Genomic DNA, 239,689 nt, shown 5'->3' on the forward strand with positions numbered 1-239,689 from the left:
TCATGACTATATATTTATGCCAAGAAACTCTCACAGCTTTTTTATTTGTCAAATGACACCAAATTCTTTAAACCTTCAAAGTCAATTATCTTGCCTATAAAATCTGAACAATATTCCTACTTTCATAGGTATTAGTAATATTATCACATAGAAATCACTGTACTAGATTATGTGGAATAGAAATAGGTAAATAATTTGTTGTTCCTAATCTTTAGAAACATTGAAAACTTAGTGAGGGAGAGACATTAGGTATTGCTCTTGCTACCACCCTAGTCTAAGGACAAGAAAACATGCTGAATTGAGATGTCACTTTAATTTCCCTGATTCTTTCTTATATTAATTCATGTTACCTGACAAAACATTTTCCAAAATTTTACTGTTGACACCTTCCTTCCTTGCTCCTACAGGAAATGATCCTGCAGGCTAAAGTAAAGAATGAAATAATTGAATAAGGTTATATAGTGGAGAAAATTAATTTTCACTGAAAACAAAATGATATTTTCTTGATAGTTTTGTTTTTGTTTTTGTTTCCAGGAATTGAACCCAGGGGCACTTAAAGCCATATCCCCGGCTCTTTGTATTTTTTGAGACAGAATCTCGCTAAGTTGCTTAAGGCATTGCTAAATTGCTAAGGCTTGTTTTGAACTTTCAATCCTCCTATTGCAGCCTCCTGAGCAGAGTTTTTATTTCAAAGAAAATTTCTCTGCCAGTGCAGTGGTGCACATCTGTAATCTCAGTGACTCAGGAGGCTGAGGCAGGAGGATTGCAAGTTCAAAGCCAGTAAAATAAAAAAAATAAAAAGGGCTTGGGATGTGGCTCAGTGGTTAAGCACCCCTGGGTTAAATCTCTGGTACAAAAAAAAAAAAAAAAGAGGGAAAAGAAAATTTTTCAGTGTATAATATATTCACTGTCGGCCATCCACAAATATCAATAAACACAAAGCTCTAAATCACAAGTTATACACATGTGATGAGGTCAATATTTGTGGCAAAGTACCTCTCAGAAGTGCATGTTAAGAAGCAGATAAGCTGTCTGTTAATTTCATTTTCAAGTTATTTCATGTTTTGATGTCATCAAGAGAAAAAAAATAGGTCCCTTTAGAAAGCAATATAATAAGATAAGTTTTATAAAAATAGGAGAGTGTTCCTAATATAAACATACTTAACACAAAACAATAAAGAAAAATTCTTTTAGTCCAGTTCACCAAGACTAGCCTACAAGGTTAGAAGCGGTCCTTTGGTGGTTCTCTAATTCCCTGCCAGTGGTTTGCTTATACACAGGATGATTAAAAAACAAGTCAACCACATTTTTCAGTCTAGTCTGACTCACAGCTGAGTATACACATAGCCTTATATTATAGCACAACTAAGATAAGTGAACCAAAAAATAAGAAAAAAAAAACATCTTCCATATCCCCATTTATTTTTATTTTTTTATGGATACATAAAAGGTGCTTTATTCACATGCTTAGTAGGTAAGAATGAACTAAATTTATCCTATGTATCAGCATAAACAGATCTCAAAAATAATGTAGAATTTAAAAGCAAGTTCCAAAATAATACATGTAGTATGATATCACTTATATAATACTTTTTTTTAAGTTAAAATTCTTAATGAGAAAGAAGGATTTGTTTCTGTCAAGGTGGTCAAAACTGTTGGCAAGGATGGATTTTTATTCTTTATATTTATTTCTGGGCTCATTACCATATCCCCATTTAAACAGGAAGTCAGGCATCCCAAACAATCAGGGAATTTTTGATCAGAAGAACTGAGTTCTTAACCTGGGTCTGTCATAACTTTTGCCAGGTAGTCTTTATTTATTATTTTATCACTGTGCTATTTATATCACCAGCTATACAGTTAATTAACTGGTTGCCCCTATATTCAAATTTTCAACAACAAAAAAACAAATTAACATTATTTCAAACTTATTTATTAAATACCATACAGTGGGGTCTGTGTGTGTGTGTGTGTGTGTGTGTGTGTGTGTGTGTGTGTATAATTTTTAGTATCTTAATTAAATAAATATAAATTAAAACTACTTATGGAGCTTAGATAATATTTATTTATTTTAAAACATACACATACACAGCAAACCCATTGTCCCCCACTAGTACATATCCATAGTTCATATTAGTGTGTGACTAAATCATATCCTTGTAAAGGGAGAGTAAATAACCACAAATTGAAAACAAAGATTATTTTGGTTTAGTATCTTCAGCCCTAGTTTGAAAAATCTTAGTTCTGCCAAGGTTCTAATCATATATGATCCTCAAGTTTCAACAAAGACTTGAGTATAAATGATTCTCAGTTTTTTCAAAGATATTTAAATAGGCAAAAGATACCTAAGGAGAGTACAGAATTAGAAGGTAAATGACTTAGACCCTCAGAAATTGAGCGAATATTTTCACACTTCTCTTTACATAAACAAAGCATTGAAATAAGCTGTTGTTGAGGATTGACTTTAAGTATTGTCTTCTTTCTAGATTATAGAGTCTGTTGGCAATATTTTTCAAAGTAAAAATAAAATAATATATTAATATGAAGATCATTAATGCTGATATTCTATTTTTTTTCAGCATTTTAGCCATACTAATCTAGCCAAATACCAGGTAAAAGGTTAAAAATAAAGCTTTTAAATCAAAACCAAATATCAATTTAATCATCACCTATAGACTTATATGTTGGAATAATTTATTTTGCTTCCTCTTGAATGTCCTAGTCTTTTGAGGCCTAAGTATCTAAGGCCTCAAAAGTTAAGTTCCTTGGTACTCCAAGAAAATAAAGAAAAATTTAGTTAAATTCTTGGATTAATTCTAATCAAAAGCTTTTAGGGAAAAACAACACACTTTTAATTGGCTAAGACAAAAATTCTACTCAAATCCTGGTCTCCTTAACAAATGTTCTTTAAAAATGATAAATGCAGAGCATGACTGGAATCCTAGAAACAAGAATCTGGAGCTCAATTGGTCTAACCCTCTCACCTAAAATGTTGCAGACCTGTGCAAAATGTGTGGAATGTGGGTAAATGATGATGTACCTTGGAGAAAAACTTTGGGAAGGCCTAAGCATTTGAGGCACAGAAACTTCTATGGGTTCTAATATCACCCTCAAAATATCAGTGGACAAGAGTGGAGTCCGTAATAACAGACATTCCTTCCCTACAGTCTCTTCAGTAATGATTCAATAGCAATTGGCCTAGACAAAAGTGATCAGCCTGATTAATAAGTAACCCTGCTTCCCATCACCTATTTTGTATGTGTAACTCTTTCTAGTGAGAAGTGCAGTATTCAACTTTAAGGTTCAGTACTCTATTCTCCTTTTCCTCTTGTTCCAATCATGTTCCTTCACACAGGAACATTAGCACCAAAATTTTACAACACAGAGGACTACCAATGCCACAGCTGTACTGAGTCATTAGAAATAAAAAGTTTCTCTGTTAGATTTATATTAACGTAGTTCTTAGATCAGCAGAAAGGCCAGATTCCCACAATACACTGAATATTAACAACAATCACAGAAACCAATGATATATATATCACTCCTGGACAGCAGTTACATATCACCTTAATGCCTAGAAACAAGATTTTCAAGTGTTTTTATAGGTAAAGTAAACAAAACATTTTCTTTTACTGATCCTAGAATTGTTTTCATTTTCTTCAACTGTAAACATTTATACAGATCACACAAGGTTAAATGCATGAATAACATGACCTTTTATAATGTGTCTCTCGCCTTCATTTTTAATCACTTTTAATCTTAGTAATTTAAATACACAATCTACTAATAGCAAATTCATGTAACAAGAACCATATTACTATTCTTTCATTGTCTATATCTTGAAATAGCAAGCATCAACAGACTGAAAAAGTAACAGGATAACAGTTGGGAAGGTGAACTTGTTCAATCTTCCTTTGAAACATTTGAAGATGTCTTTGTCTTTCCTTCCTCTGCAAAGCAACTTTCTTAGAAAATGCAGGAAGTTCAGAAGGAAACAATGAATACCATGAATCTTTCCTCTTAGGATATTAGCATTCTAGTTGCAAGGAGATGTCATCTCAAGTGCTATAGCAGCATCTAAAAGCACAGAATATTCCACCAAATATTTTATATTAAATATTTCTAGAAATTAATTTGTCTCACTTTCTCAAAATGTATACATTTATAACATTGGTGGGTACTATGTAATCTAAGAAAACCTAGATTATATGTATTAAAAAGAAGATTTTAAAACATTCTTTAGAATAACTATCAATCTAAACTATCTTGTATAGCACATTATCTTCTTTTATGCAAACAATGACTGATTTTGACAAAAGAGATGTAAGGTTTGTAGAGCCTGAAGTTTATATAGTTTACATGAATTAGTTGTTCACAGTTCACATGAACCAACTCAAATAAATGCATTGCTGTTGTAGGGACAGACGAGGCAAGGCACCAAAGTTAGCAGGAAACAGTTTTATTTGGCTGCAGCCAGGTTCAGAGGGGACATCTTTTACTATAAGCAATCAATCCCCTGAACCCCGAGTTCAGGTAGTTTCAGAGTTTTATAACCAGCAAGTAAGGGGAGGAACTCAGAAGTTCAGGCTGCAGAAGTTCACATAAAAGCAGCTTTCTCTTTCACTGTTCTGGGCAAGTTAACCCTTCAAGGACAAAACCTGAGAAGGGGAGAACTTCTTCTCCCCTCTCTTTCCTCCCTTTGCCAGCTTTTACCATGGAGCCCAATTGGTAACTTCTCTTATATTAGAAATGTAGACATCTCTGTGAAGCTCCAGCTCAAGGCCAGAGGCCTTGTTTACACATTTCTACAAACTACTATACTGGATACATTTGTGAAAAACTAGTAAGGGGGTGTCTAGCATCTGGAATGCTGATTTCTTCCAGGCTAGCAGCCAAGTAAAATAGGGCAACATGAAAATAGGAAATTTATCTACATTGAACTCTTTCGTAGAGACTCATTTGCTGACAGTTTCAAAATCAGCCATAATGAAGATTTCTGCAGAAGCCCAGTTAAATTTTTTTTGTGTGTGGAGAATGGGGGTGCCACTACATTGCAAAGCCCTTTCCCTGGGTCTAGGAAGGGCTTGTGCAAATGAAGAATTAAAATTTAAGCTTTTTTCACTTCACAGGAAAGTGATCTTTGATATCACAGATATTCAAAATGCTTTGTGGAGATTAACAGATGAATTCCAATAATAAAATTTAAGGGAACCTAGCATTTTATTACAATATCGTATTTTACAGAGTTCATGAGATATTAAACATTGAATGACTTGCTTAAAGTCATCTAGCAAATTATCATTCCAACAGATGTAAATTTTTTTTAGTACAAAAACACTTAAAAGTAATCATTTGGTATACTGCTGATCCCTCTTTATTGGGAAAGATAATACCAAGTCATTGTTTAATTTATCTTGCTTGACAAGCCCACAGAACAAAATACTGAAAAGTAAGATAAGTATATAACCTTCTTCAGTACTTGTCACCCTGAATTCACATTATTATAGCTAATAAAATTCAGATTAGTTCAAGATCAAGAGATATAAGATCTATTAAAAAAATTTTACTTTATAGACAAATGCTTTTGATTTTCTAAGTGGCACAACTTCCCTGGCAGGAGTTCTTATGAAATCAATAACCAGAGAATGTTTTGGCTGAAAATTTTCTTCAGAAAACCACAAAATATTTCTCATTAAAGGTGACACAGGGCTGGCTCAGTGGTAGAGCGCTTGCCTAGCATGTGTGAAGTACTAGGTTCGATCCCCAGTACCACAGGTTTTTTTTTTTTTTTTTTTAAAGTGACACAGCTTTAAGTATGAAAAATCAGACTTACCCCCTTCTGAACTAAAATAATTCTCAATGCTGGTGTTCCATCCGAGGCAAGTCGGCCTCTGAATCATCTGACAGGGGAGATCCTGATATCTATAAAATAATCAATCTTTATAGTTTCTCAGTAATTGTAAATGTCTCACTCCTCCAAAATTCCAATTCTGGCTGTTTAAATATCAGATGCTTAGAATTAACTATTCATAGCTCAAGTTGCTTGCATGGGAAAGAATGAAGTTAGAGGATATTTTGGCCTTTAGTTTATACATACATTAAAAGATACTTCTAATCTGTCATTGTGTGCTATTTTTTACAAAACTTATTATAAAACAAAAATAAAAACCATTTGAAATCATCATATTAAGACTTCAAAGCAACCATTATAACTGTGTTATATGAAGTAAAGGAAAATATACTTGAAATGAATGAAGGGTCAGGAATTCTTAGCACAGAAATAAAAGCTATTAAAAATAATCAAGTGGTTATTTTAGGATTAAAATATATACTATCTGAAATTTTTAAAATCTAACTGAATGGACTTAATAGTGGGACAGAGTTAACGAAGTAAAATGTCACAGAACACGAAGAGAGGTAAAAGAAACTATACAATCTGTAGAAAGAAAAAAGATTAGGGAAAAGTTAACAGAGTCTCAGGAACCTGTGAGAAAACATCAAAAGGTCTAACCTATGTTTTGTCATTAGACTCTCAGAAGGAAAGGAGCAGAAACATACATATTCTAAGGAACTAAAAGAAATTCTAGAAGTGGAAGATTATATGGAACAGAAAACATTTAAATTGGGTAAAAGGATGGTCTTAGGAAAAAAAAATGTCAAGTAGACAATTCATTTTGATTCCAGAGTTTTACTCTTTCAAAATGAGGTTTTAACTTTAGGGTTAATGCAGTAAAATACTACAAACTCCCACAAAGCCTATTGTTATACAAAGAACATACCTAGGCTATACACACACACACACACACATACACACACACACACATTTTTAACCTAAAAAAATGATTACTACCAATTAAGAAGTTTATATATAAATATTTATGCAATAAAATACTAACAGCAATGACATATAAAATGAGCTTTAGCAAGCAAAATCTTATAGATCAACAGAAAACATGCCCAATTCTTAAGACCAAATTTTCCTTAAAATATAGTAAATATGTAAGAGACCCAAGTTTCTAATTTACAAAGAATATTTCAATACCTGATGTAAAGCAACACTGGGAGTATGCAGGTCAATAGCAGCCAGAGAAGGAATCCGAGATTCTGAAAGAATTTTGTTCTCTTTCTTTATTAGTCTAGAATTTCGAGCTAGATAAAAACAACCATAAACACAATGAAAAAATACACATTTTTTTAGTTTTTCATATTCTACATCTGTCCCTCAATATGTATTTATTACACATAAATGAGTATATGTGTTTAATTACTTAAAATATGTAAGGTTACCATAAATTATTTCTAATATTCTGTTAGTTTATTTACTACACATTTTACAATGTACACAAAAGGGCTGAAAAAATTAAAAGCATCATAAACATACCTATTCCTTCCAAGGCTCTTAGTTCAGGGAGATGATTATAGTTCAGTTCAGGCAAACGGACGTCTGTCTTAGAATATTCCCTTCTTTTCTTATTTGCCTGAAGGAGGCTTTTTTCACTAGAGACCTAATTTGGTCAGAATTATTAACAGAAATAAATTAGCTTCAGGGTAAACTAGACTTTCTTTCTTTTATAACGACTATATTTGTATCCTAATGTTTATAGATTTAAAGAGCCAGAATAAAAAACTTTAAGGATATTAATAACATAGGAAACCATTTCACTCAATTATTCTAAACCTCCTCTTTACCAAATTTATTAAAATTGTTAACAAGTGGATAACCCGATTGTTCTACATTTCTCCTTTTCCCCGTGCCAACCTTTGGTATAGTCCTGCCAGGAGTAAAAGGATAGAAGATGAAAATCAATACTCTGGTCTTTCAGGCTACTGAGGTCAGACCTAATAACACTTGGGCTTTTCAGCAAATAGTTGCCATTACATGTATTATAATAGAGCTCCCTTGAAATTAAAAGCTCTAAATTATTTTCATTTCCTGATTTTAAAAAAGTTTTTTTCCATCTTAACTTCCTCATGATAAAAATGGAAACTGAAAAACTAGTCCCTAGATTAAGTGGGTGCCAAGGACACTGGAATTTTGACATAATTCTCTAGCAAGCACAGCATAGCTAAATCCACATAGGAGTATTTCCTGCCTTTTATCTTACTATACCCACTTTTTCTCTCATAAAAGTTGTTTGCATCCCTGAGCACTCTCAAGTTGGAGATTGAGACAGAAAAGTCTCCTCTAACTTCCTCAGGAATGGCTTTGAATAAATCTGTTTTCTTCCACCAATTTGTGATTCCTGAATTTTGGTTGAGTGGTGAGCAGAACCTTCAATTCCAGTAGCATAATCACATCTCCTCGAAGATTGATTCTTTCTTTCTCAATATAATTTTGTTACTTGTTTTCTGTATTTGGTCTTGTCTTGCTCCTTAGGGTTAGCATGATACTATCTTCCCAGGAAATATAGTTTATTTAGTAAAAAAACTGTAACCTCAGTTATTTTCCTTGTCTTTTTTATTTTTATTACTTCATAGTTGATAAAGTAAGAAAACATCCAAAGTGAGGAATCGTAGTGTCACTTCAATTCTTCAATTTTATAAATTTGATATTTTTATAAACTTTTTCATTTAAGAATTGCAAAAACTACATTCTTTTCAACATCTTCAAAATAAATGGCACACAGAAATTATGTGACTTGACAAAAAACATATATGACAAAATCACATATATGTGTGTATTTATATATACATATATATGTTGAAATACACAACAAACATACACATAATGACATTAAGCCATGAAGATTCCTTGAGTACAAAAAATAAAATCAAAAATTGAGTTCAAACTACCAGATTTACACATTCAAAGCGTGACCAAAAAAACCACATAATAATAAATGTTTGTATATTTATTCACATCCCAGTATTAGGGCATAAAGAATGGGGAAAGTACAGATCTTTAATGCAGAAGCTGAAGAAAGTCTAGATTTAGTTCTGTCTGCATTAATTTTCATTAAGGAAAGACTCCAGTGGGTCTTTTCTCCACCATTTTTTTTTCACATCAGATGGGTAATGTGCTGATGTCATAACAAGGTTTAGAGGGAGGCACATCTCACACAAGAGCAGGACCCCCCAGTCATCATGCTTACGAACCAAAGGATCTTTTCTCCACCAATCTTCACCCCCTTTCTTGATTATCTTTTCCAAAGAATAATAAATAAAAATAGGATATAAAATTATTAGCCAGCATTGAATATGCAATGCCTGAAAGCAGTTGATATCAATTCTTAAAAAACAGTATTGAGCTAGCTACTTTTAAAAAGGCTGGCTGATTGAAATAATCTTCCAGAACAGACTAGGATTAAAAAATAAAAGAAATCAGTAGGGTATTATCCAAAAATAAAATGTCATGAGCACAGAAGTAATAAACTAAGAATAATTAAAAGAAAAACAGCAATGTCCAAATCATGAGAGAAATGAAAAGACTGTATTTTTCTTCTCTGAGGATAATGAGTAGAGAAATTAGTGGAAAAAATACTGTTTGGGAAATATATCCATACCTCTCTTTCTATGTAAAAAGAATTTACTTATTCTCCACATTTCTTAAGTCCCACCCCTCTCTTTTCCTGGGGTTCTAATCCAAGGCCTTATGCATGCTAAGTACAAACTCTACTTCTGAGCTATACTCCTAGCCCCTCTTAAGCAGCCTTACTGAGCTAAACATTATTCTCAGTAATGGAGTATAGAAGTGAAGAAAACATCACAAATTAATGACATGGGCTGGGGATGTGGCTCAAGCGGTAGCGCGCTCGCCTGGTATGCGTGCGGCCCGGGTTCGATCTTCAGCACCACATACAAACAAAGATGTTGTATCCACCGAAAACTAAGAAATAAATATTAAAAAATTCTCTATCTCTTTAAAAAAAATTACTGACATGGAAGCTTAAACATTGTATTTTTGAGAAGACAGACTATACATAAAAATGAGCATATAGAGGATACAGATATAGGTAATGAAAAAAAAACTAAGGAAGGAGAAGAGATAGAGGGTAATGAGAAAAAATGAGTCACAATATTAAAGAAGAACTCACGATAAGGTTTTATGTGTACTAAAGAGGAGAAAAAGTACACATAGTGGGTTATCTGGAGGAACAGAGCTCTAAATGTAAGTGTAAAAGCCCAGAAGAACGCATGGCCATATTTCAGGAATAACAAGGAAATCAGCATGATCAGAACAGATTGATAAAAAGAAAGAAAACAGAGGTAGGATTAAAAGGGCAGGGGGCTTTCATCATGCAGGAACTTGATGGCCCCTTAAGGACTTTGGCATTTACTCAGAAAAGAGAAGTCAATGAAGGATTTTGAACAGAAGAATGATGATGATTTGACATAGTTTATAAAAGCAGCATTCTAGAGGTTATGTTGAGAATAATAATGCTCCTTCCTGTGCTATCTCTGAACCTTAGTCATGCTTTGAATACTAAAATCTGATAGCATGTTTTTAGTTTGCTGATTTTCTAGACCAAAAGTTCCATGGAGAGAGACTGACTTAATTCCGGTGTCTTATATAAAATAGATGATCAAGAAATATTTATTAAATGAATAAAAAAATATTTTCACCAGAAATCTAGTGCGGGTAAGATAATGAGATAATTTCTCTTTTCATTTATTCTAAAAAAAAAAAAAGAACTGACTGATTGGCAAGCATTAAAAAAATTTACTATGCTTCCATAAACAAGCAAATGGCATTATAACAACATCTTTCAGACTTATTTAAATTTTAGAATTCTACATCATGACTATGACAGGACGATTTTTGCATAATTAATGTTTCACTTTATGACTCTAAATACAATTCTCAGTTCTTAACTGTCATACTAAATATTATACAAGTCTAGAACTGACTAGTGCTTGCTCTTCTTTGACTGGGAACAGTTTACTTACTGATGTCACATTAATATTATAAATTCCTGATGGAGAATGTTTATTTGGTTTAACAAATGGAATACAATACTTCTTAGTTTTCTCATCCACTCTGCAAAAAAAAATTAAAATCAATATTTATTATTTTCAAGCACAAAACCAAATGACACAGCACCAAGTGTTACGCAGTTTAATCAGAATTTGATGCCTATCTTCAAATATATATTACATATAAATCTAGTGAAGCATTCTATAATTTATCACTTGACTCATGCCTTCCTCACAACCTCAACTCCTACCTTTTAGCAAAATTTACTTTACTTTTAGCAAAATTCCCAAAAGGTGCTTCCTTTTATCACCAAGTGCCAACAGACAAACTATGCAGCAGCAGACCACCAAAACAAATCTCTTATTACAATAACATTCTTTCATATTATAGTCTAAATAGTTGTAAATTCTCTTCACCTTAAATCATACAATTCTACTTCCTTAGGACTCAGGTGAATTTTGGGTACAAATCCTAATAATTTTCATCATACAAGTCAAAAAGTTTTGCAACAACAACCTAACAAGTACAAATAGCATCTATAATTCTACGAGTAAAACAATGTGAATGAATCAATAAACATTATCATTTGCAAATAGATCTCTTAGCAATTTTTTTAGTCTTACTTTCCTAATTCATACCTGTAACTCTGTACACCTGAGATAGTTCCCATTCCAGAATTAACACCAGGAGCAACTGCTGAAAGATTGTGTGTAAGTGGGGGGATTGCGGTGCTTGAATTCCTTGTGTGGTTCATGCTGACATTGCTGCAGTCTCTGAGACTTGTGGAAGGCACTGTTTTGATGTGGCTTATCCTATTTTCATGGAGATACCTGGCATTTGAACCTCTATTGCCTTTTTCAACTTTCTCTCCATCGATTTTTGATCCTTTTATTTTAAATACCTTAGAATTCTTAACTTTGGGATCAGCATTGGTATCCTAAGCATGAATAAAAATATTAAGGTTAGTGATCTGAAAAGAAAGAAAATTACCTCTTCTTATGTAGTACTTACTTGTTGCCTCAAGCAGAATTTTACAGGTATCACCTTTTTGTGACCATTATCTTTAATCTACCTATATAATTAAAAATGAAACCCACATTTTTACTCACATATTTATTGTGAAAATACAAAAAGAACTAAAATGTAACACTAATTGATAATATATTTGGATATGTGTGCATATGGTATCTGTATATGATGTATATGAATTTCAGTGGGGGAAAAAAAGTGAAAGAGGAATTAAGAAAGCTACTTTTCTCACCTCTATGCTCCCTGACTCTGAGGGCAGTGAATTCAAATTACCTTATTAAGAACAGATCCTGAGTACCTTAGCCAGAAAAGCAAATTTAAATATTCAAATTTCAATTTTATAATGTTCCAATTTATATAAAATTCTAAAACAATATTTTTTCTCACATTATTTAAGGAGAAAGAGTGGTGTGTGTGTTTGCTCCCTATATGTATGTATGTTTGCTCTCCCTGGTGGGTGGACACATACAAGCATGTGTCTAGGTGTTCTTAGATGAGCGTAGGGAACTGAATTTCTCGGAAGAAGCCACATCTATATTAAAGATCCTGCAGACTATCTGAATTTGAATGACTACAACACTATAATTATGGAGAGATGGAATGTAGGTCATGAGCCAAAATTATCTTGAGCTGTCTTTTGAGCCATTTACTTTCAACCTCTGTATCTGACCTAACATCCTCATGACTCTTAGGTAAAACTCTTGGAATGTTTCACTAGGCTTAGCAGACCTCTAGCCTCCAAGAACCCCAGAGTTAAAAATGCTATAATATCTGAAACCTATAAAAGAGATTTCTCCTTCTGCTGTAGCTCATCTACCTAGACTCCACCAATAATTTTATGTTAACAACTTTAATTTCCTGACAAGCATTATTATAGTTTCCTGGTATACACTGGCATTAAAAACATACTAAGTTTGTTTTAAACTGGCAATATCTGTAGGGAAGATACATTTTTAACAAATAGGCTAACAGTTAAGAACTTGTTCACCACTCAGAAAACTTCTAAAAGCTTCATTTCCTCCCACAAAATTAAATTTAAAACATAGACATTTACCTGTACCACCAGCATTTTTCTTTCTTCACCTAAGGAATCATCTTTTTCCTTTTCCTTCTTTCTGTTTTGGGATTTTTTAGATAAAGAAATATTCCTGGCATCTTTCTGTATTTTTAATTGTAGTTCCTGAGAAAACCTACACAGAAAAATACATTCTTAAATAAAATGAAATTGTATGAAACAGAGAAACCTAGAAAAACAATTGATTTTCAAAATAATTTTCAATCAAGGGTGAGACTAGAATATTTTATTTAAGATAAGAAAAATGATGGCCTAGATCAACAGTTAAGAAAGGGTAGTCTATAGATCTGTAGGGATCCCTGAGTATCATTCAGGAGGTTCATAAAGTCCAAGATATTCTGTTTTGTTTTATTTATTTATTTATTTATTTAGATACTGGGATTGAACCCAGGGGGCACTCAGCCACTGAGCCACATTCCCAGCCTTTTTATTCTTTATTTTGAGACCCTATAAGTTGCTTAGGGCCTTGCTAAATTGCTTAGGCTGGCTTTGAACTTGTGATCCTCCTGCCTCAGCCTCCTGAGTTGCTGGGATTACAGGTGAGCATCACCATGCCTAATACAAGCTATTCTTATCTTAATATGAAGATATTGTCTGTATGCTATAAAAACAATTCGGGGAAAACCTGCCAGCACCTTGCCAAGAATTAGAACACTGGCACCAAAGTATACCAGCAGTCATTTTCTTTATTGTCATGCATTTTCAGTTAAAAAAAAAAAGCAGTAAAACAGTTTTACTTAAGAATGACCCTGATAAGGCAGTGAAAAGTATTAATTTTTTAAAAGCTAAACTCTCTTTTCATATTCTATGTGACAAAATGGTAATATGCATAAAGCATCTATTATGAACCAAAGTGCAATGATCATTTTAAGAAAAGCACTTGTATATTGTTTGAGATACATACTACAAACTTTTTCATAGAACAATATTTTTACTTGAAAGAAAGAATGACAGAAAACTGATGGTTAGTTAAATTTGGGGGAGGTGGCAGACATATTCTTTTAGAAAATAAAAAAATGGTGAATAATATATTTCAATAATAAAACTCAAGCTTTCATGTTAAAATTAGAATTCTGTTGAACTTTTGATCTTAAAAGCTTCCCAATGATTCAAAACAGTTTTATGATGAGATGGAATATGACATTTTTTATATTGTACAATGAAATTTATCAATATTTTCCAAATGATTAATGCATGGTGTTATAAAAGCAAGGATGATTAAAAAGACCCACTTAAAAAAATAAGAAAGATAAATAGATTTTAATGCAACAGAAGAAAAACAAATTCATTGATACAGTTTCAGATTTCAGAGTGACCAACCTTTAAGAAACTACCACTGCCAAGTTTGAGTATATCAGAATTTGGTATAAAATTTAAAAACACCCACAACTATCCAAAAAGGCTGTTAAAATTTTCTTCCATTTTTCCAATCACATGTTTGTGTAAGGCCAGAGTTTCTTCATATATTTCAACCAAAAAATATAGCACAATTAATTGAATGTAAAAGCAAGCAAACGTAAGAATCTGGCTATCTTCTACTAAGCTAAATATTAAAAAGATTTGCAAAAATATAAGGTGATATAACTGCCACTCATCTGATTATTATTTTTTTTTTTTTGTTCTGTCAGCTGCACTGATGCCAGCACCTGGAGCAGCACAGTAGCTCTAGAGACTATGCCAGTAGCTACGACACCCACAGATTTGACATTACGATCTCCAGCACATCAGCAGTGTCAGCAATATCATAGCACCTGGTGTGACTATGAGTTTAGCAGCAACAGGAGATGGCACCTTTGTAACTACATCAGCACAGAATATAATGGCATCACACAGCTGGTAGCAACATAGGAATCAGTGACCTGAATGGCAGATGTCATCACAGGGAAAATGGGGGCGAGGGGCATGAAATAATGCTTCTTGAAAACTAGAAGCACCAGTTTAGGAGACTATCCCTAAGAACTGCATTATTACTAAGGGTGAACAACTCCATTATTACTAAGGGTGAACTCGGGTAGGATGGTAGATTCTTCAGTCCTGCAAAAACAGGTGACAACAAAAATAAGGAAAATGCTGTCTGTGACTATGCAGAAGCCTTACTTAAATCCTAGATTATTAAGGCCTGGAAAACATGGGTTAGTACTATACCTCTCCGCAAATCTATCCATTTGAAAGAAATCATGGTGTAGCAGCTCAGCACAGAAAGGCCTTTTGTCTGGGTCAACATGTAAGCATTTCTAAAAAATTAAGAACACAAATAATTCTTATCCAAGGAAAACTTCCTACATTTAAATTTCCAAACACACCAAAAAAAAAAAAAAGAAAAAAGAAAAATCCTACTCATAGCCAATGAAATTTTTAACATCTCTAACTAAGGATGAAGAAAAAAGCACAAATCCATAAAATGATCATCAATGGTTGCTAATATCACTCACATACACACACACCATACACACACACATACACACACAGCACCATATATTCAGTAGCATTAGATGAAAATATACAAAACCTAGGATGTAGTCTTGTCAAAAAAAATAATCTGATTCTGATCAAGCTATAGATTTACTATAGTTTATAAGAAATAAAGGACACAGGAACATGCTGAACCATATCATGGGGAAAGTTAATGGGACACAAAACCTAGTTGCTTCAACAAATTGCAGGATTTAAACAAAAAAGAAAGAATAAAAGAAGCTTATAAATTGTCTTAAAAGACTTATCAACCAATCTATTGCAATCTATAACCTTCATTTGGATTCTAATTTAAACTATAAAAAATTATATAACAGTTAAAACTTTGGACAATGATTACATATTTTGTGATACTAAGGAATTATTGTGAATTTTTAAAAATTAGATCTACTGAAATTGGAGGGGGAAAAGACCTACTCTGTACTTCTTATTGTACTAGGTGCTTTACATAAATCATTTTATTTTAATGCAAGTTTCACTGTGATACATTGAAACCCCTCAATGTCAATAAAAATAAAAGAGTCTTAGTAAGTAGCTTTAAGTAAATAAGTTCTACAAATAATTATAAGTCTAATATATAACTGAAATAATATAATGTTGGGTATTTGTTTCAAAATACTCCAAGGAGGGAAAAAACATTGAAGTTGAGTGTGGATGGGTTAGCCATGATTATAAAAAGGTTGGTAATTGCTGAAACTAGATGAAAAGAATGTCTGGGTTTATTCTATGACTATTTTTTCTTTTTTATTTTTAAAATTTTCTATAATAAAACCTTTTAAAATTATATGATTCTATTTAAGGGATTTATGTTGGACAGTATTTTAACTTTTATTCTCTTTTAAATCTCTTTACAGACAGGTGATGAAGCTGGTCTCAATGACAAATGCTTAATCTATTAGATTAGGTAAAAAGTACAAACGTACTATTCTAAAAACTTAGTTATAAGCTTACCTAACTTTTTTTTTAATGAGTTAAAGGAAGCAAAAAGACATCCTGGGGAAATGTTCTAGGATCCTGGCACTTGGAGATAATTATTTTAACAATATTCTGAACGAGTCTAAGTAATGAGAACTATTTGAGTTAATAATTGTATATGGTCAACTTTTAGAAATAATTTGATACAGTGAAAATCTCCCTAATCTCTTCATCAATTAGATACAAGCAACAATAGTGGTTAGTTTCAGTAAATCCAGAATCTAAACAGATTCTATGCCCTACACACTTCATTTTTTTCCTAATTTTCTAACTTTATTTTTCTTTTCTTTTTTTTTTTTTTTTAAGAGAGAGTGAGAGGAGAGAGGAGAGAGAGAGAGAGAATTTCCAACATTTATTTTTTAGTTCTCGGCGGACACAACATCTTTGTTGGTATGTGGTGCTGAGGATCGAACCCAGGCCGCACGCATGCCAGGCGAGCGCGCTACCACTTGAGCCACATCTCCAGCCCCTATTTTTATTTTCTTATTCTACTTTTCTTCTAATTTCTACTTAAAATATAAAATTTTTATGTTTTTTGATGAGAATGTTAACATTGCTATGAGAATGTCTGAAAACTTAAAAAAAATAACATGCTATATAACACTAATTGTTTTCTTAGTGAGTTTAAAACAGGTGACATTTTCAGGTTTTTATCTGAAGTTTCTACACTAATACACACCAAAGTATTTAAATTCTTCCTTAATGTACAAAAACAAAAGATCATGAGCAAATTGTTGACCAAAAGATCAACTAGACAAAAGAGAGAAGCAACTCTACGTAATACATACATTTCCTGTCAGAAAGTGAAAAGAAAAAATATGACTACCTTTGCTAAATCTATCACAACTTCAGAGAGCTTAGGATAGCGTCTTTCAAGAGGTTCTGTTTCCTTGATTTCAGGCAATCTTACTCCAGCAAACACAGGATTTTTATAAAACAATTCCTGATGTCTTGGAATTAAATTACCTAGAAGTGAAAACAGCACACATCTCTGTCATTATACATGAAATGGTGAAGGGACAACTTATGTGGAGGAGAGGAAATCGTGGAACACAGCTTCAGGAGTTTAGAACTCTCTCAGCATGCAAAAACAACCAAAAACAGAGCTGTTACTGTAATAACACATGGCAGTCTTTATAGTGGCTTTGACATAGTCAACTCAAGGAAGTAACATCACTATCTCAACTCATCATTTAGAAAAATTCACAAGCTGCTATAAATAGAACTGAAGTGTGAGAACACAGGTAAAGAATATTGTATAGCTTCCCAGATATAAGTACCAGCATTTTATTTCTAACAACAGAACATAATGGGTTGACCAAAACAACTAAAATATAGTCATGTAGACAGAACCTAATCTAAATAAATCAATTCCTCCCTTTATGAATTTAATTTTTAGTAAACTGATTTTACACCTGAATCTAAGGTCATATTTGAGCATTTCACTTTTCTCACAACTTTAATATGTAAACATATATATTTATGTTTCCATAAGAAATTATTTATTGCTTATTAAATTTCTCATCTGGAAACGTAAAATCAAATAGTTACCAAGTGTTTCCCATTATTTTCATCTTCCAAGCTCTATCTCTGAACATTTATTGATACTTCAACAAATGTAAGACTCTGATTGTCTAGCTCTGAAACTTTATCCAAAAAGTCAAAGATGGGACTGAGGTTATGGCTCAGCAGTAGAACACTCGCCTCGCACATATGAGACACTGGGTTCAATCCTCAGCATTACATAAAAATAAATAAGTGAAATAAAGATATTGTGTCTAACTACAACTAAAAAATAAATATTTTTAAAAGGTCAAAGATTAAGCAAGATTACCTTCAAAGTCTCTGTGTCTCTCACTTTGAGAATGAGGATATGACTGTATTTCACCAAATGTTTACTGACCAGGGATGATAATTATTTATATTCTCTCTACATGTGATTAACTGAATGTACAAGTGCAGAAAATGGACAACCTCTGCTCTTTTTCTTCTCTGTTGACAGGAGGGGGAGGTGAGCCTGATTAAGAACATGTGTCAGATAAACCAAAACCATACTGGGTCAGGGAGACTCACACACACACCTGCATATATGATATTTGTTTTCCTATTTATGCCCTACCTTCACTTAGAATAGATACCCTCTTTAAAAGATACAAACAACTTTAAAAACCAATACAAACACACAGGAAAAAAAAAAGCTTCTAGAATTTAAAAATGCAAATGCGTAATCTTACCTAAACACATCATAATATGATATAGCTGATCAATATCTGAATCTCCAGGAAATAGTGGTTCTCCCATGAACATTTCAGTTACTAGACAACCAATGGCCCACACATCAACAGCCCTGAAAGAAATGCAATGTGGTGTAAAATTTGGCATCCTAATATGTTTATTATATCTGAATCTATTCTGCATATTAATACTTTATATTCTGGACATTGAGAATAATAGTAATAAGCCTTAAACTATCCATAAAAAGACATTCATCTAAAGTTAAGACCTCTCTCAATTTTAATAAGTGAGATTTCCAGAAGCTTTGATCATGTGGCCTAAGAGAGAAAAAGCCTCTGAAAAGTGAAAACACTATTACCTGTACTTTGTTCTAATAAGGCTCTCAGGCTTCCATTCAGTCTATTCATTATTTGTTTACATGCAACTCTAAAAAGGTCATTTCATTCTTTGTTTCACAGAAAAAAGAAAAACACAGCAGAAAAAGATGATTGCTAAAGACAAATGCAATAACAGCAGGTCCTGAAGGCTAACGGGGAGACATTTTTTTTTAATCTTAAAAATTAGTCATAAATACTTAAATAATATGTTAGTTTCATTTAACATAGGAACAACTATCTTGATGTTTCTTAAGGTCATTGCTGAATTAGAAAATGTTATAAAAAATGCAGCATAGCTATAAAATGTGAACTTAGAGCAATTAAGAAAATATTAAGGACATTTAATAAACTCTAAAAACTGAGAATAGTAGAAAATATTTTAGAAAGATTTCTATCAAAGCAGTAAAACTTATAATTCTCCCTTCTTTGAAGATTTAAAGACACTTGTGTTTTAAGAACATTTTGTTCAAATTATTTTTACTCCCACCCTTGTCTCATTGAGACACTACCTTGTCTCTTTCCAACAGTGTCAGACTTACCCAATTAATATTGGTCTCTTTTTTTAATTTATTTTATTTTTTTAATTTTTTTATTGTTGGTCGTTCAAAACATTACATAGTTCTTTTTTTTTTTTTTTTTTTTTAAGAGAGAGGAGGGAGAGAGAGAGAGAGAGAGAGAGAGAGAGAGAGAGAGAGAGAGAGAGAGAGAGAGAGAATTTTTTTAATATTTATTTTTTTTTAGTTCTCGGCGGACACAACATCTTTGTTGGTATGTGGTGATGAGGATCGAACCCGGGCCGCACGCACGCCAGGCGAGCGCGCTACCGCTTGAGCCACATCCCCAGCCCCCATTACATAGTTCTTAATATATCATATTTCACAGTTTGATTCAAGTGGGTTATGAACTCCCATTTTTACCCCATATACAGATAATATTGGTCTCTTTACAAGTGATAAATATACATATTTCTGACCTATTACCAAAAGCAGACCATTTATTTACAACTTAATTTCCCCACCTTTAAAATGAATAAACCCACTCCAATTTCACAGGAATTTTGCTTGTTTGCAGTGCTGGGGGTTGAACCCAGGGCTTAGGGCATGCTGCAGAAGGGCTCTTCCACTGAGCCACACCCCAACCCTCATGAGAATTTTTAAAGGAAATGTATCAAATGATTACAAATCATTTTATTAACTTCCCTCAACTCAAGCCTTCCTTTCAGTGTTAGAAGAATCATTTATTATATTGTAAAGATACTTTGTTTTATCAAGAAAAAAAAAAGTTAAAATCGCTCCCTCTCAGTACTGATGTCTTACTTGCCGTACTTGACATCACCAACCAAGAGTTCTGGAGCTCTGTACCAGCGAGTTGCCACATAATCAGTATAAACCTCTCCTGGAGCAGCCAAAGTCCGTGCAAATCCAAAGTCACATAACTTGACGACACCAGACTGGGAGACTAAAATATTCTCTGGCTTTATATCTCTGTGTATGATCTAAAACAAAAAGAAGAGGACAAAATATGGTAAACAAAAATTAATTATTTAGGAGAGCACCTACCATAAGTGGGAAACTGATTTTTTATCCCTATAAAGAATAGAAAATAATGCATACAAATTGTTACTGACTTTTAAGAAACTGAGACCTAGCTGGGCAAGAAAAAACATTCATGCTTGAAGTTTTATTTAAATACTCAAACACAAAAAAATACATACATTATTAATCAATAAACCAACTAGCAAATAACTAATCTCAAAACTAAAAAAATTCTCATTGAAGACTAGGGGTGGTAAGAAAAATTTTTATGAAAGGGGCAGGATCTATAGTAGGCCTTTAATACTGAGTATGATCTGGATAAATGTAGAAAAAAAAGAGCAATCCAAGTGAATGTAACAAGGAAAGCAATAAATAATAAGCCTTAAATTACCATAAAAGGACATTCCTCTAAAGTTAAGAGCTTTAACTCTCAGTTTAATAAGTGAGATTTTAATAAGTGAAATACAGAAACTGTAGTAAAATGTTTTGTTTCCCGCCCCCCCCCCCCACTAAGCACAGGCCAGCCTGGGAAGTTTGAGTTTGTGTCAATGTCCTGGGGACCCATGGAAGTGAGGTGATCAATATATTGTTTAAAGGTGATGCCTGTGATAAACAAGCTAAATCAGAGAGAACCACTAGAAGGAGAGAGAAGAGAAAAGGGACAAATACGAGGTGATAAAGGCCTAAATGAGGCTGGTGCTCAGAAGAATACAAAGGAGAATATATAATTTAGAAATACCTTAAAATCAAGAATCAATAGAATTTAGGAGTAATCTCAGATGTTTTATTTAAATCTGAGAATCTGCAATGGTAGTTCCATTACCGAAAGTAGAAATATCTATAAATTTTAATGGAATGATTAGCTTACTTTTAGCCACATGAGCTTTGGATGGAATGCTGAACACCCAAGTAGAGACATTCATTTGACAATTAGAAATAGAAAGAGGGTAAAACAAGATCAATGATTAAGATTTCCTGGGAGGAAAAACAGGAAAGTAAGATAGAGAATATTAATTCAACAGCTAAGCAAAACAAAGTATTAGGCTTAATCCTTTTAATGTAAGTAAACTATATTTTGGAATTTTAAAAATGTGTGTGTGTGTGTGTGTGTTTGTTTGTTTGTTTGTTTTAGACCCCTTCAAAAGATCAGGATCCAAAATGGCAATATGTCATTGTTAAACATTTTGCATAAGCTAGAAACTTTTATTACCCTAGGTATCAGTGTAAGGACACAGGACCAGTTCCAAATCAACTATACTACAGCACAAAAAGCTGAACTAGGAGTTGAGAGACTTCGGCACTAGTCTCAGGTTTTCATTAAAGCCATAGACAACTCAATCTTTCTGAGTTCCCCTCCTCATACTCCAAATGAGAGGGCCAAAGTGCATGATTGTTATGTTCCCACCCAATTCTCATAGTCTCTGACTTATGGTAACAACAATAGAACCCAAGCATAACCAAGATAATAGAAGTAGAATTTTTACTAAAAGCTATCATTGCAACCTGGGATGGCCAGGCTCTGATATGGGTCCTTAATACCATGTATGATGTAAATAAATTAATAAATTTCAGCAAAAACTTTGTTTAGGGGTCTATAAACACTTCATAATGCCTTATGCTATATGGGTCCAACTTAACATCAAGGTTGATAGCAATCTTAAATTTGTTGTTAAATACATTTACTCAACCTGTCTTACAAAGTATTAAAATGATATTTTTAATTTTTTAAATTCAACTGTTCACATATATGGATGTAGACTCATATGAATACCATATTTAAGAATAAATGTCTTTAAGGACTGGGGCTGTAGCTCAGTGGCAGAGTGCTTGCCTAGCATGTGTAAGGCACTAGGCTCTATCCTCAGAATCACATAAAAATAAACAAATAAAATAAAGGCATTCTGTCCATCTACAAATACAAAAATAAAAATTTAATGTTTAAAAAAGCTGAAAAAAAAAAGAAGAAATGCCTTTAGAAAAAGGTACTAATGATATGCTAATGAGAAAATAACATTACCTATCTGGCTTTAAATATGCTATTTGGAAATATAAAGGGGCAAATGCATAGAGAGTGCATGGATTTATAGATACTACTTGAACCATAAAATAAAACTTATGGATCTTGTGTATTACATGGGGAAGGGATCAAGTGCTTGATACATATTCCTTCCTTGATCCTCTTTAAAAGACTGACTGATTTTTTGAAAAATTAGGCTTTATTCTAAGTTGCCTTTTTTTTAACTGGGTAATAAAATTTGATTTTTTTTCCATTAAAAAACGAACAAATGTTTTCATCCTTGAGTGAACATGTATGTACATGTTTCTTTATCCCCTTCTCCCTTCTCCCATCATAATTATTTGTCTCCTTTAACAGCAAAGGCGGCAACTCCCCAGAAAACAAGATCGAATGAGAGCTAACACTTGATCATTTATGTGTCAGAAACTATTCTTAGTATTTTACATATTGTAACTTATTTTATTCACTCGACAATCCTGAATCCTGAGAGTATTATTATTATTATTATTTTAGTTGTAGATGGACACAATACCTTTATTTTATTTGTTTTTTGTTTTTTTTGTTTTTTAGTTTTTAGTTTTATGTGGTGCAGGGGATCGATCCCAGTGCCTCACGCATTCTAGGCAAGCGCTCTACCCCTGAGCCACAACCCCAGTCCCAGTGCTATTATTATTATTTCCACTTAACAGGGGGATAGGAATGAGGATTGTAAAAGAGGTCCAGGAGGTTTGAGAGGAAAAAGGATATGAAATTATAATTTGAGAAGAGTTTGAGAGTAAATGAACTAGGAAAAAAAAAGTCTGACTACCAGGCAATACTAAACATCCCTTGATGTTAACTAGTCATAAATTAGAGATATGACTAGATAAATTAAGAGTCATAAAAGATATATGTATGCTTTGAAGTTTATGCATGGGACCAAATGGATAGTAAAACCTCCTGCCTTAAAGACAGAATGGCTCTCAAGCCAGCAACACTTTACTATACACTCCCTGAATGTGAATATAAAGGTAGGCAATGTTACTATACATGGGTTGATTAGTCACGAAAATATATAAAAAAAAAAAAGGCACACAGAGGCAAACTTAGGCAGAACATTCAAACACGCTTCAAAAGAGAGAAAGCCAATGATAGTTTTGTGTATGGTTCCTCTGACAAATCCACCCTCAGTGTAGGGAATACAACTAGCTTCCTTTAAGTACTTAGGCCCATTGGGAAGACACTATTCTTTTTATGAGAAGGATTAATCAGTGTCTTTTAACTTGATGCCATGAATTACTTGATTCATTGATTCCTAATATTGGTCCAAATGCCTGTACACTGTTTATTATTATTATTAAAATTCATATGTTCTTGAAACAATTATTTCTCTAACTTAACTAAACTGACACTCAGTCTCCTGAGCTTGGTTGATATAAGTCTAGTCTAAGAGACAGAAATAGTCTCTAAATCGGTTACTCTCAAAATCAATTTTCTGAGACTGAATCATTCCAAAGTTGACAAGAGCAGGCTTCCTAAGAAAAGCCAGACAATGTGTTGCCTGGTAGAAATTATATCTCTACCTTTACTGAGGAATTATCCTAAAAAATATATATATATATATATATATATATATATATATATGTGTGTGTGTGTGTGTATATGTGTGTATATACATATACATATACACACACACATATATATACATATGTATATTGTGTATATACACATATATATACATATATACATAGGTATATAAGTATATATTAATTATATTAGTGTTATATTATTCATTATATTAATATATACATAGTAGCATGTAATTATTCTAATATATGTAGAGATGAACTATTCAATATAATTCAAATACATAAGACAACTACACAATAAGATAGTTAAAAATAAAAATAATAAGAAAACTAAAAAATTCATCAAATGCTGAAGTGATAGTACATAATTTTTTCTTCTATTAATGATTATCTTTAAATTTTCAAATTTCCTACCATTAGCATTCATTACTTTTATAATCACACATAAATTTCATTTAAAGTACTTTATAAAACTGGCATACTATGTGTATAGTTATTCATTTTATACCCTGTGTCAATTTTCCTGGAGGTTATTTTATTTGGCACTCAAAAGGACAAAAGATTATTGCAATAAGGTAAGAATAGAGATATTTATACTTTCATATTTCATAACTAGTCAAGAGAACCTGAATTAACAAATACATAGAGCCTTAATGTATGCATGTGTCAAAACTCCTTATGGAAATTAGTGAATTTCACTCAGTAAATCTTGCCCTAAAAAAAGAGCAAATATTTAAATCTAGTTAATGATATAAAGTACTTAATGTTGAAGAAGTATACTAATTCTGCAACTTACTTTCAAACATATAAATAATACAGCTTAATATATTAATGAATTGAATAAATATGTGAAAAAGTAAATACTGCAAAATGTTAATAAATGCAGAGTCTAGATAGTGGAAACATGGGTGTTCATCCTACAGCCTTTCAACTTCCCAGTGTGACCTAAGTTTTTTACAATAAAAAGTTGGAAGAAAAGAATGTGTTATGGACACATGCAAATTGATAATATCAAAGTAATATAGATCCTTTCAGTTATTTTACTGGTTCAAACTTTAGTTTAAACAAATGCCTCACTAAATTAAGCGACTAGTATCTGGATAGTCAAGGATTTGAAAAATAAAATTACTTAATCATAATACTTACATTGTGACTGTGACAAAATCCAATTCCATTAATAATCTGAAACAAATATTTTTGAACTACTTGGTAGTCTAATCCTTTTGGAAAGAGTTCCAAGTCATCAAGAATTGTGTGGTCAACAAATTCAAAGACGAGGTACCATCTTTTTTTTTTCTTACACACTTCCAACAGATTCACCAAATTTTCATGTCTCAATTGCTATTATTAAAAAAAATGCAAAATAGTTTTTATAAGTTTAAATTATTAGCAATTAGCCACAATCTAAAACAGATCTCAGCATATGAATAGAATGCATAAAATACATAAACAATGCATATTATAAAAGTATATTCTAGTTTTAAAGTTACAGCTCCTTTCTTCTCTCAGAGAACACAATAAAACCAATAAAAAGAAGAAATGTAACTCCATCTTTTTGAAAGCAAGATGGATCTATGACCCCACCCCCATCTACAATGAATGAGGGTTGATTACCACAAGTACTCAAGGTCAAACAGGAGTATAAGGATACACCAAAGGATTATCTGCAACTACAAGGTTAACAAAGCCAGAGTTTTCCAAAGTTAGAACATACCTTCAGGAGAAAAGGACCAAAACTGAAAATATCCTTCTTTGGTATAATGTTGATAAGTTTTGTGGGTATCACTGAAAGCATCACTAAAACTGAATAGCACCAGTGAATACCACCAATGAATGGAAGGGGAAGGAGGGTTGAATAATTAATCACACAAAAATATATTTGCTGGAAATAAATGGTTAGACTAGAAAGCAAAACAATTCATTATGAATAAAACTAAAATTACAAATTTCAGAGAAATTAGGGCTAACAGCATTGAATTCCACACCAGGCCTATGTCTTAAGGAACATCATTGTAAACCATGACATATTCTACTAGCCTAGAACAAAATCATGTCCAAGAAACAAAGAAGAACCAATTCAAGATCTACTCAAAGATACTGTAAGAGAGAGAAACACTAATTACAGATTAAGTGGCTATTCTTAAAATTATTAGGATATAGCTTTCAAAATCCTCAAGGAAAGAAAGTGTAATCCAGGACCATAATGCCCAAACAATGTGTCACTTAAGTAACAAACAATGGAGAAAATTTTTGAACATGAGCAGTGAATGCATTTAGTGCAGGACAAAATATTATGCAAATTTGAGCATCATAGTTATAAAATAGAAAGTATTTTAAACTCAACAATATACAATATTACTAATAATAATAGTAAAGGGAAAAAAATAAAAACAAGATGTATGTGCATTGATTTTTCTTGTCAACTGGTCAAATGATAACTTTTGACCTGAAAATTTCAATTATAATTATAGCCACAGATTTAGTGATAAACACTAAGATAAATAAGGAATCTTCTAATATAAGTGGTAGATGTGTGGGAGAGACAAGGGAACAGAAACATAACAATTACTTTACAATGGAGTATGTGTATTATAGACTACTATAAGTATAAAGGTAATCAATTGTACAAAACTAAAACCCTTCCCAATTACCAAAGAAAACAGCTAAAGTAAATAAGGAATTCAGAGACCATAAAGAAAAGTACTTGTAAGGAATAATAAAATAGTGTGACATTATAAATAATCACTAATACTTACATAGTGCTTACTATGTTCTAGGCACTATTCTGAGCCCAAAAACTCTATGAAATGGGTACAATTATCTTGTTTTATAGATGAAGAAGCTAAAGCAGAGAAAATTAAGGAAGCTCCAAGGTCACACAGCAATAACTGGTAGAGGCAGGATTGGAACCCAGGAATTGTGACTTCTGTCGTCTCTTGAAAACATTTCATTTTTGGTCATTTCCTCCTCTGTGTTCAGAACATTCGCACTATAAACTCACTCAGGCCCACAGTTGGTTTGTATGCCATAAATTTAGATTTCTTATTCTTAACCACTAAGCTATTACAATTCTATAGGGAGGAAATGGAAACAAAACCAAATATATCTGTTATATTAGAATATATTTTATTTTAATAGGTAAAATTAGTCTAACTGGGTCACAAAGCACATTCCAGATTACTGGTTAAATGAATTAAGGTATATCTATATGATGAAATAAAACACATCAATTAAAAAGAATGAGGCAGTTTTATGTCTACTGATGTGCAATATACTAAGCAGAAGAAGGTAAGATGCAGGTCAGGGGGCAAAGTCTGTTCCCATTTGATATATGCACATATACTGCCCCATACAAATCCATATGATTGTATGGGAACAGAATCCCTCTGATCACTGTAAAACATAGCACTGGTTTGTTATGGAAACTACAACTAAATGACTGGTACACATGGGTGGCAGGGTAATTCATTTAAATTTTATAGCATATGCAAGTATTATATAACAAAAATTTAAATCAGAAAAAATATGTATCAGTGAAAGTACATACACATATACTCTAGTAAACTTAAATTTTAAAAGATATATACTATAAAAATTAACTTGGAGACTAGAAAAAGAAGCTTGAAGTCTATTAAACTAGTTAGGAGGAACCACGTTGGTCAAGGTCACATCTACTTAGAAAGCTTGAACTACCTCCACCAATGTATTATTGCTATCAATTCTCAACACAATGACCATCCTGCATAATATCTAAACTGTGTTTCTAAAAATTGCTTCTCTGTGTTATGCCCTCTGGATTCAAAGTCCCTAGCAGAATATTCCACTGGTCAGCTTAGATCACAGGCTACAAGAAGATGGGAAAGGGGGAGATCTCTGCATTCAGGCTGTGTCATGGGAAGCAAGATACTGCACCTTACCACGACTACACACAATGAGAAACTGCATTCATAGGGTAGGAAATGGGAATGTTTTGCTTTTTCTATACAGATGAAAAAAGTGACAAGTGTTCATTTCATATTACAACTAAAAGTGAGGTAATTTTGTCATTCATTAGGGTTCTTACACTTTTGTATGCCTAAAACACTCTTCCCAGATCTTTACATATCTGACTCCTTGCTGCTATCTAGGTCCCAGCTTCATGTCACTTCCTCAGTCACTCTTGAGCACTTACTCCGTCTTATTATCATCATAGCACTATATACTATAATATTATCCCCATCTGATAGCTCACTATAGTAAAATCCTATCTGGTATTTTCCTTTATTATTATTATTTTGTAGCAGGGATTGAGCCCAGGGACACTTAATCCCCAGCACTTTTTATGTTTTATTTTGAGACAGGGTAATCAATGAAGATGCTTTTCAAAGAGTTAAAGAAGCATGTTTCAGCTAGGATAGATGAAGTTTCAATTTGATTATTATCACAAAACTATTTTCTATTATTGATGATATTAACTCATTCCCACTGAAAATAAGAAAAAGCTAAATAAGATTTAATTATAATCAATAAGCAATCATGGCATTTCATTTTCCATAGTGTTTTCTCATAAACAGAAAGATGGTCTCAAAATGCATATCTAAAGACAAATCTATTTAAAACTCTTAGCAGGCTGGGTATGGTGGCACACACCTGTGATCCCTGGGAGGCTGAGGCAGGAGGACTACAAGTTCAAGGCCAGCCTCAGCAACTTATTGAGGCCCTAAGCAACTAAACAAGACCCTGTCTCAAAGTTTTTTTAAAAGGGGCAGGAGGGGAGGGCTGGGGATGTAGATTAGTGGTAAAGAGCCCCTGGGTTCAATCCACAGTACAAAAAAAAAAAAATCTCCTAGCAGATTAGAGCTTTAAGTAAGGTTTTGGAATTGACTTATTTTTAGAGATAATAAGTAATGCATCTTATTTTTTCTCTAAGAAATATTAAAGTAGTTGTCTACTCCATGAGTTAAGAGTGTAAAATTTTAAACATCTTTATTAAAAAAGCTTACCATGAAATGTGAAACTATAGAGAAAGCTACTCATAATAAGACATACAGTTCATTAATAAAACAAAACACCTTTATTTCACAAATCTTATATTCAAATAGAACTAAAATTTCTAATAAATTCTGTTTAAAAAATTAAATGATAATAAAATAAAGCTGTTCAATCATGATTGCATTAGCATATTTCTAGTAGAATAATACATTATACTTAAATATTCTACTTTTTATCAAAAATTCAGACTACATAAGATAATCTCTCTTTCCCTATTAAATGTAAAGTCCTTCCTGCCAAGATTGCTATAGCAGCCCCAAACCTGCAATCATTATTAAAACACAAACTATAGTCCACAGGTTATCTTTATGTTAATATTTTAAAAATAAAATGACCAGCCGACGATGTGACTCTGTGATAGAGGTCTTGCCTAATATGTAGGGCTCTGGGTTAGATACCTAGTGTCTCAAAAAAGTAAAATAAAATAATAAACAAATAAAAGTAGACCACGACCTCTTTTGGTAGTGGCAGACTAAGTAACTCAGACCAATACTCTAAATAAGAATTCTTAAAAATTTGGGTCAAATTTTTCTAATTTTCTGAAACATAAAAGGCTAAGAAGATAGTTAGGATTATTGGGCCAAAATCAGGAACAGAAAAGTGCAGAACTCAAAGCTGATTTTGCCAGGAAGTATCAGATATGGAACTGAATTTTTATTTTTGTGCCCTATACAATTATAAGCAAAAGTTAAAGCCCAAAAGCTGTAAAGGCAGGACCCAAAAAAAACTACCTCCAATTTAAGCTGGTCTCCTAAAAGTTACACCCTCCAAAGTAAACATAGGTAGAAACCAATCAGGCATCACTAGACTTCACATCACCTATAATGGTTCAAGGAACCTCAAACCTTGAATTTGGGGTCTGGGGACGTGGCTCAGTGGTAGAACACTTGCCTAGTGCGTGGGAGGTGCTGGGTTTGATCCTCAGCACCACATAAAAATTAATAAATAAAATAAAGGTATTGTGTCCATGTACAACTAAAATAATTAAAACAACAACAACAACAAAAAAAAAACCTTGAATTTGGATTATTTTGTAAGGGACTGGGAGGCCCCGCTGTGCACTTCACAGAAATCACTATCAGATAAATAAAAATAATCTCTGGAAGCAGATAATTTTACCTTAGCCTCAAAATATTTCTATAAATATCATTTAAAAAATGAGATTCAAAGCAAAAGATAATGAGAAGCACAAGAAAGCAAGAAACAATTAACGAGAACTTTGAACTTGTTGAGTAGATCCTGGACCGGTAATTGTTGGTATTATATAGAAACCAGAAGGGTGAAAAAAATTTTTTAATTCTTTTTTTAGTTGTAGTTGTACACAATACCTTTATTTTATTTATTTATTTTTATGTGGTGCTGAGGATTGAACCCAGCACCTCCCACATGTTAGGTGAGCGCTCTACTGCTGAGCCACAACCCCAGCCCCAGAAGGGTGAAAACTTTTATATAAATAATAATGTTAACTAGTGAATGTAGTTGATTATTAAAAGGGGTAAAAGAGGATTCTAAGGAATATTTTTAAATAGCAAATACAAAGAAGCTACTACTTTTAGGGCAGAGGGAAAGTTCCCAAGAACTTTAGAAGCACTTCAACCACCATCAAGGATACAGTCTTCATTGGAAAGGTCCTGGCTACCACAGAAATGTGTGGTTGTCAGTGGTGAAGAAATCTGCCAGAGGATACAGGCCAGAGCTGGTTTGTAACCTCTCTACAATTGATAGAGAAACTTACCAGAAAGTGCAGGTGGGCCACAGCCAGTCCATGAAAAATGCTACGGTGAACTATCAGAACCTCTTGATATGGTGCTCTGCTCACAGTTGTACCCCCCCCAAAAAAACATACCAGAGTCTGGAGGAAAAGCCTCTGCCTCTTGCTAAGGATCTACAGTATCCTTCCATGCCCTTCCTCTATTAACAAAACCTAAAATCAAACCAGCTAGCAAAGGAGAAATGTTTACAGAGTTTAGTTCCTATATCACAAGACAGGTCCAAGAAGCAGTGATTTAGAACTGAGACAATGAATTAATTATTGTCACAGTACCCATGAACATGGAAGAAGAAAAGAAAAATCATATCTGGAGGAAATATCTTCAATTTATTCCTAAAAATAATCTTTCAAATATAATGTCCAGCAAAAAATCAAAGAAAAGCAGGCAAACAAAGAAAAAAGATACTATAAGTAAAAAATATTAGAAAATAGAGACAATCAAAACCAATGAAGAATGACTTCATGTATTGAAATTAATCAGGTACAGAATAATAACTATAACTTTAGAAAAAGAAGTAACTCAAAAATTACGGGAACTTTAAACCATAAAAACTGGCATAGCATATTTGGACCCAAATAAAAATCCCAGAAAGGAGAAGTACAATAACTTCTGTTTGTACCAACAGAGACTAGGTAATTAGTAACAATTTCTCCCACTGAGTACAAGCAGAAAAGCTGGACAATACATATACAACAACTACTTGAAGGAACCAGAGAGATAAGATAGTAAAGTATATCTGGCCTAGGATCTGGAAGGAGACAGAAACCCAGGGAGGTGAGCCAGGAAATTAGCGCCATCTTTTTTTTTCAATCCAGGAAACATACCAATTCGGAGAGAAGAGACTCAGTGAAACTTCTGACAGTATTGTGGGACTAAGGTAGCAGTGACCAGTGTCCAGATGGGAAGAAAAAGTACAGCACTGGTGAAATCCTCCTATTTTAGGTTGGCCTAAAAAGTCCTCAAACTATGAATAAGTGTGAATCATCAGTAGCCTGCCTCAGAAGCTACAACTCAACTTCAAATCATGTAAATCCCTTAAATGAGATTAAGATGATATTAGAATGCTAGCATCACCAGGCTTCCTGGAGCCTCAGAGAGACAAACATAATAAAGAATACAAAACTACAGCTACATATAAGAACATTCTCTAAAAGAAGCATTCAGAACAGTGGGGAAAATATAATATTTTTCAATAAATATTTCTTGGACAACTGAACATCTATTAAAAAAAAAAAAACGTAAGATTTGTGCCGTAAAACATGATTAAGATCAATCTTGGGTGTCCTGAAATGTAAACATGAAAAGCAAACCTATTAAGTTTCTAGATGATCATATAGAAAAATATCCTAACTAAACTCTAGGTAGGAAAAGAACTTCTTAAACAGGACATAAATGGCACCAATCTAAAAGATTAAAAATTTAATACATTGGAATTAGCAACTTCTGTTTTAAAAAAGGCATCATTAAGAAAGGGAGGAGAAAGCTCACAGAGGACAAAAGAAATTTACAACACAAATAATTAGTATATGATTTATAGTCAAAGTATAACTGAGATAAAGGTTTGAGGGGTTTCTGAGGTTATAATAAATTCTATTCTTGACCTGGATAGTAGATACACAGGTATATTCACTTTCTGGTAATTCACTGAGTTGTATATTTAGGATTTGTTCCCTTTTCTTCTGTGTATTTAAAAATAATTTTTAAAAATTACTGGGCACAGTGGCACTCGCCTGTAGTCCTAGCGTCTTGGTAGGCTGATACAGAAGGATTGAAAGTTCAATGTCAGCCTCAGCACTTTAGGGAAGGCCTAAGCAACTTAGTAAGACTTTTGTCTCAAAATACATAAATAAATAAATAAAAAGGGTTGGAGACTTAGTGGTTAAGCCCCCTGGGTTCAATCCCTGGTACCAAAACAAACAAACAAACAAATAAAACTACATTGATTAAGAGTGCATGTTAGTAAATGTGAAAAAAATCAAGGCAGTGATTAATATCCAATCAGGATAATGTTTATCCATAAAGGGACAGAGGGTTGAATGACTGGCATAGTATATAAGAACGTCCTTAGCAATGTTTTATTTCCTGGAGAGTGATTCCATAAATGTTTGCTTTGCAATAATTAATTGAGCAATAATTATTGTTTTGTGCACTGTCTATATGTGGTCTATATTTTATAAAATTTTAAAAATACAAAAATATAATATTCCAGGGCTGGGGTTGTGGCTCAGCAGTAGAACACTCACCTAGCATGTGCGAAGCCCTGGGTTCAATCCTCAGCACCACATAAAAATAAATAAATAAAATAAAGGTATTGTGTCCAACTACAACTAAAATATATATATAAATAATACTCCAAATGAGCAACTTAATGATGGAGATTAATGACATACTGAGGAGGGGATTAGTAAACTAAATAAACTGTGCTGAAGAATACAAAAACAATAGATGGAAAGGAAAACAGATAAGAAAAGCAGATGATTCCATATGAAAATTTAATATATGTTAACTGGAGTTCCAAAAATGGAATAGAAAGGTCTGGATAATACTTGAAGAAATAACTGATAATTTTCCAAAATTAATTTTAAAAATCATATCATAGATTCAGTGAATTCTAAGTAGAATAAACATCATAATGAACCTACAGAAGAAGAAATTTAAAGAGAAAATAATATAAGCAGCCAGAACAAAAAGAAAACTTTAACGATTTTCTGAGGGGAAGAGGATCCAGGGATCCAGGGGCTCATGGAGTGATTGTAATGTTTTGTGTCTTGACTTAGATGCTGGTTACATGAGCTCATTCCGTTTTTAAAAATTCATAGAGATGTATTTTTATGATGCATACACTTTTCTGCATATATATTATATGTAAACAAAAAGTTGAAAGAAAAAATATCCAGATATTAAAGTACAGACTTACTAAAGAATAGAAATTAGACAGACAGCTGACCTCTCAAGAAGCAAAGTGGAAGCCAAGGGACAGAACAATGTTACCCTCATTTTGTGGACAGAAAATAACTGCCATAACTGCTGAACTAAAATTCCATACCCAACAAAAATATCTTTCAGGAATAACAGCAAAATAAAAGACATTTTCACCAAACTAAAGTGGAAATATTATGCCTGCCTGCAGTAGATTCTCACAAATGGAAATCCTGAATAATGTACTTCAAGAAGAATGAAAGAGATCCCAGATGAATGGTCTGAAATATAACAAAAAAGGACAACCAAATAAAGTGATCAATGTATAGAAAGCTAAATGAATCTGGATATAGTGGTGCACATGTGTAATCCCAGCTTCTATTGAGGCTGAGGCAGGAGGATCACAAGTTCAAGGCCAGGCTGGGCAATTTAGTAAGATCTTATCTTGATATAAAAATTAAAAGGCCTAGGATGTGGCTCAGTGGTAGAGTGCTTACCTAGCATACATGAGACCTGGTTTGTTTGATCCTCAGCATTTCTCTCTCTCTCTCTCTCTCTCTCTCTCTCTCTCTCTCTCCCTCTCTCTCTCTCTTTCTTTCACACACACACACATACGCGCGCACACACACACACACACATACGCACACCATACACACAAATCACTGAATAATTATATCTTAAAATATATTAGGGTAATGTTGAAGTGTAATGATACTAGCATATAAAATGGAAGGGAATAACCAAAGAAAAAGTTTTGCAAAATGTTTCCATATGTCTCAGAAAAGAATAAAATTACTGGATAATGTTACTCTTTTTGACAAATTTCTAGGAGAAACACTAAGAGAAACAATGTGCCCCATGGTTCCTGGTTGTACTAGGGGCTCCAGAGACCTTATCCCAAAATAAAAAAATAAAAGGAGCTGGGGGAGTGGGGGCTGCAACTCAGTGATGAAGTATCCCTGGTGGTTCAATCCCTGGCACAATAAATAAATAAATAGATAAATAAATAAATAAATATAAATAAACAAAAAAACTAAAAGAAACAATGTTTAGTTTCTAAATTATTAGGAAATAAAAAGGAATAAATGTAATCAATATAAAGTAAGAAGAGAAAGACAAGTATTGAATAGGTATGACAAATAATATTTCAGATATTACATTACATGTAAATGGATAAATGCTCCAATTAAAAGGCAAATGTTATCAAACAGAATAAAAAGCAAAATGTACCTATATGCAGACACATATATAGACAAGTCGGGAAAACTGAAAGTAAAAATATAGACAAAGATATACTATGGAAACACTAACTAAAATTAAACTAGCATAATCTGAGTTCAGACAAAACAGACATTAAGACAAACTATTACAATAATAGACAGGATTATGTTTCATGATGATAGAATATTTGATTCAGCGGGAAGATAGATAATTCTAAATTTGACACACTGATAATATAGCCTTTTTGTTTATAAACATTAACTGAACTACAATGAAAAGTAGAAAAATCAATAATCACAAAAGATTTTAACATATCTCTTCTCAGTTTTAGGTAGAACAAACATGAAAAAAATAAGAATTAGAAGATTTGAACAATATACTTAACAAACATGGTCTAATGGCTATAATAGAATACTTTTTAATCACAAGTAATTTTTTAAGTGACTATATTACAAACCAAATTGCAAAAAAAAAAAAAAAGATTCAAAGGAATTATTTTTATATAGCATATGCTCAGATCACAGAGTAGCTGTGCCATAACTAACAGGGGAAGAAAACCCAAAAATTTTCCACATATTTCAAAAATGTAAATATACTTTTAAATAACTCAGAGATCAAGGAAAGTATAATGGAAATGAGAAAATATTTTCAACTAATAATCAAAATTTCTGGGATACATACTACCATGTCCATAGAGAAGATGTACTGCTTTAAATCCATGTATGAGGGTGGGGAATAAAATGTTGGAAATTAAAGAAGTAGGCATTTATCTCAACAAGTTAGGGAAAAGAAGTGCAAAACAAACTCATCCAAAATAATAAGAAGGAATGAAATAATAAAATTTTAAAAAGTCAAACACTGATTCCTTCTAAAGATAAATAGAATTGATAGAGAAAGAGACAAAGGACTTTGCATAATAGGGCTAGACTGCTATCCTTAGAAAGGACTGCCTTGTGGGCCTTGGTGACTGCTGGTAATGTAGATTTCAGGAAGGTTCTCTTCATTTCCAGAACCAATATGGGTGGCTCATTCTGCAAAAAAAATTTGTTTTGTGCTGAATAAATGCTTTCCTTCTGGGAAGTTGGAATTTTGGTGAGTGCCAAGAAGAGTGCCTATGTGACCAATCCCCAGTAAAACCCCAGTGAATGCTTGCGTTTCTAATGAATTTCCTTGGTAGACCATATTTCACATGTATTGTCACTACTCATTCCTGGGGGAAATAAGCATGTGAGTAACTCCACTGGGAAAGTAGCTTGTCCTAGGTTTCCTCTGGAATTTATCCCATATGCCTTGTTCCTTTGTGGCTTTGGCTTTATATTCTTTATATCCTTTCACTATAATAAGTCATACCCATAAATGCAACTATATGCTGAGGACTCTGAGTTATAGAAGATGGAGGTGATCTTTGGACTCCCCAATACAGATGGCAAACAGATGATTGATTGATAGACGATAGATACAGAGAGAAGATAGAAATATTTTAAAAATCATCTTTACATTCACAAGGTAAATTTGCATACATAATCATTTTATTTCTTCTTATTGATGAAAGAAATTTATACTTTAGTTTGTTATAAAATAAAAACAAATATAAAAAAGTAATATTTTTCTTTACTATAATTTTGAACAAGAAACAACTCATTTTATAAATTCAGTATATACATTTACTCACCTTTAGTAACTTGATTTCTCGCATAGCAATTTTTTTAACCATTTTGTCATCATCACTTTCTAAGAACTTCTTGATGGCCACAATTCTTCCACTATCTTTATTCCTACATTTCATCACCATTCCATAACTCCCTTCTCCAACCAACCCTAGGTTCTCATATTTTTCCATTTTAACTTAAAACCAGTAGGAATTTTTCTTGCTATGAAAAACAAGACATAGAATTAATAGTTTTGATTATGTTAATTGCCTCCATCCTCCCAGCAATTAGTTCTTTCCTGCTCATTTTCCATATTACAGCAGTCATATTACTGTCTTTGGCTATTTGTACTAATACAATTTCTTAGTGTTTTCATATCTAAGCTCTGTTTTCACAAAATCCATACACATTTCCTAATAGACAAAGCAAAGGAATTAAAGCGGTTAACTGTAAATTTAATTTGCTGTCATTTTAATGAAATTCAATATATTTTAATTTAGATCAAAATATCATATAAACATTTTAGAAAAAGCACAATTCCTTTTCACTCAAAGGTGAAAAAGGCACAACTAAAAGAAAATTAAGTTTTTTTTAAAATCAAAGTTGGAAATCTTTATGTACTCAGTTGGAAAAAAATTGATCACAAAATAATCACTTAACAAACTAACACTGAATCTTTGATTAATTTTCCTTTACTTTGCTTGTGGGGTGGAGGGTACTGAAGATTTAACCCAGGAGTGCTTTATCATTGAGTTACATCCCCACCCCTATTTATTTATTTATTGGTTGGTTGGTTGGTTGGTTGGTTTTGAGGCAGGGTTTCACTGAGTTGCTAAGGCTTGTCTTGAACTTGTGCTCCTCCTTACTCTCCTGAAGCACTGGTATTATAGGTACGTGCCAAAGCACCCAGCTTAAATTGCTATATTGAACTTATAAAATAAGATCAATACCATCACAGTATATTAGCAGATTTTTTAAAAGAAATTAAATATAAGTATCACAAAATACAGTATTTTTAAAATCTGATTAGTGATTACCCATTGCACAATCATTTGAATTTTATGGTTTGAATTCTTGTACAAATCACTTTATGACATTTTCTGAATTAAGTTAACCACAAGAGAATCTTACTTGTTTTATCAATGATTAATGGAGGTGCTACAATCATTTCACTACATGTTTCACACAGAAAAAAAAAATTATTTTAGGGTTGGGGGTATAGTTCTGTGGTAGAACACAAGCCTAGAATATTTGAGGGTCCAGGTTCAATTTCCAGCAACACACACACACACACACACACACACACACACAATTATTACAGAAAAAATAGATTTTTTTCATAAGGTTTGCTTGCTGTGATATATGAAAGCTATTAAATTATTACAACTTCAAAGTTAAATTGAGGTTTTTAAATTTAGTTTTGTCATCTGATTATAAAGTTAAATTTCAGAAGATTAAAAAGTACTGCTCCAAATTCCAATGAAGTTTCAATAGTTTGGAGAGAAAAAGCAGTCTTTCAGTAACTTCATATTCAAGAGATGATTCATAGGTGAATTATTAAAGCCTTGATAAAAAAAAACAGGCATTCATAAGCTTTGAAAGGAAAAAAATGCTTGCCTGTTATATTGTGTACTTAGGGCAATCTAAAATAAATTTTCCCAAATTGTTGCGGTAATGTTTTACTGTCTTCTTTACAGATGGCAAAGAAAAAACATATATTCCCTTTGCTTTAGAAAACCATGATAATCCAATGTAAATAATAAATTTTCAGCACTTGACATTTAAGTTTGAGGTTAGATTATATACATTGTGTGTATGTGTGTGTGTGCACGCATGTGTGTGCACGCACTGCTGGGAATAGAACCCAGGGCCTCCAGCTTGCTAAGTGATACTTTACCTCTGAGCTTACAATCCCTAGCTCCCATTATATACATATTTTTAATGTAAATATAAATGAAGAACCAGAAGATTGGCCTTTGAAGGGTAAAAATGAAGACAATCCATTCGACTCCAACTCAAATGCTGTCATTAATTTTACTACCAGTTTTGATTGTAGATTCTACTACAAACTACAGAGCAGGGTCCCAGACACTGACTTTCCATATACTTGACATTTTAACTTCTGTTAACTATTTTTTAATAAAATGTTTGTATTTGAAAAAATTCAATATAATCCAATAGCTCCTCTCCTAATTTTTTTTGTCTTTCCATTAAGAAAGTATGTTTTATTAAAGACCAGACTAGGTTTACCACTTCAATGATAAAAATAGCTGGAATCTATGCAGGATCATTTAAAAAACATTTTGTAATTGGCATCAATGCTTTAAAGTGCAAAATAAACAAAATAAAATTTACCTTAAGCATATCTAAGGTGTTCTGAAGCATATCAAAACTAATTTTATCCATGTTGACTACTCCAAGTTTATTTTCCCAACCAACTTCACATGTGGGCACACCACTTTGAACACACCTGCTTTTTCAAGTGACACTGCCTACAAATACCTTAAAAGTATCACGGTCCACAAAACCTTGTTTCCTGAAATAGTTACTCATAAACTCTTTCTTTTCATGCCTTCTATTGTTGAATCTAAGGGTAATAAAACTAAAGAAGCCTGGCAAGTTGACACTATTAAGTATTTCTGAACATGCGCCATGTAAGCATATGGTTCTAATACTAATAATTTATATAATGCTAATTTTTTATTTTGTTATAGACAGATTTTTTTTTTTTTTTTGGTAAAAGAACAAGAAAATAGAAGCTCTTTAAAGTCATATACTTACTGTTTCTTCAAATCCTTTCACATGGAAAGATCCAAAGGTTTTCAACTTGGAAACAAATTTGAGGTGAAATGCATCTCGCTAGCTGGACTAAAAGATGCTGACTAGCAAACTAGCAATTCCAGTGTTATGATTTCTTCTGCGGGCACAGTGACGGGTCCTGGGTGAAGCAGGCTGGGAGGCAGATGGGCCTCAGCCCGCCGCAAGCTCACACTTAGGAGGACCGCTGGCCGCATGCTGTCGTCGTCAAGGCAACGACCTCACTCTGTCTCCAGCCATAGGCACAGTCTCTAGAGAGAGTCTGTGCACGAATCAGAATGAGTCTACCGCAGGCACCAACACCTGTCAAGGCCAAGGCCTGTAGAAAAATTAGCAGTGGTAAGAGGGCACCGCCCCACAGCTCTGAAGGCGCTCAGTCCCCCGAGTCTGTGAAGCAGCCGGGCTCCAACTAGCCCTCAGCGAAGGCGTTGGCCACCGAGCTGCAAGGAGGCGGGTTCTCAGCCTTCCAGGTCCGCCCCGCGAGTGCCCGACCTCCCTTACTCTGATTGGTCCAGCCCTGTCGTTAGGCGCTATGATTGGCTTAGAGCCAATATCCCCGCCCCTTCACCTGGGGCCAGACTCAGGTTCTGTTCGCCGACGCGCAGTTGCCTGCATCTCCGCACACCAACGTTCTGTGGTTGGGAGGCGCCTCTTCGCCTGCGGCAGACCTCTGCTCGCAAAGGAGCCAAGAGGCCTAGCGAAGGGTAAGGTGGCGGTTAAGTAGGACTGAAAGCATAGAAAGAAGAGTGTTTTTCACAGCTTCTCCGCTTTAAGCAGGAAGCAGGCCCTGGGTGCCCCCACCAGGGGAGGTTCAACCCAATCCCGATTCGGTAGTCCTTTCCGTTCTGGGCGTAGGGATAATCTGTCTGGTCAGGCAAAGGTGAAGATCACAGTGAGGAGGCGATTTAGTAGGTTTGAGAGAAGGTAGGCATTTACACACCTGATTAAGCCTGGGCAGTGAAACACTGGGAAGAAAGATCAAGGAAGGGAAGAGAGGGCATGAATGGAAAAAAAAAAAAGAGGGAAGGTGCTAGGATGGGTGCTCAGTACCTTTATACAGCAGCCAAATGGGGTGAAGTTGGGGCTTATGATGTTAAAAGGTCTAACGTCTGCAGATCAGAACAACTCGCTACTTGAAATGACTGGTAGATCAATCAATATCTTGTGTGTTCAAGTCACACACATACACACATAAGAAACAGGATTTCCCTAATTTTCAACAAACTTGAGACCCTAAGGTTTTCACTCTCATTCCACACTTTATAATATTTGGTTTCCCCTGATTTGGGGAAGTGTCCTGGATAGCAGACATTTATAGTCAGTATTAATTCCTTCTTTATACTAAGAAATAAACTATCTTTAGTAAGTTTGATTAGCAAGTATTAATCTTCCTGTGCTTAGTTATCTTGTCCAAGCTGCTTAAAACCTAGTTCCTGACCCTATGTTGAGGAATGGACCTGGAACCTAGGTAGGGAAATACCCTTTTTGGTCAACCCAAGATGTTAAGTATTCTTGTAGCAATTACCTCTGTCCTTTACTGTGAGTTGGAGAGAGCCATGCCCCATTTTGTTACCTCTATAGGCTATAACAGAATCTGATAAACTTCTTTTATGTGAGGGACAGATCTAAGTTTAAGCCTGAAACTCAAGAAGAAGAGTTCAAAAAAATTTTTCTTTTGCAACTTCATGAAAAATTTTAACCAAATAAACATTTTAAGGTCCCTGCAAGCAAGAGGCTCTGAAGCTTAAATAACCTGTTTATAGCCCACAGGGAACCAAAATGATAAACTTCAGATTTAGTGAACAGGTGATTCATGAGAAAACAATTTCAAAAAGAATTAAGTTTGAAAACCAGGAGAGAATTACACTTCCTTGAAAAAGCAATCTACAGGGTTGCTAAAGAGTATGTAGCATTATATAGAAATAGGATTGTGTTATTCTTTCAAAACAGGGAAATATTTGTAGGGAAAGGGAGGGTTTTTATTGTATATGGACAGCATGCCTTTGTTTTATTTTTATGTGATGCTAAGGATCAAACCCAGGGCTTCACACATGCTAGGCAAGCACTCTGCCACTCTTAAGATGCAGCAAAAAGAATAATTGATGAAAACCCATGGAGAGGTAGGGAGGAGAAAGTTCTGAAGTAAGAGGAGGGCTTAGACTTGAAAAGATTTAGGGAAAACAGAAAAGTATAGGATAGGCACATTAGCTGGCCTAGATCTCCTCAGTAAAAATTTCATTTTTCCATGAAAAGGTGTACTGGGAGATTGAGGGTCAAGAATTTATTAACAGAAATTCCTCCAAATAGGTAGTTATGACAGGAAGTCATTTTGATAATAAAAGGATATAAAATAGGATAATGTACCTACTTGAGCTTGTATACCATGAATTTATAGTGACACCAGCTGACACTGTTACATAGGTCTTAGCAACTTGGAAGGACAAGAATAGAGAAAACAGATGGTATAAGCTACCTCTATTGGAGAACTGGTAGGGCAAGAGATTTTAAAAAGGAATTGAGGAATCAAGGATGCTAGAGAATGTACCATTGAAATACCTTGCCATGGGTTCCAGCTAGATAAGAAGATTAAATTATAACAGCAATTAGCTAACAAACTGGAAATAGAAAGGCAGTGAGAGACTGAAGGTCATCATAGGCATAAAGATTATGTTTAATAAAGGAGCAAAATAGGAAATTATTACAGAGAAAGCAGTTTATGAATTCAGTCTTGTAAATGGTACAAGATGAGGATCAGTTCTAAAGGGTTGGGACTGGGGATAGAACTCTGGCAAAGTATTTGGCTAACATGCACAGGCTCTGGGTTTGATCCTGGAACCAAAAAAAAAAAAAACCCACCACCACCAACAAAATAAAGGATGAAATGTTTGGCCCTTTCTTTGGGTAACAATAAGTTGAGCAGGAACCTAGGTTAAAGTATGAAAAGATATTAACATAAACTACCCAACTATCACTCTAGCAGAAGAGGTTAGGAGGGGCAGTTTAATCACCAAAGGAAGTAAAAATGTTCTAAAAATCCAAAGAGAACTTTGGGAGTATGAGATGGACATTGAGAGAAGTGCTTCAGAGATCGCCATGAAAACAAGGTGAAAATAGAACACTGGACGTAAAATCTAGCAATTCCACTTCTGGGTATATACCTAAGAGAAATGAAAATATATAATTTTAAAAATTGTACACAAATATTCATAGTTATATTATTCATTACAACCCCAAAGTAAAAATGACTCAGATTAGCAGAGGAATAAATAAAATCTGATAGGGCTGTGGGTATATGAGCTCAGCTCATTTACATTAACACATGTTTAGCATATACAAAGCCTAAAATTCAATCCTCAACCCGAATCTTGATATAGTCATTCAATGGAATACTATTCAACTAGTAAAAGAAACACTGATATGTGCTACAACACATATGATATGCTAAGTGAAAGAAGCTACACCCAAAATGCCACTTATTATATAATTCCATTTATATAAAGTGTCCACCATAGGCAAATCCACAGTAGCAGATTAGTAGTTACCATTGGGTGGGAATAGATGGGAATGGGGAATGACTACTAATGGGTGTGGGTGATGAATTTGGGTGATGGTTATACAACTTTGTGAAATATACTAAAATCACTGAATTATATATAAACTTATAAAAGGGGAACATTATGTAAATTGTAACTCACTAAAAAAATTAAGATAAGGGATCTAAGAAATATATACCATCCCTAGAAATAACTTTTTATATATTCTAGCTTACAGCAGAGTCACTCTCTTCCTATTAGCAGTTATTTCTATCATATAATTTCACAATAATCATTCCCTACAAATCTTTGCATTCAAAAACAATGTGCTTGGGTCATTTTTTTTTTTTTTGCCTCACTATTCCCACCTTACCAAAAAAAGATTCTGTGATTAGTTTCTACCCTGATTTATTATGAGCTTTGGGTATCACCTTGAGTCATCAAGTGAGATAAAGGGTCGTAACATCTTTAGACTATAAGTAAGGTTCTTCATAATCAATACATTATAAAGGATGCAACTATGATATATTCTGCCATTCTATTAAGAAAATGGGGGCTATAGATGTAGCTGAGTAGGGCATATATTTAGCACCCCCTAGTTTCTGGGTTCAGTCCTCAGCATGAAAGAAAGAAGACTAAGATTGAAGTTTTAAGGTTCTCTGATAGAAAGACACATGCCATAGAAGAGTTAAAACTGTTCCTAACATAGTAATTTAGTTACCTCAATGGGCTGGGGTTGTGGCTCAGCCTAGCATGTGTGAGACACTAGGTTAAAATCTCAGCACCACATATAAATAAATAAAATAAAGGTCTATTGACAACTAAAAACTATTTTTTAAAAAGTGATTAACTAGAGTTAAAAACTTAGAGTATATCACTTATTGTTACAAAGTTTAATATAAATATCTCGATCTCTCAGTCACCAACATATCTATAATATGTGAAAATGGGAATCAATTTCTCAAAATTATAATACTATGCATTGTTTGTATTGGTAATATACCTCTTATAATCCTCCCTTAACTTTTAAGTTTCCTCTGGCCTCTAAGCCATTCTGTGGTAGAACTACAGAAAAGATCTGCATTCATTTGTTTCATTTCTTACCTCTGGTCTTCTCTTGGCCTTCATTACTAAGAAAGTTCTTAAAAGCTCTTGCCAAATCATCTGTGGCAGCAGCAATTATTTGCTACTCACAATAAGTTGGTGCTTCTTTTTCCCTGTATGTATATGGTTTATTACTGCCTCCAAGGAAGCTAATAGCTATGTGACTGAATTCATCATTGGAATATGAGATGTTTACCATTCCCAGTTCTGGTTCATAATAATCTCCCAATTAAAACCCTCTGTGTTCTTTTTCCCTGTTAGCTGGCTTTAATCTCCATTTAATCTCCATAACTCCAATGTGATCTTGAAGCCACCCTGTATTGGAGCCTTCATTTACTTGTGTTCTTAAATGACTAAGTGAGATACAGCCGGGCACATTGGCCTCTTCACCACCATTCTCCTAATACTTTATATATGAGAAGAGAAAAAGTATGCTATCTGAACCCTTTGACAATTTAGGATTTATTTGTAATAGCAGCTCACTATAATTCATTTGCTACATTGACCTCTAAGCAGCATTTAGCACAACTCCTTCTTTCCTTCTTACAAACTCAAGTGAAATTTAAGCTTTCCAATACTTGCCATATTTTGTCTCCCTGTATCCTTTGCACATTTCTCCTAAATCATAATCTTGCACTTCTGGGAATATTTGAGAACTGTTTTCAGCCTCTTACCTTCTGTACACTCTCCTAGGTGATCTTATCTAATTCAAAAGCTGCAAAAGTCTATAATCAAAGGCTGCCATTGACAGCACAGAGCTCTCCTAAGAACTCCAGAATTATACATTTAATCATATAACACCACTTCTTGGATATGCAACTGACATATGAAACTTAACATGACTAGAACAAAACTGCTGATTTTCTTTCACAATCCACTTCTGCTTCTTCCCCATCTCGGCATACCAAATACCACCTTCCATCCAAGTTCCATCATTATCCCAGGAGTCTTCCCTCTCCCACATATTCAACTTCCAATCCATAAGCAACCCTTGTAGGTTATATCTCCAAATTCTATTATATTAGCCGACAGCTTATCACTGTCCTCATTCCTACTTATTCAAGTCACTGTCATCTTCATCTCTTCCTAATTCAGATCAACATCAATTCCCTGTTCAGAACTCTATGATCCCATCATGAGTTAAATCCAAACAAGGCCATCCTTGGTTTAGGTCTACCTCCTCTTGATGTTTCCATTAATCATAGGGCTAGAATGACCTTAATGTCCTGGAATACATCAACCTCCTTCCAAACACAGGGCCTCTACTATTTGTTCTTCCACTTGGAATGTTTTCTCCAAATTTCATCAAAGTTGCCTTCTCTTCAGGTTGCAAATATACCTTTTCTTTTATTACCATCCTGGGTAGAACAGGCCCAACTTGAGTCACTTTCATAGCCTCAAGTAGTACCATGCAGTAGCCATGTAGTCTGGTGTAAGTTGCTAACCCAACTGTTGTACCTGAGTTAACCTTTTCCTCATAGGATTACTGTTAGATGAGTTATATTCTGCCCAGGACTAATCAGGACTGAAATTAAAAATTTGTTACCTCTCTCTCTAAAAAAAAGGTTTCCTAAGGGTACACTGTACCTGCTGTATTGCCAACCAGCACCAAGGAAGGCAGTTTCTGGCACATATTAGATGCTAATATTCACTGACTGCTATATAAGGTCTTCTCTATTTACATGTAATTTGTACCTGTTTTGAAACACCACTGTCACCTTTCAATGAAATGTCTTTCATCTTTGTTTTCTCAAAAGCTACAATCCTCATCCTCACCACTATTTTAGGCAAATTTTGTTCTGAACCTCTCCAAGCTTTAGCTTACTTCTTAAAAAACAACTTAATAGAGTTATGAGATTATATGTACAATGACAGGCCCTTAAAAATATTTTTCATCAGCTCGACTCATAGTATGACTACCTCATTACTTAATGCTTTTCTTAAAAAATGTAGTTTCTGATTAAAGGACCCACAATTTTAGGCCTGCTAGTGCTAGAGGCTATGATTTTACACACATTTTCTAAAACAAAACCAGGATAAAATACATTACATGCAAAATTTAAATTTCTGGTGTTTAAAACATTTTTAAAAAATTAAACCATCTTAAGGAGGATTTTACATTCTTTAAAGCTGACCAACACCTGGCTAATCCATTACTTTAAATTGTTTCACTCTTTAGTAGTTAGCCTTAAAATACAGATGCTGTAGGCTGGGATTGTGGCTCAGTGGTAAAGCACTTGCCTAGCATGTGTGAGGCAGAGTTCAATTCTCAGTACCACATATAAATAAAATAAAATAAAGGCCCATTGACAACTATGAAGTATTTAAAAAAAAAAATACAGGTACTACTTTTTCTGTTCCTCAAGATTTAACAGTCCTAGACTACAATAGCTCATTCATTCTTTCACTTTTGTACTCTTACAACCTGTTCACCATAGCATTTCATCACTCCCATGCTCAATTCTCTTTAGTGGCTTCCTATAGCAATTAGAAAAAAAAAAAATCCAAATATACCCCTCTTACAGTTTTCATATGATCTAGTTCCTTTCTCTTCTAACTCACCTTTTACCACTTTTGTCACTTCTCGAGTTCACTCTATCAAGCCTCTTCTAATTTCCCTCCAAGTTTTTTTTTAATAGGCACTTTTTAAAAAAGCTCGTCTCTGGTTGGAAAAGTCATGCATTAGATTTAACTCTAAAATGGGTGACTCAGAATACCTTCCTAAAGTGGTTCACTTTATATATTTTTAAATTTTACGTTTTTTTAATATATTTTTTTTAGTTTTAAGTGGACAGAATATCTTTATTTTACATTTATGTGGTGCTGAGGATCAAACTCAGTGCCTCAAGCATGCTAGGTGAGCACTCTATGACTGAGCTACAACCCCAGCCCCTACCTTTCCTTCTTTTAATATGAGGCATAGCATTTACAACTACTTCTCCATTATCAAGTAAATGAGCTCAGTGAGACCAAGGGGCCTTGTCAATTGATTCATGTTTCCAATACAACATGAACATACAGGGCTGTTCAACAAACTCTTGGTAAACACTGTTCATGGTTTGTCTTCATTAGAGCAGTGAATAACATGAAAAAGAAGTAACAGTGGAATAGCATGTATGATCATGCTGAAATGAACCCCAATATTATGTATAACTGTAATGCACTAATAAAAATTTTTTAAAAATCTAAAAGAAAACAACATATGCCAAAATATTTATAGGACCATCTGTGTGCTGCATCCTTTTGATGTACTTCCTGTAACATGCATATTGTATGCATGTATGTGTTTGTGTCCGTCCTTCTGTCCATCCTTCTCAAATGTCTTTGTCTCCCCTTGTGTTTCTATCACATATCATTTTACTTCTTTGACCTGCAAGGGAAAAACTTCAGATTCTTCTTTAACATCACCTATTCCCTCACCAAGACCTAGCCATTTTACCTTCAAATCTTTCAAAGCTGTCAAGTTCTTTGGATTTTTAACACCACCACTCTAGGCTGTCACAGCTCTTGACTAAAATATTGTGACATTCTTCCACCTGGTTTACTCCAGTTCATTAATGAACTCCTTCAACTTCTTTATTCTGTAGTTGAAGTCATTTCAAAATAAATTTTGTCACTCTTTACCTCTTCTTCTCACCTACATGATGGCAAAAACTTTGAACAACTTTCCATTGCTCCTGGAATAATGACCAAACGCCTTGAAGCCACCAAGACCCTCTATTGTCTGTCCCCTGGCTATCTTCTTAAATATGCAGCCATCACCATAAGGCTTACCACAAGGCTTCCATCCTTTTTAATCTGTTTAGGAGCACAGAACCTTGCATAACTTACCATTTATTAATAATACTTAGAACAGTACCCAGAATTTTGAATGAATTGAATGAGCCACTATAAGTAACATTAGCAAGTCTCCTTGCAAAGTGTAATACACACAACGAAGAAAACACTGAATGGAACACATGAGACTTCAAACATTTCTAGGCTGATTAATATAGATCAGAAAAACAGAGATGTTCATTATTAAAGAGGCAGATAGACATAGCTAATTTTCTTAGAAAAAATAACATTTTTTTGGAGTTCCTAATTTTAAATTACCTAGTGCCTTCCAAGATGATGCAATCAAACAGATATTTAAAGACACGTTTGTAACAGGGTAGAAAGCAGAAATACACTTGAGTCAACAACATTAACTAACACTTAATAGGGGCCTATTAATGTTGTTTTAGATACTTTATTTTCACTGAATATTATAATCACCCTCATTTTACTAAGGAGGAAACAGGCACAGGAAAAAAGGCACCACTGAAATGATAGAGATGCCATTGGCTGTGTCTTCAAAACCCTGCTCATGGCCTGAGGGTATAGTAGAGTGCCTGCCTAGCATGAACATGGTCCTGGGTTCAATCCCCAGCACTGCAAACAACAACAAAAACACTGCTCTTGACTATAATATACAAGGAATAATTCATTGAATGAATTATATATTGAAGCCAAGGTAGTACCTGGCCTAAACAAAACCATCAAGAAAAGGGGAAAGAAGAGACTATGGGAAGAAGGAATGAGGTTATGGTATAAAAAAAGAAAACAGCTAAAAATCACATATTCAAGGAAGACAACAGCTTTATCAAAATTCTAGAAACAAAGAAAAAAGCAATCAGTTAATGAGACAATTCATAGGCTAGTAATCTTTCTATGAATGTCCAATTCTGAATCTGTATTTACAGTATTTTTCCCAAGTATGTGGTAATGCAAAATGGGCTTTACTTACTGCAGTTCTGAAATACATTACACATTATAATTTATACATGTGCTACATAAATGGATTTGAAGATTTTAGCCCCTACTTTTCAAAAATAGCCAGTAATTTCATTTAGGAGTTGACTCAAAAAAAATTTTTTTAATATTTTTGTTTTAGTTATAGTTGGACACAATACCTTTATTTATTTATTTATATGGGGTGCTGAGGATTGAACTCAGGGCCATGCACGTGCTACGCAAGTGCTTTACCGCTAAGCTACAACCCCAGCCCCAACTCAAAATTTACAATCATTTTGAACAATTACTTTTTTTTGGGGGGGTGGTCAAGGATTGAACTCAGGGGCACTCGACCACTGAACCACATATCTGCAGCCCTATTTTGTATTTTATTTGAGACAGGGTATCACTGATTTGCTAAGTGCCTCACTCTTGCTGAAGCTGGCTTTGAACTCAAGTTCCTCCTGCCTCAGCCTCCCCAGCTGCTGAGATTATAGGCATGCTCCACAGTGCCCAGCAAACAATTACTTTTTAATGTTACTACTTTCTTTGTGAAACTACTGAAACCTACCACAAAGTCTTATGAACACACACACAAAATATAGGGTCTTTACAGACCTGCAGTTAAGCATATTGAATGGCTAATGCTTTCAAATATTTTGCTCCTACAAATCTTCTGGATCTGTTGGGAAAAGAGGCTCAGAGCCTGAGTACTTGCCTAGCATGAGCAGGGTCCTGGGTCCAATCCCCAGCACCACAAAATAATATGCAAGTCAGGCTTGATAATACACACATGTAGTCCTAATATGGGAAGAGCACCTGAACTCAAAAATTCAAAACCAGCCTAGGCAAGATGGCAAGACTGTTTCAAAAACCTAAAAAAATGAAAATAAATAATTTCCTGAATCTAATAACTTGCTTCTTCAAATTTGGATCTATTTTCAAAAGTGTGGGGATACCTTTATCTCCTCTAAAAAATGTTTTTCCATAAAGTTAGATTAATTTACATTTGTATTACAAAATACTTAATTAAGTCTTACTGCCTCCTAAAGATTATTTAAGTAATTCTGATTTTTCTCCAGAACCACCTAGTAAAGATTAATTTAGGAATCTTAAACAGTGTTATGAATATTAGCAGGAAAAGTTTAAACTTTGAAATTACATATGCTTTAGAACCTTATATTTCATTTGAGGCATGACTAAACATGCCTAAATGAGCATTTCTAATATTCTTATATAGCTTATTCTCATTCCTGATCTTAGGCCACACATCCATTATAACAGCCTGGATCCTCTCATCCCTTCTTTCTCACTTTTCCTTCTGAGATATAAGGTAGCAATCCTTTAGAAAACCCAAGGTATCTTTTTTCTTTCTTTCTTTCTTTCTTTTTTTTTTTTTGGCCAAATAACTATTTAGTGATGTGCTTTAGATTATTTCTCTTCTTCCTTACTTTCTACTATTATATTGTTTAACTTGTATACCAGCTGTCTAACTCTATTGGCATAGATCTAACAACGTTCAAGTGTTACTTAAATGTTTTGCCTATTTATACATCAAATATCACAAATAATAAGCAGTTGATTTTCAGAATAATTCCTTATTTTTACTTAGGTTGTATGAAATGGAAGTGGGAGAAAATAGTTGGGAACATAAAACTACAGATTAAATTCGGGACATAGATAAGTGCTGCAGACATCAGTAGTTTATTGTTGGTTTAGTCCAAACACATTCAAAATGGAAACTCAAAAAGAATACTTTCCACCCGAAACAATTAAACTAGGTTCTACTAGCATATAATGCTTAACACATTACAGCAATAAAGATGGTAATCCATTGTCTTCTATACCTACTAAAGCCAAGATGGTAAAGCCAATTTGGTTGCAATAGTGTCATAAGAATAGAATATTACCATCAAAAAATAAAATAAAATCAGAAAATAACAGTAATGATAGATGAATATTTTTACTGCTTCACCGAAAAGGGGACAAAATGTTAAAAGTCCACAGTACAGCAGGTGAACAATCACCATGTAAACTTCTCCATATGATGTTTTAATGTTTCATTTCTAGTATGTAAAAACTGAAGCTGAATGGCTCTTTGCTCTACTTTTCTATTACACTTAACATTTGTCATTTCTTTTGGTGCCGGAACAGTTTTTATGGGTTACAGGGCAATATCCTGGATTGGAAATATATATATATATATATATGTCTATATATATGTGTGTATGTGTGTATATATATGTGTGTGTGTGTGTGTGTGTGTGTGTGTGTGTGTGTGTGTGTGTGTGTGTATATACATATATATACATATACATACATATATATATGATGGGAAGGAGAAAGAAGAGGAAAAACATGCTTGGGGGGGAAAAAAAACACTGACAACAGAACCACTTATTTAAAAGTAGTTTGGATAAAGGCTTCAAAACTTCAAAGTAATTTTCTGGTAAGAACTTCAAGTACTATACATTAGAAAGTGTAAAACTGTTTCAAACAAACAAAACAAACAAACAAAAATCCTTAAGCCCACAAAAATGAAAATCTATGTCCCCCAAATATATGCAATAGTGCAAGACTTTTCCTCAAACATGGAAGACCTCATTTAAGGGAGGGGGGGGAGAGAAAGACAAGATTTAATTGTATTCATATTGCCCAGTTCATAAAAAACAAAATACGTGCATCATTTGCTAGTTTACTAAATAGCAAACAGTTGCATAATTCAGAACCAATTTGCTACTATGTCAAGTGCAGATTTTGTTTTTACTAAGATAGAATGGAGAAGTCTTCCATGCCAACAAGCAGCTTTAAGTGGTTACACACTTATTTATCCCACTTTTTGCCTGAAACATCAGAAACTGGTATGTACTGATTGCTCCAAGCATAAAAATTAGATAACCTTGGCCATACTTGTGGTATACTGGAACTTGCTATAAAGACAGACAATAATCCAGCAGCTACAAATTTTGCCTACAGAATTGTTTAGAGATTCATGTAAAAATAAAAAGATGTCATCCCAGACTTAAATTCAGGAGCCACTAGGGGGCTGACATCAGTTCAAGAATTGTGCAAAATGAATGACAGTTCCCTGCCCCCCAAATAGAAAATGCAAACACTTAAGAGCTGCTGTTCTTTCCTCTTAAAATTGCAGTATCCTCACTTTAGGTTTAATTGCCACATATGGAATCTGACTGCTTTTAAAATGTCACTAAAAATGTACATCAAGTTGACTGACTTTCCCAAGAGTTGAAATGATGTTTCAATGTTCACACTTACGCTAAAAGTCAACTAGAGACACTCAAATAACTGACTTCTTTCTTCCCTCTCCATTCCAAACACACAAGACTCCCTCCCACAAAGAACACAAAAGTTGTTAACTGAAAAACAAGATAAATAATAAGCGTCCATTTTACTGATTTTAAAGATACTGCAATTTTTATACACTTCAATGATTTTTCAACATTTTGCAGCTGTTTGGCTTTGCAGCACAGCAATTCATAAACTATACTGTACAAAATTACCAGCAAGACTGGAATGATGTATTAATAGAAGGCACCATCATGCTTATTACATTACCAGAGAACAAAAATACAGGAAAGACAATTTCCACTGTACACAGCTTAAAGAAAGGAAAAGGGAGGAGGAGTGTTGTGTTGAGCAGCCAGCCATCCCTGTACTGAAGAGGGGCAGGTAGAAAACTCTTATGGAGCTACTAAATCTGGTCTAATATTCAAGACCATAACATTTGAAGTTCTGATTTGTTATTTAGTTCACAACTAAATGATTTCCTTCTGGAATATTTCTGTAGTCTTGTTAAGGTTTAAGAGTACACACGCTGGTCACAGCAAGCAGATAAAATGCCCTCATTCACAAACTATTCTCTACTGGAAAAAAGATGAAAGATTTTTTTTCCCTGTTGCCTCCTGTTGCAGATGTCAATATTAATGAGTTCAGAGTACCCAATAGTGCATTTTGATGAGTGCATAATAAGTTTCTGTTGGTTTGTATTTTTGGGGGGAGCCAAGAAAAAAGGCAAGATTCTCCAATTGCACAAATTGCACTATTTGTGTTTCCAACATTAATAGGCAGAAACAGTAACACTTAAACAAAATGTGCAGCAGAAGATTTTTTTTTTTTTGACTCAAAGGACCTGAATTCAGTGGGCATGTCCTTTTAAGTTCATTTTGTTGTAGATAGTTTTAAGATATGGTCATTTCTCAGTCCTTAATTCTCCAAGTCTAGATTTATAAATTAACAATGTAAATCCTGTTGTGAAATTGGGGAAATAATGTCCACCTCAATTTAACTGAACCAAAGATGCTTTTCACATCAAAGAAATGATCAAAAAGGCTGTGTCACATTCCAAAGCCAAAAAAATTAACAAGAATGCAAACACGATGAATAATGTACCACTGCCAAGACTTTGCCAACAGTGGAGCTTCAGCGACGCTGTCCTGTGAAACGGCCTTCCATCTGCCCGGTTCCTCTCCCAGAGCCAAGTTTCTGCGCCATGCCGCCTCTTGGAGGAGGTCCTCTTCCATCGCGGTCCCGCATCATTCCACCACCCACAATTCCACGTGGACCACCAGGACCTCGGTCGTTGCGCCTAATATCTCTGCGATCGTCACCACCACCTCTGGTTTCTCGCTCTCTTGCAGCTCTCGTTTTCTTCTCTTCCACATTTAAACGGACCTCCCCTCGAAACATAATCGGCTTTAAAAGAGGAGAAAAATATTGACATGGGAGGTTAGTATAGTTATTACTCTGCATAAATAAATTAGAACATATTAAGAAATAAAAAAAACTTTCATGAACATATGCAGTATTTCCAAACTTCTTCAGCAGAGCAAATAAAATTAAAAATATCCACACCTCAGATTTAATATTATTGACAAATCTTTATTCTTTGCATAAATACCATTTCACAATAAACTATTTTTAGCTTTATCATTAAAAAAGATTTCTATTGTTTTAAATGTGCCAAGTTAATAGTTTCTGCAACAGAAATAAGAAAATCTTGACTTATACCCTTTAAATCACTTACTTTTGCAATTAAGATTCTCTGAACTGGTTCAGAGTCATCAAAAACCACAAAACCAAAATTTGGAAGCTTTCCCCCAACACCCTTGGTATTGATGCGAAGTTCCACAACGTTTCCAAAACCTGTGAAAATATACATTACACCAAGGGTTAAATATTTTAACAGAATACTCTGCTGGCTGCAATTGTTGAGGTTGATTTGTTTGAAAATAAAAGTTGCAAGCTGCTATACCCAGTGACAACTAAGGTAACATTCACTTATGTTAAGCCATCACCTTAGATACCAAACAGCTGACTGACCTGGTCTCTTATTTATGTCTCTTTCATCATTACTAGCCTTTTCATTTAAAAAGTTACTGATAAAGCTTTAGAAAGACAATGTGTTTTCTCATAATTCTGACTTGTAGTTGGCAAATTTAAGACTCAATTAGTCAGGCTTTTCTTCTCCTAATCAACACTAATCAGTCACTGGGAAACATTAGCTATAGTAAATTTATTTCCTTCTGACCAATTAAGGTGAGACTGGTAGTGGAATACAGAATATAGAGAAAACCATTTTTAAAAAACTGATTATAAAAAAGGTCTCCCTGCTTGATTTTATTCTTATATTTTAACTTAGAACTTTACTTAAAAGCAAAATAAACCACTTACTCATAAAGAACTCTTTTAGTTCATTTTCATCAATATCATGTGGCAAGTTACCAACAAAAAGTTGATGACTATCTGGATAGCGAATTATTCTACGGTTGTCAGAGTCATTCTGCTCCATATCTCCTCTGCCTGGGAATAGGAATAGATTTTAAAAATTTATATAAAAAACAGTTCAAAGCAATAAATGTAAAAGAAATCACTTAATACTGGTATTCTTGTTTGATTCTAATAAAACCAGATGAGCTTCTTCAAGAGGTGGCAGTGTCTATTATTAGTAGGTTAGTCAGAAAATAACATGATACTATATTGTAAAATGGGAATACTGACTAGAACTGATAAAGTGCCTTCAGGTAGACTACTGGTCTGATTTCAAAAAAGTCAAATAATATTAGAAGTACAAATATTCTTCCTTAACCAAACTATTGCCATCACCCAAATACCAAGCCTACTTGAGATAGGTATAGTTCTATTAAATATTTGTTTAATCTTTTAATTCAAAAATTAAATCTTTCTATGACATTGCAGTCAAATCAGTAAATTTTAATAGTACCAATCTCATTTACATAGTCTTTTTTATGTATTATTCTCATCTATAAATCTTATTTGATTGTCCCAATATACAAGCAGCACAATGAGTTGTATAAGACAGTAATGTATTACTCACACAAAAATGTTTGTAAATAACTAATTAGTATTAAAGAAAGCTCAGAATTTAAGCTCTCACTCAATACCATAAACAAAACCAGTAGCAAAGCCAGGATAAATCCTCAGCTTCTGTGACTTCTGATTTAGTCACAAAAAAACTTATTTAAAAATTTTTTTGAAAAATAATATTCTAAATTTGAATATACGATCTCCCGCCTCCTCCCAAAAGCAATCTAAACATTTGTATAGAATTCAAATAAAGGTACTACATGTATTATATTAGCTAGCAATGTAAACAAGTCAAAAATCATAGCAACTTACTTAATACCTAAGACAATCAAAATAAGAAGAATCAGGGTGTGCTTAGTGTTTATCTGTGAAGAGATAAGAGTGCTAAGTAAGAGTAGGCTATTGGCAGCTAGGTTTTGAATTCTTAAAACCAGTGACAATAACCAAATAAATAAAAGTGTCTCAAGTTTAGTGGTATAAAATATCTCCAAAATACATGACTCTATGGCATATCATCAAATAAATGCTCTCTTTTAAAAAAGTTGGCTTTTCTGCCCCAAGCTGTATTTTAACAGGTTGTTCACATCTTTAAGCAATTTGATACAAAGATTTGTGTATAAAACCCATTATGGTTTTACAAAAATTCAGTCTTTTCCAACTTTCCAAGAACTAAATGCTAAAGGCTATAAAAAAGCTGACTCACCAGGTCTTGGTCCTCTGGGAGGAAAACCAGGTCGTTCCCTAGGTCGTTGTTCACGCACACGTGGTGGTTGAGATTGAACTTCTGGTTTAGCTTCAACTCTTGGCTAAAATATAAGGGGAAAAAAACATACTATAAAGAAACACATTCTATAGGAAAAAAAAAACAACTAAAGCAACTATCAGCAAGTCACAAACAGAGATAATGGTAATTTCAAAGTTTACAATGTTTTTAACAGAGTGTCCTATGTATGTGAAAAATAAAATCTTTAAAGATAAATTCTGTACCAATCTAGGACTGTAGGTAGGTTTTAGTTTCCCACTCAAGGATGTATAACTCTCAAATTTTATAATCTTCTTCATTAAAGTTATACCCACATTGACACAGCATAAAGATACTGCTAAAAAAATTAAAAAAAAAAATCACAAAAATGCAAGATGAGCCCACTCCATGTAAATGCATAAACAAAAATAAAAGTTATCTTATCTTAGAAAGACACGAATATAAGACACATTATTTCTAAATATCTAGTTTGCTGGCCTTCAGATGTTACAGTGCTCAACTGTATCTCCTAACTCCCACCCCATTAAAATCAATACTTGAATAGTTCCAAGTATATAATTTAGCTTACTCTAGCACTCAAAACTGCTACTTCTAGGTTTAAATGCACAATGAATGATAAGAACTTCTATGTAGCATCTCAAAGTCAAAGAAGTCCTTTAAGCTCCTTACTATTCTTCCTTTTGATTAACATGTACACATTTTTTTTTTTTTAAAAAGCATTGACCCAAACAATTTTGCTTAACTGTAGTTGGTAGGGAGTAGGGATAGAATAATTTAAGGTAGTCTCCAAAAGTTTCTGCTAATTGCTTAATTAAACACATTAAGTGACTTTTTAAAACAAAATATCATGCACATCTGCTATTACATTTTCCTTAATACAACAAAATTTTCAGAATTCCCAACCCATCCAGGCTTTCTATCATTGCCCAAATATTTATGATCCATGGAAGAGGCAAAATATATAAATCTTCAAAGGATGCTGAAAATACCCAGCAGGATATTCAGAACACATCCTCAAAGTTGAAAGCTAGTAATTTCAGTCTCATCTTTGTAAGTGATCATCTCTGAGGACCTCAACCCAAGCAACGGCTTAAACTCTTTTACCACTAATATAACTGGGAAAATAAAATTTGTGAAAATAAATTTGGAGACAAAAAATTATACTTCTTTCAAATATGACCATTTATATTGCCAATGATTTCACTGTAACCAAAAGATATATTAACTGATATGCTAGCAGTTTTTAACATATCTGCTCTCTTCCAAATTGTTTCCTCCATATAGCTATGCCATTTTCCTCAAGATGAAATTGTTCCATGTTCTAGAATTCTATTTTAAAAATTAATTTTAAATCTCTCCAGTTTTTTATTTGTATGTATTCATTCCTATAAATATTATACATGTTAATTCATTTTCATATCACACAAAGAACCAAGCACAGCGCTGTTAGACACAGACGTTCAACCACTATTGGTTCATTTAAAAGTAAACTTTATCTTCAGTTCTCTGACCCAAAACACATAGGAGAATGTTCTATGTCTAACAATAGGATCTTAGCCCTGAGATCACTGATGTCTGTATTTGGAAATTTTTACTAAAAAACTGATCCAAAATGTAATGCCTAATAAAGCAGTTATATTTAGAAATTTCAACTAAGGGAGTCTAAGATGCATACCTTCAGTCTGAATGTATAACAAAATTAAAGAATAGATTTGTTCTGTTCAAAGTTTAACGAAGCCAGTATATTGCTAGAAATAAAAATAGCAAATGTACCTTGTATTTAAAATTTCCAGAAAAACCATAGACACATCCATCCAAATGTTATCAAAGAACTTGAGGCACTAACCTTGACAAATTTAAGTTCTTTTCAAAACATGACCAAACAAAGTAACTACAGGTAGCAAAATAAGGCTCCAGATAAATTTAAATAATTTCCAACATCTTAAAAATAATTCACAACATTGATTTAGCAAGCTGACCTACTTCAGCAAGTAAATATTTGATGATACCAATGCATGAAAAATATGAGACCAAAAAGCTAACAATGTTCCTTTCAATATCTGATTAACAAAACCTAAGCCAACTGTACATTTATAATTCTTGGGGACCAATAATTGAAGCTAATTATTCCAAACAGATAAAATGGCTAATATCCCACATACTACAACTAGGATCTTACAATTAATTTCATGTAACAAGAAAGTCTGATCATGTAACAAATCCTACAAATAAATGTCAAACAGAATATGAAATAAAAATGGAACCATCAAATCAAGTCAGTAAAAGCAATTACAAACACAACTAATAAACAAGTCGTCTAGTTAACCATAAGCTATTTAGATGACCTAGGCATTTCTACACAAAACCATTTTACCAAAAAATTAACTTACCTACTTCTAAATTAATGCCTACCAATAAACTAGAATTAGAATTAATTTCATCATTTAATCAATTAGAGTATAAAGAAATGAATACTACGTCAAAATAAAAAAAAATTGAAAAGTTATTAAACTTAGTGGAAATATAATTTATTCTAAATAGAGTGTGAACAGATAAGAAAGTACTTTTAAAGTTTAAATTTTAAACACTTAAAAATTTCTTTTTAAAATTCTAAGATTAAACAGTGTGAACCATTTACAGACTGAGTTTAGCCAATATATGTTAAAAAAAGTTCTCTATTTTTAAAAAACAATAATTCTTTATAATGCCACACCTATTTTGTGCCTTTCCAAATTTTCTTACCTAAAGTATTTTTGCAAAATAAAATTTAAAAATTTTAAAAGGAACTTTTTTAAAAATTATTTTAAGAAGCCTTTTAAATGACAATATTATATATTGGTAAAACCAATACAACCTAGTTTCCTAGAATCTGAAAAATAACTCTGAAAAATACTTGCAACTTAAATTATTTAAGATAATGTGAACAGTTACTTGTCTGGGCAAAAGGCAAGAATATAATGCAGTTTTAGCATGTCTTAAATATAGAAATCTTCTTTGATATAAACACAAATACAGTATCCTTCAACAAATTTCTATAGAAATGTGTAGGTGTGCATAAGTCACATATGGAATCTAATGTTCAACTACATAAATCAAGACTCAATTCTACTATTTTAATTGTATTCTAGGCCTCGATTTTCTTATTTCTAAACTAGGAGAAATATTGTACCTGCTCTCACAGGATGAATGTAAGGATTCAATGAGAATAAATATGAAGTGCTTAGCACAACGCCAAGTACAAATGAAAGGTACAATAAGCATTAATTAACTTTTAACTATTTTAAATAAATGTAACCAAATCTATGAAATGAAATAACCATCCAAAGGTTCCAAATCCAAATCTGATAGGAAATTAAGATTTTAAAAGAAAAGCCACAAGTCACTTATCAGGTCTGAAACAGTTGAAAAGCATAAACTATACTGGGCAAACTCATTTTCTTCATTCAGATAGAGTCTGGTTTGTGATCTATGGTAACCGTTTATTTCCTGAATATTCTAACTAAAAAAGGGGTAGGGGTATTATGCACTGTGTATTCTATTACATAACAGATTAAAATGTTATAATGTATACCAATACCAGAAAGACTGCCTAATAATGACTAGCTACTTTTGAAACCTCAAAGTTTTACTGTTTGTTATCTTAGATGTAAATCTAGTGGAATGACATTTACTCAAAATGTGGGGAAAAAAAGAATTGGACACCTTTTAACTATGCCAATGAATTTAAAAATAAAAGTTAGCTAATCTAAACTATATCTAACAAACATCATAAATAGCCAATGTTTTTATTTTCGCATTTTTGGAAAGCTCTGAAATGGGTAAAATGACAAACAGACAAAAAGCAGAATACTGGAATGATCAATCAGTTAAGGTGAACACTACAGTCATAAGTTGGTACAGGCTTCAATTAAACAGTGTGAACCACTTACAGACTGAGAGTTTAGGTAATGTATATTAAAAAAAGTTCTCTATTTTTTAAAAACAATAATTCTTTATAATGCCACACTACTTTGTGCCTTTCCAAATTTCTTAACTATTTTACAAAATAAAATTTAAAATTTTTAAAAGGAACTTTTTATTATTTTAAGAAGCCTTTTAAATGACAATATAATATATTGGTAAAACCAACTTAATCTGTATTTCACACACCCAAACCCCAAATACCACCTATGTAGATGATGAATGGAGATTTGGCATTTAAAGTGGGTGTACTGACATTTAATACAATATTTTTGTATATTTAATCCATAATTGCTGATTGACTTGTTTAAAAAAGTATATATATAAATATATATATATATAAAAAAAGTAAGCAATTGGCAATGTAACAAGGATACAATCCAATGTGTTCACAGATCGGTTACCTGTGAGACTGGTGCTTTAACATGGGGTGGAATTCCAGAGGAAGAAACAGTACCACTAGGAGGCAGGTTTTTACTGGTCACTGAAGCCCAGGAGAAAGCCTGCAGGAAATGCAACAAACCTAGACTACTAATCATGGAAAACCACCAACATTCCTATAGGGAAACTTCCAAATATATATTTTCTTTTCATTTCTAAACTATTGCTTTATATTGGAGGATTCCTACAAGAAAGGCACACACACACATGCCAGTCTATGTGCCAGCTTTCAAAATCTCATTATGCATGATTATAAATGTTTTGTCTGAACTAAAACCACAATCAAGTTCCTACATATTCTAAGTAGATGAGCGAGTGGCCAACAAAATCACTAACAGCTAAACATGCTAGGAAATTTTGAACCTGGTAGGACAGATTTCTTTCCCCTTTTGGGGGAAAACAGGGTGTGTGATGGTGTTAAAGGGAAAGGGGGAAAGATAGGAAAGAATAAGAATACTAGTTGAAAACTTTAAAAGACATTCTCAAATTGACAAGAAATCTCTTCCTCTCACTACCCAAACAGTTTAACCTTCTACTTTACAGAGAGATAAAAGAAGTTTTACATGATACACTACTGGTGTTACTTATCTTTTCAAGACAGTTAATTGGTGTAGTAAGGAAACTGATCCCATTTAAACCACAAACAATAGGCATCTCTTTTAATTACAGACCAACTTAAGTTGGGAAACTGCACGATTCCTGGTGCATCTGTGCTTAGAGGATTTTATACAGAAAGGAAGAGCAACTGACAGCCTTATACATGGACTGGAATAATTTCATGTACATAACTAAACATTAAATACAGACAAAGACTAATCTGAAGTTATAAATTTCACTACTAGGGGTTTTATTGGGGGGGGAACCAATGCAACTTCTTCAGGATAACAAAAAACTCCACAGCTTCTTTCATATACATAAAAAATGTATAATTTACTATATATTAAATAATTTAACACAAAACAGTCATGCTTCATTAATGACACCAAATATATATGTGTAATGTTAGAGGTTGAAGAGTTTCTTTGATCTAACCTTTGGTGGTTCTTGTGGCAGAGAAACTGGTTCTGCAGGAGGAGGAGTAGTAGACTTCTCCTCTAATTCTTCTAAATTCTTTTCTTCCACCTGTGGTTTCAGCTCTTCAGTCTTTGTTTCAGATTCTGGCTCGGGTTCAGGGTCATGAGAGGATTCTTCCAAAGGTTCCTCTATGCCATTACTACAATAAAGTGTTTAGTTTACTCTTCAGTATAAAATGATCAGTTAAAATAACATTCAATGTCTCTCCAGTCCAAAGAACATAACTAGTTATAAGCCAATAACCTGTTCTATAAGAAGTTGGGTTTTTTGTTTTTGCAGTATTGGGGATCAAATCCAGGCCTCTCATATGCTAGGAATGCACTCTAGTACTAAGCTATATCTCTAGCTCAACCTAACAATTTTAAAACTTGATTAACCAAGAATATTTTTACAAAAGTACCAATATTTTATAAACCTTTTATTTTATATAATGTTTTACATAAAATAGAACGCTTACTCTGCGTTATCTTAAACATTCTGCATTAATAGTAAATCACCACCATTTTGATGCAAACATATTCAATTTAAGTGATACAATTCTGTCCAAATTTCTTGCACACACACAATAGAACTCATACTGGCCTACTAGGTAGTTTTATCAAAAATTTATTTCCAGGGGCTGAGGGTGAGACTTGGTGGTAGAGTGCATATTTAGTATGCACAAGGCCCTGGGTTTGATCCAAAGCACTCACTACTAAAAGAATTTAAAAATAAAATTTTTTTTTAAATTTTTTTAAACTTCCAACAACAATCCTAGAAACAAAAGCTACCTTGCAACTAGCCTGTAGTTCAAACCAAACGTAACCTTGCAAATACTATTCTTACGTCACAGGGTGAGCTTCATAGTAACCACTGTTAGCATTTTCTTGCACAGGTTCAGGAGATGGTTGTCTTTCTTCTTGTTCCTCTTCTACTTCATCTTCTGACTCTGACAATATATAATACATGACATTTTTTAAGAGGATTTATAAAATTTCTAATACATATTTTTTAATATGTTTAAGGAAGTGGAATACTAGTTTAGAATACAAATTTTTACAAAGCTATTCAATTTCAATATTTTTTCTTAAGAAACTTAAAAGAACAAGCAGGATAAAGTTTTTATTGTACTCTATTTTAACAAGACGTATTAATAAAAAAGGAACTAAAATACATAATTCAATTTCCTTGTGACCTCTACTTAATAAAGCAGTAATTATAGAGAAGGAAACAAACTAGTGTACACTAATGGAAGATCAATCACATAATTACAGTATTAGCCACAAAATGGACAGCCAACAAAAATATATTAGGTGAAGAGGGGAAAAAAAGCTTTTATCAGGGCTAGGGCTGGAGCTGGGGCTGAGTGGTAGAGCACTCGCCTAGCATGCGTGAAGCACTGGGTTCGATCCTCAGCACCACATAAAAATAAAATAATAAAATAAAAATACTGTGTCCACCTATAAGAAATAAACATTTTTTAAAGCTTTTATCATTTAACTCCATTTTTATAAAAGTGCTAGTAAGCATAGGATTAAAAAAAAAAAAAAGTCTATACATAATAGGCACCAAACTTATGATTACCTAAATGGGATGACACTGATAAAAACTTTTCTGTTTGACAAAATTTCATAACAAACATCACTATCTTTCCTAACAAAAAACAAAGAGTGAAAGAGAAGAAAAGGAAGTTTAACTTAGTTACAGTAAAGGGCTAAATTTCTAAACATTTCATACTTAGAGAAATTAAAGAGTCCTTAAAAGCACTGGCAGAACCCTTTTATCGTCAAAGTAATCTCACCTTCGTCAAGTTCTGGTTCAGAATCACCAAATACTTCATCTTCATAGCGAAACATATCATTATGAACATAAAATTTATTTGGAACAGATCCCTACAGGTAAACAATGTACAAATACTCCATTAATATCCATGAATTCAATATTACTCATTGACATATACAATTTTAATACCAGAGAGAAAAATCTGAATTCATTATAATTTTCCAAAGCTAGACACACTATGATGTTAATCTAATATAAACTAAAACTCTTCTCAATAGAAGAGAATCAGGACCAATTAATAAATAGAACTTTTCCACCCCCACCCTCTCTGTGTAATCTTTGAAATACACAAATACAGGGATAGGGATCTAGTTCAATAGTAAAGCACTCGTCTAACATATGCAAGGTTCTGGGCTTGAGCCCTAGCACTGCAAAATAAATAAAATATACCAATATACTTTTCTATTATTTCTATATACTTAATCACCCATTTATATACTTGTATCAATCGGTACCTAACTTCTAATTCCATACATATAGTACAAGGACATACACAAATAAATTGTATTAACAGATCCAATAAAATTTCTCAAAAATACACAACTCTAAACCTATTAGAAGAAACTCTTGGACACATCAACCAATAATTAACAAATTAAATCATGTAAATGAAAACTAAGTGAAATGAAAACTTACTTCAGGAGCCAGAACAAAGGTCTGCATAAACTTCCTTTCTGGCTGTCCACTGTTAGACAGCAAACCCATGACCTGAACAACTACTCCATCACTCAAGGTTGCATGAGCATCCACATGACGAATCTTAGTATGACATTCACTGAAGTTCAGAGATAACACTTTGTGGTGTATATCCTTTATAAAGCAAAAGAGGGAAGGAAATACAAATTCTTGTGATTCTGCACTTCCTCAACAAAAATCATTACCTACCCATGATTTCCTCATACCTCCAAAACATTAACTACTTAATCTTTCTACTTCACTTGAATCCATTATACTATGCTACACACCAGTGCCAGACAGATGCTCCTAAAAAGACCATTTTCAATATTTCATCTCCCTATACAAGAAATCAGAACGCCTCTCAGATTTTGTACAGTAATCTGAGCTTGGTATACAGCTTTCTCCTACTTTTCTGTAAGTAGTAAATTTCACAATGTTGACTGCGCCTTGACATCGTATCTAATTTTACTTTATTGTCATATTTGCTGATGCACTTTTCTACTTCTAATTTCTTTGTGTTTGGTAAAGCTAAATCTTGGGAATCTAACTGAAGTCCCCCATCTCTTCAGTCTTCCTTCCCTACTAAGTCATAAAGAGAATATACTTCTGTGCATTCCTGAAAGAGGGTTCAATCTACATGTGTAGAAACTTACACTAGTTATTTCATGTACAATTATCAAGGTTATAAAACATCACATTTTCTTCACTGTATCCATCCCAAAGTCATACCATGTTTCAAACAAAATGGATGTATGTTTAAGAATTCCAAGCGCATTTGGTAATTACTGAAACTCATTCCAGGTACAACTAATAATTATAATGAAAAAGAAATCCTTTTGAGATCTATTAACACAAGAAGATGTTTAAAATTTATGTGAAATGACTTACATTTTGGCCATAAACAGCTTCCTGGGGCTTTCCACTAGCATCTACTCCACCATGAACATAGGAAGAATTCCGACCATAAAACCTATAAAAACAATAATTAAGAATTACTAATGAATTAAAAGGCAGTAGAGTTCTAGCATCAAATAGACTAGGCCCTAGGTCCAGCTGTCACTAGATGGGTAATCTTGGTCAAGTTACTTAATTTTCAATATTTAAATTCAATTTCATGTACAAACACATACATATATACATATGTATATTTTTGGTACTAGGGATTGAACACAGGGGTACTTAACCATTGAGCCACATCCCCAGTCCTTTTTAAAACTTTTTAAATTTTGAGACTAAGTCTTCCTAAATAGCTTAGTCCATCATTAAATTGCTAAGGCAGTCTTTGAACTTGCCATTCTCCTGCCTCAGGCTCCTGGGCCAGTAGGATTACAGGCTTGTGCCTGGTAGTTCCCTTAGCTACAAAACAGTAGAGTAGTTAACTACCTCCACAGAATGCCATAAGAATTGAATGCTTAGTATATCTGGCACACTAAGATGATAATCATTAGCTATTCTCTTCTAGTACTTATCACATCTTTATTTCAAGTGTAAGAATGAAATAGTCCAAGTACACTCTAAATACAAATGCTCTGGTAAAATTCATCTTCAGATAAAAAGACTCAGTTACCTAGATTTGTCTAGAAATCAGATGTTTCATTTAATACTCAGAGCTCCAAATGATTACTAACTCCAAAGGCTTCAATTAAAAGTTTAGATTTTAAATTAAAACAATTCAGACCAAGTAAAAAGTGTAATTACTTCAGCATCTAATTTCTCATTAATATTTTTATGTTGTTCCAAAGTAGATAATAAGTTAAGAATTTCTCTGGCATTACTTAAAGTAATTAGAATTAACATCTTTCTAAATTAATGTTATCAAAAATGTAAAGCTAATTTTTTCAGAGAATTCATCTCCATCATAATAAAACATGTAAGAAGTTTTTCTGTGCCAAGCAATATTCTCAGTGCATGGCATATATTGATTCATTTAATTCTCCTAACAATCTCATAAAATAAACACTATTATTTAAATGAGCAGACAGGTTCAGAAGAGATTGAATGAACTCCCCATATCATATACCCATCAATAAGAGCAGCTAGGACAAGAACCCAGATAGAATCTGACTCCAGAGTCCACACTTTTAAGCACTATCCTATATTTAAAAATTTACACTACTTTCTCTATGTACTACTATAAGCATGCAAAGTGGCATTATTTTTCTAAAGAAAAATTTGACAAGAGTATGTGTGTATGTGTAGGAAAAGCCTTAGAATCATACCTTTCAAGTAACAATTCCGGGAAATTATTTCTAAGAATATAACTTAACTAGTAAGGTGCACAAAAATGCATGGTTAAGGACATTTCTTAGTTTTGTTTATACCAGTAAAATATTTATAACAATCTTGATTTTAAGAGGGAAAGTGGTTAAATAAGCTGAGTATAAAACAGCAGTCTATGCTGTTTCTTAACATGATGGTGAACATGATAATGTACAGTCCTACTGGTCTAAACTTTGCTTTTATTGTTTCTATAAGAGAAAATGCTAATATCCATATTATGAAAAGTCCTTATATTCCAGTTTCCTCCCAACTCTCTCACATACACTGTCTCACATTTTTATTTTTATAATTACAAAACAGGTTATTCACTTTGAGGTTGGGTGGAAGGGCAGCATGTTAATTATAACTTATATACAAGTAGTTGTAGATGAATTTCTAATCTCCTTACTAACCAGGAATGATCGGGAATTAATTATTAGCCTCAGTTGTTCAATCTGGAAAATGAGATAATAAAAGCACCTATACTTTTTTTTCTTTTTGTAAAAAGACTTCCATAAGGATTAAATATAATGATACACATATTTCAATACTTGGAAAGGAGCTCAACAAACATTATTTATAAAAATGCCCCTAGAAAGCAGAAATTATTACACATATATTCAACAGTGCAGGACAAATTATAAAAGCTAACTTTATAGAACACTTGATTAAGATGATCTACAGATGAAGGGCTGGAAATGTTGGTTCAGTGGCAGAACACTTGCATAGCATGTGTGAAGCTCTGGGACTGATCTTCAGCACCGCCAAAAGAGAGAGAGAGAGAAAGAGAGGGAGAGAGAAAGAGAGGGAGAGAGAAAGAGAGAAGGATAGATACATCGAGATCAACAGATGAACTTAAATCTTAACAGCCTTTTCCCAGGGGAAGAAAAAATGATATATTTCTCTTTAACTCACTTAGTGGGTTCTACAGCAAATACTTAACAAATCCTGATTCTTACAAGAATCTCACCTTCTACTTGCTAAGATATAACCAGAACAAAATAAGAACAACCCACAACATAAATCAATTTCATTTCAGTCTCTGGAAAAATTAGCTTACAGCTGGCCTAACTCTTGCCAAAATAGTAAACAAGGCTACTATTATTTTACCAAGGAACACTATTTTGTAGATTCAAATACAAATTTTCATTAAGAATATTACTGATTAATTTCCCGAGACTGTAAAAGCTCAAAGATGCCTTAAGACATTATTTCTAATTTCATATTGGAACCCATTAGTCGGTCATGTCCCACATTACTCTTTTAATGAAATATAAAATGCAAGAGTATACAAAAAAGTATGTGTATGCATATATACATATACATATATACACATACATACATATATATATGTGTATATATATATATATATATATGAATGTACTAAGTACTGGATATAATGTGTTTTTGTTACTGTGGACTATAGTAAAAAACTTTAGAAAAAATACATGAGTATTACATGATAAAAAGTAATAGATATGGCTTAAAGATGTTTATAAAGATACTGTTAAATTATGAGGAGTCAGGAAAGTTAAAATATATGTAGTAATAAAAAAACTAATAAAAACACTAAATAATTTGTTTAAAATTTACCTGTGTAAATATTCTGGAGCTTTATTCAGCAAAGTATAATATTGCCTCACAAACTCCCGCCCTACAAGCAGCGGACTGGGCTTCTCCATAACCATTTCTTTGCTGCACAATGTCAAATGCTGAGGGAGCAAACACAAGAATAATTAACTATTAAAAAATCATCTTTGTAAACTACCATGAAATACATTTTCTTACCACTGAGCTACATCACCATCCCTTTTTTTTTTTTTTTTTTTTTGAGACAGGGCCTCGCTAAGTTGCTGGAGCTGGCCTCAAACTTGCAATCCTATGAAATGTTTTTTTAAGACATAAAAATGGGAATAAAGAAAATTAACATTATTCATTAAAACTTAACTTACAACAAAAGTCCTAGTGGCACACACCTGTAATGCCAGCTACTTGAGAGGCTAAGGCAGGAGAATCAAAAGTTGGCAGCCAGCATGGCTAACAAAGGAGACCCTGTCTCTCCTCCCCCTCAAAATGAAGGGTGTTGGGGATGTAGATTCATGGAAAACCAAGTGTCTAGCATGGTGAACCCCTGCATTCAATTCCCAGTACAAAAAATTTTTTTTCACAATAAAACAATAATTTCCAGTCTTGAAAGTTTCCATCTTCTTTTATCCCTTCTTGATTTCCCTAACCCTTAGTATAGGAGGAAGAAATTCCAAGAAGAATTAGCACAAAATAGACACAACTTCTCATCATTTATGCTTATAGCACACAGAACAACCGAAATTATAACATTAGTAACTGAGGAGGAGAGAGGCAAAAATATATGCAAACCTGAGTATGACTTGTTTTTCAAAAAAACATGTAATTGGGATGCCGGTGCAGCTCATTAGTAGAATGAGTGCTTTGTATAGATAAGGTCCTGGGTTCAATCATAAATACAAGTTATTTACACATCAAGCATCCTTTTTCACTATACTTCAAATCACTTGAACAATAATCAGTAATTATCTTTTGGGTAAATAAAAATGCAGCTTAAATTCCTATTTTAACAAATTTGAACACTTTAAACAATTAAAAACTTTCATAGCGAAAAACAGCCTACAATAGTCATGACAATATGATGCCGTTTTCATAAAAGTCAGGTATTGATTATGATAAAACATAGATAAGACTGTAGCACTACACAATTCTAGCAACTTCCAACTCAGCTTTACATCATGTTCTATTGGGTTCCTCCCTTCTCCCTTTGCAATTGTCCTGAAATTTTCAAACTTGATGTACAAAAATACCCAAATATATTTAAATGTATTTATAATGCCCAATTTACTTTCAGAAATAGTAAATTCACAAAGCCATGTCCAAATATAGCCCTTTTGAGTGCCACTTATTTTCTCCAAACTTAAAACTTCCAATAAGGTAGTTAGACTAACTACCCTTAATACATAAAAGGACTGTCACTTCCTACATTTAAATAATAGATGATCATGATAACTACTCATCATGTACAATTACAAGAATAGGAACTTAAAAATGAGGTAGCAAAGCTGGGATGAGAATGCAACTCAGTGGTAGAGTACTTTCTTAGCATGTACAGGCCTTGGATAGATTCCCAGCACCACTAGAAATAAAACAAAACACAGTAGCAAAACTAAGCAACTTAGTATTTTTATTTCAAATAATGGGAGATAAAAAAAAAAGTAGAGCTACCTAGAAAGGTTTTATAATTAAAATGGAAAATTTATGCAATTTTAATATTGTCACAATGGATGTTAAAATAATAAAGTGCTGGGTATCCTATGCCTACAACCCCAGCAGCTTAGAAGGCTCAAGACCAGCCTCAGCAAATAAGCAATGCCCTAAGCAACTTAGTGAGATCCTGTCTCAAAATAAAAAATAAGGGCTAGAAATGTAGCTCAGTGGCAAAGTAGCCTATGTTAAATACCTGGGTGGGGGAGGGGATATAGAATAAAATACCCCTGGATAATACAATTATGTACAAAACTTTCTTCAAACTGTGACAGAAATGCTATTAGGGAGCTGAGGATGTAGCTCAGTGTAAAGAACTTGCCCTGGGTTCAATCCCAGTACAGCAAAAGGAGGGAGAAAGAGGGAGGAGAAGGGAGGGATGGAGAGAGGGAACAGGGAGACAGAGAGAGACAGAGAGAGAGAGAGAGAAGGAAATAAAGAAATGTAAAGAAATGCCATTAGAGATCATTTCTGGATTTTGGGTAATTTCCACATCTTGTATAGTAACACCTGTTTTTATCTCAAATTTCATCATATCCATAAAATAAATATTTCACCGACCATTTTTATCTTTACATATTTGGTTCTTTCTCAAAATAAAAAGTTGCCAAATACACATATCAAAGATAAGACAAAATACTTTTAAGATTCATTGTAAAAAAGTTCAAGAGAGGCTTCAAATTGCTCACTATATATAAAGTCACTGAAGTATACTGGTCATAATAGTATCAACTGAAATCAAAAGTGAAGAAGAGATAACCAATACTCAATTTATCATTATTCAGTAAGTTATTATTTAGCATAACTTATTTAAAGGAGGAAAGAGGAAACATTAAAAATGAAACTCAAATGGTGAATGAGATAACGTATAAAATGGGTTATGTATAGTCTACTATTTGTTTTAAAGTGAGGAAGAAGCTCCCACAGAGGATGATGGTAAGACAAAACGAAGATGTTACTAAGAAAGTGTTTCAATACAATACTTACAGATCAGGTCTTTACCACTCTTACTTAAAATGACTCAATTTCAGAAAGCCAAGATATAATTAATTGATGGAAATCAAGCAGAAAGTGAAGGTACTAGAGAAAAGAAAGAAAAAACTCTACTACTTATTTATGGACTAATACATGTGTACATGTGTCCTTCATGAGCAACTGCCATTTTACCCACTTTCCATTTCTCTGCCCATCTTCCAATTTTCTCCCCTTGAGAAGGGAGATTAGTTCAACAAATAAGGAATGGCATCAAAAAAGTATTTGGTATAGATTATAGATGAGCCACAGAACAAGTAGTTTGAATAGGTGGGGAAATATATTGATATTACATAATTTTGTAACGCATACATAACCAGTGCATATAAGGAAAAAAAAAGCCAAATTACACTCAGAATAAAATGTGATTACAAATAAAAAGAATAGTGTGCTTTTTATTCTTCATAGCTATGTAACCCAACTAACTGATAAATGATTATTGGATTTGGATGTTTCTTTTTTCTTTTTAAAGTCATCAAAATAAAGTTCAGAACACAAGAGTGAGAAAACAACGTATCTATGATCATGAAAAAGTCTCAACCTTCCTGAATCTCAATTTCCTAAAATAAAAATTGAGAAGAAATCTCTGGTCAACCCTAGAAGACCTCACACAGTATAAAAACAATCTTAGCATCTCTTCCATTGGATTAGAATGGCTTTCTCATAGTTTATTTTAGAAAGATGTTCAATATACTAAAGCAAACCAAAAAAAAAAAAAAACAATCTTAGAGGTTGCTCTTGCACCTTTAAAGATAAGAGCAATTATCACCACTGCTTTACAGAAAGTGACATTTCATGTATTAAACCCCATTTCTTGCAATGACACCTGAAAACAAGGAGATTGCACTGTGTAGTAAGATACAATATAAAATTTATCCTGGCTCTGGATACACAAATCTTTTGTGAATTAAAAACATTAGCAATACTATTTATTTATACAGATCCTAAGATGCTTATATCCAGCTTCATTTCACTTTACAGAGCCTGGAATACCTTTTAGAGACTAAGGTCATTCTATTCTTCTACTCTGCCTACCCTACTTCAAGTCCCTGTGAATTTTTAATCAACATTCCTTTTATTTATTACAGTTTCTTAAAATTTTTCCTTTCCATTTGCCTAGACTTAATTCCTGAAGCACATCTACTCCAGCTCTCATAAGAAACTGCTCAAAAAACAATTGTCACCCATTCTTTATGAATCTCTCAATAATAAACATTGAGTGTGTCAATAATACACATTGAGAGGTGGTAAAGGAAGAAATAAGAAACACAAATAAGACCCCCCAAAAAAGTCACACTAGGCTTTAGATTCTACATAATATATTCATCTCCTCAACTTCAAAATAACTTTTTTTTTTTTAAAACTGGGTATCATGGCACACAATTATAATCCCTATTTGGGTGGCCAAGGCAAAATCCTAAGTTTGAATCAGCCTGGGCAACTTAGGCAAGACAGTTTCTCAAAGTAATAAAAATGACTATGGATGTAGCTCAGTAGTAGAGTGCTTGCCTAGTATGAGGCAGGCCCTGAGTTCAATTCCCAGTACCACTAAGAAACAAGAACAACAAAAACAATGAAGCCCACCCCCCACCCACATACAAAAAAAAAAAAAAAGGCTTTTCCTGCTAATGAAAACTTCAACTTTTAGGCAATAAATATAGAGCTTATTTAAATTTACTTTTGAAACTGAGAATAAAGGAAGTTTAGTAAATCAATAATATAATGGGGCTGCCTCCAAGTTAAACAATCTCGGGTTATGTTAAGACACAAAGTCTAAAATGAGGTGACAGTTCTGAGATAAATACAAATTACAGGAAGGTAGATTTGGATTCAATATAATGCAAGAATAACCAGTTATTCAAATGTCCAACAGCTACTTCATAAATAGACAGTCACTCTAAGTTTTCCAGACATTAACTGAACAAGTTAGCAGAAATATAGTAAAGGGACCCAAAAGAGTAAGATTAGGTTTTTCCAACACCAAGATTCTAGAAGTCTGTTAAAAAGAATTGGACTTTTGCCTAATCAGCTACAGTTATTCAATATCTTCCTACCTATAATGATTGAAACACTCTGCATTCATCTGGACCCAGTTAAAATATTGTCCTCCTGAAAATCTTCCACAATTCAACAGACTATAACTCTTTCCTCTAATTTTCAAAGTTCTTTTGGCATTTATCATGGAAATTTATTAATCATATTCTGTCCTAAGTTACCAACTGTGCAACTAACTATATATAATCTTCTCCATTTCCCTCTCAAATATTATAACTTAGCTCTTCCTGAATGCAATTCTCTGGAATTTCACGATTCTTTGCAACCATCCTATGACTTCTGCAAATCCTCCACCTGTCTGAATTATCACAGTAGGCCACTTCCTCAACTAAATATAAAATTCCAATGACAGGGCAACTTTCCTTCTCACCAAAATGCTAAGTCTTCACAATTCTATATTCTAACCTGTCTGGCAATTTCAGATATCCTAACAGCTTCAGCTGTCTCTAGTGTGTGCATGTATACATATACATACATAAACACACGTATATATATATACAGTTTTTACCCTAAGCTCAGACTTTGCATTTCTAACCATGTGCTAAATACCTCATGATTTCATAGGCAACTCAATTATACACACCTTCAATATAGAGACATCTATTTTCTGATTTCCATTATGGTGTCTCTTCCTTCTAGGTGAAGGCTTAGTTGTTAAGTGACTTTCCCCCTTGCTTTGCCTTTCAAACTATGAAATCCTGACAACTCAAATCTCTTGGAATTGTCCCCTCCATTTCACTCCCACTGAATTAATTCAGATTGTATAGTTCTTCCTCAAAAGTCTTCCAGTAAAAAAAAAAGAAGTAAAAGAAGTCATCTTCCAAGCTCCTGTATCATGTATAGAATACATTATACAGAGTAAAATCTTAACACCTGAATTCAGTTCAGCATATTAGGTCCTCCAAGGAAATACACTGACAATTCAAGGTTCTAACCAACTTTTCAAATGTATATCCTACTACATTTCTCACTTCTGTAACAACAGTTATTTATACTTTGCCATTCAATATCATTCTCTGAATTTTCATTCTCTGGCACTTTATCTTAATTATGTTGTTCAACAGAAGCTGAGTGAATGAGACATGCAACAACCAAAAAAAAAAAATCATTCTATATACTGAATATCTACTATGTGTGTGCCAAAAACCATACTAGGAAAAACTGTAGTGAAAAGGATAGACGTGCTCTGTTCAAAGGAATTTAAAACACAATGAAATAGAGAATTCCTAAACACAATTATCTTATATGATAAAATTATAAACCCTCCACCAAGAATATATACTGCTTGAATTAGAACAGGAGTAGAACTATGAGAAGCACAAAATGAGAATTCAATATTCAGAACCAGAATTAAAAGAAGTTGTAGATAATGTCTTCTTAAAACTTCATACCAACAAATCTTTCCTCTCTCAATTTCAAAAACCTACTCAAGGTCTTATTCCAATTCCACCTGGTCTTCCTACCTTTGTTCTCCAGGCAAAATTAATTACTCCTTTCTATTAGTATTATACATATATTTCTTCTTTAGTTTTTATTAATACCCCTAGCATGACCATCTCCTATTTAGAAGACCCCTCTATATTAATGCTGAGTGTAAGTCTGGCACAGTTATGCTCCTAAGAGATGCTTAAAAGACATATTCCTTGCGGCATCTACCATTACTTTGCAAAGATTAGACAAAAATTTTGAATGCATTTGATACTAAAGACCTCTTCAGAACAAAGAAACAACTTATTAAAACACAAAGACAATGCCAAACATAGTTCACATGCCTGTAACTCCAATGACTCAGGAGGCTGAGGCAGGAAGATTATAAATTCAAGGCTTACCATCTCAAAAATTAAAAGGTCTGGGGATATAGCTTCTGGATACAACAAAACAACACAACACAAAGATATTTCAATAGTAAATTAAGTTGTTATGGGGGAATGTTAATAGATAATGATTAGCCATTCAATTTAAAAATGATTCTAAAAGTCCATTTTCTACATTCCCAGGCTTTTTTATATATAAAATGTCCACAAGTACACATTTACATGAAAACATACTACTCCTGATAAGTTAAGTTAGAAATGAGAGTTTTGTGATCAATTAAAGGTCCAAATAAATTAAGTATAGCAGGTTATCATGAATAATTTTTCTTTATTTCTTTTAGTCCTTGGGATTGAACCCAGGGCTTCACACATTTGGAAAGTGCTCTACCACAGAGTTATATCTCCAGTCCTTTTTTAAAATTTTATTTTGAGACAGTGTTGCTAAATTACCCAGGCAAGCCTTGAATTTTCAATCCTCCTGCCTCTGCAGCTCAGATTATAGGATTGTGCCACCAAGCCCAGTTTAATAGATAATTTTTAGAACTTTTTAAGATAACTATACTTGAGAAATTAAGCATTACAATAGACTCCCACATACACAGTCAATCTATCTGCAAGGGCATCGAGGTAACTTATGTAGTTTTTTCCAATAAAATGACTCTGAAATACCCAAAATTCATAGAAAAAAATAAATAAATAAATTTGACCTATATTGTGTACCATGTATCAAAATTAACTGGAAATGGACCACAGACCTCAATTAAAACCTAAAACTCTAGCTTTTAGAAGAAAACACAGGAGAAAGTCACTGTTACTGGAAGACTTTTCATAAGACACAAAAAACACAAAAGAAAAAAAACATGATGACTTGAACTTTCATTAAAATTTAAAACTGCCCATTTAAAGACATCATTAAGATTGATGTATGTACATTCCATGTATGTATTAAGTCAAAATACATTCTGCTGTCATGTATGACTAAAAAAAAAAAATAAAGACATCATTAAGAATGTAGGGTACATGCCTATAATCCCAGAAATTTGGGAAGCTGAGGAAGAAGAATCTCAAGTTGGAGGCCAGCCTCAGCATCTTAGTGATGAGACCCTTTCAAAATAAAAAATTGAAAAAGGCTCAGGAGGGGCTGGGGATGTGGCTCAAGGCTCATCTGGCATGTGTGCTTCGGGGGTTCGATCCTCAGCACCACATACAAAGATGTTGTGTCCGCCAAGAACTGAAAAATAAATGTTGAAAGATTCTCTCTTTCTCTCTCTCACTCTCTCTTAAAAAAAGAAAAGAAAAAGGCTCAGGAATGTAGTTCACTGACAGAACACTTTGGATTCAATTCCCAGTACCATGAATAATATTGATAATAATAAAAACAGCATCAAGTAAATAAAAAGATTGGCCTGAAAGAAGGTATCAGGTACAATGTGTCTGATAAAAAACTTTTTTTTGTAGTTGTAGTTGGACATGATACCTTTATTTATTTATTTTTATGTGTTGCTGAAGATCAAACCCAGGGCCTCACACGTGCTAGGCGAACACTCTACCACTGAGCCACAACTCCAGCCCATAAAAACCTTTTTTAAATCCAGAATATATAGAGAATTCTTAATCAGAATGTTAAAAATCCAATTTAGGGGCTGGGGATGTGGCTCAAGTGGTAGCACGCTGGCCTGGCATGCGTGCGGCCCGGGTTCGATCCTCAGCACCACATACCAACAAAGATGTTGTGTCCGCCGAGAACTAAAAAATAAATATTAAAAATTCTCTCTCTCTCTCTCTCTCTCTCTCTCTCTCTCTCTCCCTCCCTCCTCTCTCACTCTCTCTTTAGAAAAAAAAAATCCAATTTAAAACATGTGCAAAAGATTTGAATATACACTTCACTAAGATAAACACATGAAAGATGATCAAAATCACTAATCATTAGAAAAAGTGCAGTAAAACCACAATGACATAACACATCTGTAATAATGGGTGACATTAAAAATCTAAAATCACCAATAACTGGAAGGATGGAGAATAACTGGTAAAAAAGGAAAATAGATATGCTTGAAAGAACAACATGACAGTGTCTTAAAAAATTAAACATACACACACACACACACCACATTACGCAGTAATCCCATGCCAATGTATTTACCTAAGACAAATGAAAGCATTTTGTCCATAAAATAATCTTTGTATTATTTGTTGTAGCTTATTAATAAACACCCTCAAGCTACAAACAAACCAAGTGTCCGCTAGCCAGGTGAATGAATGAACAATTCTAGTAAATCCCAAAATCAAATAATACAATATAGAAAGGAATGGAGACGTGCAAGAACATGAATTAAGTTTCAAAAGCGTTACTCTAAGCTAAGGAAGCCAGACACAAAAGACTAACATTCTACTTCTATAAATATAAATGACATTCTATAAAAGACAAAACTTTACAGACACATCAGATCAAGAGCAAGAGGTACATGGAAGTTAAAAGACTATCATAGGGCACAACGGAACTTCTGGGGGTGATGGGAATATATTCTAGCTTGATTGTGGTGATGTTTTCATGATTGTATGCCTGTCTAAAGCCATACAACTGCACACAAAATTGGTTTTTATTGTTCATAAATTTATGCCCCAATTTTTAAAACTTTGCAATATAATTATGCTTCATTAGGTCAATTACTTCTCACTTATGAATATACTACATAACAAGTATTTATACAAAAGAAACATGGTATCCTATAATCAACAATATCACAGTATAAAAAGTTTATTTAAAAGACACTATCTTTTATCTATTAGATTTTCAAACATGAAAATAATTCATAATATTCAGTATTATCAAGGGTGTGGGGGGAAAATAGGCTCTTTCATATATGGTGCTGGTAAAAATGTGAGTTGTTACAACTTTTCGGAGACTAATTTGACAGTTTAACTCAATTTGATTATGGTATTATGTATTCATTAAAAATATAAAAATGGGCATGGTGGCTGGCACACATCTGTCATCCCAACCACTCAGGAAAGCTAGCTGAGCAGGAGGATTACAAGACTGAAACAAGGGCTGGGGATGTGGCTCAAGCGGTAGCGCACTCGCCTGGCATGCGTGCGGCCTGGGTTCGATCCTCAGCACCATATACCAACAAAGATGTTGTGTCTGCCGAGAACTAAAAAATAAATATTAAAAAATTCTCGGGGCTGGGGATGTGGCTCAAGCGGTAGCGCGCTCGTCTGGCGTGTGTGCGGCCCGGGTTCGATCCTCAGCACCACATACCAACAACGATGTTGTGTCCGCCAATAACTAAAAAATAAATATTAAAAAATTCTCTCTCTCTCCCCCTCTATCACTCTCTCTTTAAAAAAAAAAAATTCTCTCTCTCTCTCTCCTCTCTCACTCTCTCTATTAAAAAAAAAAAAAAAACCATGAGCTTAAAAAAAAAAAAAAAAAAAAAAAACAAGGCTGAAACAAGGCTGAGGCAAGCCTGGGCAACTTAGCCAGACCCTGTCTCAAAATAAAATAAAGAGGGCCAGGGATGTAGCTCACTGGTAGAGTGCTTGCATTACATGCACAAAGCATTCTATCCCTAGTATTGCCCCCAAAAGAAAAGAATTGTAACTGTAGAAAACAATGTCCACAAAACTTAATAATCATAAATTGTAGAACAATGATATGAATCTTGTCTTTTGAAAAATGTATGGTATGGAAACAAATAAGTTAAAGGCATGGGGAGGGAAGTCTAAATATATTGCTGTCTGCTACAAAAAGCATAATGTTAAATTTGTAAGTTTTAAAATCATATCTCTAAATTCTCATTCCACTCCTAATAACCAGCATGTTACTAGTTCGAAATATTTTCCTAGGATAAAAATGTAAAAACAAAAGTGTGAAAACCCAGGCTAGGGCAGAACACTTCTTCTTTTTTTTTAAACATATTAGTTCTTATTTTCCAAATCTACCTCATTTTTTTTAAACTTATTTTATTTTATGTGGTGCTGAGGATTGAACCCAGTGCCTCACATGTGCAAGGCAAGTGCCCTACCACTGAGCCACAACCTCAGCTCCCCCACCCCGGGGGCAGAGCACTTCTATGCATGAGACCTTAAGGTCTCATTCCCAACATGGCAGAAAAAAAGAAGTGTGAAAATTCATTTAGCACTACAGTAAAATTAACAAGTATTCATTACCATTATGCCAACATTAGTGACAATATATCTGACAAAATATTATTTAATGCTAAGTCTGAGTGTATTTACAATGTTACTAATTGAAAATTAAATTTAGGAAATGGAAATGGTAGAACATACTAAAAACACCATACCAGAATTAAAAATGATCGTTATAAGCACTCTTCACTTTAATGCTTCTAAATGATAAACTGTGGAAACACCAGTATAATGGTTCACGTCAAAGACTACAGAACCATAACACAAAAACATTGGAAAAAAAGAACCAAGGTGGGCTGGGGATGTGGCTCAAGCGGTAGCGCGCTCGCCTGGCATGCGTGCGGCCCGGGTTCGATCCTCAGCACCACATACAAACAAAGATGTTGTGTCTGCCGAGAACTAAAAAATAAATATTAAAATTCTCTCTCTCTCTCTCTCCTCTCTCACTCTCTCTTAAAAAAAAAAAAAAAAAGAACCAAGGTTAGGATTTCAATCATGTAAAAGCAATGTGGGCAAAAGAATGAAAATTAATTTAAATTCACTAAAGATAGCAAAATAACTATCAGAACAGATTATAACAGAAAGGCAACATAATCTTAAGAAAAATAAATTTGTATTCCATCAATTCTTATTAGTTACCACAGTACCTCTGAAACAGCTTCTCTCCATGTTTTTATTAAAGGATTTCTCCACAACAATACAGTATAAAATGGCTACATCTTCAGGAAATCTAATTTTAACTGTTATCTTCAAATACCTGCCACAACTTTTAAAGTTTCAGATTTCAGAGCATTCCAGCTTTTGAATTAGAAGTGTTCAACTGGTGAAAACTATGCAAATACTCCAAACTCCCAATACCCCGAAATCTGAGTACTTCTGGTCCCAAGCATTTCAGATAAGGCACATTCAACCTTTATAAGCATCAAAACAATCAAAAATCCACTCACTACAAATTACCTGCACGTAAAGTTCAAGTCATTCTTTGGTGGCTATTTCAATGATTGAGTAAACAGTCAAAACAAAGACTGCTAAGAAGAAACCATATATCACATTTCCTTTTTTTTTTTAAGTCTAATAATCCAAACGAAATGACATTTATAAAAGAAAAAACTAGAAACATAAGCTTTTAGCCCTGAAAGATTGTATGTATTACATCTTGCTTCTTATAGAAAGAATTTTTCCAATAACAGGTTGCATTTCTCTTTACCAGAAATTGTGTTTTCTAAGGATATAACAGTGGCAGGACTCACTCACCTCCACTATAGGATGCTTACTCCTATTTTCCCTAGAGTCTGACTATCTGGGCTCACAGAGATCAGGTCAATGCCTATTCTCACTGAGTCAAGGACTATACATACCTATTTTTCAACTGTCTGTCCCATATTAATACTGCAACTTTCTAAAATTCCTAATGATCTTTGTTAAAAGTGACCTTAACAATCAAAGTACTATACCTTTTTAAAGCAGTGACCTCCAATTTGTTGTGGCAGAACACAAAAGGGCTAAGAATTATAGTAATGAAAATAAATAACAAAGGGAAGTTATGGATTAACCCTTTTCTTAGGATCCAAAGGTGAGGGAGTAAGTTTTGATATTCAGAAGCTACTGAAGTAGTCAAACATCAAGAAATGGAAATGTTTGCAAAATAAAAGCAATGTGTTTATATTATGCATTAAAAATTAACAAGTAACCTGTATGTTCCTTTATTTCTTTGAAATAGGTAGGTACCTTAGTTATAGATACAAGAAAAAGGATGTGAAATAGGGTCTCCTGCCTCTAGTGATGCTTTGATGACACCTAATTAAGAACATCTGGTTTGGAAGAACAGCCAAAGGACCCAGAACATAAAAAAAATTAATTTTAAAAGACAACTCTCAAGATTATTTGGAACTGTTAGGAGGAGTAAAAATCAAAGGAATAGGACAATAATGGAATAGGAAGTATAAAAGTCATTCCAAACATACCTACTACGGTATGAGAATAGTCTTCTAACTCAGCACAGTGGCACATCATACCTGTATTCCCAGCAGCTCGGGAGGCTGAGGCAGGAGGATCACAAGTTCAAAGTCAGCCTCACCAACAGTGAGACACTAAGCAACTCAATGAGACCCTGTCTCTAAATAAAAATACAAAATAGAGCTAGGGATATGGCTCAGTGGTTGAGTACCCCTGAGTTCAATCCCCAGTACCACCTCCCCTCAAAAAAAAAAGGGTTTCTACTCAAAAATTTAAGTTCAGAAGTAATCCTCAAATTTGTACCTTTCAAAAGAAAAGGGGTCACTGTTTTCATAGCCATTCAGCATAAAATATGTAAAAAAGTCTTTTTAAATCAATTTAGAAAATAGAATTCTGCAAGATAAATAAGCTGTTTAGAATCTAAAACCACTATTTGTATTTATAAATTTCCAGTTAACTGATTCTGAAATTTTGATTTTTAATCTCTCATAAATATGTATTACAAATGTTTCCTGCTACCAACAAACCAACAATTTCTTTAAACCAGAAGTTGCCTACTGACAATTCAACTCTTCAGGTTAATGTCTAGTTGACTATTCAATGACTTTTCTTCTTCCTTATCTGCTATTTCTGATCCCTATCCACTCCACAAGCATTCTGGTTCACTCCATTCTTAGTGCTTTTCTTGTTTGCTCTCCACCGTTCATATTTCAACCCCGAATATTCAACAACTTGAAACATTACAAGTCTGAGACAGTAAGCAATCCATCTGAGGTATTCACTGTCCCTACAAATCCTTGATAATTTTTCAGAATTAAATAACTTGTTGAGTTTAAGTGATTAACAAAAGAACACAAATGACTAATAACTAAAAATTTAAGAAAACGTATAGTAATATTGCCAAGACAACACATAATTCAATCGTAAAGTTCCAACTGATCAAACCTCCTTAAGATCAAGAGTTTTGGATATCAAAAGGTACACTGGATTTGGCAAGTCCAAATGTTTACTTAGAAACTTTGTTCACAAGCCTAAGACTATATTAACTGCCAAATATGGAGATAGACAAGGATTTACCATCATCTCCCACTCTAGTATGTGTTCCCTTAACTGCTGTTAATGGTTCCTAGATCAGGTACTTGCAATTCTAACGTTTGAAAGACTAGAATGAGGCATTGTGCCTTTAACCTAAAACCAGTATTTTAACCCAAGTTAATTTCAATCACATTTCGGGAAATAATGGGACAACCTTCCTATTACAGCTTAAGTGCATGTGCAAAAGCACCTTGCCAAAATTCCGTTAAAAATGTAGTTACATCTTGGAGGAAAATCGATCTATGCGCAAAATTGTAGACGCGAATCTATATTCGCCCCAAAGCAGCATTGGGCCATCTTAAGAAATGTGCTTTTAGGGACGCAGGAAAAATTCGATCTGATTCCACTAACAAAATTCACAATCTAGGGAAGCTTAACTTCCCCTCCGTCCCCCTTGCTCCACGGGGGAAGAAAAAAGTGGAAGGAAAGAAACCCATTCCCTAAAACACCAAAATTTCTACTCCTGGGTCAACAGAGGATCCTCTGCCTAACAAGGGGACGGAAGAAGGCACGCGTTAAGACCCTAGTATCCGAACGCGTTCGGAATAAACCCGAAGAGAGGGGGGGTGTCATAGACGCCGGAACACTAAGCTCCGGGCAAGCGAAGCGGCGGCTGCCTTCAAACCGGGATTCTGTTTCCTTGCACAGAAATGGTGCCCGGAGGCCGCTACTTTCGCATCTGCGTCGCTTCTGCCTCCGCCGACACAGCCTCTTTTCCCCTCCCCCACGGGCGGGGCGGCGACCGCGTCCCCACTCCGAAGCAACCAGGAATAAGAGGCGCAAATGACTTGGAGACAAGGCTGGTGGCCTCCCCACCTCACAACATCATCTCTAGAAAGCCCACTCCCCCGTTTCCCGCATTAAGCTTTCATCGCTCCTTCGGGAGCTGCTGAGTCTCTCTGATCACCTCGCCATCTCATCCCTACACCAAATCCTAGCCCCACCTGTGCCCTCGGAGACCTCCGTCCGCACCACGCGCACTGGTCACCTTCCTTCCTACGAGGCCTCCCATTCCTCACCTTTTGAGGAAAGGCTTGGGTTCTCTCACGCACACACCGCAGCGTAGGCAGCCGGTAAGAACAATGTCTCTCTGCCGCAACACCTCGGACACCAGAGCTTACACACTGGACGGTTGCCGCGAGCCGCGGAGCGCGAAGGAAATGTCCCCTTCCGACCACCACACCGACCTCCCCTCCCGGCCCCCGTACACACCTCCAACCAACAGCGGCGGCGGGTACGTCGCGCGGAGGTGAGCAGGAGAGTAGCCGAGGATCGGCTGCAGCGGATTCTTCTCGCTCGCTGCCTCCTCCCCGCGACAAACCAGAAGCCTCGGAAGCCGGAGAACCGCGAGATCGCTTTCCTCACAACCACCTCTTCCCGGGCGCCAGACGCTGCGGCGAACGACAAGGAACACGGACGTCCCGCCCCCTTTGCCACCGCCCCCTCTTATTGTTTTACCCCTGCCGAAAGGGCCAGGGAACCCCCCAGCACAGCGTCAGCCAATCACGCATCTCCTTGGCGAGCCGGACCCAACCTTCTCGCGTCCCTCTGCGGAGCAGGCGCAGTACACCGCCGCGCTCGCGTACACTGGCGCCCGGAAAGCCGGGGAACCGGAACCGGCCTAAAGCCGGGGAGAGAGTCCGCTGATTTGACGTCACAAGGAGGCCGCTTTCTCCAGCGTTGGGGCTCTAGCCTCTCAGCCCTTCTTCCAGATGGCGCGAACAAGAGCTGGTTCCCTGCGGCGCTATGTCTTGCAGACTTATATTCCTGGTCCCTTTAGTAATGTTAATACGGGAGGGAATTTAGTAATCTCTCTGAACTAGGTGTTTTCAGTTTGCTGCTCTAGAGGAGCTTTAAGTCGAGCCTGCGGTTTCAGCTGTTTATACACAAAACTCATTTATTAATACATTCTAGGAAATAGAAGGTCATATCCTAATAGTTCAAAACAATTTAAGTTGCAAACCTACTAAGTGCTAGGCCCTGGGGTACTGGAAAAATGTGACATGGTCTCTACAGAAAGAAAAAGACTGTTTCTTTGTCCGTTATGTATTTACGCATAGCTAAGTACATATTAAGTATTTTATGGTATTAAGGCTAAAAGGTTTGAAATCCCAGGAAATATTAAGATTACAATCTTGTCCCACTTCTAGGACCAGTCTTGCCCCCAGGACTTAACGATGGACAATGACTCCTAGTTTTGATTACTGGAAATAACCAAATCTTTAAAGATGCCACTTTATCCCTTTCTGGAAACTTATTTTCAGAGAACCTTGGGACAGCGGAAGAATTTTGGAATGCAGAGAAGTAAAAAGGGCGATTAAGAAAGAAATTAATACCTACGTACCAAACATGATGCAAACATACACGTTTCATCAGTTTTTCTTAACAATCCTAAAAGGATGATTTTAACTTACTTTACAAATGTAAAAACAGGTGCACAAAAGCAATACCAACTTTGGGGCCTCCAAAATCTACAATGGCTTTACCTTATATTACTTAATATTCTTGTTGTGTGCAAAATATATGGGCAAACCATCACTTTTATTAGTATCTCAATCAAGTAGAAAACTCTTGGAATAGACAATGATGGCTTGGACTACTAGTAGCACTAATAGTGATGTGAAGTGTTTAATCCAGAACAAATGAAGGTAGAGGCTACAGACTTCACTGACATTGGCCGTGTGGTATCAGAAAAGAGAGTATTCAAGGATGATTTAAAAGTTTTCAGCCTGAGTGACTAAATGAATCCCATTAATACTGGCTTCCCTGGCTAGTCTTTGGGAATTGGGTTGCTTCATGAAGGTTATTGAGATGTTCCTTAAAGTATAATACATTACATGCAGATTACCTTTCAAATAAAAAGCATAGTTCTAATTACTATCTTTATGCCCACTTAACAGATAAGGAAATTGAGGTTCCGGGTGTCAAGTAACTTACCCAAAGACACACAGCTACTATTTCAAACACAAGCAGTCAACCTTCATAATCCATGTTCTTAACCATAAGCTACATAGAACATTTCTACTGTATTAATTACCATATTTACTTACCTTCTCTACTGCTGACTAGCATTTTAATTGTTTCAAATTTGGTACTCATGTGTAATGCTGTTATAAATATTCACCATGTACTCTGGTACAGTGGTTCTCAGACCTTATAGTGCATCAGAATCACTTGGAGTGTTTGTTAAAACATGCCTCTCAGAGTTTCTGATTCAGCAGGTCTGTGCTAAAACCTGGTAATTTGCATTTCTCACAAGTTCTCAGGTGTTGCTACTGCTGCTCTAGAGGCTGGCAAACTTTGCTGTGAAGGACCAGAGAGTAAATATTTTAGGTTTTGAGACACACCTGTGGTGTGGTCTTTGTTTCATATTCTGATCCACACCCCTTTATAAACCTTTTTCAAATGCAAGAAACTTTCTTAGCTTAGCTCTAGGGCTATACAAAAGCACGTTCAAACAACCCCTAGTCCAGGGTCTACACCAAAAAGTGAATTGACTGGGAAAAAGAAGATTCAGCTATCTTCAGTTTTAGTAAGTAACTCTAACCTATTCTCCTAAGTAGTCCTCTGAACACCTCTGATAGTACTGATAGCCTCTTCCCAGGTTCAGGCTCCTTTCAACATTTTAGGATGATTGCAGTAGCTGCTTAATTAACCTTCCTGCCTCTCAAAATAACCTCCATTATTTTTTTATACCATTCCAGCTCCTCCTCTGACATTCCAATTACATTCCCACCTCAAGGCTTTAAATGTGAACCTTTAGCAAAAGCTTGAGAAAAATCAAAGCATTTTAGACCCACTGATTTCCTCCAGTACCCACATTAAAATATCTTAAGAACTGGGAGTATAGCTGAGTGGTAGAGCACTTCCCTAGCATACATGAGGACCTGGGTTCAATCCCTAGCATTGCAAAAAAGAAAAAAGAAAAAAAATCTCACTCAAGCCTTCTAAAGGTGAGTTAGATATGAGTTCTCCTTATATAAAATCTTTAAAATTTCAATTAACTTCACACTACTTAAATCATCTATTAGCTTGTCTATATTCTGTAATTGTTTTGCATTCTCTCTTATAGTTCATAAATTCTCATTTTTATAAAAATATAAGCTAAACAACAGTCTATAGGTTCTCTGTTGTCAGATGTCTAGTTAGTAATAGCTTAGAAGAGTCTTTAAAATCATTCAGTAGCCACCACTGAATGACACAACATCAAGCATAAAGGCTCAGGATGGGCTAAAGTAATGGAAATATAGAATCCTCAGAGAACTGGAAAAGATGGAGAGAAGCAGCAATATGGGAGGAGAGAAGAAACAAACACAAAAAACAAGGAGAGACAGAATTAGAATAAAAGTTACTGTTAAGTGATAGTCCATTAGAAACACTGACTAGTACTTTTTTAATTTATCATTTAATATCTGATAACCCTTCTTGCCCTCTACATACATATACATCCCAGTAAGTCTCAAGAAGGAAGAATTCTCTTGGCCTCTTGGATTCAGCACCTGTTATGGTCACACTGAAAATGCTCTATATGGGCTGGGGATGTGGCTCAAGCGGTAGCACGCCCACCTGGCATGCATGCAGCCCAGCAATTCTCAGCACCACATACACACACAAGATGTTGTGTCTGCTGAAAACTGAAAAATAAATATTAAAAAAATTCTCTCAAAAAAAAAAAAAAAAAAAGAAAATGCTCTATGTGCATATGATGGCTTGTCTGACCACTGTGGGAGAACAGAGAGAAAGCAGTGTTTCTCTTGAGCTTTGAGTATTTTTAATGTTTTGGCTCTAAATTCCAGAACAGTATATGATGTGTTTATTGTTATTCTTTCTTGATTAATACTTTTTTTTTTAAAGGCTGTGGATTTTACCTTCCCAATACTTTAGATCAAATCCCGTAGATTTTATTCACTATTGTTTTCTAAACAGACTGCAAATATAGTTAGACTTCTTTGATTCAGTTATTATTTAAAGAGAGTTAATGGAGAATAACTAAACATTTTGATTTCTAAATTTAAAGATTCTGGGGGTAAAAATGGGAGTTCATAACCCACTTGAATCAAATGTATGAAATATGATATGTCAAGAGCTTTGTAATGTTTTGAACAACCAATAAAAAAAAAAGATTCTGTTTTGCTTGTTAATTTTAATGCATTATGAGCCATGAGTGCAGCCTACTTGTTATGCTTTTTGGAATTTGCTAAGATTTTTCATGTAACCAAATATAGGTACAACTTTTTTAAGTTGTTCATAAAACTCTAGTACATTACAATCAACTTCTTTCATTTTTCCCTTCCTAATAGTTTTTGCATTAGACATTGTTATTTTTCTATTTGAAATAAATTCATAGATCCTGAAAAGTTGCAAAAAGAGTTTTTAAAAATCTCATACCTTTCACCAACCCTTCCTCAAATGTTAATATGTATTATATTTACTTTATCATTATCTTTTTCTCTCTCTCTCTCAGTAAGCTGCCAATTCCCTAAGTTCTTTGTATTTCCACTGTCTCATCCTGTACCTAGTACTGTGCTTGATATATTGGCGCTCAATGGTAATTACTGAATGAGTGAATCCAGGAGTTTCAAAGAAACCCATGGGCACTCTGCCAGACAACTAGTGAATTGCCATGTGACTTCTATCCATAAAAAAGAATCCAGACAACACTGTATTTCACAACTAGAAGAGATCTGATTTCAAAAAAATTTATGACATGATGTACCTTGACTCCTAAACACTTCAGTGTGTTTCTTAAAAGATAAAGGTATTCTCTTATGTAAATACAACATAATTATCAAAATTAGGTATTAACATTAATTAAGAGATTCAAACTTCATCAATTGTTCAAATAATATACTCTATAAGAAAAAAATTTTAATTTATTCTCTTTTCAGGATACAATTCAGGATTACAAATAACATTTATTTATCATGTCACCTTAGTCTTGTATCATCTGTTTCTCCATCTTTTTCTTTCATGACTTCAACATTTTAAAGAGTACAGGACAATTACTGTGAAGAATTCCCTTAAGTGTGACACCTTCTGGTGTTTCCTTATATCTAGGTTGTTTTTAACAATACCAGAGAAGCACTGTTCTTCTCAGCGCATCATATCAGAGGCACAGGATGTCCATTTGCCCCCTCTGTAGTGACGTTAGCTTTCTTTACTTGGTTAATGTCTTGTCTGCCAGGATTCTCCAGTGTAAAGTTACTACTATTTTCCTCTCTGTAATTAATAATTATCTTATGTGGAGTAATACTTTGAGACTGTGTTCACCCATCCATTTAAAAATATCCATGTATAATTCTTGCTTGAATCAAATTTGCTATAATGGCTGCCAAGTTGTGAGTTTTCTAATTCCATCATTCTTCCTACATTTATTAGCTGGAATTATACTATAAGAGAGACCTCTCCTTTTTTCCCATTTATTTTATCATTATTTATATCAGTGTGAACTGATAGGTTCCTGTGTCATAACTTGTTGCTATCTGTATTTATTTTCCTGCTCAAATTGTCCTTGATTTGGCCAGTAGAAGCTCCAATCAAGTTGGTTCTCGTTTGGTACTTCAAAATTTTACATTATTTGACAGATAAAAATGAATTATATCTGTTTTAAAAGTGGTTAAAAAGTAACAAAAGTCTAAGACAATGGCAAGGAGAAAAGACATTTGAGAACTATATGGGACAAAAAATGTGATGACAAGTAGATATAGGAAATATGAGAGAAATCTAGGATAGAATCCTTTGCAAGTTTTGTTCTGGGTAACAGAACTGTCATAAATGACACTTATTGAGAAGGTAGACACAATTTGGTGAATGTTCTTCCAAATGTTTCCTTATCCACATTCTTGTATAAAATAAATAAAATAATATCTGGCTACTTCATTCAGTACTTTCTGATCTAAAGCCATCTTTGAACAGTCTCTTCGCTGGATATGGTTGCACATACCTGTAATACCAGCTACTTGGGAAGCTTCAGCAGGAGGATTACAAGTTTGAGGCTGACCTGAGCAATGTAGTAAGACTCTGTCTCAAAATAAAAATTTAAAAAGGCTGGCGATGTGGCTCAGTGGCAAAAGCATTCCTGAGTTCAATCCTCAGTACCAAAAAAAAAAAAAAAGAAAATGAAAATGTACTGGCCAAATTATATTGTGTATTGTGTGCACATACAAATATGTAACAACAAATCCCATCAGTATGTATAACTATAATGCACCATTAAAAGTGTGCAGAATTTTTTTTAATTAAAAATTTGAAGGGCTGGGGATGTGGCTCAAGCGGTAGCGTGCTCGCCTGGCATGCGTGCGACCCGGGTTCGATCCTCAGCACCACATACCAACAAAGATGTTGTGTCCGCCGAGAACTGAAAAATAAATATTGGAAATTCTCTCTCTCTCTCTCTCTCTCTCTCTCTCTCTCTCTCTCTCTCTCTCCCCCCTCTCTCACTCTCTCTTAAAAAAAAAAATTGAAAACAAAATAAAATGTATCCTATCACTCATTAGCAAGTTAATTATTTTTCCAGTGCTGGGAATCAAACTAGAGCTTTCATACATGTTAGACAAGCACTCTACAACTGAGCTCTAGCCCCAATCCAGCAAATAAAGGTTTTAAAAGAGTAACATTACTAGAATTATATTATCTTATTCCTGATTTTTATTTTCTCAGATTAAAGTACTTATCTGACATTTTAATTTATAAAGCCTTTTTTCTCTATACCCTCTCATTTGATCTTTTTCAAGTTTCCTAAATCTTTTTTTAAATATATATTAGTTGTAGATAGACACAATATCTTTATTTCTAGTTATTTATATGTGGTGCTGAGGATCAAACCCAGGGCCCCATGTTTGCAAGGCAAGCACTCCACCACTGAGCTACAACCCCAGTCCAAGTTTCCTAAGTCTTAAAAGATCAACCAAGTCCATTTCCATCACTTTGCTGGTGAAGTAGATGGGGACATGAATATTTAGGGATTGCATTCCACACTTAAAGTAATGGTTGAGAAGACTAGGGACTGATTAGGTACACCCTAATGAATGGCATTAGTGCTCTCACAAAAGGACTTCAGGGAGCCCATTAATTCCTTTGTACTTTTGCAAGATGTCAGGACTCAGCAAGATAGGGTAAAATGGGGACAATAATAATATCTACCTTATTTGGGTACTATTAAGATTAGAAAAGTTAATACCCACAAAACATAACATATGGTGAGTGCTCAATAAAACTGGCACTTACTGTTTGGTCCTCGAATGTGTACACATGGATTGCTTGCAACTGATTTCTTTTCACTGACTGCCCACTGCTTTCACTGACTTCCTGATTGAAAACACATTACTTGAGAATTCCAGGGCTCTCTCTTGGTCTGACTGGCTTCCTTACACAGTTTTTTAATGCACAGAAAAGCCTAATCACATGAATAGGATGAATCCATTCCTTGTGGAATAAAAAAGAAGAAAGCTTATTATGGCCTGAAAAAAGCAAATGTGAATTTCTCCCTACAATCTTTACAATTATTAGCTCTTTATGACTTGAGATGTGTCAGTGTCTAAAAGGGTTTTTATTCTCCATTCAGTTATTGTGTATATGTGAAATATGTCACACATCCAGAAACATGCATAAACTGGTTGTGCCACCTGCCCATTTATCACTTCTTCAGAATTTAGAGATACTCATAACCAAAAATCAACACACAAAGAATTAGATTATGGAATTACAAGAGTAACTCATCCTGAATTCATGAATTCTAATTGGTTCTATCCAATACTCATCAAGCTATGATAGCTACAATCACCTCAGGCTAAGTGATCTAAGAGATATGGTAATCCTGGACAGTGTAACAACCAAAGATAATGTAAACAATTGAGAGTCATCTGCCCTGAGTTGCTTGGAGTCCAGAAAATGACTTTGAAAAGAGGAAACATTTCACCAGTGTTTATGTTGCACTGTCCAAGACTATCTTTGTCAGACAAGAATATTCTAGTCATTACTGGGCTGCGGGATGTGTTCAGTTCTTCGAGCTGTGCAGTCTGGACATGAGATGGCTCAAGTTATCCAACTCTTTCCTCTGATTTAATGCTTACAGGCACTGGGGGTCTGCAGTTATGCGTTGATTGGAAAGGTCTATCTCCCTTTGTGAAATGGAATTCTGGTGGCTCATTAATCAGTCTCCTATGGATTAAGTCAGTGTCAAGGAGTGTCCCTGAGCCAGGTCTCCTCATGGGGGAAGGAGGGAGTTTGTACTGAAAGAAGTCAGAGCCAGGGAGCCAACTTTGTACTTCAATGGAGAAACATGAAACACAAGGGATCACATTTCATTTTCTTCTTTAAGTAGTTCAGTAACATTGATCAAGTTAGTTCATTTCTCTGACACTTAGTTTCTTTTATGGATAAACAGCCCACTTTAGGGTAGTTGTAAAGATTATTTACAATATTTAGCATGGTGTCTGGTAAAGTAAGCATATGTTGTAAAAAGTGAGGCAAACTGGGGACATGGTGGTGCATGTCTATAGTCCCAGCATTCAGGAGGCTGAGGCAGGAGAATCCCTTGAGCTCAGGAGTTCAGAGCCAGCTTGGGTGACATAGTAAGACTCCTTCCCATCTCTTAAAAACAAACTGAGGCAAACCAACATCAGGGGACCCAACACAGTGCTACAGGAAGTCTCAGACTTCCTGTCCTTCCATCCCCTCACCAATCTCTTCTTGGATCAAATACTTGGTTGTTTGGCAGGGTGAAGAAACCATGGCCTAAGTCTTTGAAATAGAGTCAAGTTCAGAAGGAGGAGGAAAGGATAAAGTACGTTCAAAAGCAATTTTGTTTCATTAATCTCTTTCAACAAGCAGGCTCTAAAACTTTTTTGCAAGGCTGGGGCTCCTCCAACCCAGGGCCTCACACATGCTAAGCAAGTAGTCTATCACTGAGTCACATCCACAGCCCTGTAAAACCATTTAAGGTAATAAAAAACAAAAACAAGGACAAAAACCTCTTTACAAAATATTCATCAGCAATCAGAAAACTTAAAAGATGGTAGAGTCATTGTGAAACTACTGATGAGACAAAGAGCTCCATAAAGAAATTATGCAGATGTTAGACACAATGAAACTTGTGGCTTTCTTCTGCCTTCAGGCCACTTTAGAGCCAAATACAGCCAACCATCCTTCAGGCAGTGTCAGCATTGCCCTATTTCCCATCCACATTTCCAGGTGTAACCACTTCCTCACAGTGTCCAGCCTAACTAAACCCTGGGTTCTGGCTCCATGAAGGCAAACTATTTCTCTGAGCTTTACCTCTGCTGGAAGCATATAAGAGGTGTAGGACTAAGGCAAGAATCTCCCTCAAAATGAAGATGTGGGTTGGATGCAGCCTCACACCCTGTAATTCCAGTTACTGGGAGGCTGGGGCAGGAGAATCTCAAGTTTGAAGTTAGCCTGGGGAACTTAGAGAGAACCTGTCTCAAGGTTTAAAAAAAAAATGTTTTTTAAAGGCTGGGGATGTAGCCCTGAGTTCAATTCCCAGTACAAAAAAAAAAAAAAAATCAAGATGTGCCCTATCCTGGTTAGAGCATAAGCCTGGAGATATGTATATGTGTATACATATACATACATATGTATATGTATACACATATACATATCTCCAGGAATACACACACACACACACACACACACACGCACACGCACGCACGCACGCACGCACATATATCTAGGCCTATGGTCTAACTACACACACACATATATCCAGGCCTATGGTCTACACACACACACACACACACACACACACAAACACACACACACACATCCTCCTCCTTCTTGCAAGTTGCCACTCTGACCTGAACCTTGCTGACTCACATTATCTAGGTAAGTCCTGGTTGTAAATTACCTGGCTCTTGGCAGCTGGCTCCAACTGCCAGGAGATTCCAGTTACTTTCCTGTAACTAGCTGGGCTTCCTGCTGGGCCTGCCCCTAACTTCAGACTATGACCTCAAATTCCCCAAGTTCTGGGTGGTGACCTGAAAATGGAAACGGAACTGAAAGCTATTGACCAAAGGCTTTTTGTATGCAAGAAAGAGGACCTAGATTAAATGGGTTCATAAGGGCAATGATGCTGGAAGCAAAGGTGTTTTAGTTTTGTTTCTTGTTTTTTTATCTTTATTTTGCCCCCCTCTAAGTAACCAAGAGCTATAGTAAACCCAAGAGACTCTCAGCCACTTAAGTAGAGAAATAATAAGAGGGCAGAGGGTGGAAACTTTTTTATATAAACAAAATCAGGAAAAGATTTTTTTAAAAAAGACACTAAAAAGGGTAGTTAAATAGTTTACAAATTTTTCTTTATTTTATTTTTTTACTGGCAATTGAACCCAGGGATACTTTACCACTGAGCTACATGCTCAACTCTTTTAAAAAATTCTTTTGAGACAGGGACTCACTGAGTTGCCAAGGCTGGCCTCAAATTTGCAATCCTGCCTCAGCCTCCCTTGTACTGAAATTACAGGTGTATGCCACCCACTCTCCAAATTTAAGTAAATGTATTTCTTTAAAGGTTGCATTAAACTGAAATTGGTGGGGATGGAGGTGCTGGGGATCAAACCAAGGGCCTTACAACCACATGCCAAACATGTGCTGTACCACTAAGTGTAATTCCAGCATTAAATCAGAAGTTTCGTTTTGTTTTTATGTTCTTTTTTGGTACCAGTATTGAACCCAAGGGTGCCTAACCACTGACCTACATCCCCAGCCCTTTTTATGTTTTATTTTGAGACACAGTCTCTCTAAGTTGCTTAGGGCTTCACCAGATTGCTGAGACTGGCTTTGAATTTGTAATCCTCCTGCCTCAGACTCCTAAGCCTCTGGGACTACAGGTGTGCACCACTGTGCATGGCTAATTCAGAAGTTTTTAACTTGAAGTCTATACACATTTTGGGAGGTGAGCATAAGGAATATTTGGGAAACTGTGAATACTGTGTGTATGTGTGTGTATATATATATCTTTTTAAATGAGGACCAGGTTCATATTTTACTTTCTTCTAAAAGGGGTCTATGGGCTGGGGATGTGGCTCAAGCGGTAGCGCGCTCGCCTGGCATGCATGCGGCCCGGGTTCGATCCTCAGCACCACATACCAACAAAGAGGTTGTGTCCGCCAAGAACTAAAAAATAAATATTAAAAAATTCTCTCTCTCTCTCTCTCCTCTCTCACTCTCTCTTTAAAAAAAAAAAAATAAACAAAAAAAATAAAAGGGGTCTATGTCCCAAAAGTTTAAGAATCAATTATCTAAATCATGTTTTTTTTTCCAAAGTATATCTTGGTAATGAGTTATTTATTAAAATTAAAATTTTCTAGAACATGCCATATTTTAAAATCATATTTAACTAAATTTCTGTGTTAATCAATGACCTCAGATTACTGAAACTGGAATGCTCAGACATTTCCTGATTTTGATCTTGTACTCTAGTCATGAAGGATGTCAGTACTGGAGGAGGCAGGTGAAGGTTACAAAGAACTCCTGCCCATGAGATTCTGTGTAACTTCACATTAATCTACATTATTTCAAAATAAGCATTTTTTAACCGATTAGAATGAATGAATGAATGAATAAATATGCATTTTTTTAAAGAAAGTCTTAAAACATACACACACATAGTTGGTGAAATCCGGTTTTTTGTTGTTGTTGTTGTTGTTTTTGGTTTTTTGTGGTGCTAGGGATTGAACCCATGGCTTTGTGCATGCAAGGCAAGCACTCTATCAACTGAGCTATATTTCCAGCCCTGAAATCTGGTTCTTAATCCCAGCTCAGCATTTAGAATTTACATGTTATTAAGTTCTACGAGTCTGTTTTCTCATATTGTAAAAAGGCACAATTGTAGTTTCTACCATATGGAGCTACTGCACAGATAGCCCTCAGCACAGTGCCCGACACACAAAGCATTACATAAACATAAACTATCAACATTATTTTTAGGCCATATGGTCATGGTCCAGACATCAGTCTTCACTGGGTGACAAGTACATGGCTTTCAAACATGGTTCCTAAGAGGAAATAAATTGTCTTCTTTGTAGTCTTGGAAATTCAAATCTATAAAGCATAATAAGCTGTGTGCAGTGGCACACACGTGTAAATCCAGCGGCTCAGGAGGCTGAGGCAAAAGGATCACAAGTTCAAAGCCAATCTCAGCAACTTAGAGAGGCCACAAGGACTTAGACCCTGTCTCCAAATAAGAAAAATAATAATAAAATGAAAAAAGGACTGCAGATGTGGCTCAGTGGTTAAGCATCCCTTGTTTCAACCTCTAGTACCAAAACAACAAAAAAAGTATATTAAAGGGCTAGGGTTGGAGCTGGGGTTATGGCCCAGCAGTAGAGCGCTCGCTCTGCATGTGCAAGGCCCTGGGTTCGATCCTCAGCACCACATAAATAAAAAAGTTACTGTGTACAACTACAAAGAAAAATTTTTAAAAAAAAGGGCTAGGGTTGTGGCTCAGTGGTAGAGCACTTGCCTAACGTGTGAGGAACTGAGTTCGATTCTCAGCACTGCATACAAATAAATGAATAAAATAAAGGTCCATCAATGTCTAAAAAAATTTTTTAAAATATATTATAAATAAGGTCTTACTTTTAAAAACGAGAAGAAAGAAAATCCAGTGCAGCAGAGAACAGTAGGGAGTTAATAAAGACAGGATTAAAAAAAGGAACAAAAGCAGGGTATTAGACTAATTTTTTTAAAAAATGGGTAGTCTAGTCCATATATGCTGAGCACCCACAGTATGCTTAGGGACCTTGAAAGTTATAAAGAATCTTCATTTAAATTATTTATACTTAATAGTAGATAAAAAGATAGTATTCTTGTCCATAAAATGGATGCTTTCCATTAAGTATTATTTAAATAAACCTAAGTGTGGAAAAAGGCTAATATTATGATTTTTAAAATAAGAGAATGGTCATATAATTAATCATTGCTTTTAATAATGGGAGTGACAAATAAAAAGAAGAATTTTATTGTCATGGTAACACAATAAGGTTTAAGATACAGATTTGCTAAGGGTATGGCTGAGAACTGAGAGAAAGAATATTATATTCAACTAAAGCCAGTCAAGAAATTGATATGGTAGACAATTGCTATCTCCTGCAGAAGGGGCAGCAGTATGGGCTGGGGGCCGGCTCACTGGTAGAGCACTTACCCAGCATTATGCGAAGCCTGGGCTAAATCCCTAGTAGTTAAAAAAAAAATTTAAATTAAATTAAATTTTTAAAAAATGAAGGGGCAGCAAAGAGGTGATAGCAACCATAAGCACTGCCACCAGATTATGCCCAAAGGGCACAACTACAAAACCATACCACTTTAGAAAGGAGGAAAATAGTATTTAAAGAAGAATTTTCTTCACCAAATGCAGTGGCTCATGCCTGTAATCCCAGTGACTTAGGAGGCTGAAGCAGGAGGATCACAAATTGAAAGCCAGCCTCAGCAACCTAGTGAGGCCCTAAGCTATTTAGCAAGATCCTGTCTCTAAATAAAAAATAAAAAGGGCTGGGGAGTGGGGAGGGATGTGGCTCAGTATTTATAAGCCCCTAGGTTCAACCACTGGCATTAAATAATAATAGTAATAATAATAATAATTAAGAAAAATTTTTTTTCTTCAAGCATATCCAATGTATGTAAATCCTACAAAAATATTTGTATAAGCCAGACACAATGTCACACACCTATAATTCTAGCAACTTAAGAGGTTGAGGCAGGAGGATTGTTCCAAGTTCAAGACAAGCCTCAGCAACTTAGGGAAACCCTGTCCCAAAATGAAAAATAAAAAGGGCTAGGGATGCAGCTCAATGGTAAAGGGTCCCAAGGTTTAATCCCCAGTGCTGAAAAAGAAAAAGAAAAAGAAAAAGAAACCAAAAAATATTTGTGCAAGAAAACACCTTTATTATAAAACACCCATTTCTGTGGTAAGCAAAGAGAAGAGTCTTGAAAGTTGGTCTTAATTTCCATGAATAAACTACATTTCCTCTGTAAACTAAGAAAACATACAGTCTTTAAGCATTTAAACACAGAAGTTTTTCTTCTTCTTCTTCTTCTTAGAAATAGCAGGGGTCTGATTACCTTTCTTATAAAATGTAGGATCTTAAGGGAATAACAGCACAAGCTGGGACAATATTTGATCATCGAAATCTGTAGAACTGATTAAGTTCTACCCATTTGCTTAGAAATGCATTTTTTAAATCGTTTTAGAAAAACACTAGTATGTAACAGTAGTAGGTGAGGACTAAACTTCATTGCTAATTTTATGGGTACAGAGAAGTGAAGGACGCACACTCGTGGTTATTATGTTTGTTGTGTGTATTTTAAATGTCACAGAGCCTCTGTCCTCAAAGCTTCTGTTCTGGTTGGCCTCCCATGATTCTAGAACAACTCAGGTTTCTTTGGGGGAACAGAGCACAGGACAAAATTTGAATTCCCTGGTACTTTCAGAGCCCTAGGAAAGGACTGACGCACAAAGACCTTCCTTGTACTTTGTTATCAAGGACAAAAATAAATAAATAAATAAATAGAAATTCCATAAGAAACAAATTTGTGGAAAGTACTTGGCCATATTTAAGAATCATACTGCTAGCTTTTTTGAGAATGTTGAGTGTGCAGAAAGAAGAAATTGCTGAGAAAACCAAGAGTAAATTTTGTGGCATTTTGAACATTTGATGATGTACTTAAAATGCTTAATAATCAATCTATGACTGCTAATGTAAGTAATTTCGAAGATATACTTACATTTTCTTGTAGGCATAAAAACACTATTTCATTACTAGCTATGTGTTTAGTCTATCTAAATATATCTGGGTGAAGAAAGGGGTTGATATTGAATACCATACGTAAAAGGGAGGGATCATAACTCCCAAAGATATGCCCAAATAAAAATATCCCAAGAATGATCCAGATAAGTAATTCAATCTTTTATATTATTGAAATATTTATAACTTATTTGTGATACTCAACAAATCATTATGAGTTCAATACTGTCATTCTCTTCTTGAGAAGTTTAAGTTTAATGATCTGTATACCACTAGTTCGGCAAAACTATCATTTGTCTTCAACTTCAGTTTTTCTAAATTTAAATTCTTGAACAAATCCTTCAGGAATGGATTGTCTCCGTACTGACCAAGGGAAGTGGCTTACTCAGTAAATCATCTGAAGAATTTTAGTTTCATGGAGCCCTTCCAAAAGTGTTCTGATGGAAATTGGGTGAATTTAAAAACATTAAAAGATCATCTTGGCTATTGACAATTATAAGGGTGAATCTCATAAAAAATGTTGAATAAAAAAGTCAGACACAAAATATTCTATAATCTCATTCATATAAAGTATGAAAGGAGCAAAATGGCCTATGATTTTAGAAGTAAGAAGAAGAGGAAAGAGTAGGACACAAAGGTAGCCCCTGATAAGAAGGTTTGAGTTCTTGATCCAGGTGCTAGTTACATGGATGAGTTCAGTTTGTAAAATTCCACTGATCTGCATACTTATATATACACACATCACACTTCAGTGAAAGCAAAAACCATAAATAAAAACAAAGATCTTATGGGTTCTGCATCAATGAAGTGTCTGAGTTAAAAACCAACATTAGGAAGCTGGACACAGTGGCACCTACCTGCAGTCCCAGCTACTTGGGAAGCTGACATGAGAGAATCACTTGAGCCTACCTTGATTATGAAACCTCTCTGGACAACACAGCAAGATCACATGTCAAAACAACAATAACAACATTAGGGGGCTAGAGGGGTAGCTCAGAGGTAGAGTGCCTGCCTAACATGTGTGAAATCCTGTGTTCTATCCCTAGCACTGCAAAACAAAAAACCAAACCAAACCAACAAAAATTAAGAGTCCAGAATGGTGAGTGGGACAGAATAGGAAACTCTACAGAGATAGAAAGTAGATTAGTGGTGGCTTAGGCTGGGGATGGGGATAGGGACAGCAGGACTTATAGCTAAAAAGATGGAGACTTTTTTTGAGGTAACAAAAATGCTGTTTTTTTTTTAAGAGAATTTTTAAATATTTTTTAGTTTTCAGCGGACACAACATCTTTGTTTGTATGTGGTGCTGAGGATCGAACCCAGGCCGCACGTATGCCAGGTGAACACGCTACCGCTTGAGCCACATCCCCAGCCCCAACAAAAATGTTGTTAACAGAACTTGACTGGTGATGGTAGCACAACTCTGTGAACATAGCAAAAAAAATCCTGAATTGTACACTTTAAAAATATCAAGACAAAAGACCAAACCAACATTTGAAGAACAATTACTTCCTATTCTGAATGCCTCAATGCCCTTGACTGGTCCCTCCTTTCTGTTCCCCAAACTCCCAAACTGGTTATCTATTTGTGGAGTGAGTACAGATATACATTTTCAGTTGAAGAAAGGGCTAATTAAAATCCAATTACTTGAGTTCCCTGGCCTCCCTGACTTCCACTGTTCATTATTCACTGCTTACTGACTCAGCAGTCAGTATGGTGGGAAAAGGCAGTGGCTCCTGGCCTCGATCACCACTGAAAGCATCTGCAGAACTCTGTGGCCTATAGACATCTGGCCCTCCCCTACAGATTTATATAGGTGCAACACAGGCATCCAATTTGTTTGTTTGTTTGTTTGTTTATTTATTTATTGTAGTGCTGGGGATGAAACCCAGGACTGTGTGCATGCTAGGGCAAGTGCAGGGCCGTGTGCATGCTAGGACAATGCTCCACCACTGAGCTACATCCCCAGGCCTTAGGCATCTGAATTTTATTAATGTGTTCCAGGAACCAAACTTCAAACATATCATATTTGGATATATTTTATTAATATATTAAACACACACACAATCCCCATGTGATTCTAATACACAGCCCAAATTGATAACCACTGGTGTACTGGTTCTCACAAAGTGAAAAATCTACATTCTCATTCTGCCATTTATTGGCTGCTTGACATGACTAAGCTATTTGATCTCTCTGAACTTCAGGTATCACTTTGAGACATTTATAGCACATATTAAGTAAAAAAAAAAAAAAAAAAACCTCAGAACACTTCTTTTTCTCTTTCCCTACAAAAACTGAATTAAAAAAAAAAAAAAAACTTCTGTGACTGTTACCAAGTTCCATTCTGTTCTTTGGCAGTCTGTTCCTAACACTTGCTCAGACTCCTTAACCTAAGTTACTTGCTCAGACTCCTTAACCTAAGTTACTGAACCTCTTGTGCTCTGGCTCCCTGTTCCCTGGACTTGTCAATTGAGAATCTGATCCCTACCTTGGCTGACCTCCCAAGATTTGGTATCTAGACCACCTGTCAACTTATTTCAGACCGTGGTTTCCCCTACGTGCTGCCTTTACTGATACTGCTGAAAAGCCAAATGTACCACGCAACAGGCTTTGAGTTGGATCTCAAGGATCAAGTAGGCTTTAGATCAATGGAAAGAATGGATTGGGCAGTCCTCATAATGGGATATGTAGCAAAGCATGAAAATGCAAGGTGTCAGGGAACACGGAGTGTCACAGAGGGACTTCTAGAGATCAGGGGTTGCAACCTGACAGTCTATAGGTCCTGTTTAGCCTGCAGTCGTTCTTTTTAATACTCAAAGTGCTTAAAAGGTTTTGGAACAGGATATTGACATTTAAAATTTAAATATTTCTCATCAAAATTCAAACATCCATCTTCTCTTAGAAAAGATGATGTAGTAAAAACCAACCCACTTTTGTACATGGAAACAGGGGAAGGACCAGTAGTTACTGCTCCCTGGGGAGGAGGCATCTTTTCTCCACTTTTGTTCCCATACCATCTGCTTTGTTGTACTTAGTGGCCTGCCCTCCAGGTATCTAAGGTTTTAATCCCTGCTTCAGAGACTGGGCCTTCTTCCCCAACCTACATGTTCAATAATTATTTTGTCAATGAATGACTTAAGATGAGAAGAGCCAGGCACAGTGTCATAGGCCCATCATACCAGCTATTCGGATGGCTCAAGTCTAGGGGTTGGAGACCAGTCTGGGCAACATAGCAAGACCACTGGCCCCCCATGTCTGAAAAAACAGAGGAAGAGGAAGAAGTCCCCAGTTACTAAAACTCAAGAGAATAACTGTGGGACTAGGGGCATAGCTTAGTGGTTGAGAATTGTCTAGCATTCACAAAGCCCTGGGTTTGATTCCCAGCACCTAAAAAAAAAAAAACCTGAAAAATTAACTATGGAAGGCCTTGCACACTGATATATATGCTCTATGCCTCAGGTACAAAGTACCTGAAGGCATTTTTCCCATGCAGCAACATGATCAAGATGAATGTTTAAAAATATTTGAGGCGTAACTTTGGCTAGCACGTGGGCCAAAAAGAGAGCTTGCCTAAATTTATAGGACACTAGCAAAACTAGGCCTTCCAACTTTTCACATGATACAAAATTGAAAATAATTAATCAAAAGGAAAGAATGTTATTAAAGTAATAATTTTTAAAATTTGCTTTAGAGGTATGTTTTTTGTTCTTCACTACATCCCAGGAAGGATTTAAGATGGCATTAGAAGGTAGGTTCGCTGAAGGCTGAAACATCACATCTAGAAATAGCAGTGAAAGAAGTTTGCAGTAGTCCTCAGCATGACTAGGGATGAAAGAGGTTAGGAGCGACTGGACACAGAGGAAGGCACAACTTTGAGAAGGTGCAATGGCCAAGATCAAGTGAATGTTCTGGAGATGGCCCTGTGGCTCAAGGCCCAGTGTTCAGAAGGTTTAGTCAGTGAAGTCTGCACTAGTGGGGGCTGGGGTAAAAATAAGAGGATTTGATTATCTGGGAAAAGACAAAATATAATTCATCAACATTTCAGAGCCTGGGGATGGGGGGAAGCACCAAACCTAGAGGAAGAGTGAAGAGGATGTAGTTCAGTGGGATAGTGCTTGCCATGCATCAGGTGCTGGATTAAAAAAAAATAACAAAAACAACAAAATTCCTGCATCCTGATCCTTTGGAAGAAAGGCTGTGTGACTCTGTAGCCACTCAGGTCTGCCTTATTTTTAGCAATCAGATTCTATAATCCACACACCTTGATTCTTTTCAGTTGCTGCTGCCATAATTGTTTCTGAGAAAGGCAACACAGACATTACCCACAAACATGGGTCTAGAGTTCAGGAAAGAAGTTAGGGGCTTCAAACAAAGATTTGGGAATAAGAGAGCTGAAGCTGAGGAGAGTGCTAAGAAAGAAGTATAGGTGACTGTCAAAGCATTTAGAGGAACCACTTTCAGAGACAAAGGGCGACCATAGCAAAGATGCATAAAGAAACACCTGAGTAAAAGAGAATCATTTAGTATCACAGTAGCTAAGAGAGCCAAGAAGTTTAAAGAAGCAGGTGGGTAACAGTCAATGAAGAAAGGACAGAAAGACTGACCTAATATCCAGGATTTAACTAGCAACCTTCAAGAGAAGAGTTTTCACAGAAAGGGGTACAAACCAGGCTGAAAGGAGTTAAGAGAGTAGGTGGTGAGGATATCAGAGAGGTGCCCAATAAATCCGCTGGTGTTTATGGTAGTGAGGGTTGAGCTGTGTTTGTTTTGGCTGTGGAGTTGCTAGGCTATGATAAGCACACACTGAACTCCTGCTCTGTGGCCCCCTTTTATATCTGAAACTCAGAGAAATCATCTGGATCACCGAACTGGTCATGTACCTTCCTTTTCCAAGTGGAAGCCAGCAGCACTCTAGCCCACCTGTGGTGGCCAACAATCTGCCCAGTGTGGGCTGTGGTCAACAAAGGATTAGAGAGCCAGCCCATTGTCTGGGGAATGTGGAAGGGTCGTCAAGCAGCAGGCTGACTATAAAGGAGAGGTTATGTTTTTTTCCTCCTGTTTGCTCATCTGTTTTTTACCTCCCAGTATCCAGTGGTCTTGGCAGAAAACATTTAAATGTGTAAATGATGCGGGCATGGCGGATAATTGCCAGCCTACTAGCAGTTGTTCCCAATCATCAGTGTCGTCATGGAAAGAGGACTAAATCAGGAGTGTGGACTCAAATGGGCAACCTGCTAATTTTATAAATGTAATCCTTTTCTACAGTTCCCTATTCATACACACATAAGGATAACATGAAGTTAAACTCCTAGGATTTTCCACATGCTAGGTGCTCAATTATATTTGTTGAAGCAGTTATAAAATGGTTATCCCTAATAAAGACAAGTGGAAGAAAAGGAAAACATCTTCCTTAAAAGGTACAAAAACAAGCTGGGTACAGTAGTGAAAGCCTGTAATCCCAGCAACTCAGGAGGCTGAGCAGGAGGATTACAAATTGGAGGCCAACCTCAACAACTTGGACCCTGTCTCAAAATAAAAAAAAAAAAAAAGGGCTGAGGATATTCTGCCCCTAGGTTCAATTCCCAGTACCACAGAAAAGTTACCAAAAACAGAGATTGGAAAGTATAGCTCAGTGATGAGGCCCTGGGTTCCATACCCAGTACCAAAAAAAAAAAAACAAAAACAAATTAAGATTTTATTTCTTTTAAAATGACAAATGAATTGAGCTTTTTGTGATACATGGCACATAAAAAACAACCACCTCAGGCTATATTATTTATGAAAACATTAATGTATTTCATTGAAATGTTTATGGATGAAATGATATATCTGGAATTTGCTTCAAGATGATAAATAATAACGGAGGTGTGGGCAAGAATAGGGACAAAATGAGATTAGCTTTGAGTTGGTAATTATTTAAACTTGGTGATGGGTATGAGGATATTTAATACATTATTCTCTCTACATTTATTTGTTTGAGATTTTCCATAATAAAAAGATTTTTTAAATTAATGTACTTTATGTGAGTTAGCATTTTGTAAACAATTGAAAGCCAAGAAATAAACTGGGGAGAAATATGCAATATGCATACATCAATATGTGACAAATAAATGTCACGAATAGGTTATTCGTAAAAGAAGAAATACAGAAAGTCAATTATATGAAAGCATACTGAACTCACCGACCCTCCTCAAAGATGCCTGTATCTTATCTGCAGACCTGTGAGTATCTTACATGTGAAGTAACTTGCAAAAGTAACTTGCATATATGATTGAATTAGGGATCTCAAGGTGGCAAGTATAGGGGAGCCCAAAGTGATCATGAGAGTCCTCATAAGAGGGAGGCAAGGGTATCAGAGTTGAGAGAGGCTAAGTGAGGAAGGTAGCAGTTGGTGAAAGAGACTTGACACTATGCAGGCTCTGAAGATGGGGGAAGGGTAAAGAAGTGCAGGTGGCCTCTGGAAGTTGGCAAAAGCTGTGAAACCAACTCACCCTACAGCTTCCAGTAGGAAGCGGTCCTGCTGACACCTTGACTTTAGCCCAGTGACTGTGCCTGGAGGAAAATAGACAGCATGCTATCTGATCTCACTTTAAATCTTTGCCTACTGACTTGCAGAAGGCCCTCCGTGGCCCTTACCTGCACAAACAACACAACTGTGCAATATTTCCTATCAATTTACCCTCCAACTCTCCCAGACAACTATTTCACAGCTTCTGCGCTTTCTTCAAACTTCAAACAACTCCTTTTGGTCATTGCTGTTTGCGGGAGGGAGGGACTTGATCACAGACCTACAACAGGATCAAGAGCAAGCAGGGCACTTTTAAACTCTAGGGTCTTTACTCACACTGGCATCTGTACCCACTCACTACTCTTTCCCACCTGATAATTTTTCAATACACTGTGCTCCATCTAAACCCAGTCCCTCCCTCCTTACTTCTACAACATGGCTACTGCAGTTCTCCATCATTGCCAAATTTTCCCTCTCCAACAAGCTTTAAAATAGCCCAAGGTAGGGCTTGGACTGTAGCTCAGTGGCAGAGAGCTTGCCTAGCATATGTAAGGCACTGGGTTCGATCCTTAGCACTACAAGAAAATAAAATAAAGACATGCTGTTCATCTATTTAAAAAAAAAATGCCCAACTCAAAATGTTCCCCTCTATCCCCAGTACTAAGGGGGTAAAAAAGCAAGACTTCTCCTAACATGTTCCCCTCTAACTACCACTTTGTATCTCTGCTTCTTTAAGAGAGCTATCCTTAAGACAGTTATGTATATATCTGCTATCTTGAATTTCTCTTCTACTCTATTGAGCCCATTCCATCCTCAGCACAATTCTGCATAGTGGGAATCACAAGTTCCATTGTACAGAAGAAACAGAGTCTCAGAGAGGTTTGAGCAACTTGTTCAAAACCACATATCAGTAAGCAGCTGACTCTAAAACCTGTATTCTACTTGCTGTTTCAGCCTAGCCCTAACTCTGGTTTCTTATTTCACCTAGAAAATAGACTGCCTAGCCAGTCTTTTATAATGTTGATCTTGTTTACATTTCTTACAAAGTGCTTGCAAGATTGAATTCCAATTAGTTTATGAACCACAACATAATATTTTGATTTTGAAATTAATATTTTATCTGGCTGTGTCATGGTTCATGTTGACATATGTTTTCTCCTAGAGTTACTGCTTTTACAAAGGATTCCATGAATATTTTCCTTAGCTATAAGGCAATAATATTAAAATCTAGACAACATTATTTATTCATTAATTTCTTATTTTCATTTAAGTAATACATGCTCAATACCAATGTGTACAAAATGGAAAACAAAAATATATTTACCATAATTACATTATACCACTGAATACAAATACAGTTAATGCTTCCCCCCCCCCCTTTAAATACTGGGAATTGAACCAGGGGGTGCTTTACCATTTTTCCCAGCTCTTTTAAGTGTTTTAAAATTTTGAGAAAGGGTCTAACTAAGTTGACAAAGCTGACCTTTAACTTACAATCCTCCTGCCTCAGCCTCCTGAATAGCTGGGATTACAGGTATGCAGTACTAAGTCTGGACTGTTAACACTGTGATTTCCTTCCAGGGTTTACTATGTATCTTTTTTTTCTCTTCTATTCATAGCAAATATAGAAATCTGATCTTCCATTTATCTATTAAATATGCAATCAATGTAAATAAAAGCACCAGTACAAAAGAATATGACATATTTAATTCAGCATAGAAAAAAACACACAATAAATGTTCATCAATAAAAGAACGGTTATAGAATTTGCTTCCTATTAAATGAAGTAGAAAAACACTACTACTGCAGTAGATTGTTTTAAGAACTTAATCAGAAAATGTGCCCTGGTGGCTCATGCCTGTAATCCTAGTGGCTTGGGAGGCTGAGGCAGGAGAATCCCAGGTTTGAGGTCAGCCTTAGCAACTTAGTGAGACCCTAAGCAATGTAGCAAAAGTTAAAAAAGGGCTGGTGATGTGGCTCAGAGGGTTCAATCACTGGTACTGAAAAAAAAAAAAATCAGATAATATATGAGAAGTTGAAAAACCAGCCTCTATCTCAGAGAAAAGCCTGTCCAAGGAAGGGACATCACCTTTGTCCTTGGAAAGACCCACAGAGCACTCCTAGGCACATTCCCACCCTGCTAAGTTGTTTATCTACAAATAACAGGAGAGATTTGCTGCGCCAGGTGTCTCTGACTCAGTCAGGCTAGGTGGGGATCCATAGCAACCCCCTAGCAGCCACCAGTCAGCATGAGACAGGGAAATACCTGGGATGCCAGATGACCCTCCCAGTAGTTTATGGTGGTTGATAACATGTTGGGAAACCATTTAGTTCAGCACATACACCCCTCTTGGCTTAAACCAATCAGTTCAAAAGAATCCCCCTCTTGTAGTAACCAATCACCCTTACCCAACTTGTTCCCACCAGTGAATGTGCTAATCATGTTTTAGAGTTGTTATCTGATTTTCCCGTGGTGTGTGATGATTTGCTATGATGTATGTGATGTCCCTGCCTTCTCCAAAGAATGTATAAAACTGCTGTAAACCCTGGGCTTGGGGTATCTCAGCGTCACCAGTTGCTGTGTGTGCGTGGAGGACCGAGCTAGCTCGCAATAAACACCTCTTTGCTGCTTACATCGATCTTGGGTCTCTGGTGGTCTTTTGGGGGTCCTGAATTCGAGCATAACAAGTATATAGTATGTGAAATAATCAATAAATGCTCTGTAAGTAATTATAACAGTATCTCCTCAATCCCTCAGTTTCTAAATTCAGCTCATCCTAGTAAGGTTAAAGTTCTTTATCCTGGCATCACTATTCTAGAAATCTCATTACTCTTTTAATTTCTATACTCCAATTTGGTGAGGTTATTCCATCAACCCAACAGATACCACTGAAAATTTATTTTTCTGCATCCTCTTTCCCACAAACATGAGTACTACTAAATTATTCTGTAGGTACTGAATCTGCCTCTCTATGCGCCAAAATCTTTTCCCCTGCTTCAGCTATAATTTATAAATTCTAATTGTTCAGCAAGTGGGGATTCTCTGCCTATAATTCTGGCTTTTTCTTTTTTTATTTTTCTTTGTCTCTTTATTTGTCTCTCTCTTTTTATTTGTCTATTTTGTCAGGTACTGGGGATTAAACCCAGGTGCACTCTACCACTGAGCTACATCCCAGTCCTTTTTATTTTTTTATTACAATTATTATTATTTGTACTGGGGACTGAACCCACAGGTGCTTTACACTGTACTACATCTCCATCCATTTTTAGTTTTTATTTTAAGACAGTGTCTCACTAAGTTGCTGAGGGTCTTGCTAAATTACCGAGATTGGCCTGGAAGTTATTATGATCCTTCACCAAGATTTATTTTTAATTTTGTGACACCGTCTCACTAATTTACCCAGGCTGGCCTTGAACTTTTGGTCCTCCTATCTCAGCCTCCAGAATCACTGGGACTGTAGGTCTGTATCACTGTGCCCAGCTTTCCTTCTGTTTTGATGGTAACTTAGTTTTTATTCACTTTTCCCTTAGGGAACCTGTACAGCAAGAGTTCAGTGTTTTTAACCGTAGACTAATTTTTTTTTTAATATTTATTTTTTAGTTATAGGTGGACACAATATCTTTTATTTTATTTTTGATTGGTGCTGAGGATGGAACCCAGTGCCTCACACATGGCAAGTGAGCGCTCTACCTCTGAGCTACAACTCCAACCCCTGTACTTAGTTTCTTTGTTCTTCTTTGGCACATCATAAAATAAAGTTTAAAATGAAATTTCCAAATAGAATAGTGCCTGGTACAACAAATAGCTGTTGAATGAAATTATTTATTTTTATTGTTAAAGGCAGGTGGTGGGGGTCGCTGGGATGTAGCTAGGGGGTACAGTGCTTGCCCAGCATGCATGAGACCCTGAGTTTGACCCATGACACCCCATAAAGTGTGTGTGTGAGGCAGGGATGGAAATCTACTAATATAATTTATTAATGTGACCCTTACAAATAGAGGGAAATGATTTTAAATATCACACTAACAATTTTCTTGATTTTTTTTTATTTTTGTTTTTAGTTTTGTTTTGGGGTACCAGGTATTGAAACAAGAGCCTTGCACGTGCTAAACAAGCACTCTACTACTAAGCTAAATTCCCAGACACACCCCTCCCCTTATTTTTGAGGTCCAGCTATGCTGCCCAGACTGATCTTGAACTCCTGACTACAAGCAATCCTCTCTCCTTAGTTTCCTGAGTATCTGGGACCATAGGTGCCTGCCACAACTTCCTGCTTATAGCAACCATTTTAAACCATTTGATTTAAATAAAATCTTTTTTAAAACCCCTTAATTTGCTGAAAGGAATCTTGTTAAGCAGTATTTTACACTTGGAATAACAGCATCATCTGGACCCAGTAATATATACTGTGTTTGTTTATATTTGTTTTATATTTTAGACACTTGTTTGAAGTCTTCTAGACTCAAATACAAATACTGAAATAACTTTTGAGAACAATTTCATCAGGTTGTCTTCTATCCACTGGAGTGTTCTACAGAGTAAAAAAGACACCTTAATCGGTCCCAGAACATGTCACTCTCATTAAAACTATATTCAGCAAATGGCATTTCAGTTCCTGAAATCCCTTATCTGTCTAAAAGCAGAACCTCCCAAAATAACTCAATTATTATAAATCTCCTCCCCAAGAACAACCAGAGACAGCTGACTCTTATCACTAGCGATGAGAAGTTTCCACCCCATCCCTAGATAATCACAGTCACAAAACTATCATCTCTTCTACCCGTTCTCCATTTAAGTAATTTATTTTCCCAGAAATGTACTTCTCCCTTTCATCTATTAAGATGATATTAAATACCAAATTCTAACCACTCCTTTGAACCACATTTTTCTGAATTTCTGTAAATATATTAATAAAAATATGTGATTAAACCTTGCTTTTTCTCTTGTTAATCTCTATCTTTTGTCATGATTCACAAGTCCCCAAGCATAGCACCTAAGACAGAAGAGGAAACGATTTTCCTTTCCAACAAGCTTATGATTTATTATATTCAACATTTCTTGGCACACACTGAATTTTACATCTTAATGTGACTCCTGCTATGAGTGAGCATCATGTATGGTTACACTAGCAGTGTTACATATGGAAGCTACAGCAAAGTCTTGACTGCCCTGGATGTCCCAGCCCATGCCCCAACCCTGGAATCTGAAAATGAAACTGGCATTAGATAGCAGAGAAATGGCTAGGGACTCAGAAGAAATTTCCAAATAGTCCCATGAGGTGAACTTGCATCATAACCAGACTGAAATACAAAATTAACTATAGTCGAAGTCAGGAAAAAGAGGATGGTTCACCTTGAAAAGACAGAAGTAGAGCTCATGGAACAACTTTGAGGATGATTCCCACATTATTAGAGGCAAGGCCACGTGGCCATGACACTGGAACAGTATCCATAGAGGAAAGGGAAATGTTGCTGAAACTCTCTCAACTGAAGGGCTTCCTTAGATCATCCACATTCTATTTTTTTTTTTTTTTTTTGCAGAAAAAAAGTTTTATTTAAAGGATAGAAAAGAGATAGACTTTTGGGCAGGGTCGGGGTGGCATTTGAAGGGGATCCAGAGCTGGTATCCCCATCCACATTCTTTTGTTGGCAATTCAGTAAATGCTACTGAAGAAGGAAGAAGAGGCTCCTACTGCAACCCTTTGATTGTAATCTGGTTTCCGGTAACTTCCTGTGGGGAGAGAAAGTGCTGACAGGAGAAGACTCTTCCTCTCTAAGTTAACGTTTGTTCTTACACATTAACAAATGAGTAAACTTGAGTGTGGTCCAAGGTCCAGATAGTAGAAGTCAATTTTACAGGGTTTCAAATAATTTCTGGACCTGTTGCCATCTGCAACGTGACACAACTCAGAAGGAGTGACCAGTATGCATAGGACTCTTACCTTTCAAAGTCTTTCAATGCACAGCACTTACTCATAGCCAATTATGCATCTTCCAATCTTTCATTCAGCAAGTACTTACTTAACCTCTACAAAAGGCCAAGACTGAAATGTACAGGACTGTGAAATAGACAAACAGGGTTTGCAGCATCCTAAAGACTGACATCTGCTTAGCCTGATAAACAGAGAGCAGGCAGGTGATTTTAACATAATAAGAGAAAGGCGGAGGTAGAGGCTTCAGGAGATGCCAAAGAGGCCTTCTGAACTGAAGGATGAATAGGATTTAACTTTGTGGGTGGGAAATAGTCCAGATGGAGGGTATAGCAGAGGTAAATCCTTGGGACATAAAGCTGTTTAATCAACCTGGGATTTAAGAGCAGTAGTGCAGCTGGGCATGGTGATGCACACTTGTTAATTCCAGCTCCTTGGGAGGCCAAGGCAGGACAATTACAGGTTTAAGGTTAGCCTCTTGCAATTTACCAAGAAGCCATCTTGAATTTTTTAAAAAGAGGGGCTGAGTGCTTGCCTAGTATGCACCAAGACCTGAGTTCAATTCCCAGTACCAAAAAAATAAAAATAAAAAGAGCAGGGGATGTGCTCAAAAGCCTGGGTTAATCTCCAGTACCAAGGGGAGAGAAAAAAAAAAATCAGTGCAAAGACAAGGTAGATTGGAAGGGATGGAGGAAGCAGGGCAAATTTTGAGGGCTAAAAGATCTTTTTTTTTTTTTTTTTTAAGAGAGAATTTTAAAAAATATTTATTTATTTTTTAAAGTTTTCGGCGGACACAACATCTTTGTATGTGGTGCTGAGGATCAAACCCAGGCCGCACGCATGACAGGCGAGCGCGCTACCGCTTGAGCCACATCCCCAGCCCCTAAAAGATCTTTATAAATGATTTTTTTTTCCTTACAGGGCTGGGGATTGAACCCAGCTCCTCCTGTATGAGCTAAGCTACATCCCCAGCCCTAAATCAAATATTTTTCATTTTATCAAGGGCAGTGGGGAACTACAGAGGGCTGTTAGCCAAGAGAGAAACCAGAAAGTTTTCTTTTTCCTCCCCTCTTTTGCTATTCATTTGACTCATAAGATGTCACTGAAGGTCATTTCATTCTCTTATATGTTTCATTAAAAGACAGTTTCAACCTAAATATAATTCTCTTTTGTAACAACACTTCTTGTGTATCTCAAGGCCAAGCATGGATAAGGCCCTGGGTTTGGTGCCCAGCAGTAAAAAAAAAAAAAAGAATCATTTATTAAAGATCTTTCAGTTTTCAAAATGTGCTCTGCTCCATTCCTCCCTACCCACCTGATTCCTGCATTTTCTGTACTGCCTCTTTTAAACCTCAGCTTGACCAGTTTTCAGTAACTAATAAATTTTAGATCTTAGGCAAAATTTATAATCCTATATGATTTCTCTGAAGGTTATATTTTTAAAATTTGGACTTCTAGGCCTGTCCAGAGATCTAAAGTCAGTGCTGCAGAGAAGGGATAATTTCCCTAACAGAATCATTTATACATTCAACTGCCTGGCTTTCATGGTTTGGAGCTTCCTCAGAGATGTAAATTGCTCACTTCAGAAAAGAGAACACCCACAAAAGCCTGGGCTGCACCTTCAGGTTGCAGGGAGGTACAGACCTACACAGAGAAACAAGGTAGCAACCTGTAGGAATTCCTGTTTTACTGTTTCAAGAAGTCAGGAATTATAGACCAGAGCAAATTAAGTCACCTTTGTACTTTCCAAGGATTGTTCTGTGTATTTTCTCCAGTCTATTTCCCATTGGTGATAAACTGTGAAGCTTAGTTTAAAAAATACAAATAAAAGGCCTATGCAGGTCAGTGCAGTCAGGTTGAGAGCCGGAGAAGAGGACACTCTGCCCAGCTATAGCTGAGAAAGCCAGGCTGGGAGGTGGGGGGTTGGAGGGTTGGGGAGATAAGGAGGTAAGGAATGTGAGGGCAGGTTGGGACTGAGTTGAGGGCAGAGGATTCCTGGGATTAAGGAGTGGAAAGGCCTTCCAGTGGAAAGGTTCTTCCACAGCCAGAATCTCTTAAATGAACTGGGCAGGGTCTCTAAAAAGAGGAGGTAGAGGGGAAGCAAATACTGTGAAAAAGGACTGTGAAGGGAAAAGCATAAAGTCTTCTTGACATCTACAGACAAGGAGATGCCATGAAGTTTATTTATTTATTTATTTATTTATTTATTTTTAAAGAGAGAGTGATAGAGGGAGAGAGAGAGAGAGAATTTTTAATATTTATTTTTTAGTTACATCTTTGTTTGTATGTGGTGCTGAGGATCGAACCCGGGCCACACGCATGCCAGGTGAGCGCGCTACCGCTTGAGCCACATACCCAGCACTGCCATGAAGTTTTAGTGTCCTTAAAACTCAGGGAGGATGAGGGCTGGGGTTGTGGCTCAGTGGTGAAGTGCTTGCAGTGGTAAAGTTCACTTCTCAGCACTGCACATAAATAAGTGAATAAAATAAGAGTTCATCAACAAAAATATATAAATATATATATATATATAAATTTGAAAAAACTCATGGATAAGGATGACGATGATAATGAGGATGACAGTACTCAATTATTCAGCAGAAGAACAGGGTTTCGATAATGAACACTTGCTACATGCCAGATACTATCTCTAATTCTTCTTACTCTTGCTCTTTCTCTCTCTCCCCCTCTCATTTAATCCTCATAACAATTCTATAAGGTTTGATGTATTATTTCCATCTTACAGATAAAGAAAGGCTCAAGGAAGTAAAGTAAAAAGATAAAATTCACAGGTGAGTTCTTTGGCTACTCAAAGATTCTACTTAGACTTGAACTTCAGATTTTTTAATAAATCTAGATAGAGGCAATACTGTCTATTCTTTTCTTTTTTTTTCAGGGAGGGACTGAGGATTGAACTCAGGGGCGCTTGACCACTGAGCTACATCCCCAGCCCTATTTTGTATTTTATTTAGAGGAAGGGTCTCACTAAGTTGCTTAGTGCCTCACTTTTACTGAAGCTGGCTTTGAACCAAGGTCCTCCTGTCTCAGTCTCCCAAGCCTCTAGGAATACAGGCGTGCACCACTGCATCCAGTCAATATTGTCTATTCTTATATACTATTATGATCTCTGGAGCTAGACTGGTTTCAGTCCCAAGCTCTGCCACTTGCTAGCAGTGTAACCTTAGACCAATGATCCTATAATGGGCATTACAATGTTAGGTAGGTCAGCAGCCATGAGCAGGTAGTAGGGGAAAGGACAGACAGTAAAGGGTAATAACTTGGAGAAAATCAGAGTCCACAGGTCACAGGACTTCATCAAAGTAGGAAGAACAAAAAAAAAAAAAAAAAAAAAAAACCTGTTCCAAGGCAGTTCTAATACCAGCCCCGAGGGATAAGAAAACTAAACCATAATTCTCTCTGCTCCAGAGATATTCAGAGTCAAATTGGTAGGAAAGTAGGTTATATCCAAAGCCAGCTTGGAGGAAATATGAAGAAAACTTCATTGTTTAAAAAGTTCCATCTCCAAAATCTCTGAGAAGAGAAATTTTAGAAGGGGAAAGGGATACATTAGGATAAAATTTCACAGGTTTCAAACAGGTTTTCACTTCCAGGAGTTTCACAGATTTTCCCTTCTTTCCAGTCCCAGAGCCAGAGCCTCCCTGAGCCTTCCTTATCATGTCAAAGGGGAAGGAGGCTTCCCTGTGGAGTCAGCATATGCTGCTGCTTATTTCAGAGCAGGAGGGTTTCGGAAGTTCAGTCTTTAAAAACAAGGACTTTGTAAGGTCTATGTGGACCTCCCTGGGCTGACCTGTTCAGTCCTGAACATGTGTATTCCCCATCTTTCTAATAAACTGCTACTATGTACAACTCTCTTGAAATCCTTCCTGCAAGATTGCCAGGGTCAGGGTGCAGACCCCTCGTCCCAAGCTGCTTTGGTTCCACAGGCAGGTGTCACTCTACATCAACAATGTCTCTCTGTAGGGTGGTTACTTTTAGCTAATATTGAGCTAGAATAGAAGAAATAAATAGAAGGTAGGTAGAAACAAAAGGAGAAGAAAAAGAAACTGTAGCTTTAAATCTAAAAGCCTCATGATCATCTGTAAAAACTGTAAAAACTGCCTTGTTTTAGTGCGCCTACATGATGCATTTTCAGATTAGATAAAGCAAAGGGAGATATATTTTAAGAACTATATAATATAGGCACATTCCAAACATTATCTAAATAAAAGAGACAATAGCAATCTGAAGATCCTAGAAGACCAGACCACGCTAAAAATCTTGGATCCATGACCAAAGAACTGAGTTCACCAGGCTGAGGTTGTTCCCACAGGTCTTCCCACAACCACCCAAGTTTCCTTTAAACAAAAAGCCATTGCTGGCTGTGTAATCCCAGCAACTCAGAATGCTTAAGCAGGAGGAGAAAGATCGCAAATTCAAAGTTAGCTTCAGCAACTTAGCCAGGCCCTAGAGCAACTTAGTGAGACCCTGTCTCAAATGGGCTAGGGTTAAGTGGTTAAGTGCCCCTGGGTTCAGTCCCTGGCACCAAAAAAAAAAAAAAAAAAAAAAAAAAAAATGGCGTAAACCCCAGAACCACTTATCACTCACAAGATATCCCACACATTTTTCTCTGAGACTGTGTAGCTTCACCTTTCATTTTCAGATAAAGCTCTTCCTCTTTGCTAAAACCTGATGCATCCTTAGATTGTATTGTTAACAACATGTCAAGCACCTGGACGGTTGGGGTAGAGGTCTCCTCTGCTTCTAGAGAGACCTCCTTGAACTCCCTTATGATGACAATACAAAAAAGTCTTTAGAACAATGTCCTGACCACAATCAACTTTGTCCACTACCAGAGATCCACCTTAGGTCACAAGGAACAAATCAGCATGAAAATGACTATCCTAATTATCAGTGTGAGCTGAAGCTAAACCTTAACAGCAAGAGGGAAATAAAAAATATACATAAATAATCAAGTCCATAAGTGTAAATATGTTTAACGAGAGAAGAATGTAATAAAAGACGAGTATATCTGAGACACATGATTCTCCTGTCCCCAGATAAAACTACACATCCACAAACAGGTTAGGGTGAAGAAATTGATGAATCAAATTGATGAATGAGGATGTTAATCACATTTTTTTTCTGTAAAGGATCATTAATGGTTAGTTCAACTATAATCCTATGGTTTAACAAACCCATTTTTTAAAATGCTGAGTAGCTCTTAGGCCTGTCAAACATACATTTTATGAAACTAAAATGGCCTTGTGAACAGCATTTGCCTAGCATAGTGGAGGCCCTGAGTTTGACCCCCAGCGCGCGCACATATACACATACACACACACACACACACACACACAACAAAAAACCAAAGCAAATCAAATATTTTTCAATTTTTGTGACATTTATTTTTAGTAACATTGGATTTAGGGAAAGCAGAATCAATAATTCAACTTTAAATATTAATCTTGAAATTTAAAAATGTAAATATCCTAATTTAATGAACTAGCTAATTGATTTTTGTTAACTACTGTTATTACCAGTACTGGCTGCTCTTCAGCCAATGTATATATAAAATAAAAATTTGTTTCATAATAAATTCAAACATACATGTAACGAGCAGGCCCTCCGTTATCCAAGTGCTTGGACTATGCTATGAGCTGAAATGACTGCCCCCTGGAGGACAGGTGTTGCCCAAAGGGAAGCATCCTCTCATCTGTAAACCAGAAAACTAGGGACGAGGAGGCTGTATTGGGAAGGCTGTCAAGACTCCTCTTGACCTAGTCTTGAGGAATCTAGGTGACTACCTTTCTCCCCTCTAGACTTGGCTATGAGAAGGGAATTACATGTTTTGCTTTACTCCAGCCTCCAGCACCAGGGCTGACAAAAGACTTCTGCATATTGGAAGTAAGAAGGGACCAGTCCACATGAATAATCTATTAGTCAAGAAGAAGGATCTCCAATGAGCCACAGCTGAGGATAAATAAACCCTTATAATCAGATTATCTAGACTGACGTCACTCTCAGCCTCTGCGCTTCCTGCCCTATGGAATATATTCCCTAGCAGCTAGAATTCAGGGCAGTTGTAGACTTGATTCAGGCCACAGCTGTGCAGGGAAACAGTGCCTCCTGGAGGCCAACACACTGGTGGTGGCTGTCATTGGTGAGACTTGAGGAAAGGGTACATACATCTTGAGGAAGAGAGGGATGATATTATGTCCACTTCATCCTCTTCACTGGGATCTTCTCTATTAAGTTGGGAGCTGGGGATATAACTCAGTGACAAAGTGCTTGCATAGCATGTGCAAGGTCCTGGGTTCAAATGAAGAAAAGGAAGTCCATGTCTTTGTTTTTATTTTTTAAAGTGCAGGATTTTTCTGTTTGTTTGTTTTGTAAAGCTGGGGACTGAACCCAGGGGCGATAATAACACTGAACTACACTCCCAGCCCCCTCCCCTTTCAAAAATTTTTTCAATTTTGAGACAGGTTCTCACTAAATTGCCAAGGCTGGCTTCAATTTTGTAATCCTCCTGCTTCAACCTCCTGAGTAGCTGGAATTACAGGCATGTACCATTATGCTCAGCTAAAAAACGTAGTGTTTTACATTCTAAAGGTTACTAACCTATTATGAGTCCCTTCAACTTCTTCATTTTACCCTAAACTCTAGCTTACATAAAAACAAATCAACTCTGATGACTTTGGCTTCAATTTTATGGGAAGACATAAGCTAATATTGGCTAGTTGGGCTTAAAGGAAAAAAATAAAGAAAAGCTTATCAAACATCTCACCATGTTCCAGGCACTATGCTATTACTGAATATTAACAATACCTTATATTAATGACAAAATGTGAGGTGTGTTTGGATGATTTTTTAGGTTGGTAGGTAATTCAACATGAGAAACCAAGAGGGGGGCAGTTTCTCCTGTCTCCATGAGGTCACAAATGTCAAACTAAAAACAACTGGAAAATGCTGTGGCTACATGGGTCCTTGTAACCCACTGGTTAATTTTCCCACCTCACAAATCATGTACTTCCCCAAGGTGAGTCAGTTTAGCTAAGGAAGTAAGTTACTCTGACCAGATTTAAATGAGGACAGTTGATGGAGCAGTCAAAGACGAGGGATGGAAAAGTGGAGAGGGCACAGGCTGAGCAGACAGAAAAATCTCAGGTCAAATCCTAATCATTGATTTTTGTCACCTTCAGTAGTTTCCTCCAGCAGGAAAAGGGATAAAAGAGTAGTGGAGCTAGGACAGTTAATGGAGACGACATATGTTAGGTGCTTAGTACCAGGGATCATTCATGGTAATTATTGTTAAGAAATTATACTAACAAACACTCTGCTTCCGAGGTGAAACTGATCATTCCAAAGGTCTTCACAACAGATATATCAGATTTCTGTCTCTCTCCCTGCTTTCACTCTGAAATCCAAGATTTAAAAATGGCACAGGTGATAATGAACCAGGATGACCATCTGATCTAACCTGAACTCAATTAAGATTCTCAAAGTCATACTGAATCAGCCACCAGAAGCTGAGCTGGGAGAGGGTGTTCAGAATGTATGGGGAGTACAAAGTGGCAAGTCAAAGCAACCTGCAAGCTTAATGCAGATGGTATCAGAGAAGATCTGAGTTTGAAGAGAAAGCTAGTCTCACGGAGTAGCAAGAGAACAGAAGAGAAGCACTGAAAAAAGCATAGGCAAGAGATTATGAAGATGACAAAGAGGCACACAAATCACACACTACCTGTATGTAGTAATGGGGCCAGGCTCTTATGAGTACTGTTGTAATGGGGCCAGGCTCTTACGAGTACTGCCATAATATTGAAGATTCCTTTGTATCATTATAGCCAACTCTTCTCTGACCTGAAAAACTTACTTTCTGTTCCTTTAAACAAGATAGGCCTGAGACACTCACAGAACTTCTCCCTTATTTCAGGTGATGCAATTTCATAATGACAGGGATAGAGGCAGGACTTCATAGAGGTGAAGGGTGAACTAGGTGTGGATGCAAGTGAAAATGACTGAACTGGGCTGGGGTTGTAGCTCAGTGGTAGAGCGCTTGCCTAGCACATGTGAGCCACTAGGTTTGATACCCAGCACCACATAAAAATAAATGAAATAAAGGTTTAAAAAAAAATGACAGACCGTAGTGAATAAGATAGGATAGTTAATGGGTCCCAATTAAAGCTTTTTTTTTTTTTTTTTTAATGTAAAGGTCACTTCATGAGGTTCAACTGTAGAAACATTCCAAATATTTCACCCAAACCTTTTACTACTCTACCTGAAGCAGTAGTAAAAACAGAAGGGGTGGGGGTGGGGTGTGGCCCCTAACAGAGGTTACAGGAAAATTCAAACTCAAGGGTTAAAAGGACACAACCAATTAGAAGATTCAGGAATTGGTACTTTTCTGATACCTGGTTAGCATAGACTTCGACCTGTAGTGCTGGTGTTTTTCCAAGGCCTGATTAGCATAAACATTGTTTGATACCCCTACCCAGTAGCTATATGAGCATCTAGACTAGTACATTTAAGTACCAACCAGCTATTGGGTCCTCTCTCACCCTCCAAGAGTTCTGCCTCTTTTTTTTTATGTATATATTTTTATTTTTTTTAGGTGTAGATGGACACAACACAATGCCTTTATTTTTATGTAGTGCTGAGGATGGAACCTGGGTTCCGCCCTCACTAGGCAAGCGCTCTCCCGCTGAGCCACAATCCCAGCCCCCTTTTTCTTCTCACTTGAATAAATCCTACTCCTGTTCACCTTTGGATCCCTTTACTGTCCGTGGATTTCATTCTTTGAATTTCTGAGACAAAAACCCAGAAGGAGATTGGTGGTGAGCTGCTGGAGTCTGCTGTGACACAGGAGAGCATAACCCTTCATTAAGAGCTGCAACATATCACTCAATAGTAGTAGAGAAGAATCTGGCTTTGCCAGCTGCAACCCTCAGAGTTGATACCAGCAGGCATCCCCTGCTGTGATCAGCTGCTGACACTAAAATGGTCTTTCTCAACTACTGAGGCCTTAGGAATTTCCTCTCCAACTCAGGTTTCGTCAATATCTACATATTCAAAACCTTCTTTTTAGTTGTAGTTGGACACAACACCTTTGTTTTATTTATTTATTTTTATGTGGTGCTGAGGATTGAACCCAGCTTACTAAGCAAGCACTCTACTGCTGAGCCACAACCCCAGCCCCCACTTAGATCTTTTTTGAAAATGCGAATATTAGTGGAAAGAATATATCATCACTAGCTTAACATCCTTTTATATATTTGTATGAATTACTTCTGTCAAACTGCTATTTTAAAATGTGAACAAAAGCCAGGTGCAATGATGCATATCTGAAGTGCCAGCTACTCGAGAAGCCGATATGGAAGTATTACAAACTCAGGGTCTAGGGTTGTGGCTCAATGGTAGAGTGCTTGCCTAGCATGTGTGACGCACTGGGTTCGATTCTCAGCACCACATAAAAGTACATAAAGGGCCACCAACAACTAATAAAATATCTTCAAAAAAAAAAAAAAGGAATATTACAAACTCAAAGCAAACCTTAGCAACTTAGTGAGAACCCATCCCCAAGTAAAAAGTATAAATAGGACTAGGCATGCAGATCAGTGGTCAAACATAGGCTCTGGGTTCAATCCTAATATGGGGGAGGTGGGAAATGTGAACAAGAAGCCCTATACTAAAAGAGGCAAGGCCTGGGGTTGTGGCTCAGTGTTGGAGCACTTGCCTGGCATGCATGAGGTAGTGGGTTTGATTCTTGGCACCACATACAAATAAATAAAAATTAAGGTCCTCAACAATTTAAAAAATATTTTTAAAAAAAGAGGCAAGAACCTGCAACTTACAATTTAGTGAGTTTCTATTATTGATTCTTACTCATTTTTTTAAAAAATTTTGTAAAGGAGATGATACATTTTAGCAGCATATGCCAACATGAGGGGTTTAGGAAGGCCACAGAAACATCCCTGAATAAAGTTATAAGGTACCCTTTCAGAAAACAACTTCCAGAAGGGGAAAGTCTGGGAAGGCTTCTGGGTTTTCCCCCAGGGCAAACTCATAAGTGAAATTTATTCTCTGAATCTTACCATTTTTCTTTTTATATACTTCTTGCCTTTCCTAAGTCACCTCTTTCCACAGGAATGTCACACTGCCTACTCTGAAATTCTCAAGTCTATACTTTCTGAATAGCTCCTAGTGGTCCTCTCTTCAATTAAAATGTTTACTTTTGCAAAGAATGGCTCTCAGATAGCTCTCAAGATATATGACAGAAATAATTCATACAAATATATAAAGGACTGTTCTAGTGATGATACACTCTTTCCACTAATATTTGCATTTTCAAAAAAGTGAGGGCTGGGGTTATGGCTCAGCGGTGGAGTGCTCACCTAGCACGTGAGAGGCACTGGGTTAGAACCTCAGCACCACACAAAAATAAATAAATAAAACAAAGGTATTGTGTCCAACTACAACTAAAAACAAGGATGTACTGGGGTAGCTCGCTCGCCTGGCATGCGTGCGGCCCGGGTTCCATCCTCAGCACCACATACAAACAAAGATGTTGTTTCCGCCAAAAACTAAAAAATAAATATTAAAAATTCTCTCTGTCTCTCTCTCTCACCTCTCTCTTAAAAAAAAAAAAAAGATGTACTGACCCAAAAGACTAAGATCTAAATGGCTTAATTTGGTACATTTAATCATCTGGTTGATTAGACAGATTTTTTTGATCCAGGGGATTTACCAGGACATCCAAAATCATTGTTTTCTCCCACTAGAATATAACTTCCATAAAAGCACTTTTGTCTGTTTTAATCATCACTAAATCCCCAGTGGCATGGTAGCTGCTCAATTGAATGATTCATCAATGAAGCAAGAGTCCAAGTCTGTCTAGCCTCAAAAAATAATGTTGTGCTGGGGATGTGGCTCAAGCAGTAGCGCACTTACCTGGCATGCGCAGGGTGCTGGTTTGATCCTCAGCACTACATAAAAATAAAATAAAGATATTGTGTCCACCTAAAGCTAAAAAATAAATATTAAAAAAAGTTGTTCCTACCATATCAAACTGTCTCTCTTATAATTAATTTCCTTACCTATCTTTATATTAGGAGGAATAGAACAAAAGATAACAAAGAAAGGGAAGAAAAGTAATAAGGAATAAAGAGATGGTACCAAAGTGGATAGGATGAAATTTGGGCTCAGGCATCAGCTACAATATGGGGCTTCTTGGGACTCTCCATCTAAGCAAGCTAATAGTTTAGTTAGAGCTCCAGATGGCGTTCCCTTCCACAAGTATTTATATTTAATATGTCTTATAAGTATATCGTTGTTTGTGATTTTGAAGAAAAAAAAGGGTGGAAATTATGAGGCAGAAGAAAGGTGGAAATTATGGGACAGAAAGAAAAAAACATCACCCGTCCATCAGAATATACATACTCTTGTACCTACTCTAAATTCACATCTTACTACATTTCCTTCTAAGCTTTTTCCTGTGTATATATTTTAAACTTGGCTGTGATCATTCAGTATATACAGTTATGTATCCTGATTTATTTATTTTCTGGTGTCAGTTTTATTTCTGTCATGCACTGATACTATTTCATGAAGTTAAGTATAAAATTCTCAGTTAAATGAAGTAAGATTTTGTTGCCAATTTGTGTTAAATTTTCATGTTATTTAATACTGACTCTGTGATAAGAAAATTTTAAAATTCCAATTCTTTTAGCTGGCAGAAGAGGAAAGATTTTTACAGTTCCTTCTCTCTGTTAAATATTTTAAAAACTGCAAAGAATCAATAAACACATGATTCTGTTTATTTATAAAGCTGAACAAATGCCATTATTCTCTATTTTCCCTCTCCCAGGTCTCTGCCGATTATGATCACTGGGGGAATAAATGAATAACCATTGCCCAAAAAGAGAACAATTGTCTTGGACAATAATGGAGGTGGAAATTTTCCAAATACAAAGATATTTGAATCAAAGATGTTTTTATGCAACATACACATAATGCTGTCTTCTTTTAGTAAACAGCAACATCCCACGAATAGTTCTGTAGACTAATATAGAGGTAGTTTTAGTTGTATAGCTGGAGGGGTGCCAAAAGAATTGAGAGAGTATGGATTTCTAAAATCACAAAGAGTAACTGTGAGAACTAGTGGGTGAAAATTTGAGAGAAGTAGGATTTTGTTTTTGTTTTTGCCATGCTGTGGATCAAACCCAGGGCCCTGTGCATGCTAGGCAAGCACTGCTACCACTATCCCCAACCCCAAACAGGGTCTTTATATAGTATTAAAGCATGTCTCCCCAAATGACACTCATCAATTACAAAGGGGAAAAAACAGTATCTATGCAATGGAGAAGATTGACTGACAAAACTTTAAAGCAACAAGTAATATTACTAGTAATGGGACAAATAGATCTCATGTACCTTTTGAAAGAATGTTCTGTGAGGACAGCAATTTTATGATATTCCTGCTAAAGATGAAGAACCTGAACAGAACTGCAGAGCAGGATCAAACAAAACCAAATCGAGGGGCATCCTACAGAATAAACTGACCTGCTATACTCTCAAGAATGTTCAAGATAATGAAAGACGGAGAAAGATAGGGAAATTATTCTAGATTAAAGGCAACCAAAGAGATGTGATACTAAAGGCAAATGTAATCCAGATCAGATCCTACACCAGGGAAAGAAAATTAAAAATCCTCCAAAAAAGGTAATTAGTGAGACCACTGGCAAAAATTTTTAAAGGTCTGTAGCTTAGATAATAATAATATATCACTGTTAATTTCCTGGTATTACATATGTTATTTCAGAAAATGCTTTTGTTTTTAGGAGTTATACACTGAAGTGTTTGCCCCTATAAATTCCTCTGAGATGGTTTAGTGGAATGTGTATATTTGAAGAGATATAAATGATAAAGCAATCTGAATAAAAACATTAACATTTGAAGGATCTGGTTGAAGAGCATATGGGAATTCTTTATACGATTTTTGCAATCTTTGTTAATTTGTTCAAAACAAAGAGTTAAAAGGGTGAAAGAATAGGGAGAGTATCCTCCATGGCAGATAATTTTTGTCTTTCACCTTTATCCTTTTTCCTGCCCAAAACAGGTATGCACTGCTAAGTGGAGATGAAACAGTTTATAATCCAGTGAAGAACTATTATCAAAGCTAGCTGTGCAGAAAGACTGGAATCAACTTAGATCCCAGATGGTAACCTAGAGCCTCTGTGTTAGTCCTGCACTGCTTACCTCCTAATTTATTTAAGAAATTCTTTAGTTTGGTTTTCTGTTGCAGTACATGGTAATCACAACTGGGACAGTAATCTGCCCAAGGCCAGTCTAAAAGTGACAGGACTAGAATGAAAACATAAGTCTATCTAGGTTTGCAGAAACAAAATGCCTTTTTGGTCCATATCATGCTGAGGCCCAAGCTTCTCTCTATGTGAAAATAGGAGTAAGAATTTCTAATGGTCCAAAATGACATATGTAAGGGCCTGGCACAGAGGATGAGAGACTCAAATGTTTGCTGAATCAATAATTCAAGAAACCAAGCACATCTGTTTTCAGTATTCTGGTACACTGAGCTATTTTAACTATTGAAGAAGGAAAAAAAAAAAACTATTTACGTGGGTGTAATACTCTAGTTGCAGTTATTAGTCAGCAATTTCACTCAATTTCTTGGTTCTCTCTTACCACTTTATCCCCTTCCTCCTTTCCTTCCTCTCTCCTAAAACTCCTTCTACCCTCTCTTTATCATCAGCTCCTACAAATCTATCTCCAGCCACCACTGCCAAAAATAAATAAATAAATAAAAGAGGGAGGGGCTGTAAAAGGATCCCTGAGTAAAGATTTCTGAACAAAGCAGCTCATCAGGCTGGGGAGGACAAGAGTTAGACCATAAGAAGGACCATCCTCCCCAAGTTGGCAGGAAAAAACAAAACAAAACAAAAAAAACACTGCAGTAGGGAGCTCTGGCCAGAGATGAGCAGCTACCCAGAAGCTGCAGCTCTAAAAACCCCAGGAGGAAAAGCTAAAGCGGCTGCAATACACTTAATTCCAGCCAGATCCACCTGTCAAACATGCCCAGGTCTCTTCTGAAGTTGACAGGAAGCACTAATATGTGCTCAAACAAAATGTGGTAAATATGTTACTGTACTGATTGAAATGGTATGAATTCTGAACTAAAACAAAGATCTGATATGTATTCTACCATAAAAATATCAGTATAGTCATTTTGCTCTGACCCAGATACTAGAACCAGATCTAGATAGTAGCACCCTCACAGGGGGACTGGCTGCTGCAATGACCATGGATTCTGTGCTATTTAGGAATCACAATCACATACTTTGGAGAGGGAGTACTTTCAGGACTTGGGTATGGGTCACTTTGGGTCTCTCACAGACTTTGTAGCCCTAACCTGGGCCTTGTGTGTGTAGGTGGAAATGAGCCGCGTATGTGTGCACTGTTGATGGAAATGAGTGATGGGGAGAGCAAGTCAAAGCTCTTCAAACTACCCACAACTAGTATGGTACTTAGGAGAACATGGGAAAGGCAGCTTCAGGAGACAAATTCTGGCCAAGGGAAAGACATCTCTTCTTTGCCTCTCTGTGCTTATGAACCTCTCAGCTTCTCATCTTCTGAGCTGCTGGTGGACAAGGATGTCCATGCACAACTCCGTCTTCTTTCTTCAAACCACATGCCTACGCCAGTTCTGGATAGTCCACTTAACATCTGCAAGTTAATGAGCAGAGTCCACCTTGATTATCTGCGTGGTGTACTCACTAATCACAGGGCACTAGCACCTTGTAATCATCTTCATTAAAGAACTGGAATTGGGAGCTAGGGATGTAGTTCAATTTGGTGACAGAGTGCTTGTTTTGCATGCTTGAAGCCCTGGATTTGATCCTCATATCCACCAAAAAAAAAAAAAAAAAAAAAGTGAAACTGGGGAGAATGAGAGGACCTCGAAGATGTGGGCCAGCTTTGAAAATCTCCGGTCCAGGTCAGCTACCATCTGCTGGCCCTGGAGGTCCACTCTACCTTGAAAGACTTCATTCTGATCTTGAGAGATGGACAACCCTGCTAACCTCTCCCCCTACCGAACCCCACTTGGGCCATTGACTCAGGACAATGAGACAGATCAACTGCAATTTGCTATGGCTTGCTGGTACAGATGGCAGTGACTCCATAATAAGTCATCTTAAGATTCCATGGAATCTTGGCTTTGTCAATAATGTGAACTTCAAAGGCTTTGTTCAAGCTATGGAATGGGACAGTAAAAACTCCAATCCCATCTCGACTATTCAGGATCTGCCTGTTCAGCCAGCTGCATAGGAGGAGAGAAGACATGGGTGTGGGGAAGTGACAAGTTCTCCACAGGAAGCAAGAGTGCCAAGGCCTGGATCAACTCATCCCTTGATGGCTTTAATATAAAGTCTTTTGGAACTGAAAAATGTGATTTCCTAATTTAGATGTTTCATAAGTAAGCAATTCTGTATATTATATTTTCTTAAAAATGGATATACATCTTCATCACACTTTAAAAGAAAGTGTGGCCAGGCCCAGTGGTGCACACCTGTAATCCCAGCAGTTTGGGAGGCTGAGGCAGGAGGATCTTGAGTTCAAAGCCAGCATCAGCGAAAGCAAGGAGCTAAACAACTCAGTGAAACCCTGTATCTAAATAAAATATAAAATAGGGCTAGGGATGTGACTCTGTGGTCAACTGCCCCCGAGTTTACTCCCTGGCACCGCCCCCCCCAAAAAAAGTGTGTGCTTGCTTGTAGATATAAATACAATGTAACCTAAAAATTACTTTTATTAAATAACAACATGAATTTCTGAACCTTTTGCAGAGCCACCGAACTGACACTACCAATGTGCCTAAACCAAAAGCAAATGCAAAAGCAAAACAAAACAAAAAAGCTACTATTAGAAAAATAATTTTTTTTTTTTTAATTGGCAAAGCAGTTAAATCCCTTAGGGGATGGAGTAAGCATCCACTGTTTTTCCTATCTTGATAAAACTTTCTCCTGACATGGTTGAATTCCAGCTTTCCTCTGAGGAATCGCCCTGTTTCCCAGTTTTTATGCCATAAGCTTTCAGGTGAGCTGAAGACTCCCACTCCATGATTAGAGAGCATATGACTTAAGGCAAATCATAACATCTCAAACCCTGGACTAAAGAAATTGGTTCAGGGCTGGGGATGTGGCTCAAGCGGTAGCGCGCTCGCCTGGCATGCGTGCGGCCCGGGTTTGATCCTCAGCACCACATACCAACAAAGATGTTGTGTCCGCCGAGAACTAAAAAATAAATATTAAAAATTCTCTCTCTCTCTTTAAAAAAAAAAAAGAAAAGAAATTGGTTCAACACATGGACACATGACCCAATCAGATTCAATGAGATCCATAGGGATTTTGATTGAGACTATTAGGAAAGAAGTTTGGTATCTTCCTGGATGAACTTGGATCCTGGAGATAGGGTTGTGGGTCATGGCAACTACCTTAACCCCCTTTGGAACAAAGTCTATAAATAGTGAAAGTCCTGATTTTGGACAAAATGTCTCCATGACTCAGATTAAACCATGTTTGAAGTAACAGACTTTTCAGAAATAGGAGCCAATGTAGTTGAGTTGGTTATTATTAAAGTAATATCGTTAAATGTTCAGTTGTTACAAAATTGATACTAGGGCTGGGGATGTGGCTCAAGCGGTAGCACGCTCGCCTGGCATGCGTGCAGCCCGGGTTCCATCCTCAGCACCACATACCAACAAAGATGTTGTGTCCACCGAGAACTAAAAAATAAATATTAAAAATTCTCATTCTCTCTCTCTCTCTCTCTCTCCCCCCCCCCACCGTCTCTCACTCTCTCTTTAAAAAAAAAAAACAAAATTGATACTATACATGAAAGATGATTTATATTCAGTCTAACCTTTATTGAGTAGATATACTATGTTTCAAGTGCTAATATTTATCTAATAATATCCTAAAAACAAACACATGAGGTAGGTAACAATTACGGTTGTTTTGAAAAAAATTGCAGCTGGGTTGTAATCCCAACATTCCAGAAGGCTAAAATAGGAGGATAGCAAGTTCAAGGCCAGCCTCAGTAACTAGTGAGGCCCTAAGCAACTCTGGGAGACACTGTCTCAAAATAAAAAACAAAAGGGCTGGGAATATAGCTCAATGGTAAAGTGCCCCTGGGTTAAATCCCTGGTACCAAAACAACAACAAAAACAAACAACAAAAAAAGGTTGGAGAAGGAAGTGTGAACTCTGGAGTATATGCTATTCCCAGTCCTTGCCTTGGTGGTATTCCAGGGTGCCTGAATGTTTTTAGTCAAATGAAACAAGAAGTATAAACAAATGAAACCGATTGAGTGGAGCAGGATAGGGGCCTAAAACCCTCTTTCTTGTACCTTCCTCAACTAAGGAATTCCTGGGGCTTTAAAAAAATACTTTGAAAAGTGCTGCATAGAACACATTAAGAAAGGATGATGAAGCCTCATTTTTACTGATATGAAACAATCTCCAGATATATTAACAGGAAAAATGGGTATGACAGAATGCTTGCCTAGAATAGGCAAGGCCCTGGATTTGATTTGCCAGCACCACAAAAGAACAGTATATACAATGTGCTACATCTACTTGTGTTATAAAAAAAAAAGAGGGGGATTATATACACATATTTTATATCTGGAAGGCTATACAGAATTATTTAGATTAATTGCCTAGGCGGGTAAGGACCTGTCTTAAAAATAAAAAAAGAAGAAGAGGAAGAAGAAAACCATTGCATTAATATAGTATATCTAAAAGCAAAGTGTATTACCTGCAGGGACTGACATCTGATCTAAAAATGCAGGTCCTTTTCTCCACAGATGTTTAACTTTATGTATAATGAAAGTTAATTGTCAAGTTAGTCATTAAAGACCACCAAAATAGTCATAAACTAAAACTGGCATGTCAGTAACACTTTCTGAGAATCCTGATTTGGACTCTGTAGAGGAAGTCTGGTTGCCACTCTGTGCTTACCAACAGTAGAATTTCTCCTCCTATGTACACAAATCCCTAGTGGGAATTTCCTCATTTGGGGAATTCATTCAACCACTAGAGCTACCAATTGCTTATCATATGTCAGATACTGTGCAAAGCACTAGAGATAAAGTAATTTACAAAAGGACTAAAGTTATTCTCTGATGGGTTTAGAATTCTGGTGGGGGAGGAATATAAATAATATATAAAATCATACGCACTACATTTCATTAATCCTACAACTTACATTTTGCTCCCATTTTAAAAAACCTAAAATTGGAATGTATCTTTTGGTAGAACACACCTTACAACTGGCAGGGTTTGTTTGTTTTTGTTTCTTTCTCTCAGGTATACTTGACAGTGTAGCAGATCCAATGAGATATGGGAATTTTTTTTTTTTTTTTTTTTTTTTGGTACCAGGGATTGAACTCAGGGGCACTAAACTACTGAGCCACACCCCCAGCCCTATTTTGTATTTTACTTAGAAACAGGTTCTCACTGAGTTGCTTAGCACCTTGCTTTTGCTAAGGCTGGCTTTGAACTCATGATCCTCCTGGAGCCTCAGCCTCCCCAGCCACTGAAATTGCAGGCATGTGCCACTGTGCCTGGCTGGGAAAATATTGTATAGAGAAAATGTATCAGACAATAAGTGTTACAGAGAAAATAATAAGTGGAAGAGAGGGAGACAATATGAGAAGGCTGCAAGTTAGAACATTCAGGAAAGACCTCTGTAACATTTGAGCAGCCCCTAGGGTGAAAGAGTCATACCTCCATGTGGATAGAGGAGTAAGCATCACAAACACAGGAAGAACAGTGTAAGGGCCAAAAGGGCAGAGGGGCCAGAATATGTAGGGTCTTCTAGGCTACCTTCTACTTAGCGTATGATCACGGTCTCAAATATAGAGAGGTAGGATAATGTAATACACAGGCACACAGGCTTTGGAGCCAGACTGCCAATTTATGCCCAGCTCTGCCACTTTCTAGTGGTACAACATTGGTCAAGTCACTCTCTTGACCTGTTTCTCCACCTATAAAACAGGACTAACGACTCTATCCATCTCATAGGCCTGTTGTAAAGATTAAGTAAATTATTTTATGTAAAGTACTTTGAACAGAACCTATCACATGAAAAGTACTACATTTCTGACATTGTGATTTTTTGATTAGTCATGAATATTCACAGCTGCTTCATCATTATGTGTTTATTTTGTTGTATGTTGTTTCGTTAGCTGACAGTAATGCATAATTGTTATCAACAATGTTTTTGGACACCAATTTTCTAGTAACTAGTCTTTTAAAACCTGTATATGATGTATTTCAAACACCAATTATCATTTCTACTCATTTTCCTAAGTAAATATAGACAGTATTCCACCCCACTACCTCCTCCCAACTAAAAAGCAATCTTACACAATAATATTTCATTGTTCTTGCTGAGTTTTCCACTGGAGGTTATGAAAGGATGGGGAAAGTAGACCACTGAAAGAAGCAATTTTTAAAAATGGATTATCAAACCAATGGATTCTGTTAAATGATCTGTCGGTTTTGGTTTGGGAAAAGGAAAATCATTATTTTCTCAAAATTTTGGATTATGTATATTGTAATGATTATGTATATTGTAATGGCAATATATCTTGAACACTTAGATTTATGAAAGTCAGAAGTATAATAGTGTATGTCAGACAGTCACAACTTTTTCATATCGTCCTTTATTTAACAAATGGTTCTTGAGCAATTACCATGTTAAGAATTATGTCAGATAATGAAAGAAAACAAACAAAATAAGATGTGGTTTCCACTATAAAACCAGTGCAAGTGGATTAATATGTAACATTCTTCCTGTTAAGTAAGGAGTCCATTTCATGCTTGTCCATTAGTAGTGATGCTTCATTTCCCTTTCAGACCTTAATTGGGGGACAAATTAGACATTGTACCCTCTCTGCCTCTTCTTGAGGCCAGTAGAGAGCAGATCCACCAGTTCTTAAAACCCAGACTGAGTGCTGCCAGGGGATTTTGGGTGGCTCCAATTTCATTACCTCTGTACCTAATTGTTCGTTACTTCTGCCTGTAGTCCCTGCTGCTCAGGGGATGCTTGTTATGTTAGGGTAAAAAAATGGGTCAAATGAAGAAAAAGTCATAATAAGCTGTTACTATTATACTCACCAAAGTTTAAAACAAAACAGGATATTTTGACAAGGCTGGTACCTTAAAACAACTTTGCTAAATTGTCTAGGCACTGTGTTTTATTACCAAATAATAGGAGGAATAGATACTTCTGAGTGCCCCTCCAAATAATAGGAGGAATAGATACTTCTGAGTGTCGCTCCATCTCAAGAGTTCATCCCTGATGATGGGGTGCAGTCAGGCTCAGGGATGGGTAAGGCTTAGAAACTGGGTGAGATTCTTTGTACATATACTTGATATTAAAAATGCTGAGCATTTATTGGTTACTCTTTTTAGGGTGCAATAAAGTACCCCATGGAAAATGTCTGAAGCGAAATGTCAGATTCTAGTTTTAAACTGCAGGATAGCACACAGTATCTTGGGCAGTCTTTCTTTTTCTAGTTTTTTAAGGCATTTAATCTTTATTTTTTATTTTATTTTTTTTTTAATGTTAACATTTGGGGAATCTTTTTTTTTTTTTTAAGAGAGAGTGAGAGAGGAGAGAGAGAGAGAGAGAATTTTTAATATTTATTTTTTAGTTCTTGGCGGACACATCTTTGTTGGTATGTGGTGCTGAGGATCGAACCCAGGCCGCACACATGCCAGGCGAGTGCGCTATCGCCTGAGCCACATCCCCAGCCCCTTTAATCTTTATTTTATTTATTTGTTTTTATGTGGTGCTGAGAATTAGAACCCAGTGCCTCACACATGCTAGGCAAGCACTCTACCACTGAGCTAAAACCCTAGCCCATCTTGGGCAGTCTTCCCCTACCATTCTCAAAGTCTCCCAGGTGAAAAACCTTAGCACTAAAAAATTAAACGTTCACCATAACCTTTATGGTGTATATTCTCTACAATTCCACTTCACAGATTACTAACAACAACAAAAAAAAAGACCCTCTTTCTCAGCATAAGATTCATATACTCTTTTGATGATTTATTCATTTATCCATTAATGCTACCTTTTATAAGACAGTGTTAAGCAGCAGAGATATAAAAATGGATAACATGGTCTGGCCATTAACAGTTTGATTTAACAATTTTTTTATTGAGTACCCACCATGTATTAAGATGTGAGCATGTACATATGCATCCAGGTTTCAAGGAAGCTTTCAGGAGATGATGTTAGAGATGAGGCTTAAAGAATTAACAGGCATTTGCCTAATTAAGAGGACAAAGGGGAAGGGCATACTGAGACAAGAGAAAAAAAGCCTAGGATACATGGGGGAGGCAGGAGATGGAAAAGTAGGCAGGAGTCAGATCCTAACAGGCCTGTATACCCAACTAAGGAGTTTGGATTTTATTACAGAAAATGAGAAACCACTGGAGGATTTTAAGAGGAGGACTGACACGGACAGATGTTTGGTAGACTGGAGAGTGCACTGGAGGAAAGCCAGGGCTGAATGCAGACAAACTAGTTAGGAGGCTATTGCTGTAATCTCAGTGAGAAATGACGAGAAGAATATAAACAGTCAGAGGCAAAGAGGACGAAGAGCAGAGGACCTATTTGAGAAAATTTTATAAATAGAAATCTTACACCTGACTAACTGATTGGACATGTTGGGGGTGGAAAGCCAAAGTCTTTTCTCCCGGTTTCTTTCTTCTGGCTTAGGCAATTATTTAGACAGTAGTACTACTGAATATGGCAGGGCAAGGCAGTAGAAGCGTATTGATTTTTTTTTTTTCTTTAAGGGAGGTTGGGGAAAATGACGAGTTCAATATTAAATGTTGCATCTGAGACCTGTAGGGAATCCAAGTGAAGAAGTGCATGAGTCAGTTAGTTGACTGAGCTTTCTCGTCTCAAGAAATTTACAAGATCATTCCAGAAACGTGTACCTGGAAACCTCACAGAATAGGCATTTTTCCGATTTGGAAAGATGACATTTTGCATGTTTAAAAAACACTGAAAAGGTTGCGCTAATAAAACATGATTCCTCGCTGCCAACACTAAAGAAAAAAATTATTTCTAATTTCTGATTTCTTTAAGCTAAATGCAGGTTGCGATGGGTTGCTTTCTTACAACACTTGAAAATTAGCGGTGTGCGGGGTGCTTAGATCTAGGAATTCCTTTTAGCAGGTTTGAATAGCAAAAGCTGAGAAACGCGCCCTCCAGTGGCAGTGGAATGAGGGGTCTCTAGCACCCTTTTTACCACCAAACAAAGCCCTGTAAAGAAATGCAATTTATGGGACCTCACAAGGCCAAAAAGCTCGTGCTGCTAAACCGAAAAACCAAACGAATCCTCCCAGGCTGGGGACTCCCTTACCTGTCACGTTGGCCGAAGGAAAATTTCACTTTCGACTCAACAAAATAAGACCCAGATTTGATAGCTTGCAGTAAGTCCCGTTCGGCGACAACTGAACACACTGCGAGCCAAAACGCGTAGTCTAATCTGATTCTCTCCAGCCGGCAGGGCTGGATTTCGACCACGTGGGTGGCTGTGGCCAGCTAGAACGATCCGCGAAGGAAGGGAGAGGAGGCGTGTCCCTGCAGCGGGAGGCGGGGCCTGACCAGTGGGCGGGGCTTGCCAGGCCTCTGCTACTGGGCTTCTTTCACCTCCTCTCCCCTTTTGCCTTCGCCCTTCGAGCCGCCACGTAACGCCACGTCCCCGCGCCTGCGCATCTCGGCCGGCGGCGGCGGCTGTTTCCGGGCTTAGGCAGCAGGAGCGGCCGCCGAGTGGGAGGTGGTGGTGTCCCCGGCCGAGAAGTGCAGAGTGTGGGCTAGGGGTACAGGCCCTGCAGAAGGCAGGGGAAGTTGCCCTATTTTCTTTACCCAAGGGGCTGGTAAAGCCGGTGGCCGAGCGACAAGATGAATTTCCTCCGCGGGGTAATGGGGGGTCAGAGTGCCGGACCCCAACACACCGAAGCCGAGACGGTGAGAGGAGCCGCGGGTCCGGGACTTGGGAAGGGTCAGAGCCACGAGGGGACGAAGCACTCAGGGGCTTGGAGGTGACCTGCCGCTCCCCACTGCGGGCCGGCGATCCACATACCACCTCCCCTTTGCCTTCCTTCCCCTCCCGAAATTCCGGAGTTAGTCTCACGCCCACAGCGCAGTCCCACCGCGACGGCTCTGCTGGACTGACAGCAGCCGCGTTCCTAGTCTAGCAGGCCTAGCAGCTCTGGCGTGGGGAGTGGTCTGCGGTGGGATAGATCCCCGGCTGAGATGGCACGACCTGTCCCCCACGCCCCTAGGGGCCGTGGGCTCCTCCCCATTTCCCTTTAGCCTTGTATCTCCACTGGCCATAGGAGCCTAAAGTCCTATTGCCTCACTCGCAGTCTGAAATCTGGGCGTTGGAGAAGACTGGAAAGAGATTTAAAACCCAGCTGTTGGCAAGAGCTTGTGGCTAAGAATAAAATGATATTCATTGGGGCACAAAGCCACCTGCTCCTGTCCCATCAATTGGAAGGACGGTTGTTCATCCTGATGCTATCTGTTCAGACCCCGCTTTTCAGGCTGACCCAAAAATGTCATTTGACAAATACCTGTTTTAATGTTTATAGAGATCTTTCCCTCCAAAACCACTTTGAGGACAGAATTCATTCCTCTTTTCACGATTTGCAACATCATTTTAAAAAAAGAGTGTTTGCCACCTAAAACAATTATTTAATAGCTACATGGATTTTTAGGCTTGGGATAAACTCGTTTTGAAGTTTGGTGTCTATTGGAAATGGATGTGTATGACTTTTTAAAATTTATATTTGTTTTAATTTGATAATAATTTAAAATCTACAGAAAAGCTACCAACTGTGACATTTTAAAGGTAAACTTTGGATAGAGTCATGAACACCTTTGTTTCTGGGTTCCTGAAGGGTAATAATAGTAGCTTTCATTTGTCAGTCTCTTAACTTGCCTTAGATACTAAGCTGATCTCTTTATATTCTACATTCTCCTTTAATTCCTAATAATTCTTAATGAGTGGTAATGGTATTCTCACTTCACAAATGAAGAAAATGAGGCTTAAAAAAAGAAGTGAACTGACCAAGACTTTAGAGCTAGAATTCAAGGTGTAGATTTCAAAGCCTAAATTTTATTGCTGATGCTCATGTTTCAGTTATTATGTGGGAAATTTGTGTAATAAAGTTAACTGCACAAAAACTGAGGTAGACTTTTTTGTTTTTGGAGAGGCAGTGCTGGGGATCAAAACCAAAACCTTAACATGCTAGACAAGGGTTGTACCACTGATCTAGATTAGTTCCAGGTTAGAACTGTTTTTTGGGGGAGGGGGTTGTGTGTGGGGCACACTGGGGACTGAACCCATAGTCTGATTTATAGGAGGCAGACTCTTTACCACTGAGCTAAATCTCCAGACTCCATATTAGAACTGTTGAAGGCATAAGTAGAAGGCTGGTGACTCTTTGCTTCAGTTGACATTCAGGACATATCTGTGTCTGACTTCCTCTGTCCCCCTCCACTCCTCTCTTCACAGTGTTTAGCTTCACTTGTTCATTCCCACATAAGGCAGTGAGCTACCTTATTAGAAGACCATGTTCTTTAAAGATTACCAAAGTCACAGCCCACTTCTTCAGCTGTTATTTGTTTATTTTGTATGGTGTTCATGTTTGAGACATCAGGTTTTGAAGTGTGGCCTATTAGAGCTTGCTTTGGAGTTAGATGCTGATTTGAATCCTGTCCTTCCACCCTTGATTGAATTGAACAGGAAAGAGGGGGCTAATACCTTCTCTCTTCAGGGTGTAATGAAGACTGAGTGAAATAAAAATTAGAACCTAGCATATGGTAGATGCTTAACAAAGGATAGTGTTTACTATATGTGGGTTAGAGGAAGAATTTTCTTCTTTTTTAAAATATAGTTAGCCTTGTCACTGTGAATTCTGTAGAAATGATGATGTAGAATTTGAGTATAGGATTTTAAAGCTGAAGAAATTTTTACAGATTATGCAGGTTAAGCCTCCTTGTATTATAGACCCAGATCACTAAATACCTTGCCAGTATTGCAGAGTTGGGACACTTTTATCTTGTCATAGAATAGAACAACATATCTTTTACATTATGATTTCAAAATGATGTTTGAATGTCACTTGTGTGTATTGTATATATAAATTGACAAGAAAAAGAAGCTTTGCCTGAGTGTATACACTCAATATGGAATAGTAATTTGTCTTCTGAAGAAAATCAATTTACTCTTGAGTTACAGCATGAATAAAACTTATTTCACTCTCATTCCATCAGGAAATTCAATAATTCAGCTAGACACAATGGTGCACACCTGTAATCTTAGCTATTCAGGAGGCTGAGGCAGGAGCATTGAAAGTTCCAGGACAGCCTCAGCAATTTACCAAGACCTTGTCTCAAAATAGAAAATAAAAAGGACTGTGGTTGTAGCTCAGTGTGCTACTACAAAAGAAAAGTCATAGGTCACTAATTTAGAAGTATTATAGAGCATCAGTGGAGTATATAGTATTATATTAGATGTTTTAATTAATGGTTTAATTTGGACAGGATATTTTACTTACCAAGTTTGGAATCTCTAACTTCTTTATTATCATTTAGTTTCCTCCTTTTTCTACAAAATTAAATCACATTCTTTTCATTGTGGTTTTCCATATTTCTTGCTTTTCTCATCTTTTTCCAATGGAAGGCCTCTTTGAATTCTACCTATTTTTCAAATCGATCATCAGTGTCTTCTTCTAACTTGCACCCCTAACTTCTTTCCCCTTTCAGCTGTTTTTGTATTTTAACTAGATTGTGCTTTGATTATGCTTTGTACTATTTATATATAGATATATAAACATCTGTATATAAATATTTATATCTATATATATTATTCCTCTATTAAAGTGTCTTTTGATCAAAGGTGTTTTGGATTTTTTGGGTTAGGGTTTTTTTTTTTTGTTTGGTTGGTTGTTTGCTTGCTTGTTTGTTTTTGTTTTGTTTTGAACCCAGAGGTGATTTACCACTGAGCATCCCCAGCCACCCCCGCCCTCCCTTTTTTTTTTTTTTTTGAGACAGAGTTTCAGTAAGTTGTTTAGGGCCTCACTAAATTGCTAAGGCTGGTCTCAGACTTGCTATACTTAATGTTTATAAAATTTTCAGATTTACTGTTTTCACAGTTTCCTCTGGCTTTTTAAAAAAATTTTTTCTTTCTTTTTTTCTAGTGCTGAGGATTGAGCCCAAGGCTTTGTATATGCTAAGCATTCACTCTACTACTGAGCTACAATTAGAGAATTATATTGTTGATTGTATATTACCAAGCTTTCATACTGTTAAGAATACTCAGAACCAAATAGTAAATATTTATATTTGGATCATAGGATTGTCAGTTAATTCTAATTCATTCACATTAAACTTTTTATATTTTAGAGTCAAATATTTTGTGATTTCTTTTTTAACTTGATGTACAGAAAGACAATGATTTCTGATGATTGAAGCCTTCTTATCCTTGACATACTTTGCAGGGTACAAATCAACACTATTGTGAAATTCCTATGCAGAATTGTTTTTGGTTTTGGGGAGGGGATTAGTTGTAGATGGACACAATACCTTTATTTATTTGTTTGTTTGTTTATTTATTTTTATGTGTTGCTAAGAATCAAACCCAGTGCCTTGAGCATGCTAAACAAGAACTCTACCTATTTGAATTCTACCTATTTTTCTGAGCCACAACCCTAGCCCCCTATGCAGTTTTGAATGTTTATGTGTACTAAGTTTTGCATTTGCCTTTCAATTGGTGCATTCTTTTTTTTTTTTTTTCCTTCAGATTGGTGAATTTTAATGTGTGTGACTTTGCTAAGCAAGGGTAAAAAAACAATGGAAAACTTTCAACACCACTAGGGAGTATGCAATTATATACAGCTACCACAAAATATATTTTGGCATCAGTAGGCAAAATTAAAATCATGCACACATGTCATATGGCCCAACAACTCCACTTGTAGTTACTCTAAGATAACTCCCACATCTGTAGAGAAGAAAACACATTCAAGAATATTTCTGTAGCATCTTTTATAATTGAAAGGGCTTAGCTTCCCCAACTATCCAACATCAATTGGTGCATTCTTTTAAAGGTAGTTTCTTGAAAATTCCAAAAGAAGACTTGAATACATTTGATGGTAAATCATAGGGGTGTTTTTTGTTCTAAAGTTAAATTGTGAGGTATGAAAGTTGCTAACATCCGGAAAAAGTGTACAGAATTATAATACTAATTTGATGTCTCTTTTAAGGTCAAACTTTGATGATCTGGCTCAGAAAGCAAAAGGGCTAACAATATAGACACAGCTATACTTTTATTTAAAATTAAGGAGTGTGGGCTTAAATTTAGACTGTTTTAGTTTGATCAAGCACAGTATTATTCCATATTTCTATAAATGTGTAATCTGAAATTCCTATTTGGGTTGATGTTTCACATTCCACATTTATAACCAGGTCAATATCATAACTAGAATGAGTTTTCTCTCTTGGCTTGCCTTGCAGTAACAATGTTGGAGAAGATCATAGTAATGATTTATGTTAAAAATCACTTTTGTATCCAAGCAAATATGTCTTTTTAAACAGTGTCTGTTGCATAACACATGGCCTTTTTGAGGGTTAATTGTGTTGATTATTTAGGGTGATTTTAAAATGCTAGAATCATTTAAATTTTAGATGCTTCTAGCATTATGAAGATGTATGCCAAAGAATGTGAATTGATGTTCTTGAAGAAAGGATTTTGTCCCCAAAGGAGCATGATGACCCAAAACAACAAAAACCTCTTGTATTTATACAGTGTTTTAAGCATTTTCAAAATGGAGATATAAAATAAGCTGTGTTTGCTGACTGTATTTATCTATATTCTTACTTCCTACCCGCCACTATGTTGCTCAGGCTGGCCTCTAGCTCCTGGGCTTCAGGGATCCTCTTTTGTTAGCCTCTGGAAAAGCTGGGAATGTAGGTGCACACCACTGTGCCAAACCATGCGTCTATTTTGATAAATATACTTAGGGCAGAATTTAGCATGTGTATTTATGTAAGGGAAGGCTACTTGGGGTGTGTTTGTATGTGTGTGTATGGTGCTAGACATCTAACCAGGGTCACACACATGCTGGGCAAGCACTCTACCACAGAGCCATATCCCCAGCCTTGGAATGCTATATTTTAAGAATCCTCCAATATTGAGATCAAGAAGTATTACCCACAGAATATCTAAAAGATAAAGTAAATCCTGATGCCTAATGATTTGAGAAGTAATTATAATTATTCTTGAATCAGTTTATCTTTTAGGAGAGAATATAAGAATTCTTTGAATACATTTATTGATAGTATAATTTCCCTTTTATGTAGTTGCCCTTTTTTATTTATACTGCTTTGCACTTTTGCATTCTTTTTATCTGGTATGGATTTATAGAAAAGTTATGCTTATCATTTTTATTCCTGGGGGAGAAATGCCATGACCATTCTTTGTATAAAGTTATTTTACTTTAATTTGAAATTTTTTGTGTTAGATTTGGTCATGATAACATTTGTAATAGGCTATATAGTATGATAACCTTGTTTAAAAGGATGTCCATTTGAAAAACATAGTTCATTTTGAAGAAAACATGGAATAAATGGAGAATAAATGAAGCAGTATGTTACCTTGGTAGACTTATAGATAATTGCAGTGGAAATGGGTTGTGTTGGATTCATTTGATTTGTGTTTGACTTTGTAGCATTCCCACATCTTTTTTTATATCATAATAATTTAGGTCACCTGAAGATAAGATTGCCTTTTGCTTTATTTATGAAGTCTTCTCAGTAACAGAGTCAAATTTAAAACAAAAACTGTCTTTTTTATATTCTAAGCCAGTAATTTTTTCATTGCATTAAACATTATAAATGAATTGTCTGTTGGTCAACATGGTAGTCCTGCAGTAAATAGTCACCCTAGGGAAATTCTGTTCTAGGGAGTTCAAATTATGTTTTAAACTTCATGAATGTAGGTTATTTCATAAAATCAACTTGGTATCATGTGCTAGATAAACATTTGTTGAACAATTGATTGAATGGTTAGAATTTTCATTGTTGTTCCTGTCCAATTTTTTTTTTTATGTCAGGTAAGTACTACTAAATATTGAAGGAAAAAAAAGAACTTTTACAAGGAATTGTGAGAAAATTCTACAAACTGTGTTATGCCAGTGTCCTTCAAATTTTAAGAGTACCTTCACTGTCCTACTTTCATGTTGTGTTCTTTTTTTTTTTTTTAACTCTTTACCTCTTGGTAGTTTTTATTTTCATCTCTCATCTTATGTTTTTTCCTATTCTCTCCTATTCCCATTGCTACTGCAGCTTTTTTTTCTGTCTCACTTGCATATCATTGTGTTTCATTTTGCACTATTAATAAAAATTTTTAATTTTAATTGACAGGTTATTGTATTATAATTCTGGTTATGCCCAATTTACTAATTGTTAGTCGGTTTATTTTTATTTTCATGTTTTACTTGATAAGTGGAATTGTGAATCTCAAGTGATAGTTATTAAAAACAAAAAGGAATTTTGATGTACAATCACTTGCATGAACTGCATTCAAATGGTGTATTAAGTATAATACATTACTGCGTACTAGGTTAAAATTGAGTATTTTTAAAATATTCTAAATTTTGAATATTAAGTAATCTTAGAATTCAATTAGTTTATGCTTCCATTTTGCAGATGGTGATTATATTTAAAATGATCCTTATTATTTATCAATTCTTTATTTGCAAGTCCACCTACTCACTAAAGTGTTATCTGTAGCCCCAAAATCAATACTGGAAACACTTTTGTGGTTATTTGTGGACATGTGCAGGGAAATGAAAAATTTGTGTGAGCAAAGTACAAATCACTAACTGAGGTCAAATAAGGCCACACTGTCCCTTGTTTCAATCCTCATACTATAAACAAATGTCCTTTCCTGGTCTACGTAGGTTTATGCGTTTTTTACATTTTGTGCTTTTCCTTTCCTTGGGGGTTTCTCTATTAAAACTGGCCCCCAAATATTATGGTGAATTCTGTCCTGAATACAAGAAAGCTATGATATGACTTACAAGGCCATTGGCTGTGAGTGCAGTATTAGTAGACGTCTTTAAAGAGAAGTACACATAAGATGAGGTTTTGTATCAGTTTGTCTCTAACCCTGCATTTCCTTTAAGAGCAGTAGTTTAATATCCACTAATTCATTGTTTGTGGTAATTTTATAGAACATAACTGCCCTGAATAATGAGAACTGAGCTGGGGACAGTGGTACTCACGTGTAATCACAGCTACGCAGAAGGCTGAATAGGAGGATCACAAGTTCAAGGCCAGTCTGGGCATTCTTTAAGACTATTTCAAAATAAAAAGAGTTGGTGATGTACCTCAGTGGTAGAACACCCCAGATTCATTCCTCAATAGTAGAGGAAAATAAAATACATAAGTGGCAAGTTAGTTGGTATGTTATAGTGAATATTAGAATTAAAGCAAAATCTAACGTGTTCTGAAAATTTCTTTAAATTTTTCTCTTTTGTTACTGAAATGAATGAAAACATTGTAAATAATTCAAATCAATATATAGTTTTAAATTGCCTTTTTCTTTCTTCCCAACTCATTTCTCATCACCAGGAGTAATCTCTAGTAAAAGTCTCATATATACCCTTATGCAGTGTTTGGGGAGTTTTTTTTTTTGTTTTATTTTGTTTTGTTTTTTATCAATATGTGTATTTATGTAAATAGGTTTCTTTTGAAGGATGAAATAGTTATATTCTGGTATTTGCTTTTTAAGGTAATTTAACAGCAGGTATTGGAGATTTTTCAGTTCACTAATCAGTGAATATAGTAGTTTCATCAGAAGGTTTTAAAAAAATATTAATTTCTTTGTTACAAGAAATTAGGCTGAAAGTCTACAGTATCTGTTTATTTTGCTTGAGTTTATTTTGTTTCTTCTGTAAAGTGATTTTGTTTGGGTATTGGTTCAACTGCTGTAACAGAATCTGGAAAACAGGTCTATTTAAGAGAAGTTTATGTCTTCTCCAACAAACTCTAAGCTAGTAGCAGTCACTACGGTAGGGTAGTTCTCAGCAGTCCAAGTAGTGCTTTTCGTCTTTTTCTGCCATCCCCTAGAATGCTGAACTTTGAAATGTTAAAAATTCTTTATTACCACCAGGTTCAAGTTCAAGGCTGGGAAAAGGAGAACGAGTAATGAAAAACAAATAGCTTCATTTTAAGAACATGACCTTGAAGTTACAACTTGTTGGCTGGAATATAGTTATTCTTCATGCCAAGAAGCAAGGAAGTCTTAAAAGTAGTCCAGGTGGACAGCCATGTACCCAGCTAAAGCATAAAAGCTTCTGATAGCTAAAAGGAAGGAGAGATGAACATTGGGGCACCATTATACAGCACTGAGTTGGTTTTTCAAGTAAGGAGTAAGTGAAGAAATGATCATTAATATCTGTAATTTCTACAGAACAGTACAGATTAGCCATACTTGTGCTAAAATTTTGCTTGGTAAATATCCACTGAAAAATACTAATCTGTGCTTGGACTAAAACATGACCAAGTTTATGTAGTGTTTGAACCATATGTAATATATTTTCCTTTTATTTGATTTTCATTGTCTATAAAAAGTATCAACATAATACTTCCTTGTGGAGAGAGATCCCTTATTAATAAACTTCAGCCATATGGAATATTATTAAGGTATCCAGATATCAAAAACTGTTGGGGACGAGTTTTTTTCATTAGAGTGCTGGGGATCAGATCTAGCAGTAAGCCCTGTGCCCTGAGCTACATCCCCTGCCCATTATGCCATTCTTTAAACAGTCTTACTTTTAAATAGAATTGACTTTTTGGGAGGGTACCAAGTATTGAACTCAGGAGCACTCAACCACTGAGCTACATCCCCAGCCATATTTTGTATTTTATTTAAAGACAGGGTCTCATTGAGTTGCTCAGCACCTTGCGGTTGCTAAGGCTGAGGCTGGCTTTGAATTCAAGATCCTCCTGCCTCAACCTCCCGAGCTGCTGGTAGAATTGATCTTTTTTATGCTTCCGTTTGTCAGAATACATACTTAATAAACCTATATGTGGGAGGCTGACATAGCATGTGACCAGCATTTGCTTCCCCTCTTGATCCAAGTGGCACTGTCAGTCACCCTGTGATCTGGTTGCTTAAGTAACCGGAGGCGATAGCCCCGATCTTTAGAGTAGAGAAAATACGAATGTGTCTGTGTGCATGGGCTTGCCTTCCTACATCCCCAGGGATTGAGTTACCTTACCTGTCCTTGTGACCCCGGTCCCCTTGACCTTCATTGCATGGAAATTTCTAAAGAATCTGGAGTCCCCCCAATAAAAGTCCACTCTGAAATGTGCTCGCTCTCGCCAGCCTCTTGTGAGATTCCTGGCTCTCCCATTTGGGGATCTTGAGGCCAGGGGCAGAGGAGCTGTCACCAGGCTTGATTTAAAGGTAAATTGTATATCTGTGTTAATTTTGATGCCTTAAGAATTTCACTTGAGCAACCTCTAGTTTAGCTATCTGCACAGGTTGTAGATGGCACCTTTAACTTGTTATACTTAATTTATTTATATGACTATCTTCTTGAACAAATTCTTCTTGGCCATAGACCATATCTTATTTTGGTTAGCACAAGAACAAATGCATGTATACTCAATATGTGTTTATTGACTTAGTAAATGGCTATGTATTCTAGTCTAAAAAATTTGGATATTATTGAGGAAATGGAACCAACTAAGAATATTTTATTGTGGTGATTTATTTTTATCAGTTGCTTATTTCATTTTATCTTGAGCACCAGAATGAAGATAGAATCTTTAAAAAAAATATTCTAGAAATTCAAATGAATCAGAAAACCACTTTAAAGGGGCTGGGGATGTGGCTCAAGTGGTAGCGCGCTCACCTGGCATGCGCAGGGCGCTGGGTTCAATCCTCAGCACCACATAAAAATAAAATAAAGATGTGTCCACCGAAAACTAAAAAATAAATATTAAAAATCTCTCTCTCTCAAAAAAAAAAAAAAGAAAGAAAAAAAGAAAACCACTTTAATGCTCTTTTCTGTTCATTAAAGTATCATTAAAGTAATACCTTGGGCTAGGGTTGTAATTCAGGGGCAGAGTGTGTGCTTAGCAGTAGGGAGGCCCTGGGTTTAATCCCCAGTATCAAAAAAAAAAAAAGTAATACCTGTTCATTACCAAAATTATTGATATAATTATGTAGTCTGAATTATTTTTTCTAATAGATTCATATAGATTGTTATTGCTATGGTATTAAAAGAAAAGTGATCTCATGCTAAACAGTAATACTATTTACAATTTTTTTTACTTATATCTTAAACAACTTATATCTTAAACATCTTTTCATGTGAGTATGTATGCATCTGCTTCATGCATTTATCACTTCATAATGTACATGTATCATTTCACTTGTCTGGTGAGTGAATATTAGATTTCCTTTTAACTATTATAAATATTGCTGCAAAGAACATTCTAGGATATAACACTTTATAGTTCTAGGTGTGTTTTTAAAGTTCCCAAGATAGAAACACCTGACCAAAGAGTATTTGTGCGTGTATGTGTGCATGTTTTATTGGGGAACCCAAGGCCTCATGCATGCTAGGCAAGTACTCTACCACTGAGATAAATCTTCAGTGTTTTTGTTTGTTTCTTTAAGACAGGGTCTTGTTCCATTGCACAGATTGGCCTCAGACTTACCATTCTTCTACCTCAGCCTCCTAAATGGCTGGGATAACAGGTGTGCACCACTGTGTCCAGCTAATTTATATCTTTGTCTATGCTTGATTCTATTTTTAATTTTTTTTAAATTGGAGAATATAAGAAAACATGTCATATATATAAACTTTGTATAATTTTCACAGCCTTAGTAAATCGGTATAATCATCCTGATTAAGAAACTGAATATTACCAATAACTCAGAAGTGTTCTTTGTGCTCCAGTCACTGCCCACTCCCAAGAGTAAATATTGGTATATTTACCAATGTATTCTATTGGTAAATATATTCAATATATTTCTAATAGCATAGATTAGTTCTGCTTGTTTTGTTTTGCTTTTGCTTTTGTTTGTTTGTTTTTACTGTACCAGGGATTGAACCCAGGGGCGCTTAACCACTAAGCCACATCACCAGTCTTTTTTTACATTTTATTTAGAGACAGGATCTTGCTAAATTGCTTAGCACCTTGCTAAGTTGCCACGGCTGGCTTGGAATCCTTCTGCCTCAGCGTCCTGAATTGCTGGGATTAAGGCATATGTGCCCAGCCCTGTTTTTATATTTTATAAAATTGACTTTTTATTTTTGTGAGGCTTATAGACAAAAATATCGTTATTTTAAATCATATTTATCTTTGAGTGGCATGCCAAAGTCTCATTTATAGAATCTTTGTTAAGAAGTGTCATTGAAGAATTTAGAGTAACTTATACCAAACGAGCTAAAAAGGATCTACAATAGTAGTTTGTTTTTTTTTTTAATTTTTATTATTTATTTTTATTTCGGCGGACACAACATCGTTGTTTGTTTGTGGTGCTGAGGATCGAACCCGGGCCACACGCATGCCAGGCGAGTGCACTACCGCTTGAGCCACATCCCCAGCCTGACACAATAGTAGTTTTTAAAACTACATTATTTATCAGATATTTTCCAAATATTTTCACCTACTCTGTGACTTACTATTTTCATTGACTTCATAGTATCTTTTGAATAGCAGAAGTATAAAGTTTTACAAATTGCTTATTTCCCTCACTATTATATCATGATATTCTTATGACAGTACAGTTAATTCTTTTGAATAGTTGTGTAGCATTCCACCAAAGAATTTATCACAGTTTATTTGGATTTTCTCTTCCTGATACAGTCGTCTCTAGTTTTTTCCTATTGTAAATAATGCACCAAGATTTATTTTAAAATTCAACTTGAATTTTAATTCCCATAAATTATTTTAAAATAGAAACATTTCATCCTTATAGGTTTTTGAGACACACTTACAACCTTAAATTTTGATATATAGTTTTTCTTTTTCAAATATATAATGGAAATGTTTAGTAAAATTATGATATAAATAATTGCTTTTAATTGCCTCCTTTTTTCTTCCATAACCCTATTGCTTTCTTCTTGATTCAGTCATAGCAGGCATATTTATAAAGCTAATGATTTCTCTTTATTCCTCAACTTGTATGACTTATTTTATTTGACTACTCTCATAGTTTGTTCAATCCCTATAATGAGATTATAATATTATCTAGATAAATATTTAGATTTTTTTTTTTTTAAAAAAATATTTATTTATTTATTTTTAGTTTTCAGCAGACACAACATCTTTGTTTTGTATGTGGTGCTGAGGATCGAACCCCGGCCGCACGCATGGCAGGCGAGCGCGCTACCGCTTGAGCCACATCCCCAGCCCAATATTTAGATTTTTAAAAGACCATATTCACAATATCGCATTAGTTTTTTTTTTCTTTTCAAAATTGGATGGCATAAATTGGTGAAAGGGGAACTTGGTGGGTTGTTTTTTTTTTTGTTTTTAGTTTTTCTTATTATTTTAATGCTATTTTATTTTTTCATGACAGATTCAAAAGCTTTGTGACCGAGTAGCTTCATCTACTTTATTGGATGATCGAAGAAATGCTGTGCGTGCCCTCAAATCATTATCTAAGGTCTGTAATGCTTTGTAGATTATTAAGTTTCTTAAGTTGGATATTTATTACTTTAATAACATTTTTCTTTTTTTATGTATAGAAATACCGCTTGGAAGTGGGTATTCAAGCTATGGAACATCTTATCCACGTTTTACAAACAGATCGGTAAGTCTCTTGACTTCCTTTAATTTTTCCTGAAATTTTAATAAATTTGTTTTAGAGTTTGCCTCATTATTCCAAAAGATTGACACATTAAAACTATTAAGATTTTTACCCTTAGTTGTCATTTTATTGGGATCTAGGTACAAGCCACTGAGCCAAGCATCACGATAGACATAAAAATAAGATGAAGAAACTGCTCAGGGTTTGAATTGGGCAAGTTAATTGTTTTGATATTCCCTAGATGTACTATACCATAATATTATACACATATTACGGCATATCAGTTATCTAGACTTACTGTTTTTTAAGAAAGTAAACTATAGATAAGAGTGAAGTATTAAATTTGATGTGTCTTCAGAGAAAGATCACTCAGCCTAGTTTTAGCTCTTTCAGTTTCTTCTAAAGAGATTTTATCTGCATCTTTAGTTTTAATTACTACATTGATAGCTTTCAAATCTTACCTCTGATCAAATATGTCTTTCAAGCTTTAGTTGGTCATCCCTTCTGTCACACCAGTATCACTCAAAGGTACTTCAAATTCAAGATGTTCACAGTTAATTTATCTCTGGTCCTTCTGCTCCTAAACCTTCTTTGCCCACAATTGCCTTTTGCCCTGAGTTCTTCCCAGTCAGTAGTACTTTTCCATTCAACAAGGGTTTTTGCTGAATTTCATCTCTCTCTTTAACCCATTATTAGACCAAAAAACAACTGGAATCAATGATTTTCTATTTCCTTTATTGGCCTTAGTTCTGGCTGGTGCTCAGTATTTATTACTTAAACTATTTCCATAGCCTTCTGCTATGTAACAAATAAGTTAAAAATTTGGTGCCTCTTTGGGAACAAATTTTTACCACATGCACATGAGATACAGCACTCAACTCTAGGATATATATAAAAATTCAAAAATCTTAACACCAAAAAAAAATATGAAAAAAATGTTTAACATCTCTAGCAATTAGAGAAATGCAAATCAAAACTACTCTTAAGATTTCATCTGGGGAGGTCCTGGGCTTGTGGCTCAGAGGTAGAGCACTCACCTTGCACATGTGAGACCCTGAGTTCGATCCTCAGCACCACATAAAAATAAGTAAACAAAATAAAGATATTAAAAAAAAGATTTAATCTCCAATCAGAATGGCAGCTATTAAGAAAACAACAATACGTGTTGGTGAGGATGTGGGGAAAAGGCACACTCATACATTGCTGGTGGGACTGCAAATTGGTGCAGCCAATATGGAAAATAGTATGGATAATCCTTGGAAAACTGGGAATGGAACCACCATTTGACCCAGCTATCCCACTCCTCAGTCTGTACCCAAAGGACTTAAAAACAGCATACTACAGGAACACAGCCACCTCAATGTTTATAGCAGCACAATTCACAATAGCTAAACTATGGAACCAACTAGATGCCCTCCAGTAGATGAATGGATTTAAAAAATGAGGTATATATACACAATGGAATATTATTCAGTATTAAAAGAGAATAAAATCATAGCATTTATAGGTAGGAGTTGGAGAAGATAATGCTAAGTGAAGTTAGCCAATCCCAAAAAACCAAATGCCAAAATGTTTTCTTGATTTAAGGATGCTGATTCATAATGTGGTTGGGGGGTGAGGCCATGGGAGAATAAGATGAACTTTAGATAGGGCAAAGGGAAGGGAGGGAACAGGGGGGTAGGAAAGACGATAGAATGAGAGGGACATCATTACCCTAAGTAATGTATGAAGACACAATGGAGTGACTCTACTTTGTGTACAACTAGAGGTATGAAAAATTGTGCTCTATATATGTAATATGAAGTGTAATGCATTCTGCTGTCATATATAGCTAATTACAATAAAAAAAAAGATTCACCACAGAAGTTTGTTGTCTTCTGCAGGAAAAAAAAATTTGGTGGCTCAATAAATATTTATTTCCTCAATTTCTATGGATCAGGAATTGAGAGGCTTAGCACTCAAGGTAATATCTTAGGAGGTTACAGTAAAGATAACAGCCAGGACTATAGTAATCTGAAAGCTTAATTTGGACTGGTGATCTCATTGCAAGAGGTTCACTCATACTGCTTTGGCAAGAGGCCTCAGTGAGTTGGGCATGGTGACACATGCCTATAATTCCAGAGGTTGGGGAGGCTGAGGCAGGAGGATGAAAAGTTTAAGGCCAGCCTCAGCAACATAACAAGGCCCTAAGCAACTTAGTGAAACCCTGTCTTAAAATAAAAAATAAAAATATCCGGGATATAGCTCAGTGGTAAAGAATCCTGGTTCCATCTCCAATACAAATAAATAAATAAATAAATAAATAAAAGGGCCTCAGTGCCTTATTGTGTTGTTCCCTCAATAGGGCTGCTTGAGCATTCTCATGTTATGGCATCTGGCTTCAGAACAAATCATCCTAGAAAGAACAAAGAGAAAAGCCAGTATGCCTCAGAAGAGAGCCAATTAATCTTAGAAGTCACCATCAATCTCTCCACATTTTGGTTGTCAGAACTAAGTAAGTACAGCATGCGTGTAAGGGGAGGAGAATTAAGTTCCACCTTTTGAAGAGTAGTTGTATCAAGAGTTTAAACATAACTTAAACTACCACCACCTCCAAACTGTATCTTTGCCTCTGATTTCTTTGTCATCTAACTATGTAATGCATTTTACTAGCTCAATGTAATGTGATATTCAAATTTTTGAGGCAAATAATGTAAAGGTCGGTGTATTGCTTTAGCAGTCCAACTATAGACTGTTTTTTGGTTATAATTCAGTAATGCTCAACTTCTTATTCATACCAGTTAGGATTTTTCTTCTTCCTGTACAGCATAACCCAAATTAACTACTTTTTCAAGGCCAAGTTAGTCTCATACATTTGAATAAACTCACTGGATTTGTCAGAACTGTATTATTAATTTAATAGTGGTTAATTATGTTAGGTGGAATAATCCACACCCTCACCCACAAAGATGTATACATCCTAAACACCAACATCTCTGAATGTTACCTTAGATGGCAAAAGGGACTTTGTAGATGTAATTAAGAACTTTGAGGTGGAGATATTAGCCTGGATTATCCAGGGGCACTCGTTGGATCACAAAGGCCTTCACAGGCAAAATAGGAAGGCATCTATTGCTGGCTTTGAAAATGGAGGAAGGGAGCCATCAGCCAAGAAATGTTTGTGACTTCTGGAAGAGCTGGAAAAAGAAGCAGATTAGTATAATGATTATACATACTTAACAATCTTTGTTTATGTCATGTGTGTTAAATCATATGTGCATTTTTCACTGAGTCTTACAAATTTCATAATGAAACAATTACCATCTCAATATGGGAAATAAAATGCTACCTCTCACAGTGATCTTTATTGTCACTTTTATTGCATAGCAGAAAATAAGTAGATATTCTTGATAAAGGTTAAATAATAGATTTTAAAAATTATTACATATTTACCTTGTGCCAGGTTCTGTACTTTTTTGTGCCAAATTCTTCTTTTCATTGCCTCTGAAACTTGCCTAGTTTCCTGTTTTTAAAGTGTTCTGTGAAGATTTTTTTAAAACTTCATTGAGTGTAAAAAAAATCTATATTCTGCAGCCATCTTTCCACATGTTCTCATCTTAATTACTATTGCATGTTACTTCTCCTGTCCTACATAAACACTCAGAATTCTTCTACTGAATGCTTTTTATCTTTAGTATATCACAAAAAGTTGTGTTCCCTCTCTTGGTATGACCTGACACCCATCTGGCCATGGGTCTGATTCTCCTATCACTATCTGAAAAAGAGACTGCCCATTCTCCTGACTCCTACACTCTAGGCCCACTGATATTCCCAAACCAGGACACTTCAGTGGTTTTGTTTTCTTTAATTAAGAAATAATGTATATGTCAAAAATTTCCCCCTTTTTCATTGTACATTTCAGTGATTTTAGTCACAAAGTTATACAACAAACATCACTGTCTAATTTCAGAACATTTACATCGGAAAGAAATCCTGTATCTATTAGTTCTCATTCTCTATTCCTTATTCCCCCCAGTACTTAGTAACCATTAATCTACTTTTTTATTTGTACCCAAGATTTGAACCCAGGAGTGCTTAACTACTGAGCCACATCCCCAGTCCTTTTTTATTTTTTATTTTGAGATAGGGCCTTGCTAAGTTGCTGAGGCTGACTTCAAACTTGTTATCCTCCTGCCTCAGTCTCCTGTGTTGCTGGGATTACAGGCTTATGCCACCACACCCAGTTCTATTTTTCTGTCTATTGGATATATATATAGGCATATAGTTTTGGGTCATTTGATAACTCTGTAGTTAACTTTTTTTTTTTTTTTTTTAGTACTGGGGATTGAATTTAGGGACACTCTACCACTGGGCTATATTCCCAGCCTTTTTTATTATTTTATCATCATTTTTTATTTCAAAACAGGGTCTCACTAAATTTCTGAAGCTGGTCTCAAATGCCTTGGTCTCCTTAGTCTCTGGGATTATAGGCATGAGCCACGTGCCTCACTGTGGTTAACTATTTGAGGAATTGCCATACTGTTCCAAAGAGGATGTACCATTTTACATTTAAACCAGCAATATATGAAAATCCAATTTTCCATGTCCTTGTTATTATCTTTTTTTTAATGGGCATACAGTGATATTAATTTCATTTTCTGAATTTGGTTTGATTTACCTTTTCCTAATGACTAATGATATTGAACATCTCTTCATGTGCATATTGATGGTATGTGTGTCTTTTTAAAGAATTGTCTATTCAGATTCCTTGCCCATTTTTAAAATAAGCTTATTCATCTTTTAATGTTGAGTTACAGAAGTTTTCATGTATTCTGGATACAAGGCCCTTTTTAAATATGTAAGTTCTTTCATTTTGTGGATTGTCTTTTCACTTTTTTGGTGGTATCCTTTGAAGCACAGAAGTTTTTAATTTCCATGAACTGCAATTTATCTGTTTTATCTTTTGTTATGTGTGATTTTGGTGTCATATTTTAAAAAAACATTGCCTAATCCAAGATTTTGCAGATTTATGCCTGTATTTTCTTCAAAGAGTTTTATAACTTCAGCTCCTGCATTTAGGTCTTCATCCATTTTGAGTTAATTTTTATATAAGGTGTGAGAAAGGAGCCCCACTTCATTCTTTTGCATGTTCATATCTAATCGACCCAGTACCATCTGTTAAAGAGATGATTCTTTCTTTATTGAATGATCTTGGCCCCCTTGCAGAAAATCAGCTCAAATAAATATTGCTATTTATTTCTGGATTTTCAGTTCTATTCTGGTGATCTAAATGTGTATCATCCTGTACCATGCTGTCTTGATTACTGTAATTTTATATTAAATTTTGAAATCTGCAAATATGAATTCTTTTTTAAAAAATATTTTTATTTTGTTTATTCATTTTTATGTGGTGCTGAGGATCCAACTCAGTGCCTCACATGTGTGAGACCAGTGCTCTGCCACTGAGCCACAACCCCAGCCCCAAATATGAGTTCTTAAACTTTTGTTGTTCTATGTTTTTTTTATTATTGCTTTCTTCAACATTATTTCTTAGTATAGCAAAATAATAAATGACACTGATAATAGATGGAAGGTAAAAATTGTTTGTTGTTATTGTGTGGTTTTTTTTTTTTTTTTTTTTGGTACTAGAGATTGAGCACAGGGGAACTTAACCATTGAATCACATCCCTAGCCCACCTCCCCACCCCCCGCTTTTTTTTTTTGGTACCAGGGATTGAACTCAGGGGCACTTGACCACTGAGCCACATCCTCAGCCCTATTTTGTATTTTATGTAGAGACAGGATCTCACTGAGTTGCTTAGCATCTCGCTTTTGCTGAGGCTGGTTTTAAATTTGCGATCATCCTGCCTCAGCCTCCCAAGTCACCTACCCCTTTTTTTATTCTTTATTTTGAGATAGGATCTTACAATCTTTCTTCAAGCCTCACTTAGTTGCTGAAGCTGATTTTGAACTTGACAATTCCCCTGTCTCAGCCTCTGGAGCTGCTGGGAAGAAATGCTATTTTAATGAGCATTTGTAGAAGAATGAAAATGGCTGGAACAGATATTTAAATACTTCCTGCCCCAACCCTAGTTCCTCACCCTAAAAACAAAATCACACTACCTTAACAAGGTTCATTAACTAAACTTACACCCAATGAGGGAGACATTGAACATTTTCTAAGAATTCTCAATGCCTTGGAAATATATTGCTAAATTGCTTTTAAAGCTTAATATAAAAATCCCAACTCCATTAAAGTTATTTTGATAGTACATATGTTTAGAAAAAAGACTAAGTGAAGAAGATCTAAATTTTGGTATATGCCAGGCTTTCCACAATAAACTTATTGCCGTTATTTGCCAATTTTTCATTTTCTAAATGAAAATGCAAAATGAGCTTCCACAAAAAGAACTTTAACAGAGAAGAAACATGTAAGCTCTTCAAAAAGTTATTACTAAAATGTATTATTCACATGCCTGTGTGTAGTGTATTAAAGGCTTAGTAATCACAGCAGATTGAGGGAATGGGCAAGATTTTCTCCAGCTTCAACAGCCCATTATAAACCAAGGGCTAGTGCTGAAAGAGAGAGGCCTCAAAGCCCCATTTTCAGTTCATCAGCACTCTTTATATAGGGAGAGTGTGAAACTTCAAATACAAAGTCAGTTACTTCTGAAATAATGCTGAAATAAGCATCCATAACACAGCAGGCTGCAGGCATGTAGGATATATAAGGGATCTAAAATTACAACCTAAAGTAAAGCTGGGAAGAATTCCAGGTGCTGGCTCAATCTCCAAATGAGTTTTATAAATACAATTACAAATTATTCGATTTACATTAATGGACCCTGAAATGCAGTTTTCTTTAGATCTGTTCATGATGCCCACTTGGAGACTCTCACCCCTGATCCTGGGCCACAGAGTTCTTCCAAGATATCCATCTTTGTTTTTTTGGCTATTCTGAATACAGTACCTTTCCATATGACCTTTTATAATCAATTTGTCAATTTCTGCAAAAATGGCAGCTAGTGTTTTGATGGGTTGCGTTGAATTTATATATCAATTTGCGGTTTATTACTGTATTAACAATATTGCCTTTTTCTATCTATGAACACAGGGTATCGTTTTATTTATTTAGTTCTTGGACACTTTTTTCAACACTATTTTGCATTTTTCAGTGCATGAGTCTTATGATCTTTAGTAAAGTTTATTTCAAAATATTTTATTATTTGTACCAATCTTCTTGATGTTATTTACACACAATTTTCTTAAATTCATTTTCTGATTATTCAGTGGATTTTTGTATATTCCTTGTGTCTTGTGACTTTGCTGAATTTATTAGTTCTAACAATTTTTTAGTGGATTCCTTAGGATTTTCTATGTATAAAATATGTCATCTATGAATAGGTGTATTTTACTTTTCCTTTCCAATCTTATATGTCATCAATGAATAGGTATAGTTTTACTTTTCCTTTCCAATCTATGTATCTTTTACTTCATTTTCTTGTGTAGTATTCTAACTTGAACTTCCGTTTCATTGTTGGATAGAGATGGTAAGAGATAGAGGTGGTAAACTGGAACATTGCTATCATATTCCTGATCTTAGAGGGAACACATTCATCCTTTCATCATTACATATAATTGTGAGGTTTTTGTTTTGTTTTGTTTTGTTTTTGGTGGTGAGGGGACCTGTATTTCACTCTTGCTACTACTCTAAATGCTGTCATCATCCTACATGATTTCAAAATTTGACTGTCAGCACAACAAAACGTTATACATCCTCATTTTATAAATTATATAGTCACCCTAAGGTTTTTGTTTTGTTTTGTTTTCTTAAGAGAATAAAGTGTGGTGAAGGTAGTCCAACTACATATAATACTATATGTCTATGTGATATACGGAGGTACGTAGCTATCCACACATACATAAAATTAACCAAGTTGTGCTAATTTTGTTGCTTTTGAAGTTAGATTTATTTTACACCTTTATTTTTTATTTATTTATCTCTTTATATTTTTGGTACTAGGGATTTGAGCCCAGAGATACTCTGCCACTGGGCTATATTCTCAACCCTTTTTTATTTTTTATTTTGAGACAGACTATTGATAAGTTGCCCAGGCTAGTCTTGAATTTGCAATCTTCCTTCCTTAGCCTCCCAGATATAGTCATGCACCCAATTTCTGGCTACAAATTGATAATTTTTTTAGAAATATATAAAGACAGGGTGTGTGTGTGTGTGTGTGTGTGTGTGTGTGTGTGTGTGTTACTAAATGGGATTGTTCTATTAGTTAATTGTTGGGTTAATTTTTTTTCACTTGGCATTGTATCTGTGTGTTTTAATTACTTTGCCATTAAATATTCTTTGAAAATACAGTTCTTCCATTGCTATATCTTAAAGTGTATGGATTTGCCATAGTATTTTTTAAAATATTTTTTTAAGTTGTAGATGGACACAATATCTTTATTTATTTTCATGTAGTGCTGAGGTTAGAACCCAATGCCTTACGCATGTGAGGCAAGTGATCTCCCACTGAGCTACAGCCCCAGTCCCGCCATGGTAATTTTTTGTTATTGAACATTTAAGTTGTTTGCACACTCTTTATAGTTTGTACACTGATATTTTTAATATTAGAGTATATTTTTACAAGTGGAATGTTTCCTTTAGTCTTGCTGAAAACTGTCTAAAAATGATCATAACAGTTTACACTCTAACTAGCAGTGTATAATAATTTCTTTTTTTCAGTTCGGATTCTGAAATAATAGGTTATGCTTTGGACACATTATATAATATAATATCTAATGATGAAGAAGAAGAAGTAGGTAAGTTCCCACTTATTTTACTGTGTTTTTATGCAAAAGTTAATTGGATTGTACCAATTTTGCAGATTTTAAATTGGTATTTATTTTACAAGTTTATTTATTTTTCTTCTTATTATTATTTAATCACAAAATAAGTAAGCTCAGCCCTTGCAAATGTCTTTAGGATGATTGTTTTGTGTGTGATTTGGGAAATTATGAGGAAATGGAATAAAATCTTTGCTTGAGTGATATTTCTCTCCTCTTTGTATTTGGCTTTAGGTAGTGTGCAGATTAGCCAATTTTGAGTTAAAAACCACATTTGGCTATTGACTGGAATTTAACTATTTTATATATGTGTTATTATGATAAGCATTACAAAATGAGAGGATTTTTTCATAATAAATTCTTAAACTTTTTTTATAAACTTATGTTTATAAAGCATGATTTATTAAGTTTATAAAGCTTTTTTCCATTTATATTGTCCGGTTGGTGTGAAATTATATATATATATATATATATATATTTTTTTTTTTTTTTTGGTAGTTGTAGATAAACAGCATGCCTTTATTTCATTTGTTTCATTTTTATGTGGTGCTAAGGATTGAACGCAGCGCCTTACACATGCTAGGCAAGCGCTCTGTCACTTAGCTATAGCCCCAGTCCATGAATCTGTTTGAATCCACACATTTGTTTGGTACATTCTCCTTTTCCTTTTTTGTTTCAAATATTTGCATACTTAAGGTAGTCTGTTGTTAATTTTATTGTCACTTTGTGAAACACTTGACTGAAAGTCTGTATATTTTGTCTATATGTTTTATTCTATATGTTCTATATGTTGTTTTGTTCTAAAGTATTATTTATATTTTATTCTATATAGTCTATATTGTTATTCTATATATTCTATATGCTCTATATTTTATTCTGTAAAATAAAATTCTATAAAGTAAATAACACTTTAGACAATAAAATTTTAGACAATTTATTTAAAAATATTTGAGTGTATATACACACACACATGTATGTATACATGTTTTCCTATCTATATTCAGTAAGAACTGGAAGATTTTCAGTTCAGAGACCACTTATGTATTGATATTATCCCTTTGGTTAGAATTATAAAATGATATTTATATTCAGTATCAATATTGATGTTAAAATTCTGGGTAGACAAAGCATAAAGAAATGTAGATATATGTTGATCTTGTTCATATTTTATTAAAATGAAAGTAGAGCAGAAATATATGTAGATGTAAAATTCATAGAATACTAGTAATAGGAACCTGTAAAATGAAATTGTGTTGAATACTCTCAATTCCAAGAAGAGAAAATGAAATGCAGTACAAGTGTTCAAACATGCTAAAGGAAGGCTTTCCTTTTTATTTTTTCTTAGTTATTTCATATTAGAAATGTAGCTTTTCTTCTTAGTGTGCAGGGGATAATTTCTCTCTTTTTAAAAAAAAAGTGCATAGTAACAATATTTTGTAGATAGGTAGTTTCCCTTGTCACAATCTTAGAATATAATCATGTTTAATACCTGCTTTTTCTGTTTTTCTTTTTGTATTTGGGCTATTTTTTTTTTTATTTAGCATCTAAAAATCCTTTGGCTAAAAGAGGAAAAACAATTCTTTATATAAACAGTAGTAGAATAAATTTTTCTTCTGAAAATTTACTCATTCGGAATCAATTTTTAGAAACTAAATATTGAGAAATGTATCCTTTAGTTATTGATACTTTATTTACTGTTTCATTGAAAGGTAATTCTTAGCTGACATAATCTATTTTAGAGTTCTTTTCCTTGAGGGTTACCTTAATTTAGTGATAATCTTTTAGGGTGTCTTAGCTATTTGACTAAAATGAGTGTTAGTCTCTTGATTTTCTTTTTTAAGCTATTTTACACATATACAACTACACTTTTATAAAGTTGTTTTATTACCTACTTGTCTTTTATTTATTTTTGTCTACTTTTCCAGATGATTTTGCAGGTAATAGATTGCATTTACATATGCATGATGCTTTTAGGCATAATTTTTAATAATAAAAAAGGACACTGTCAAGTTATGTTTTTTCTAGCTGGTAAAAAGTGAGATTTGATTCACTGTGTCAGAATTCCTTAATTGAAGAGGAATATTTGATAATCTTATGTTAACTGTTATTCTTATCACTACTAAATGTGTTTACTCTCTTAGAACACACACACACACACAAATGTTCTAGTGCTTTTAAAAATAAAATCAAAGCATTTTCTCTTGTAGGACAATTTATCTAAATTATTTTGTTTGTACTTCCAAAAAAATTTTAGACAGTTTATTTAAAAATAATATTTGAGTATATACATACACATATGTATCTATGTATACATATTTATCTATCTATATTTAATAAGAACTGGAAGGTGTTCCAGTTTAGAGACTATTTATATATTGATATTGTTCCTTTAAAATAATGCATGCACAATAATATTCTAGTTACTGACATTTTTTACATTAATTCATAGAATTCATTTGTACTTTAGTGGAATGTCAAGTTCTATTTACTTTTCCTCATAATTAAAGTAACCAAGTTTTATTTTACTAATTTTTCTGAGATACTTAACTTCTTAAAATGAAGAATGAAATATTCTTGTATGAAATAGGTTTAAAATGGTACATAACAAAGTTGCCTATACCTAACAGAGAAACAACAAAGAAACTAACTTACTATATGTGGCATTGCCTTTTGCAACATTTGAATCCCTTGTTAGAAATCAGAAAACCACCAGAGCAATGTACCTTTTTAAAAAAATTTTTAATATTTATTTTTTAGTTTTCGGTGGACACAACATCTTTGTTTGTATGTGGTGCTGAGGATTGAACCCGGGCCGCACGCATGCCAGGCGAGCGTGCTACCGCTTGAGCCACATCCCCAGCCCCCAGAGTAATGTACCTTGACTTTTCTCAAGCCATTTCCTTTTTGGATAGTACAGACTAATAGTTGTTGTTTCTATTATTGTTTTTCATATTTATAAAGAGCTTTAAAATTTGCAGAGTCCTTTCATGTTCACTAACCCACTATCCTCATACCAGTCTGTGAGGCTTGGTGTTATTTTTCTCTTTTCTAAAAATGAGAAAATGAAAGCCTAGAGACTACGTAATTTATACAGTATCATCCAGTTAAGAGAAGAATGGTATTTTCTTACTGTCATTTTTTTAAGTATTCCGTAGATTTCTAATTGAATAAGTAGTGGCCAATTTTATTTTTTTATTTTTCTGTCTAGATTCTTTATTAAGTTGCATAATTTACATAACGGGTTTATAGAAGGTTCAGATAACCATTTAAAAACATAGGTATACTTGTTTAACTGATAGACCACAGTGCAAAAGAAGATTACTTCATATTCCTGCTCTCTGAATAAGATTACTTTTATAGAGAATCTATAATTTTGTTCTCTGTAATATGGGTTGTGAACTTGGTATAAAGTGGAGGTCTGAATAAAAGTCCAGTTATATTTTAAAATATTGTTTACATTTCAGGAAAAAAGTACAACTGTAAATAAATGTATCTATAGGTGTTGAATTAAAAGTGTTCAGAGGGATATAAGGACTTAAAAATGGGCTGGGGATGTGGCTCAAGCGGTAGCGCGCTCGCCTGGCATGCGTGGGGCCCGAGTTCGATCCTCAGCACCACATACCAACAAAGATGTTGTGTCCGCCGAGAACTAAAAAATAAATATTAAAAAAAAAATTCTCTCTCTCTCTCCTCTCTCACTCTCTCTTTAAAAAAAAAAAAAGGACTTAAAAATGTAGTCTTTGATTTTGCTTATCTCTATCAAGTTTATTTTCATTATAGTAACCAAGGATATTTCATTTTTAGTTTTTCACTTGTCTTACAGTAGAAGGTCATTTACTTTTACAGGTTATAATAAGTAGGTATAAAAAATAAACTATACCATGTAAAAAATAAACAACTCTAGGATTTGCAATATAGTATACTAGGTGAGAGAGTGTTTACTTAACTCCTACCTCTGTGTGTGTGTGTGTGTGTGTGTGTGTGTATAATAAAAACACAATTTCCAGTGGTTGTAATTTTGGTTTATAAGTTTTATATATAATTATTATAGTAGCTTAGTAGTTTTAGCTTGATTTACCACTACACCAAAAGCTTTGTGTATTAACTTAATTGCTTAGCTAATTTGGGGGACTCTGTTAAAGTTGAAAGTGCTGTCATATGAAAATGCCTTAAATGAAATAGAGTGTATTTCACTAACACTTTCTTAATGCTTGACAGTTTTATTTTTTTAAAAATTTTTTAACAGTTTAGATCAGTTTTTTTTAATAATGTAATATACATACATGCGATTTGGCACCTTGTTCAAATACAAATTCAGGTTCTGTAAGAATAAGGTGGAGATTGAATTTCTAAGAAGCTCCGACAAATGTAGCAGGGGTTTAGACTGAGAATAGAAGATTCTATAAAGGCATGGAGTCTGCCTCCTAACCTAAAGCTTAGTTTATAGAGATTAAATTAATGAGCAAAAGTAAGATGACAAATAAATACACTCTGAATATTTCATTTTTATGTCTTTGTGAGTGACCTGGATTTTTTTCCCAATTAGAAGGAAGCCCCTCCTGATCAGTACTTTTTTTCTTTTTAGAATTTAGAAATCCACTCTGTACACAGTGGCTGTTAAGAAATGCCAACTGACTGACATTATCATAGGCCACTGGAATATCAGATGAAAATTCCAGGTGGAGTCAGGGTAATTCATACTTGTGATAAAATTCCTTTCAGCAATGGATTATCCGAATGGTTTGATGATGGGTTTTTGTTTTGTTTTTTTTTTTTTTCCAACTTTATAAATTCCCCAAATATTTTCCACTAGGTAGAGTAGGGGCAAAAATGCTTCAACACCTGGAACATTCTGCAGATTTCAAGACCAATGGACTGAGTATGTGTAGATTGATGTCTCTAAACGATCTTTGGTCACACTGGCATCTTTTTGGAGGAGATAAGTCAACCCACAACAGTTCCTTCGAATCTCCTTCTCCATATATTTTTGCAGTGCTGGGGATCGAACCCAGAGTCTTGTACATGCTAAGCAAGCATTCTGCCACTGAGCTACTTTCCCAGTCACCTTAAATCTATACACACAAATATGTATATGCAGGCCATCAATTTTAGCTCGGATTCCAGTAGTAAGGAAGCAGGACTGCAGAGAGACCTGAGGGGCAGATTTTTGTCAAGTTCTTTTGTCTGATGCCAGCCAAATTTTGTTTGAACCAGTTTTCTCAAATCCTCCATTCTGTCTTATTCATTTCTGCAATATAGTTTGCTCTTCTGTGTCTGGCTGAAGAAGGAAAGAAAAACTGCCATGTCCATCAAAGCGTATTAAACCATCCCCTTCCCTCAACTCAGTTACGTCACATTTTATAATGTGACGCAAAATTACAGCGTCCACGTGAAAACTAGTTTCCCAGTTTCACTCAATGCAGCGAGCTACATTTCAGTTTACCAGCTTCTCTTAAGCAGGAGAACTTGGGGTCTCAGGAGACTCCAAGGATTTCTTCCTCCTGCCTCCGGCTGTGCATCTTTTATTTGCTTTTCTTTATGAAGCAAGGGTTCCTTGGCCTTCTTCCCAGGAAGTTCCGAGCTCTGCATGACTGCGCCCCACTTACTTGACAGTTTTAAACTATAAAGCACCATTGATCCTTGGAATAGGACCACATCTTAGTACTTAAATTCAAAATTTAGATCTTAATTATATAACTGATAAGATATAATATTTTATATGATACATCCACAGAGTAAATCAAAGGTATTCTTCTTGCAAGGTTGTTAGCTTGTGCTCAGTGTAAACATTGAATTAAACTTTTTCGGCTGTTAGACCTGCATTCCTCAAAGTGTAGCCAAAGATTTCACAGAGTGCTCTAAATTAAAAGGGATTCCTAATTACAAACATAATATGCAGTAATTCCTTCTGAAGCACCACAGAATTTACCCAAGGGTAGTAAGCACTGAGAAGCCTACAGTGAAGAAGGCTGTTCAACTTTGTTTTATCCAAGGATACTTGCCTACAGGTACTTGCTTTCATCATGCGTATTAATGTGTGTTTCCTGCATTTTGAAAAATACTAGAGAGACAATTCTAAGGCAGAGAGAATGTAGTATTTGTCTTTTGGTAGCTTTTGTTTAGTCTTACTTTATTTCATTTTTTTTTAAAGGAAGAAAGTAGAGAAGAGAGAAAGGAAGGAACACATTTTTTTTTTAGAGAAAGAGAGAGAATTTTAATATTTATTTTTCACTTTTTTGGCGGACACAACATCGTTGTTTGTATGTGGTGCTGAGGATTGAACCCGGGCGAGGACGCTACCGCTTGAGCCACATCCCCAGCCCCATTTTGTTTTGTTTTTGAAATGGGATCTCACTGTGTTGCTCAGGCTAGCCTCAAATTCCTGGGCTTAAGAGATCCTCTTGCCTCAGCTTCACTAGTAGCTGGGACTACAGATATCACCACTATGATGTGCATATTGTTACTTGTCTTTCATAATCATCTATGAATAGGAAATCTGAAATCTACAGATTTCTTATGTATTTGGAGAACTTTTTATTTATCTCATGTATTCTCCATGAACTACTTTTCATTAAATTTTATTTTCCAATATATAGAATTTTATTAGAATTTGACTAGAGATTCTTGGTGTTCTTGGTGTGATCTACCCCATAACCATGGTTCATAGGGCTCTGGGTTGGCTTTCAAAAGAGAGACCAATTATCCTTCGAAATCTTGAGAGAGTTTATTGGCTACATGCTGTTTACCACACTGAGAAGCAGAGCTCCTATTCATAGCTGATTATAAAGAGGAGAATTTTCAAAAGATTTTATCAGCTCCTATATGCTTATATATTTTTCAGTTTCTTCCCAGATTACCTTTCCATCACTATGTCAACTTGCAAATAAATAGGAAGGGTATGCAGTTCTTGCTATTTAATTGGTGTTTTTCCCAGCTCCAATTTTAAATTCACTTTTGAATTTTGAAAATCACAATTTACCAAACAAGATTTTACTTCTAGGGTATGCTAATAATTAAAACACAGAAATTTATCAGCTCCCAAAGGAACAATAGGAAATCCTTTATGCAGATCCATAGCTAGAATGTTCCTTAAATCTACTCTAGTAATGTTTGAGTGTTAGGCTTCCTTATGATTAATTTTAGGCCTTTGTAGAATCAAGCCCCTGCCACCTTAATATCCTCACCAAATCAGTGGTCATGCAGGATCCTAATGATTGCATTGAAAAATTTTTGACTCTTTTTTTTATCAGAACATTATAGTTATACATAGTACTTGGGTTTATTAATTTGTGTATTTAAAGATGCAAGATAACTTTTAATTGTTTTTTTAGTAGTAGATGGACACAATACTTTTATTTGTTTATTTTTATATGGTACTGGGGATCAAATCCAGTGTCTCACACATGCTAGGCAAGCACTCTGCCACTGAGCCACAACCCTAGCCCTTGGGTTTATTTTGACAAAGTCATACATCTATGGAATTTCATTTCAGTCTCTATTCTCATTCTCTCCCTCCGCTTATTCACCTTCCTCTACTGATCTTCTTTCACTTATTTTTGATTGGTGCTTTTTACATAGACTTGTAGGTAAAATTTCCTGTGGTATATTTATATATACACATGAATGATTTTGTTAAATTCATTTCACATTTCTTCCCCTTTCTCATCTTTACTCCCTCCCTTTTGATTTCCTTATACTCCAGAACTTCCTTCTGTCTTTATGATAATCAATCCTGATGTGATAGCTTTTTAAGTATAGTCACTTTGTATACTTTTTTATCCTTTTATCTTCTCTACCTGTTTTTCCTGAAGTGGAAATAGTTACTGCTTCCCTAAACAATACTTCTAAAGCTACCACTAACCTAAAAAATGAAACTTAAAGAACAAAAAATTAATAGTGTGCCAATGTTAAATAATATGCAATGAATTTGTGTTTATTTAGAATCCAAATCATCATAAACTCAAATAACTACTCTTTTTATTTAGATTGCATACAATTCTTATCATAAAAGTATAAATATAAAATAAAATATTAGGACTCATTTATAAAATGCAATTTCTGGAAATATTATTAATGAACTTTTTAACATCTTTCACATCTTGATGATAATACTCATTTAATCAACTTATTTTTCTTGAGGCATTTTTTTTTCATTTACTTCTCAGTCTCCACAGTCCCCTAAGTTGTCTTCTTATCTCACTGTCTAATTTTTCTTTTTCTTTCTTTTTTTTTAGTTGTAGATGAATACAATATCTTCCTTCCTTCCTTCCTTCCTTCCTTCCTTCCTTTATTTATTTTTATGTGGTGTTGAGGATCGAACCCAGGGTCTCACACCTGCGAGGCAAGTGCTCTACCACTGAGCTACAGCCCCAGCCCCGAACTATTTACTTTTTTATTCTCCTTTGCGTTTTTCCTCCTCATCTCCCCAACCTGTTAATATTGGAATGCCTCAGGACACATTTTCTTTTTCTTATCTCTCCCTTGGTGATCTCATCTGTGCTGGTGATTTCAGATATTATTTATGTTTGCCATTCTCAAATGTGTATTGCCAATCTAGACCTCTCCACAGAAATAATATACATTATATATTTATATACTTGCACATTTAAATTCTTACTTGATAGCTCTACTTGGTTTTCTTCCTGCGTATACAGCTTTATTGAAGTATAATTAATATATAGTAAGTACACATGTATAAATGTACAGTTTGATTAATTTTGGTATATGTATAAATTTGTGAAGCCACCAGCACCACTATCAGAATACTGAACTTATTAAAAATTTTGTGCTTCCTTCTTGCCCCTATTTAGTCACAAATGTGCTTTATGTCACTGTAGATTATATTATATTATTGTAGAATTTTATATAAATGAAATCATACAGTGTGTTCTTGGTGGGGGGGGTGTAGCTTCTTTCACTCAGTATTTTTTCTTTTTAACCCATATCAGTAGGTCATTCCTTTTTATTTTTTGTGTGGCTATATAATCTTTTTTTTTTTTTTTTTTGTAGCAATGATTGAACCCAGGGGCACTTAACCACTGAGTCACATTCCCAGCTCTTTTTATTTTTTTTGTTTTGAGATAGGCTTTCACTCAGTTGCTTAGATCCTCAATAAGTTACTGAGGCTGAATTTGAACTTGTAATCCTCTTTCCTCAGCCTCCTGAGTTGCTGGGATCATGGGCAGGTACCATCACATCCAGTCAAAGCATTTTCCAAACAAGTAATATTTTACATTTCCAACAGTAATGTGTGGGTTCAAATTCTTCCATATACTCTCCAACACTTGGTGTAATCAGGTTTTTTGTTTGTTTTTATTTACTTTTTAGTTGTTCTAGTAGCCTATTATAATTTTAATATGTATTCTCCTAATGAATAATGTTGTTAAACAACTTCTCCTGTGATTTCTTTTTTTTTTTTCTTTTTCCCATCCATACCTTCTTTATTCTTCAGTGAAGTGTTATATTTAAATCATTTTCCTGTTTTTTTACTGGGTTGTCTTACACTTGAGTTGTGGTAGTTCTTTACATATTCTACATGCAAATCCTTTGTGATATATGTTTCACATTTTTTCAGTCTATGACACTTTCTAACATTGTTTTTTGAAGAGCAAAATGTTTAAATTTTAAATAGGTTCATCTTACGAGTTTTTATCCTTTTATGATTTAGGCTTTTTGTGTCCTATTTACAAAATCTTCGCCAAATCTCAGCTAAGATTTTCCCCTGTGTTGTCCTTTGAAAATTTGTAGTTTTAACTCTTACAATTAAATCATGGTCCATTTCTAGTTTTCCTTAAGTCTTAAGTCTGTAATTCAAAATAAATGAGTTTATTTCTGAACTTTCTCTTTTCTTCTATTGATTTGTGTTATCTATTTTTTTTGCCTACACAGCACTATTTTAATTACTGTAGCTGTATAATAAATCCTGAAATTATGTAATGAAAACTGTTCTGTGGAATTGTTTTGACAGATTTTTTACATTTGCATACCAATTGTAGAATCTGTGAATTTCAATGAAAAGGCCAATTGAAATTTTAATTGATTCTGTTGACTCTCTATACCAATTGGGGGAAAACTGATATTTTAACAATATTGTGCCTTGTGAGATAAGAACACAATATATTTAGCTCTTTAATTTCTTCAGTAGCATTTTAGAGTTTTTACGCAATATCAGTATAAGTTGTAAGCATTTATGCCAAATTTATTCTTTTTTTTTTTTTTTTTTTTTGCTATGTGGTCTATATTTTATTTTTTTTATTTTATTTATTTTTTTATTGTTGGTCGTTCAAAACATTACACAGTTCTTAATACATCATCTTTCACAGTCTGATTCAAGTGGGTTATGAACTCCCAACTTTACCCCGTATACAAATTGCTGTATCACATCAGTTACCCTTCCATTGATTGACATATTGCCTTTCTAGTGTCTGATGTATTCTGCTGTCTGTCCTATTCTCTAAAATTTATTCTTTTTGGTGCTGGCTGGCCCAGTTTTTAAATTTCAATTTCTAGTTGTTCATTGCTGTTGTATAGAATTATAATTGATTTTGCATAATGACCTTTTATTCCTTTACTCTGCTAAGCTTACTTATTAATTCTAATTTCTTTTTTTGTAGATTTTATAAGATTCTCTGCATAGACAAGCATGTCACCTACACATAAGACAGTTTCACTTCTTTTTCTATTCTGTATGCCTTTTCTTTTTTTTTCCTGCCTTATGGCACTGGCTAGGATTTTCAGGACAGTCTTGACTAGAATTTCTAAGAAAGCACATTGTTGCCTCTTCCTTTGCTTAAGGGGAAAACATACCATCTTTCACCATTAAGTGTGGTGTTAGATATGTTTTTTGTAGAAGCCCTTTGTCACCCAAATCTTGTGACTTTAAATATCATTTATCCATTGGTTGCCATTCTAATGTGTGTGTCCAATGCAGTTCTCTCCACTGATATTTATTTTTACATTTATCCAACTACTTACTTGATATATCCATTTGGATTTTTGTGAGCTATCTCAAACTTAGCATGTTGAAAACTAACTTTGGGATTCTTTCTGTGCTCCTAACCTGCTTCTCTCACAGTGTTTTTCAGCTCAGAAGATAGCAACTACATTTTTTAGGCCAAAACCTTTGTAATCACCTTTTCTCCCTCTTCTCCCATCTATCCTTCTCTGCAGTATGTCAGCAAATCCTGTTCCCTCTATTTTCATAACGATTATGACTCCTAATAGCTACTTTCACCTCTTCCCAAGCTTCTTGCCTCCTGATCTGTTACCCTGTTCCCTTGCCTCCCTAACAGTCTATGCTCAGAAAAAAAAAAAGTATTTTCTGCTTAAGAGCAGTTTTAAGGCTTAGAAACAGTGAATTATTTTATTGATAAAAGGGACGATTAAGAGAAACATTTTTAGAGTTTCTGAAGAATTAGCCTACTATATATGGTACTTAATCAAACTTGAAAAAACTTTTTTCTCCTTTTTGATCTCTTTTTACTGTATAAATAATTAGATGGGATTATCACTATCACTGTTGATTTTTTTTTTCTGTCATCTGCTGGTTTTTTTTCCGTTTCTATACTATTTTAATTTTAAAATGTCACATCCAAAAAAAAATTCTGAGGAATAGTAAAATAGTAAACAGGTTTGATTTTTACTGCCAGCTCCACTGGCTTATAGTCACTGCCTGGAGCAATATGTGTAAAAGGATTCCGATGTTTAATAGAGACTCTGATCAATCAGCTGTGTCTGATATGAGTGAGGGAATGGGGAGTAGTATATTTACCATCTCTAAATGGACTTTATAATGTAGGTAGATCTTAAGTGACTATTTGCTTTTGATAGTTGTTGCTTCCAGTTTTAGTGATCCTTTGCTTTTTTTTTATTAAAGAACATTTAAATAATAAAGACTTTTAAACTTTTAAACAATAAGGACAGATAGAAAATCTTTTAAAGAATAAATGAGAAATGAAATGTTAAATTCTGACTTTATTGCCGAATTAGTTTCATATGTGGAAAAGGAACTAAAGAATCTGCAGATGATTGGTTTAATTTTATAATCAAATTATTCAAAATAGTAATAGTCATCAAGGACTATATATCAATAATATTTTGAGGGGATTTTGAGATATAATTTATACATAATAAAAATTAGTTTTTGAAGTTTGTCTTGTGAGTTTGGACAAAAGAATTCAGTAGTGCAACCACTACCACATTCAAGATAGAATATTTTTATCACCTCCAAAACAGTTCCCTTTCCCTAACAGAAGTTTAACTTACTATCTTGAGAAAATGTAAATATTTAAATATCTTCAGATAATCATATTTAAACATTTGAAGAATAAAATGTATTTAAATAATTTAAATGGCATTGAAAGTTATTTTGAGAATAAAGCTTTTCATTGTAATTGTGATATTGCTACCAGCCATACTGTTTCAGTATGGAATTGTTAAATACCAGGAATAATATTGTTTCTGCTTAACTCTTTAATGAAAGGATACTTTAAATTAACACAGTGTCATGTTGAAGTACTTTATTTTTTAATATTACAGAAGAAAATTCCACAAGACAGAGTGAGGATTTGGGAAGCCAGTTTACAGAAATTTTCATTAAGCAGCAAGAAAATGTCACTCTCCTGTTATCTTTATTGGAGGTAAATAGGGAACCTTGATATTTTTGTCATCTTTCTTTTAAAATATTTTTTAGTTTTAGGTGGACACAATATCTTTATTTTATTTTTATGTGGTGTTGAGGATCGAACCCAGCGCACCGCACATGCCAGGCGAGTGTGCTACCACTTGAGCCACATCCCCAGCCCTATTTTTGTCATCTTTTTTTTTTTTTTTTAAATATTTATTTTTTAGTTTCCGGCGGACACACCATCTTTGTTTGTATGTGATGCTGAGAATCGAACCTGGGCCGCACGCATGCCAGGCAAGCGCGCTACCGCTTGAGGCACATCCCCAGCCCCATATTTTTGTCATCTTAATAAGCTTTTTTTTATTGCGTGTTGGGTATTATTGAGGAAGCAACATGTGTATACCTTTAAAAATGTATTGTGTCATACTTCTGCATGCATGCATGCATGCAAGAAGTCCATATGCATGTTTCAAGAAATATATAAGCTATTAAAATACTGTTTGCATCCTATTTATTTCTGCCAAATACTGTTTTATTTCATCACTAACATTTTAGTTAGTTTATTCAATTTACATTGACTTTTTTTATTGCTTTTTATTTCTCACTTTTATTTAATTATTTATTTGTTTTCTTTATTTGTACTGGGGATTGAACGCAGAGCCCTGCACATGCAAGACAAGCGTTCTACCACTGAGCTTCATCACCCACTATTTCTTTATAAAAGTTTTCTACAGTTTCATTTTTAACTTTAGTTTCTGGTACCACTAGTAGTCAGAAAGAAAATATTTTTCTTCAAAATGTGAATTATAGATGTTAAATATTTTAAATGTTTATATTACAGGAATTTGATTTCCATGTCCGTTGGCCTGGTGTGAAGCTTCTGACTTCTCTTTTAAAACAACTAGGGCCCCAGGTGCAGCAGATTATTTTAGTCAGTCCAATGGGTAAGTGATTTATCATCCCAATATAATTTTGTTTAAAATGTGAGGATCATTTCCTAGAGAAGGTGAATGAAATGGTGTTCTAACAAATTGTAAATTGAATCACTATTCATAGTTTCAGTCTGCCAATATTGTTCTCATGGTTCTCTATTCTAGGTGTTTCCAGACTGATGGACTTATTGGCAGATTCCAGGGAAGTTATTCGTAATGATGTAAGTTATTTGAAAAAAATCCAAGAATATACAGGATTTTTTTCTCTCTTGCAAATAAAATCTTTTTTTTTTTTTTTACCCTTATGGTGTATTAAGAATTTGGAAGATTGGGGTAGTGATCAATCTTTTAGACCTTTATGTACAAGTCCACATTATTTGTGTTTCCTTACTGTCTAATATTTTGGAATAGAAAAACCATTTTGCTATTTAAATTTATTCCCTCTGCAAGTTTGGGATTTCTTCCACTGTCTTCTGAAAGGTTGTATTTCACACAGAACTCTACCCCCAGAATTTCTTTTTCTCCTAAAAAATACAGGAAACATTTCTAGATGTTAACTGTGTAAGCTTAGCAAAACATTTCATTTGCTGTCTTCAACCTCCCTTAATTTTAAAGGATTTTCCCTGGTAATATCTGTTTAACTGTATAGCATGAGTTGCTCTGGTTTATTTTAATGTTTATATGTAAGTCTGAATATTTGATTATTATTTATGTACTCACTTAAATTTGCTATGCTGGGGATCAAACCCAGTTCTTCACATTAGGCAAGTGTCCTACCACTAAGCTAAACCTTTAGCCCTAAATTTGACTATGTTTTATTGATGCTGTATTGCTTGAACTTTTTTCTATGTTGTTACCTACAGTTTGATGAAAACTCTGAAATAAGCTGGGCATAGTGGTACACACCTGTAATCTCAGCTGCTCAGGAGGCTGAGGTGGAAGAATCACAAGTTTGGGTACCACCTAGGCATTTTAGTGAGCCTTGTCTCAAATAAAATAAAAAGGGCTAAGAGTGTAGCTCAGTGGTAGAGGTATTGCCTAGCATGCAGGTGGTTCTGGGTTTGCTCCCCAGCACCATGCCCATACACAAACACAAAACTTCAGCTAGCAATTGAAGAAAGCTTTTTAAATTCAGTCTCCATATTTGCAGTCAGAAGCCCAAGAGCCTTAAAAACTAAAGGACTTTTTGTTAGCCATATCTCATTCATTTTTATATTTGTTTTTCCTGACCCTGTTCTTCCTAAATTCTAGTGACTATCATTTGGATTCCTCTTAACTTCATAATGTCTGGTTAGAGACAAAGTAGAAACAAAACTCTTGACTTCTAGCCCATATATTCAATTTTTTTTAAACTTACTTAGAATTTTGTATATGTATGTTGGTGCAATATTATAATTGGTAAAATTATAGTAATTCTATTTGTAAGAAATATTTTTTTATTCTTTAATATTTAAGAGTTATTTGTCAAGAATTCTCTTATTTAAATGAGCACACATCCATTAGGAATTTGAGGTGCCTTTCCTTGAATATCATGTATTTTCCTTTGCAGACATAAAATTGCCTTTTTGTGGTGTGGGGGACTGAATTCAGGGGCTCATACATGATGTACAAGCCCTCTATTGGTGGCCTACATTCCCAATCCTGATATATACCTATATATCTTTATCTGTATCTATATATTTGTTGAGAGAGCTGCATTATCTATTATTTCCCTTTAACTCTCCATCTATTTTTCTAACGTTTGTCCTCAATTTTTATTTGAGATAGATAAAATGATTTTCTCTACATATTGTTTTTTATTAATTTTATGATTACAATGTCTGGATTCTTGGTTTTTATGTGTTTTACAGCTTTATTTTCTTTAGTCTCAATAAAATCTATTCAAGGGGAAAAGAAACTAACATGTTTTGAAAATTTAAAATATAGTAGGTTCTATAGAAACTATTTTACCTCCTCAGTCTTTATTTTAAAATCCTGTAATAGTCTATTGTCCTGTTTTATACGGAAACTCTGAATTTATGTAATTTGCTTTAATTTGCAAATTAAAATTAGTTTCTAAACCCACTTTATCAATCTCAGAACCTCAATGGTTTTTTTCTTCTGTATTTCTTCTTCTCTTTGTCAGCAGTTAAACTCAAGGTGTCAGCATTAAACTCAAGAATTTGATGTGTAAAAATAACCACTTTTTCCTTTCTCTCTCATCTTTGTGTTGAAACTTGACAGTAAAATGATGGAATAAGCCCAATAAGGCCATGGGCATTTTTCTCCAACTGACAGCTAACAGCTTATATGCTTCTGTGGGACTTTTGAAGTATCTTTGCTATTCTTTTGAAGTAGCATCTGAAATTTTTTTCATTAAATATTTGCTATCCCCTTGACTGTCATGGATACTTACGGGCTCATAAGTACTTCTTATTTGATTCTGAAATAAGCACAAGTGGGTAATAAGTAGGAAAGTCGAGTTTTTGTAGAATAATAAAGTAGTGGCAAAATATATAAACTAATAACAGAAGCTAAGAAAAATTAAAAGGCAAAGACTATCATGAACTGTCTTGTGTTGGACATGACATTCATGATACATGAGTTTTATCATTCTTTTTTCTGTTGACTTAGAATCAAGTTTTAGGAATTTCAAGGCCAGATATTTAAAAGAATTTGTGCACTTTCTCTACTAGAATGTGGTGGTCTTTCTAGCATGTATATAAGCATGTATAGCAGCATTCTTGAGAAGATAATTATGTCCAACTCACTTAAGCCACAATGAAAACTATAGTGATTGATAAATATGGGGGAGGGTGTGCACTCACACACAGGCTCGTGTATATATATATATACATATATATATATACACACACACACACACATATATATATATATACTTATTTAGTTCGTGTATGTATATATATATATATATATATATATATATATATATATATATATATATATATACGAACTAAATTAGGGATTGTTAGACCTGGTAAGTCCCTTTGAGATTTGTAACCTTAGAAAAATTACAATACTTCTTTGCCTTTATTTTCCCTATATGTAAAGTGAAGGAGTAGAACTTGTGAAATTCCTGCCATTGATTTAAAAATGTCTAGTAAATATTGTAGTTCACTGAACATTATCCTTTTTTCTCCATAAGGGTGTCTTACTACTACAGGCATTAACAAGAAGCAATGGAGCAATTCAGAAAATTGTTGCTTTTGAAAATGCTTTCGAGAGGCTACTGGACATTATTACAGAGGAGGGGAACAGTGATGGAGGTATAGTATGAAGAGATTATTTGAAGAGATTCCTTTAGTACTCACTAAATTCTTAATTTCTAGGGAATACAGTTTGAGAAATGGGAGCTCATTCTTGATCCTCTTTTATTCTGACATATTGAATGAGTATAGATTTCTTTTTCTTTATCCTGTTAGGCTTCTATGATCTATCTTGGTATTTTTCATGATTTCTGGGAAGTCTTAGCTACATCTCTTCAGATAATGCTGGGCCACATTTTTCCTGTCTTTCTGAAAGTATAGGTGAAGGTGCAGGTCCTTTTACAGATTTGTTGACAGGAGGTTGAGTTCAAGGCAGACTCTTGATGAGAGCAATGGAGAACATGGTTGAGATTTAATTGAGAAGGTTAGAAATCATTTTTTGAAGGATAGGAGAGCTAGTTGATTACAGTAATTAGTAAGACTCACAGTAGTGGATACAGCCCCATCAAGGTTGTTCACCAGGATTTTATGGTGGTGTACATGCTTGATTATATGACTCTTCCTCCCAGCATTATTCAGCTGCCTAGATGCAGATGTAGAAAAAAGTCAAGGGCTTAGTTCTTTTCCAGGAAGGTTTTATGAAGACAGTGAAACAGAATTTAGCATATTACCTATGAAGTGGAAGAAATGAGGATCTATATAATCTAAGCTGGATAAGGAAGAAAGTAAAGACAGAATGGGGTTTCCAAAAAGAAAGGAAGATGTCTGGTTGATAAATTGAAAGTTTTAGGGGAGCCCTAAAATAGATAAACTGAGAATACTTGAACCAGAAAGATAGGAGGTTTTAGTAAGAGAGTAAGAAATGTCATTGAAGGTGAAGCCACAAAACAAGAGGCAACATTAGTTGGTTATTTTTTACTATAAAGCTATCAAGAATGAGAGTACAACTAAGAAAAAGAAAACTTTGAGCAACATGCCAGTGGTATTTTCAATGAACAAAGAGTAGTGACCAGAAATTTGTTAATAACTACAGTGAGGGGTGGTAAGCCAACAATAATAGCAAAAAAGGAAAGATGGTATAGTCATGTATTCCGAACCTTAAATGAACAAGATTTTTTTTTTGTAAGAGGGTAGAGGAACCTATGATCTCTAAAAAGTATACTGGATTGGGAGGATCAGAGATTTGGCATCCCAACTCTTAGGTGCATACAATTGAGCATGAACTGCCTTTTACTTAAGAATATTATAGGATAAAGCAGATTTGTAAAAGAAAATTACTACAAGAAGTAATTGAACAGACAGCAGAATACATCAGACACTAGAAAGGCAATATGTCAATCAATGGAAGTGTAACTGATGTGAAACAGCAATCTGTATACGGGGTAAAGTTGGGAGTTCATAACCCACTTGAATCAAACTGTGGAAGATGATGTATTAAGAACTGTGTAATGTTTTGAACGACCAACAATAAAAAAAAAAAAAAAAAAGAAGTAATTGAGGGTACAGCTGTATTTGATATTATTGAGACCATAAAAGTTTTTGAAAGAAAATTAAATGTGGTAAAGGGAATGTAATGATAACAAATGGTAAAGTATAGATGACCCAACAAATATGTTTTTGGAAATTATTGAAGAAAATGGTATTTTAAGGCAAAGTAGAATTAGCTAGTTGTCATGGTTACTAAGACAAGTTCCAGAGGCTCTTGTAACTGACAGTGGCCATCAAGGCTCTAGTATTTACTACATGTACACCTGAAGAAAGGACTGCCCTTTGTAGTGAGGGTTTTGACATACTTTTTTCCTCCAGAGCCATCAGATTGTCCTAAATGCAGACTTTATTTAATGGAGATGTGTGGTCCTATATAAGAGGTAGATAGAGTGATTCCTCCTTATAAGGTGAGGATCCAGTAATATGAAGTAAGGTAGCCACTACTCTAGACAGATCGGGAGTGGTTAAATCGGAGATTCTTAAGAAGTACTTAAAATATATACCTTAAACACTTTATGTTAAATGTAATAAGATAAAAAAATATAAAATATATATAAATATATGTTATATATAAAAATATATATATTTATGTATTAATCTTAGGACTAGGACTTTTTTCTGAATATGAGTCTGCTAATTAGTTTTCATCGTTTACATCACACCTATATTTTATCATGTAGGATTTGTATTTGTTTTTTTTTTAAAGTAGAATACAGAATTTTTCCATTTTTACAGTTTTTTTCCTTGTCTTTCAGAATCATTATCTATACTTAACCAAGGAGATGTTTTTAATGACTTCCTTTCATTGAGCTTTGCCAAAGACTTAAATTTAGTTTTCATAAAAATACCTGTTTTCACATTTATACTTTGGCAGTTTATATAATATTTAATTAATAACCAGTGTAAATATCATTGTAAATTCATGAAGAAAAAACAATTAACTCTTAGGTAAAATGCCAAAAGCATGATTCTTGAATGAAAAAAATTGACTAATGGGATTTTATTAAAATTGAAAATTTGTGCTCTGCAAAAGACACTGTTGACAGAATGGAAAGAAAGGCCATGAACTGGAATGCATATCCAAAATATACCAAGAATTTAAAAAACTTCACAATAAGAAAACAAGACAATGTAAAAATGGGTAAAAGATTTGAATGACTTCACACAAAAGAAGATGGCAAGTAAGCATGTCAATAGATGCTCAACATCATACTCATGAGGGAACTACAAATTAAAACCATAAGATCACTACACAAAATCCAAGACACTGACAACATCAAATACTGGTGAGGATGTGGACAAACAGAAACTCATTGCTAGTAGGAATGCGAAATGGTACAACCACTTTGAAAGATTATCAGTTTCTTAAAAAGCTAAACATAGCCAGGAGCAGTGGCACATACCTATAGTCCCAGCTACTTGAGAGAATGAGTTAGGAGGATGGCAAATTCCAGACCAGCCTGAGCAACTTAGGGAGACATTGTCACAAAATAAAATGTAAAAAGACTGAACTAGGATAATTGAACATTCAAGGCCAGCCTCAATGATTTGGCAAGCCCAACTCAAATAAATAAGAAAGTCTAGGAATATAACTCTGGTAAAGTAACCCTGGATTTAATCCCCATTACAAATATATAAATATACATATATTTTACACTATATAATATATAAGTGTTTATTATTTATATTTGTGTAAATGTACTTGCATAATTAACATTTTTGTGTTATATAATTATGTACCACACTAATACAAAATGTTAATAATAGGAGAAATTAGGGGCTGGGGATGTGGCTCAAGTGGTAGTGTGCTCGAGCGCCTGGCATGCATGCGGCCCGGGTTCCATCCTCAGCACCACATACAAAGATGTTGTGCCTGCCGAAAACTAAAAAATAAATATTAAAATTCATTCTCTCTCTCTCTCTCTCTCTCTCTCTCTCTCTCTCTCTCTCTCTCTCTCTCTCTCTCTCTGTAAAAACAATAATAATAGGAGAAATTAGAAAGCGGAAAACATATGGAAACTTTATTATCGCTCAGTTTTTCTGTAAAACATTTTAAAAGTATGTTTTAAGAAGTAATTGATGTTGTAAATGTGGAGCTCAACTAGTAGGAGCAAAAGTGTGGGTATAAATAGAGGAATCTACCAGTAGTGAGCATCTGGCATCAGTCAGTATGCTTTACAGAGAAAATGGAAATCATTGGTTAATCTGGCATTTGGTAAAGTTGGGATCAGTTAGAAAGTTTTCACTGTGATGATAGGTGAAACTGTAGTGTAGATGAAACTATCCTGAGACAGAGTAGTATGTTGTAAAGCAGAGAAGTAGGAAAAGGATCAAACAATGAAGGATGGAAACCATGAAAAACAGAAAGTCTGAGGAATAACCAGAAAGCTATTGGGAAATCAGGTGAAAGTAGTGTTTTAGAAACCAAGAGAAAAGGAGGTTTTAAAGAAGAGACACAGAGACAATAATGTCAAATGCTTCTTAGAGATTAAATAAGGTATGATTGATTAATTTAATAAATATTTAATAGTTACTATGTATATACCTGATGTCTTGTCTCTACCAACAATATAGAAGTAAGTAGGGCATTCACAAATTTCTGTGTTTGTGAATTATAATCTAGTGGAGAAGACAGACATGTATTAATGAGAACAAGCTACTGTAAGGGGATGTAACTGGTGATGCTAACCTGATCCTTGAGTCTTGGTGTTTAACCCTAGATTTGAATAAGAAGTATGAGTTAATGTGCTAAGTGGATGGTTGGACATAGAAATCAAAACATTATTATGAGATTTGAGAAAGAGCACATGGATTGTGGCCTGTGGCCATCAAGAGAGAGGATGTGTGCCTTCCCATACTGAGGAGATTCTAAGCATGGAGATTTACCTTTTTGAAAATATTTGGAGATTGTACTTTCCTTCAGATGTTATCAGCCTTAACACTTCCATTTCACATTTTCTCCCCAGGTATAGTAGTTGAAGATTGTTTGATTCTGCTCCAAAACTTGTTAAAAAACAACAATTCCAATCAAAATTTTTTTAAAGAAGGCTCATATATTCAGCGCATGAAACCTTGGTTTGAAGTTGGAGATGAAAATTCTGGCTGGTCTGCACAGAAAGTGACCAATCTACATCTAATGCTACAGGTATATTGTCCTTAGACATAAATGTGATGTGAATTTTTTAAGAGATTATTTCAAAGAAAAGGAGATTACTTGCATTTGGTAGATCCAAGGTATTTAGTTGGTTTCAGGTGGGCTTTAAAACTTTTTAATATGGAAAATATGCAGTTATATTCAAAGCCAGAAATCCCTTCCCCCAATCCAACCATTATTCAACTTTGATAATTAACATCCCACATTTTTTTTTTTGTTCCTCTTTTGTTCTTGCTCTGCTGCATTATTTTAAAGCAAATACAGACACAGTTTCCTAATAGGTTTTACATTAGGAAATAATAGGTTCAGTTTTGTTTTTCTGAATTTTTAAAATATGCTTTCTTTAATTAGGGCTCTAATATAGTAAATTTTAATATTCAGAATATTAACTTCCTATACATTAATTCAATAAATATTTGCTAAGAGCCAAGCACAGGATGCTAAGATGTGAATGATTATGTCCGCCTAAAGATTGATTATGTTAATTTTAAGATTAATAAAAATTAAATTGACAAATCACCTTGTCATTTTATTTAAGCTTCATGGTAAATGCTTAGGATGGATGTAAAAGTGAGGACAGTAGGATCCCAAATGATTTCTATAGTGAAGAAAGTTTTCAAGTTCTTAGATTTATTTACTTAATCCTTTTTTGAATCCCCTTCTCCAAATCCTTAAATTTGTACCAGCCTCCTAATTTATGTTCTCCTCTAGTGATTCTTATGGGTCTTTGAATGTCTCTGAATTATGCCAGTATCTTGGAAGTTACACACCTCAAAATGAGATTGTACACTTGTAGTGAGAGTTTGAATATCATTCCATGTCCTCAGAATTGCCTGTGTAGCACTGATTGATAATCAGGGTGACTATACACCCCCATTTACCAGGACAGGATTCTTTTTTGTTATTACTAATAATGCCCTCTTTCACTTCAAAAGTGTCCTAGTTTAGATTAAAAATTATCTCATTACCCCATTTAGAATATGTCTAAAAACTGTTACAAAAGTGTTGTAACAGAAAAAATGGTCAAAAAGTCAATTACATTTATACTCCTGACTTCATCATTTCTGTCTTCACATGTCAGTATTACATGTGTCAAGAATTCACTATTTTTATGTTTTATAAAGAGGGTCACTTTATAGTCTTTGTTAAATACTGCTTTCTTAAGAAGAATATTCAAAGAAATTTTCATAATGTAAGCCAGGCACACATCTGAAATCTCAGCTACAAAGGAGGTGAAGGCAGGAGGATCACAAATTCAAGGGCAGCCTCAGCAACTCAGCAGGAGCTTGTCCTAAGGTGGTGTTGGAGGGGGTGGAATTAAAAAGGTCAGGGTAAGTAGCTTAATGGTAGAGTGCCACTAGGTATAATCCCCAGTACTACAAAAATGAGATCAGAGTGAGTGAAGGGATCTGATGATATGTATGCAAAAACATTTCCTGACCAACAGTAAGAATTTAATTTCTCACTGTGGGAGGAGCCTGCTCCTGTTTTATGATTTTAATGCTATGTAAAGAATTATTTTGAAGAAAGTTTAATAAAGTACTATTTTACCAAAATTTTTTGAATGAAGAGTGCATCATTAAATAGAAAAAATACATTATTCTAGTTATATAATGAGTTGGTTGTTTTTCTGGGGGTTTGTTTGTTTGATTGATTGTTTTCAAAAAAGTGAATAAGCTAGGTCAGGTGCAGTGGTGTGCATCTTTAGTGCCAGTACTTGGGAGGCTAACATGAAGGATCACTTGAGCCCAGAGGTGTAAGACTTGCCTGGGCAATGTAGTCTCAAAAAAAAAAAAAAAAAAAAAAGTGTGAATAAGCTAACTGTGCCTACCCTACTACAACTTTCCTCTCTACCAGTGCAGACTATAAACTTCTGAGCAGAGGAACTGAGATTACTTTATTTTAATAAGTTCTTCACCTCAAAGATTGAGTAGTTTATTCATTCATGACTTCACAGGCCACGCGTTATTTTGTTAGAGTATTCTTTCTGAGTAGCTTTATTTGGAGTTGCTTATGTTTCAAGCTGTTATACACAAAATGAAAATGCATAATTGTTCTGTTTGGATATATACATCCTAATTGAAATTATTCAACATCAAAGTTATAATCATGATGATTTAATTCTAAGCCATTGAAAAACAAAATTGAGCTACTTTGGAACTTTATTTTCTTTTTTAAGAGACTAAGTCTCACTTTGTTTTCTAGGGAGCTTTGAACTCTTGGAATGCAGGTATACTTGGGGGCTTTTATTCAGATAAAAATTTGGGAAAGCACCTTTTGAAAAAAATTAGTTATTAATCCATATGTTAAATTAAAATCTGTCTTGACCAAACTTCTACAGTTTTTCCCTAGTCTTATTTTCAGAAATAATGGGAATCTGTTCCTTGTGACAATAATTTACATATTTGAATGTTATTAGGTCTTCCTTTATCTTATTATCATCAAGTATTCCTTTTTTCAGCCATCCTCCTCTGCCATCTTGGAAGTTGATAATCACTTTTCTTTATTTGTATCATCAATAAAGATACTCAGCTGCTATTAGATACTAAAGAATTATTGTTAATTTTCTTAGGTGCAATAATGGCATGATTAAGTTTTTGAAGAATCGCATTTTAAAAAATCTTTATTCACTGGAAATGCACTCAGAAATATTTAGGCAGGAAATAACATTGCCTGGTACTTGCTTTACTCAAAAAGAAGTAGTAATAGTAATAATAAGGGTGGGAGAGAAATAAATAAAAGGGGAAAAACCCAGAAGCCTGATTAGAAAAGACCAAGGACAGGAATCACCACCACCTACAGTGTTTTGTTGTTGGTGATGGTGATGGTGGTTTTTTGTTTTTTGTTTTTTTAATCTATTAAACATCAATTTACTAATCAACCCTCTTTGAGAATGGTAATCCACATGTGGAAATTTCTAGATAATCAATTTGTTCATTACTGATTTAACGAGTAGTTGAAGTTTTTCCCAAGTTCTAGTGCTATCTGGTTACTTTTTTAAATATATTTTTTAGTTATTAATGGACCTTTATTGTATTTATTATATGCGGTGCTGAGAATCGAACCCAGTGCTTCACACATGCTATTGTTAGTAATAAATACCACTCTAAGGATAAATCCTATCATGAAATTGCACTTAACATTTTAATCTCTTATTCTAGTGTAGATTAGATCCATTCCCATTAGAGTTTTTTTAAATCAAAATTGAGTATTATATTTTACCAAAGCTTTTATGGTTAAAAAATTTTTATTACCATAAATTATTTTCTATAAATGAAAGTAAGACCCTAGCCCTTCTGGTTACCTTTTATTCTCTAGCTTTTCAAACCCACTTTTATTTTTTTATGTGTACTCCTTCCCCCTACAAAAATGTCACCTTTCTTAGTGAAATCACAATCTTTATGATATTCACCATCTGTAGCAATACAATTGTTTTAGTTTACCCTTTTATGTCATTGATTAAGTTCATAACTTCTATGTGCAGAAGAATAATGTGTAACATTTGATTTTCATTTCGTTGTTAACAAAATATTATAAATTTCCTATTTGGTCTCATTATACAAAATTTTATGTATATATGTAACTGTAGTTTTATAATGCAGGATATATGTAAAATTATTTTGAAGATGTAACAATGCCAGAACAGTCATTTGGAGTGACTTTTATCATGTTTCTGAAATTTCATGTTCAGGTTTAGAATAATCATAGACTCATAGGAATTTAATTAGCATTAACAATTAACAAGGCCAACCCCTTTTCTTATGCACAAATCTTCTGCCGTATCTCTAATTGTTAGTTTTAGCCTTTCTTTATATTTTCAGTTTAAGGGGTATCTGTTAAACCTCAGGCCCTTGTGTTTACAGTCCTTCTCTATTATTAGGTAATTTACCTGTACTTTGATAAGGGGTCTGCAATCCTCTAACTTAATCATTTATTCATTACTGAATATGTATTATTACAAATATTGTGCTTATTTGGAATACAAAAATGACCAAGTCAGTTGCTACTCTCTGGGAGTTCACAGTCATCTGAAGGAGACAACCTTAAGCAAATAGCATAATATAATATGTACTGTTAACAGCACTGTTGCCATGGGAGCATGAAGGAAAGAGCACCTAGATCTGGCTGAGCAGGTGAGGGGATGCTTCATATAGATTCTCTTGTTCACATGGATCAGATTTGCGTCAAGACTTTATAAATCTTTAAAAGACCAATTTTGTTTTCTCTTTCTTTTACAGCTTGTGCGGGTACTAGTATCTCCCACCAACCCTCCTGGTGCTACCAGTAGCTGTCAGAAAGCTATGTTCCAGTGTGGGTTACTGCAACAGCTTTGCACTATCTTAATGGCTACCGGAGTCCCTGCTGATATCCTGACTGAGGTAATTGAAACTAAGGCAGAAGCCACTCTGTGGAAGTTGAAATCATGAATCTTAGGAAGAATCAGATATTAGCTGAAGGAAAAATAGTTATTACTACTTTTTAGGTTTACCTGTCTTTATGTTGGATTCCTTACTATCTTACTAAATAATAATGATGTTCCAAAAGGTATACTCATTCCACAAGTTTTATAGCATGATTTATAAAGCTTAAAACTTTCTAACAGATCCATCCAGAATTGTTTTTAATTTTGTTGTACATACTCATTCCACAAGTTTTATAGCATGATTCATAAAGCTTAAAACTTTTTAACAGATCCATCCAGAATTGTTTTTAATTTTGTTGTACATACTCTGTACCTATACCTGAGAACAAAGTGACTTAATTTTACTCAATGAGTTGATTCATAGAATAACAAATTCTTTTTCCTTGACATAAATTCCTAGATTTCCCTGTACCTCTTCTTCACTTGAATTTTTTAGTCATCTAGATTCTATATCTTTTTCTCTTATCCATTAGTTAATTGTCTTATTTTCCTGTTTTAAAAAAAAGTAAATGACAAAAAAAATTTCTTTTAGCTCTTTCATATCTGAAAATTATATTCTTCTACCTTCAGAGTTAATTCAATGTTTAAGTATGGAATTCAGAGTTAGAAATGATATTCAACTTCCAGAACATTGTTCTCATGTAACTTGTTAAGAAATCTCTAACTGCGGTGCAAGGTGGCACACGCCTGTAATAACAGCAGCTCGGGAGGCTGAGGCTGAGACAGGAGGATTGCAAGTTCAAAGCCAGCCTCAGCAACATTGAAGTGCTAAGCAACTCAATGAGACCCTTTCTCTAAATAAAATACAAAAAAGGGCTGGAGATGTGGCTCAGTGATTGAGTGCCCCTGAGTTCAACCCTAGTACTCCCCTTCCCCCCCAAAAAGAAATCTCTAACTGTTCTGAGTTCTAAACCTTTTAATAACCTTTTTTTTCTATAGAAATTTTTGAGATATTTTCTTTATTTCTGATTTTTCTGAAATTTAGTGATGATATGCTGTATTAAGGACCTTCTTCTACTCCCTAATTATTTTTACCACTCATTAGGCTATTTTCAACTGAAGACACATGTCCTTTAGTTCTGAGGAAAATTTTGGGATTCCTTGATAATTTCCTCTTTTTTCTGTTATCTTCTACAACAGATTAGACTTTCTGGACCTATTTGTCTTTTTTTAAAAATTACTAATTTCAAATGTATGAAATATGATGTGTCAAGAGCTATGTAATGTTTTGAACAACTAATAAAAAAAATTCTAAAAAAAATTACTTTTATTCGACAAAAATAGCATATGTTATGTATAACATGTTATTTTGAAAAAGAGTTTTGTCCTTTTATTCCATTTTCTTGGAGGTTTTTTCCAACGTCATCCTTAAATTGAGTTTTTAATTGGTTATGTTTTGTTTTTTAGTTTTTCCTCTGTTGCACTACTGGAAACTGAACTCAGGGCCTCACACCTGCTAGGCAAGTGCTCTAACACTGCACTACATCCCCAGCCCTATTTATTTTGAGACAAGGCCCAAGTTGCCCAGGCTGGCCTCAAACTTTTTAAATATGTTCTCTGATTTTATTTTAGAGCATTTTCTCTAGTTTTATAGAAATAGATCTCTTTTCTCTTAGAATATTATTAACTTAGGGGCTTTTTTTGCAATTTTAAGTGTTTTGTTTTTTTATGAGAACCCTACGTTTACTGTTTTAAAATTTTATGTTGAGAAAATGTTACAAGATTATAATGTTATAACTGATATCTGGGGTGTCTGATTTTGGGAGTTTAAAAACAAAAAGCAGCATGTAATATTTTCTTTTTTTGAAAACAGGTTTTTTTCCTTGATTTATTTTTTTATATAGTATTTTTTTCTCTTCTTCACAGACCATAAATACTGTATCAGAAGTTATTCGAGGCTGCCAAGTAAACCAAGACTACTTTGCTTCTGTAAACGCACCTTCAAACCCACCAAGGTAGAAAATGGGAAATGACTGAGGAAATAAAAGCTTACTTATCTCATTATACATCTTACTCCGTTGTAAAAAATTGAATTCTGTTTTAAAACTAGAAATTATCTGACAAGTAAATATACTGGTATTGGGCATAGTGGCACATACCTATAACACAGTTGATCAGGAAGCTGAGGCAGAAGAATCATAATTTTGATTCAGTTTCTGCAACTTAGCAAGACCTGTTCTCAATATAAAAAAAGATTGGGGATATAGCTCAGTAGTAGAACACACCCAGATTCAGTCCCTAATACTGCCAAGAAAAATGGTAAATATATTGGTATTTTAAGAGTGAGAGGTCTTTTTCTATAGTCCCAGCTACTTGGGAAACTTCCAAGGCAAGAGAATCACAAGTTCAAGACCAGCCTCAGCAACATAGCAGAACCCTGTCTCAAACTAAAAAAATTTAAAAGGGCTGGGCATGAAGCTCAGTGATAAAGCACCCCTGGGTTTAATCTATAGTAAAAAAAATTGAGTGTGTGGTCTTTGGAACTTAAATATTTAGGCTCATGTATAATCACCCTTGTACTTTACAGGTATATGCCATAAGCAAACAAATTATTATTCTCCACTGCAGTTTCCTTTTCTGCAAAATGGAGATGGAAATACTTAACTTGCTGGTGTTCTAGTTATAGTTTTTCATTCAAGAAAAATGACTGGTTTTTCATTTGTGTGCTTGGGTCATAATGCTTCATTTTCTTTTTTTCTTTTTAAATGCAACAGACCAGCAATTGTAGTACTTCTCATGTCCATGGTTAATGAAAGGCAGCCATTTGTGTTGCGCTGTGCTGTTCTCTATTGTTTCCAGTGTTTCTTATATAAAAACCAAAAAGGACAAGGAGAAATTGTGTCAACGCTTCTACCTTCCACTATTGATGGTAAATAATTTAGTTATAATTTCTATTTTTAAAAGCAAATATAATTGTCTTTCAAGCTTTTATACTTGAATTTTCATTTGTGCTTGAGCCTAAAATACTTATTTTTTTATATGCTTAAAAAATAAATTGAATTCTTAAGCTTAAATTAGTTAAATGTAGAGAACAGTGTTTATGAAGTCAGACTAGAGTTTACGTTATAGAGTTTCCTCTTGCTTTTTTAAGTTATGAGAGGATAATACTGTCTTTGTGTGAGAATAATACTTACCCATTAGAAATATTGAGAAGCCAGGTATCATGGCATACACCTTGTAATCCCAGCTGCTCAAGAGGCTAAGCAGGGAGGATTGGTAAATTCAAGGCCAGCCTTAGCAACTTAGTGAGGCCCTAAGCAACTTGAGTGAGATCATGTCTAAAAAGCAAAAAATGGGCTGAGGATATAACTTAGTGGTACAGCACCACTGGGTTCAGTCCTTAGTACAGGAAGGAAGGATGGAAGATTGGGTGAGAGAATTAATACAATTATCTATGTAAAGCACATATCCCAATATCTGGCATAATAGATGCTAATAAACAGAAACTATTGTTAGTAGTAAATACCACTCTAAGGATACATCCTACCATGAAATTGCACTTGACATTTTAATCTCTTGTTCTAGTATAGATTAGATCCATTTCCTCTTTATGGGTTCTTTAAATATTTCAATTTATCTGGTGTGAACTCTTTTAATATTTACCTTTGTTAACTTTAAGAGTAATTTGGCATAGGCTATTGGAAACATAAGTAAATCTCATTTTAATTACATAAACTATAGAGTTTTTTTAAATCAAAATTGAGTATTATATTTTACCAAAAGCTTTTATGGTTAAAAAATTTTTATTACCATAAATTATTTTCTATAAATGAAAGTAAGACCCTGGACTTAATAGAATAAAGAATGTGCCATTTCTTTAGAATTTATTTTAGAAATATTGTTTTCAGTTAAAGTAATAATTTTATGAACTATTGCCATTATCAATTGGTTGCCTAAGGTGTTCTGATATTTCTTTGTTATGCTACTTTTCCTCCAAGATACCTTTCTCTCATTGTTCATTTTGTTGGCTTTTTGTTGTTGTTGTTGTTACTGGGGATTCAACCCAGGGGTACTTTATCCCTGAGCCACATTTCCAGCCCTTTTTATTTTTTCATTTTGACACAGGGTCTTGTTAAGTTGCTTAGGCCCTTGCATAGTTGCTGAGGCTGGTCTCAAACTTGCAGTCCTCCTGCCTCAGCCTCCCGATTCACAGGGATTACAGTGGTGTGTCACCACGCCCAGCTCATTCATTTTATTTTGAAAAGCAGGCTTTTCTTGTTTTGAAAATATGACTGAATACTTCTGGTTAACAATGTAGCATTTAGTAGAGTTTCATACTGTGTGTGTGTGTGTGTGTGTGTGTGTGTGTGTGTGTGTGTTTGTGTATAAAATAATTTAAAATTTTTGTTGTAAATTTTGGTTTATTTCCACACATAATAATAATATATTATTATTTCCACAAATAATCTATTATTTTTATCTGCCTGCCATCTTTGTAGCAACAGGGAATTCAGTCTCAGCTGGACAGTTATTATGTGGAGGTTTGTTTTCTACTGATTCACTTTCAAACTGGTGTGCTGCTGTGGCTCTTGCCCATGCTTTACAAGAAAATGCTACTCAGAAAGAACAGTTGCTCAGGGTTCAACTTGCTACGAGTATTGGCAACCCTCCTGTTTCCTTACTGCAACAGTGCACCAACATCCTTTCACAGGTAAAACATTGTAAGTTTGAGCTGTATGTTTTGATCCCAGTGATAAAACAATTTAAGGATGTCCTTAGAAGATGCACATGAAAAATAAAGTACTTTCCTACTTTTTATTTCATTGTAACCAGAAGCAGTTTTGTGGAGAGGAAGCAATAAATATTTTTATATGACTAGTTTTACCAAATAGTTAGATAAGATCTGTTTCATGGTGAAAGCACAGTTTTGGGCAGAAAGGTGTTTTTTTTGGCTTTTTTTTTTCTTTTTGAAGTATTTACAGTGTTCTTGAATGTCATTTTCTCTTTCTGCTCAGTATCTGAATTCAGATCAGTTCATGAGAGAAGAATAAAGCAGTTCATAGCTATGTTCTGTCCCCTTTCTTTTCCCAAAGCAGTTGATCATACAGAAGTAAAACCCATTGCATTCACAGTTATTCAGTATACCCTTTCTGTGTTTGTGGGTTCTAAAGATCTTCATGTCCCCAACACATAATTATCCTAATAAGATGTAGAAAACAAACATATTTGCATTCCTTTAGATTCTTAATGAGAATAACAAGCTTTGTTGAAATATGGATGGTAGGACATTTAAAAATATCATTTACTAATAATTTGTCCACATGTACTAGCCTTACTTTTCAATAGTTCAAGTTCATGCTTTAGCAGAACTGTAGTCATTAACATTCAGAGTCACTCATGGAAAGTTAAAATGTGAATCAGCTCTGTCCACTTTCTCTAGGAGTAGAATTAACCTCCCCATTCTCCTGTGATAATGTGCTGTATTCTTCCTTAGTTTTTCATTTTGCCACACATTGAATTTTTCCTTTTTTTGAGCTTTTTGAATTTTATTTATTTATTGGTGATAGAGATTGAACCACTCTTGCATACTGAGCCCACACTCTGCCACTGAGCTTCACTCCTAGGCCATAACCCTTGTCTTGACCTTTTAAAGAAACATGAATATCATCTATTGAAGTTAGAAGTGAAAGCTTAAAAATTAACTTGTAGAAAAAAAAGTGTCAATGTTTACATTGGTTTACTTCAACGGGCTACTTATTACTTATCTCTTAGCAATTTGAAAAAAAAAACACCAAAATTTTCATATCTTTACTTAATTAATACTTGACATTTTTATGTTTGTTGAAACAGCTTTCTTAAGCTGAACAGTAATCTGATTGTTATTATCCACAAACATGTTTCCATATTATAATTATAATAAATGTATAATGAGAAATCCTAAAGATTTCTCAAGTGTCTTCCTCACTCTAAGTAATCACAGTGCTATAAAATCAACCTTTATGTTTTAAACATGTATCATGTTTCTACAAGAAAAGATTATAACTGTCCTGTTCCAAATTACTGGCTTGAATTTACAGAGACCAAAAAAGTAGTTGAGGGCTTTTTCTAGATTTATATTTTTTCAAAGTAGTAATATTTATGAGTAATTTTTAATGTATAATTTGCAGGGTGATAAGATCGACAGACGGGTATGTATCATGATTAAGCTTAGGCATTGTCCTCTTACAGCAAGGCTTTTCCTTTGTCTTGGGTTTTGCTGATTGGTTTTTTTAACTGCTTGTTTGAAGTTATATTCTACTCACACTTTTATGTGTCAGCAAGTTTATCTCTGTCACAAGTGGCTTTCCAATTTTCTCCATGGGATATTGTAGTGGTGTTACTAAGAACTATGGGAATGAGAATCTAATGCTGTGTCCTGGTGCTTCCTCCGGTGATGCTTGCACTTTCTGGAATTCCCTTGGTTTTGGTTTTTTTGTGTTTTCCCCACAAGCTTGCTTCTTTTATTTCCCCTGAAACTGTTTCAAAGGAAGCAAAATTTATGGTTAAGCATTTTGTCTTAATCAGTGTATGTTTGACTTTTCTGTTACTTAGATTATTTAAAATATGCAGTAGTAAAATTTTTATAAATTGAATGACTTTAAATTAAATACTATGGATTGTTCTGGACATAATCCATATGTTACAACTACCATTGGGCGTTAGTTTTTGATGTGTTGGGCGAGAGTGTTATTTGTGTTTGGTTTGATTTTCTTTTGAGTGGCAAAAAATAAATGTACCTTACTTAATATCCATGTTTAGGCATATTTCAGTTATACAAGGTGGATAGTAATGATGAATGTTAAGAAGTGTATCTTTCTGCATAAGCATGATTTAACATGTAGTTATAATAACTCTTTCTGTCTCATTCGCTCACATATATACATATTTGGCCCATTTCTTCTACCTGCAGTTTTGGTTTTTGTTTGGTGGTGCTAGTGCTCAAATCCAAGGGCCTCGTGCATGCTAAGCATTCTACCACAGAGCTATACTCCCAGGCTCAGAATTTTTGATATTAGGAAAATGTTTTATGAGTAAACATGCCAGCCATTTAAAAGGGAATTTGGGGGGAATATTGATTTACACAGTAAAATAAACAGACCATACATGTTCAGTCTGATGATTTTTGATATTTGAGTGTACCTTTGTAATTACCAACTATATAATATGGAAAACATTTTCATAATCCAAGAAAAAAGTTTTAGTATTTCCCTTCCTTACCAATTCTGTTCCAAGAGGCTACCACTAGAAAACCAATCTGATCATAATATGCTAGAACCTCATTTTAATTCTTGGAACACTGAAAGTTTTAAATACTAGCTGTTTATATTTTTATAAACAGTACAAATATATTACATTCAAAATGTACCTACTAGGAGGCTGGGGATGTGGCTCAAGCGGTAGCGCGCTCGCCTGGCATGCGTGCGGCCCGGGTTCGATCCTCAGCACCACATACCAACAAAGATGTTGTGTCTGCCGAGAACTAAAAAATAAATATTATAAAAAAATTCTCTCTCTCTCTCTCCTCTCTCACTCTCTCTTTTAAAAAAAAATGTACCTACTAGGGATGAGAAGAGTTTTTACTTAGAAAATGTAATGGGAAAACATAACAGCTTATTAGTTAAAGATTAGATGATTGAGCTTCAAATATTTTATTTGTAATTTTCTTTCATTCTGTATAGTCATGATTTCTCATGACCAAACTCTCATATTACTCTGAAATTATAGTTTTGCCCTCCAATTGTTTTTCCAGATCTCATCAGTGGTTCACACGCTGGTGGCTCTGAGGAGTACAATTTATTTTTGTATCTTATATCTCTGCTCATTTTATACTAGATTAATATTTGTCTTTGATTTGATTTACATGTGTTTTTTGCTGGTATGTCATTTGTCTTTAGATCTTAATGTTTTTGTTTCAATTTTTTTTCTCAGACTTTTCTTTTATGGCTTCTGCATTTTTAAGTCATATTTAGAAAACCCTCCCCACTTTAAGATTTTAAGAAATTAAAATTTTATTGTAACTTCTGGGTTTTTTTCTTTTTATTTAATTTTTTGTTCCATTTTTCTCAGCAAATTATGTAAGATGTGGATCCACTGGCTTTTTGTTTGTTTGTTTGTTTTTTCCTAGATAGCCATCTAGTTGATCCAACTTTTTAAAAATCACTTTGGAGATGGCATCTCACTGTATTGCCCAAGCTGGCCTCAAATCAAAAGGGTTTAAGCAATCCTCCCACCTCAGCCTCCTGTGTAGCTGCGATTACAGGTGCACATCACTACCCCTGGCTACCTCAACATTTTTAAATTCTATCTGAAACCCACTTAGGGTTATATGGTACTTTTTTAATATACTGACTTCTCATTTGTGTATGAGCCAATTTCTGGACTTTTCTTTCTTGTCTCTCAGTTATTCTCTGTTCATGATCTATTATCCCTGCATTACTGTTTTACAATTTTTTCACAGTGTTCCTAATTATTTTCACTTGTTTATTTTTCTACATAATCTTGGGAATCAGATTGTTTAGTTCCAGGAAAGAAAAAATCTTCTGGAGCTCAGGGTGTAGCTTTTTGGTAGTATGCACTTAGCATACACGAGGCCCCCAATTTTTTGGGGGGGAGGGAAGGCGGTATTTTTGTTTGGCACATTCTTATATATACACAATTCTTCTACATGCATTGTAGATATACTTGATATCTGCAAGTGGTTATCCTAAGTAGTAAACTATTTGTATGTAACCAGGGAGATAAACAAAACATTTAAATTTATAAATTGAGTAGTTGTAAGTTTTCTACAGTATGTAGTTAATTAAGAATGACTCAGTTTTTAACTTTCTAGCTTACATGAGTAACATGAAGATACTTTGTGAGCACAGTAATGACATGAAGGAAAAGGTAAAAATAACACATGGTGTGAAAACTGAACTCATCTTAATGCTTACATGGTAAATCATTTGAAGAAATCCAGTTTGAATTTATTCAATTCAATAGTAAATATACCTGAAAATAGAAAGACCAAGATATTGACATTAAAGTTCATAAAATTGGAACAGTCTGGGTTGTAGAAAATTTTAAAAACTCAGAGGTTTAGGCTGGGGATATAGCTCAGCCAGTAGAGAGCTTCCCTTTGCATGCACAAAGCCCTGGGTTCAATCCCCAGTATCAGAAAACGAAAACAAACAAGAAAACAGTGGTTTATTCATTGTCTAAATCTTTGGACAATTATATTTTGGATATTTTCTGATAATTGCCTCAAAGTAATACATTACTGTGCTGATTTTCATTATGTCAAACAAGTTTATTTTTCTTTAAAAAAAAAGTACAGGTTATAGTAGTACAAATATGGACAGCAGCAATACAATGAACCAAGAATATTTCACATAGGAGTTGTAAATATGTTATATAAAAATTAGAAAATTATAATTTGCTGGACATACTAATTTTCAATATTGTTTAACTATACTTGGAAGTTGTGCAGTTAGTGCTTCAGGGCACTTAGCTAAAACCCTTTCCCTCTTGATAATGTTTGTGATTTCTCATTATCTTGGCATGCTGTCACTGAGTTTTGTAGCATTTTTTTTTTCTTGTTTGAGAATATATTCTCTCATAGACTTTGACTAAATGGTCAGTAGATTATTTGTTTTTCCCTTAATGTTTTTTTAAAAAGATAGAGGTTTTCTTTTTATCAAGAACTTGTTTTTTAAATTCTAATTGAAATACCATAAATTTGCATACTTGTCTTGGGATTAGTAGATCTTTTTAAAGCCTCTAGTATCATAAATTTTTTTCTTATAAACCTACTTTTTCTACTAAGAGTATTTTAAATAGCCCAGTATATGCTCATGAACAAGAACCAATTCTAATTCTACATTCTAGTGGACATAAGAATGCATTCTTTTATTCAACTTTTAAAATCTGACTTCCCATCACACCTTTTGTATGATGTTAAAATTATTTTTATTCAAATAGACTTTAAGCTTGAAAAAAAATTTAAAAATGGAAAGCTATTTTAACCAATTTATCTATTGCAGGGAAGTAAAATACAGACAAGAGTTGGATTATTAATGTTGCTTTGTACCTGGTTAAGCAACTGTCCCATCGCAGTCACACATTTTCTTCACAATTCAGCCAATGTTCCATTTGTATCCTTTATGTTTTAGTGACATGCATGTAAGTACTTACCTTACATAGTTTTAATTTCTTCTTCTTAGAAATAGCTCTGTTTCCAGACTGGGGATATAGCTCAGTTGGTTGAGTGCTTCCGTTACATATGCAAGGCCCTGGGTTTAATCCCCAGCACAAAAAAAGAAAGAGAAAGAAATAGCTCTATTTCCAAATTGTTTGAATTCTCAACAGTATTCATATGTTTAAATTATTATAGTTGTAATGATACTGGTTTAAGCTATGTGTCTTTGTGAATACCATTGTTTTTTTTTTTTTATGCCGGCTTGGATCATATACAGAGTTCCTTGTAAGAAATCTTACATGAAATGTATGTTAAATTCAAATTGCAAACAAACATATTCTAGATATTATGAATCATTAACCTCCTTAACAAAGATTTCAGCTTACTGGACAAATTGCAGAAAATCTTGGAGAAGAGGAGCAGTTGGTTCAAGGGTTATGTGCCCTTCTGTTGGGTATTTCAATTTACTTCAATGACAACTCACTTGAGAGCTATATGAAGTAAGTAAGGGCAGAATGACTCTCTAATGGCATCTGGAGATGATGATACTTTTTTTTTTTTCTGCTGAAGTATAATTACATCAAGCTTTTGTTACCAAGATTTTTTTTAACTCCTCAATATTTATCTCTGTAGAGAGAAACTGAAACAATTAATAGAGAAGAGGATTGGTAAAGAGAATTTCATAGAGAAACTAGGCTTTATTAGCAAACATGAGTTATACTCCAGAGCATCACAGAAACCCCAACCGAACTTCCCCAGTCCAGAATACATGATATTTGATCATGAGTTTACAAAGCTGGTGAAAGAACTTGAAGGTAAGATGAGAAGATTTATACTAATATTTATTAAAAAGTAATTATGTTTGCATATTCTGGAAACATGCAAATTTTGTAAGTCTACAGTAGGATTTTTTATTTTTCTCTAGTGCTCGATCTAAAGCCTATTTAAAGACGTTTGGATTTCTCCTATGACTGCAAAGTTTATTTCTCTCGTGGAGCGAGGCCATCTGTTTCTGCTGATTAAGTCTTAATAAAATAGTATTTAAAATGTTTAAAACAGCTGGGCACAGTGGCATATGCTCTAACCCCAGCAACTTGAGAGACAAGAAGATCACAAGCTAGCCTCAACAATTTAGCAAGGCCCTAAGCAACTTAGTGAGATCCTGTCTCAAAATAAAAAATACAAAGGGCTTGGAATGTGGCTCAGTAGTAAAATGTCCCAGGGTTCAATCCCCAGTACCAAAATAAAGAAATAAAATAAAATGTTTAAAATTGCTGGGAGTGTGGCTCAGTGGCAAGGAGTGTTTAGCAAGTGTAAGATCATAGGTTTCATTCCTAGCACCATAAAAATAAACAAAAAAAGTTTAAAACAAATTTTAAGTAAGCTTTCTTTTATAGGTGTTATTACTAAAGCTATTTATAAGTCAAGTGAAGAAGATAAGAAAGAGGAGGAGGTAAAGAAAACTTTAGAACAGCATGACAATATTGTGACTCACTACAAAAATATGATTCGTGAGCAAGTAAGTACTAAGGAATTTTATTCTCTTATTACTTATTATTCTCTTACATCTTATTATTATTAGGTACTTTCTACTTTAGGGAAAAAATTTACGGGGATTTCAAATGAAAGAGAAGTTAGAAAGTAAAATTCATTATTTTTAAAAGCATCTGAGTATTCAGTAAATTCAGCACCTGATATGTGCTAAACGTTTGGCAGGATATTGTGGGTAAAAACATGATTCAGCATATTCCCATACCAATCCCAGGAGGAGACAAATCTGTAAATAAATAATTGTAGTATACATATTATAGCATATGAAGTCCAGTAATAGAGATGATCAAAGGTATGGCAGCACTGAGAGGTATCTGACTTAGCTAGGTAGGAGCAGAAGCCTGTAGAATCAGAAGCTGAGTCCTAGAGGGATGCTTAATAATAAGCCATGGGAAAAGAGAGATAAAGAAGAGAGGTGAGGATGACAGTGTAAGTTTAACTGCAGTGCCCTTGGTGTGCACATAGAATACTCTATTAGCTGTATAAAGAAGAAATTTTGAGAGGTAAGGATAGATAGAAGGAGGGAGCCCAAGAAGCAAGTTATTGTGGTAGATTAGGTAGAGTAGGAAATAGAGTACTGATGGTAACTATTATGGTGCCAGTGACTACCCTTTTTTGTTTCCTGTGTTCTATGAGCTCATTCAGCATGTTTTAAACACTGTTTAATTTGGCCAGGAGCTGTGGCACATGCCTATAATCCTAGCACCCGAGAGGCTGAGGTATGAAGATCGCAAGTTCAAATCTAGCCTCAGCAACTTAGCGAGACCCTGTCTCAAAAAATAAAAATGGAGGGGATGTGGCTCAGTGGTTAAGTGCCCCTGGGTTCTATCCTTGGTACAGGAAAAAAAAAAAAAAAAAACTGTTTAATTAAATTTTCACAACACCCCTACGAAGTAGTTTTTATCTTTGGGATAAATGAGACAGAGAATTTCAGTGTGTCCCAGGTCTCTTAGTTACTGGTTGAACAGAATTCAAATATATGTATGTTAGTGAAACATACTACGTGGTATGAAGAGAATAGACTTGAGAATGTGGAAGCTAAAGAACAAAAACATAAGCAGGATGTGATAAGATTTGGAGGCAGATGTAAAGATGCCAAGAGGGTTAAATGTGATTCTTAAATTTTTATCTTGGATAACTGAATAGATGATACAGAGTGAGTTAGTATAAGAGAAGAAACTGATATATTTGGGTAATGATGAATTAAGTTGAAACTACATTTTCAGAATCATCAGATGACATTTTCAAGATACTAATAAACTTCTACTACTTAGATTATATTGAGCACTTTAAACCTTTTCCTTTATAATGTGTTTCTTGATTTTTATTTTTATTTAATTTTTTATCATGGAATATACCTTGACAGGAATTCTAGAAAGTGTTTCAATATTATCTTAAAAATAAGATTATTTAAATTGTTAAAGTTTCAGTATCATAAAAAATGCACGTATGACAGCACATGTAGGGCAAGTTCATCTCCTTCCTTGCATGTTATTTTCTTCCCCACCACCTATGTTATTGAGATTGAAATTTGAAGAAAGAATGAAAATATTGTGGTATCTTTAGCATTCAGTCTCAGCTTTTCAATTTATAAGCAAATCAATAAACTAGAATCATCTTGATCAAAATTTGAATCATCAGCTACCCATGGTTATTAGTATTTTTCATCTATGTCTTGGTAGAAATGTGAAGTCATGTGATGAGGTTGTAGTTCAGTGGTAGAGAGCTTGCCTGGCATGTGTGAGGCACTGGATTTGATTCTCAGCACCGCATATGAATAAATAAATAAAATAAAGATCTCTCGACAACTAAAAAAAAAATTTAAAAAAAGAAATGTGGAGTCATTTCTAGGCAATAAATTTAATATTTTTGGAATGATAAATAAATAAATAAATACTTGGAATGGGATATGTAGCCTTTTTGGGACCAAAAAGTACAATTTTTTTGGAAGAAGAAACGAATGATTTGACACATGTACTATCATGACTCATCTTTAAAAATGTTAATTTTATATATTCTCGCCACTTAAACTAAGATATTTATTTTGATGATATTTATCATTTTGAAAAATGGAAAGCAACGTCAGTATAAAAAACACTCAACATAATTTATATTGCATCTACTTGATCAGATATTAAGTGAGCACTAAAAATCATGATTGGACCTGGTGCTGTGGCACACACCTACAATCCCTGTGGCTCAGGAGGCCGAGGCAGGAGGATTAAAAGTTCAAAGCCAGCCTCGGCAATTTAGTGAGGTGCTAGGTAACTCAGTGAGACCCTGGCTCTAAATAAAATATAAAAAGGGACGGGGTTGTGGCTCAGTGTTTAAGCGCCCCTGGGTTCAATCTTCCACTCGCCCGCAAAAAGAAATCATGATTGGGAAAGTATTAGCAGTGTGATTAGATAGTACATTTAAATATTAAATGTTACAGCCAGGCATCATGGCACACATCTGTAATCCCAGCAGTTCAGGAGGCTGAAGCAGGAGGATCACAAGTTCAAGGCTAGCGACAGTAGCTTATCAATACCATGTCTTAAAATAAAAACTAAAAGGGGCTGAGGTTATATTTCAGTAGTAAAGTACCCCTGGGTTTAATCCCCAGTGCCAAAAAAAAAAAAAAAAAAAAAACCGAAGAAGAAGAAAATAAAAAAATAAATGTTAATAAAATTACATATGGACTCATTCTGACAAGTTTAAAAAAATGGATTGGAAGAAAATAAATACATCCAATTCCAACTATAGTTGTATTAGTGTGGTAAGAGTTGGAAGCTTTTTTAATCTTCTAACTGTTTTGTTCATGATTATCTTTTAGTATTAAAAAATAAAATTGATGTATATATATATACACACACACACACACACACACATCTTCATATACTAAGTTTCTTAAATATTTGGGTACAAATTTTCTTAAATGTTTTGATGGACCTTAAAGAGAAGTTTATTTTTCATGATTTTCCCCCATAATTGCAGTGAGATTGTAAACTGGGCTATATATTTATTAATTGGACTCTGCTTGAAATCTTATAGTTCTGCTGCATGTTAATTGGCTTTGTTTAATTTATTAATATATTACTGTTTAATTACAGAATGATTTTGGAAGTATTTGGAATACTTTATCATACCGACCCCAAATGACCTCTGTATTTTAAATTGTTCATCTACTTACGGCTACAAATTCTGTTGGAATTGTTTTGTTTTACAGGATCTACAACTTGAGGAATTAAAGCAGCAGATTTCTACATTAAAATGTCAAAATGAACAGCTCCAAACAGCAGTCACACAGCAAGCATCTCAGATTCAGCAGCAAAAGGATCAGTATAATCTTCTTAAAGTACAGCTAGGTAAGTATAACTACACATCAGCATTATTGTGTCCAGGTCATTATCTCCTCAAGAGCTTGACAAATCAGATTTTTTCTCTAGATTTGTCTTTCTTTAACCTTAATCATTATGACAAAAAATGTAAATCAGATTTTAAAGCAAAATGCTTTGGTAACTAAGTGTAGTTAAGACTAGATCTTTAAAATTTGAAGTCTAGGACTCTTGATACCTGTTTGATTATCTGACCCATTGGCTGTCAACCACAATTGCATGTTAGAATCTTGAGATACTTTTAAAAACATACAAATGTTGAAACCCCACTGGAGTTTCTGATTTGATTAGTCTAGGTTTGGATCTGGGCATCAATAATTATTCTAAGCTCCCTTGGTGATTTTAATATATAGCCAGTTGAGAATAACTAATCTAATCTTTCAGTAGTAAAATTTGTGTCATCTGAGAATTAAATGAAATTTTATGTATGTGTTTGTGTGCTTGTATGTATGTTTGTATGTATGTAGTTCTAGTTCAGTCTCTAGCAAATAGTCAGAGACATCTGTTTGTAAATAATATTATCCTAATAATACTTGTGATTGGAATGCTGGTTACTTAGAAATATGAAGTTTGTTTTATGTGTACAAGGGTGACTAAATATTTCAGGAAAAAAAATTTCTTCCTGTATTTAGGACAATGTGTCAGGTATTGTAGCCCATATATAAAGTTATTCCTCTGGGAAGAATTTTTAAAGGGACTTTATTTTACATTCATTGGCAGAATTGAAATTGAAACTACTCTAATTTTTTTTTATTATTATTTTTCATTAGAAACTAATTCTTAATCATAAATCACCAAATCATACAATTTAGGCAAAACTATGTATTTTCCTGCTAGAAACCCTGGAAGTATCATTAGTTCTCTATTTTTATCAATAAAAAATGAGATGCAAAGATGAGATGTGATTGCAAAATTACTGCCAAATTGAGATAAAGAAGTTATAGTTAAATCTCATATTAATCTATTTTCAGTCTTCTGGTTCAAAAATGAAAAACTTTCATTTTATGCTAGCTTTTTAAATTTTTTTTCCGTCTAATAGGAAAAGACAATCAGCATCAAGGTCCTTACAATAATGGGGCTCAGATGAATGGTATTCAGCCAGAAGAAATTAGTAGATTACGAGAAGAGATAGAAGAGTTAAAAAGTAATCGAGAACTTTTACAAACCCAACTTGCTGAAAAAGACTCTTTGATTGAAAATTTGGTAAGTAAAAATATAAATGAATAAGAAGTTGAGAATAATTCTCATTCTCTTGATTTTTCATTTTGTTATGTTTGTAGAATACTGGGGATTGAACCCCTGGCCTATACATGGTAAGTGGGCACTCTGCCACTGAGCTACATCCTGAGCACTGTTTATTTTGCTGGAACCCTTATGCCGAAGTATCATACATTAAAATTTTAGAATATGAACTTTGAAGTTAGACTGTCTAAGCTTCAGTGCTTCCTAAGTAATTTAATTTAAGCAGCAAAGTAAACCTCTTTAAACTTGTTTTCTAATTTATAAATTGTTGGAGGTAATGTCTGTCTCATTGTTGTGAAATTTAAATGAGATAACTCTTTTATTTATTTTTTTAATATAGTTTTTAGTTGTAGGTAGACCCAATATCTTTATTTTTATGTGGTGCTGAGGATGGAACCCATGGCCTCATGCATACAAGGCAAGCACTCTACCACTGAGCTACAACCCCAGTCCGAAATAACTCTTTTAATACATAAACTTATTAGCTATGAAGAAGTCATAATATGGGTTGAAATTTTATCTTGCATAAAAAAATTAACATTGATGTGAAAGTTTTGGGTAAACATTTGTAAGGTAGAGCTTATGTGTGTACAGTTCTGCTTTTGTTTTTTTCCTTTCTCATTAAATTTTTTTTATTTCATAGTTCATTTCTGTTTTCCTTGTAGAAATCTTCCCAAACTGCTTCTGACATGAATGAACAGTCTTCAACTAAAGATTCTGAACAAATTACAGAATTAAAACAGGTAATTTTCCTGTCCAGAAAGTTGGAATTGGAAAAGAGTAAACTAGCATATATCTCAGATGACTCCAGCTGAAAAACAAAATAACTTTTTTTCATGGTAATAACTAAATAATGTAGTAATTGGAAGAAAAACTTAGAAAATTATCAGGCTCATTAGTATATCACCACTAAACAGATTTTGTTTGGGGGTTTTTGTTTTGAAGTTACCTTTTCTCTCACTTCTTCATTCCATCATTTCCCTCTTATTATTAAAAGGAATTTTCTTTTAAAAATTCAAACAATACTAATATTACAACCCAGGACTGACTTCCTCCTCTGTCAGCTAGCTGACCTTAGTGCACTGGTCTGAGAGAGGAGTAACTGTCCATAGATTGTGACTTATTTTTATAATGTTTGCATACTTCAGAGTAGATTCTAAAATCAGGTCTTTTTTATTTTTCAAATCACCTTCACTAAGGATTTTCAGATCTCCAATATGTCCATAATGTTTTGCTCCTGTGGGGAAGATTAATAATGCCATTTGGGTTTTAGAAAGTCTACCTATTATAGAATTGTCTCAAAATGTAAAGAAATTAAGTATACATATTACATATTAAGGTTACATATTACATATGACTTTATATTACATATAAGGTTACATATTAACCTTAATTTGTAAATCCCAAGTAAAAACTTTATTATTTAATTATGTGACCCAGTAAAACTTTGATGTGATATTTTCACAGAAGAAAATTATCTTTTAGTTTTGTATTTTTTCCAATTTTCTTTTATAAACTTTAGATTGTTAAAAATACACATTTTTTAAAATGATGGTTTTGTTAACTAGTAACATAGGCTTTTGTTAATTGTAATATATATCATTAAATACTGTGTAAAAGGAAAACAAAAATGATCTATAATGTTACTATCCATATAACTCATTTTGAGGACTAAAAAACCAGGAGAATTAAAGAAAAACCACATATACACCTAACAGAAATTTTAAAGAAAACAAGAAAAAAGAATTTTTTATATGCCTGCATTCTGCTGCGTACTCAATGGTGACAAACATTATAAATGTCCCAGGTTGGGGACATTTCCTTACAACTCCTGGTTAAAAAACCACCATTTTAATTGCTTTTTTTTTTATTGTATTTTTGTGGAATAGGGAAGGAAAGGATAAGAACATTGGGAAGTTCATTATTATAAGCTTTCAGTTAACCCATTTTCACCGTAGTATTATTTTATCTGTGTTTGAACAGTGAACCTCCAGTTTGAGAGGGTAGGGTCAAGAAAGGAAATCATTTTTTTAAGATTTATTTCTGTAAACATACATTTCCTTGATGAAATTAATACTGCTTAATGGTATGATTCAACTTCTTTTGTTTCTTAGGAACTGGCAACTTTAAAGTCTCAATTAAACTCACAATCTGTAGAGATCACCAGACTACACACAGAAAAGCATGAGCTGTTACAGAAAATGGAAGCATTTGTACGTGAATTTTTTTTCTTTTCCTCTGAAAGGTAGTAAACACAGGGTGATATATTATTTCTCAGCCTCAATGAAAAAGAAGCAGATTCATCAGATTGCACCTTCTCTTTAAATCACTCATTAGCCAGAGTTCTAGTAACATAGGCTTCCTGACCAGAGAGGCAGTCATTTTGTAGACAAGATTCTCCAAGTTTTTAGTGAATGGTTTATTTTGCTAGTATTACATCCTATCTCTGCCTGCTCCAGTCAAAATGATCAGAAACCTTGTTGGCTTCCCCTGTAGTTCATAGGACTCCATAGATAAGAGGGTCCTCCACAGATGCTTTTTGGATAACTTCATCTCTCTTTCTGGTATTTGCTGAGCTGGTTGATTGGTTCCATTAATCACACATATAATCCCTAAAAGTTCTCCAAACTTTGATGTTTCCAAAATATGCCTTCTTATGTTTTGCAATATAGATAGGCAGAATTTTCCAAATCTTCAAGTTCCGGCTCTTTTTGCCTAGCCATTCCTTTGTCAATTTGTCTCTCGTTTACATTTTACTCTTGGCAGCAAGTTGAAATGAGGCTTTATCTCAGCTAAATATCCAAGTTTCTAATCTTAAAGTTCAATATTTTTACAAAACACTAGGACACAATTCAGCACAAGTTCTTTTCCACTTTATAACAAGAACTGCCTTTTCTCTGATTCACAATGACATGTTTCTCATTTTCACATGTGTCTCATTTTCATCTGAGACCTCACCAGAAGTACCTTTAATGTTCATATTTCTTTGAACATTCTGTTCAGGATAGCACATGTGTATCTCTGAAGACCATAAAAGCTTTTTTTATAGCTTTTCTTTCTGAGCCCTCACCAGAATCCTTTTATGTCCATATTTATACCAACAGTCACTTTGAGGTAATTCAGGCTTTAACTAATATGCACCACAAAACCCTTTGAGCTTCTTACTTATTATCTAGTTACAAAGCCATTTCCACGTTTTTAGATATTTGTTGCATTAGCACTTCACTTCCTGGTATTTTATGGGAATAGAATTTAAGACTTCTATTTAATAGCATCTACTATAGTACTTAAGAAAATACTTGCATTTTGCCAATTAATGTCCTTTGGCTCAATTTATCATCTACCTATTTGTCTTATCTGAAACGACAGCATAGACCCATGGTACAAGAAGTTTATGAGGGAAAAGCTTTGAAAAAATAATTTCTGTTTATTATATATTGTGTTATAGCTTCACTGGAGCTGCCTCATTAATTACTACTCTAGGCTGACCTTGAGGAAGCTTATTAGCCCAGCCTTCCTCATACTCTGATAAGATCTAATGCTGTTCCAGATGGGGACGGCTCATCTGTCAGTGAAGAGTACTTTGTTGCACAAAAATATACGAAGAGTTATATTTTCTGTAGTTGGAAATAAAATTTCAAAACAACAAGATTAAATTACTACTTTGAGAGTTCATGTTGTTTATAACTTCCAAAAAACAGTTGTTGTTGTTGTTTTTTTTTTTCCAATTTCTACTTTCAGACAAAATCCATTCCTGTACAAGGAGAAAATGAGTCTATAATAGCTTCTAAAACTACTGATGTAGAGGGAAGACTATCAGCATTACTACAAGAAACTAAAGAATTGAAGGTTGGTTTTTGGTAAAACTATTTATTATGTTTAGTATGATATGAACACTAGAACATTTGATTTTATTTCACTTAATCTCAGATCCTTAGGTTTATGAAGAAAGCTGATGGGATGTAATTTTATCATAACATTACCATTCATATTTTGATGACTAAAGATGTCATAAAGATTTTTTAATGCTGTTTCAAATGATGGTATTGAATACTTGAAATAGGAGTTTATGTACATGTACTACAAAAGTAAAATTCATTGAAAATATTTAAGTTTCTTGTCAATATCAATATCTAATCACAATAACAAAGTAAAGAATACAAACTTGGCTAATACACAAGCCAAATTCAGGCTGAAGAACACAGGAACATTAAATTCTGATAGTCTGTTATAGAGACTTCAGAATAAATAAATGCAGAAAGGAATAAGGTGACTGATAAAAAATAAAAGGCATGAAGGGAAAAAATACAAAAAAAAAGTATAATTATGCTTTTTGGATTGTGATCATATTGTTTTATTTTTAAATTATGGATTTTATTTTAAACTATTATTCTTTCTCATTTAATTCTATGGTGTGAACTTTTTTGGGTACTGGGGATTTAACTAAGGGGCACTCGACCACTGAGCCACATCCCCAGCCCTATTTTGTATTTTATTTAGAAACAGGGTCTCACTGTTTGAACTCCCCATCCTCCTGCATCAGTCTTCTAAGCCACTGGGATTACAGGCGTGCACCGCACCTGGCAACTTTTTTTTTTTTTTAACTTGAGTTTTTGGTTCTAATTCTGATGGTAACCAGACTTCTGCTGTGAAATATTTTGTTTCTTTGTTTATTCCTCTGATTATCTAACATGGTATTGCTTTTTTTATTAGGATTTTTTGAGGAATAGCTAACTACATTTTCAATATTAATCTATTTTTCACAGTAACCATCTTCAATGGATAGTCTAAAAATTCTCATGTTACTGGATGTATATGTTTTCAGCCTCATATATCTTCAACTCCCACCCCTTAATGCCTCAGATTGGACAAGCGTAGTGATTTGTCACAGGAAGAAACTATTTGTTAAAAATCTAGCACAGCAAATACTAACTTCAGATTATTGACTTTCACCTTTTTCTAGAATGAAGTTAAAGCTCTGTCTGAGGAAAGAACTGCCATTAAAGAGCAGCTGGATTCATCAAACAGCACTATTGCCATTTTACAAAATGAGAAAGACAAACTACAGTTGGAAGTTGCAGATTCTAAAAAAGAACAAGATGATCTCTTGGTGCTGTTGGCCGATCAAGATCAGAAAATATTGTCATTGAAGAATAAACTCAAGGATCTTGGTCATCCAGTAAGATAGAAATGTTTTCAGAAATGATTTGTATTATATTTCTTTGTGAACATTTAAAAAATTTTTAACACAGCATGGAAAAATTGTTCCTTTATTATAGGTATTGTTATGTGGATTTATGAATAAGGTATTATCTACATTTCTTTCACTATTCAGTGAGTTGGTTTAAGACACAGATTAAATTTATTTTCCAGCACTTTAGACTATTTTCTTTTGGACCATGACCTAAAAAGTGAATTGATTTGATAACTCCTGTGATAACAAGACTCTGAGCACCTAAGTGGACCATCATCTTTGTCATGTTTGGTTCAGATTTGCATGTGGAGATGTAATTTATTAGTAAAGTTAACTGATATATCTCATTTGTGTTAAAAATGACAGGGAACCTTGAGCATTAAATCAAGGACATCAGATGGTGTATATTCTACTATAATTACTAAAACAGAATACATGTATACATTTATCATGTATATTATATCTGAGTTTGAACAGATTTCCATAGTATTAAATTTATATTTTCCCTTTAGATTGAAGAAGAGGATGAACTTGAATCTGGAGATCAAGACGATGAGGATGATGAAAATGAAGATGGTATCAAGGACCAGGATCATATCTAACTCTAAAATCTCTAGGAATAATAGACATTATATTGTAATTTTGAAGATGGAATCTTAAGAGTGTTTTGGTTTGCCTCCACAGGAAATAAAGATTTAGAAACCAAGTGGAAAACATTCACTAATAAGACTATTGATGTACTTTTTAATTTTGCCACCCATGTTGAAAACCCTAAAACTCTCTACAGAACACCCATTTTATTTAAATTCATCTAATCTGTCCCAAAATATAATTTGTGAAGACAAATGCTTGCGCGCACACAAAACCATTTGAAGGCATGTGGTGGCAGTGCTATTGGCCTTATTAGTTCATTGGTTGTTTACTTTTCAGAATTTGTGGCTTTTAAATACTAACACATTTGATTTTTATGTATTGGATTGGAATCATTGTTTCTAAATTCAGCATTTGAGCTCTTAGCTAATGATTTCCTTTTATAGAAAGGAAATTTACTTAAAGGCAAGATAGTCTGGGCATGTGTTATCAACCCTTGGTGGCATGTGACTCCCAAGATGAGCAGGAGAGGGCAATTGAGAATGAGTGCTTTGACACCTGATGTGGCTGTATTTTGTACCTCTGAAGAAAGAAGGGTACTGACACAGTGATGTGGAGGAAGGTTCTGATAAACTTTTGCAGCAGTGTATTAATACAGTTGGTTTTCTTTTTATTTTAAGCTAAATATGGAAAATAAATTACAAGTTAATAGCTCATACAATTCAGTTTAGTATTGTTTGGTTATTATAAATGATATGTTCCTAGTTTTAAAAAGACCCAAACTATGATTTATATAATTTATTGGCATTTTTGCTGAGTAGGTTTAAGTCAGATAATAGATTTTTAAAAAGCAGATGAAGCAATTTGTCAAAATTTAATGTTTTCGTAATAAAAATAGATATTATGTTCACTTAATCCATGGTCATGGTTCCTTATTTTTTAAATTTTGAGAAAACTGTTTTATTCTTTTGTTGTTCTTTTTAGATATACATGACAATAGAGTGTATTTTGACATATTACACCTACATAGAGTATAACTTATCCTAATTAGGATCCCATTCTTGTAGTTATAAATGATGTAGAGTTTCACTGGTCATGTATTCATATATGAATATAAGAAAGTTATGTCTGATTCATTCTGTCTTCCTATTCCCATCGCCTATTTTATTCTTAATAAAGGGTGAGCTCAATGTAAATGGAAAGACTTTTGTTACTAGTTGTACATTACTATGACTGAACATTAAAAGCAATCTTATTTCAAACTAACAATTAGGATTCCATAAGATGGGAAGAAACTAGTTGTAGAAACTACGGGAGTCGGGGAAGAAATTTGAGAAGGGTTTGTCTGCTTCTACTTTCAGCATTAGAATTCTTAGTAATGATTCTCTTTTAAAGAAATGGATTCAAAGGCAAAATAGCTTGGGCTGCTGGGTGATTTATCATCTGCCTTCTGGGTTTGGGAATAGTTTGAGCAGTTCACTATGGGGCACAAACTTTTGAAAGAGAAGTATTCTTCACCTGTCTCAAAAAAGAAGATGACTGTGTTACAAAGAGCCAGTGAATGCTTCACTGTGCCCCACCACCTCCAAAGACCTTCAGAAAGAAACATCTACAAAATCAGTGCTGGTGGTATGTGCAACTTAGCCCTCAGATTGTCCTGGAGTGGAAAGAGGAAGTCTCAGCTGCTTATTTCATCCTGGAACCAAAAGGGGCATCTTCTTTTTCTTTACCCCATGGCCCCAGCCATGATTTTTTGCCTGGATAAAATCCGCTACTGCATCTGCATTGAGGATTTTCTTCCCACAGGCTTCTCAGCCAATAAATGATGAAGCAGAAATGCTAAGCCAGGCATATTCCTCAGGGACAAAGAACTGTCCTGTCATTCTCTGTCCAGCCTCTTGGAACCTCACTCTGCATGCAGAGTTTATAGTTTACTCAAAGACTCATGGTGACTCATGGGTTTCTGGAAGTGTTCTCTACTTTGCACCTGTCACTACAGTACAGAAACCCACAAATTCAGCTGTCTCAGCTTCCCCAAACTAATTAACTAACAACAAATTGCCATGTTTGTGTGGGTTTTCTTTCTTTGCTGTTCAGTCTTAAAGTACCTCTGGTCAGAAAATGGGAAGATGAAAAATTGATTTCATTTGTTTTCACTCTAGGGAATTGCAGTCTTGTACTGCCAATCACTTAATCTATTAAAAAAAAAAAACACTTTAAATGCATTTCGACCAGTTTAATTATTGTTGGTGGCAATAGAATCTGTTACCAGCTAATCATCATAGCTGATAGCAGAAGCTCCAAAAATAACCTCCAGTAAGTATTTATAACACTACCATAAAACTATTACAATAACAGTAGTTAACATTTATTGAGATGTTCTATTTAAAGGTCATTAGTCAGTATTTTACATATTTTAAGTCAGTCTTCACAACAACCTTATCAAGTTGGTACTACTATTATCCCCATTCAACTAATAAGAAAATTGAAGTTTACAGAGGTTAAATAATGGTTTCCAGATAAAATGCAGGATGCTCAGTTAAATATGAAATTAAGATAATTAAAAATTTTAGTATATCTTATGTAATATTTGGGACATACTTACACTAAATATTTCTGTTAAATGAAATTCAAATTTAACTGGCTATCATAGTTTGCCAAATCTGGCAACCCAAAACTACTCACTTCTGTATAAGGACTTGGAACCCAGCAGTCTAACTTCAAAATTCATATTCTTAACCCTAATGCTGTTCTATCAGTAGTAATTACTACATGTCAACTAGATTCTTGTTCAAATCAATCAGGTCTGTAGTTTTGGGGTTTTCTAAATTCAATATTAGAAATGCCACGCTGAGGGCGTTAAAAAAGAATGTTTGGCTGCTCTACCAGAAATTGAGAGACAAGCATTCAGAACTAGTACATCCTCAATAACTAGTAGAGGAGCTATTCATCATTATAATTGCTGTTGATAATTAATAATATTGTTATATTTAATAAAGCTATTTTTGATACCTTGTCAACTGTGATGAGTAAACCGTTAAATGACCCTATCACCATAAAACTGGTAAAAGTCACTCTTATGCGGGTATTGATAATAGTCATATTAAAATATGCTATTATAGTTATGTAAAAATATAAGTGGAATAATTCAATGCCAGTAAATCATTCCAAAATAAATTGAAATACAAAACCTCAAACAGGTAGCAGCAGGTAAATTTTAAAAGTGAGTATGAGTGGGCTCGGGTTGTGGCTCAGTCATAGAGTGCATGCCTAGCATGTGTGAAGCACTGGGTTTGATCCTCAGCATCACATAAAAATAAATAAAATAAAGGTATTGTGTCCATTTACAACTAAAAAAAAATTTAAGTTTATCCAGAAAAAAAATTTTAAACTCTAATAAAAATGAGAATGAGTGAAAAGATAGGGCCTGACAAAGGAGAGTTTCAACAGTGTTGTTTAACCAAGATACTCCAGAAAGAATTGTTCAGTCAGGATATCAGAATAATAAGTGAACCTGTTTTAGCTTTATGGGTATCAGGACTTTCCATAGAGATGAGTTAATGAAACACCAGTATAAACTATGGCCCTGAAAGCATGCTGAGAAAGTTGCCTGTAAAAGTATTAAGAAATTCTTTTTAAAACCATACGATTTATTTTTATATTTTTTAGTCATACATGACAGCAGAATGTATTTTGACATATAATACATACATGGAATGTACATACATCAATCATATTGTCTATTCTATTCTGCTGCCCTTCCTATCCTCCCTACTCCTCCCCTCCTCTCCCATCCTTTCTCTCTATCCAATCTAATGTGACACACTTGTTTTTCTTTTTCTCATCACAACATCATATATGTATTCTGTATAACAATGAGGTTCTCCTTCCATCTAAGAAATGTTTTTTAAGGCCACTTCCTGGCAACAACTGAGTTTGCCTTTAGTTTCCCATTAAGTATGGAGAAGGGGTCTGTATACCTGTATGTTGGGTAGAGGGATGAAAATTTGTGACAATGTTAAGAATTTACTTGGACCAGATAATCCCAGCAATTTGGAAGATTGAGCCAGGAGGATTCTATGTTCAAGGCAAGCCTGGCATTTTACTGAGACCTAAAATAAGAACTAGGGATATAGTTCAGTGATAGGGTTCAATCCCTAGTATTATAAAAAAATGTTAATACTAAAAGGAAAATGTACATTTTTATTTGTATGAAATTTTACCTGTAGAGTTTAAAAATAGCAGTAATCATCTAGCACATTTCCTTTTGTTTATTTGTTTGGTATTAGGGATTGAACCCAGAGCAACTTAACCACAGAGCCACATCCCCAGCTCTTTATTTTTTATTTTTTATTTTAAGGCAAGATCTCACTAAATTACCAAGGGCCTGGCTAAATTGCTAAAGCTGGCTTTGAACTTGCAATCCTCCTGCCTTGGTTTTTTGTGCTGCTAGGATTACAAGTGTATACCACCATATGCAGCTTCAAAGTTCTTAATTTTTTCTAGAACTATGAGTTTGTTAGAAGTACCTGGTGCTTTATTGAAAATTATAACATGCTTTTTGCCGCAGTCCGGCTGCAGCAAAATAACCGGGGGTGACGAACAACTTGTGTACATTGATACAGCAGGAGTGGGAGCTGTTTATTGTAGGACAGGAGTGGTATATATACATTCCACACAGCTTATCTTAATTAACATAAAATAGATACAGCAGTCAACCAATAAGGAATCTCCACACTTAATGGCTTGCTGGCGCCACCTAACAAACCACTCCCCCTGGCAAAATGCCAGGCGCCATCCTGACTTGTTTACAGACTCTAACACTTTTTATGTAGGGTGTACATTTCAAATATAATTTAGAACTTACTTTCAATGTAAACAAGTTAATTTCATTACTTCTATGTCACAAAATACTAAACATTTTTCTATAATTTTATTGTTTTAGTTAATTTGAATCCCAATTAAAATTCCTCTCTATTCTGTATTTTATCCATTTAATCCTTGGACACGATTATTTTCTAACTCTAGGTGATCCCTCTATGTATGAATTCCTTCCAAAGATAAACTATTTCTGATTATTATAGCATAAAGTTAAAATATTATGCAAAAAAGATATTTGCTATTTCTGGTTGCTATGGTCTGAATGTGTATGTACCCCTGTAGTGGCACCCCCTTTCTCCACAGAAAAGTCTTAACTGGGCTTCTCCAGAAATCTTCATTACAGCTGATTTTAGGACTGTCAGCAAAAGAGTCTCTACAAAAGAGTTCAGTGTATATAACTTCCTATTTTTGTGTTGCCCTATCTTACTTGGCCACTGAATGGGGAGAAATCAGCACTCCAGGTGCTGGATACCCCCCTACTAGCTTTTTACAAACATGTATCCAGTATAGTAGTTTATGTGAAAACGAGGCCTCTGATCTTGAGCTGGGCCTTCACGGAGATATCTGTATTTCTAAGATAAGAGAAGTTAACAGTTGGGCTCCACGGTAACAGCTGGCAGAGGGAGGAAAGAAAGGGAAGAAGCTCTCCCCTTCTCAGATGTTGTCTTTGAAGGGTTAACTTGCCCAGAACAGTGAAAGAAAAAGCTGCTTTTATGTGAACTTCTGAGCCTCTCCCCCTACATGCTGGGTATAAAATCCTAAAACTACCTGAACTTGGGGTTCAGGGCATTGATTGCTTACAGTAACAAAGCTGTGCCCTCTGAACCTGGCTCCAGCCAAATAAAATTCTTTCCTGCTATCTTCGGTGCCCTGCCTCATCTGTCCCTACAACACCCCCCTCCGCCAATTCTGATGTTGAAATGCTCATCTCCAAAGTGATGATATTAGGTGGGATCCTTGGGAGGTGATTAGGTCATGGGGGTACAAAGCCCATGATTGGAATCGGTGTTCCTCCTATAAAAGAGGCCTGAGAGAGATCTCTCCGCTAAATTAATGTTAGAGTAAAAAGATAACTGTCTATGAAGAAGACAGCAAAATCTGCTGGCACCTTGGTCTTGGACTTTGCAGCCTCCAGAATTGTGAGACATGAATTTCTGCTGTTCATAGGCCATGTGATCTATGGTATTTTGTTACAGCAGCCCAAATGGACTAAGACAGAGTGCATGTATTCTGCACTCTCCTGTCTGTCTGGACTTCTACACATGCTCTTTCCTCTGCTTGTTTGTTAACCCTCTTGTGAAGCTGGGGCTTTCTGAGAAACTGAGACAGGGTGAAGACCCCCTTTTCAGACCCCGATTCTTGTGATCAGGTCAGAAAGATTTTAGACATGTTGCTCAGAGTAACAGGAATGAGTTTATTGAAAGGACCGGAAAAGGGAGAGGGGACACTCTCAAGGAAAAGAGTAGGTCATCTCAGAGAGGAGAGGGACCACATGCCTCTCCTGCATTCTGGTTTTATTGGGGATTCCAGAGATGTTTTCAGAGAGTCCTGCCCAGGTCCACTTCTTAACTTTTGAGTGACAGCAAGGTGACATTTTACCTTCAAGTCCCCACTGTCATGGCAACTCTGGGTCACAGCCCATGCTGACTGGTTCTTATTGGAATCTTATCATACATTCTTACAGATTTTATGGTTGGGAAGAACTATCCTTATCTCCCAGAGTTTCAGGATCTGGTCACAAAATTCTCTTGGTTTTCTCCCACTGACATGATCTTGGGCCTGCATTTCTCCTGCAGTTAACAGGTACTTTGCTGAGGAATATGACATATCCTGTCCACTTAGGCTAAGCAGGGCTGCAGGTAAATCACTTCTTGGAAAAGAAAGCATGTAGGGGTCAGCACAGTGGGCTCATTTTATAAAATTATTCTATTAACCCCATGTTCCCTACCATCCTCATCTGTCTCTTCCCTAACACTCACCCCTCAAGGACTTTGGGCCCTAAATTATTTTAGGGTATTTGGACACCAACATATTCTAGTTATTTCCTGCTGAAAGGGCAAAGTTAGGGGAAAGTGGCCCAAAGTCCTTGTTCTCCAGAAAGTGTGATTTGGAGAGTTAAGGATATTTAGCAACAGGGCAGTCCAGAGGTCCATGGTGGCAGTCGGTGGGTGATTGGATGAGGTGTACATAGGGCAGGGATCACGCCAAGACAACAATAAGACAGCAAAGCCTTGTTTTTTTGCAAGCAATTAGCATGAAAGCAATCAGTATTATCGGCTGGTCTCTGAAAACCATGAAGATGGTAACCATTAAAGCTTTAGGTGGGATCCACATGCTCTCTGAGTAGAGGCCAGTTAAGCTTTAGAAACATTAGCAAAGCTGTACTTTAAAGATGGTTTCCATGTATTGAAGGCTGCTACAACAGTAGAGCAATAATGATAAAGCATAAAACCTTCATCCTGATGATTTGAAACATTCAAGGGTAGTTTACACCTCTAGCATTTCCAGAAGAAAAGAATAACCACCCAGAGTTACTTACTATAAGAGGTGAAGGGAGAGCTCACTTTTTCTTTTCTTTTTCTTTCTTTTTTTCCAGTACCTGGGATTGAACCGAGGGGCACTAAACCACACTGAGCCACATGTCCAACCCTTTTTGGTATTTTGTTTAGAGACAAGATCTCACTGAGTTGATTAGGGCCTCAATAAGTTGCTGAGGCTGGCTTTGAACTCTGGATCCTCCTGCTGCAGCTTCCAAAGCTGCTGGGATTATAGGCATTTGACCTGTCCCCCGGAGAGCTCACCTTTTAACTGGTCTGAAATTATGCTGATAGAAAAACAAACCCTTAAGTTTCACAGCTTTGTTGCAACGAGATAAGAGCCTCATACTTCTCATCAGAACTGGTAATCTTCACCAACAAAGCAAACTACATTAGTTCATTCAACTATAAACACCTGAGATATAGCAGGAAACGACAAAAGTCCATTCACTCATGTAACTTACATTCTAGAGTAAACAACAACAAATAAATACATAATGGAATTGGGAGCTCTTCTGGAAGGAGTTTCCATTTTGATTTTCTTTCCTAGAAAATTAACTTTTTTAAAAAAATATTTTATTTACATTTTAGTTTTCGGCAGACACAACATCTTTGTTTGTATGTGGTGCTGAGGATCGAACCCGGGTTGCACACATGCCAGGGGAGCGCGCTACTGCTTGAGCCACATCCCCAGGCCCCAAATTAACTGTTGTTTTTTGTTGTTGTTTTTAGAAATAGTATTTTTTGTTTGTTTTCATTTCTACTTTAAGCACTCATGACTGGTTGTTTTCATTTAAAAATTAAAGCTTTACACATTGACTTTGCTACAATTATATATTACTTTTGATTTTTCTAATTATAAAAACATAAGACCACTTGGTTTTATGAGAATATAAAGTTTATAATTTTTCTAATTTTTTATGAGAATATAAAGTTTACATTCCCCCCTATGAGAATATAAAGTTTCTAATACCTGATTTCCTAGTCTTTTTCCATCTCTGACTTTTCATTATAGATTTATTTAAATAGATCTATTATTCTGTGCATCTAGTGGGATATCCGTAGTGGTAGAGCTTGCCATCGTGTGGCTCTTGTGACTCATTTCTCTTAACAAAGTTCTAGTTATTTCCTGCTGAAAGGGCAAAGTTGGGGGAAAGTGACCCAAAGTCCTTGTTTTTCATCAGGAGTGGAGATAAGATCCAAAGGCATAACTTTTGACCTTTATATGTCTAGTGCCTCTGCAAGACAATTTTTGCCTATTACAACAGAAAAGGTGAAATACAAGTGGTTGCCATGGGTAGCATGGGTCAATCTTCCATTTCTTTTTTACTCTAGTGTTCCTGACCCACAAAAAGATTGCATAAGTAAAGCCTGTAAAACAAAGAAATGTAGGCAACTATTTGGCAGCAAAAAGGTTACATTGCTTAAAAGCAGGTAAGTTGGATAAGTATTACTAGGAAGGGCAACAGAATACAATAGACACTAGTATTGCTGTATGTATATAAGTGGCCGTATAATCAATGTGATTCTGCAACCTGTACACTTGGAAAAATGAGAATTCATACTCTATTTGATTCAAATGTATGATATGTCAAGATCATTGTATTGTCATGAGCAACTAATAAAAAAAAAAGAATCAATGAAATCATGAGTTGGGTCTTTGGAAATATAAACAAAATTGACAAACCCTTATCCTCACTGACCAAAAAAAGAGAAAACACACACACACACACACACACACACACACACAAATAGCTTTCGTATTTTGTTACACATTATTGTGAATTTAGCAGTTCAAAACAACACATTTGTTATTTTAATTTCTGTGGGTCAGGAGTCAAGGCACAGCTTAACTGGGTCTTCTGTCAGAGGTTGCAATCAATAAATTAGTGAGGCTGTGCTGGTTCAACTGGGGGAGAATCTGCTTTCCAGGCTCACTCTGCTTGCTGGCAGAACTAATTTTCCTGCAGTAGTACAGCTGAGGCTCCTGTATTTTTCTGACTGTTGACTGAAGCCCACCCTCAGCTCCTAATGATCCTGGACTCCTAGGCTTCCTTGACACGTATGCTTACTTCAGTAAGAACTATCTGTGGCTCCACTCAGCTACAAGATAGAGTCTGTTCCTTGTCTGACAGCTCCAGTAAATGTTGGCAGTTAAAAAAGTGTTTTCAAGTTCATAACCCACTTCAATCTAATGTATGAAATATGATATGTCAAGAGCTTTGTAATGTTGTGAACAACCAATAAAAAATTAAAAATTAAAAAAAAAGTGTTTTCAATGCAATTCAAGACTTTAGTAGCTGTTTAGGAGATGTAATATGGCAAACTCACATTCTTGATTGCTTGCAACAAATACTAAAGTAAGCCATTTTGTTTGTGCATTTGTTCTTTTGAACTCCCAAGGACAAGATTCTTTATATTAAATTTCAACTTGTGAGGTTCTCGGCATGCTATGGCCTTTCAGAGTATTTTTTTGTATTCTGATTTTTATCATAAACACTTCATTTTTACCACTTCTTAAAAAGGGTGGGGATAATTGTTTACCCTACTGATCTTACCAGATTATTGCCACAGTTCCGTGTGTTCATGCATGGGAGAACATCACAAAACGTAAAATTTATTTTTTAGTTAGAAAATATTATAACACGTTATATAATTAAGATGATTGTTTATTGAGTAAATGAGCTATTAGACATCTAATAAATATATGTAATAGAGATAATAGAATTTTGAACTTCATTTAATGTATCACATATCTAAATAACTTTAAAATGTTCTAAACTTGTTTACTAGATTTTTTTTGTTAATAAATACCTATAAAGCTTCTAGTGAGGGCTGAGGATGTAGCTCAGAGTATTTGCCTCATATGCACAAGGCCCTGAGTTCAATCCCCAGTGCGCGCGCGCACACACACACACACACACACACAAAAGTATCTAGTGATTTACAAAAGATACTCCCCCAAAATAACAACAATAATAACAAAGCTCGTACTTGAATTGCAAAGATACTATTTTAGTTTGTCTTGAATCATACTCTCAAAAATTTCCCAAACTAAGACAAGTAAATATATAACACCATGTTGTCTTGCAAACAAAAAAATTTTTACAGGAAATGTCAAATAACCAACGGTTTCTAGCTTTTAATTTAGAGCATTAAATAAAACTCCCCTTTTTTTAAAAAAAGTAAATGAATAAACTATGAAAAGATTATGCAGATAGTAGATTCAAAGGAGAAACTCCTTTAAGAAAATACATGAGCATTTTCTTATTCCGTTTGTTCATATTTGAAAGGTGTTACGATATGCTGCTATTTCAGTGATGGTTTCTCATATTGAAACACACTTTCTCCCAATTTAATAATCTTGAGTCATAGTAACAACCAGTATTCAGTGGAAAAAATTTTTGAGTTTATGAGATGAGAATATTCAAGGTAATTTAGGTTACAAGTAAAAGAAAACCCAACTCCAAATAAGTGAGACCAGAAGAATCAGAAAACAGCGAACTCCTTTGAGATGTTTGCTGTAATGGGCCAGTAGCTTGAGTAGGATGTGGGATCAAGTGAAAGGCTTTTTTAAAAATAGGAAATACTAAAGGATATATGCTGATAGAAATGATCAAACAGGAGAATAGTGCTAGGGTGATGTCCTTGAAGAGAGGAGTGGGGATAAGAGCCAAGCATGAGCAGCAGAGATGACCTTGGGCTGGAGAATAAGCAATAGACCTATGGCAAAGGAGGGAAGACAGAGGATATGGATAAAAAGGAAATCATTTGATAAGTGGTGGTGGGAATGTGTTAAAGTTTTCTTATTGTTCACATTTTCTCAGATAAGTAGGAAGCAAGATGTCCACTGAAAGTAAGAATTGGGGAAGAAGTTTGAGGAAAGTGGGGAAGTTATAAAAAGACATCTTGAAGTGGAATGTGGGGAGTTGAATGGACCAGGAAAATATAGTTTCAAACATCAACTCCAGACACAAAAATGTCCAAAAGATGAGAATCCTTGTTCTGAATATCTCTCCTCTTTCTTTTTCTTTTTTCTCTCTCTACTCCTTGTGTGTGCACATGTGCGCACTCACAAACCCAGTGTCTCCTATTAAGAACCTAGAAATCTTTCCTTAAGTCCCCTGACAACTTCCTATAAAGGTTAACGTCAGTCCTGAGTCTTCTAACACTTTTAGGCCTACCTGGGAAAATGACCTTGGTTCTGCCTTCTCACGGCACTGTTTCCTTAACAACTACCAAGTTAACTTAGATGAGGAATGGTTTCCTTGTTTGCTGGTAAATCCCTGATTGTGGATTTGAATGTGTACTAGGAGAGCTGATGTGGCACCCAGATGGAAGACTGGTGACAGAGTGATCAAGTTTGCCCATGTACCCTGATCATCCTAAGCAGCTGCACAGGCTCAAGATGTATGTATGCATGTATGTATGTATGCCTCTGAGCCTCTTGGATGTCTGCAGGTACTCAGTATTCCTGTCTTGTGTCTCTCTATAAAGTTAAAAAAGAATTAGAATAAAATCTATTGTATCATATGAGTTTCACCATCAAAACCTACAACCACTGTTGATATGACACAGAATTGTGTTTAAAGCAGGACTGGATTTCAAATCTGCAATACAATTTGTATCTTCCTGTTTCATGCCCAGGATAGGCTCACAGACCCACACACTGGCAAACCAATCACTGTCAGAGAAAGTGAGATCTGCTTGGTTGCCTTGACTAATTGCAGTTCCTTCTCCAGCACCTCCTAAGATTCACAGCTTTGTAGAGGTGGGCAATATGTGAACAAACAAAGGTTAGTAAGAAAGGCCAGGCTGGCAGTGAAAGGATCCTGGGTAGGCAACCAGGGGGACCTGCTAGGAATATAAAAGGCATGGGCACAGGATAAAATGGAACAGCTCTCAGGTGGTCATAGCCTTTTGCTGAGACACAGGGATTGGTGTCAGAAAGTTCTACTAACTAGTTGATTCTTTCATGTAAGAGAAGGATCATATATCACAGACCAGATACGTAGTTCAAACACTAAAGCAACCAATTTTCCAATTTTCTAATATAATTTTCACTCCTGGATGAAATTCCACTCATATCAAATGAAATTTCATCTAACATAATTTTGTGCCTATCATGTTTAAAGCACTGTGAAATTGCCAATATCTAAAGATGCATGAAAAATTCTTCCATCTCATCCGTGTCTTTCTAAACACAGTTCTTTCTTAGCAAGCAGTGACTTACCGGCAGACTGAGCTCCTTAGAGCCATCATGTACCACAGCTGGTGGCCACTCTTGTCAATTAATATTCCCATTCAACCTAGGCATTGAATGCAGATGAGCAAGTAGAGATGATAAAGCAATGGAAAGAGCGGCAAACCCTCGCTCCTACACTTTGAAATCTCTGAGCAAATTACTAAACCTCTATGAATCTTAGTTTCATCCTGGAGCTACTCGTTAACTACCTAATAGGTTTGTTGTGAAGATTAAATAATTAGAAGATATTTATCTGTTTAAGCTGTTATGCTATGGAAACAAATGGGCCTGAAATTTCAGGCCTCACAATACCCACAGGTACTTACTGTTTGCATTCACATCCTGGACAAGCAGCTGCAGTTCTGCTCACAATCTATTCCTCCCAAGACCAAAGCAGCTTCTGTCTGGGACAGGCAGGTCCCACATAGGAGGAAAAAGAGAGATGCCAGAATTTCACAGAGACTCCTACAACTTCTGCTTAGAACTGGCACCAAGTCCACTCGTGTCATGGACAAAGCCAGGCATGGCCAAGCTGTCAATGCTGAGTGTCATCCTTCTATAGGGACAGCCCCAAAAATAGGTGAGAGGGAGGGGCACTGAATATTTTGATAATCCTACGATCTATCACAGCATCTAAAAGCATGACCAATAAATGTTAGTGCACTTCCCTTCTTTTCCTCTTTCCCTGTGCTGGGGAGTGCAGAGCATACAGAGTCTAGAATGGAGAGTCTGGAAGTGTCTAAGTTCAAAGCCAAACTGCCATTTTTTTCAGCTGTGTGACCCCGGGCAAGTTATTTAACCTTTCTGTGCCTCAATTCTTCATCTATAAGATAGGATCAATAGTAGTATCTATGCCTTAATGCTATAGATTCAATGAGCTAATCTGTCACAGGTGTTTGGAACAGTGCAGGGCTCACAGTAAGCCTCATCACAGCGTTGACTGCTGTCCCTGCTGCTGCTCTTGCTACTATTGAAAGAAGTCTGACTTGAAGTCAAAAGACATAATTAGTTCAAAATCTAGGTGTTGCATTCTAATAATGACCTTGACCTTTGATCTGTAAAATTGAAAGAACACTCATTTCTGAATAGGCCCCCTATCTGGCAGTGGTTAAACGCACCAATTCTGCAGCAGGACCACTGGGATCAGATCCCAACTGTATCCCTTTCAGGCTCTGGGTCTTTGAGCAAATTACTTAACTGCTGAGTACCTCGCTTTCATTATCTCTAGGACAGGGATAATAGTTGTACCTTATGTTCACAGGAGCATTATGGGAATGAAGTGAATGGATGGATGTCAAATTGTTAGAACGGCACCTGGTGCTTAGCCAAGGCCCGTGGCACGCAGTGGAAGTGCTGAAGAAGCATTAATTATAAAAATAACTGTAACAAGTGATTTTTCTCACAGGGTTTTGAGGACTGACTATGAATTGGTATGAAAGTGCTTCAGATAGTACTGGTTAAAATAAAGACTCAGGAACCTCAAGGCTGACTTCCATGGTGTGTAATTAGACTTCTCCAGGCTTCTGTCCAGGGAGTGAAAAGCACTTTGTGTTAGATCCTCCCACTGCAGAACAACCAGCCCTGGCAGCTGGGTTTGTACCTCAGGACTTGTAAGATGCAAAAACTGATGCATTGCTCAGCTTCCAAGATGATGGAGTACTTGACATATCAAATTCAGGGCCAAGGACGCTTTGCACACTGATATAAACCAAAAAGATTGGAGTCATCTCAACTGGTTCTGATCTCCAAAATAATGAAAACCCAACTGTTTCTTATAAATTCAGAGGCCCTAACCAAAATGATTTTATCCCAGATTTTTGCTAAGCTAATGTCTGAAGACACATCAGAGCCTTTGCAAAACTAATACTCATGGGGGAAAATGTACTGCTTTCCTACCAAGAGCAGACTGATAACACAACAAAGCTGGGAAATGCCGTAAACACCTGTTTGTTTTCTAGTTTGGAAAGCCTGTTCTTATGAAGTCTGACTCACCTTCTCTTTGTAACTTTATCTTTCCTTCTCCAATTTTCTTTTCTGCCACTAGGAATTAAACCCAAGGGTACTCTCTACTACTGAGTTACATTCCCAGTCCATACTATTTTTTTTTTTAATTTGGAGTCAGGGTCTCACTAAGATGCCAGGGATGGCCTCAAAATTAGGACTCTCCTCCCTTGACCTCCCCAGTTGCTAGAATTATAGGTGCACAGCACTATGCCCAGCCATTTTCTAAATATTTCTCTGTTGACCATAGTTGATGGGCTAGAGGAAATGTGTCTTGCTCTCTACTGAATCCCATCAAGGCTTGGGATATAGTGGGCACTCTATAATTACTAAATGGAAAAACAAATCAATCCTATTCCCTTTCTTTCATTGCTTTCTACCCACCTTAAAATCATTGGCTGGGGCACCCGTAAATTAGGCTAATAACAAGAAAAAAGCATATATTTGAATACTTTTTATTTTCATGATACAGAAATATCCCTAAGGAAATTAAGACCAAAGGAAATGGTTAAAACTGAATATTTTTATACTAGGTTTGATAAAGAACCGAAAATTATGGGAAAACACGATAAGACAAAACGAAGTGTGAACTAAGAATAATGAACTTGAGAAAACTTATTCAGATTCCTCTCAGCATAACATCTTCAGAGACAAGGACAATCCTGTCCTCCAGGTACAGGGAGGGCACCTACTACATGAGTCCTCTGCCTGCACCTGCTATTTTTCTTTCTTTCAGCTTAAAACACTCAACATGCTGAAGAGCTTTATTTCAGGGTCGAATATTCTGAACCCCTCCAGAACCAAATTAAAAATCTGAGAGCATCTATCCTGTTGTCTTAAAGACCTTGATACCTGCTTTGAGTTATTACACCTTTGACAGAATTGGGAACATTGACCAAATAAAAATTTTATGTGATTAATTTTGAAGATTGAGACTTAAAAAAAATGAAAAGTGCTTAAAAAAAATAAAAACCATGGAATGAGTTTTATCGGACCTTCCCTTCATGTTGGCTAATAACTAACAAGGTCTGCAGTGTCACCAGCCACCTTGCAGAGTGACTGGGATGATTTCTCCTAACAGTACTTTTGGGTTGTGATGAGCCTCAAGAAAAGGATTGGGGGTAGCATGCCTGGTTCCTGTCTTAAATATGCAATTCAGACACCTGTAATTGCTTGGCTTTCTTGTAACTCATAGGAAACATTAATTATTCAGAGGAAGCTTCCTTCAAATTACCTTTTAGTCCCCAAATTTTCAAAGGAATGCCCTTCGTATGCAGCTAATTGACATAGGCATTTTGTGCAACTTATAGTAATGAATTGAATTTTTTCTATTCTCCACCAAGTGCTTGTTCATGATAAATCTCCCTTGATCATAATGAGTATTTTTCTCTGGTCAGGTACTTCATCTTTGGTACTATGGAGATAAGTCATTTCTCATTATAGTTCAGGAGCAAAATAGAGTTGCATAGCTCATTTTTGTTGGCTGCCTACTCATTTTGTTTGCCTTCCTCTGAATGAGGAATTTCTCTGTAGGCTAAAATGCCATTTTGTAAACTTAAGCACTTCTCCAGTTTTTAAAGCATGCTTATTTATTATGTACATTTGCTTCCGGAGTTCCCGTTTTTTTGATGTCATTTCCCCAATGTGTGTGCACTCACTTGGACACCTGACTATCCATCTGTCTTAAGGATATAGATAAATCATTTTGGGACGGGTATTCTTTTTTTTAGAGAAATCATTTTCAAATGATGCAGCAGGTTCTTTGACAATGTTTTCTAAATGCTTTTGACCTTGAATTGGTTTTGTAGAGGACTTGTCTGTAATGATGAACTCTTAAGGCAAAGAACCTGGGGTAACCATGGGTTAGTCCTCCTTCACTACAAAACCAAGGGTCTTTGGTTTAAGTCCCACTGTATTCACATGTTCTCATTATGATTTGGATCTGCAATGTCCCCCAAAGGCTCTGTGCTGAAGGCTCGGCTCCCAGCTGCTGGTGCTACTGGGAAGTGGTGGCAATTTTAGGAAGTGATGCCCAGATGAAGGCAGTAAGTCACTGAGGGCAGGCCCTTGATGGTATACTGGCACCCTGGCTCCTTTCACATACTGTCTCTTTCCGGATACCCTGAGGCGAACACCTGTGTTACACACTCACTCCCTGTCATGATCTGCCTCATCACAGGCCTGGAAAAAATGCAGCCAAGTGACCATGAACTGAAACCTCTGAAACCATGCATCAAAATAAATCTTTCCTCCTTAAGTCGATTTTTCTCAGGTATTTTGTCACAGTGACAAAAGGCTGACCAAACACACTTGGGCAAAGAAATATTGACCTTAAGATCTTTTTTTTTTTTTTTTTTTTTTTGTACCAGGGACTGAACCCAGGAACGATTAACTACTGACACACATCCCCAGCCCTTTTTCTTATTTTATTTAGAGACAGGGTCTTGGTAAGTCGCTTAGGGCCTAAGTTGCTGGGAATGACTTTGAACTCACAATCCTCCTTCCTCTGCCTCCTGAGCTGCTGGGATTACAGACTTTCACTACCACACCAGGCCTTTAATCCTCTTTTATGACAATTTTTCTGAGTTGTGCTCTACGTAATTTTTTCTTATTCTTTCTGATGTTCATTTGTTTTATATTAGTGTGATAATGTCTATGCTTCTGTGATGATTTTATATATTTTCTTTGTCTCTCTCTTTTTTTTAAGAAAGGAGATCACCTTTATTCGAACTGATTTGAAAACATGCTAACAAGGAACTTGGGTGAAACAGACTTATTGCTAGTCGTATTTTACTACAATCTATGACACATCAATTGAGTTGTTATTCCAACAATCTGATTGTTTTTATCATTCTTTGCACTGAAAAATACCTTGAAAGTTTTGAGCCTTCATTTCTATTTTCTATCTTTCCTACTTTACATAATTGAAATTTCCCAAGCTGATTAAGTTAAAATCAAGTTGTGAGAGAATTCTATGTGTACATAAATTTAAAAGCCTTAGTCATTGTCAAAGGATGTCAGAGAATGACCTTGGAATATGGTTGTGTTAGATACCTACACACTGAGCTCTCTCTATTATAGAGGAAATACAATGAGAGAAGGTTTGTTTATTTGGCATTTTTACTGCATTAAAGTCTCACCAACTGTCTATTGACTATGCCTAAATGATGGTAATTGTTTTTAAAACTTGAAATGTAAATGTTTCCAATTGGGCACAAGCACAGCTGAGCCTACGGTTAATGGCCTACATATCCAGTTGTCCTTAATGGAGATAAAATAACCATTAGGATCCTTTCCAAGCCCTTGATTGTTAGATGAAAAATTTTTTTGCTATTAATGCAGCAGTGGCTTATAGTTTTGAGGTCTCTGCAGCCCTACATTTGACTTAAGCAGCCAAGTCCTTTTCCATAGTGGTACTTTCTGTAGTGGTAGATTAGGTGGTTTTAGTGTGTTTTTTTCCTAACATCAAGAATTTTTTTATTTTATTTTTTTAGCAGATCTTCATCCTGGTTGGGTTTGTGTGTGTGTGTGTGTGTGTGTGTGTGTGTGTGTGTGTGTGTGTGTGTGACTTGTCTTGGCCAAAATTGCTTAGAAGTTTGCGTGCCTGAAGCTCTGTTTGCTGGTGCAATTTGACTGAGATCCTCAGATCACATTTTGCTCAGGGTGCCAAGGCGTTGAGGTCCATTAGTGATAATTGCCATGGGAAGGAGATTGGAAGTGGGTGATGGGCTATGCATTTGCCATCAGTAAGCACAGGAGAGCCTTGGGGCCACCTTTGAAAACCACTGAGTTACCTTCAATGCCATCCCATGTGTCAGAGTAGAAAAATTACAGTGTAAGAAAAAAGTAAGAGTAATTTGTTTCCCCATTTTCTTTCCCCATGATTGTGAAAATGTGTTCTCTGTCTCAGTCCTTGGAAGTCAGCAATGTTTGTAGATCAAATTAACAAATTTGCATTTTTATATTTCCTTCTTTCAACAAATTTTTAATATCTGAGGCTCTGAAATACAATTATTTCCCAACCAGAGAAGTATGATATTAAATCTCTGAGGCTGCTTTGTTTTTGCCCAGCTGCATGTTTTTCTCCCTTTCCTCCCATTTCTTCATCTCATTCTAGCATATGCTTCAGTGATGACAGCCCACTCTGGGTATTTCCTTTTTCTTTCTTCTGGATTCTTTATTAGTGCACATGTTTTTCTATGTGAAGTATAGCACAGAAATGTCCCAGTGATACTTTACAATTGCAACCACCAGGATTTCTTCTACTTCTTTCATTTCACAACTTTTCTTGAGGTTTCTGCACTATGTCTGGAGATACAATGATATGTTCATTATGGCACTGCTAGGCTCCCTCCGTCTGTTTCTCTTTGTCTTTTGATTTTGTCTTTATGACTAGCGGTGTCTTTGTAACTAGTGCAGCCAGTTAATTTTTTCCAAAACTCTCTGAAATGGTTGTTTAAGCCCAGTCATTATTAAAAATTGAACTATGAAAGTTGCAACTAAATAAATTATATTAAAAACAGAGGTAAGTGATGGCACCAGCAGCATAGGGGTAGGAGCTGAGTCAGCACAGGAGCTCCAGTGTCTGGCTGGGCAGAGCAGAGGGTTAAAAACAACAAAAACAAACAGAAAAGATAATAAATACTCAAAATTCATCACTTCTAAGGTATTTTAGTACATCAGTATTTGTGCTCTTGGGGGTATTTATATCTATTTGTCTATCTGGATGGAAGAAACAACATCTAATCATGTGTCCTGTCACATGTCCCAACTCTGTTTAGCGATATTATTGCAAAAACTACAAATCCAGGCTTTGTCTCCAGGAGAGCCCATTGTTAAACATTTACCAGCACACCTGCTCTGAGCCCCTCATCATGTTTTGGTAAGCATTCTGCTGTGCCTAACAAGTATCTGTATCCTTTTTCCTTCCAGTTTCAAGATGTGGGCAACCAGGGCATTGAAAAGTCCCCATCAAGTCATATGCTCTGTCCTTTTGGGACAGTTGATCTCCATTAATTCTCACTTTAAGGGTAGATCAACTTATTGCTTTAGGACAGTCAGCTTCCTCTTTTTGAGTAAGCCCTGTCAATTTAGCCCTTTGAGTCATTTCATTTGCTATGCACGAAACACCATGAAAATCTTGGAGTGAATCTCTGTCAGCCCTACTGGAATCAATTGAGTAGTTTGCCTGGTTGGCTGTAGTTTTAGTTTCTAATTTGTTTCTAATTGAGTTGCTAATTTCTAATTAGCTCACCCTTTCATTATCATCTACCAAGTCACTCTCTGAAGATCTTTATCACTGCAGCTATTTCTACTTGGAGAATCTGATAACCTGTGAACAAAATTGTTGTATTTTAATTTTTTTTTCCAAAACAGTCCCTTTCTGAGTCTTTTTTTTTTTCCCCTAAGAATTTGCCAATGTAGAATTATTCTGTTACAATGTGGGCTGTCTTTCCCTCTGGAGGCCACAGCCCAAGTGTTGGAAATCAGTAACATCAGTGTTACTTCAGTAATGTGCCAAGTGTTGTAGGAATTCAAAGGGCAAATGACCAGTATCAGAACCTTTCCTGATGTGGTACAAATGGTTTGAGACTAGGAGAACACAAAAGGAAATTTAAAAAAAAATACAGAATGGGACACAGAAATGGCAAATCCCTATGACTTCTCAATTTTGCCTGAAACTTGCTTTTTAAAAATTTAAACAGTTCAGAGATGATTTAGCAGTTATGCTGTTTTATTTTTAGGTAACAGTGAGAAATTGCTTAAGAGTCACAGGGCACATGCTAACCTCACTTTTTTAGGTTTGTGAAGCTTCTTTATAGAGGAACTTCATTTTTAGAGGAATTGATAATCCAGGTGGCCCCATAACAAAATATGTAGGTTCACAGGAAACAGTACCAGACTGATAGGCCATGGCCTGCAGCTTATATTGCCTGGGAACACCTGAGCTTTGAATTTGAACAGTTTCCTTGAAATTTGCTGTCTACACCCAAACAGCCCCATAAGCAGATGCAGGTTTGGAGCTCCCCCCAAGAGCAAGGGCCACTGAACACTTCAGCTCATGTATCTATAGAAGTGGGGAAAGTGAGGAACACATCATGTATCCCCCTTGGGGGAACAGACTGACCTGGAGGAGTCAGAACTTGAGGTTTCAGGGAAAATCTGACTGGAATACTAAAGCTAGTTCCCACATTCCCAGGTGCAGAGGCATGTCCATTTCTGTCTGGTATTTGGTCTGGCTTCTCAGAGCTGTGCTCCCCACCTGGGAGGAGCTAGAGTGGATGGATTTTGTCCAGGAATGATGGGCACTGGCTGAAACTGGAGGCATACAACCATGTTGACAGTGGGTTCAACTATGTCTGGCACTCCAAGAACACCAAAGTCCACCTAGGTAGCACATCTACTGCTTTCCTATCAAATGTGTTCTCTGGTTTCCCTTTCAATCTTTGAATTGGCTGTTAAGGTAGAAGGACAGAGAACAGGTTAGAGAAAACACTTCCTGACTAGAATATACAAGAATATCCATGCTAACTGACAGAATCTTGACCTGGAAGAATTTGGGTTGGGGTAAGGTCACAGAAAGGAGTCCTACAAAAGATAAAGGGCAGCATGAGACTGAGATGGCTTCCAACAGGTAGGTGTAGTTGAGGCTGGGCTAAATGGTGATCCTGGTCTTTCTTAGACCTGATTTGCCTACATTTTGAATGCCATTGGTTGTCCCAGATATGCCTGGGGAAACCAGTCATAAGGATGGGTCCATATCAGTGTATCCAAGTAGAAGGAGCCTGATGGGTACTTCAACTCCTGCTGTCTCCTGGTTGCTGACAGCCACCACTTGAGCAGTTTCCATACTGGGTGCTTTGACTAGATTTTTTTTTTTTTCTATTTTATTACTGGTTATCAATGTGGCACAATGCTAGAGTATTTTCAAGGAAGATATCTTCTGGCACAACAATTACTGCTCAGCACTTAATGTTCTTTCATTGGGCTCAGTATTTTTAGATCCTTGTTGTCTCTGTTGACCTATTCATCATCACCAGTTGCTTATTAGAATAGTTAATTGCCATAAGCAAAATGTGATCAGAGTTTTTCTTGGTCCCCAGTTCTTGTGTTCTTGCTGAGGGAGTCACTGAGCTTTTAAGGAAAGGAAATTTATAAACATCCTAAACATTGTACTCTAAATGATCATTTTTAATATAATGTTAAAATATGACTGCTTTGGTTGGCGGTGTGTTGGGTTCCACACTAACCAGTTCCTAGGCAAATTTGCAGTAGATAAGAACTCTAAAGAATGTGATAAGAAAGGAGATGGAGAGGGGGAGTTGGCCACTTCCCTTATTTCCAGTCTTGTCTTGGAGAAGCAAAGCAGAATGAAGTTGGTTGTAAAATAAGAGACTCACTTAAGAAATCTACCCACGCAATGGCATAAGACATTCCAATATATTGCCCTGCTTGCAGGTAGGGTGTGGTCCTACATTGTACCCAGCTGCTGAGCAATGAGTTAGTGACAAAATGTCCAAAAATGTTCCTGTGGAGTCCTCCAGATTCTTTCTTTGGGATCAATAAACAGTATTCTTGGGGCATTTGCAGCCCTGGGAAGGAACATGGTGGATGCTATTTTCATTTTAGGTTTTCTTAAAGATGATATTGGAATTAAAATGGTTAGTTTCAACTTTGTAACTTCTAAACTTAGCCCAATACTGAATTTTTCTAATATGGCAGAAGTATGCCAGGAAAAAAAAAGGTTCTTACGAAATCTAAACATTTCTATTTGAATTGTAGTTCATACGAAGTTTGAATAATTCAGACACATTCAAGTGTTTCTAGTCCCTCAAATATTACTCACTTTTTACAACTAAAATATAAACTTCCTTTCCCCAAGCAAGAAACTGGATGCAATTTTGCGCGCGCCTCCCCACTCCCCATCTGACAGTGTCTAGAAATGTCCCTAGTTGTCCTACCTGGGAGGTAGAGGCACAGTTGGTACAGGCCAGGAATATTAAATGTCCTATAATGTCTCGGGCAACCCCAAAACAACCCAAATAAACCAGAACCTGCAGAGCCTTGAGCCAGACAAGGGTTACAGACTGTTCCTCCTGTCATCCTTCCTTTCCACCACAAAAATGCTACTGTTGAGCAACCCTGATCTGAAATAACTTCAGTTTTTTAGGAAAGGCAATGTGCTCTTGATTTACCAGCATCTGAAACAGCTGTTTCTGAAGTAGCTGTTTCTGTATCCTGGACTGCTGTCACTGCTCCTGGCTGACAAAGCAAGCACCCCTTTCAATAAACAGAAGAATGAAGTTCTTAGATGTCCCACTTTTCCCCAATTGGTTGCTTCTTTTCCAAATGGATACATATTACTCAAAACTTGGATAAGAGCTTAAAAAACAAAAACAAAAAACATTGCACTCAGTGGCTTTGGCAAGAAGATTTGGAATGTTTTGGATAAACCAGAACCTGCAGAGCCTTGGACAAGACAAGAGTCACAGATTGTTTCTGCTGTCATCCTTCCTTTCCACCACAGTCAAGGGCCCCCACATGCTGTCTTGCCTTGCGTCTGTGTGTCTCAGCTCTGTGGCTGTTGCCAGCCTGAGTCTGGGATCCAAGAGACAGTTCAAGGTGGCCTATAAGCCCATGGGCAAAATCACCAGACACCCACCTCAAGACCAAGCCAGGTCTTGAGGAATAAGCCTTATCTTGCAAAAGAACCTGGTTTCCAGATTGACTTTTATTTCCTTCCCCCTTAACATGCACACCTTGTCACCCAGGTGTGTATATTGCCTGATATTTTCTTTTTCACACTTCATGGAATTTCCACTTCAGTCTTCAAAGTGGGACCCATTGTAACATCTTGTAATATTCCAGAATATTTTCAGTTCCTTGGATAAATTCAAGAGAACAAAGATCCCAAAAGTATTACATGAAAATAAAACAACAGACCTTTTTTTTTTATAAACAGAAAACATTACTCTGATCAAAATCAGTGGTTAAAGAAATATACTGTTTATGGGGCTGAAGTTGTGGCTCAGTGGTAGAGTGCTTGCCTAGCATGTGTGAGGCACTGGGTTCGATTCTCAGCACCACATGTAAATAAAGAAATAAAATAGAGGTCTATTGACAACTAAAAAATGTTAAAAAAAAAAAAAAAAAGAAAAAGAAAGAAATATACTCTTAATTTTTTTGGCACCGGGAACTGATCCCAGGGGCGTTTAACCACTGAACTACATCCCCCATTCTTTTTAGTTTCTTTTTCTGAGACAGTCTTACTAAGTTGCTAAGGCTTGCTTTGAACTCATGATCCTCCCAAGTCTCTGGAATTACAAGTGTGTGCCACCACACCCAGCAGCAATATACTCTTGTTTCTAATACCACACCTATAAAGAAGGTATACAGGAAGTGCACATATCATTTATTCCTGAAGCCCTAATTGGGCTCAGCATGAAAGAGCAACAAGATCAGTTGGCAATACCTATCCTGAGCAAGCAAATGAGCAGTGGTAACATATACAACAAAAATCTTCCATGAATTCTAGATATAGAATTGTCTAAATGGAGATAGTTGAGCCTCCTACCCTGGAAAAAGCAAGAGTCAGTTTCTTTTGGGTTCAGTCCTGTATCCCCATACCATTGGCCAATAAATACAAGTTCAATGAATCACTTTTATAAATTCTAAAGTTCACACATGACCCTGTATTTTATCATCTCTGCCATGGAATTAATGGGAGTCAGAAAACAATGTTGCTGAGCCCAGAGTCCTAACTGGATGGTCAACCAGACTCACTAAGCAAACAATCTGTTCCCAGAAAGAGCTTTCAGAAACATGTGATTAAAATGTTCTCCTTGACAAAATGACAAATAACTACATATCAACCTTATAGGTTGCTTGTGGATGATAAGCATGGTGATGATAAATCTTGGACTTTCACCCTGAGGTATCCTATCAGTCAAAGAGCAAAGCCCATTTTCCTAGAAGTCTTGTAATAAAGCTGATGCCTAGTTAAAAAATAAGCTAGAATCTCACATTTCATCTTTAAAATTAATGTGAATTTTGCATTCTATTCCACGATAAAATGTTTATTATAATATAAGCATGTTTTAAATGACCAGTTAAATTTTTAAAATTTTTCTTAAAAAAAAAGTGTTTCAGAGGGCTGAGTTTGTAGCTCAGTGGTAGAGCACTTGTCTAGCATGTATGAGTCACTGTGTTCGATTCTCTACACTGCATATAAATAGATTAATAAAATAAAGGTCCATCAACATCTAAAACAATTTTTAAAAGTGTTTTAGAAAACGGATAGTCTCAGAAAATGTATCATGTTTGTCTTGTAGCTGGATCCACTCAGTCTATGAGACATGGCTAGGGTGGTATAATACATAAAATGACTTAAACATAACTTGGTCAGGATAGTAGGTTGGATTTTGTTCCCCCAAAACAGATGTACAACCCTAACTTCCAGAGTCCTAACTGAGTACCTGTGTGTGTGACCTTATTTGGAGATAGGGTATTTGTAGATGTAATTGAGGATTTTGAGATGAGACCCCCTGAGATTTTACCCATGAGGGAGATCTGAGACCCAGAGAAGCAAGGGAAAGGCCACGTATAGATGGAACCCAGGACTGGAGTGACACAGCCACAAGCCAAGGAACCCTGAGGAACCCCAGAAGTAAGAGGCAAGGAAGGATTCTTCCCTAGAGCCTTCACCGGGACTGTGGCCCTGCTGAAATCCTGAGGGTTTATTGAGTGAATCTAAGAAACAGGAAATACTGAAGTAGCCAATTCTAACTTTTCTACTACTTGTTCTTTATTTCTTCTATTAGAAAGAGAAGAGGGATCTGTATTTTATTTTTCTCTATGTGGCTAAAGGATTTCTTTTGTGTGTATAGGGGGGAAGATACCAGGGACTGAACTCAGGGGCACTCAACCACTGAGCCACATCACCAGTTCAATTTCTGTATTTTATTTAGAGACAGGGTCTCACGGAGTTGCTTAGTGTATCACTTTTTATCAAAGGATATGAGAATATAATCTTGATTCTTATACAAACATACAGGAAGAAGTATCAAAGATTATTTTTACCTCAATAATTAATGATAGAACTCGCAAGATGTTACAAGAGTTTAAAAATAGAACTCAGAGTTCCTCACATTTATACTCAGATAAGGAATGTTGAAATGAGTTTACAAATAGTGCAAAGCTATTTGTAATATCCATAAGGTGATAATTGCATCTTACAAGCACAAGTTGCATTTCTAAGCACAAGATTGAATTACATTACTATCATTTTTGTATATGTTAACTTTTATTACAGAGTTCTAAAATAGTAAAAGACAAAGGTGGAGAGAACAGAGAAGGTACATAAGCCAAGAAATTTCCATCTTTCATAATTTTTCTTTATAGTTTCTTTTTCCTTAGTATGTTTACTTTGAGACAAAGCTTAGATGTTAGTGGCCACCAATTTGGTGTGAATTGGGAGGTATTGACAAGACTCTTTGTTACCCCCTCCCCCCCCAGGACTTACCTACCTTCCACCCTACATGGATTCTACTCTGGGAGACTTAATCGTTCAGTGGGCCTTGGTTCATGCCATTCAGAACCCCCATAAAGGATTGGGTGTGGCTCAGTGGTAGAGTGCTTGCCTAGCATGTGTGCAGCCCTGGGTTCTATCCCCAAAACTGCAAAAAAAAAAAAAAAAAAAAAAGAATCCCCCAAAGAGCAGTCCTTACAAGGTACCTGGAGTGCACTGGGCACTTCATTATATACTAACACATTGATTTTTACAACAACACACTTTATAAATGATGAGACTTGAAAGTGAATGAGATCAGAAGATGCCACCCTAAAATATGCTGCTTTGATATGGGGTTATTCCAAGTGGAAGAAATTGAAAAACAATAAATATAGGAGGAACTCTCTGCCCTCCCCCTTTGTGTTTAAAATCAGGACATAAATCTCTCTTTGTCCAGATATCCCTTCCTCCTCTCCACTCCCTGTCTGAATAGAAGAGAAAAACCCTTAAAGATAAGGTATAAGTACATAAAAAATGCATATGCAAATATATGAATGCATATGTGAATTCATAAAAATGTCAAAATATATGAAAATATTCATATAAATATACACAGTTTATATACAAATTTTTTTTAGAAAGAGAGAATTTTAATATTTATTGTTTTTAGTTATCGGCAGACATAACATCTTTGTTTGTATGTGGTGCTGAAGATCGAACCCGGGCTGCACGCATGCCAGGCCAGCACACTACCACTTGAGCCACATCCCCAGACCTGTATACAAAATTTTTAATGGTTAGGGATAGTGTTAGGTTTATGACTAAGTTTGAGGGTAGGTTCAGTGGCTCTTGCACTGCTGAGAAGCACAAAGGCCTGAGAAACGTCTCCTAACAGAGTCATGCCTGAGCATCTACATGTTGAAATACCTATTGCTTTATTATAAATTATTCTTTTTTTCATTATTTTTTTTTTTTTTTTTTTTTTTTTTTTTTTTTAGAGAGAGTGAGAGAGAGAGGGGGACAGAGAGAGAGAGAGAGAGAATTTTAACATTTATTTATTTTTTCTTAGTTCTCGGCGGACACAACATCTTTGTTGGTATGTGGTGCTGCTGAGGATCGAACCCGGGCCGCACGCATGCTAGGCGAGCGCGCTACCGCTTGAGCCACATCCCCAGCCCCACTTTTTTTCATTATTGCTTTATAATATAGTTAGAGAATTCTATTAATTTTTTGAACATAAATGTATAAGCAAGTTGTTTTACCTGTACACTTCATTACTGGAAACTCACCTGACCATTATAAAATATTTGTACTTAAAAGTGGGGGTTGCAGCCTGACCAGTGGCACACACCTATAATCCTAGTGACTTGGGAGACTGAGGCAGAAGGATTGCAAGTTCAAGGCCAGACTGGACAACTGAGTAAGACCCTGTCTTAGCATTAAAAAAAAATAGCTCAATAATTGAGTACCCCTTGGTTCAATCCCCAGAGCCAGAAAAAAGAAAAAAAAGGTTGGAGGTTCTGATCATGCTGAGAACCACAGGCCTGGAAAGAGGAAGAACCAAGCTAAATGGTATCTGGGAGCTTAAAAAGACTATAGTGCTGTCAAGACATCTGCCCTGTGTCCTCTGTCTGGAAATTTCCTGTTTGGGTGGCCTTTCTGCCATACCTGCATTGGGACTGAATTACAGGAAGATCTGGGATAAGTGTCAGCTCCTGACAGCAGGGTTTTCCAGCCACTGAAGAATGGCTGTCCATAAGCCTTAAAGATTTTTCCCTGAAAAGTGAGAAAATGAAAAAGAATAATGTTGAGAGAAGGAGTAGTGATTGGTATTCTTCCTGCAAGAGTACCAGGCATTTTTTCATAGATTTGTTTTGATTGATTGTATATCATCTTCTGAGAAATGTCTGTTCAGTTCCTTGGCCCATTTATTGATTTGATTATTTTTGGGGGGGTTGGTGAAGAAGTTGGGAAAAGGGCACACTCTTCATTGCTATTGGGACTGAAAATTGGTGCAAGCAATCTGGAAAGCAGTATGGAAATTCCTTGGAAAACTGGGAATGGAACCACTATTTGACCTAGCTATCCCACTTCTTGGTTTATACCCAAAGGACTGAAAAACAGCATACTACAGGGACACAGCCACATAATTATTCATAGCAGCACAATTCACAATAGCTAAATTGTGGATACAACCTAGAAACCCTTCAGTAGATGAATGGATAAAGAAAGTGTGGTACATATACACAATGGAATATTACTCAGCATTAAAAGAGAATAAAATCATGGCATTTGCAAGTAAATGAACAGAGTTGGAGAATATTATGATAAGTGAAATAATCCAATCCCAAAAAAACAAATGCTGAACCAAATGCTGAATGTATTCTCTGATATAAGGATGCTGATTCATAATGGGGATGGCGGGTGGTGGGGAGAGCACAGGAGGAATAGACGAATTTTAGATAGGGCAAAGGAGAGGGAGAGGGAAAGGAGTGAGCATGGGGTAGGAAAGATGTTGGAATGAGACATCATTACTCTAAGTACATGTATGAAAACACGAATGGTGTGACTCTACTCTGTGTTCAACGAGAGATGTGAAAATTTGTGCTCTATTTGTGTAATATGAATTATATTGCATTGCTGTCAATTATAACAAATTAGAATAAATAAAATTTAAAAAAATTTTAAAAAATACCAGGCAGGAAGAGGAGCCCAATCTTCTGCACAAGAAGCTGAATGTTGACAGGGCCCCTGGGCTGGTTCCAGGTCATTTGAAGCCAACTCCTGAGGCCAGTGGAACATGTTGGTCTGGATAAGGTAAAATCCTGGACTCAAATGCAGGGTCCGATTAAAAAGTGCCTTTGTCTTCCCCCACCACCCTGAGCAACAATAGCTAATACTAATAACTTACACTGTATCTCACTCTTACCACACTATAGATGCTCTTCCAAGTTCTTTGACTGATTTCCTCACTGTTCACACAAGCACTCTGAGGTAGAAACTATTTCTATTTTCATTTTGAAGATGAGAAAACTTAGACACAGGTTGAGGGTTGAGTACTTTATCCAAGGCCTGTCTATGAAAAGATAAGGATTCTATAATGGTTAATTTGAATTGTCAACTTGATTAGATTAAGATATGCCAAAGAAACTTCTGGGTGTGTCAGTGAGAGTGTGTCTAGGAATGATTGGCATTGTTAGAAGAGGACACAAGAAAAGACCACTGATTCCAATTAAAATCAAATTAAAGCAAGCTTATTATTTCGACCGGCCAGGCTGCCTCTCCCACCCAAAACCATGGGAAACAAGACAGCTGCAGCAGCTTTCCTGCAGCCCAGGTTTATAGCCCAGAAAGTTACACAAAGGGGGGGTTACAGAAAACAGAACTCTGACGAGCATAACACAAATGGTAGTTTACATTTTTGCTGGCCCCGACATCAGAATTTATGAAGGTCATTAGAGCCTCAGAGAAGGTCGTTATCTGGCCAGGGAAGGCCAAGATTTGTGAGGCATCACTAAGGTTTAGAGAGGGCTGCTATCTGGTCAGAGAGCCAGGCATGGGTGAGTTCAAGGCACGGGCAGGCATTCCAAGCAGGTTCAGAATTTGCTGTAATTTATAGTAAAGCTGAAATTACCTTTTCATGGCTTGTGTTGAGATGGCTCCCAATTTTAAGAAAAGATCAGGTTGGGTCTATCAGCATGTGGGATAGTGAACTGAAGTACAGACCCTCCATTAGCATGGGCAGCACCATCCAATAGGTCTGTGGCTTGGTTGGAATAAAAGTTGGAAGAACAAGGAAGCAACAACAGATGGAAGCTCCATTCTTTCTGAACAGATTCTTGGTTGCTGTTGCAATCTCCTGAGGACATCAGACTCTTGCTTCTTCATGCTTCCAAAGGGGAATCTGGCAGTGATTCTCTAGGGAGGAGTTTCCAGAAGCCTTTGGTCTTAGACTGGGGTAACACTGTTGATCCCTCTTGTTCTGAGGTGTCAGCATCTTGGATTGAGCAGCTACTTGTTCCTCCAGCTCTCCAGCCTACAGATGGCCACTGTGGACTATCCAGCTTATGGTCGTATAAGCCAAATTATAAATCTCCTTTTTGTAATCATACCTTCTGTTGATTCTGTTCCTCTAGAGAACCCTGACTAATACAGATTCCAACCCAGCTGCCCAGGCTGTCATGGACTGAATCATGCTTCCCAGAATTTACGTTATTAGGAGGTGGTAATTAGGTTTAGATGAAATCATGAGGGCGAGATCCTCCTAATGGAATTAGTGCCCTTATGAGAAAAAAGTGCACTCGTTCTTTCTCTCCCAGTCTCTCTTCCATGTAAGGCACAGGAAGAAAGCAGCCTTACCAGAACCTGGCCAGGCTGGCAACCTTAGGTCAGATTTGCCAGCCTCCACTGCTGTGAGAAAATAGTGTCTGTTTTTTTTTTTAATATTTATTTTGTAGTTTTCGGTGGACACAACATTTTGTTTGTTTGTGGTGCTGAGGATGGAACCCGGGCCAGGCAAGCGCGCTACCGATTGAGCCACATCCCCAGCCCCTAGTGTCTGTTTTTAAGGCAGCCTGAGCTGTCTACAACACAGGCCTGCTGTACTGTCCCTCAGAGGTGCCCAGGCCCCTTAGTTCTGTACAGGATGGACTTCCAGCTGTTGGGCACCTTTGCACTGGGAACCAACTTCCCTTGAGATCCAGTGTGTCCCTCTGGCCTACCCCTGTCCATCACCCCCTACCTTGGGCCATTGTCCACCTACTACTCTTTCTCCTGTGCTGATAAAAGAAGACAACTAGATTGACTTTATGTAGACAGATTGGGCTGCAATTCATGTGGTGCTATCTGAGGAACATTAACCCCAGAGGCTGTCTCCCTCTGTCCCCATTGTATTGTCTGATATTCCACACTTACAGAGTCGTACCTTTGACTTAAATTGCTGCCTTTCACAATATCCAATTCAACTCAATGAGTATTCCTCAGACACTGTGTTAGGTGGCAGGGACAACAAGATGAAAGATATCATCTTTTATGCTGAAAACTTGTCGGGTCCGTTCTGGAGCAAAAGCATCCTGGCCACTTTAAAACAGGCCTGAGCTGTAAGAATGCTCCATATCACAGGACAATTAAGCATCTATGTTATCCATGTTTGGTCACAGGCAATGGACAGAGAGATTAAGCCTTCCTGGAGAGGGGCTCAGAGAGAATCAGTTTCCCAGAGTCCCAGACTGTGAGGAGCCCCTCGGAATGACTCTCGCCTTCCATCCTGAAGAGAGAGGCTTCGACCTTCACTGCATTTCGTAGTGATCTGGGCGTTGTCTGGGTTCAGGAAATTGAGGGCATGTTGCCCCTTGGGTTGAATTACACTCACCTGTCCCTTGTAACCCTGCCCCTTCTGGCCTTTTTTGGATAGAACTTTCTATGAATAAGGGTCCCCCCAGTAAAGGCCCACTTCTGAACGTGCTCGCTCTCTCTCTCATGACTTTCTCTTGCTCTCCCATTTGGGGAGCCTGAGGCTGAGAGCAGAGAAACTGTTCCTGAAGCTTGTTTAAAGGTAAAGTGTGTGTCTGTGTTTTTATTTGGTGTCTCTGGAAATTCACACGAGCGACCTTAAGTTCAGCTGCCCGCGCAGGTCGGGGACAGCACCAGATGACTCCAGAAATCTGGGAAACACCTCAAAAAAGTCAGGTCAAATGGGATGGCGTATATGAGACTCAAAACAAAACTAAAAAAAAAATAATAATAATAAAACAATCATAATGAAACCAATAACTAATAAGCTCTCTTCTTAGGCAAAGGAGTATGCTACCTAAATTGATCTCCACAATAATTCTACAAAATAGGGTCTAAGAGCCAGTAAATGTTTAAATTACCTGCTTTGTTAACTAAAAAAAAAATGACTAGAATGACTTTAGAGAACCTATAGTAAAGCCAGGTACCGTGGTGCATACCCATAATCCCAGCTGCTCAGGAAGGTGAAGCAAGAGGATGACAAGTTCAAGATCAGCCTCAGCAACTCAGTGAAATCCTGTCTCAAAACAAAAAGGATGTAGCTCAGCACCTCTGGTTCAGTCTCCAGCACCACCCACACAAAACAACAACAACAACAACAAGTCTACAGTAAGTAAATTGTTGGGGTGGAAAGGAGGTTGTACTGGGGCTTGAACCCAGGGTGCTTTCCCACTGAGTCGTACCTTTGACTTAAGTTTCTGACTTTCACAATATCCAATCCAACTCAGTCCTTTTTATTTTTTTTATTTTGAGAGAGGGTCTTGCTAAGTTGCTGAGGGTCTCACTAAATTGCTGAGGCTAGCCTCAAACTTGTGATTTTTCTGCCTTGGCTTCAGCCTCCCTCGTTGCTGGGATTACAGGCATGTGTCACTGTGCCCAACCAATATAGATCCTAATTTTCTCTACTCCTGGGGATCAAACCAGGGCCTTGCATATGACAGACAGGTACTCTACTACCTGAGCTATATCCTCAATTTACCTTTCTTCCTCCCTTCATTTCTTTTTTTCAATAGACTTTAATTTTCTAAAAATAGATTCTTTAGACTTGGGGTAGATTTGTTTTGTTTTGGCTCTTTTACTATGTTTCTAGAAGTTTAGGAATGGAAAAAACATATTATGACTATAGTCTTATCACTTCTAATTGAGCAACAAAGAAAGGTAAAGAAAGGATCTTCCACAGTCACAAAACTTCATTGATTCTGTCATTGTTTTCTTCCTTCAGGGGCACTACAAGGAGAAACATAGGAATTAAAAGAAATGGAAACCTCAGTGGGCTGATCAGCAGGGTCACTTACCTCAGGATTTTACTCGTGGGACTTTTGCTTTATTTTACCCTGCTTATCACTCACACAAAAAAGTTGAACATATACCTATAATATGTATATATATATACACACACACATATCACATAAAATTTTGTGCATGCTCAATTATTTTTCCAGTTATATCCATGTTCTACTGCTTACATAGTATGCATAGTATGTGCTTTATGAAACTCATTGAAAATTAAGTGTAAACGTCTGGAATTTAAAAATATAAAAATTCTAAAATCTATTTCTACACCGATAGTCTGTTGCCTACCCACCACATGCACACAGGCCACTCCAGTGACTTTTCCATGTTGCCGTTTTCAACAGCAGGAGCACTGACTCTGACTAGGGCCTGAAGTTTCACTGAGCTCAGAACAAACCAAACTTAAGACTTCCTGGGCTGCTGATGAAGTGCATTCAGACAAAGAGGAGATTCCATCAGGGAGCAATGCCAACAAGGCATTCTCTTAACCCCACAAAATATCCTGGCAAAGAATTCTGTGGCTTTGTGTGTTTTTAGACAATAGGCCTTACACAAACATGATGTCAGATAGGGAGAGACCGTCTGTCTGCAGAATTTGTTTGTTTTTTTTTTTCGAAAACTTGCTTACCCCTGACTTTGCAGCCAGCCACAGCACCTCTCGTGGTACATAATGACAAAGAGTGACACTTCCCCTGCACAGGAAGTGCACAGGCACTGCCCAGTTAAGGCAGGCCCAGACCTACTGTACACATACCTGAGAATCTCACCAGAGGGCCCCTCAGAACAAGCGGAACCAAATCCTGTAGACAAGCAACATTGGAAATTCTGTGTGTATCAGCTTTGGGTTTTTTTTTTTTTTTGGTTGTTGCATATTTATTTATTTTTTAATCAACTGATTGAAAACTCACAATTATGGCCATAGAAAAATACAACACAGACATCATATTATAATTAAATGAACCTAAGCTATATCTCATCTTTTGACCATTATTTTGTTTTGTTTTGTTCTATTTTGTTTTGTTTGTCCCAGTTGCAGAGGTTTAGAATCCGGATGGTTTTAATCATGAAAGTTCTACTCTTGGAGATAAACAATGCTTCTTCTCCTTATTTCCTATGTTGCTTCCAACAATTGACAGGGAAAGACGAAGTGTCAAAGTTTGGTCAATGTAGACATAAAAAACACATTCTATGGGGGAAATTCATCAAATACAGCTTTCTAAAAAGCAAAATTGTACCCAGCACAAATGTGTCTGAGAATTACCTTGATATAGCAGAGGAAGCTGGGAAAACCTGCCTTTCTTACTCCAGCTGAGTTTTGAGCACGTGCTAACACATGGTCACACATCACATGCTGTGACAACCAAGGAGTGCTACAGTGCCCCTCTTCCTGCTCCCATCCCATCCTGTTACTTCTGGGTGGGCTCTTTTACTGTGGGTTCTTGTGCTGTCCATCAAAAGAATCAGTTAAAGGATTAACTCTGGGTTGGTTCCACAGTCTAGCTATTGTGAATTGTGCTGCTATAATCATTGATGTGGCTGTATCCCTATAGTGTGCTCTTTTAAGGTCCTCAGGGAATAGTCCAAGAAGGGTGATAGCTGGGTCAAATGGAGGGTCCATCCCCAGCTTTCCCAGGAATCTCCATACTGCTTTCCAAATTGGCCTCACCAATTTGCAGTCCCACCAGCAGTGTACAAATGTACCCTTTTCCCCACTTCCTTGCCAATACTTATTGTTGTTTGACTTCATAATGACTGCCATGCCCTTCAATAGATGAATGGATAAAAAAAATGTGGCATCTATATACAATGGAGTATTATGCAGCACTAAGAAATGAAAAAATCATAGAATTTGCAGGGAAATGGATGGCATTAGAGCAGATTATGCTAAGTGAAGCTAGCCAATCCCTAAAAAAACAAATGCCAAATGTCTTCTTTGATATAAAGAGAGCAACTAAGAACAGAACAGGAAGGAAGAGCATGAGGAAAAGACTAACGGTAAACAAAGACGAATGGGGGGAGAGAAAGGGAGAGAGAAGGGAAAGCATATGGAAATGGTAGGAGACCTTCAATGATACACAAAAGTATAAGAGGTTGTGAGGGGTAAGGGGGAGGGGAAAAAAGGGGGAGAGAATTGAACAACAGCAGAGGAGGCAGAGAGGGAAGATGGAGGGGAGGGGAGGGGAGGGGGGTTAGTAGGGGATAGGAAAGGTAGCAGAATACAACAGTCACTAATATGCCATTATGTAAAAATGTGATTGTGTAACAGATGTGATTCTGCAATCTGTATTTGGGGTAAAAATGGGAGTTCAAAACCCAATTGAGTCAAATGTATGAAAGATGATATATCATGAGCTCTGTAATGTTTTGAACAATCAATAAAAAAAAAGGATTAACTCTGACCAGAACAACATTTTATTGGGACTTCTTGCTAGAGCAAAAGAGATACACAGCACTGACAAAGAAAGTGTGTCAAGTAGGTTCTCTGGACAAAGGATAAAGCTAGTTTTATTAAAGTGAAAGAGCTGCTTTCAGGGGTGGCTTTGAGAACATTCTCTAAGGTGTTGATTTTGCAGGTCCTGTGTGAGCGCTTCAACCTTGAGGGAGGGGTGGTCAGCCCTGAGCCAAGTACTTCTCTCCTGGTAGGATCATCTTTGCCTTGAGATACTTGGGATGCAAACGAGTTGCTACATCTGTGAAGACAGCACACAGATCATAAATTGGGAACAGGGGAGGAAACACAATCATAAGAATAATTAGGTTAAGCATCCTGGGAATTTGCTGTTTTAGTGATTCCTCAACAGTTGTACTTTGATGTTGTTTATCCTTGGAGAGTCATGGACGGTATACTGGCTTTAATGATGCATTTTGTTTCTGAGGTGGATGAGACTGAGAATAGTGGGAGTAGGAGGGTGAAAGGTACAGAGTAGCTAAGAAGGCATGAGTTAGTGTAGGAAAGCAGGAGAGAGCACATACCATGCAAACAAGCTAAGAGTTAAGATTCCTGGAGTGCATTTGTCCTTTGCAGGGGTACCTGATTGTCTCATTCCCCTCTCAATTTTTATTCCCATAATCTTAAGGAGTGCTGCTTTTCATGGGGGTCCATGAATGTTTCCACCCCACCCCCACAGCTAGAGAACCTCTTCACCCAACTGTGGTTATGTCTTGGTTCATTTTTCTGTTGCTATCACGGAACACTACAGACTGGGTAATTTATAATGAATAAAGTTTTATCCAACTCATGGTTCTGGATTCTGGGAAGTCCAAGGTGAAGGTGTCACCTCTTAGGCGGGCCTTCTCATTGGTGGAGACTCTCTGCAGAGTCCAGAGATGATGCAGGGCATCACATGGCCAGAGCAGTTCATACCAGCAATGGAGTCAAACTGGCTTTATAACAGATCCACTAGAAATAACCCCCTTATCCATGCATGGATTAATCAATTCATGAAGATAGAGCCTTTATGACCTAATCCCCTTTAAGGGTTCCACCTTTTAATCTTTTGGAATTAAATTTCAACAGAAATTTTGGTAGGGATCTTCAAGCCACAGCAGATCTAAGGGACTGCGAGCTACACTGACCACCATGGGGGTCAGAAAAGTCCCAGAGCTTCGCTTATGAGAATCCAGGTAGGATAGTAATCCTCAAATCTGGTTGCACATTAAAACTCCCTAAAGCAGTTTTAAAATGTTGATTCCCTGATTCCTTCCACAATCGGAAATGTCAGCTTCATTGGTCTGGGATAGGGCAGCAGTACCATAGTAGGAAAAAGTTCCGGATGACCCTCAAGTGGAGCCAGGGCTGGGAAGCTGTGGGAAGCTCTGCCTTTCCCTGCAGGCCCCCGGTTGTCAGGATGAATACAACTGTGTCAATTAGCCACGTAAGGATGTGCTTGAGTATTGTAGCTGTTCTCCAGGCTTTTGTCATGAAACTGTAATTCATAACCCTTAAGAGAATCTGCCACACATTCAAATATATTTTATTATTTTCATAGCACCTTCCTAGCTACATGAAATAGTGCCTGGAAACAAGGAGACACCCATCAGGATAAACCCAGCTTGTCTTTTTCTTTTCTTTCTTCCAAGTG

The 239,689-nt window shown here is 35.5% G+C and overlaps 3 protein-coding genes and 1 non-coding gene across 12 annotated transcripts; 1 reads left to right on the plus strand and 3 right to left on the minus strand.

Annotated features, from left to right (window-relative positions):
- Positions 1–2,042: 2,042 nt before the first annotated feature.
- Positions 2,043–41,289, minus strand: Cdkl2 (cyclin dependent kinase like 2). The gene is made up of 14 exons (XM_013361929.4): positions 39,572–41,289; positions 36,814–37,012; positions 25,345–25,539; positions 20,395–20,573; positions 18,701–18,813; positions 17,293–17,432; positions 15,165–15,253; positions 12,999–13,134; positions 11,554–11,852; positions 10,888–10,978; positions 7,382–7,505; positions 7,043–7,149; positions 5,834–5,922; positions 2,043–4,077 (listed from the first exon to the last, which is right to left on the minus strand). The coding sequence occupies exons 2-13, from the start codon at positions 36,979–36,981 to the stop codon at positions 5,857–5,859; spliced, it is 1,707 nt and encodes a 568-aa protein (XP_013217383.1). The 5' UTR covers positions 36,982–37,012; positions 39,572–41,289; the 3' UTR covers positions 2,043–4,077; positions 5,834–5,856.
- On the minus strand, positions 9,003–9,104 carry LOC120892487 (small nucleolar RNA U13). The gene has a single exon (XR_005737204.2). It is a non-coding gene; the product is annotated as a small nucleolar RNA U13 (small nucleolar RNA).
- Positions 41,290–42,254: 965 nt separating the features above from the next.
- On the minus strand, positions 42,255–132,558 carry G3bp2 (G3BP stress granule assembly factor 2). 7 transcript variants are annotated; one of them, XM_078021420.1, is made up of 13 exons: positions 82,948–83,081; positions 67,934–68,052; positions 64,970–65,051; positions 64,040–64,213; positions 63,363–63,453; positions 62,408–62,510; positions 61,541–61,721; positions 60,472–60,570; positions 56,048–56,150; positions 54,691–54,819; positions 54,044–54,162; positions 53,410–53,712; positions 42,255–42,765 (listed from the first exon to the last, which is right to left on the minus strand). In XM_078021420.1, exons 2-12 carry the CDS (start codon positions 68,026–68,028, stop codon positions 53,440–53,442), a joined length of 1,449 nt encoding a protein of 482 aa, XP_077877546.1. In that variant the 5' UTR covers positions 68,029–68,052; positions 82,948–83,081; the 3' UTR covers positions 42,255–42,765; positions 53,410–53,439. The 7 variants fall into 7 exon arrangements, with proteins under 7 accessions (XP_077877546.1, XP_013217397.1, XP_005333284.1 ...); XM_013361943.4 differs by lacking the exons at positions 42,255–42,765; positions 82,948–83,081 and adding an exon at positions 132,387–132,558 and having other exon boundaries at positions 50,681–53,712; XM_005333227.5 differs by lacking the exon at positions 42,255–42,765 and having other exon boundaries at positions 50,681–53,712.
- Positions 132,559–132,719: 161 nt separating this feature from the next.
- On the plus strand, positions 132,720–203,832 carry Uso1 (USO1 vesicle transport factor). Of its 3 annotated transcripts, XM_078021417.1 has the most exons (25): positions 132,720–132,994; positions 145,641–145,727; positions 145,810–145,874; positions 154,591–154,667; positions 167,229–167,329; positions 168,158–168,260; positions 168,414–168,469; positions 171,394–171,514; positions 175,909–176,087; positions 180,335–180,475; positions 182,386–182,474; positions 183,234–183,388; positions 184,959–185,170; positions 186,627–186,647; positions 190,521–190,631; positions 191,057–191,175; positions 191,309–191,490; positions 192,073–192,194; positions 195,435–195,573; positions 196,643–196,806; positions 197,511–197,588; positions 198,960–199,058; positions 200,587–200,694; positions 201,809–202,024; positions 202,552–203,832. In XM_078021417.1, the coding sequence occupies exons 1-25, from the start codon at positions 132,929–132,931 to the stop codon at positions 202,639–202,641; spliced, it is 2,901 nt and encodes a 966-aa protein (XP_077877543.1). In that variant the 5' UTR covers positions 132,720–132,928; the 3' UTR covers positions 202,642–203,832. The 3 variants fall into 3 exon arrangements, with proteins under 3 accessions (XP_077877543.1, XP_077877544.1, XP_077877545.1); XM_078021418.1 differs by lacking the exon at positions 186,627–186,647; XM_078021419.1 differs by lacking the exons at positions 132,720–132,994; positions 154,591–154,667 and having other exon boundaries at positions 145,656–145,727.
- Positions 203,833–239,689: the final 35,857 nt, after the last annotated feature.

The sequence above is a fragment of the Ictidomys tridecemlineatus genome, chromosome 9 (assembly GCF_052094955.1).
Source record: "Ictidomys tridecemlineatus isolate mIctTri1 chromosome 9, mIctTri1.hap1, whole genome shotgun sequence".
In the NCBI taxonomy this organism is placed as follows: Eukaryota; Metazoa; Chordata; class Mammalia; order Rodentia; family Sciuridae; genus Ictidomys; species Ictidomys tridecemlineatus.

What these genes read in the sequence shown, in the direction of transcription:
- Cdkl2 (XM_013361929.4), bottom strand. Translation starts at nt 36,981, where the DNA reads ATGGAAAAATATGAGAACCTAGGGTTGGTTGGAGAAGGGAGTTATGGA. An exon ending in TCAGGTGTACAGAGTTACAG is followed by an intron (nt 10,979 to 11,553) that starts GTATGAATTAGG and finishes TTTTTTTTGCAG; the next exon opens with AGTGGATGAGAAAACTAAGA. An exon ending in CCAGTGTTGCTTTACATCAG is followed by an intron (nt 5,923 to 7,042) that starts GTATTGAAATAT and finishes ATTATTTTATAG; the next exon opens with ATATCAGGATCTCCCCTGTC.
- G3bp2 (XM_078021420.1), bottom strand. Translation starts at nt 68,028, where the DNA reads ATGGTTATGGAGAAGCCCAGTCCGCTGCTTGTAGGGCGGGAGTTTGTG. An exon ending in TGCCACAAGAACCACCAAAG is followed by an intron (nt 60,571 to 61,540) that starts GTTAGATCAAAG and finishes CATTTCCTGCAG; the next exon opens with GCTTTCTCCTGGGCTTCAGT. An exon ending in AGAGAATCTTAATTGCAAAA is followed by an intron (nt 53,713 to 54,043) that starts GTAAGTGATTTA and finishes CCTCTTTTAAAG; the next exon opens with CCGATTATGTTTCGAGGGGA.
- Uso1 (XM_078021417.1), top strand. Translation starts at nt 132,929, where the DNA reads ATGAATTTCCTCCGCGGGGTAATGGGGGGTCAGAGTGCCGGACCCCAA. An exon ending in TGATGAAGAAGAAGAAGTAG is followed by an intron (nt 154,668 to 167,228) that starts GTAAGTTCCCAC and finishes TTAATATTACAG; the next exon opens with AAGAAAATTCCACAAGACAG. An exon ending in TCTACCTTCCACTATTGATG is followed by an intron (nt 183,389 to 184,958) that starts GTAAATAATTTA and finishes CCATCTTTGTAG; the next exon opens with CAACAGGGAATTCAGTCTCA.